General features: G+C 36.0%; 1 protein-coding gene across 1 annotated transcript; it reads right to left on the reverse strand.

Moving 5' to 3' along the window:
* Positions 1-7514: 7514 nt before the first annotated feature.
* CAMK4 (calcium/calmodulin dependent protein kinase IV) lies at positions 7515-242049 on the reverse strand (the record flags this gene model as incomplete). Its single annotated transcript, XM_081302083.1, has 11 exons — positions 241808-242049; positions 119319-119397; positions 87450-87512; positions 85074-85156; positions 70856-70928; positions 37081-37171; positions 35008-35082; positions 16209-16284; positions 11664-11790; positions 8947-9099; positions 7515-7955 (listed from the first exon to the last, which is right to left on the reverse strand). The coding sequence occupies exons 1-11, from the start codon at positions 241966-241968 to the stop codon at positions 7515-7517; spliced, it is 1422 nt and encodes a 473-aa protein (XP_081158209.1). The 5' UTR covers positions 241969-242049.
* Between the last annotated feature and the right edge of the window lie 46309 nt (positions 242050-288358).

Below are 288358 nucleotides of genomic sequence, written 5' to 3' on the forward strand. Positions count from 1 at the left end.
AAGAGTGTATTTAGAATCATAAAAGAGTGTATTTAGAATCATAATATATATAATTTTAGGTATTCTTAATAATAGGCTGATAATGAGTTTTTTACTTCAATATCTAACTTAAATATCCTTTAGACTACAGATGTTGAAAGTCAAACTGAAACACAAGAGTCATGAATGCCTAAGTGTCTCTCAATATCTAGGTTACCTGCTTTCCTTAAGGCAGATATTTTGGAATGAATAATTTCTCTGTGACAGAAATAGATGAAGAAAAGGGCCCTTCTTGAATTTCTAAATATGTAAGAAAAGTAAAGGAAGCATTTACTCAAGACCTTCTCTTTAAAGAAATGAAATATAGAACACTCAGAAAAGCATGGGGATTTAAATGTTGCTTTCTTACATAAAAGATTTGGTCATTTGCCTATTCCCTGGTCTGTTGATGAACAAGTCTTTATCAGAGAAAATCACATAATAGAGCATATTTTCTAAAATTATTAATGGAGGTTCAATTGATATAAATTGTTTTAGAATAATCTAAGAGATTCAGAATCAAAGGACTCTCATGTCTTAGCTCATTAAGTAACAGCTTCAGATTGGCTTAAATGTGCAAATGCTAGTATAAGGTACAGATGATTATGTATTAAGGTATTTATATGATTTTTTAAATATAAGGATCAAGTTTCTAAAGCACGCTCAAAGTACCAGAAATCTTAACTTCCACTCTCAGCAAACTCCATTCATATAAATTTCTTTTTTGGGGAATGATGAAATTTTGAATTTTCAATTTGGTAGAGAAATTTCACTGTCTTGTGTCCAGCAGTTGTTGTGAGACTATCTACAACATCAAACAAAACTCACCTAAGTTCTGATGAAGCAAATGAGAATCAGAACCTTAATCTCAGGGGAATGGGGAACTACAGTACAGAAAACTGCATTCCTAGAGGCCATCAAAAAACATGGGGTGCTGCTGTGAAAAACCAGGGCCATCAAATTTTTTTTTGATTTTTTTTTTTTACCTGTAAAGGACCAAATAGCCAAACAAACATTTTAGGCTTTGTGGGTTGTACGGTCATTTTTAAAAATACTCAACTTTCCCCTGATTGTATGAAAATAGCCACAAACAATAGTTTGGATATGTTCCAATGAAAACAGCCTTTGAAAGATTTGCTCTGTAAACCACAGTGACTCCTGAAAACTCTTCTTTGGAGATTTCAATTTAATTCCTGGAAAAATTATGTGGAAATTGATTCTGTAAAATGTATGTAAGTTTTTATATGTATATCTCAAATATGTAAGTCGTATTTCCATTAATAAAAGAGCTAAAAGAATGATTGGCATTCAGACAACAGAATATAAACACCAGCCCCTGACTCTTATTAACAATCCCTTTTGCTTATATTCTTAGTTCCTGATCATAAGGAATTACTTAAACCAGAAGTCAGCTGTCCCCACTAACTGAATTCATAAGGCATTTTAAAAAATTGAGGGAAAAAGCAACATCTGTTGGACATAGAATGAAAAACTATTAAGTCATTTTGACCTAACTATTAATGAATGGACATAATAGAACATTTTTTGGCTTACGGATAATTATGAAAATAATACTGAGACTAATGGTGCCATGAAAAGAAAAAAATAATAAATATGCTATTTATAGTTGATGCCATGGTATATGAACTGTATTGTGGGTGTGTAAAATAGATTAGGATAAATGGAGGCCATTATGAGATGATAGTTTTCAAGTATGACTATACTTATATTTTGCAAAACAGATGAACTATTATCCATGTATCAAGAAAAAAAGAAAGGGCAAACCTAGTAAATTTTTATCATTTGAAACTGTTAGAATTAGGGGAGAGCTTAAGAAAAACAATAGCTTTCAAAAAAATCTAAGGTAAAGTCCAGGGTATTTGAGGAGCTTGTAATAATCTTTAGAATGGAAAGTAAGGATTATTCACTCTGACCAAAGGTTAAATATCTGTCATTATTAACACAATGAATCATAGCAAAGATCAGATGGGACACAAATATTCCATATCTATGGATTTTCCATGTCAATCTTAAAATGCACTGAAAACAACTATTTAGAAGGACAAGGTGATTTTTAAGTCTTAATCTTGTTGAGAGTTTCAAACTAAATTCTGGGTTAATAAGGATCTTTGTTTTTCCAGCTAGTCTGGATGTTCCCGCCAGGGCTTTAGAGGATCTCACAACCCTATACAATGGGTGGCCACAGGGATGAAATAAAACATTGATTTGGGATTAATGGTAGCAAACCAAGACAAGGAAAGAGTCAACAACTGGTGGAATCTTGTGCCGTTATTGATCAATGGAAATATACTAATATTGAAACAAACCACTTTCAAGGTTTCAGTCAGAATGTGGGAATTGGCTTTCTCTCACTTGGCTAATTTCAGCTCAACCAGGTGGCTGCTTTGAATCCTCTCTGGAGTAGCATCTGATTCTTGCAAGCTTCTTAGGTAGTCTGATTTTCTGGCAAGGCTTCTATCTTGCTCTAAGGGTACCTCTGGGCCAGATGATAGGGAACAGAATCAGGAAGAAAGCTAAAATTGTGCAATCAGATCAACTAGAATACCACAGAGCATTTATGAAAATCTTTTTTAACCAGATATGAATTAATCATATTTGTTTTTGCTCCCAAAGTTAAGTATGAAAATGATTGGAGTGACATATTATATGAGCTCATATGATACTCACAAAAATATAATAACAAAATCTCGCCCTTAAAAATTTTAAAGTGCAGGAAGAGGATATGTTGAACTTGGTTATTATTGGGTTGTCTCTCCTCTCTTTTCTGTTTGTCAAGGTACTGGAAACTCACCCTGAATGTTTCAAGGGAATAAAAGGACTTAGAAATTTGTATAGAAAATTATTGGGTACATTTCTATTTATCAAATTGTTATGAATATTATAATACCAATGTTGAAATTACATGTCTATGTTTTTTTTTCAAAAATATTGCATATACACACAGAGTCTAAACATTAAGCAGTGTTCAACCAATAAATGCTCAAATTTAGCAATGACCCTGAACAGGAGCATTTCACTGCTGATCATTAAGGAAATTGGAATATGACTTAATTGGCAGTAATTACAAGGATATTACAAATCCTATTACATAAGTAAATGCCTACAGACTTTGCATCCTCCCTAGTAGACCTAGATAACCAGACAGTATACTCTGCAATGACAAATAAATTACATAATGGCATTGTAATTATGCAATTGGTCTCCATTCTGTATATTTTGTCAATTATATATCAGGTCCACCTTCATCAAGAAAATCCTACTGTTAACTCACTTTGTTGACCTCTTTTTAAATTTTTTTAAATTGACTTTGCAAGAACAACCCTAAAACAGAATAAATGGTTTACTAATTTTATCCTTTGCCTTTTCTGGCATTTACTTTTCTTTTTCCAATTTGAAATGCAACCAGCTGCTTCTGTGCAATAAAAACTAGATTATGAAACAAAACAGCCCTCTTTAAATTTTCAGCCTGTAGGCAACCCACGATCAGTCACCTTGTATGTGAAACTGGAAATAGGCATTGCTAAACATTCTAAATTACAAAATATGTTTAAAATACTATGTAATTGAGGTCACAGTAAAAGGCAAACTCCATGTCTTTTAAAGTCTGCCACTAAAAATAACTATAGAAACTTGATGATTATTCTAGAATCAGTATTTAAAAAATTTCTAAGTCTATTTTTAAAATCCATGTGTAATGGCAGTGTTGATTAAACCCTTCTAACGACGTGTAAAAAATGAGAGCCAATAGTCATTTCAGGGTAACTGATGTGATATCACCATTCTCATACAGTCTTCATCATGCTAATTTATAAGTTTCATTAGATTTCTAGAAAGATACATTGCCTGTGACACAGAATGGTATACTGGTTCAGAATTGCAAATTGGATTCTGTGTGTAGTCCTTTCTCAATGGGGACACATAGTGGACCCACAGCAGACACTGGTAAGCAGGAATACTGTTGGCTTTATGGCAGTACTCAAGAGGCTCTAGTCTGTAGTTAGGATTACAGGTCCCAGAGAAAAATCAAGAGGAACTGTGGCAAAGAGATTACTTGGCAATGCTCAGGAAAGTGCTGTTCTTTGAAGTTGTGCTAGGAAACATTTCATCAAGCCATATGAATGGGCGGGAATAGCCAATAGCTTTTTGCTTGTTGCAGTCTACAATATTTCTGAAATATTTTCTCCTTGGCCTCTCTTCAATTCATGAATGTGGGAAACTGAGGCAGCTCAGACATAAGCATAAAAGTTCAAGTGTCACTTTGCTTAAAATAAAAAAAGTACTCTAGACCAGTGCCATATGCAATAGCCATGAGCTACATGTGGGTTTTGACTGCTTGATATACTAAAGATATGATATACACTCCTGATTTCAAAACCTTAGTATAAAAATAAGCAATCCAAAATGTTTCATTATTTTTTGATTATATATTGATGTAGCAAATTTGATATATTAGGTTAAAAGATACTATAATTTCATCTTTTAATTTTTTAAATGTAACTAATAGGAAATTTAAAATTACATATGTGGCTTGTATTACAAGACAGCTCTTGTTCTATATAGTAAATGCTACAACCATCTTATTCTAATTTCTAGTCCATGTGTCCCTGGGACAAATGTTTCCTTAATATTTTGAAAGAAACTACTGGGTTTTTTAAATGGGTTTTTTAGATTTTTTTAAATGGGGGATGTAGTTCAGTATTGACTCTTATGGTAAAATAATGTAGTTTACACTATGCATCTGAACTTCTCAAAATAGAAACCAATAATGCAATGTGATAATTGTCGGTTCTAAAATGCAAAATATTGTTATTTGCTGAAATTTTTAAAACTATCTTGCTTTGAGACTACATTGTCAGAAGTAACCTTATGAATTTTTTCCAAATTAAGTCTCTATTTGCCTACTGTTATTTATCTAAATCATCCTTGCGATAGACAATGTATTCAATTTTAACAAGCAATGTTCTTTCAAAAGTGATAACATGATGATGCTAGCTTAGATTTTATTTCTATGAAATCTGAATTACTTTACTGAAATGAACATTTCTGTGAAAGATTGACTTGTTTCCCACTGAAACGACTTCATTAGTCACTATATGGGCATTATCAGGACTTAACATATGGAGTAAAAATCTAAAATCTCCATCAAAATTTTAGAAGATGCAGTTTACAGATTTAAAAAGAGGGAATTATCTTCATGTTCTTGAGTACTCACCAAGGAAGGCCATGTACAATCATTTAAATGGTTAAAAATGGTTAAATTCACTCAGAAACTGTGTGGCTGTGGCAATGGTAATGCTGTTTCTATAATCCACAGGGACAACTGATCCAGTCAGCCCCAGTGTTGGAATGATATAACCTGCCCTTGGAACGCCAGATGGGAGGGATGATATGGTCTGATCTTCCAACTAATTGCTGTTCTCTAATAGAACCCCATTTCCCTCTCCTATTTCCTCTTTTGACAAATGGAACACTTCACACACACACACACACACACACACACACACACACACGGGGGGGGGGGGGGGAGTTTACCAGGAAATTACTCTTCTTAAATGGAAATCTTAATGCTTAATGAAGAAGGCATTCTTGCAAGTTAAAAAGTGAGCCCTTTATAATAGCCAAAATTTTAATTCTAAGAGGGAATAAAAGAGGGAAGAAGAGGACAAGTACTATTAATAAAAATAAAACAAAAAAATGATCATCTGAACTCAGATTATGTGCTTCTTCAGAGTCTTTTCCTCTATGGCTGTGACCTATCAGATCCCTAAACTATGGAATACCAGAATCCCTACCTTATTTCCTTTCTCTGAGAATAAGAGATTTGTGCTTGGAATGCAGAATGTACACTGAGATCCAATAACCTCCAGTAGCCACAGAGACTTTGTTTTCCAATGTAATGGTTTTGAGGAGGAGCCAAAAGAAATTAAGATCTCTATTTTATGAGAATTTTTATATGCTGGTCATTTTTATTGTTTTCATTTTGGACTTTGAAAATTATTCTTTTTAAAATTATTAAAACCCACCACAAATGTATTACATTATGCAAGATTTTGGTAAAATATTAATTTCAACTCAAACTAGAAACAAATTCGAGGTACTTGGACTCAGTGTAATTTCTTTAAGGGAAAAATGGTTCTGCTATTAAAATCAGAGAAAAATACACTGGAGATACAAATTATAATAAAATATTAGATTCTAGCTTCTCAAGAGTATGATTTGAAATCATTGTTTTCTTCATTTTTATTCACTTTTTAAGGCAAATAAAAATTTGTGCACTAAATTTCTTGACATGAAAAACTTTTTCGCTACATTCCAAAATGTGAGCACTTTCATTCCAAGTGTGAGAAAAAGATATACTATATTTCATAAGTATCCTTAAGCTTATAAAGAATTTATCTAGACATTGTCAATTGGAGGGGAAAGTTTTTATACACAATAATTGTCTTTTTCTAGTAAAGTCAATAATGAATGATCTACTCTATTCAGACATTTTGGCACCAATTTGTGGAATAGTTTTTTTCTAACTATTTGAAACTTTGTAATTATAGATTTATCCATAAAAATGTTCCTATCTATAGGTTTTATAAATTCATGAATTAATTTTATTTGCAAAATGAAAAGGAATTAATTCTGTTACCCCTTTCCTTCCCTGATTTTCTTTATTCTTTATTCTTCCTTAATTTTCTTAATTCTTCCTTAATTTTGTCTACCTGAAGAGCATCTTATTGGACAGTAGATGAAGGGAAGAATGAAACTCATCATGTGTGTGTAAAATACTTTCTCCAGGATTGTTAAAATGTCAGAATTAATGGCAGAATTATTAATAACATTTTGATTTTTTTGATATGGTGTATATAAGTAAGAGGACATTCTTCACATAAACTTTAGGGGCATATGAATTCATGGCCCTTGTAAGTATGCTTCAATTTCTTACCATTGTAAATGGAATTTTTTGCACATTCTGTATGACTATCACTTATATATCCATTTCCTTGTAAACAGTTTTGAACACATTAATGCTGAAAAATATTGGGTAGGCCATGGAAATATATTTTATAGCATCTCCTAGTATTATCTGAGAAGCAGTTCAAAGGAATTACTGCCTTGTGAAGAAACCCAAAGGATGTAGGATGGCTAGGTTTTCAAAGGAAAATTAATTTGTACTATTTTACTTAAAATGTCTGCCACTGGTTGCTGAAAATGGGTGTTTTTAAGGGTCGTGTTTACTTGCAATTTCAAATTTAACTCATCGGTACTAGGTATCCATTACATGCCATAGAAAACACTATTATTTTCATAAAGCAGTCACATGCATTGAAGTTAGGATTACCAACTTGTATATATGTTTTTTTTTTTTTTTGCACCTCAAAAACAGAATCACTATTAGTGCATATCATGCTTCCACACCCTTCCTTGCTGAAGGACAAAGCACATAAAATGCCAAAGTTTGACTTCCGGATCTAAAGGGAGTCAACTTAGTACTCTGGCAAGATCACATCTTGTTGTGGAACTCCAAGTCCCACGGCAGGGTTTTCCTGCCCTTCCCTGGGGTCTGCTGCTTCCTCCACAGTCTTCAGTTTCTCTTCCACTGGGCTCTCCTCCATTTCTGGGTCAGCAATCTTTATCTCGTCCTCCAGAGCATCGGGCTCCATCATGGGGACTTCCTCAGCATTTATATCTTCATCTTTCACCTCCTCTAAGGACTGCACCTTCATCAGCTCAGCCTCTTCCCCCTCAACGGCCACTTGGGGCCCATCTCCTTGGGTGTTTTCTACTTCTGGCATCGCTTTGATGTTCTCGCTGCTGCTTTGGATTGGAGAAGGTTCTTGGCTAGTCTTCTGGCTCTCCTGGATGTTGCCATGGCTGCTGCTGGCACTTCCCAAGCGTGAAGAAGCCACCACAGCCTTCACAGCTGCCTGGTTGGAGACAGAAAGGCATCAGATGTGTCACCTCCACTTAAAATCCCAAATCAGAGCTAAACCCCTACTTTGTTTTTAGGGAATATATATTATAAGTTGGTGTTCAGTCTTTCAAAGTATGTTCTTCTAACACCGTTGGATGAAAACTTGTTTGGAGAATGAACCAAAAAAATCTCTCTAATCTCAAATTAGAGTATTTCATCATCTGGATAACTGATGGCTCATATAAAATTTTAGATTGTTTCCCAAAGTATTTGTTTCCTGGAACACTAGGATCCATGTTACATCAACACTCATCCAGGGTATTTCAAATTAATTTGGCCATGGAGCCCTTCAGTTTATTTAATCTATATGAGCCAGTAAAAAAAGGTTGAAGAGAACCCTAATTTTGTAGATCCCCTTCAATAACTAGTTCTAAATACCATTATGTCATAGAAAAGTATACAGTCTTTGTTTTATAAGTGTTCTATAGGAAATGGACACATTTTGATGAATAATTTCTAATTTCAATCATGTTAATGTTTATCAAGTATAGTTATTTATATTATGAACTCTAGTTTCAAAAATTGTTTTCCAGTTTTCACATATTCAGGAAGGAAACAACTTCCTGAATAAACATCAGTTTCTTGAAAAATGCTGTTCCAATTGTTTAGTCTTAATTAGATGAGAAGCAGCAATAGTGTATTTGGTGACCAAATTTCAGTAAAAAAAAATTTATGAGAAGATAAAGAAACTGGAAGTAGCTTAATGTCAGCACTGTTGGGATTTCTAAGCAGGATTTTTTTCCCCTGGTGCCACTGAAAATGGTTACTAGTCCTAGAAAGAGAACATAATCTTTTTAAATAATGTTATTGTATTTTTATACATTTATTTATTATTTATCTATTTATCATATGTTGCTGAGGATCAAACCCAGTGCCTCACATGTGCTTAGGCAACCACAGCCCCAATATTTGTTTTTTAAACAAAAGAAAAAATGTCATTTTACCTTAAGTTTGCGTCGAGCATTGAACTCCTGGAGCTTCTTTTGAGCAGTATCCATGTGTACAAAATTGGCTGCTTTACCTGTTACCCACGGGTGCTGGAGAGCTTGAAAGGTAGTCAGCCGTTTTTTAGGATCCAAAACAATTAATTTTCTGACCTGAAATGATAAAGAAACAGATTTAAGGAAACTTTTATGGTGGCTTGAACATGCCCCTAGCTTGTGAACTTCTAGGTAGGTCTTGTTCTATTTTCTGAGCAGTAGCACTAATTATACATTTTTTAAAAAGGGTATAAGCCCTCAGGGGACACAGTGGGCAGGAACTACTGCAGGTAGCAGTAGATGATATTGGGACCCTACTGAAACCTGTCCCCCAAGAGGCAGACTGCTTTTGAGCAAAGGTCAAAGAAACAGGTCCTGCTTGCCTCTGATTCTTTGAAGGTAAAACCAGCATCTGAATCATTCTAAGCTGTACTTCAGAATCACCTAGAATTCAGAACTTAAAATACATCTCCATGGCAACAGAATCATTCATGCATCATCATTCTTTCCATGGAGATTAAATGGCAAATAAAAGGGGCAATAGTCCAACTATTTTATGATACTCCTGGGATGTGTAGTTCTTTTTCTTTAATCTCCGGAGGGTGCTCCAGCCCAGAGCTAGAGTAAAAGTCATTTTAGAATCAAAAAAGTCACTAGCCTTGGGGTATGATTTGCTTAAAGGGTTAAACTCAACCAAAGGCAACCTGTTCTGAAAGGTCCATTTCTGCTTCTCAGAATGGCAGGCAATAAATTGCCAAGAAGATCAACAAATAAAATAGTTCCAAGCCTTGGACTCAGAAGGAGTGATCTGGTATGAGAGATAATCTATTTGAAGTCAAAAGATGTGTGAAAGTTCTGATTATGTCTCTACTTTTGAGACCTAGACATAGACACGAAGTAGGTTTCTACAGACACTTCCCTAGGTCCTTTTCTTACATGATTGGATCTGATTAACACCTTAATTCCCTTGTTTATGCATTATTATATGCATATAATTAAAAAAACTAATAATCTTTAGAATTAAGGTTACTTAGAATTACTGGCTCCAGTTCTCAAGAGAGGGATTAACAAACTCAGATTTAGTACTTGCCTAAGGTTAGACATTTCTAGTTAGTAGAGCTTGTATTTAAACTGAGATCTGTATTATGTCAGCATTCATCTCAAGTCCATCATAATGTCTCCAAGGGAGTCAATCTCTCTGGACTTTGGCCTGGTAAGAAATGAGGGGCTTTGGATGAAGAAGTGAACCAAGGCCAACAAAATCAAGCAGCAAGTAAAATAAGGAATAAATATCTGGTTTGCCTTTCAGTCTTTTCTGTAACATTTATAAAGGACTGCATATTTGGGTTGGAGACACTGGATTTGTCCAGAGCAGAGACTTCCACATCCTGTGTGGAGTGTATTTAAGAAGGGCACAGGAAGAGGCAGGGAGACCAGAGAGGAGGTTGTGGTCCGGGTCCTTCAGGATGGTGTCTTGGATTGGGATAGTGGTAGCAGAGGTGGAGAAAAGTGATGGATGTAAGAGATGTCTGGAATGTGGTGCAAAATCCTCACTTGCCACACACAGCGCTCCTCTTCTCCATCTGCAGGAAAAGCCATGGGCCCTAAGTGATCTGTTCCATGAAATAACATGAAGTAAAAGGAAGAAATGTTGATGGAGGAAAAGTCCTGGAACAGGGGTCTGGAAACTGTAGTCAGTTTTAATAATGTTCTCCTACTAGCAAGATGTATGATCTTTGGCTGTGCCTTCAATTTTTCTTTTGTGTGCTGGGAATTGAACCCAGGGCCTTGTGAATGTGAGGCAAGCCCTCTACCAACTGAGTATATCCCCAGCCCCTGTCCCTTCAATTTTCTGGTCTTTAGCACACTTATCTTTAAAATGAGGGAAAGATCAGATGACTCCCAAGATCCCTCTCAACCCTCTATGATTCAAAAGTCAGCTTTTGGTTATTTCTGTGTGGGTTTTCCCCTAGATCACTGATGATAAATGTTTTAACCACACATTAGTATCATCTTTTTAGAAGAGGAGGACCCCTCCGAAGAGGGTGTTTCCTGAATGCAAATGAGCTTCTATATTAGCTTATGTGAGAAGCAGTGTAAAAGAAACAAAATACACTATTACTACTTCATGACTCTATGTCAAGGATCCATAAAGGAAGAACTTGTATTACTTCCAGGATATTTTAATAAGTTTGGATGAAATTTCAGGAAGTGACAGTATTTTATATGAAGTCTATCTAATTCTAGGTAATAATAAGCCATGTTAAAACAGAATTTTGTGTAAACTGGGTTTGCATTTACCTAGCACAGCTTTTGTCATAAGCAAGTCTCTTCATTTGTCAGGTGGTAGAAACTCATTAATACAATAACAATTGTAGTTTGTGATAATTTAGCTAATGATGAGTCAAAACATATCTACCTTTCATTATCTATAAGAAAAATGCATTAATGCTTCTGCTCTCAAGAGTCAGGTAGAGGTTTTGAAGTCAGAGGGGACAAAAAAGGGACTACAAAAGGAATCCGCATCAGGGTGTATGATATATATATATGTTGCCTTTGAAAAGACTAGGGGAATTAATTAACCACTAATTATTAATCAGAGCATAATCTTTAAAATGTCCATTAATTCGTTAAATATGAATTTATTCCATTGTGTTTCATTTTGTTTTGATCACACTTACCAAGTCCTTGGCATTTAGAGATACTTCATCCCACCAGGGGGAGATAAAGTAATATTCGCAATTCAGAATTCTCCTGAACATGAACTGATCACCTCTTTCATCATAGAATGGTTCAAATCCACAAAGTCTAGAGGGGGGAAAAATACTGGAAATAAAGTATCTTTAAAAGACTGTATTTCATCAAATTTCTACAGAAATTCAAGCCCTCCTTTTTTCAATTGAAATAATACATAAAAGTAAGTCTACTCAGCACAAGTATATAATTGCCTTGTTACAATTCATGATCAATAATGTAAAAACACAGTCACATCTCAAGGAAGTAAGAATAGTGAGTATGATTTCTGAAAAAATATAATTATTATCATGACACAAAAAGAACAATAACAATAGCATACATTATTATAAGCACTATGGTAAAGATTTTCCATCAATTTTTTCTTCATGAGAATTAAGACAGGTTGATTAGAGTTCCAATTTAGTATAAAATGGAAGAGTTAGAATTTTGAGAGTAAAGAGGTTAAAAAATGGAAATAAGAGTTTTATTTATTTTTATTCATCTCTATTCACTGAATTTCTCCATAGAAATATAGGATCAGGCATGGTGGCTTGTGCTGGTAATTACATTGACTTAGGAGCCTGAGGCAGAAGGATCACAAGTTCAAGGTCAGCTTTAGCAACTTAGACAGATCTTGTTTCAAAATTGAGAGAGAGAGAGAGAGAGAGAGAGAGAGAGAGAGAGAGAGAGAGAGAGAGAGAGAGAGAGAGAGAAGGGGCTGGGGATGTAGCTCAATGGTAGAGGACCCTTCCTGGGTTCAATCCCCAGTGCTGGAAAAAAAGACTTAAAATTCAGTGACCAGATGCCGACAACAAACAGACTAAATTTGCCTCATCCTTGTAAGTGACCCTCTTTCTTTCATACATTTTAAAGATATTCCACCTATATTCATCTTCGCTTTCCCACGGGATCAGCATGAAAATGAATACGAAAAGTGGGACAAAAAGGAACAGAAGAACATTTCTGGCATCCTAAAGAGAGGGTGAGAGGAAAAGCAAGTTGCCAATTCTCCACTGCCTAGAGACAGGTGGGGGTTCTGAAATCACTGGGACAAGAGGGGAACTGTCAAAATGAGCCCATGTGTTGCATATGTTGCTTTTGAAAAGATTGGGGATAAAATAATGAATAAAAGACGTCTTCTCAAATTATTCCTTTCGTGCTGGCTAGGTTGGTGCAGAGGATGAAAAATTTAAGTGTATCCTAAAATGATGGGTTTCTATGAAGAAGTATTTTCTTGTGTTCTTTTACTCATGGAATATTTCATTGGGAGAGTCTTTGTTTCCTCCAAATATCCTAGAGTCAGCCACATTCTCCTCCCCCTTGCGGCTTCAGGCTGCTCCTGACCTACCTATGGAAGGAAAGCATAAAGACAGAGGGATGCTTGTCCATCCCTGGAGAAGAGGAAAGTCGTCCTTGTCTGGCCCTCCCATCCCTCCACAACACTAGGAAAGTGTTGCTAATCGTGAAGAAATTAGCCACAAAAGCAATAAGCTAGAGTGCTTGAATACTTTTTTCCATCTCAATTATGTCAACATTAGCAAACACACACACAGTGCACAAACCTTTCAGAACTGGTAATACTTTAATTCCAACAGTGACAGTTGAAGGAGATGCTGGGAGGTTATAAGCTTGTAGTGTTTATACAGGGAAGCCCCAGGCCTTTGGGAAGAACCATAGTGTTAAAACTGAAGGAGAGGGTTTGAACTTCAGATGCTATGTGATTCTGGTATGATTGCTGCAGTAGTCAAAGGCCCAGTCCTGCACTCTAAAGAAAGACCAGAATTCTTGGGAGAAACAACAGAATGGCCTTTGTTTCTAACTTAACCTCATCTTTAGAAATGGGCCATGGCACAAAAATGGCCTGGTGGGGATAAGCTAGAGCTTTTAAGGAGAGAGTAAAGTGTTAAAAGTAGAAGTCATAGATGAGGGGCAAGGGGAACAGAGGTATTTATATCTATAGTAAGAATCAAACTTCTATTCAAAGATAAGCACCAGAATTTATGTAGACACAGACAAGTAGATGTAGAACAGATACCTCAACATTTGGGAGATGAAGAAAGGATTTAACTGATGCTCATAATGTAGCTCTGTCATAACATTTACTTTCCCAGGAAGCATCGGCAAAAAGTCATCAGCTCAAATTCTTCCTTTGGTAATTTCTGTACTTTGCTCCCCTTTGATTCTAGGTCACTTGGTGCAATGAGACAGGTGTCTAGAGGGCACAGTCTCAGGCCATCAATAGGCCACTGAGTTTAGGAGAAAATGTGCCCATGAACCTTGCCAGGTGGATTTCATCAATTATTAATGAACTACAGATTAAGCAAGAGGTCCCCAGGTTTACAGGATGACAGAAATTAGTGTGAAACTTTAGCTCCATATTAGTTCAAAGCAGCATCTCTGTGTTCATTTTTGGAGCCACTACTTTCACTTTCAATAAAAATTCTTGTTAATTAATGACCTACAGAGAATAAATATAAAGACTAGTTTGTATAATTTGGCAATGGACTAAGGAAAAGGAGTTGGGGACAGGAAAATATTATCTTCCAGGTCATCATAAAATGTTTCTCCAATGATTGCATTTTCTCTTTTATGTTCCTATGTCAGTGACCCATTCCACGGAATTTTCTTCAATCCATGCTTCCATCTTTCAGGGTGCATGTAACTTAATTTCCTCCTTCCATCTCTCAAAGTGCTCTTATACTATAAATGCTTCAAATCTTCCTAGTACATTTTGACACGGATTGTCATAAGGTACATTTACACTTCATTCACACTCTGTGTGAAACCAAACCTGAATCCTTATTTGTATGGTTTGGTTTTACACTTAATGTGAAATACAAATGTGTATATGAAGTATGATATATTTCCTGCATAATTCAGGAATGATATTCTTTCTCTAGTATGAAAGAAATCTCAAAGTAGAGTCAGGTATTTATTTTAATGAGTTAAGCATTTCTTGTGGCAAAAGAAAAAAAATATGGCTCACTACCTCTTAAATCAAGCTTTAACACATTTCTAGAAACACAGGAAATTAAATACTGAAAATATCTTTTGCGATTATGTATTAGCAGATTGCTATTTTATGGGTTGATTTTTAAACCTTTTTATCTGGGCTATCAACCAATGTACCCACCTGAGTGAATGTAGAGTTTGCTAACTTGCCTGGAAGTTCTGTTTCAATTATGACATTCTGTTCCAATTATTCCTAGCTCACCTGACCTACACATTGCACTTTCTAAGATCATTATTAAAAACAAAACAACAACAAATTTCTGCTATGGACTGACATGTTCTCCCCCACTCCAAATTTACAAGTTGATGCTGTAACTTCTAATATGGTGGTATTTGGGGATGGGGCCTTTGGTAATTGGGTTTAGGGAAGTCATGAAGGTCATGATGAGGTTAGTGCCCTTATGAGAAAAGACCACAGAGTTTGTGCACTTCCCTCCCACCCCTGCTGTGTGAGGACATGCTGACAAGGGAGTTTTCTGCAAACCAGGAAGAGATCCTCCTCACCAGAACTCAGCCAGGCTGCACCCTGATTTTAGACTTCAAGCTCCCAGATGTGAGAAAATAAATGTCTGTTATTGAAGTCACCCACTCTGTGTGTTTTATTATGGCTAATAAATTTTGGGCTGGGGTCATAATTCAGTGGTAGAATTCTTGAGGTCCACGGTTGGATCCCCAGCATGAAAGGAGAGGGAAGACAAATATACTTTCAAACCCTCAAAAATCTCTTTCCAGATTTGAACAATATGGGTTCCAAAAATTAATTATGCATCACCATCTAAATGGTACTTATTGACATCTTGCTTTTCAGTTTTTCTAAGGAAATCTTGTTTTCCAGCCAAACCTCTGTTTGGTTTATGACTTCCCTTGTCATTGCCTGCAATTCCATCATCATTTTGAGAAATTTTCCCAAATTCCTTATTTTTTATTAGACAGTTGACCTATAATGGAGTTGGAGATACCAGAGGGTGAAATATTTAGCTCATTTGTTTCCTCCCAATGAAAACTGTGTAGGGTTAGTTTGAAAAAGGAAACAAAATTGATAATGAAGATGCATTTAAAATATTCTGATAAAAAAATGTACCAATTTGGGATTGCTTAAAAAGTAGCCCTTTGCTCTCTTAAAAGGACTAAAGGCCTAATTGTTTTCAACAAGATGCAAATAGAATAAAACAAGAGAAAGTGTAGTAGGTGGACTTTGATTTCACATTCTGTATGGTCATCAAATAATGAATTGTTTCCCAAATCTGCTATACATTGCATAGCAAAAATGAGATATAGAAAAGCCCTGGGCAGAGGTTCTAGTCCCGAGAAAATTACAAAAGAAAAAAAATCATTTTGAGAAAAATTCTATCACCAACTATATTTAGTGTGAACAGAAAATCACAATAATCATCTCGGTTCTTATGAGAAGTATAGATACCTAGAAAATGTTACACAAAGGCAAACGGCTTGCATAAAGATTGCTTGTCTTCACTTACAAGATGTAGGTAATTATTCCTACAGACCACATGTCCACCTCTGGTCCATAGGCACAGCCTCTAAGAATTTCAGGTGCTGCAGAAAGAATGAAAACTGTGTTAGGTTGGAGCTTACATGCAACATTCACATGATAATAACAAGCAATGGGGAAGAAACAAGTTCATCAACAAAACTTCAGAGCCCTTTCATAATCAGACTTCTCTCCCCACAGTATGAGGCTACAGTGTTTCTTAAGTCTACTTTAGTAGGAGATCTTCAGTCTTTCCAGGTGTGGGATACATAAAAAATATTGATTATAAGATTCTTCATTGGAACCTCATGATATTGCTCAAATCAGAGATATATCTCTGCTCCCAAAGACCTCTTACTTTAAAGAGAGCTTTGTACATAGAAAAGGAAGAAATCAAAGTCAAGCACAGTAAAAGGAAATGAAGGCACAAGGATGCCACCTTGAGATCTGCAGGGGCCACCCAGCAAGTGCCTGTCTAAATGTATAAGGGACAGGACCAGGGAAGAGGGCAGAAGGATCAGCAAATTTCTGACTTTGGTACGCTGGAAAAGAAGCTGGGAGGGGTCTGGGTACTTGTCCTTGCATTAAGAATTGCAGGTGGGTCCTCAAGGAAAAGCTATCCCCAGTCAGTTTGGGGTCATGGACTGAGAAAGGGGGACTTCTCTGTGCACAATCAGCCTGCTTATATTACCCCTGCCTACTGTTGTGAAAAGGAAGGACTTCCCAGCCACGAAATGGCCCTGGAGTGGAGAATAACAAAGTATTTTATATTTTTATTCCTCCAGAGATGTGAAAATGCAAAGTTAACTGGCTGTGGCAGTTTGCACTGAGGATTGGTGTAGTTAGGGTTTGCATAACTAACAAAGGAAGAGAAAGAGAAGTGAGAAACCTACCATCTATGGAGAGAGAGGGTTCAGGTGTACAATCCAGAATAAGATGTTCTTCTATTTTGAACTAAAGCACTATCTGTGCTTTGTGGGTTCCCTGAAGAAGGAGCAGCTTGAGAAATGCTGAGAGTTCCTTGAGGGAGGTCTTTGGGACCAGGACATCACACTCTCCTCCAGGGTGGAGGCTGGAGAGCGAGTGAACTGGATCCCTTTGCCATGCAGGCTGTAAATGTCATATTCAGTGGGAATATTAATGTGAGCTCTGGAACGAGGCTGTCGTGATGGGTCTCTGGATTTACTGGAAAGATTACTGTGGATTTCCCACTGACATCTTTCAATACTATCCTCTACTGCACCCCTTTCCAATCAGGATTTTCTCTTTTCTGTAGAAATTGTGTTACATAAAATATAGAGATGAAGAGCCTGCACTGTGACACGAGAGTGTGCATACTAGCACACCAAACAGCAATTCAGCAAGATGGGCCCTTAAAGGAATTGTATCTGGATCCAAGTCATTTTTCTTATCTACAATGAACTATATTCCTAGAAAATATTCTTTTCAAGATTTAATTTTAAAAAAATTTAAAAATGCATGCTCAATGCCTACTTTGTTCACTGTCAAGTAGCTCTCATTTCCTGGGACAACCTGCACCTCCCAGAAGGTGCTTTTAAGTCTCAGCAGCCCCAACAGTGAACTCCCACTTGCAAATGTTTGTTTATCCCAGTGCAAAGGGAACTCAGATTAGGCTGCCACTTCCAGGAGGGCTGCTGCTGCCTGTGTGTGTGTCCCTGGGAACTCTTCCAGGCTGGGAGCTGAAAGCATGCATAATTAACATGCATATTTAACAAGCATTAGTCCTTCCAGACTCAGGTCATCCCATTAGATTTTTCTCTGGTCTGAAGTGTTATTAAGCCCCACAATCACATTTAATCATAAATATAGAAATACTGGGAAGGATATTTTATTCACATTTTATGAGCCTTGGGTTTTGTACCTTTCAAATCTAAGTGAATTAGACTCACTGATTTTGAAGTTTACTTTAAGTTTTGACTTGCTACCCACTGTGGTATAAGTTAAGGATTAGTTACTGATCATCCAAGCAAAAAGAGAGGCCAGGCACCAGCATCTGACCCTGCAGAACCTGCTGTACTTCCCACCTGTCCTGCTACTGTGGCTGCTGTGTATGCTGTCCTGTGGGAACTCATCCTGTCAGCTCTGGAGAAATCAGGCCTCCCATCCCATGCTGACCAGTGACACATTGCCCCTAGGGTCAGGTGTTTTTTCACCATTTCTCATAGTTCCCAGCCCAAGAGGTCCAAACAGCCTGAACGTTGGAGGACAAAGTGCCTTTGGGATCCACTCTATGGAGCATCTGAATTTCTCACCTTCCTAATATGGGTGCCAACACACTCTCCACAGGCAGTTTATTTCCTTGTAAGGTATTATGCTGTAATGTGAGTAAACCTGTGGTGTGAAAGGCTAAATTTCCCACAACAAGATTAACTAGGACAAAAGAAATATAAAATGGTCTTGCTCTTCATAATAAATTTCTCTTAAAAAAGGATGTTAAAAAAACCCTAGAACTTAAAATATTTTAATCAAAATATAAAGTTAGGATGAAGCAAAGTCTAAGCACTAGACATAATTAGATATCATTCTCAATAGCCTTTAAATGTTTTCAAGTACTAGTTAGTTTGACCTTGACTTTCTACAGAATCAGCAGAGTACTCCCATGTAATCTACCTGAATCCTTTCCAAGAGTCAAAAGCTTTTCAAAATAAATTGTGGGCTCTGGCACTCCACTACTTTAAGTCTCCTGGGTATCCAGTGTCCTCACAAGTGATTCGATAATGTGATCTCAGAGTGAGAGATAGTTGGCTACTCTCAATTTAGTTCAAGAAAAGATATTCATTAGTCTACATTTTAATTTTATAAGCACTTGGTTGTTCTTTGTATCGTTTTTTACACCTCATTAGCAAAACAAACTACACAAAATTGGGGGAGAAGAAATCATTTCAAGGTATAAAACAGTTTGTTAAAATGTAGTTTAGAGGTTAGAGGTATAGTTCAGTGGTAGAGTGTGCCTAGCACCAAAAACATAAAAATAAAATATTTAAAAAATGTTAAAATACAACCATGTTTTCTGAATAGTCAATAACCATTTAATGATTTTCTGGCTGCTTTCTAAGTGAGTCAAACTGTCTGCCACTTTTTAAAATCACCTTATCATTCATGTTACTGTTCATCAAACAGTGAATTCCACAAAGTTCTCAGGATATCTCCTACCCCCATCTCCAGCAGAGTCTAATTTTGGTAAATGATCTCAGAATTCCCATGATTCCAGATAAATCCTTTAAAAAAGTAATTTCAATTGCATATAAAATCAAACAAAAATTCAAACTTGGTATTTATTTACTAATGAGCATGTAGGCCAGGGAGCGTTGATTTTTTTTTTATAAGATGATGACACCCTTAAAACATTTAGAGACTGAAAGTCCATCTAGAGATTATAATGAATTCTACTTTATCAAATAAAATCACTGTGATCTGTTTGGGAAATTATCCTAAAATTAAAGTATCAGGTATGGCCAATCAATTACAGGGACCATTGATCCTCAATTTCCCCCTTTTTCCTAAAGTCCTGGGAGAAAAATAAAGGGACACTTGGTTATTGACTTCCTTCCTTTCTTCAGTGTCCTAGACGAGCTGTATGATCCTTTGTACTTATTGAGTTAAAACTACAGAGTGGCCTTCTTTATCAGATGACTTTAAGCTACCTAATAACTTTTGGAGAAAAATATGAAAGACACTAAGTTGAAACTAAGAAATAAATAAATTCATTAAAAAAAGAAATAATTTATTCACTCACTCATTGAATAAGTCATCTAATAGTTATTAAGCATCCTCTGTATGATGAGCCCCAACAGGGTGTGCTGAAGGAATAATGGGGACCTAAAGGGAACAAGAATCTGCCATCATTGAGCTTACGGTTTAGTTGCGGAGACAAATGCTAATTTAAAAAAAAAAAAAGCAAAGTAACAGCTGGAAGTGCTTGAAGGGTTAATGCTTTCAGTAGGGAGTTGGCCTAGACACAGAGGTTAGGGAAGATGACTGGATGAAGCCACGTTTGAACTGAGATGAAAAGGACCTAGAGAAGTTAACTAGGCAGAGGAGAAGAGGGCAGTGGTTGAGGAAAGATAGAGAAGAGATTTCAAGTATTGAGCACCTATGCAAAGATCCATTGGCAGGAGGGGGCAAGGCACACTCAAGGATCTGATAGAAGCCAGTGAGGCTAGGGCATGGCCAGGTGTGTAGTGAGGCCCAGGTGTAGTGAGCTCCTGTAAGGCCAGACTGCAGATTGGGTTGTCAGAGTTTTGGTTTGTTTTTAAATTCTCTCCTCTGTTTTCAGTTGAGCAATTCAAAACATATGGGAAAAAATACCTATGTGCATCTTAAAGCCTAAACTTGACTTTTCAGAACTACTCTCCCTACTACAGCCGAGGGGAAAACACAGGTTTTTCACTGTACAGCATTACAGTGGGGAGCCACAAAAATCTACTGTATTTTTAACTCAGCATCTGAAGTCTCATAAACTGTACCCTGGAGAAGCAGGGCAGAAAGAAGAAAAAGAGAGAGGGGATGTAGCTGGAGGAAGTACACCAGTGTTTGGAATTCTCTGTCTCTTCCTGTTCCTGACTTGATCTAGGAGCCCAAAGGGGAAGAGCACACTCAGGGGTGCTGTCTAGGGCTGGCAGCAGTGTGGACAGCAGAGAAGACTTCAAACTGGGTGCTTTTCTTAGCGTCTGTACCTTGTGAAGTCCTTTGTTTAGCTGTCACCTACATTGTAGGCTAAGAAAAGTTCATAGCCTGATTCAGATTTGGTGCACTTTTTGCTTTGACTGCTGATGAGAATGGTAACACTCCAGGCAAGTATGCCCCAGTGCCATCTAAAGGAGCCGCTGAGACTGGAACACACAGGAGACTTCCAGAGGAGGTTGCCTCCGACTCTAGTAGCAGCCTTGTCATGTTACCACAGTGAATTTCAGAACAGTATCAATTCTATGGGTGCCACGCTGAAGGTGTGAAGGGCTGAGGAGGAATTTGAAGCCTCTGTCACTTTAGATATCTATGGCTGAAGAGCAAACAAGTTAGAAGGATGTTTTCAAACACAACTGCTATGCTGTATGTTCTAAATCTTTCCATTCTCCAGTACTCTCGATTATTTTTATATTGCAAATACCAGTCAATCCAACTCCCACTTCATGTTTTTCACTTTAACTGTTAAAACAGTCTTCCTTGCCACATGAATCCTGTAATTTTCTCTTTGTATAAATCTTAGAAATGGGTGATGAAAGTCTATTCTTCACCACCTTTCTTTTAATTTTTTAAAATAATACCCTAAAGAGAAAATCAAATACCTCAGAACACCTAGTGCTTTCAGAGGAAAGAAAGGGGGAAAAAAAGGCACAAGTTGTTTTTATTAAGCTGAAATTGGCTTTTCTATGATACCATTGAGATAATCACAATTTTCTCCATGTGGTCATCTCACTATTGTGATGGATGCTAAGGATTATTTGGTGTTGAAAAGTTGCAAAGGACTATTTGGTGTTGAAAAGTTGCCTTTGAAATCAAAACCACCCTAAGATACCATCTCACTCCAGTAAGATTGGCAGCCACTATGAAGTCAAACAACAACAAGTGCTGGCGAGGATGTGGAGAAAAGGGTACACTTGTACATTGCTGGTGGGACTGCAAATTGGTGCGGCCAATTTGGAAAGCAGTTTGGAGATTCCTGGGAAAGCTGGGAATGGAACCACCATTTGACCCTGCTATTGCCCTTCTCGGACTATTCCCTGAAGACCTTAAAAGAGCATGCTACAGGGATACTGCCACATCGATGTTCATAGCAGCACAATTCACAATAGCTAGACTGTGGAACCAACCCAGATGCCCTTCAATAGATGAATGGATAAAAAAAATGTGGCATCTATACACAATGGAGTACTATGCAGCAATAAAAAATGACAAAATCATAGAATTTTCAGGGAAATGGATGGCACTAGAGCAGATTATGCTTAGTGAAGCTAGCCAATCCCTAAAAAACAAATACCAAATGTCTTCTTTGATATAATGAGAGCAACTATGAACAGAGCAGGGAGGAAGAGTAGGAAGAAAAGATTAACATTAAACAGAGACATGAGATGGGAGGGAAAGGGAGAGAAAAGGGAAATTGCATGGAAATGAAGGGAGACCCTCATTGCTAAACAAAATTACATATAAGAGGTTATGAGGGGAATGGGAAAATAAACAAAGAGAGAAATGAATTACAGTAGATGGGGTAGAGAGAGAAGTTGGGAGGGGAGGGGAGGGGGGATAGTAGGGGTTAGGAAAGGTAGCAGAATAGAACAATTACTAATAGCGCATTATGTAAAATTGTGGATGTGTAACCGACGTGATTCTGCAATCTGCATTTGGGGTAAAATTGGGGGTTCATAACCCACTTCAATCTAATGTATGAAATATGATATGTCAAGAGCTTTGTAATGTTGTGAACAACCAATTAAAAAATTAAAAAAAAAAAAGAAAAGTTGCCTTTGGATTGTTGCGGGGTGAGGTGCAGTATAATGAATGCAGTTCATCCCAATACCAACATCACATAGGACTACCTTCCGTATATGGAGATGCAAGCATGAAGTAGTAGACTTATAATTTAAACTCTTAATCCTATATTAGGTATGGCAAATACTGTGCTTTTCTCTAAGGGATCTATAAACTTTCTGACTGATGATTATCAATAATTCTTTTGAAACTTTTTATTTTTATTTTATGCATACACTTTATGTAATAATATTCTAATATGGAACATTTTGTGGGTGTTCAGGGCCAAAATAATACATTTTAAGCAAGTCTTCTACCCACTTGCCATCAATCACCCCTTCCTTTTGACCTCTTTTCCTCCCAGCATTCCACCCTCACATATGTAATAATAGAGCTGAATCCTCACAGAACTGTGAATTCTTTGGCACAGTTGGTTCTCTTCTTCAAGTAGTGTCTTATATAGAAATGGGAATGGAAAATGACTTATGGTGGGGAGACCCAGAAATTAAGGCTTGCCATTACATTAAAAGACTGTCTCTAAACTCAAAGAGAGCAAGAAAAGTGAGGGGAGGATGCTGTTGACAATCTCTTTGGATTCAATTTTATCAGCCATCTCAAACCAAAATATACTTGATTGACATTCATTTATGTAAGTGGTTGACATAATCCTCAACTTAGTTTACATATACAGAACATATTGGTGGTTTTGTGATGATATTATTTAATACCATCTACTGTATGTCTATTGGGTGATAGAAAAATTCACAGGAATTTTCCTTCCCTTCCCTGGCTGAAAGCCCCAGAACCTGAGTTTTTGTGAATATTTTCCAAGCCAGAGAGGCAGCCCTTTTGATTGCTGTCAGGCTTAGTTTTGGGAATATTGTTTTGTATATGAACTCAAAAATCCGCGCTCTGGGTGACGCACACCTGTAATACCAGCGGCTCAGGAGGTGGAGGCAGGAGGATCGTGAGTTCAAACCAGCCTCAACAAATTAGCAAGGCCCTAAGCAACTCAGTGAGACAAAGTCTCTAAATAAAATATAAAAAAGATTTGGGGATGTGGTTCAGTAGTTAAGCACCTCTGGTTCTATAACCAGTACTAAAACACACAAAAAAATATAAAAATAAAAAAAATCTCTGTGCTTTGTGACATCCATTCATAATTCCTAATTTTGTTCTCTGGGTCTTCCTTTGCTACCTGAAGTTCTATAAATGATAAAAATGTTCCTTTTCTCTCCAGCCCCCTAATGGTAGTCCTGTCCAGGAATCAGCTGGGGTTGTCTCCTTTCTGCCTTGAGCAAGCATGGTAATCTTATGATAAATCCCATCCGTATGTTGATAACACTACATCTGTATCAACAGCTGAGTTCTTGCCCTTGAACTTCGGATACACACCCTTCTGCCCACAGGTTCTCTCCACTTAGATACCTAACAGACATCTCAAAATTAACAATCCCAGACCTGTTTCTCCAAGGGTCAGTCCCATTTCAGTAAATGTTAACTCTGTTCTCCTGGTCATTAGCTCTCCCCTCTCCTCCAACCAACCTGTCTCCTTGACGGATCTCACAGACACCCAGGTATATTCCTGCTGTCCCCTCTATAGGAATATTCCTTTCCGAGTTATCCATGTGGCTTTCTCTCTCCCTCATATTGTTCAAGTTTTTGTTCATATTTTCCATTTTTCCCATGAAGAGTTCTATGGTCACCCATTTTAAACTACAATACAGGCTCCTTTCCCAGCTTTATATAAAATTACTCCACAGAGATGATCACCTCTGTGTAACTTATCTATTTATTTTATTTGTCTTCTCCCAATAAAATGTATGATCCCTAAAGAAGAGTTTTTGCTTTATTTTCTTCTGTTTAGTTGTTTGCTATATTTCTAGCACCAAATCTCACAGAAGCTCCATAAATATTTTAGTAAATGAGAAAAGGACTAAATGTCTGCATAAAGAAAATTCTTCAGAATACATCATGTAGGGAAGCACCAAGCCAATAAAAAGACACAAAAAGATTCATTTTCTTCAAATATCAAACTTCCCAGAAACCACTTAATACAAGCTTGCACCCAACCTTCAGAGGCCCTGTCCTCTCCAAGGTCAAGAACAAGGTGAGCTATTGATGACCTTTTCTCACCACCCTTTGGGTGTTCACAGCTCCACCCTTCCTCCACCTGGTCTAACTCAGATGTAGCAAACATGCCTACGACAGATGATGGCTTAGGGAGATGATGGCTTTCTCCTTACATCAGGGAGAAAGAAGGAGAGGGAGAAGGAGTATTTAATTCTTGAGTGAGATTATTCCTTACTTGGTTAGATTACCAGCAACATTTGATTCATTTATATTTTTATGTTAGCTATTTATTCTTTTAGAAATGAACATAAATGTTCTTTTATAAAACTATACTGAAAGCTTCTATTTTAGATTATTCAATTTACTTCTTTTATTCCATTTAAATTTTCCTATATTTTTTTGTTACAGAAAATGTAGCTTATGGGTCAAGTTAACCTTTTTGTTGAGCATTGAACCAAACTTTCCTCTGTTCAACTGTAAACTATTTAAAATTTGTCTTAAATTTTGGCAGAAGTAACCTAATGAGTTATTTTCTTTAAAAAATAACAACAAGGGGAGGGAAAGGGAAAGTACAAAGAAATTATATTGGCCAAATTATGATGCTATAGTGTACCAGTATGTAACAAATTTTATCATTACAACAATAGCACACCAATAAAAATGTGGAAAAAAATACACATGTAATTAAAGATGTTTAAAAAGTAACAATGTGGCAACTTTGTGGCATAATTTCTGTAACCATAATTTCTGTAACTGGCACTAATGAAAGATAAGACTTGGAGAGATGTTTTGTTAGTAGTATTTAAAGAAATATTTTAAGTAATAATATTCACATGAAATGTTGAGTTTTGGGTCCACCTAACATACTGCAGTAAGCTTCTTAAGAAATTTTTCTTATTGAGAAGTTTTCAGTTTCTGGATGCTTTAAAATGACTCTGTACTCTGTGTGCATGTGTATGTGTGTGTACATATGTGTATGTGTGTATCTATGGTAGGGAGAGACTGAATTATTCTTCTTTATTAGCTACTAAAACATTAACTAAATTTTAATGTTTTTTTCCTTCTGACTATAAAAATATTAGAAACCCATACTCCCAACAAATAAATAATTCAAATGAACTTTAATTCCCTTGATAGTCTGTGTACTCTGAAAAGCTCATTGCCCGCATAAATAAATACACAGCAATGAATCCCAAATATATAAGGGGTACTGGCAGATTAGATGCTAAAACTGACTTACTGAACTTCAGCACCTTTCCAATTTCATTCATATTCTTTTTAAAAATCCTAATATTTCTAATTTTGTAAGAAATATTTTTTTTTTTTTGTGCAACTGAAAAAAAATATCAACAAAACTGTTACTTGAAAAATCAACCTGGTCTTTAAAAGGTTTGGATCTAATTTATTTACTATTTCTTATGGTTAACTTTTTAAAAAATCTACTCTCCAGTTTTAGGAACCATTATTGATTTTCAGAGAGTTTAAAAACCTAGAAAAATATTTTAAAAGTTGTCATAAAACCATAAAAAAGTTCAGAAACTATCAGTGTGGGTTAAATCTGTGGGGAAATTTTTAAAAGTAAGTCTTTTATTAAAACAAAAAACTGGGCAGAGATGATGTCATTTCAAAGACTTCAAACCCAATTCCCCAAACATTAGGACTTGTAAAATGAAAGGGACCAACCAAATAAACTAATATATTTTAATAGTAATAATAAAAATGATTATGATAACCCTAATCATTACTATAATTACTTTTATCATGCCTACATTTATTATGTGTTCTAGTTAAAAAACTTTGCATATACTATCTTATTTGCTTGTTATCATAGTCCTATGAAAGAAGCATTATTATTTTCATTGTATAGCTGAGTATTTAGATAAGATTTAGATATTTTTGCTAATGCATTAGGCATAAAACTCCTAAGCCTAGTAAAGTGAAAACACAGAGAACATCCACCTGATCAGCAGAAAAACAAAACGTGGACAGCCCACACCACTAGCCACCCTCATGCTCTGTGGTGAAGGTGAATTGAGAAAGACACCTATTGTGCCTTAGTGCGGATGGGGAGTAGATATGATTTTAATATTGAACATCAGGTCCAAGAAAGTCACTTTTCTGAGTCTATCACTATTTGCTCATTCTTTAGGAGGTATCATTCTGGAATATTTTCAGAGCAAGATGGTGAGGTTGTCTCTCTTCTATCCCATGCTTTTTTTTATCTTGCCTTCACATGCTGTTATGGCGTGGATGTGAGATGTCCCCCAAAAGCTCATGTATGAGACAATGCAAGAAGGTTTAGAGGAGATATGATTGGGTTATGAGAGCCTTACCTCAATCAATGAATAATCCCCTTATTCAGGGATTAACTGAGTGGTAACTGAAGGTGGGTATGGTGTGGCTGGAGGAGGTAGGTATTGAAGATTTAGCTTTGGGCTATATATTTTGTATCTGGTGAGTCTCTCTGCAGTCTGATCCTGACGTGAGCTGCTTCCCTCTGTCACACTCTTCTGCCATAATGTTCTGCCTCACCTTGAGCCCTGAGGACTGAAGCCAAGAGCCTATCAACTGAGAACTCTGAAACCCTGAGCCCCCAAATATACTTTTCCTCTTCTACAATTGTTCTGGTTGGGTCTTTTAGTTATAGCATCAAAAAAAGCTGATTAAAATACCATGCCAAAAGTTAATGTTCTACCTTTAGCCATCATTTTTTTTTACTATACACCTCTATTATGGCAGAATTCATTGGTTAATTAGGCAGCATTGGTTTTTAAAACAAGCCAGCAGTAGTCTGAACATACAGAGTATATGTATTCCTCTCTATATGGAAACTCCCAGAATATTACTTGTAGGAATAGGTACCTGTGGCCTCTAAGTGCAGAGATCTTTGCATATAGTGGCAGCTCATTCTTCAACTGTTGAATAATTAGCTTTCATTCTGGTTTATGTAGAAGCACAACATATACTTGCCATTGCTAAAACCCACCAATAGCAAACACTGTCATGCTTAGGGGCCTAGAACATGGGATATTTTTTTTATTAATATTTCATCTGAGTTATGTCAATAGAACTGTCTCAGGAAATAATGAGACCTTGGCAAATGTCAAAAGAAAATAAATTATTAACAGCTCTGGACTCTGAAGATAGAATTTGAATAAAAGTACAAATATGAAATATGAGCATACATAGTTTAATTAACTAAACTTATGAATATTAGGTAATTGGCATTAGACAGAAATATTCTTTTACTTAACTCATTACCATGTTGGTTTCTTTTCTACTTTAACAATATTTAATTCTGTTCTGTGATTCCCATTGCAATTAATACTCATAGTTACATTGTAGCACGTCACTAAGAGTCAGTGGATGGATCCTTCCTTCCTTCCTTCTTCCCTTCCTTCCTTCCTTCCTTCCTTCCTTCCTTCTTTCCTTCCTTCCTTCCTCTCTCTTTCCTGAGGACAAGGTGTTAAGAATCTCTTCAATGCTGAATATTTTGTGGTCTGCTTTAGAAAACTAATCATTGATTTCATTTATCTGGGCCATAGATTTTAATTTTCTAGTCTGGAATTTGGTTTTGACTATGTATATTTCCTAGGAAATAATGTGTGTTTGCTGAAACATGAAGCATCTGTGATTTTTATTTTGTGATTCATTTATAAGTGAACCCTCTCTTATTAATAGCCTGGGGCAATGGTTCTATGAAAGAGACCTAATGGGTAGCTTTTCCTTTTTTTTATTTCCTGACAATGACAAATGATATACATAAACACTCTCTCAGAAGATGTAATTTGGAAAGCCTTCCATTAAGAGTAGAAACTAGACACAGTGTATGTAAGAATAATTGACCTTGGATGTAACCAACCTTACAAGCAATAGATAAAGTTCACACCTTTCCTCTGTCAATTATATGGGTCTCAGACCTTTTTCCAAGTTAAGTGTAAAGTTTCTGTATTATAAACATTTAAAAACTTTTCTGTATATTTTGATGGTTTTGACATAAAACTAACAAACAAAAAACCCTTTCTGGTTGCAAAAAAACTGCCCCTTTGGAGGCTAGTTAATTCTTAAAGACAACAAAGGGCCCTTTTTGAGGCACCTCTGCTTTTTATACACAAGCTAACCAGCCAATCCACAGCCTTTCCTAGCTGGCTGTTATGTTCCAGGAGGCAATATTCTCTGCTTTGATCACCTCCCCTCCGGAAGGAAGTAACTGGGACAATCCTGTAGCTTATAGCCCATCAAAATTATTCAAACAAGCCAATCCTAAAATGCTCAAGCTACCACTTTCTTTCACTCAGAAATCCCAATAAAGACCTTAACCCAAACCTTCCCTGGTTCCTATCTTCTGCCTCCAGACTACCCTGGTGCCTTTCCCACGTGGCCCTGAATGGTATGCTGTGCCTCCTGTTTTTAAGACCTGAGAGTGTAATAAATTTCTTTCTTTTCCTGAGCCTCTTCTCTGTCTCTGGTGGCCATGCCCACCAGATTATATCTTAAAAGGATACCAGGCCCTCTCAGGGTAAAGTCAGGCTTTCCACAGCAGAATAGTGATTCCTGCCAGTGTTGCATGTGATTCCTCCCAGCTCTCCTTATAGATGGACAGTTTCCTCTCCAGCTACTTATTCTTGGAAGACATACTAGACTGATGATTGTACTTATATGTGGTGAGGAGAGAAGGGGCCAGAATTGAGGGTGGTTGTCAAAGGTTTTTTTTTTTTTAATTAAAAAAAATTTAGTTTAGATGGACACAATACCTTTATTTTGTTTATTTTATGTGGTGCTGAAGATAGAACCCAGTGTCTCACGTGCAAGGCAAGTGCTCTACCGCTGAGCCACAACCCCAGCCCCTCAAAGCTTAATCTTACCTGAAAATGATCTAATTATTTTATAAGATGGAAAAATATAAATATTCATTTTCACATTAAAATTCTTGTTCTGTTTAAAGCCTGGATCTTGTTTATGGTCCAGGGACATGTGATTTTGTGCCTGGTGTTCCTATGGCTTCGGGTTTTCCATTGTTTCCTTTACAGAAGTGAACCCTTAAAATCCTGCTTCCTCTTAAACCCCAATATTATGTCTATCTATAATAAACTAATTATATATGTGTGTGTGTATATATATATATATATATATATTTATTTATTTATTTATTTATATTATATATGCTTATATAACACAAAAATCCAGCTTTGTCTCTACTCCCATTTTGAAATATATCCATGTCTTTCCTTTGAGCCAAGAATTTGTATGAATAAATATGTATTTATTTATATACAATTTGAACCTTGCTTTTGTATATAAACATATCAACCTTAATCATTATTTACTTCCAAGTCTGCTCCATCCTATATAAATGATAGTAATCCCATAGGTATGTTTAGAGTGCACAGAGCATTTTTATTTTCCCTCTCAATTCCCAGAACATTTCCCTGAGGACAGCAGAGCTATCTACACTGCAGGCCTCTCCCCTCCTTACATTATGGAAAATAACTCCTTCCGGGCAAACCACTACCTAGAGCAGAACAGAAGGATTAGCGTAAGCCCTTTCAGCCACTCAGCTTCCTCTTTTCCTGTTCTATAGCCTCAAGGGTGACAAAAATAATCAACAGAAAACAAACCTCCAAGATAAGATGACATTATCTATAAAATGAGTATATTTATGTCAAGGACAAGATAATAAAATAGTGGGTTTTTTTGTTTGTTTGTGTTTACAATCATATTGTATTTAAAATCTGACTGGATTTAGGAGTAGAGCAAATGTGTTATCCCTGGAGATGGTATTTTAGGAGTGAGAGCACGTGTATACATTTCTCCCATTAGAAAAAGCATGAAAGAGCATTTAAAACAGCTTTGTAATTTGTCAGTTTTCTTTCTCTTTCCCTTTCAAATCCATCTGTTGTGTCACAATCCAGATATTTATAAAATGACAAATGGTATACATAAACACTCTCTTGATTTCAAAATACTGTCCTGGCCAGGCATGGTAGTGCATGCCAGTAACCCCAGCGACTTGGGAGGCTGAGGCAGAAGGATCAAAAGTTCAAGAACAGCCTCAGCAATTTAGCAAGGCCCTAAGCAATTTAGTAGACCCTGTCTCAAAATAAAAAATGAAAAGGTCTGGGGATGGGGTTCAGTGGTTAAGTGACCCTGGGTTCATCTCTTCAAAAAGGAAAAACAACAACAAAAAAAATCAAAACACTGTCTTGATTCAAAAACTTTTTGAGTCATCATTACCTAACAAATCATCAAATTCCTTAGCCTGAAGTGCAGATTTTTAAAAAATATAGCTCATCCTACCTTTCCAAATCTATCTATACCTTTGATCAAGAACTCTGTGTTCTAGTCTTACAAAGTGACAAAGTGACAAACAGCCTCTGAACTTGCCAGGTGTTGCCGCTTCCCCATAACTTCACTTTCCCTGTGACCACTGACAAAGGAATGTCCTGCAGCCCCACTTGTTGTACTTCTATTTATCCTTCAATGTTCAGTTCAAATGCCCCTCCTTTAGAAGACCTCTTCAACCAGGATCAATAGTTCACTTCCTTCTGTTTTCCTGAGACTTTGGCTCTGATAAATCTTGACTTATCTGATTTACTATGTAAGGGCCTTTCTTCTTTTATAGACTGTGAAATCTTTAAAGAGCAAGACCACATTGTGTTTATCCTTGTAACCTCAGAAGTTAACATGGAGTCTATTAGACATTCAGTGTTTGTTTTATCCCTGAGTGAATCAGCCTCTCTTGCAGAATGGACACTCTGTAATGCTATAAGAAAGAACTGCACTCATCACTAGTCCCTGAAAGGGTACTGCTTGTTCACAGTCACAAAAGGGATTCTGAGACAACACTAGTTGATCCTCTTTCTGATCCTCCCATTTCAGATCTGCTCAGTTCTCGGAAATTTGTTGCAACCTACCCACCTTCGGGGAATATTGAATGTTTAGAATTGGATGATTATTAAATTGTCCATCAGCTTTCTTCTTATGGGGAATCCTTAATTTGTTTTATTGTTCTTTTCTCAATTCTCTTTCAATCCTCCTATCAATTGGTCAACATTAGCAATGATAAATGCAAGGATTTGTTTGTTTTTGTTTTTTGATACTGGGAATTTACTGGGGATTTAAACTAAGGGTTTCCATCACTGATCTATATATATCCCCAGCCCTTTTTATTTTAGTTTTGCTGAGGTTAGTCTTACACTTGCAATCATCTTTCCTCAGCCTCCCAAATTACTGGGATTATAGGTGTATGCCACCATACCGGGCTAAGTGGACAGTTTTGTTTGGCACATGGTACTAATTTAACTCCATCTCCACAGCTTTAGATACCTGGACACATGAAAGAAATACAGAAGGACAAATAAGGATACATGACTCAGAGACAGGGAAAGTATGTATGGCATTACTAGGAGGGAAGGGCCATAGAGGGATTGACAGAGGTCAGTTCTAAGGAAAATGAAAAGCATTAAAATAAAATAAAAGAATGCCTATAGCAAACATGGTAGAATAAAATGGTTTTCACTCCCCCCCCCAGGCATGGAATCTTATCTTGTAAGTCTATGATGAATTATGTAATCCAAACTCATTTAAAAAAATGTTTTTAGGTGCTATGGATAAAGCCCAAGGTCTTATTCATTCTAGCCTCTACCACTAAGCCACCCCCCAAATCCCTCAACCTCATTCTTAATGCTGTGGTCTAAATGTTTGTGCCATCTCAACATTCAGATGATGAAGTCCTAACATCTCCCAAGGTGGTGGATAATAGGAGATAAGTCCTCTGAAAGGTGATCAGATCATGAGGGTGGAGCCCTCGTGAATGCAATTAGTGCCCTTACAGAAAAAACTCAAGAGAAACCATCAACTCAATACATTTTTGTTGTTTATAAGTTATCCCATCTAAAGTATTTTGTTATAGCAGCCTGAATGAACTAAGACACTTAGTAACAGAACACTGAATTAACTTAGGATAGCAGCATGTCCAACCAAAAGAAACATTGCTAGCTTCCCAGACAGAGTAGAGACTGTGACTAAGTATGGCTATTAAGATATAAGTGGAAGTGACATGGGGCTTCAGCAAGTCTGTTTAATTACAAGAAAGTACATCTTTTTTCCATCTTTTAAAATTTCTGCTGATGTAATGACTGATTTCAAACAGCCATTTTGGATTGTGAGAGAGACTGGGTCCTTGATGCTGAGATCCATAGTACCTGCAGAGCCATTGCAATGGAAGCCACAAAGACTGTATATCTCTAGACTTCTAACATAAGAGAAACTTCTACCTTGTCTAAGCCACACAATTGGGGTTTTCTGAACTTACTACTAACTGACATGTTACTCTTGGCCTCAAAGAGGTTAGGATCCAGACAAGAACACTTGGCACAATGTAAAGATTTAACAGAAAGACAGATACACCTAAATCTACACAGTTATTGGATTTATGAAAAATTAAGTTGGAAGAAAATAGTGTGCAAAATTCACCAGGGAAACTAACTCATTAAAAGCAAAAATATAAAATGCTTACATGAACCTGGAGTCATAAGGAGAGGTATAGAAGAAGGTACATAGTACCATTAATATTGACTACATGTTTTGATTTTTACTCTTTTTGCAATTACTTTTGCAAGTAATACTTCTGAGGTTTAAATAACTAAATAGAAGATATTTTAAAATAAAAGGAATAATATACTGACTTATCTATGTTGATTTTTAAAGGGGAAATTCTGTGCATTTCTAGGTCCTTCAATACCTGGAGTTTCAAACCCTGGCCACTAATAACTAGATGTGGAATTTTGGGGAAGTCACTTAAACTCTCTAGACCTTTGTAAAATGAGAATGTTAATAAACTCAGGGTTCCTTCCAACATCTAATTCTGTAGATTTAATCATATTTTTATTATTTATTTTTTAGTTGTAGATGCACACAATACCTTTATTTTATTTATTTTTTATTCTTATGTGGTGCTGAGGGTCTGAACCCAGTGCCTCACATGTGTTAGGCAAGTGCTCTACCACTGAGCTACAACCCCAGCCCAATTTAATCATATATTTGTTTCAAAGAATATTTTATTGCCCTTCTCAAATCTGATTTCTACATATCCAAAAGTTGTTAAAATGAGTTAGTTAGATAGTTCTTCTCTGTTTCTAAGGTATGATTTAGAAGAACAAGTCCAGTAACTCCAAATGCCCCTCTTTCCCTGTGTTTTCATAATGACCCTTCCAAACACATAACCTGGTATTTCTCAAGGTGCTGTAAGTTGGGGGTTTGCATGTCTGTTCTGTAGGTTCTCACCCCCTGAAGTGGGGTTAGTGTAGGATGTATCACCCTGGTGCCATGCAGTGGACTCACTATATAGTGCCGATTAATTTAGGTTTGCTGAAGAAATGAGTGAGATAAAGATTTATGTAAAAAGTTAGATCTTGGGAGGAAAAGTCGATGACTGATAACCTTGTGACTGATGACATACAATTTTATCTCTTTTCCTTTTCATCTACATTAGGATTTTAATTGATTTGTGGCATATTCATTAATCACCAAAATTATATGAATTCTAGCTAATTTTGGCAAGCTTTATTGGGTTTTTAGGTTATTGTTGGATTAACACAGCCATCAGGAAGAAAACAAACCACTACTTTCATGCTAGGATGGACAAAAAGATTTTGTTCTGTTTCTGGGTTGATCATAGACTATACATAGGGTACCTCCAGCCCGTTCTGGGAGATCAGGCAAGAGGATATGAGGATCTTAGCATGGTTCACCTGCAGGATTGGAGGAACTTTCTTGCACCTGAAGTCTTTGTCTTGGGGGGCAGGGGTAGCTAGGCCATCGACATGAATGAAACCTAAAGATTACACCATTTTCATGTTATCCAGTATACCATCTGAATAAATTCACCCTGTTTCCTAAAATACCCTCCTAAGGAAGAGCAAATAAGAAAATGACAGAAGGCTCTTGGCCAACCATAAACTCTGCTACTTCCCTGTCCTATTCCTGGGGATTGCTTTTCTATTCTTGAGTGAGTCCAAGAGTAGCTCCTGCCCAAAAGACATTTTAACAGAGATGTCCTAAAACAAACATCATTTTGAACCCCTCAGGAGGAACAGGGGGTGGTCATGGAGACTCACACCAGTTTTAGCCATTTATAAATAGAGATATTAGGTGTTAAAAATAAAAATTGGGTCATTAAATAAAAATATATTTCAATAAAGGTAAAATATCAGTATCAAAGATCATACCGCAGTACCCTGGGGTTCCACATACTGTCTTCATGAGCACTTGATGTTCCACAATTTTAGAGAGTCCAAAATCAGCTATTAACACAAGAAAAAAAATTAATGAAGCAAATCTTTTTTCAGTTTTTATAAATACTTTTTCTTTTTACAAAAATAACTACTTATTTGTTTGCTTTTGTATTTGATGATGGGGTACACATGTGTGGGGGACAAGCCACCTGAGAGGAAGCTAAGGAAAAAGTCTTTATTTAAGTAGGAGAAAAATATGACTCCCCAAATACATTTGCAAATAAGTTCATATTTAACCCTCATTCTTCTAAAAAATTCCAAGCTTTTACCAAATAAGCTATTTTCTTAAGCAACTATTAATTAATAGTTGTGATATTTTGTCTCTTGGTATTAATTCTGAGATTTATGTGACAGTAACTATAAGAGATGATATAGACTTAGTGGTATCATTCAGAATCTTCCGTTGTTGAAGATTTAAAAAATTAGATTTTCATAAATGTCGTGGAAATAAACAGAAATATCAAGACATTTTCTGACTGAAGAGAAATAATGTCTGACCTATTATATTTGACAGATAATAATTTACTTTCATATGACAAATGTCTTTTTAATGCAAAAATCCTTTTTACTTAATCCACAAAGTATTACCTAAGTAACAGGTGCCACCATTGTGATCTCTTGCTGGGCTACATCTCTCTCCCAGGAAACATCAGGAAGCTGCTCAAGGCCACTCTTCAAGAGAGGCAGGTGCAGAACTGAGGCCATTTTAGACTTCAAAGATAAACCCACATTTCCAGGGAGGTGCCTGATCCTTATCAGTGAAAGCAGCAGGAAGCCCTTCAGAAAGAAAGGCTCTCCTGCCTAAATTAGTATCTATCCATCCATTTAAAGAAATTTCTTGAAGGATCAAATCTTTGAAAGGGATGTCAAAGGAAATGGAAACCCCCTGCTGTCTGCTGCCTTTCAGGAGTGATTATGAGAACAAGCTTACTGCCAGCAGGACTTTCAGGATTTTTTTCTTTAGGTTCTTGCATTCATAAGGCACATTCTGTTGTCTAGGCTCTTCCCTCATAGAACAGCTTGATTTTCAAAGTTGGTAACGCTGGTGAATGCAGTGAACACGTCAGCTCAACGCTGTGACAGACGGCACCAGAAATACAATGCCTTTCAGAGGTTTTAGTACAAATTCTGCTAAGGAGAATTCATGTAAAGTTTTTAAAAATTTTTGGAAATGATGATTAGGAAGTTCTGTGGAAAATAGCATTTAATACATCATTTCCTAATACACTGATTTAAATTTTTCTTTGGGTAGATCAGAATTTCTCAAAGTTCATCTTTGTATTCCTCCAAAATGTTTATTTGGGAAAAAAAAAAGAGTCAACAAACTTTGGGGAAATCCTTGTAGTGCACTATATAATATGTCAGTCTATTCATTAATATTTTTTAAGGTTCTTGGAAGTGCTGCAGAAATACAAAGCCTGCTTAAGTTTAAGTTGTCATTTTCTAACTTATTTGACCAACCATAGCACTTCTGCAAACCACTCAAACCCACACACTCCAACAAAAAGGTCTTATTCACTTTTATTTACCTTGCCTAGGCACCAGAGTTCTATGAAGTACATTTTGGGAAATACAGACCTTAATTTATATCTGGTTATATAAACAAGTGTCTCAGAGGCCAGATTCATCAATATGTACCAAGTATTTTGAATCAAAGTTTTTGATTATCTAAAATTAGACTCCAAATAACTTGTAAAATAGGAGTCAATAATCAAAGGAAGCATTAAATCTATCACCCCCCCCCATAAACTTATCTACAAAACACAAGGTCATCTCCTCAGGTATGTTATTGGTAAGGACCAAAATTTCTTTGTGTCTCTAACAAAGAAGCACCAACTTCTAGCACTGATTTCTGGATTAACATTCCAGGATAAAGCATGAACTTCTAAAACAATGCATATTCCTCCAAAATTCAAATTAGGGATAGAACAATGTTTTAAAATTTCACAGAACAAATTTCTTCTGCTCTGGGTAAAGGGGTCATGAAACATCAGGAAATATTCTCACCGATTTTGAGTGGTGCATCTGGGGCTGGTGTTGCATAGAGAAGATTTTCTGGTTTGAGATCACGATGTACAATCCCATTTTCATGTAGGTACTGCATAGGGAAAATACAAAGTACATTCACATAATTCTATTTATGTTTTCAACATAATACTTAATCTTTTAAGAACTATCATAATTTTATGTTTGTAATTCAACAACACATTATGATTTCAAAATAAATATCACAAAGTGATATTGTTTTAAACTATATACATTAACAAATAACTTAAGAGAGCTTAGGGTTATAGCTCAGTGGTAGATGCTTGCTTGAGGCCCTGGGTTCAATTTCCAGCGCTGTCAAAATAAATAAATAAATAAATAAATAAATATTTGCTCCTCAGAGAATATCATCACTCTCTTTAGGCATAGTACTATATCAATGGGAATTGTTTTATTATTATTGTAATAAAATCAAGGTGCTGTGAATTGAAATTTGTCTAGTTTATATCTGAAAAGCATAGTTGCATGTGTGACCTTAGAAACTCACACCCATAGCAAAGATATCATAATTATTGTTTGCCAGACTTTTAGAAGTGAGTAGCTATTATTTAGGACTCTCTTTAGTAGGATAAATATTACTCCATGATGATGAATATTCTCATAAACTCTTCTGAGAATTAGGAGATCTATTAATATGGAAATTGAAAGTTACATTTGAGATGAATCGTAAAGATTACTTCTAGCAGCTATACTCATTTTATTGCAATTAAAATGTTCGTAAAATTCTGTATAATCACACATGTAGCATATTCTCATTGTAAATGCTAAAGTCCTACCTGACCTCTGCTCTCCATTTCTAGTCCTTTCTTCAAACAGAACCACTCATCAATTTAAACTATTTTTCATAACATTGGTTTGAACTTTTTTCTATGCATTTATAAATGTAAATAGATGCATACATACAAGGAAATATACCTGGTTTTCTCAATTTTCTTACTCAAATGTATCATTTATATTATTTTTATACTACCTTTTCCCCTACTTAATACATCTTTGAAACATCCACTTAGCACTTCAGCTTTTTTTATTTAACTTTTATACCCACTATGATGGATGCATCATGATTAATTTTGTTATTCCTTTTTGATGGACACTCAAGTTTATTTTGATTTTTAAAAAAATTCCAAGAAATGCAATGATAAACATTTGAGCATTTGCATATTTGGGTAGTTCTGCTGGCATTTTTTTTAGGACAGGTTTGGTAATTGGGCCAAAGTTACACGGAGTTTTTATTTTAATATACACTGAAAAATCACTCTCCTAAAAGACACCATCAGTTTTCACTCACAAAACAGTTATGTATGTGTGTGTGTGTGTATATATATATACACACACATATATATATATGTGAATTCATATATATATGTATATATCAGGTCTGGTTCCTTTCTGCAGAGTCTCTCTCTCTCTCTATATATATATATATTATATATATATATTTAAATTATTTTAAACTTTTAATTTCTCAGTTTAAACCATTACTGCAGTGAACAAAGTGAACATATATATAAGCAAAGGCTTATATATATGTGTATATATATATATATATAATTATATATATAAACATATATATATATATAATTACTGGCTCATGCATGAAAAACTGATAATATTATAATATCATTACATAATATAATATTATAATATAATTATATATATTATAAAATATATATAATTATTATAATATAATATTGTAATATTATAATGTTATAATATTATAATATCATCAGTTTTTCATGCATGAGCCAGTAATTATATATATATATATATATATATATATATTTATTTAATTATTTTTTTTTAAAGAGAGAGAGAGAGAGAGAGAGGAGAGAGAGAGAGAGAATTTTTAATATTTATTTTTTTTAGTTCTCGGCAGACACAACATCTTTGTTGGTATGTGGTGCTGAGGATTGAACCCGGGCCGCACGCATGCCAGGCGAGTGCGCTACCGCTTGAGCCACATCCCCAGCCCAATATATATATATTTATATATAATTACTTCTAGCAGCTATACTCATTTTATTGCTATACTCATTTTATTTATATTATATATATATGATTATATAATCATATATATATATATTTACTGGCTCATGCATGAAAAACTGATAATATTATAATATCATTATATTATTATATAATATTATATTATAATATTATAATTATATAAATATATAAAATTATTATAATATAATATTATAATATTATCAGTTTTTCATGCATGAGCCAGTAATTATATATATATGTGTGTATATATATATATATATATATATATATATATATATGCCTTTGCTTATATAAGTTACATACAGCATTGTTCACTGAAGTAATGGTTTAAACTGAGAAATTAAAAGTTTAAAATAATTTAAATATATATACTCTGAAGAAAGGAACCAGACTTGAGCCTCCTTGAAGAAGCCCTGCATGGGATGTGTTCCCTGTAGGAAATACCACCTGAGCCTCACAGGAAACAGAATGGGAGAGTAGTGACAAAAGTGACAGTAGGCAGATGAGGAGCCATTCATTGACTACTCAGAGAAACTGGGCTGAGAGAAATGCCCTACAACAGAAGCCATCAATGTGTTTCAAAGTGGAAAAAGTAACAGGCACTAGTAACCTACCAAACCCAAGGATCACTGATGCCGGACCACAATTGTACCAGTCGGGTAAAATCTATCTTTACCTTTGGACTCCTCTTCCCCTTCAACACCCTCACATCTCAACCCTGAAAGGACCACAAACAGCAGCTAGCTGTTCAAAGAAGAGCAAGAAAATGCAAAGAGAATTATCAAGTATACTTATCCTCCATATTTACAAATTATAGATCTCTAAGTTCTACTGTAGAAGTTTAAAATTGGATGTAAATCTAAAATTTTGGCCTTTTCCTCACTCAGAAGTGATTGGGAAAGCTACGGGAATGGCCTGAAGTTTTATTTATCACCAGAGCCAGGAGATGAATTTGCAGAGTGGATTTTCCAGAACAACAGTAAGAAACATAAAGTCTCACTAGGTTTAGCTCACACATTATATTAAGTAATTATCACATATAGATAATATCTTACATGTCGTAAGCTCTTATTGTTATCCAAGCACTATTATTAATAGCTTATTAACTTACTTTATCCTCACAACAGCTCTATGAATTAAGTCACCTAACGTTTGTTCTGCAAATGAAGAAACTGAAGCACAAAGAGGCCAAGAGATTTGTACAATGTCACAACTAGACATTGTGGTTGGGATTCATTCAGGCATTTGGCAGCAGAGCTCACACCCTTGCCTATTATGTGATTCCTAAGGTACTGGGCAGAAAATTGATTGCTTCAGGGGAAGGGATGAGAGAAGAAGAGGGCAGAATAATGGAGAGGAAAGGTAATGAGAGAGGGAGGAGAAATGTGAAATGAGGAAATGATAGAAGACCATGGTTGGCCTTGTATGATAACCAGAGAAAGTTGGCCACATTCTTTTTTTTTTTTTTTTTGAAAAAGAATGCTTTTAGTTGTAGTTGAACACAATACCTTTATTCTATTATTTATTTTTATATGGTACTGAGGATCAAACCCAGTGCCTCACACATGCTAGGCAAGTGCTCTGCCACTTAACTACAACCCCAGCCCCATATGCCACATTCTTAACAAGGAAAATATCATATCTTGATACCAGCTGGGTTGGGAGGGGATTAGATGAAGATTCTCATGAAATATTGTTCTGGTTTTCTTGAAGAGAAACCATGGTTGTATTCCAGGTGCAAATGAAACAGACAAACAAATAACAACAAACAAAAGGAAAGAGAATATGGGACTCTATAAGGGGAGCTAGAGTGGATAACAAGAAGGAATGTTTTAGAGGAAAATATAGAGTTAGGAGCTAAGTACTACCAGAGGAACAAACTCAGAAAAAGAAAGCAATGGAAAGTTAAAGATCTTAATTTTGGCTTTTAAACAGACCTAGGATAATTTGCTATAAATTACTTGTGTAGAAAGGTTACCAAAAGGTATGCTGCAATGATTTTCGCATGTGGGGAGAGGCATTTATATGTTTTTGACCGAAAAAAAATGGCATTCACTATTTTATTTAGTTTACAAGTAGGCCCATAGAATTTCTAAACTTTACATTATATGAAATGAGGAAGCTAAGAATGAGGAAAATGTGGAGTATGATCTTTTATCTTCCCTCAGGATAAAAGTATCAGGAACAGCATCACTCTTGGAGTATAAGTTCTCAAGAAATGTCTATATTCCTTAGGGTTAAAAAGAGCCTTTGCTTCTATAAGTTACATACAGCATTGTTCATTGCAATAATGGTTTAAACTGAGAAATTAAAAGTTTAAAATAATTTTAAAATTTTCTTTCTTTCTTTCTTTCTTTCTTTCTTTCTTTCTTTCTTTCTTTCTTTCTTTCTTTCTTTTTTGGTACTGGAGATTGAATTCAGAGGCATTCAACCACTGAGCCACATCCTAAGCCCTATTTTGTATTTTATTTAGAGACAGGTTCTCAGTGAGTTGCTTCGTGCCTCATTGTTGCAGAAGCTGGCTTTGAACTGGCGATCCTCCTTGCCTCAGTCTCCCAAGCTGCTAGGATTACTGGCGTGCACCACCATGCCTGACTAAAATTTAGTCTTTTTCTAGGACAAAAATTAGTGAGTGGAATGATATTCTTTCACAGCTTTGCAAATTTCATTAATCTCTGGCTTAATATAAGACAGCTGGATTGTCATGTCTACTTCTATGCCAGGTCTATTGTAAAATCACACATATAGCCTCTGGGAAATTCCACCACACCCTTAACAAGAAAGAAGAAATGTCTTTGCACTATGATAAGACAGTTTTAGATTTTTTTTAAAAAAGTCCTCTAGATTATATTTTGAAAACTTCTTAGAGCACTTAAAGACATAAAAAGAAGTTTAAGAGTTGAATAATAAGCATGCTTCCTTTTATTTTCAAACTAGGTTTTATGAAGTATAGACCTCAAATTTCATGTAGCACTAATTTTAAATGCTCCTCAAAATTGTATGGTTATGGGAAATTATGCACAGGTAATTTATAATATTGTATTAATGACATAGTACAACTAGGTAATATCTGATTATGGACATATAATATCTTTTCAACATGTTGATTTTAGATATTTTGAATCATGAGGATTCAACATTATTAGATAAAAGCACTAGAGAAAAACAAACATAATAACTGGATACTATAAAATAAGCCAAGCATCTAAAGTAGTAATAATTAAAGTAAACCAAAGACAAGAAATCAGAATAAAAACCTATAACAATTTGAGAGGTTTATAACATTTATATTAGTCTGTCAATTTAGTTAGAGAGAAAAAATAAATCCAACAATTGTATCGTCTAACTACTAATGCTTGACAAATTATAACCTTTAAAAAATAAATCAGAAGAAAAAATAACCAAGTGTGCACAAATCAATTAAAATCTTAAAAAATAAAAAAATAAGTGTGTGGGGGGAGATAGCAGTGGGGGTGCAGTCAGAAGCAGGAAAGCACAATTTCCTGGCTCAAATATTTAAAGTGAAGTATTAGGGGGAAAAAAACATTATATGAAGACAAATAAAAGTTTATCTGAAGTGAAGTCAAGATAGGAAACAGACATATGCTTAAGGATTTTATATTAGTAAATTTAATGTTATGTGTGCTAAAGGCATACATTTGATTAATTTCATTTCAATGTCATGCCTTCAGTCTTGATGAAGTTTTGATATAAGAAGTATGCATATTAAGATTTCTTTAGCATTTTTGAAGCAAGTTTTAAAGAACAATTCATGAGTGGTACTCAGGGCAATGCACCCAGGCGTATAATTTATTAGCCATATGACCCTAAATAATTCATCTACCCTCTACCTCTTGGCGCTATCATCTGCATTGCACCCTTGGCAGGTGGCAGTGAGAATCAGAGACGAGTTGTGAAGGAATAGTGCATTGTGAGCTTGTTGTGTATATCCCACTTCATAAATGGTCTATTTGTGAAGCTATTAGGATTCTGTTGTTGTTGTTTCATGTACCTTGTTAAAAACAAAAACAAAAACAAAACAAAACAAACAAACAAAAAAACACATTTGGAAAGTTTTGGAAAACTTGCTCTTTCCTGGAGAGTCATAGGTTACTTTGATCAGAAAATACCTTCTTTGTAGTTCATCATACTTATCCCTTCTGTTTATTACTTAAAAACTCGGTGAAAAAAAGCTTCAATTACAATAACTAACCTAGTTTGTGTGCAATTACATCTCCCTTCCTTTACTTGCTTATTATTCCTTTTTCTGCTTGAATATGCCTTTTTCATTTGATTTACCACAGACCTCCACCCCAAAGACTCAATTTAATTTATAAGTATATAAAATATATCATAGATTAGGTTTCCATTCTTCCCTTTTGAAATAGCCCTAAGTGAAATATGTACTGAATTTGTTATATATACTTATAATTTATGGTAAGAATGTTTGGAAGTCAGAAAAGGAACAGTTTGTGGCAATCAGGATTTGAAACATTCTTGTTATGATTTTATTAATTACAAAACAAAGTTCTAAGACACAGTATTTGTCATTGATAAACAGTCATATTTCAAACCCTGTTAATTTGTTTTTGCTGGATTCTCCCAGGATTCTTGGCAGTTCTTCAAGAGCCAGCCGCAGGGCTACTTGGATCTCATCCCACACCCTCCTACTTCCTGAGAGGCACTGGCCACACATTCTAAACTTCTCTTCACTTCTCTCCCTCTCTGAAATCTCTTTCTTAGCTTTCATCATATAAATACATTCTATATGCTTTGGTCATCAAAAAGAAACAAGAGCCAAGCATAGTGGCTCATGGCTGTAATTCCAGCAACTCAGGAGGCTAAGGCAGGAGGATCGCAAAGGTAGTCTTAGCAACTTAGCAAGGACCTAAACAACTTAATGAGACCCTATTTCAAAATAAAAAGGTCTGATAATATGGCTCTGTGGTTAAGCTCCCCTGGGTTCTATCCCCAGTACCAAAAAAAAAAAAAAAAAAAAGAAAGAAAGAAACAAAAAGGAAACTATCATCACTGGCTGCTCTGTCTGCCTTGAATGCTTCCTCATCCTTTGTCACCTGGCCAGTGCTCTGCATTCTCAGAAATCAATTGGAATGAATGTCACCTCCTCAGGGAGACTGTACCTGTCCTTCTAAACTAATGCAAGTGCTCACTGTTATGTCTACTTGGGATGCTTTCTGATTCTCTTCACAGCATGTAGATTTCTTGGCAGCCTTTCCATTCAGGATGTCTCTTTCAATAGACTAGAAAACTCCATGAAGATGGGAAAAGTTCCCCAGACACTTGGTTTCCTTCACAGTGCCTGGCTCTAAGTTTGTGCTCAGTAAGTGGTTTTGAATGATTCACAAGTAACTAACTTTTCCTATGGAAGTGAATGTTGTTTTAATTTTTAGTGACTAACATAGATAGTCAAAGAATGATGGTAATCTGAACCTTGTATTCATTTTCCATTTTTTTTTTGTTTGTAATGGAAGTTGAAGTTGTTAAGTAAAAATTTTTTTGCTTACATTGTGGCAATATATTTCCATAGCAACATTACTTTGATATATTTAGCTAAAGTAAGGCTTTTAGCATCTGTATGTTTATAAAACATGGTATTCTTGTTAGGTAATGGTACTTAGTCACCTCAAAGGTGTTTGCTGAATATTAGATGAGATTGACATTGTCCCTTTGAGAAGAGCACAAAACCAGGAAGAACACTTTAACTGTAAGATCCAGCAGAAGAGTTTCATCTTGTAAGTGACATTTTGAATAATTATATAATTAGTTTTTATCCTATAGTGGCGCCAAGTTGGTAGTTATGGCTGGGTTAATTTCTTTACATCCTTTGAAGTTGATCAGAATATCCAGTACACTGTATGCCTCAGAAGTTTGGAGAAATTTGAAAATTCATCTTGTTTCCTCTTCCCTCTATTTTATGTCTGAAACACTCATGTAATTGTGCTTGCCAATGCAATAAAATGGAAGTGATATGGAAGGGACTTAAGTGTCAAGTGGCTAGAGGCGTATTGATGTGACCAGCTGTAATATCCTAGAAAGCAGTGGGCAAGCTAAAAGGCCTCCATTTGTAGATGAAGGAGCCTGATGGAGTCCAGTTACTGACCTTGCAGGTAGGGTTTGTATGGGTCCCTTGCAGCTCTAGGACTAGTGTAGCCTAAGAGTGTCTGAAGAAAGTAAAATGTTGCTGGAAATGCTTACTGGGGTAGCAGTGTCATGGGGAAAGGGAAGATGATGTTGGCAGAGAGGAAATTAGGAATGCTACTGAATAGGGAAATTTGGAGTGTCAGGTTAGAGCAGTCAACGGAAGAGGTCAGGAACACTCAGACTCCAATACTTGTTTCTGCTTGTGGTGAGAGTCTCCTGGTTTACTAAATCAGCTTGGAGGAAAATGGATACCTTCAACATGTTGGAAATTCATTTTCCTATTTCAATATGTGCATGGGATAAAAATTTTATCAAATGCATATTTATAAGAAAGAGCTATATGAACCTGGTGGAAAATACCATTTGATCTATACTCTTTTCCTAAAATTCAACTAAAGAAACTAAGACATTCATTCATTTTAGGTTTTAATGAAGCACTTATGTTTGATTTCAGTAAAAATCATTATTAAGTGAATGGTTATTTTAAATTAGGCTTCAGGCCCACATACACACACACACACACACACACACACACACACACACAAAGCAATAAAAAAAGCTGTATGTCCTAATTTAAACAAGCAGGGCTCATGCTGACTGAACACATGTATATAAAGAAAACAGAAGCAATGTACATATAGTCAACAAATAAATTGGTGTACAAAAGTTATTTGAATATAAGATTAGAGCAAATGCATATTGGGAGGCAACAATCCAAGGGGACTTTGAGAATGGTTAAAGAGGAAACACATTTGAAATGTATTTGATAAATGTCCCAGAAAAAATGAGAATTTAGTACTGGAGGCTACAGAAAGTTTTGTATAATTAAATGGAGGTGGTATTCAGGAAATAATGTATAGCTTTGGAAAAGGCACAAAAATGACTTGTAATGCAGAGAAAGAAACAGCAAGCAAATATTTGTAATGGAAAAGAAGAGACCATGTTTGAGTACAAAAGAAATGAGGAGAGCTCCTGAGTCTGCAGAGTTTGGCCATGCAGGGCCCAGAGATCTTGAGTTTGGCCCCATAGAGAGCATGAGCTCTTCACATTGCCCAGAGAAGCTAACTGGGCAGCACTCAGGGTTAATGAAGAAATCACTTCATTGTTAGAGAGTTAGTTTCTTCACAAAGGTGAGGAAGCTGGAAGTAATGTTATTAAAGATGACTGTGCTTTAGACTATGGAATATGCTTTACATATTAAAAAATTAGAGTGGGTATTTGGGATGTATTAGAAAAAGAAAACACTTTTGGATGCAAGTGAAAGGTATATCAAACATGAGAAAGGGTGAAAATTTGTACATTTGCATTGAAAAACAAACACATTTACAGATGTATTTCCTAAGTCAAGTGTATGTTAAGGCATAATATAGGATAAGAAAGGAAAAAAAGGGAAAAACCCCAAATCTAACTTGCCATTTAGTCTTTTTAAAAAGGCAATAATCAAAAGCTCAAATTCCTTTTTAAAGAGACAAAGATAATACGGCTGCTCTGAATTCAGGGGGTGTCTAGACATGTAATTAAACTCTCTCTATGGTCCTAACAAAAACTGTGTCATTGTGTAATGAAAGCTACTACATAGTAATTTAGTTTAATTACCACTATGCTGTGTTCGATGGGCTGTGTGTAGTTAATTGATAATGTCTCAGGAGTTGGTAGGAGGAAGTTTGAATTTCTTTAAAAATCTAACAGGACAAGGAAGAACCAGTCATTAAAAAAAGAAAACAGTATTCTGGCTACAGTTTTTCTATGAGGAAGAAAATTTAAACTGCATGAATTTTTTTTCTATAACTCAGAAAATTTAGAATCAATATACAAGAATTTAAGTAAGAATTTCAGAGTGAATACTCTCCAGTGTTGTGTCATATCTGCTTTGGAGATCTGCCACTCTTATTTTCTTCATCCTTGACGCCTACTCTATGATGTCCACAGAGTAGATGAGAGCCCGTGACTAGATTCACAGGTCTGGTTAGGTTTGTCTGGCGGTGGGATCTGTGGTAAGCCTTGATCTTTAATGCATCCTAGGTCCAGAGGAATCCACTTCAGGCAAGGTGGCCAAGCTCTGGGTCTTGTAGGCATTCTTACCTCTTTGAGGGTCATCCTCCATTGCCTCCTTCTCCCTCACTAATCTTCACCAATCAAGATTAGTGATATAATTCCATTCATATCTGTTCATTTCATTTGTTCTTTCAATTTACATTGTCAACTGCTTGGTAGAGCCCACCATGTTGCCTATGGATATTATTATATTTGTCTTTAAGCCACCCCTATGTATCCAATACATTTAGGTATTTTTGTAAATCACATATTTTACTCATTTAAATGTTTGATTTGAAAACAAGAACAAGTCACTTTAGTAAACCCTCATTGCCTATAAACTAAAGTCTAATCACCTCAGGATAAAAATTAAAAGCCCTCTAAAATTCACACCTAATTTTTGGTTATGCACCATCCTGGGGCAATTCTCACACAACCTTTCATTCCTGTAATGCTAAATGTATTCTCACTAGGTTTCCAGATAATAATTTTTCATGTGCTATTTTCTAAAGATTCTTCTGGAAATAGTACTACTCATCTCCCATGTTCTTCCAGAATTTGCTACTCCTCCATCTAGAGATGGAATCTAATTCTCCTTCCCTTGGATCTGGGCAGGATTGTAACTTCCTGGTGTCTAATAGAATGCAGGGGAGGTAATAGTGACTTCTGAGTTTAGATAGTAAAAGTCAGTGCAGCTTCTACCTTTTCACTTTATACTCACTATTGGATCCCTAAGCTGTCACATGAAAGGTATGAAGTCTCAGGTAACAGACATAATCAACTCTCAGAGATATTAGAGGAGACAACTCTAGGTGATTTCCATCCATGAAGCTCCCAAACATTTGAGTCTTCTCCACTAAGACCTCAAACATTATGCAGCAGAGATAAATATCATTCCCACTGTGTCCTGTTTAAAGTCCTAACCCAGAGAATTCATGAGCATGTTAAGTGGCTGTGAGGATATTTTTATATATAGCAATAGTATTTGGAACATTTAATAACCCAGATCAATACCATATCCTTTGTGAAATCTTCCTCCAACCCTACAGAAAAATGAATCATTTTGTCTGCCTCCTGCAGCATTTTCTTTACATCCACAATATAATACTTTGATGTTATCATAGTTAAATATGTGCTTGTCTATCAAAATGAAAGATATTTCTTGAGAGCAGGATTTATCTTATTCACCTTTGTACCCATGGACTGTAGGCACAAGGGCTGGTATATAGTAGGTTTTTGATAAATTTTTAGAAAAATAAGGCATGAAAAAAAAAAAGAGTGAAGGATCAGAATTATGGACTAAATGAGCTTCTATGACAGACAGAACAAAGATACATGAAATACTCAGGAATAACAACAATTTTCTTAGAAGTCTAGCACATGTTTTCACTAGCAAATATTTACTGAATAACTGAAATGGCAGGACTACCTGAGATGGGACAGGACAACTCCTAATATGTATTGATCAGGATAGATGTTCTCTCTCCATCCCCCTTACAAAATTGTATAGCTCTGTGCTCACAAGACTTCAGAAACTCAACTCATCTTGCTCTTTGTTTGGGCATTATCAATACCTGCTTTGGGTCACCAGTCTGAGAAGTAAAATGCAATATGAATTGATCAGTTCTATTTTGCAATGTACAACCAAATTCCCTCTAGTATTGCAGGTAGTGATGAATTGCATCAGATTGTGTATGTCAGATGAAGTCATTTTCCCTTTAGTTTTGAAAGCTATTTTCATTGAGGTTAGAATATCAGATACCCATTTTTCTTTTCTTATAGTACATTGATGATCTCATTCCACTATCTCTTCCTGCACCATTTCTGATTGGAAATTTGTCTTCAAGTCCACTATTCTTTTGTTTCTTAAGTATCTAACTTGCTGTTACTTCTGTCCAGTATATTTTTCATCTTGGAAATTATAGTTGTATTATAATTTTCATCTTTAGATGTTTGATTTCAGTCTTTTTAAAACACATCTTCTATAAATCTGCTCAACATGCTCAGCTTTTCCTCCACCTTCTTTAATATGTAGAATAGAGTTCTGTCTGCTATTTTTTTGTATGTGTCACTTTTATGTTTGTTTCTATTTGATTGGTTGACTTCTTTCCTGCCCCTTTGCATGCCTTCTAATTTTTGACTGGAGAATAAACAGTGTGAATTTTATCTTGTTGGGAGCTGGATATGGCATTTTAAAATTTTGGTTTTGATGTAATTAAGTTACATTTCTTGGAAATAGTTGGATTCTTTTGAGGCTTGTTTTTAAGCTTTGTTTGTCTACTCATCTCTTGGGAACACAAGGGTCAAAAATACAAAGAGTTTAGTCATTCTGCTGAGTGAACACTGCACTATTCTTTACATTGTGTAGTGTTGCCAATTCCAGTTAAATGACATTGTAAAACAATCTAATCTGTTAGAACTCATATGAAGAGGTTCAGAGTTAAAATTTCTGAGTCATTAAATAATAAGGTAGAAATGTCATTTTGAAGCCAAATTTGAGGCATCTCAATATTTTCATTTCATAGAAATTCTGTGTGAACATAATTGTTTTATGTTTTTTAATATGAAATAAGATTTATTTATATGCAAAGTTCATGATTTTTTGAATACACTCTTCAGTACCAAATGAATATATATCTACTAAGTTGACTATATCTATCATAAAAAAATCATACTAATTCCTTTTAGCCTATCTCATCATTCTCAGTAGTTGAGTGAACAAATGAAGAAAGTCCTGAATTCTGTGTGTTCCTAGTTTATTTGTAGTTAGTCTTAAAAAAGATTTATTTTATAAAATGTTGGAGGAGGAGCTGGTAGGTACTTGCATTTGAAAGCACATAGAGCTACAGTCAACATCAGGCTCTAGAGCCACCTGTGCCAGGTAACAACAACCTAAAAAGTCACAGGGGCTGTACTGTATTTTATGATCCTACAAAATAGGCATTGATGGGCAACTACTTGTGAGGAAATACAATAATTGGAAGTTGAATTTGGTTACAAATATATGAATACCTCTTCTACACCATCTTTTATTACTAACTCACATCAGAGATTTCAGCTTTTGATTTTTCCACCATTTTAGATATTGAGCAAACTAAAACAGAGCTAAGTGCATCTGAAAGAGTTATACCTGTGGAGCTATTAGTATTCCTACCTACTCCTGCCCTAAAAAATAGAATTTGCATTTGCACATATTCTTAATTTATTTGAGACAGATTTAATTTTTTAATTATAGCAAGAAAAGTGATTCTCTCTTGTTGTGTCAAATATGTAGTTTCCTAGAACCGAATCCAAGAATAAAAAAAGCAAAGGAAAATATAAATAGGCACACCTGCTGTGGCGATGCACCTGTCTTTAGAAAAACGTGTGACTTTTCTACATTGCATGATATTTTAGATGGATCCTACATGTCTGGTTTCAGTCTTGGCCCCTGGATTCCTGCCATGCTTAGTCCTCTGTCTGCTCATCTGTTTCTATGGCTTTTGGCCCAACAGTCTATAGCAGGGTATGGTAGTGGGAAGAAGATAGCAGAAGGATTAATGGCATAAACTATGAAGGCATCTTTTATTCTGTGTTCAAAGCCTGATTCTCACAAAAAGAATGAAAAAAAAATTCTAAATTTTTTCTGTCTTGGAAAATGTACTAAATCTCTGTCTCAATTTCCTCATATGTGAAATCAACTTCTAAAATGGATCTGGTGGCCTTGAAGGTGTGACAATTCTGTGAAATGATGCCCATAAAGCTTTTAGCTAAGGTTTGTGCCATACGAGTAGCTAATAACTCATAGTAGCAACAGCTAAGATTAGTTGTTACTGAGATTGTTATTGTTAGGTCTTTGTCACATGGGTTCCCACTGAATATTCCTCCAGGACTCTATCTACTCTATCTACCTTCAGTTATTTTCAGTAGAGCAGACCATTTAGCCCCTATGCCAAACGGCCCATTCTGTGAGTAAACAGAAGGTCTGAACGTTGTAAATAGGTAAAAAGGCTCCTCCTCAGGGATATTCAAATTACAATAAGGTAGTATTTCTAGAATTCTACAAAATCCAGAGCCATTAAAACTTGTGTATGGCTAAGTTTCTGTAAAACAATTTCACTGACAAAGTTAGGAGGATGATTTAAAAGTTAGATAGCATGGCTCTGGATCAGTTCCTATATTCAAGGAAACATTTCAAAGGGTAAATTGCACAGATGGTCAGAACTGATAGCTTGTTCAACATATTAATCATAGACATTTAAGTGTTTTGAGGTTAAATTTTGAGAAGTAGAAACCAAGATTAGAATGCAAAGTGAAAAATCATGTTTTTCAATGTGGACTTCTCCTTGTATTTACCATGTCAAGTTCTATGAAATTAGATGCCTTTTCCAAAATGTGGGGGAATATGCCATGTCTCTGCTTAGACTTTTAGAAGCAATTGTATTCCATGAAAAGTTCCCTTGGATTGGTATTATATTTTTTAGAAATAACATGATTAAACATTTTCTTGAATTATTGAACATATTTGGGGTCCAATTTTGTTTTAAAAACTAATTGTAATTCTAGCAGCTCAGGAGGCTGAGGCAGGATGATCACAAGCTTGAGGCTACTCTCAGCAACTTAGCAAGATCCTGCCTCAAAATAAAAAGGCTTGAGGGCTGGGGTTGTAGTTTAGTGGTAGAGCGCTCATCTGGTATATGTGAGTCACTGGGCTCAATACTCAGCACCACATAAAAATAAATAAATAAAATAAAGATATTATGTCCATTTACAGCTAAAAATTTCATAATAAATAAATAAATAAATAAAGTCCTGGGGATATAGTTTACTGGCAGAGTGCCCCTAGGTTCAATTCCCAGTCTTCCCCGAAACAAGAAGATAAACAAAACAAAACGTATGCATTTAAGTCTAGCACAAAAATATTTTCAGCACACAAACTGCTAGGACCCTAAAAATGTATTTATAAATAACAAGGGGTTTCAGTCAATGAATGATATATTGTTCCTGTTCCAAGTACAAATACAAAGAGGCATATGGAGGGTGTGGATGATAGGGGAAATGATGACAGATACAGATGAATAAGTCATCATTCCTGTCTAGCAACAACCCCAACTATCCTAAGAGAGAACTATGGACAATTAATCATAATATAATAGGATGAGTGCTAGAAGCTGAATGGTACAAAGTGCCATGGAATCTCAGAGGAGAAAATTTCTTGAAATCTGGAACTTAAATCTCTTAGGAAATGAAAAAGATAAAATCAAAAAACAAGTGCATGCATTTACCTTCAGAATTTATCACAGTGAGAAAGATGTGGGTTGGACTTCAGATGGAGAGTAACTCCTTTCAGAATTTGTTTAAGAAATGGGCCATGCAATCACTCAATTATGCATGACTTCAATTCTTGTACTTTAATGTTTTTAATTCAAATTTTAATATTTTATTTGATTCTTGTAACCTTATGTTATTGTCAAGCATCCTCATCATTTATGCAAATACCTATACAAAGCTTCACTTTTATTTCAACTTTGTTATTTGTTGATAACTTTTTCAACATCAAACTGGCTTCAGTGTCAAAGTACATGCAACTTTTGAATAAACAAAGTATATGCTTTTAAAAGACCTCTCTTCATACCATTTTAATGTTTTCCTAAAAGTATGCAGTAACTTGTATGTCTTGAAGACATTTCTCTCTGCTTTTGCATTTTGCAATATTTTAGTGTGTTCATTATTGCTTTTCTTCTTTGCTTAAAGTTATTTAAAAAGGGGATGATCCAACTCCAGTGTCTATCAACAGATGAGACAAATAGATTTCCTTTTGTGACTAATTATAACCATCTACCTCTTAATTCTATGCTGAAGGTCCTATAAAGCTACTCTAGTCACATTTCTATTCTCTAGCAATTTTCTCAGTCATGGTTTGACTACTTGAGTATGAGGAATTTATTCCTGAATAGTTACTTGGAGTGATCTGCTATCTTCTCTTGAGGAGAACATCACATGAGGGTCAACAGTTCTTCAAGGTAATACTTCCAAAGATCCAACTGCTTTTCACATTTCAAGCTTTTTCTTAGTCTACTTTTTCACATTTGTGAGACTTGAAGTTCGAGCTTATTTACTGGGAAAATAAAGAAGTCGGAATTGACTCTCTGAAAAAATAATTCCCATAAAGTCAGATGATATGCTAGCTACATGTCATAACAGGTCTCAGTCTGGTGAGAGCGCCCTAGTCAACTCCCGCTTTTTCCTCTATCTTGTCTTAGTATCTATCTTCACTTTACTCCATGGTGATCCCTTTTACAGTTTGGAAGCTTGTCAACAAATACTTCTTGTGCCCACTGTTGAAACTGTGAAATTATTTTTGTGTGTTTTCATTATACACAATAAAAATTGTGAGAAAAGAAAGTAAAGCATCAATAAGTAAACTCATCCTTAACTTAGAAATGCTAACACCTCCATTTTGCATATTACTACCATACCTAAAAAGTGTGAGGCTATTATTTAATCATAATAAAACTCAACTTTCATTAACAACAGAATATTATATTTCTTGAGAGTTCTCATTCTGACCCAGAAATACAATATATTCTACCTGATTATTTCAGAGAACTATTGATTGTTTTCAACACCATTCCTGAATTAGCCATTCCCAAAATAAAAATTCATTCCTTTATGGTCAAAGACATTGAAAATACCAGATTTACATCATTCCATGTAATACACAATAGGGCTTATGTCCTCAAGACAGGAAACTTTTCATATTTTTTGTCAAGTAACTATTGCCAGAGAGTTAGGAAATAAGTATCATGGCCCCATCCTCATCCTCCAATATATAATCAATAAAAAACAATATAAAAATAATTAACCAGAGGTTAATCTTTTTCCCATTTACCATCCTAGGAGAGAAATACACATAAAGAGAAAGAATCACTGATTCCCTTCAAACAACAGTAACTCTTTCTTAAAAGAGGATCATTGTCAAAGGAATCTTGCCAGCTAGGAGCCGTTTCCTTGTGACTGGAAGTAGGTAGGTAGAAGCTATCCCACACAAACTGTATATGTGCAAAGAAGAAACTGTCCTCTTGGAGAGCCCATTGTGGATGGCAAAATTCTTTGCATAGGAGTTCAGTTTTTCAGACAATTCAATATCAAAATTACAGGCTATGTTTTTGTGCAGTACAATGTCAAAGGAAAGAAAATAGACACAATTATCAATTAGGGTGAGATTTATTTTTTTAAAAAGGTATTATAGGGTATAGCTCAGTGGTAGAGCACTTGCTTAGTATCTAGGAGGCCCTGGGTTCAACACTCAGACTAGGGGGAAAAATGGTATTGTGATAAAATCCTCTTTCCTGGACTATGTACTTGTGCTTAGCAGCTTTAAGATGTAATTAAATGTGTACCCTTAAAATATTATTTTCTTATAGCTTGATTTTCTACCTTTCCCCCTTATTTTATTGCTAAAAATCATATAGATCAATGGACATAGAAACAATGCATGCCTTTCCTGACCTCAATGACACTGTGAGTGTTTATGTTATTTCCTCTTCTTTCATGCTGCCATTAACTATACAGTATGTCTTATCCTCACTTGGGTTACCCAACTGTCTTTCTCCAAAGTTGATAATTCTATGACTTTCATTCCCTAATCAACTAAAACCTGGCAGATAAGAAAAGATAAGAAAGAACTTCTGAAGACCATAATCCAAGGACATCAATCAAGAATGAGGTCATATCCATTCAGTAACTGCACGTTGATGACATGTTAATGGGTTTTTGTAAAAGTAAAGATACTCATCTCAATCTCACAGCTTCTGTTCCAATAAAGGTAAGTGAGATTCTTTTTAAAAAATTTTTAATTTGTTATATAAGACAGCAGAATGCTTTACAATTCATATTACACACAAAGCACACATTTTCTCATATTCTGGTAATACACAAAGTAGAGTCACACCATTAGTGTCTTCATACTTGCACTTAGGGTGATGATGTCCATTTCATTCCACTGTCTTTCCTACTCCCATGCCCCCTCCATTCCCCTTCCTCCCCTTTTCCCTTTGGCCTTATCTAGAGTTCATCTAATCTTCTCATGCTCCACCACCACCACATTATGAATCAGCATCCTTAAATCAGAGAAAACATTCAGTACTTGGTTTCTTTGGGATTGGCTAACTTTATTTAACATTATATTCTCCAACTCCATCCATTTACCTGCAAATGCCATGATTTTATTCTCTTTTATTGCTGAGTAAAATTTCATTGTGTTTATGCCACATTTTTTCTTTATCCATTCATCTACTCAAGGGCATCTAAGTTGGTTTCACAGTTTAGCTATTGTGAAGTGTTTTGCTATAAACACTGATGTGGCTATATCCCTGTAGTATGCTGTTTTTAAGTCCTTTGGGTATAGACCAAGGAGTGGGATAACTGGGTCAAATGGAGATTCCATTTACAGTCTTCCAAGGATTCTCCACTGCTTTCCATATCACCTGTACCAATTTGCAGTCCCATCAGCAATGTATGAGTGTGCCTTTTTACTCACATCCTCACCAAAACTTATTGTTATTTGTATTCTTGATAGCTGCCATTCTGACTGGAGTGAGATGAAATCTTAGAGTAGTTTTGATTTGCAGTTCTCTAGCTGCTAGAGATATTGAATATTCTCTCATATGTTTGTTGATTGATTGTCTATCTTTTTCTGAGAAGTGTCTGTTCAGTTCCTTGACCCATTTATTGATTGGGTTATTTGTTTTTTTGGTGTTAATATTTTTTAGTTCTTTATATATCCTAGAGAGTAGTGCTCTATCTGACGTGATTGTGGTAATTTTTTCCCCCAAATTGTAGGCTCTCTTTTCACCTCACTGATCATTTCTTTTGCTGAAAAGAAGCTTTTTAGTCTGAATCCATCCAATTTATTGACTCTTGATATTAATACTTGCACTATAGGAGTCTTATTAAGGAAGCTGAGGTCTAATCTGACATGATGGGGATTTGGGCCTACTTTTTCTTCTAATAGACGCTGTGTTTCTGGTTTAATTCCTAGGTCTTGATCCACTTTAAGTTTTGTGCATGATGAGAGATAGGGGTTTAATTTCATTTTGTTGCATATGGATTTCCAGTTTTCCTAGCACCATTTGTTGAAGAGGCTATCTTTTCTCCTACGTGCATTTTGGTGCCTTTGTCTAAATATAAAATAACTGTAGTTTTGTGGGTTAGTCTCTGTGTCCTCTATTCTGTACCATTGGTCTACAAGTCTATTTTGGTGCCAATATCATGCTGTTTTGTTACTATTGCTTTAAAGTCTAGTATAGTGATGCCAACCATTTCACTCTTCTTGAAAAGGATTGCTTCAGCTATTCTGGGTCTCTTTATTTTTCCAGATGAATTTCATGGCTGCTTTTTCTATTTCTATGAGGAATGTCATTAGGATTTTGATTGGAATTATATTAAATCTGTATAGTGCTTTTGGTAGTATGGTCATTTTGACAATATTAATTCTGCCTATCTAAGAACAAACTAGATCTTTCCATCTTCTAAGGTCTACTTTAATTTCTTTCTTTAGTGTTCTGTAGTTTTTGTTGTAGTTTTGTCTTTCACCTCTTTTGTTAAGTTGATTCTCAAGTATTTTATTTTTTTGAGGCTATAGTTAATGGGGTAGTTTCCTCATTTCCTTTTCAAAGGATTTGTTACTGATATACAGAAATGCCTTTGATTTATGGGTGTTGATTTTGTATCCTTTGCTGAATTCATTTACTAGTTCTAGAAGTTTTCTTGTGGAATTTTTTTGGGTCTTCTAGGTATAAAATCATATTTTTGGCAAATAGTGCTAATTTGAGTTCTTCTTTTCCTATCTGTATCCCTTTGATTTCTAATTGCTCTGGCCAGTGTTTCAAGAACTATGTTAAATAGAAGTGGTGAAAAATGGCATCCCTGTCTTGTTCCAGTTTTTAGAGGGAATGTTTTCAATTTTTCTCCATTTAGAATGATATTGGCCTGGGACTTAGAATAGATAGCTTTTACAATGTTGATATATGTTCCTGTTATCCCTAGTTTTTCTAGTGTTTTGAACATGAAGGGTGATATATTTTGTCAAATGCTTTTTCTGCATCTATTGAGATGATCATATAGTTCTTATCTTTAAGTCTATTGATGTGATGAATTACCTTAATTGATTTCCATATGTTGAACCAACCTTGCATCCTTGGGATGAATCCCACTTGATCATGGTGCACAATCTTTTTGATACGTCTTTGTATTCGATTTGCCAGAATTTTACTGAGAATTTTTGCATCTATGTTTGTTAGAGATATTGATATGAAGTTTTCTTTCTTTGATGTGTCTTTTCCTGGTTTTGGAATCAGGGTGATACTGGCCTCATAGAATGACTTTGGAAGTGCTCCCTCTTTTTCTATTTCCTGAAATAAATTGAAGAGTATTGGTATTAGTTCTTCTTTAAAGGGCTTGTAGAACTGAGCTGTGTATCCATTCAGTCCTGGGATTTTCTTGGTTGGTAGGCTTCTGATGGCATCTTCCATCTCATCACTTGTAATTGATCTTTTTAAATTGTATATATCATCCTGATTCAATTTGGGCAAATCATATGCCTCTAGAAATTTGTTGATGCCTTTGATATTTTCTATTTATTGTAATATAAGTTTTCAAGATAATTTCTAAGTATCTTTTGTATTTTTGTAGTGTCTGTTGTGATATTTCCTTTTTCATTTCATATGTTAGTAATTTGAGTTTTCTCTCTCTTTCTCTTCATTAGCATGGCTAAGAGTCTGTCAATTTTATTTTTTTTTCAAAGGACCAACTTTTTTGTCAGTTTTTTCAATTGTTTCTTTTGTTTCAACTTCATTGATTTCAGCTCTATCATATATGATTTTGGTCTTGATTTCTTCTTGTTTTACTAGGGCTTTGAGATGAATATTAAGTCATTCATTTGTTAGCTTTTCATTCTTTTTAGGAATAAACTCCATGCAATGAATTTTTCTCTTACTACTGCCTTCATAGTGTCTCAGAGATTTGGATATGTTGTATCTGTATTCTCATTCACCTCTAAGAATTTTTTAATCTCCACCTTGATGTCTTTTGCAACCCATTGTTCATTCAGTAACATATTTTTTAGTATCCAGGTGTTGGAGTAGCTTTTATTTTTATTTTATCATTGATTTTTAATTTCATTCCATTATGTTCTGATAGAATGTAGGGTAGTATCTCTCCTTTTTTTTATATTTGCTGGGAGTTGTTTTGTGGCATAATATATGATCTTTTTTTAGAGAAGGATCCATGTGCTGATGAGAAGAATGTGTATTTGCTTGTCAAAGGATGAAATATTCTATATATGTCAGTTATAGAGGAAAGCACAGAGTTTCAAACCAAAAGAAGGCACACACAGAGTTTCAAACCAAAAGAAGGCACAATCTCTTCGATGAGATGATATCAGAAAAATTTCCAAACATGAAGAATGAATTGGAAAATCAAATACAAGAGGCTTCCAGGACACCAAATGTACAAAATTACAATAGATCTACACCAAGGCACATTATAATGAAAATGCCTAGCATACAGAATAATTCAGAATAATGATAGAATCTTAAAGACCATGAGAGAGAAAGAGGAATCAGATCACATATAGGGGGAGACCAATTCATATCTCAGCAGATTTTTCAACCCAGACTCTCAAAGCCAGGAGATCCAACCTCTGAAAGAAAATGGATGCCAACCAAGAATCTTCTATCCAGCAAAATTAAGCTTTAGATTTGATGGTGAAATAAAAACCCTCCATGATAAACAAAAGTTAAAAGAATTTACAACTAGAAAGCCTGCACTAGAGAACATCCCCAGCAAAATATTCCATGAAGAGGAAGTTAAAAACAGCAATGAAATTCAGCAAAGGGAGGTATTACACTAAATGAAAAACTAATCAGAGGAGAAACGAAGTCAAGTTAATAACCAAAAATAAACAAAAATGGCCAGGAATACAAATTATGTCTCAATAATAACCCTGAATGTTAATGGTCTAAACTCTCCAGTCAAAAGACATAGACTTGCAGATTGGATTTAAAAAAAGACCCATCAATATGCTGCCACCAAGAGATTCATCTCACAGGAAAAGACATCCATAGACTACAGGTGAAAGGTTGAGAAATATCATATCACTCCCATGGACTGTGGAAGCAAGCAGGGGTTTCCATCCTCATATCAAATAAAGTAGACTTCAAGCCAGAGTTAATCAAAAGGGATAAAGAAGGATATTTCATACTGGTTATGGGAAACATTCATCAACAAGATATAACAATAAGAAATATATATGCCCCAAACAATGAAGTGTCTACGTTCATCAAACAAACTCTTCTCAAGTTCAAGAGTCAAATAGACCACAACTCAATACTTCTGGGTGACTTTAACACAACTCTTTAACCACTGGATAGATCTCCCAAACAAAAACTAAACAAAGAAACTATGGTACTCAATAATCAGTCAATAACTTAGACTTAACTGACATATATAGAATATTTCATCCTTCAACGTGGGAACACACTTTCTCCTCAGTAGCACATGGAAATTCTTGACTAGATATTTTAATACCCTCTTACTTTGCCTCACTAATTTTTGATCCTATGCAGCCCACAGGGTGATGGTCTGCCAACAAAAGTTTCCTCCAGATCTCCTCCTTGACAGAATCACATGATCTCTTTAGCAAGTCACCTAAGCCCCTCAGGACAAGGCTCCTTCTTCCTCTTCCTCAAGCCCCAGGCCTCCCCATATGTGCTTTGTTTTCTAGTAATACCATTTTTACTCCATTAGATACCATAAATACTTGTGATAGAAAAGGACTATTCCAGAATTTTCATACTGGCTGTCTGACAATTTTTCTTTAAAACCCCAATTCAGTTACAACTTCCTCTGGCAAGATTTTTCTGAATTAGTTTCTCTCTAGACATACAGAATAGCTTTCTCCTTTCTGGTACTTTTGGGTCACTTGGTGCACTGATACCCTCTTAGAGCCTTGTGTCTGTGTGTCTGCCTGCCCATTATATTGGTGAGCTTCTTGATTTCTGTGTCCTAGGGCCCAGAACAGAGTCTGGCACAACCCAGAGAATGAGGAATGGTTGAACAGACCTGTTGACATCATCCGACATTTACAAAGCCCTGAAACAACAAAAGGTATTTAGAATGTAATCAGCAACATAATATTTTGTGCACAATAATTGGAAAATTCCCAGATATGTGGGCTAGAATTCATTGTGACTCTCTTGGGAAACAAAAGAGGCCACATAGATAGCAATTATAATAATGATCTCAAAAGTTCATCCAATTCTAACAATTATGTTCAGAAACATTTAAGGAGAAAGATACTCTTCTTTCCAACCCCTGAATTTTTCTTAGCTCTCTAATTTCCAAATATTGACCTATAATTCAGAACATAGATCATATTTCTGATCTAAACTTTCTGTCTGATAAAATATCTATGCTTTATTAAGCACTAGTCTACTATGTTTATAAACTAAAATACTAGACTATGAATAGAAATTTTGTTATTTATTTTCTGCTAACTATGATCTCTCAAATTCTTAGTAAAATGTATAACAATGTTTATGTTTTACTGGTAAAATTTTCATTATAGTGATTCAATGCTTTGAGCCTTGCATTAATTAAAATCTATTCTCTAGAAGCTAGTGTTCAAATTTGAGTAACAAGATATCAAATTTCCCCAGAAAAAAAAGATGCAAATAACATAGGAACTGACAGATTTAAAACAAATAATGGAAAAATCTTACATTTTTTTTGTTTTAGCCTCTCATTGCTTGACTGAACTTTCAGAACCTTTTTATTGACAGCAGACAAAGCAAGAATGATAGTCACAGAAACAAAGAACAAGTGTCAGAAGCAAACTTAGTTTTAATATCCTTAAACCTTATTGTCCCTTCACATCATACTTAATCCTGATTTAGCAATGTGCTGGTGCTAGAGATTCAGTGAAATTGAATTTTTGGAAATTTGTGGGACGAGAATCTTTTTATCTAGGAGTATGCCCTTTTCAATATGCTCCGATGAATGGAAAATTATACCACAGAATCGTTATTAGGATATACTCAAAAGTTTATCCAGAAGGAGTTCAGTATCTTATTGTTTCAAGTAATAGGGTATACAACTTAAGGTCACCAAAATATTGAGGAAATATTATTATCTTCTACAAGATATCAAATGGGAGGAAAATTTCAGGGGTGTCATTTTCCTTTTTTCTCTGCCTTCTTCAACACGAGTTATATTGCTCCTTGTAATTATGAGATAGCGAAATAAATTTCCAGCATCATGAGCTGAATAGTCTCTCTCTCTGGGTTCTCATGGTAAGTTTTCTCCCAAATTCATAAACAGCCTACCCCTCAGAATTCACCAGGCAGCATCAGTCGTTGCCCATGCCCTAGAGGCAAGACAGTCTGGGAAATGGAGTTCTGGCATTTTCCATCTTTCTATAAGAGCTCCCCTGACAAGGAATAAGAAGTCAGAATGGGAGATGGCTTTAACCTGTTAAATCACATAAAGCTCAATAATACAATGCTTCTTAAATGTGTAAATGTTACCAAGCACAATACTGAGTACTAAATACAGATGGTAATTTATATTAGTGTTGCTTCTCTTACTTTGATTTTCATTGACTTATAGAACCATCTCATGTACTTTAGTAGATAAGGAACATTTTAGAAAACTCTTTTAATAAAAATAAGAACTTTGACAATTTATTTTTGTATTTTAATAACTTCCTGTAGAATTTGTTAAGCTATTGTCTCTCACTTTTAAACTCACGTTTTTTGTTTTTGTCTTTTTCCCATACTGAGGATTGAACCCAGGTACACTCTACACTGAGCCATATCCTCAAGCTTTTTTTTTTTTTTTTTCTTTTGAGATAGGGTCTCGCTAAGTTCCTCAGGTTGACCTTGAACTTGAGGTCCTCCGGCTTCAGTCTCTGGAGTTGCTGGAGTTGTTGGATGATAGATGCTCACCATTGTGCCTGACTAAAGTCACCCCTTTATCATCCACTTTATGATGCTGAGATTTGAAACCCAAGTCACATTTTCCTTACCTGCTGATTCCCTGTTTGATCTGTCACAAGAGGGCGTGAGGGAGAAAGGGTGGGAGGCTGGAGAGGGATGAAAGGAATTTCTCCTTTCTGTTTGCTTTTTGGAGTCTGTTTTTCTGCTGGTTATTCCCATGTGACTCTAAAACACTCCTTCACCTTGCAGTGGCAGGTCCTTCTGTGGCTGCTGTTGATTCTAGTTTGTGTTTTTCTCCAAGGCTCATCGGGACAATATCAGTGCCCTTCCTCAGTAACACGGCTCCATTGGCTGGGGGTGGGGGGCATCGTCCTCAGAGATCTGCGTTCCAGGCTCAGGAATTCTTGTGAGCTCACTGACACCAGCACCCCAGAGTGAGTCCTCATCATAGCTCCACAGAACATCTCCTTCAGTCTTGTCAGTTTTAATATTTTCAACCTCTTTGTTTGGTTTCCCCAGAACGAGGGGGGCTGTTTCCTGCCACTGCCACTTCTACAATAGTTTAGAGATCCCCTTTTGCCCTTTCAGTTCTTCAATATCCAGCTCAATATCCATCCATTCTCTAAGAAGTGAAATCTGTTTGTTTCTTAGGGGAAGAGTTATAGACTAAAAACATTTTTTACCCAAAGATCTTTTGCTATTTCATCTTTTCCTGATTCCTTATATCATATTCATTTCCTGCTTTTCTTTGATGTTCAAATATCATATCATTTTTTTATAATTTTAAAGGGTTCAGTGCTTCTGTTCAGTGCTTCTGTTTGCAACTCTTCACCGCCATATCACAAGGCTAACACTATTCTAACCAAAAATCTATGTGATGTGATAGAAGAAATATTTAATAGTTCTCCTCAATTACTCCCTTATACTGTTTGTACATATGTATATGTTTATTTATTTATTGGTCCTGGGGATTGAACCCAGGGGTGCTTAACCACTGAGCCACATTCCCAGACCTTTTTATTTTTTATGTTGAGACAGAGTCTTGCCAAGTTGCTTAGGGCCTTGCTAAGTTGCTGAGGCTGGCCTTGAACTTGTGATCCTCTTGCCTCAGCCTCCCGAGGTGCTGGGATTACAGGTGTAGACCATTGCGCCCAGCTACTTACTTCTATTTCTTAAAAAAACATTTATTACTATAGTCCATATGTACAAGTTTCTCCGGGCTTCAAACTCTTGCCTTTAAAATCAAGACATCCCGAAGAGAATTGTAACTAAAACAGAGAGAAGAAAAGTTGTACCATTGGTGGGAAAGTGAGAGGGATGAGGACATCTGGGGTACAGAGGCAGAGCAAGATATTAGTGGTGGCAAGGCAAGGACTGGAGGTAGAAGCAGCAGCAAGAGATGTCAGAGGAGATTTCCAGTTATTGCTACAAGTCTTTGGAAAACTATGACATTGTGTTAGGGCAAGATGACCCTTCCAGAATGTCCAGAGTGACCTGGACTGACTTGGGACTACAGGAATTCATTTCAAGAAATAATACGCAAGAAGGCTTAAGAATCTGCCTTGAAAGGCTAATAGAATGAATTCAGATCCAAAGGGGAAATCGCCTTTTAAATTCACTTTATAAACTTCTGCAAATACTATTGAAAGCCCGCAAATCAGAAGTAGCAAGGTTATGTTGGATAAATACCGTAAAATACACAGGGCAAGAACTGGGATGGAGTGGGGAGTGAGGGGTAGATTGTGAGATATGTTGCAGAAGGGGCATAATTATACCTGCAACATACTTCTACCAAACCTTTTCAATCTTTAAGCTTTCTGCTTCTGTGCTTTCAACAACCAGCCTAGATACAGCCTTATAACTGTGTGATTTGGAAAAATGTGAGATGTATCACTGATTACTTTGAGTTCCCAACTGTCCCATTTTTTAGAGCTATCTATAGCTTTGTAGTTGACAATAAACTGTTTTATAAATGTCAGCCATTTCTCACAAGTTTAAAATTGCCTTGCTTTCTACCTGTGAAATTCTTGGAGATATTATTTTAATTTAAAAAAATTAACCATTAGTTGCAGTAACTAGAGAAAATTTGATTTTTCTAAAGCTTTTTTCAAAGACTGCTTGCCTTAAATGTGATAGCCTAGTTTCTAAATAGGAGCTTTGTGAATAGGTAAAATAACATTTAAAAATATAGGAATTGGCAGAAGATTAATCCATTTATCTTTGCAGACCTGGAATAGGTTCCTCTGTTCTATGTGGAACACTCCTATCTGGAGCATTTTTGCTTATGCATTTTTTTTCTTAATTGGTGTAACTCTGAGAGGTGGAAAATCTGATGCTGAAAACATGCATGTCTTGTTTACTGAATGGGAATAGAGTTTTCTCTGTTAGCTGCCTGAGGGATCCCAAATTAAAGAATGCTCACCGTGATAATCAAAAGAGTCAAGAGCTGATCTAAGTGAATGGAGGCAACCAGCACAAACATACTGAAGAAGGTGAGTTTTGACTTACAGGAAAAGAATGAAATGATAATACGGGAGCAGAAAAATAATTTCACGAGTTGGGAACAAGTTATAACACTTTGCTTTATATAAAGTGAATAGGAATGCGATAGTAGAGATTCAATCTATGTGTCATCATCTAGGAAGATAAGCTAGATGGTAGCTATCTTGGAGTGCTTTGATTATTTTCATTTACTTGCTCAGTAAATATTTATTGAGCATTTACTGTCCTCAGGTACTCTTTTAGTGACTGGATATATGAGAGAACTACACAAAATTCCTACTTTATGGAGTTAGATACGGAGCACCAAACATGGACAAAATAACGTATACCTTCAAATAATTGTGTCAGTGACAATAAATCATGGTAAAAGAATTGAGGGTGGCTTGGAGGTAGTGGTAGGCACTATGTTAGAGTGGTCAGGGAACACCATTCTAGAGATGTGACACTTCAGTAAAGAGCAGAAAGAAATAAGCAAGCAAGTTAAAAAATATGTAATCAAAGGTGATTGCAGGCCCAGAAACAAGTACCTTGAGACAAGGATGAATTTTGATTTCTCTGAGGGTCAGAAAAAAAGCAAAGCAAAACAAAACATAAAACTCAAGAAACAAACAAACAAACAAAAACAAAAGCCAGTGTGACTCAAGCACAGAAAAGGAAAGTGAAAATTGTTTGCAGTGAGATTGAAATGGCAGAAAGAAACCTGAATGTGGATAATCCAAGATATGTTAAGAAATTCTGATTTTATTCTATTTTTATTTTCAGGGGTGGGGAGGCTGGGGATTGAACTCAGCGGCACTAGACTACTGAGCCACATCCCCATCCCTATTTTGTACTTTATTTAGAGACAGGGTCTCACTGAATTGCTTAGTGTATCGCTTTTGCTGAGGCTGGATTTGAACTCACGATGGTCCTGCCTCCACCTCCCAAGCTGCTGGGATTACAGGTGTGCACCACCATGCCTGCTCTCTTTTTGATGGTATGCTATTGGTGGTAAAAGCATGGAAATGGTCCAGTTGATTTATGATTTTGGGCAGGGAGTTATTGGGACTAACTTCAAACTTGCAATCTTTCTGTCTTGTCCTCCTGACCCACTGGGATTATAGGTGTGTGCCACCATGTTTGGCAGATTTGTGATTTAAATAATAACTCTGAATGATACAAGGGGAATGGGCTTTAGTTAATGGATGTAAGTTGACCAATTAGAAGGTTTTGTAGCATTATGAACAGGAGATGATGGGGACTAAAACCAAGGGTTAGTAAAGATGAGGAAAAAATGGTCAAATTTATGTTGTGAATTGTAGATTATTGGGATGTGAGGTAAACAAATGGAGAGTGAATTCTAGAATTTTAGCCAACAATTGTTGCATGATAGCAACATTCACCAAGATGAAAGAGATTGAAAGAACATTGTAAAAGTTCTATGCTTGTATCAGTGAATGAGAAAATAATTACATACGTCTACTGTAAAACAGTTTGACTTATAAAGAATATGGAAGTATGAGAATGTGGGGAATGACTTAGTTGTTCACAGAAAGGTTAGTTCTTACATGATAAATAATTAGGGCTTCTGCCAAAATGAAATCATACCTCAAATGTTTTTATGGCTAACAACATACTATTATTCAAAAATGCACCTAGAATGAATTTGGTAGTGTCCCCTTTTCTATTTCATGCAATAATTTGAGGGGAATTGGCATTAGTTCTTCTTTAAAGGTCTGGTAGAATTCATTGGGGAATCATTGCAGTCCCAGAATTTTCACTGTTATAAGCCTTTTTATTATTGCTTCTATCTCATTGCTTATTATTGATCTGTTTAGTTTTTCTGTATCCTCCTGATTCAATTTTGTAGGCCATATGTGTTCAGAAATCTATCCATTGTTTTTTCTATGTCTTTCATTTTATTGGTATAGAAGTTATCAAAGTAGTCCCTAATGATCTTAGGATTTCAGGCATATCTGTGGTGATATCTCCTTTTTCATCTCTTTTCTAGATTTGAGTTTTCTCTCTCTAATGGTTATTTTGGCTAAGAGTTTATCAATCTTATTATCTTTTCAAAGAATTAAAATTTTGCTTCATTGATTCTCTGTATTATTTTTTAAAATTTTCTATTTCATTAATTTAGCATTTATCTTAATTATTTCCTTCCTTCTACTGATTTTAGAAATAATTTTTCCTTGTTTTTCTATAACTTTGAGATGTATTGTTAGGTTGTTTATTTGTTGATTTTTTTAACACAGGTACTAATAGCTATGACCTTTCCTCTTAGAATTACATTCATTGTTTCCCACAGATTCTGGCATATCTCTACTCTCATTTGATTCTAAGAATTTTTATATTTCTCCCTTAATTACCTTCATTGTCCCTTCTTTGTTCAAATTTGCTTTATTCAATCTCTATGTATGTATGTAATTTCTATGTTTTTATTGCTGTTAATTTCTAATTTCATTCCATTATGCTTTGATAAGATGTAAGGAATCATATTGATTTTTTTACATTTATTGAGAGTTGATTTGTGTCCTAAAATATGGTATGTTTTGGAGAAGGTTCCATAGGCAGCAGAGAAGAAGGAAAATTCAGCTGTCTTTGGGTGAAATATCCTATAGATATCTGTTAGGATCATGTGATTTATATTTATTTAGTTCTGAAGAGTCTTCAATGATTTTGTATTTGGGTGATGTAACTATTGGTGAGAGAAGTATGTTGAAATGACTCAATATTATTATACTGGAGTTTCTGAGTCTTTATATTGAGTAGTATTTGTTTTATGTAATTACATGCACCAACATTTAGGGCATAAATATTTATTATCATTATATCATCTTGTTAGATTGTTCCCTTTACCACCATGAAGTGACCCTCTTTGTTTCAAGAGACCTTCAAAGTTTGCTTTGTTAGATATGAAAGCAGCTATACCTGCTTACTGTTGGTCTTCATTTATATAGAATATTCTTTCCATCCTTTCACTCTTGGCTAGTGGATTTCTTTGCTTGTAATATGAGTCTTTTGCAAACAACATATGGTTGGACGTTGTTTTTTAATCCACCAATGCCAGCCTGACTTCTAATTAAAGAGTTGAGACCATTTACATGCAGTATTATTACAGAGAGATATGTATTATTACCAACCGTTTTAGAATGCAGTGAAAAATCAGGAATGGAGAGGAACATGAATAATTAGTAGCAGCAAAAAAAATACTAGAAGAGATAGTAGCAAAAGGTATGTTTAATGTGTCAGACTCACTCACAAGAAATAACTGCCCTTTTCCCTCTGAGAGCGCCAAATCCTAACCACTAGACAACCAGCCTTTCCCTTTGAACAGCCCCTTCTTCCCCATCCCAGGCTGGTTCCATTGGCCACTTTTATTACAAAATTCCCATCCTGTTTACAATTGGTTGGATGAGGGAAGGATGCTTGGATAGAGTTGAGTAAATCCAAATGTAGCTTTTGTCTTGAAATTTGGAGTTAGGATCAAATAATATTTACATCCATTTTGAGTTTTATTGTAATATGCTAACACAGGAATGTTAAGTTGACCATATGTCACTTTGTGAGTCTGAGAAGGGAAAGTTGGTTGGAAGAGAGAAGAGGAAAGCAGATAATGAGAAAAACAAACAAACAAACAGCAATGGGAGAAGAGAGTCCTTACTACAGTCCATGCTGCCTGGCCAGGATTCTTCACATAACTCTGTGTCTTTACAATAACCCCCACCTGATTGTCTGCATGCTGTTGTTAAGTACACTGACAGGCACACTAGAAGCGCTCAGAACAATTATTCTGAAGATTACCCCATCCTGAAATATCTTGTCAGTAGAATGTCATATGGGGAGGAGGGTGGCAGCCTGAGGGGCAACTGTCCCTCTCCTATCACATTCCTTGATCACTGTCTCATGTAGTATCAGAGCATAACACACTTTTGTCCCAGGAAGAAAAATAATCTGTCTGAAAAATAGTATGTGATAAAATTTAAAACATATTCAAGTACATGACTCGTCAGGTAAATTGCAAATACACATACATGGCATATTGACTCGAGCATTGATGACCTGTTATAACTTTATATTCATACAAAGTTTTCAGCACACTTTTTTTTTAAAAAAGCTTTGTATTGGTATAATATATATAGAGGTCAGTAAACAAAGCCTACTGACTTTTCACAACTGCACTTATCTGTGCAATCAGCACCCAGATCATGGAACACACTATCACACAATTGTTTTTATTTATTTTAGTACTTAGGAAATAGGAATATTTGAATAGATTTACAATATCAGTTAAATCTTTAAATGAATATTCTGAATCTGAAAATTCTTCACCTATTTTGCCCTCTTTATTGAAACATTTCTGTGACTTCCTTACATTGTCTCAATTAATCTTTTCCACAACACTGTTAGGTTGAATGTTTGTGCATATTTTATAAGAGGAATTTGAGGCTCAAGGGTATTTAGTGATGTGTCCATGCACATATGTCTATAGATTGAACTCAGTTCTGTTTGACTCTCAAAGTACCCTTAATGGCTGCCTGCCAGATTTGGACAAAGTGATGTGGGTCATAGCCATTTGTTTATTTGAATAGATAAGCTATGGTGAATAATGGTAGGGAAAAGTGTAGTTTTAAAATAGGTATTTAAGAGGTACATGAACTACCACTGTTGAAATAAGAAGTGACAAAATAAAAATAGGGATTGCAAGAGATGATTCTAGACTTACATATTTAAGAATAGAAATTGGAAGCAAATAGAAGTGTTTTTTTTTTAATTATATGCCAGAAACATTCATAGCATGATGAGGAGTAGGATTAGGTTTATGGACGTTTGAAGGAAGATTCAAATGAAGTTGGAAAGGTAAATGGGAGAAAAGAAGGGAATGGAAGAGTTGAAATTATTCACAAGTTTGCAAGTCTAGGAAACCAGGGTGATAAAAAAAAAAAAACCTGGAATGAAGTGGCATAGTGAGAATATGAACTTGATATTAGATACTCATATAATTAGGAGCTGTGTTGTTCCTTCAAATGTAAAAATTTGTGGCATCCTTTCCCGTGTTGTTTACTCTTATTTCAAACTTTTTTATTCCTCACTATTGCAAAAAGACCTAATACTTTTACAGGAAGGTGTTATTTGGAAAGACTGAGCTATAAAGTAAGTTAAACCTGGTGTTGATAGTTCAATAATGGATTTGGTTAGAACATATACACTGGTAATTTCTATGGCTCTATGCAAATATTGTGAAACTTGATTCTTCTTTTCATGATTGGTGTGTAAGCTAGTTAGATATCAGGGTCCCTCCTTGGTCCCCTCCTCCCTCCTACTCTCTGTTTCTCTTTGCCTTACTTCCTTTCTCCTTTCTTTGCTCCCTTGGTTTTTGCTGTGGGTATAATAGGACATGTGCTTGTATCACTGGCTGATTTGAATTTTAGTTAGATAATTAACTCTGAATAATATCCTATATTTTGATTCTGGCCATATTTTATATATTTGGCTTTTTAAATGACTATGATATCCATCCTCCCTTGGGCTCTGTTCTCTTTGTTCAGAAAAAAAAAAAAAGTTGTTTTGGGTTCATACTCAGTAAATGAATCACCAAGGTGTCCTAGCATGTGTTAGACACCATTAAACATATGGGAAGGTTTTAACCAGCGTAGTCTGTTTTATCTAGGCAAATATTTCCCGATATCCAAACAAGCTTCTCAAAATTACATATATGTAAATGTGTATTTATTTGTTTCTATCATAACTTTGTAAAATTCATATCCAGTGTAAATTTTTAATTTGTATGTCTTCCTTGGAAAAAAATAAAATTGCCACAATTTTTTTCTTCCCAATTCAGTCATTTCTCATCTTGATGAAAAATCAATCATCTCTATGCTCCAGGGTCTATATTTATCTCATCCAACCTTTCTCCACTTCCACACCAAATTAAAAAATGATGAAACAAGAAGGAAACAAACTCAAGAAATGGGGAAGCTTATTACAGTCTGTGTTTCTTAACTGACGATTCTGTAAAACAAAGAGGTGATGAAGAGCCAAGCACGGGGTTGCTGTTATTTCTTACTTACAGCGACTGCCTCCAGGATCTGTTTGACGGCATTTGCAGCGTCTCGCTCACTATAATATCCCTTTTCCACAATCCTAAAAAACACACGAAATGCTTCTCAGACACATACATTTAGTTGAATAGATGTTAAGAGAAGTTAATTAAATCAGTGTCAAAGAAGATACATCTAAACAATTGCTACAAGCTACTGTAACACCAGGGAGAGAGAGACCCATAAACTGGCACTCTAAACATTTTACTTTGCTTAGGAAAATGAAAAACATTTATTTTGCCTCAGCTTAAACTGTTATCCTATTTGAGGAGGAAAAAAAAAGTCCATCTTGTTTAAACATTATATGGTGAATTTTAAACATTCCAAGTTGATACTATAAGATGAAACATTCCAAGGTAATTGTCACACAGCTTTAACAATGATTAATTCAAGGCAGTCTTGTTTTATCTGTTGGCTTAAATAAATATCTATTTTATTTTGCATCCTCCTTTATTATTTCAAAGAAAAGGTCAGACTCATCATATAACTTTATTCCTAAATATTTGAGGTATCTTTAAAAGATGAGATATTTTAAAGTCACGATCATAATGAAAATATCATACCCATAAGTTATAATTCCTTAATATTATCAAATATGCAGTATTTTAAGTTTCAAATGAAGCTTTAGTGAGTAGACTAACTAGTCTAATCATGAATTGGAAAATTTATAGTCTTGTAACAAAAATATCATATAGACAGGATTTTCAAGAACCACTTAATAATCATCTCCTGAATATTATTATTATAATCTAGTTTCTAACTTTATTTAACCTAATGTACCAACATCATCCAAAAAAGTACAAAGATGGGAAGGGATATTCCCTCTTATTCTTTGAAAAGATGATGCAAAAAATTCAATTATTTAATTTTCCAATCCAGTTATTTAGAACATTGGCAAGAAACACTGACATCATCTTTTTTAAAGGTTGAGAGACAAAATATCCCTCCTCATCTTTTTATTTATTTACTTTTGGACACTGTTATGCATAAGGTCAAATAAAGTGAGAATGTGGACTATAATATTCAGGGGATGGTTATTAAGTGGTTGCCTGAAAATCCTGTCTGTATGATATTTTTCTTACAAATCTGCAAATTTGCTAATTCATGATTAGGTTAGTCTATTCACTAAAACTTTAATTGAAATAACATCTTGAACTATACTTTCTGAACATTTAAAAATTAAGTATGAAAGAAAAGAAAAAGAAAGACTATTGTGACAGAGTAAGTGGAGTACTCTGCCATTACATCATGTTCTGCATTTTGCTCTAAATGTAGACTTTGTGATACATCCATCAACTAGCACAAGTGCAATTAGCATCTCCTCTGTGCACTAGACCTGCAGCCTTGGGAGCTTGGCTTTCTGTAGTCTTGTTAAAGGAGAGGAATTTTTATAAAAATGATGGAAAAGGCTGACTGATGGTTAACTTCCTTTTCAAACATTCCTTCTCTCCAGAAGATAAAATTGTTTATTTCCAAGCCTGCAGAAGAAGAGTGTGGATTTTTCCCATAGTCACTTACCCAGGCTAGAGCTTTACAACAACTGCTACATCCTGGGGTAATGCTCATGTCTTAGTCTATGCAAATGGCACATCTTGGAGTTAACAGAGCCAATTTGCAGAACCATGAGTCATTTCCCCACATTTTCTATTAAACGAACAGTTCTTTGTGGGCATAAATGTCATTTGTAGAGGCGATGCTTCATTCAGTAGAAATTTCTCTCTATATTTTGGTTTATTATAAAGTCTTAAGCTTTGGCTTAGATGTGGTATTTGTGTATGTTTATTTGGCTATAATTTAGGGCTAAATATCTATTATAGACTAAATGTTTCTGTGACCCCGAACATCATATATTGAAACCTGATCACGAATGCACTAAGCACTAGTAACAGAGGTGAGTAGGTCATGAAGGTGGGGCCCTCACGAGTGGAAATAGTGCACTTCTAAAAGAGGCCCCAGATGCCCTTCAATAGATGAATGGATAAAAGAAATGTGGCATTTATACACCATGGAGTATTACTCAGCACTAAAAAATGACAAAATCACAGAATTTGCAGGGAAATGGATGGCACTAGAGCAGATTATGCTTAGTGAAGCTAGCCAATCCCTAAAAAACAAATACCAAATGTCTTCTTTGATATAATGAGAGCAACTAAGAACAGAACAGGGAGGAAGAGCAGGAAGAAAAGATTAACATTAAACAGAGACATGAGGTGGGAGCGAAAGGGAGAAAAAAAGGGAAATCACATGGAAATGGAGGGAGACCCTCATTGTTATACAAAATTACATATAAGAGGTTATGAGGGGAATGGGATAACAAACATGGAGGGAAATGAATTACAGTAGATGGGGTAGAGAGAGAAGATGGGAGGGGAGGGGAGGGGGGATAGTAGGGGATAGGAAAGGTAGCAGAATACAACAGTCACTAATATGGCAGTATGTAAAAATGTGATGTGTAACTGATGTGATTCTGCAATCTGTATTTGGGGTAAAAATGGGAGTTCATAACCCACTTGATTCTAATGTATGAAATATGATATGTCAAGAGCTTTGTAATGTTGTGAACAACCAATAAAAAAAAATAAAATAAAAGAGGCCTCAGAGTGCTACCTTCCTCTATACATCATGTGGGAACACATGAGGAAAGCATCATTTATTAACCAGAAAGCATCCTTTCACCAGATATTGAATTTGATGGCACCTTGATCTTAGACTTCCTGGCCTCAGAATTGTGAGAAATAAACTTCTGTTGTTTATAAGTCACCCAGTTTGAGGAATTGTGTTACAACAACATTAACGAATGAAGACCTTTATTCTAGAACATGCTCTTGAGTGAATGCCTAGGGATGGGCTGGATGTAGGAATGAATTTTCTTGGGAGTTGTTTTCAGGTAGAATGGAGGGAAGAATAAGTATATAAAAATAGTTACTGGAAATTTCACTAATTTCCCTCAAAATGTGCTAAATTCATAAAATAATTTGTCTAATTATAAAGAAGATGCACTCCAACAGTCATGCCCATTCATTATTGTATTCAATAAATATTATGGAGTGACTATTATGCACTGGGTACTCAGTTGTGAATAAGATATGGTCTCTTCACTCCTGGGGTTTCTCCTGGTATAAGTGGGTAGACAACAATCAACACGGTGTGCTAAATGCTGTGACAGAAGCATTAGGGAACAGCTTAAGAGCTGAGAAGAGGCAGTAATCTTCTGGAGGCCTCCTAGGGTGGATGAAGAATTCTAGAGATTGCTCAGTTCTGGCCTGAAGTGTATAGAAGTTTCCCAGATATGGGAAGAATGGAAAGTGAGGCTGGGAACAGGTGAGGAAGAGAAGCATGAGATCAGGCAGGAGGAAAATTGTTTTGAAAAAAAAAAATAAAAGAGAAGAAAATTACAGTGAGAGTTCAAGCATGAAGGTAGGGTGTCAACATTCATCAATATTTTGGACTGTCTAATGTGAGCCAGGTACTTGCTGGATATAAAAAGATTTGGCTCTTCGCCCAGGTGAGACCACAAAATGTAAAGAAAGTAAAGTTATAAACAACAACAACAAAACATTATCACCGATATGATACAGGTTATAATTGTGTTTGTGCAGTGGGTTTGGAGCAGGCATTGGTTGATTCTGTAGTGAGAAACAACATCCCTAAAGCAGGTATGTGGAGCAAGGACACCAAATTGAACACCTTCCTGACTTTATCTCAGTGCACACTCCATACACATAGGTCATTGGAGGGTGACTAGAAAGATCAATAGAAGTGAACTTCTCAATTCACCAACATAAGTTTATAACTTAGAACTATGACTATAAGTGAAGATACTAGTGACCGAGCAAAGGAAAATAAATTCTTACAATCCTTTTGTGTCCATTTAGGTCACATGATACATAGCAGGTATGTTTGTTCAATACCTTCGGCAGGATGCTAAGTAACATTCTCGGTCTTTGCAAAAGACCATTGCTTGGGGGCTGGGGTTGTGGCTCAGTGGTAGGGCGCTCACCTAGCATATGCAAGGCCCTGGGTTTGACCCTCAGCACCACATAAAAACAAATAAATAAAAATAAAAAGGTATTGTGTCCAACTACAACCAAAAAATATAATAATAATAAAAGAAAGACCTTTGCTTGGATCACTCAGCAGATCCTCGCTGTAAGCCTTGCTCATGGTAAACAGTCAATAAATACTTGTGCATCAATACTAACCACCAAATGAATGGATGTCAGAAACATTTCAGACCATAAACATCTGGACAATTCTTTTTTTTTTTTTAAGAGAGAGAGAGAGAGAGAGAGAGAGAGAATTTTTTAATATTTATTTATTCTTTTAATTTTTGGTGGACACAACATCTTTGTTTGTATGTGGTGCTGAGGATTGAACCCGGGCCGCACGCATGCCAGGCGAGCGCACTACCGCTTGAGCCACATCCCCAGCCCCTCTGGACAATTCTTTACCTAATTCCTTAACATGGCAGAACAAAAGCACTAGACTTGGAAGTAATCACCATCACAAGTGCCTTGGCTGTGGCTCCCAAGGGAGAACAGCAACATCCATGCTTCCAGAAGTTGAGTGCAGAAAGCAGAAGGGTTATTTCAGGACTTCAATATAAACTCAGCTCTAGAGTTTTAGATATTACTATAATAACATGCATCTTTTTCAAAACTCAAAGTAAATTAGATCAAAGGGATTAAATTCAGCAAAATAGAGTATTTATGTTGTAAAAGTAACACAATAATTCCTTCACACAATTTGGCTGGCATTTTAAAAAATTGTCAATTAAATTGAACCATGGATAGATGGTCAAGGATTTATAACCTTATATGAAAGATACTAGTAACTGATTTTTAGAAACAATGAAGGTATGCAATCATTGTAGGGATTTTTAAAGCTATAAAAATAGGGAGATAATTTTGGTTGGTATTTTTATTTTTTTCTATTTAAACATAGTAATTTCTATATTTATCTTCATTTCCTCTTCATGATTTGTAAAATAGTACAAAAGCAGTTAAGATGATACCAGCATCTTAAGATCAATTTCAAATGCCCAGGGTCATGTAATTTACCTCTATGCCACAGAGTTCCACAGCTTTCCACTGTGGGCTGATCTAGAAGGCTCAGTGTTAAAGCAAATGTCTTCCAGGATTTTAATAAAGACACTGACCCATACCCAAATGTCTTAAAGTCAGCATACTATGGTGATACAGCTACATCAATGTTTATAGCAGCCCAGTTCACAATTGCTAAGTTATGGAACCAGCCTAGTTGCCCTTCAAGAGATGAATGCATTTAAAAAATGTGATTTTATATATATATATATATATACACACACACACACACACACACATATATACATACATACACAAACACATAATTAAATATTACTAAGCCATAAAGAAAAATGAAATTATGGCATTTGCAGATGAAACTGGAGACTATCTGCTAAGTGAAATAAGCCAATCCCCAAAACCCAAAGGCCTAATGTTCTCTCTGATATGTTAACACACAATAAGCGGGAGGGAGGGAAGAATAAAAGTTCACTGGATTAGACAAAGGGGAATGAAGAGAAGGGATGGGATGGGAATAAGAAAGACAGTGGGATGAATCAGACTTACCTTTCCTATGTTCATACATAAATACACAACCAGTGAAACTCCACATCATGTACAACCACAAGAACGGGATCCTAATTAGAATAAGTTATATTCCATGTAGGTACAATATGTCAAATTACACCCTACTGTCATTCATGTATATTTAAAAAGAAAAGAAAAAAAAACTGACCCTAAAAGCTGTCTGGGGAGCCCCATTCTGCAGTCTTCCACAGGTTCTGTGGGGACAGCACATTTTCCTAGCCTCTCACTGCAATCCTCTGGCCTCCACAGGCCTTTTTTCTCTGGTACTGTGCCTTTTACTTTTACTGCTTGCCACACAAGTCTCTTCTCCTCAGTTGGTCTGTTTTCCTTCTCATCATTTTAAACTTGTAAGATAAGAAAACATGTATGGGTAATGCCTGTTTCTCTCCAAGGGTCTGCTTTAATACGTGACTCTTGTGCATTTGCTTCGACACACTAATTGCCGCAAATTGAATTGAGCACATCTCCATCCAGGCAGTCAGCACAGGCCCTGCAGCTGAGAAGCTCTAATCTGATCATATCCTGAGGCCCCCAGACTTCCTGGCATGCAGATTAGGAAGTGTACTGCTCTGTCCCCTAATCGCAAGTGTTTGCCCAAATGGCTGCGTTATTACATGATTGTAGGCTTAAGTGAGAAAGACTTGGTCTGATGAGAATGTGTACTCAGGACCAAATGTCAGAGGAGAGAAGCCCCGAAGTATAAGTTTCAGAAAACAAGTCTTAAGGCTGCCACTACACTATAATGTTGCCACATACAAAATTATACTTAATTAATTCAGCAGTACCTGTATAAGTCTACCCACTCCTCTATAAGTTTCAGTTAATGCTTTTTCTCATTTCATTGATAGTATTTTTGTTTTGCTTTTTTTATCTAAGAAACTTTCTCATGGAGTGCTAAACTCATATATGTTTTTTAAAAAATTATGTTTCAAAGGTGCTGCTTGTACCTGTTATATTGAAAGCTAGGGAGGGAGTCAGGGATGGTGGATCAATGTGTGTGCTGGCTAGAGAGTTGCTGTACAGGAGAAATAGGAAACCAAATCGAATTGTAGACCTTGGAATGGGCCTAAGGGATTCCTAGTCCAATTCTCTCATACTATAAATGAAAAGGCTGACCCAAAGACTTTATATAAATTGCTGAAGAGCCGTCTGTTTATTCAATCATTCACTTGACAAATATCTCACAACTGCTTGCTTTCTGCCTAGCCCAACATTTGAAATGGGGATTGAAAAACCATCCTTACCCTGGCCAGCGTGTTATGCTTTTGGATATCACTTTGCTCCGGAAGATTTGTCATTCTACCTTCTAGCTGCTAATTTTCAGTTTCTCATGTAAGATTTAGTTCAAAAGATTCTACTCCTCTCTGAAGCCATTTCAGACTCCATGCACAGTTTCTATATCTCAATTAGAGCAATGATCAGCCCCACATGAATATTTGGAGCCAAACCTGGGGCCAAGCACCAGCAAATGCAAAGTACATTATGATATATCCTTTGGGTATTGATTTTTATCTTTATTTTCTCTTTTGGGTCCCCAGCCCTCATTTATTTTATTTTTATCTTTTGATATTATAGCTGTCTGCATAAGGCCCAATACACATTTTTGAAAGTTTATGGCAATATTAAAAACATTAGAATCCATAACACAGAGTTCTTTTCTCTTTTCTAGACCTTGAGTTCCTTGAGGGTGATGATAATGTACTCTGGTTAACATGGTAGTAAGACAAGAATAAAGTGGGTAGTGAAGTTAAAGTCTTTGGGTCAGGCTTTTCATTTATAGTATGAGAGAATTGGACTATGAATCCCTTAGGTCCATTCCAAAGTTAGAAGTTAGAACACTGGGCTGAGTACAGTTTGTAAGTGGTTTTGTTTACATTTTTTTTTTTTAAATTATGGACTTGAATGGCAAGGAAGGAGTGGTCTTCTGGACTGACCTGATGGAATCCATGTTTTAAATGTGGAAGGGAGTGAAATTACCTTTAGTTAGAATTCTACTGCTATGAGAGGGAATGTGAAGGCTCCAAGGGCAGAAGCAATGGAAATGCAGGAAAGGGACAACTTTGAAAGGCTCTCACAGGAAGAATTATGGGCAGAAGGAAGTAAAAGGAAGAGGGAGAAATCCATGCTGATTAGTTTAGCTGGTGAATCAGTTCACAAGGGTAGGGAAGGGAAACAAGATTAAGAGTTGAAGAAGGATGTTGGGTTCATTTGAGGACATATTAATTTACAAATGCCAAAGGAGCATTTTGGTAAAAATGCCTGGTGGATTGTTGATAGCACAGCTTCATCTCTGCTGAGAAGGCTGTCACCAGTGTGGCCCAGGCCACAGGCACATGTCAGATTGACCTGCAGAGAATGCAGGAAGACGGTTCAGGGAAATGTGGACCACTAGGAGATGGAAAGGCGGAGAGGAAATAGGACGGAGACCAGGAAGGAGACAACTGGAAAGTCAGATAAAAATCAAGGGAAACAGAAGCTGTCAAAAACTGCATGGGAGATAGGGAGAGGTGTAGTCCCATGACACAAGATGACATAGACCAGATGTGTGTCAGTTGCTGAAGACTACACATCTTTGGAGATATGTGTCTCTAAAATCTATGGTCCTCAGCTTCAGCAGACATTTGGTGCTCCTCAGAAGTTTTTATTTTTGCCATTGTGTGCTCTAACATTTCCACTTTGATACTTTAACACTTTCATCTCCCAATGCCCCATATTTCTTATATATGTATATGAAATCTTCCATGTTTTGGCTTTTTTTTTTCTTAGCCTTGCATTTTTAAGGTTCATCCATGCTACAGTATGCATCAATAGCATTCCTGTTAATATGGAATGGTATTGCATTATACATTTTGTTTGTTCATTCACCAGTTGATGACATTTGAATTATTTCCTCTCTACATGCCCCACTCTACATGCAGGAATACACACTGAAACTCAAAGAACATAAACTTGCTGATGCCCACAATGTTTGCTGGGCTATGAGAAATAAAGTCCTTTTCTCTCACCCAGGAGCCTCAGATGTCATGTCAGCATCCATAAAAGACTAAAAGGCTAATTTAGTAGCTGATAAGTAAGATAAAATTATATTTCAGCTCAAACAATTATTCTTCCAGCTCTGTACTTCAAAGTTGTTTTGACTAATCTAGGTCTTTGATTCTTTGGCATATTATCTCTTTCTTTCTGCTTCTGAGGAAGAAGGACACTTTTTCTATGCTGAACAAATTCCTTTATATGACTCTAGATCTCTTTCCCTCTGAAATGTTCCAAATATAAGTCCCTTTCTTATTTATTTATTTTTAAAATACATGATAACAGTGGAATACATTACAATCCTTATTACACATATAGAGCACAGTCTTTCGTATCTCTATACATAAAGTATGTTCACGCCAACTTATGCCATTATACATGTACTCCTTTTTTGTATTACAATTTTTAATATACATATATACCATAATTTTTCATATCTCTGTTTGTATATAAGATATATTGGCCCCAAATTCAAATCTTCATACATGGATTTTGTATAAGGATGACCATCACATTCCACCATCCTTGCTAATCCCCTTCCCCCTCTTTCCCTCCCACCAGCATTCCCTCTGCCCTCTCTAGAGTTCATCTAATCCTCCCATGTTCTCCCTCCCTACCCCACTATGAGTCACCCCTCTTATATCAGAGAAAACATTCAGCATTTGTTTTGGGGGGATTGGCTAACTCCAAATATAAGTCCCTTTCACACAGACCTTTCATGCTTCTCCTTGTGGGCTTCTTCCCCAAGAAAATCCATGTGTCCTTAGTGCTCCATCTTAAAATAACCAGTTTCCATTTATCCTGGGTCCCCTTCAACTACCTCACCTCTATCTATTCCTTTATAGCCAAGCTTTCAAAAACAACAATAACAACAACAAAAAACAAAACAACACCCCATCCCCCAAAACAACAACAACAACAACAAAAAAAAAAAAAAAAACCCAGGACCATACATCTTTTTCAAAGTATGTTTTCTTCACATATGGCCATATAAAGCCACACAAAGAGATATCCATGATCGAAAAACAACTCTGCATATTAATGCATAAATTTGACCCAACACTCACATTGGACAAAATGTTAGACTACTAATCTGAAGTTTTATTTATTTATTTATTTAGGGGTGCCTGGGTTAAAACCCAGTGCCTTGCACATGCTAGGCAAGTACCCTACCATGGAACTATATCCCCAGTATAGAAGTTTTATTTTTAGATATACACATATCAACATTTGCATGATGTGATGGAAAATTCACACACTTTGAAATGTGATATACTTGAGTCCAATCTTACTTCATTACTGTTGTTATTAGAATCTATAAGCTAAGTGACTTATTGATAAAAAGTTATTGGAAGTCTATGATCCTCAGTTATCTTGCACGGATAGCAGGCCTTGCCTAGGTAGCAGGGCCGACTTTGCATACATATTGCTGTGAGAAGGAAATGAGATGATGGTAGTAAAATGTCTTGCACACCACAAGGTTTCCAGTAGGAATTCAAATACAGCCCACACATAGTGACCAATTACCATTTCTGGATAATCAAATATTGTAGAACTTCACTTCAGACATATTAATGGTTAATATTTAACACAACACAAATCTAGACTTTCCTTGAATTTGGTTAATCGGAATATCAACCACCACACAACCCTAAGACTGGGGCAAGAAATAGCCTAAGTCCTATTTTTGGAACATCTTCCTAATGGCAATGTTCTGAAAAGTCAACTGGTTTTCATCATGAGTTAGAAGCCCAGAAATGCTGAAATAGAAAACTATAAGACTGATATTTAAAAAAAAAAAATCTATTTGAAGACATTAGAGAGTTACCAAGGAAGTGAAGGCTTCATCAACCTAGATCTAGGAAGGAAAACCCAGCTGAGCAAAGCTGCCATTGCTTGCCTCTGCTTTCCCTCTGAAGGCATGAACCCATTCTAAAGAAGCAGCTGAGAGCTGAGAAGATGGAAAAGCTTCTGGCCATCTCACAGAACTGAGGGGACGGAAGGCAGGATCTGAGTTTTGCCATGGAAGAAGAACCCCAGTAAAATCCCCTGGCTTAAAGTTGAGACCCTTAAAGAGCAGAGCCCTATGAATAAGAATTGACATGAAATAGAGGAGCCCTTAGGAAGCCCAGCTTTGAATCAGCCCAATACCTGATTGCATCAGAGTGATCTCTTTTGTACCTTAAGTGCTTGTCAGAATAAAAGAAAACCTGTTCTTGTGGAAGGAAACAGCATTCAAAGCTTCAAATTCTAAAACCTTTCATATATAATATTTGGCATTGGCAAGCAAAAGTATAAGAAGAAAGCAGAAAAGGCAAGAAAAGAAATTTACAAGGTGTTTGGATAATGGAGTTACCAGACAAGAATCAGGAAAAATGCTTTTGGTTTAATCAGAACACAAAGGATATTGCTAAATTAATTGTGGTAACTATGATAATTTTCTGGAAAAAAAACTTGAAAATTTACATCTTAAAGCAAATACCTTCTCCACTTAAAAGGTGCAATGAAAATGATGTTGGGGTTTTAAGAATTACCATCAGATTGGGAAGGATTGAACAATAACTTTGGGTACTTTCTTTTTCAACTGATGGCATAATACACTTATATAGATAAATAGATTTTAATCTTTTTCTTGAACATCAAAAGCATTGCTTGTATCCCAAAATCCATCATAATTTATCCTATGTAACTCATTATTTAACTTCTATATGAAATAGCAGATTCCACCTGGAGTATGACTATGTTTAATTTTTTACATACAAGCATCATAGAATAGATTTTCTGCTAATAAAATACAACTAGTTTGACTATAATGAACTAACATAATTGTCTCTTCCTCAATTGCTCCATTAGTTCATTCATTAGGTGCTATTAGAGTCATCATTAGACAAGGAATGAATTCTCATTATCACAACTAAATAAATTTGAGTTTGACTTAAGTACAGGAAGAGATCATATTATGATTTCTTTACTTTCAAAGGAAAAAAACCCTCAATAGATTATATTAATAAAGCAGGATATATTTTCAGTGTGATGTAATTTAAAGATAATTGTAGAAATAAGTAACTTAATGGAGATGCCAAATTCATCTCAGCTATGTCAATGATGTGGACAATGTTTAGCGGAAAAAGTCTATCTTTCAAAACCACTAACAGCTTGGGAGTGGTTGAGTGCTTTACTGGCTATCTGCCATCTTTTGGGATGTCTTCTGTTAAATATGAATATTTTATCCATTTACTTCTGCAAATGAAATTTATCAATAGCACTTAGTTTTTTATTTTTTCCTAGAACTGAATTAAATTCTACTCCAAATTCTTTCATGGAAGAAAGCTTGGGACACGGTGATACATAGAGACTTTTGACTCCAAATTAATTCAAATAAACAGAGGCAGGAAGGTAAATAGTGCTATTAGTAGATGAGAGCTTCAGTATGTCATTCCTAACTGCAATTATTTACTATTAAAGAGTGTAAAATTTCTCTCCAATAAACCATAATTAGCAGAGAAATATGCAAGGTCTGCTCAGAGAAAACTCATGGCTCCAAAGCCAGTGGGATCTGCCTATAAACTAACTCTACTAATGTACCTAAATAATATGTGCACAGAAAAGAGTCAGCAAAAGGGGGTGTGAAAAATGAAGCCTTAATAGGCAACTTTTGGCAATAGCCAAATAGTTCAGAGGAACACATGGGAACTTGATAGTTTTAGAATAAGATTATATATTCTTAAAGTGTATTCAAGTTGTTAAGTTCTCTTCACAATATAGAACAGCTTTAAATTTGTCCCGAGGTTCAGAGAAGTTAAGTAAATTACTCTAAGTTAGTTATTCACCCTTGAGTGGTACAGTCTGGATTCAGAACTGTGAATCTAACAAACAAATAACCAACACCAGAAGGCTACCCATGCCCACTTTCTGTAGTGGACTCATTATTGAAAATATGAAAAGAGTAAAAATATGAAAATATGAAAAGAGTAAAAAATTTTTAAAAATCCACCTGTTCTAAGGAAACTTCAACATACATACAAACAAAATTAGATTTCTGTTAAAGATACATATGTAGTTACAATCCAGGTGGCCCATTTTGTTCCTTCCCACCTAAAGATTCAAATCCTTACTGGGTAAGGTTCAAAATAAAAGACAGAACAGTTGAAAAGACAATCCAAACACTTTGGGACACTTTTGAAGAGGCAGCAAATTCAACTGGGTGGAGTAAGGATGGGAAGGAGGTATCTCAGTTTATTTCAGCTGCTATAACCAAATGTCATTAACTGGGTGATGATAAACCACCATGGTTTCTTTCTCACAGTTTTGGAGGTTGGGAAGTCCATGCTGAAGGAATCAGCAGATTCAGGGTCTGGGCAAGTGCTGGCTTCCTCACTGAGCCTTTTCACTAAGTCCCACACACGGAGGAAGGGGGAGGTATCACTCTTGAGCCTCTTGTATAGGGCACTAATCCAATTCATCAAGGCACTGGCCTAGTCACCTCACAAACCCTCACCTTGGTGGTGAGGGTTTCAATATGTGACTTTGGGGCAACACAAACATTAAGGCCATAGTAGGAGGGAGAAGGGTTTCTCTCTCTACACAATCAAAACTAATCCCCTTTAGATATTGTTCTCCTCAGAGTCCACTCATTGTAGCAGTTACTTAGTCATTCACTCAGCAAATATTTATGGAGCATTTACCATGACCCAGGCACCCAGTCTCTCCTTTGTCTTCCCCTCAAACCATAGCCCAATTCTCCCTCACTGCAGGCACACTCCACCAGTGAAAGCTTCTTACCATTTCTAGTGTGTAACCTACTTAGTCTCTTTACCTTCTTCCAATTCCATCTTGAACATAGCAGAAGACTCCCAAGAGCCCAACAGTGCAAACAGGGAATTTTCCTGAGTGATGGGGAAGGTGGAAAAACTATAGAAACATAAAGCTTGTTTGCCTGTCTGTTCTGCCAGATTGAAAGGCATCCTTCCCTCCTGCATTCTCAAACCATTCCTTTGAGAGATGAACTATGAGCAGACAACTGAAATTGGCAATAACTGCCAAAAACAGAAAATGTTTTACCCTGAAACATGGAACTCTTTACAGAAAAGTAGATTTAAAAATAATCATTGGAAAAGTATTGGTTTCTATAAGTTTGGGGATTATTATAAAGAACACTATTAGAGTATAGGTTTAAATTCTTATGGTTTTCTGCAAATATTTTTTCAAATTATTTTCATAAATATTACTATTTAAATTAATATGATTTTCCAAATTCTATTTTTTATTGTGTTATGTTTGCAAAGTTAAAAAGATATTATAGTGGTTCTCTATTTATTTATTCCAAGTTTTCATCTACCCCTATCTGATTAACTACTATCCACCTTTTTTCAACATCCTTCTTAATATTTATTTCAGGGAAATTTATCAAGTAGAATGCTCTTTTATTATGCTCTTTTATTTATTCAATTTCAGGAGAATTTCCCTTAGATTGTATTTTGGGGCCAAAAGCAAGCATTCCTGTGGTTAGATATCTAGGTCTACCTTACCTGTCAAATAGTTCTCCTCCTGTGACGAGTTCTAGGACCAGACTGATTTCTGCAGGAGTTTCAAATATTTCTTTAAGTTTTATCTGGGGAAAGATATACACATATGTCAATGATTTCACAAGTTCTTTATTTTAATCTTCCTTGAAACAATCTAAGATTATGGCTAAAATAACATTCTCTCCAATAAGTAGTATTGGATCATTGTTAGTAAAAGTCCCTCTTTCCAGTATCAGGTAGATATTTGTCACTCTCCTTTTGGGTTGTTGATTTTGTCAGTTACATCATCTTTTTCAAAGGTTCTATTAAGTTTTGACACTTTTCATTTTGGCAATTGAAGAATATCTGCCTGAATTTTGCTAAAATATTCCAACTTCTGAATATCATTAGAATAAAAAATAAAACCCAATTTCCTATATCAGTTGGATAACATCATGGTTGCTGGAGATGTAAAATGCTTCTTTCTCTTGGAAAGAAAGGACTCTGAATTAGGGGCCGGAGTCAGCATAGAACCCATTAAAGCCTGTATGTGAATAATATCCTCAACAGCTTAACAGTTGCTAGTGGGCAAAGGAGGTCCTTAAGAATGAGTGGTGGGCCAGGCGCAGTGGCGCACACCTATAATCCTAGCAGCTCGGGAGGTTGAGATAAGAGAATTGCAAGTTCAAAGCCAGCCTCAGCCATGGCCAGGCGAGGTGCTCAGCAACTCAGTGAGACCCTGTCTCTAAATAAAATACAAAATAGTGTTGGGGATGTGGCCCAGTGGTCAAGTGTCCCTGACTTCAATACCCAGTACAAAAAAAAAAAAAAAAAAAAGAATGAGTGGTGGTAAAGATTTCATGGACCACACCAGTATTTTCGTTACATTCAGATAATCCAAACTGCTTTTTATGTTTTTCTACATACATCTGAGAATCTAGTGTCCAGTACTGATCCACATTTGAAGAAAATTCCACATTGGCCTCTCTTTGAAGAGAAAAGAGAAACTATAAAAGTAGTGATTGGGTATGGCAGATTTTTATATTGCTTTCCCAAAGCCCTTTTCCCCCTACTTTATTGCAAACAGAACCCTGATTTTGTTCAGGAAAGCAGGATGCCTAAGCTTCCTTGAATAAGATCATGATTTTGTTCTGTTTTGTGGATCACAACTGGTCTAAATGATTTATGACAATCCCATTGTCCAGTCTAATAGCATCCATGATTTTGTGACAGCTTTAGCCAAGGAAATTTGAAAAGAATTCTGCTATAGCAGTTCCTGAGAAAACTTTTCTCATCTGACTCAGCTGGTGAGACCTTCTCCCTTGAATACAAACCTGAGGACTTGTGAAAACTGTGCAGCAATCAATTTGGGACCATGAAGGGAAAGCATGAAGGTGAAAGTCAATGCACAGAGGAGGGTAAGACCAAGCATGGGTGGCATCTGGGTCCTGGATGGTGTCAGTGAGGTGAATCAATGCTGAAAACTTTCTTACTTCTGATTATTTGTTTTAATTGTTTTTGATTTTTAGTTGTAGATGGACACAATACCTTTATTTAATTAATTTCTTTTTATGTGGTGCTGAGGATTGAACCCAGTGCCTCATATGTTAGGCAAGTGCTCTACCACTGAGCTACAACACCAGCCCCTGACTTCTGATTCTTATGAGAAAAGCATTTGCTGATTTGTGGCTAAATGCATTCCTAATTCAGACATTAAGTTGTAAGCACTTTGCTTTGAGCCTCAGCATTGCAGTTCATCCCCTCAGAGAGCACAAATTTCTCAGAGAAGTGGGTGAAATACATTTTTTAAAAGTAGATGGCTTAATTCATAAAAACAAGTTATGGCTTAGAAAGTGATTTTGTTCTTTTTCACTTCATTGGTTCAAGAAAGCTTTTCACTAGGCATTTCTCTCAGAGGCTTTGTCTGGACATAGATGGAAGCAGAGATTCTGAGGACATTTTATTTTCCCCATTCAAGTACATCATCTATTTGCATCTTCACATTGTTTCTGAAGCAGATACTCTCTCAAAGGAGACAGAAAGGACTCTTGAAAGCAATGCACTTCATCACTGGCCCTGTGGGCAATGGCATATCAATAAGATAGGCACACAAGACTGAGAAAGCCAGGGTTTTATGAGAGTGAAATAAAACTTCCCAAATTCTATGCTTGTATGCATGGAAATAAAGGTTGTATATATTACTTTGGAAATGAATGAATGCATTTGCAGGGTTGATTCAGACCAAAAATGGAAAATGTGATGAGACAAGGATAAGAGCTAGACCCAGTGTCCCCCAGAGGTGGAAGAAGCCCTTTCTCATTATTAACATGGACAGTGAAAAACAACAATCCCTTTCTGTAGCTTGAAAGTATTGGAAATAATAGGTTAAAAGCCACTTACAATGTTTGGATGTGAAAGGCGAAGAAGAACTCCTATCTCAGTTCTTACGATTTTTTTGTCCACCTAAAAGGCAAAATAAAAAGAGAGAAACTGAAGAAAGTCCCACCTTAGAAAAATCTTCATTGTAACAGAGATCAGAAACAGCATTAACCCCCTGGGTGAATCAGATAAGGGGAGAAGTTAATCCCTAGGGATTTTGCTTATGTCTCTTTCCTCCCTTTCTTTTTCAGCTGCATGTCCCACCTTTCTGCTTCAGACGTAAATTAGAGCTGGTGACTAACAGGGACCACAACTTGTCAGACCTCTTTCTTGTCATCTTCCTGCCTTTCTTGTTAAAAGTTGTCATCATCACTATTACCGTATGGCATAAGTTCCTCTCAACCTATCCCTCCTCCTTCTCTTCCTTTTTCATTCATAGATGTTTCTGGCTCAGACCTAAAGGAACTGTCAATCACTTCTGCGTTCCTCATACAAAGGTGGCACATATTCACACCTAGCCAACCAGAAACTCTGTTCCCTGGCCATGTGGTGATGGCATCAAAGACATTCAGCTGGCCCAAGTCATTCCAGAAGGTCCTATCCAGAAATTGTGCTTAAATAATCAAGAATGAGGTATTCTCTTTCTCTCTGAAATGATGGGACCAAAGAGGATGGACTGTGCATCTATCATGACCATTTTTTACATCATATGGAGTTCACTGCATTGAACATGAAGCCGACAAGGAAAAAAGAAAGTTTGATGAGATGTGAAGAAAGAGTACTCTTCATATAATGTAATTCCTAGTGTTCATTTATAGTTTGTCCTTTGAACTTTCTAATTATATGAGCCACTAAATTTCCTTTTTTATGATTTTCAGTTTCTATTGCTGAAAATAGATGGTTTACCATTTGATCTCAGTGTTGGGGATAATGACCATTTAATTTACGATATTCAAAATTAGGAATGTTTTCCCCTCTCTAGGTCCGTGATTAACTTTTCTTCATCACAATGAGTATTTCGGTTCTCTAAAAGTCATATGCAGACAGAAGGGTTGAGCATACTCTTCTCCCAGCAAAAATCCTAAATATACAAATACACACACATACACACACATTTACACATATCCTATACCCTTTCTGTGGTTTCTGCAATATGAGCTGTCCATATTGGATTGGCAGAGATCACATGGTTTAGAAATGAGTGTGAAGAAATTTATGTGCAATGTTAGCCAAACTGTGAGTATATCCAACAGCCTACTGAAGAATGGGTTCTACCCATTAAGTTACTTCTTCTGAGGAAGAAATGGTGGGCTTGAATAGAAACCCAATCCCATTTCAGTGGTGACAATTAATCACAACTTTCAAGAGGACGAATAACACCTATTAATTCAATTTTGTTCTCTAATGAAAATATTAACACAAATGGACACATTATTTGAAAATAAATAAAAATATTCAAAGGGGTGTTATAAGTTTCATGTGTTTTTTTCCTCAGTTGATAGTCTTGGTAAAGCCTCTTAAACTATTAAAAAAAAAGTCTTGATCATTAATGTGATCATTTAGGAAACTCAGGGTATTCTTTTTGGGGGGATACCAGGGATTGCATTCAGGAGTACTTGGCCACTAAGCCACATCCCCAGCTCTACATTTTGTATTTTATTTAGAGACAGGGTCTCATTGAGTTCCTTAATGCCTCACTTTTGCTGAGTTTGGCATTGAACTTTTGATTCTCCTGCCTCAGCCTCTGGAGCCGCTGGAATTATAAGTGTGCACCACCATACCAGGCAAGCTCGGGGTATTCTAACATGTTCATGCCTGAGAAAATTAGACTAAAATTAAATTTATAATTTATTTGTAAACAAAACAAAATGTATTCTACTTATGTAAAATGGATGCCAGTCTGTGCAATCTAACATACTTCTTAAAATGTGCATGAACAACCCATATAAAAATGCAGCATCAGATATAAATTCTGACTGAAAAGAGGGAAGGAAGATATGATCTGTCCATTTTAATACTTGACAACTAATCTAGACAGTTACATGTGAGGACAGATTCACTATGAGTAGAGAAAAACAAGTTGGTAAGAAATAACCTAACTCAAATGACTGTACCTCACATTGACATGTTCTGGGCTTTCATAATGAAGAAATATAGGAAGACACATATTTTGATACATCCAGTACTCTGAGACTCAAAAACTTTGGAAGCTGTTTCACCAGTCTTCCCCAGATACTAAAGTGTAGCTACTTTTCTGGACAGCTCATACTATAGGATTCAGACAGACTATACATTGATTAAAAATTTTTCAGTGGCAAGTAACTAATACTTAAGTTTGAATTTGCTTAAGCTAAAAGGTGACTTATTGGGACACTCATATACAATTATCTAAAGATATAAAAAGGTACGGTTAGATCCAGAGGTTCTGGTTTGGTGTATCTCTTCTTGCCACCCACCCTATATTGGTGTCTTGTGTGTCTTCCTCTTTTTTTCTAAATAGTAGGAAATGTGACCACAGAAGTTCCAAGTCTATATTCTTCAGTCTCATATTAAAGGGAAGAGAAGCCTCTCTTTCTACATCTATATGCTAATGTCAAGTAGTATTCTCATTGGCCTTGCTTGTTTTCTATGCCTACTCCTAGGAAATGTGTAACTATGAGAAGACTGAGCATAGGTCATGGGCTCTCCCCTTTGAGCAGAATGGAGAGGGATGGGGAGGGTTGATACTCAGGAAAAATGGATGTTGGCAAGCAATGAATGCTCCCTTATTGATTGCTTTCAATATTTGATCCCTCTCTTTTACATTTGCAGAAAATCCTGAAGTATTACCTATTCTTCCATTTCCCAGGTTAATAAATAAATTATTAATACTTAAGTTATAATAAGCACTAAAATCAGTAGATTTAATATTCCATTGTTTGACCATTTAGCAGTAATCCACATGGGGTTACAAAAGTGATCTAGGATTTTGTTCCCAGAAACATTTTTTAATCCATACTGAAAAAACTGATTTAAGGCAATTGCATAGCTGCTGAATGAACCTAGCAGATTATGGAGCATCTGTACCTGGAGTCCAATGGGTTATTCTCTACTTCTGGGCAGTAACTTTGTCAACTATTTTGATGTTACTGGTGATATAAATTGGAGGAAACTAAAGCAATCTAGAAAAATGATGACTCTAGCCAATGTGAAAGGTTGGAGCTGAAATTTGGATGAAGCAGTTCCTGAAGCTGTATGCTTTGGGGAACAGAAGACAATCCACAGTTTTTGTCATATTCTCAAAACTTGAAACAGAAAAAAAAGTGACCTATTTAAAAACAGGAAAATAGGGCTGGGGATATAGCTCAGTTGATAGGTGCTCACCTCACATGCACAAGACCCTGGGTTTGGTCTCCAGCACCACAAAAACAAACAAACAAGAAAAAACAAAAAGAAAAAGACTAGAAAATGTGGTCCATGTAACTGGAGGAGTCAAGGATCTCTGAATTCACTTTTTTTTTTATTGGTTGTTCACAACATTACAAAGCTCTTGACATCATATTTCATACATTAGATTGAAGTGGGTTATGAACTCCCAATTTTACCCCAAATGAACTTTTTAAAATGTGTCTGTAAGGAACACATGGTGCATAGTAAGAGTTTCATATAGGTTTTATCTGCACCTCCATTTTATACTCTGTGGGATATATGAAAACAAACAAACCAAATAAGGTCTCTCCCACAGAAATGTTACAATCTCATTTGTGAGATAAGACTTATCTACATAATGCCATCTGAAGGTAGTGAAAGATAGTAAAGAAAGACTGTTTTGCTTTAAAAATTGCATTGTTCAGTGGAAGATCATTTTCTATGAATTGCTAATATTTAAAGGAGGTTTATTCTAAAAGACTTTGACATCACTATCCATTTAAAATCCACACTGTTGTCAATATGAAATGAAGACTGAACTGTTGAGAGCCTGCACGGGGATTGTGTGATATGTGGGCTGCTGATAGCCAATGAGTGACATCAGATAGCCCAATCCACAGGACAGCATGGTCCAGGAGGGAGCCAAATGATAGAACAAGACTGTGAAAGCTCACTGACTTTGTGAGCAAAAAAAAAAAAAATGGTGAAAAATTTCCACTGATAAATAGATGTTCCACTTGTATAAAGGAGAGATCTTTGAATAACAGAAGCATTGACAAAAAACCCGGATCACATTAATAAATCTCTTCCAAAGAACTCTTGCCTCACTTTTTGTTTCAATTTTGGCAGATGCTGTTGAAGAAAATTCTGATACAGATTATTATTTTTGAAAAATCTTAGTGTATATTTAAAGTATACAGCATGACATTATAAGATATAGTACAAAAGTTATTAAAGCGAAGCAAATTAATACATGAATCATTTACATAATTATCCATTTTTTTGTTGTTTTTGTGGCCTTAGCAGCTAAAATTTACTTCTGTAGCATGAATCCCATATACAGTACATTTTTGCTACCTGTAATGATCATGTTGTACTTTAAATCTCCAAAATGTTTAACTCTGTGATGCAAATTATTTTTATCTAATTGTCTCTTCAGGTTGATGGTGATTTTTGGTACTAGGATCTATTTTTCTGCCTGTACATTTAGGGATTATGAAATTTAAGGTTGTCCCTCTTATTGTCATATATTTCTGAAGAATGTAAATGATAACAGAGGGAACCTTGAAATTTTTCACAAGATTTTTTTTATGTTCAATAAATATTTTTCCAATACAAATATAAATTTCATTTTTATTTTAATGTTATGTAGAATATATTACATATTAGCATGACTTTCTCTTTTAATTCTCTGAGAGTTAAATTATATGAATTCCAGAAATATTCAGAATAGGTTGGATTGCAAAATGTCTAGAATAGCAATCTTCTAGTATAATCACTTGTTTTGAATTCAGAGTTAACTTTTCTTTAAAAACTAAAATTTTGAAAAGGGTATTTACTTTCCCAGTATACTTTATACTATTGTTTCTCAACTCAAAATGTGGTCTCAGGGGCCTGGAAGGACCTTCTAGGAACTGTGAAATTCTCCCCTTTCCAATTTCGTATCTAAGTAAGTTCAGATTGTGTCATATGGGACAAACAAAACAATGAATCACAAGAAATTGAAATGCAGAAACAGCTGAAGTCAATTTGTCTTGGATTAAGCCAGATAATAAAGAAATTAGTAAAACAATGCTACTTTTTTCACTAAGCATTTTTAATTTTGGATAGTATTGTTACAAATATAACTATACTATATTATATATTAGTATGGCTATATTATTTCAAAATAATGAAATTATTATTTTCATTACAATGAAAATATTTTATTACAAATATTATTTATGTTAAATTATTATAGTTTATTTTTAAAAATTAATTATCATTTAAAACTTCCTCAGTTTTAATATCTTATACAGTAAATATCTGTATCTATTTGGGGTGCTTAATACTTTTATGAGTATAAAACATTCCTAACCTCACCAAAGTTTGAGGACTATGACTCCTATAACTGCAATATTTGGAAATAGAATAAAAATAAAGAAAAGAAAAATTCTGGTAACAGCAATTTAAATGAAAGAAAAATGTGAATACAGGCTCATTTGTTTTCCTTGAAGGCTGGAGTTGCGGTTGAATAATGTGCAGGTCATGACTTAAGGAGAGGCTGAGAAGGTTGAAGCAAATAAGGATTTTAGAAGAAGGAACTTAGAAAAAACACCATCAACCTAAAGAAGAAAGAGTGGTGATGGCCAAGAAAACAATCAAGGACAAAGTTGAGAGGGAGAAGGATAAAAGGCAAACAGATCAGACTGTGAAGCCAAGACCAAGACCCGACTGAGGCTGGGAAATACTTCCCAGAAAGCTAAGCAGAGAACCACTTATGGTCCTTTTGAAAGGACATCTCAAAGCTTGCTATATAGCCCTCCATTGGGGGCCAGTTCTCTCCAAAGATGTTCTATCTAGGAGGTCACTTAGGAGTGGATCTTGTCAGCCATCACTTCTCAACTTTATCCACATTCCTCTTCTCTTCCTCCTACTGCTGAATTCCTCTTCTGAACTCCTGGGGATCCCAGTAGAGTGTGAGCTCTCACACTGCTCTCACATTCAAAATGAATAGTAGTTTGTAGAAAACAATTGTCAAGCAAACCACAAAAGTCCATGGACTACTATCTGAAGAGTCATTAATGCCACTTGAAATTAGCATCCAAGTGCCACCATAATTAGCATCTTGAGAAACATCAACAGATAGCTTAAACAAACCAACATGACAAAAATATTGAAACCCAAAAGACATACCATCAGTATCTTCACAATACCTTGAAGAATGTTAGATTTATTTTGTTACTAATAAATTTCAATTCTAAAAATGAATTTTACAAAAATTTTACTAAAACTTAGGGGATATATAGAACAGGTTCCCAAGAAAACAGACATGGGGCAACATTCCAATGTTATATTTGAGAGGTACAAACCCATTTTCAGTGAGAGGAAAAATGGAAGTGCCCAAAGGTAGGAGGTACCAAAATGTAGTCAGCATAGTGGTTACTGTGTCACAATGAGTTGTAAAGATATCCTACAGGTTATCAGGCAATAATATCCAATTAGCACACAGCTCTTCACCACAGAGCTGTCCCATGCCACCATCCTTTAAAGCAGCCCATGAGAAGGAGGAAGGGAAAGGAGCTTAACTGCCCAAGAACCTCCTCCTATTTCCAACTGGTGAAATTTGGACTCACAGGTTAACTTTTCCATACTCCTGGGGTGCATACGCATTTTTCTTTGGCAGTCTCAGTCAAATCCAAAAGAGGCTGGAAGATCCAGAAATTTCAGGTGTGTCTTGGTGCCTGAAGTGCTCAAAGGCGGTTCTTGCCCTCCTTCACCCCAGCCCCATCTACCAGCTTGGGTAGCAGGTGGGCAGACTCTGAGGAGGCCCATAATAATTTTGTCCAATCACAGAGCATTCTGGAGCTTTTGATACCAGATAAAGTAGATTGACAGCAGTGGCACTGCCCTAATGCTTTTCTAATTTATAATGTTTTACTGCTTATCAGAAGGAGTTTTGTCTCCCGCTGACATTCTTTGTCGTTGCTCTAATTGCCAACATGAAATTAATAATCATCAAGTAACTTGGGCACATGGGATTTTTCTACAGTGATTTATTTTAGCTCCTCTACTTAAACTACCTTAAGAATTCAAAGAAATATCTTCTTTCATTGTTGTAAAGTCACTGTTGAAACAGCCAATATTAAGGGTTTCTGATATACTTTTTTTAAATATTTATTTCATAGCTGTAGTTGGACACAATACTTTTATTTCTTTTTTTCTTTTTTAAATTGATTTTTCTAAAAAAATAAATGGCAGAATACATTACAATTCTTATTACACATATATACCACAATTTTTCATATCTGTTTATATATAAAGTATGTTGACACTCAATTCATGTCTTCATACATGTACTTTGGATAATGATGTCCATCACATTCCACCATCCTTGCTAATCCCCTGCCCCCTGCCTTTCCCTCCCACCCTTCTTCCCTATCTAGAATTCATCTATTCCTCCCATGGTCCCCCTCCCTACTCCATTATGAATCCGCCTCCTTATATCAGAGAAAACATTCGGCATTTTTTTTTTAGGATTGGCTAACTTCACTTAGCATTTCTGATATACTTTTAATATTAAACATACTTTTTGAAGATTGTACAAGGAAAAATTAATAAAGGAAATTATACAGATTTATACAGTTTCAAAACTTTATGGAACTCAAGATTTGTTAATACTGAAAGAAATCCCAATTTTGTATCTATTCTGATAGTAGAGGTGAAATAGAAAGAAGTGGATAAAAAATATAATCTTAGAATAAAACTACAAAAAAGTTTCCATCATTGAATGGGGCTTATCAGATATGAACCCTTCATTAAGATTCACTGTTAATGAAGCCATGTGTGGTGTTGCACACCTGTAATCCTAGGCTGAGGCAAGAGGATCACGAATTCAAAGCTAGCCTCAGCAAAAGCAAGGCACTAAGCAATTCAGTGAGACACTGTCTCTGAATAAAATACGAATAGGGCTGGGGATGTAGCTTGGCAGTCAAGTGCCCCTGAGTTCAACCCCTGGTATCTCCCCCCCAAAAAGATTCACAGTTAATGCATTGTTGTGCTGGTGCTGAGATTATTGAAAAGAAGAGGAAGGATTGAAAAATATGTAAAGAAGAAACAACTTAGAACTTAAATAAGAAAAAAGGAAAACCTTTATTTGTATGGTGGGAATGCTGGCTGTAGAGAGTGATGAATGAACTGGAGAAAAGGAGGAATATAAATATAACACCAGATTTAGGCAGCACTTGAGCCATTTGGCATATATTATTTATTTATTTGAGATTTAACCCAGAGGTACTTAACCACTGAGACACGTCACCAGCCCTTTTTATTATTATTTTTTAGTTTTAGATAGGGTCTTGCTAAGTTGCTTAGGACCTCACTAACTTGCTGAGTCTGGCTTTAAACTTGACATCTTTCTGCCTCAGCCTCCTGAGCTCTTGGGATTATAGGCATGTGCCACCAAGCCAATGACATTGGCTTTCTTAAATGCAGCCTTGATGTAAGCTCCTTAACTTAAAATCCTTTTGACAAGTTGGGATGACCTATGTCACTAGGGCTGCTGTTGTTCTTCTTCTCCCTGCCCCGGCCCCCCGCCCCCGCCCAAATTCTGGAGATCAAATCCTGGGCCTCCTGCACGCCTGGCAAGCGCACTGAGCTTCTACATTCTCAGCCTTTGTTCTTGCTTGAAATGTTTCAGTCAAATACAGCAGCACTTCTGCATAAAATCCTAGCCTCATTTAATTTTCCCTGAAGGATCTGGGACCATATCTGTCCATCCTCCTCCTTTGGCTTGTTTTTGGTTTGAATGATGCACAGGGAACGTGATGGGAAGTACAGAATTGTGCTTCTCACATCCTTTATGAGACCAGGCAGAACATAAATTACTAATGGTTAAATAAACAATCTAGTCTTTCAGCTTTCACAATGATTTTCTTCTGCATAGATTCTGCTTAATTTAGCTCCCTGATTTTGACACTCAACAAGCATATGTTGACGCTAATATGCTTGGTGAAAAGACTTGACAACTGAAGTTGTGTTCGATTCAAGACTGACAGTTCTAGTCTACAAGGATTTGAAAACTTAGAATTGCTGTTTGAAAATGTAAAAACCAAATGTGGAACACATACAAATAAGTTTTCTTATATGAAATAAGTACCTTCAGTAACTACAGAATTCTAACCAAGCCTGATTATTCCCTTCATCTTCTTGGTCTAATAGCAATCTGGGCAGGTCATGACTGTGTTACTTCTTACACCATCTCAAGAACTGATCTCTTTTTGTCCCAGTAGGAAATATACCACAGTATCTGGAAGTATCCAATAAATGTCCTTCTTGCTCATTGTCGCTATGTCCCAATCATTTCTACTCCCTTCTCCCTGTAAAAATAACATTTTTAAAATATGTCTACAATCAGCCAATAAGACCTTCATCATCTTCTCCCTGTTGTAGTCATATTGCTATGTTCATGTCACCCATACCTACATTGAGGATTTTATCCCATATATCTCTATCCCAACAATTACTATCATCATTCTCAATAACCTCAACCACCATGTGATGATTCACTGGACATTCTTGCCTCAGTTTCTTTACCACTTACTTGATTCCTCTTAGGTCTATCTACCTCTGATTTCCCTTAGCAACCTATTTCCTTGGTCACATCTCAAATTTCATGATTACCATCAACTGAACCATCTCAAAATTCTTGACTGCAAACATTACACATTCTGATTTCTACTTCCTATCTTAGCAGCTCTTACTTAGCTTAGATTCCATGGTTCATTAGTATAAGCACTGCTCTTCACATACCCCAACTTCTCTGCCTTTTCTCTCTGTTATACTTCCCATACAAATCCCCTGATTTGGTTAAACTCCACTTTTACTCTATGTCTGGGCCTGAGCTGCAGTGGCTGAAAGAAAATGTGGTAATCATGTTGGATGGTACCATTTTAAATTTATGACCTCAAGTCTTAAGGGGCCCTTAGCTCCAGCACTCTGCAATAGAACATTTTTTACCTTCTCTTCTCCAACTTTTGGAACGCCCTTATCCTTTCATCCCCCTCTCATGCTCTTGCTTCCAAATCACTGAGAGGGTATAAACAATCCAGGGAAAACATTATTTTCTCATCAATCATTTGTCAATCTATATGCACTGTATTCTATTGGTTTTATCAATTTATTTAACAAATAATTTTGAGCACCCATCATGTACAGATGCTATTTTGGGCATGAGAATAAAATAGACTTCTGGCCCTGAACAAATAAATAAATGAAAAATCCAAAGTTGGTAAGTACTATATAGAAAGGAAACAAAACAAGGCAAGGTAAAGGAAACAGAGTAGTGAAAGGTACCACCTGAGTTGGAGAGTCAGTGAATCTCTTTCTGATAAAGTAACATGTGACAGCTATATGGGTAGAGATAGAGAAACAAAAACTGTAAGAAAGGCTCTTAGCTATGACTAGGGCCTGGAGCCACTGACAGCTAGGTCAGTTTAGCCAGGGCAAAGTGCTGGAGGAGGGAAGTAGCAGATGATAGCAGAGGCTCTTCATGGGCATAAAACACCATGTTGACCATGGTTAGAAATCTGTATTTTAGTATGAGAGGAGTCAGGCACAGTCAGAAGTTTGGAGAGAAGAATTATATGATCTTAAGTTTTAAAAGGATACTCCAACCCTTATAGAGGTGAGGTCATCTGATGACGAGAGTAAATTCAAGGAGACAACAGTAGGCTGTGGAAGTTATTCAGGGGAGAGATGAAGGGAGTCTGGGCAAGCCCAGGTAGAGGCAATGAGGGACATTTTTTTTTCATGTTCCTAATTTTTTTCAAATTAATTAATTTATTTTAATTAGGTATATATGACAGCATAATGCATTTTGATTCATGGTACACAACTGCAGCACAACTTTTCATTTCTCTGGTTGTCCATGATGTAGCGTTACATCATTTGGGCAATCATACATGTACCTAGGGTAATAATGTTCATCTCATTCCACCATCTTTTCTGCTCCCATATCCCCTCACCCTCCCCTTTGCCCAATCAAATTTCTTCCATTTTTACCATGCCCTGCCCCCATTATGGATCAGCATCCATTTATTTTAGAGAATAATTGGCCTTTGTTTTTTTGGGATTGGCTTACTTCATTTAGCATGGTATTCTCCAACTCCATCCATTTACCTGCAAATGCCCTGATTTTATTCTCTTTTAATGATGAGTAATATTCCATTGTGTATATATACACCACAGTTTCTTTATCCATTCATATATTGGAGGGCATCTAGGTTGATGAATGGACATTTTTTTAAGGAAGAGTCATAGAATTAAAAGATGGGTCATCTATGGGATGTAAGAGAAAGAGAAGTATAAAGGTTTTGGTCTGATAAATGGGAGGAAGATTGGGGAGGAGTGCATTGTACCAAACTCTGCTGCTGTTCTTCCTCTTCTTTTGTTCCAGCTCACTGACCATCTTTGAAGAAACCAGGAGAATTTCCTCTTGTGGTCTTCCACTTTGCATTTAGTCGTCTTTCGGTCTTTCGTCTCCCATACCTTTCCGTGTGAGTTTGGGAAGAAGATGCAGCTACACAGAAGAGGTGATGGCTTAGAGGTAGGTAGATTGACAGGGGCAGGAGGTAGGCGTAGGTTGTAAGGGAAACCAGTACCCTATTTTACATTTATCACTGTCTAGCATGAAGAAAACTTTGTTGTGATCAGTATGAGAAGACAGACTCTAAAAAAGCATTTCAATCAAGTAATCTTGGCTTTGAAAATTGTGAAATTTAATGTTTTTTGATACTTCTGTTACTAACCACCTCCTACTCTCTGCAGACTCTAAGACATTAGGAAAACCCAAAGAAGAAAAGCAGAGGAACAAGCCAAGGATTGAACTAGAATTGCAACCAGAAAGAAAAGCATCCGTATTTGAGAACTTGAAGCCTCTGTAATACAGGCAGCTGCAGAGCAGGGCAACTCCTCCAAAGGAAGTCACCTCTGCTCCTTCTTACTTAGATCCTCAGTATAAACCCTCATGCTTACAGATGCTGGACAGCCTCTTCACAGGGAAGAGTCTTTTATTTGACAGTGAATGAAACAGCCTTAAGCTTCCTGGGAGAGAACAGGCAGAACCAAGATTATACAAAAGATCTGGATGACGCTAGACTTACTAGAATCAGGTTTGCTTAGCAAAGGGAGGAAGAAAAGAAAGGAAACCTGATATAGAAAGAGAAAAGGCCTTCAGGTATTTACACAGCACCCCTTTCTCTAGCTTCTTTTGTCTCTGCATCTCTCCCGTGAATTGAGAATACATGGAGGTAACCCTGATCTATGTTTCTCATTTTAAAAAGACCTCCTTTCTCAATCCCTCATCATTCCCTTCTGCGTCCAAAGCATGTGTCAGTTCCCCTCCAATAAAAATGAAGCATTCTTTCTCCACTTTCTCACTTGGGAGTGAAAGAAATAAAATTGCTTATTCTCATATCACTATTCTGGTCTGGCTTTCTTATATTTTAAAGGCTGCAGCAGCTCTATAATATTTCTTGTTTCTCTACTTTGATTGTTACCCTTTAGAATCAGTCCCTCTGCCACAGCAGCCCGAATGATGTCTTTAAAATGTAAATCAGATCATGTCACAGTGGGTGTCCCACTGTGCTTAGAATAAATTTAAACACTACCATGTGCTATTAAATGCAGGCTGGCTTGGTCTCACTCTATGGGTCTGATGTCATTTTCCTCCCTACACAGGCAATTCAACTCCTAGACCAGGTTTCAATGCCATTGCACTGGCTATTTCCTGTTTCTCCAGTTTTTCTTCTGCACTCAGTTCACTGAGTTGCCTTTCCTGGCCATCCATCAAAAGTAGCTGCACTCATAAGCCATGACCCATACCATTTGTTTTATTTAAACATTTAGAAAACTCTATGTTGTCATTTAATTACTATTTCATTATATTTTGCTCCCACCAGAGTATAAGCTTTATGACAGAGTCTTATCTATTTTTACACATTGGAATCTCCAGCATTATTTACCCAATCTCAGTGTATAGTAATTTGTTGAATGGAGGAATAATGTAAGGGAAATCGTGGTTAGATGCAAAAGGTTAGTGGTTCAAAAAAAAAAAAAAGATATCCTGGTACAACATAGAACTTTAGTTAGATGAAATCAAAATTTGTTATTCAGTTCTCATCCTGTCATTTGGGGACTATCTGACATTTTTTTCATGCCATTGACACTGATGAAGTGGAGAATGCCTATCTTGCAGCCAGAACTGAATATCTATCTGGAACCTGAGTTGCTTATGGTTTCCAAATTATGAAGCTCAAAGAGTTACTCCACTACTTATCTACATTTGAGTTCTCCCAAGGTAAGTGAGGGGCATCCTAAGAATGCAATTCATAGACTCTCACGTGAAGTTTCTGATTTTGTAAATCAATTGGAGTAGATACTGAAATTCCTGCCTGTTGTCCTCACTCATTGCAGAATGTAGAACTTTTATTGTTGCCAGAAAGGAGTCCTACTCTTTTTCTTGGAACAACTTATATGGTCTTCACTTAGAGTGATCATGTTTGCATCAAAAACAACCCACAAGTGATTAAATTAAAATGAAATTATAGAGAAAAGAAAGTTGTAACAGAATTAGAATGTATTATCCCTCCCTAAAGAAGCTCTGTGTCCTCAGTAAGTAGAGAGTTCTAGGGATGCAGCTATGGATTCTTTGTTTTGTCTCTGTGTCTTGCAGGGGCACAGAGCTTTGCTGGGTACCAACTCTTCATATCTCCCAAGAAGATGCCAGCACCAGCATGGTCAGATCATCTCAAAAAGGACATATATATCCTGTGAGCAAAGGAGAAGTGATATTAAGCCTTCAAATTATTTCTTAAGTCTTATGTTGTCAGAGCTGGAAGAAAACAAACCTATCATCCATGTATACATAACCTACATATGAGTCATATATGTATGTATATATGATAGCATGTTTTTAAAATAAAATGATGGGCTAGGGTGTGGCTCAGTGGTAGAGCACTTGCCTAGAACATGTAAGGCACTAGGTTAGATCCTTAACATCACATAAAAATAAATAAGATAAAGGTATCATGTCCATAAAATAAAAATAAGTAAATAAATACATAAAAATGAGAAGCATATCCACCATTGTAACACAGCTGATCATCAGTGTTTTATTTCCTTCCAGCTTTTAAAACTTTAAAAGGAAAATGTGATTTCCTACTTTTTCACAAAACACATCATAAAACTTTATGGATACTTAATATTTATAAGCAGATTACCTGAGAGTTTCTGGGGGATTCAGTGGCATCAATGCCTAACCCAAATGTCGGACATTTATGATTCTTTTCAATTTGTTATTAATATGAATAATTCTGTAACAAACATCCTTGGGTGTATATTTTTAAATATTCAATTCTATGGCTGGCTATTAAGAGTTCTTTATAAGTTCCCTTAATCTATGTAAAGATTACTTCAACTTCATCATATGTAAAATAAGGATTCTAATTACAACCATCTACTGTTATCGTTATAAGGATTAAATGAGCACATGTGTGAAATTTCCTGGTCCATGTAGATGATAAGAATATGTCAGTGCCTTACCTCAGATGGCATTTAAAAGGTAAGCATGTTCTGTTTCCAGTTTCCTATTCCATGCCAAAGAAGCCACCACAAAGTAGAAGATAACTGAATCAAAATCCTAAACTATAGACCAACAGAATCTTCTAGACTGATGGTAATCAAACAGAGAAACAGATGCCATTTGCATTAAGTAACTACCTTCCCTCACCTTTTCTGAAGAGTGGGATAAATGTTGCATTGTTTTGTTTAATTTTCAGGAACGCTTTAAGACCATTTTTTTATGTTTTCTGGTTATCACTGACCACCAAAATCACTCTTCTGTTGATTATGAATCAGGATATCAGCTTTGCTGTGGTTAAATTCTGGTTCTAACAGAACCATCCTTTCTTCTTAGTACCTTCCAGTAATTTTCATATGGTCAAGACAATACTTTTCAAAATGCTTCTCAAATTATCAGGAAGTCATGCATACCACACAATTTAGTTTCCATTTTATATTCTTCAGTCAAATGATGATTCAGTTGCATGATTCCCAATGTATCTGAAGTAAGAGAGAGAACTTTACACTCCTGACAGCCCTGAGATATCCTTTTGATCTTTTTATTGATTCTTCAAACCAAGTAATTAGCTATTAGTTATAAAACAAAGTAATTAATTATATTCAAAAAGCTTATGACTTTATAACCTATTAAATAATAAAAATAAAGAATATGCCTGGAATTATTAGCATTTTAAGATTCTTCAATTTCATTTTAGGATTAAATTATTTACCAAGAGTATTTATATGTAAAAAATAAAATACTTGTGTGCTTGTGGAAAACAAGTTTTAGCTTATTTCCTACTTTTTCTGGGCAATTAAAACCTTCTTCCAATATCCTGGTAATTATTGCACAAGGATATGAAAAACTTCCTTTTAAAAATGGGCTATTGAAGAAAAAGGGATTTTAAGTGATTCTTCTAGAGCTATTCATTACCAGAAAATACACAAGCAAACAATGCTGAATGAAAAGTATATAATCATTCTTCAGGGCTGGAGTCAGAAAGAGATCTCTAGAGAGATTTTTAAGGATTTAAGGTTTGAGGGCAAAAATTCATTGACAACATTATTCCATAGTCATATGTTCTTCCTAGCTGTGAAAGTCTGGATTTGCCTTCCTTGCTGAGTAGGCATCAAAACCTTGAGTAAATACCAAAGTTTGAGTATTCTTGAAAAGGCCAGTTACTTCCAGAAATCAGAAATGAAAGTGCGCCAGCTCAGTACTTCTCAGCATCTTTTTCCATGCAATGATATGCATACCCTCAAATGCTCTCATTAGCACATCCTTAATCTCCTCTGCATTACAGGACTCAAGGTTTAAAAGTTTCATGTAAGTGTTTGGGTAGGTATGCACACATTTCATGTTAATACCCCATCACTTCTCCCTTTCTCATACTTTTGTAGACCATCAGGATTCGAGGAGGCAGAGGCCAAGGGGCCTGTAATACATATAACTGGTCTGATCTCTGATTTTGTGCTGCTAGGATGGTTTGGTGCTGGAGTGTGTATCAGGGTTTTTTTTTTTTTTTTTTTTTTTTTTTTTTTTTTGCCTTTCTCACACAGCTGGTGAAGCCTCTGATCTGTGCTGAGCAATCTGTAGCTACAGGTGTCCTCTGGTGACAGTCCTGGTGTGGGGCCTCTTTAAGGAGAATACACTCCAGGCCCTAAGACTTTTTCTGAATCCACAGGCCATTGAAGAACAGGGCAATGGAGACACAGCTTTTAGAGAGAACTTAGACTCAATATTTACCCTAAAGAATTACATTTGAACCAGAAGAAACTAAGAAATCTTTGACTAGAAATTTGAAGTATTTCCCCCCAAGATTCTCAGGGGTACCAGGTTCAGGAAGATATATATATTTCAAATTCTTTGCCATTTCCTTTTTATAATTTGTTCAGTTAATTATACAAGATAGTAGAATGTACTCTGATACATTATACATACAGGAGTATAATTTCTCATTCTTCTGGTTGTACATGATGTAGAATCACACTAGTCTTGTAGTCATATATTGCATAGGGTAATAATGCCTGATTCCTTCTACTAGCCTTTCTTTGCCCATATTCCCTGCCCTCCCTTCACTCTCTTCTACCTATTCTTCCCTAGACCCCCCAATTTTAATTGTCATAATAAATACAGTATACTTTTGCCTTTTTTATGTGTTTAGATGGAAGTTTAGTTTTGACTTGTTACTCACCCACGTTCCCCCTTAAAAATATGAGAAAAATTTAAAAGTAGTAATCTTGCATATACTTTTACTTATCAATAAAAGGTGCCACTTACAACATAGTACTTTATTACGTATACTGCACCTTGAAATTGATGAGAACACTCAATATGCTCTGATACCATGATGGAAGAAACAGTTCTAGACTATTCTGATCCCCAAATCTCGGAAAAAATATTACAAGTGTCAGCTTGGTATGGTGTGAGAAAAAATAAATGGATATAAATATCCATTTGATACATTTTTCAGACTTCTGAAGTAGAGATAAATATAAGCAACATTAGCTGAATTTACCCTATGTTAGACATTTTCTACAGAGGGGAAATTGAACCCTGATGTACACAGCCTGTGGACATAACTGCATACTATCTACTATTAAGACAAAGAGTTAAGGGACTCATATCAATACCTGTGTGAAATTTGTATATCTCATGGTACCCTGTTGTTGTTATTTCATTTGTTAATTTATAAAATTTGTTAATTTGTTCATTTTGTGTTGCTATAACAGAACACCTGAAACCGAGTACTTCATAAAGTAAAGAAATTTATTTGGCTCATGATTCTGGGAATTGGAAGGTCCAAAAGGCATGGTGCCAGAATCCTGGTTAGGGCTTCTGGGTGATGTCAACATGGTAGAAAAGTGGAAATGGAACCCCATTTTAAATACCCCATTTTTAAAAGAAAGTTTTTCATATCCTTGTGCAATAATTACCAGGGTATTGGAAGAAGGTCCTAATTGTCCAGAAAAAGTAGGAAATAAGATAAAGCTTTTTTTCCACAAGCACACAGGTATTTTATTTTTTACATATAAATACCAAGTGTGTGGGGTAGCCTCATTTTATAACAGCCTACTCTGGAGACAACTAACTTGGTTCTGTGGGAGCTACATTAATCCCAGTCAATGATGGTGTCTCCATGACCTAATCATCTCCTATAGCTCCCACCCCTCACAACTACCCTGTAGCATTAGGAACCAAGATTTTATCATGTGAGCCATTGAGGACAAATGATATCCAAACTATCACAGTTAATACTGTATGAGAAGACTCATTAAACTAAAGTTCTTACAGAATTTGGAGAAAAAAATATGTTGCTTGTATTCTTGGCCCATAGAAAATATTATTTGCCCTTGTTTCACAGTGGGGCATAGAAGCTGAGTTTGGCTTCCCTAAGTCTGTGTCAATAAAGGCTTATCATGATTTATCAGCTTGGCAAGGAGCAACAACTAGTTGCAGCTCCAAATCTTGGGTCAAGATTATTCCTGACATCTTTTTCCCACTAAGGGCCTTCATGGCATAAATAAGAAAGGACCAGTTCGGAGACTCACAAGACTTGAGTTCCATTCTAAATGCCATGTGCACTTTGGAGAGTCAGTTTCCTAAAATTCCCATAAATAAAATACTACCCCAGAGAATTCTGCACTAATGTGAAAGAGGATAGTATACTGGGCTTACTAATTAATGTGGGCTTTATTCTTATTTAGCATTATACTTCTTTACTGTTGAAACTACTGAAGTGACATATGGCTATTTGAGAATGCTTAATTAAAAAAGAATTGAAAATTAATTCAATCTTGAAAACTATTTGGATATCTTCTAATTAATATCCCTTGGTACATACTCATTATTTTTTCCTCCTTTAGCAAATTAATGGCTTTGAAGTTTCATGACTTGACCTCTTCTTAACCTTCCTTCTCTTTTCTTTTATTGTGTGGATGGGTATAGCTCTTACTACCATTTATCTCTGTATTATAAAGAAATATATAACTCAAAATTTCTTAAAATATTTTTCTCTGCTAACACTAGGATTATAGCTTTCCCGCTGCTCACTAAGCTGTGAATATTGAGACTGACAGGTCCCTTCCTACTTTATCTCCCAGCATTGCGGGTTGTGGCTCACTGTGCAGCACTCCAAGTTCTCATGTCATGACCCTGAGTTCCTATCTACCTTCCCACTGCCCTGGGCTCTCCCTTTGGGCACAAGCCATTTTCCTACTCAGCTCCCTGAGAAGTTTCTCCCTCTGATTACACATGTCCTTTTTCTGCTTCTTTGACTTCATTAGATGGTGGAGATCATTTTAGAGCCAACCACACATGGCTTGTCAAAGTACCAGGAGTTAAATGTGGTAATTCAAACAGATGGTTTCAGCCAAATGTGTTCACTTTTCACATGTGTTTATCTTTTGTTCAATAGCACAAAGAACTGTTTGATCCCTCCCCCCACCCCATCAGCTTGCCTCTGGATTACAGTGTTTATTTATTTTTTTTAAAGGCAGCAGCAATGAAATATGAGGGTTCAATATATGAGAAAATGGATAAGCAAGCAAGATTATAATACATTCCAGCAATGTTTACATCAAAAACAAAAAAGCAAACAAACTCATAACAATGAGCTATCTACAAGAATGTCCAGACTTCTAAGTGGACCATCAGAAGGTAAAGCATACAAATCAGGCCAATATTTAAATATGCTACTCTGCCACCTTCTCCCTTTAATAGACGTATACTTGTTACAAACTGAACAAAAATATCCCTGTTCCTCTTCCAGGAAACCTGGCTCAATAGTCCCTATGAAAACCAATAGGTTCCAACTGATAAACGCTTGAAGAAGTTACACTTCACTTGTTATCGGCAAGCTACTTTCCTTAATGTGTTCTGAGATCTCAAATGGGCCCCCAAAAATCTATTTGAGCTGGTGATTTATTATTCTCCTGTCTATCATTGACCAAAGTGACTTTGTCTGTACTTCCAGAGCACGCAAACAAGTGGTTGAAAGTAGCTAACTGCAGTATATAATAGAAGCATATCTTTAAACAGATTGAAGCATCCATCTCTCATATGTACAAAATGAATGATTCATGTCCAGTTTTCTGTCTTACCAAAGGTTAGGCAGAAAGAGAGAAAACCTCCATCTCCATCTCTTAAATCTGTGCAGTTGAGGGTTAGTGATGAAGTATAGAGGCTCTCCCTAAGGAGGTTGGAGGTTCCTACGCACAAAGCTAGAGAGTAGATACACTTCCTCTTCTCACTCAGAAGGAGTCCAATTTATTTTGTAACTTATGTATTTATTTTAAAATTTTACAGCATTTATTGAGGTATAGTTGACAAATAAAAATTATGTATATTGCCCCACTGAGCAGCAGACCCACGCTGGAGTACAGGCCCAGGCCTAGTATCATCCCTGCTGACCTGTGGTGGGGCCCAGGCCCAGGTCAGGCCCTGCACTGCCCCACAAACCCACCCAGGAGCCCAGGCCTAACCCACCTCTATTTTGGGATACTGCAGCCATCGCCATAACTCTCCCCACACAGTAGCCTCCATCTTGGCATAACAGACAGGGCCTGGAGGCAGTTGCATCTCTAATCAGATATTCCAAAGACATTGTAAAGTCCACTCTTTCAGTCTCATCTTTGAAAGTGGCTGCATCTATCTTGGGACACCCCTACTATTTTGAGTTACCTCCACTCTTGCCGCTACCACATTTAGTTGTAGTAGCATCCATTATGAGACACCACCTTGGCATGGGAAGCCCAACACCAAGGTGAGGTACAGGTAATATACAGGGACACTACAAGATTATAGGGTAGAAACTGTAAACCTCAGATCTGTACGGCAAGAAAGGAAGACACATAGACAACATGAAAAAAAAAAAAAAAACAAGGGAAAAAGTGCCCCAAACAAACCAAGATAATACAGTAATAGAATCCATGGAAAGTGCAGTCAATTAAATGTCACAGAAAGAGTTAAGAATGTAAATAGTTAAAATGATCTGTGAGTTAAAGAATGACCTAAGTGGGCAACTATAGGCAATACTTGATCACTCCAACAAAGAGATAGGAGAGCAAATATAGGCCCCTATTGATCACACCAACAAAGAGATAAAGGAGCAAATACAGGTATCAAAAGATTACTTCAAGAAAGAGATAGAGATTCTGAAAAAAAATCAGAAATTCTTGAAATGAAGAAAACAATAACCAAACTAAAAAAAAAAAACACAAAAACCTCAAAAGAAAGCATCACCAACAGACTAGATGACTTGGAAGACAGAACATCAGATAATGAGGACAAAATATACATTTTTGAAAATGAAGTTAACCACACAGTGAAGATGGTAAGAAACCATGAACAGAATATCCAAGAATTATGGGATAGCATCAAAAGACCAAATATAAGATTGATTGGGATAGAAGAAGGCACGGGGATTCAAACCAAAGGAATGCACAATCTCTTCAATAAAATAATATCAGAAAATTTCCCAAACATGAGAATGAACTGGAAAATCAAATACAAGAAGCTTACAGTACATCAAATGTACAAAATTACAACAGATATATACCAAGGCACATTATAATGAAAATGCTTAGCATACAGAATCTTAAAGGCTGCAAGAGAGAAGAATCAGATCACATATAGGGGGATCTCCAATCAGGCATCCCAAAGCCATTGTAAGGTCTCAGCAAATTTCAGCAGATTTTTCAACATAGACCCTCAAAGCCAGGAGATCCTGGAACAACATATACCAAGCTCTGAAAGAAAATAGATGCCAACCAAAAATTTTATATCCAGCAAATTAAAATTCATATTTTATGACAAAATAAAACCCTTTCATAATAAACAAAAGTTAAAAGAATTTACAGTGAGAAATCCTGCACTACAGAGCATTCTTAGCAAAATATTCCAGAAGGAGGAAATGAAAAAACAACAATAAAAATCAGCAAAGGGAGGAACTACACTAAAGGAAAGGCCAATCAAAGGAGAAACCAAGTCAAGTTAAAACCAAAAATAAACCAAAATGTCTGGGAATACATATCATATTTCAATAATAACTCTGAAAGTGAATGGCCTAAACTCACCACTTAAATGATATAGACTGACAGATTGAATTAAAAAAAAAAAAAGACCCAACAATACCCTGCCTTCAAGAGTCTCATCTCACAGGAAAAGACATCCACAGACTGAAGGTGAAAGGATGAAAAAAAATACCACTCATATGGACCACGTAAACAAGCAGGGGTTTCCATCCTCATATCTGATAAAGTGGACTTCAGACCAAAGCTAGCATTTCATATTGCTTAAGGGATTCATACATCAATAAGACATAACAATCATAAATATCTATGCCCCAAACAATGGGGCACCTATGTATATCAAACAAACCATTCTCAACTACAAGAACCAAATAGACCACAACACAATAATACAACACAAGAAAAACTAAAAAAAACTGTAGAACTCAATAACACAATCAATAATTTAGACTTAACAAATGTATATAGAATATTCCATTCATCAACAAGTGAATACACTTGCTTCTCAGCAGCATATGAATCCTTCTCCAAAATAAACCATATGCTATGCCACAAAGCAACACTTAGCAATACAAAACAAGAGATACTACCCTGCAATGGAATGAAATTAGAAATCAACAATAAAATAAAAAATAGAGGCTACTCCAACACCTAGAGATTAAACAATATGCTATTGAATGACACATGGATAACAGAAGACATTAGAGAAGAGATAAAATTCTTAGAGGTAAATTAGAACTCCAATACAACCTACCACAATCTCTGGGACACTATGAAGACAGTGCTAAGAGGAAAGTTCATTGCATTAAGCTCATTCATTAAAAGAAGAAAAAGTCAATGAATAAACCACCTGATATTACATCTCAAAGCCCTAGAAAAAGAAGAGCAAACCAACACCAAAAGTAATGGAAGACAGGAAATAATTAAAATCAGGGCAGAAATAAATGAAATTGAAACAAAAGAGGCAATTCAAAAAATTGACAAAATGAAAAGCTTGTTCTTTGAAAAAATAAATAAAATCGACAAACCCTTAGCCACCCTAATGAAAAGAAGGAGAGAGAAAACTCAAATTACTAAAATCCATGATGAAAAAAAAATATCATGACAGAACACTATTGAAATATGGAAGACAATTAGAAACTATTTTGAAAGTTTATACTCCAGTAAAATAGAAAAACTCAAAGATACCAACAAATTTCTAGAGGCATATGATCAACCCAAACTGAGTCAAGAGGACATACACAGGGGCTGGGGATGTGGCTCAAGTGGTAGTGCGCTCGCCTGGCATGCGTGCGGCCCGGGTTCAATCCTCAGCACCACATACAAACAAAGATGTTGTCTGCCGAAAACTAAAAAAATAAATATTAAAATTCTCTCTCTCTCTCTCTCTCTCTCTCTCTCTCAAAAAAAAAAAAAGAGGACATACACAATTTAAACAGATCATTTTTTAAGCAAGGAAATAGAAGATGTCATCAAAAGTCTACCAACCAAGAAAAGCCTGGGACCAAATGGATTCACAGCTGAGTTCTACAAGACCTACAAAGAAGAATTAATACCAATACTCCTCAAATTATGCCATGAAATAGAAAAGGAGAGAACCCTTCCAAACTCATTCTGTGAAGCTAGTAGCATCCTGATACCAAAACCAGGCACAGACACATCAAGAAAAGAAAATTTCAGACCAATATCTCTGATGAACATTGATGTAAAAATTCTTAATAAAATTCTGGCAAATTGCATACAAAAACATATTTAAAAAATAGTGCACCATGATCAAGTGGGGTTCATTCCAGGAATACAAGGATGGTTCAACACGAAAATCAATAAATGTAATACATCACATCAATAGACTTAAAAATAAGAATCATATGATTATATCAATGGATGCAGAGAAAGCAGTTGACAAAATATAGCACCCTTTCATGTTCAAAATCCTGGAAAAACTAGGGAGAGTAGGAACATACCTCAACATTGTAAAAGCTATCTATGCTAAACCCAAGCCCAACATCATTCTAAATGGAGAATAATTGGAAGCATTCCCTCTAAAAACTGGAACAAGACAGGGATGCCTTTTTTTTACCACTTCTATTCAACAGAGTCCTTGAAATTCTAGCCAGAACAATTAGACAGATGAAAGAAAATAAAGGGATATGAAAAGGAAAAGAAGAACTCAAACTATCATTATTTGCTGATGATATGATTCTGTACTTAGAAGACCCAAAAAACTCCACCAGAAAACTTCTAGAATTAATGAATGAATTCAAAATCAACACCCATAAATCAAATACATTTCTATACATCAGTGATGAATTCTCTGAAAGAGAATTTAGGAAAACTACCCATTCACATAGCCTCAAAAGAATTAAATACTTGGGAATCAATCTGACAGGTGAAAGACTTCTACAATAAAAATTACACAACACTAAAGAAAGAAATTGAAGAAGACCTTAGAAGATGGAAAGATCTCCCATGCTTTTGGATATGCAGAATTAATATTGTCAAAATGGCCATACTACTCAAAGTGCTATACAGATTCAATGTGATTCCAATTAAAATCCCAACATCATTCCTTTTAGAAATAGAAAGAAGCAATCATGAAATTCAGTTGGAAAAATAAGACACTCAGAATGGCCAAAGCAATTCTTAGCAAAAAGAGTGAAGCAGGAGGCATCACAATACCAGACTTTACTCTAGTATACTACAAAGCTATAGTAACAAAAATGGCATGGTATTGAAACCAAAATAGACATGTAGACCAATGGTACAGAATAGAAGACACAGAGACAAACACACATAAATACAGTTATCTTATACTAGACAAAGGCACCAAAAACATATATTGGAGAAAAGATAGCCTCTTCAACAAATGGTGCTGGGAAAACTGGAAAACCACATACAGCAAAATGAAACTAAACCCCTATCTCTCACCATACATAAAACTCAACTCAAAGTGGACCAAGAACCGAGGAATTAGACCAGAGACTCTGTGCCTAATAGAGGAAAAAGTAGGCCCAAATCCTCATTACATCAGATTGGGCCCCGACTTCCTTAACAAGACTCCGAAGTCACAAGCAATAAAATCAATAATCAATAAATGAGATAGATTCAAACTAAAAACTTCTCAGCAAAAGTAACAATCAATGAGGTGAAGAAAGAGCCTATATTTTGGGAGCAAATTTTTGCCACACATATATCAGATAGAGTACTTATCTCCAGTATAATATATAAAGAACTCCAAAAAACTTAACACCAAAAAAAAAAAAAAAACCACAGTCAGTAAATGGGCTAAGGAGCTGAACAGACTCTTCTCAGAAGAAGACATACAATCAATCAACAAATATATGAAAAATGTCCAACATTTATAGTGATTAGAGAAGTGAAATTCAAAACTACTGTAAGATTTCATCTCACACCAGTCAGAATTACAGTTATCAAGAATACAGACAACAATAAATGTTAGTAAGGATGGGGCAGTGGGGAGGCACACTCATACATTGCTAGTGGGAATGCAAATTGGTACAACCACTCTGGAAAGCAGTGTGGAGATTCCTTAGAAAACTTGGAATGGAACCACCATTTGACCCAGCTATCCCACTCCTTGGTCTATACCCAAAGGACTTAAAGTTAGCATACTATAGTAACATAGCCACATCAATATTTATAGCAGCACAATTCACAATAGCTAAATTGTGGAACCAATCTAGATACCCTTCAATAGATAAATGGATAAAGAAAATGTGGTATATATACACAATGGAATATTATTCTGAATTAAAAGAGAATAAAATCATGGCATTTGAAGGTAAATGAATGGACTGGAGAATATAATGCTAAGTGAAGTAAGCCAATCCCAAAAAACCAAAGGCCGAATGTTTTCTCTGATAATTGGATGCTGATCCATAATATTGGGGGAGGGCATGGGAAAAATGGAGGAACTTTGATTGGGCAAAGGGGAGGGAGGGTTGGGAGGATGCATGGGGTCAGGAAAGATGGTGGGATGAGATGAACATAATTATCCTGTGTACATGTATGACTGCACATATGGTGTGACACTACATTGTGTATGACCAGAGAAATGAAAAGTTGTGCTGCAATTGTGTACAATGAATCAAGATGCATTTTGATGGCATATGTACCTAATTCAAATAAATGAATAAATTAATTTTTTAAATTATGTATATTTACGGTATACAATGTGATATTTGCATATACATTGTGAAATGGTTATCACAATCAAGCTAATTAACATATCTATCACCTCACATAAGTACTTTTTTATGGTGGAAAGAATATTTAATATCCATTCTTAGAGCAAATATCAAATATATATTACTATTTACTCTGGACACTATGTTATCGATGAGGTCTTGAATTCATCTTACAAATGAAAGTCTGGACATTTTGGGTAATGTCTCTCTCTCCCTTCCGTAGTCTTCTACTCTCCTTTTCTATGAGTTCAAGCTTTTTAGATTGCATATGTAAGTGAGATCATGCAGTATTTGCCTCTCTGTGCCTAGCATATTTCACTTAGCATAATGCTTTCTGGGGCTGTTGAAAAAGGCAGGATATCCTTCCTTTTTAAGACTGTAGATTCCATTATATATGCCACATTTTCTCTATTCATTCATCAGTCCACAGACTACGTTGTCTCTAGATCTTAGTTTTTGTGAACCATTCTATAGTGGACATAGGAGGGCAAGTACCTCTTCATGTATTGATTTTGTTTCCTTTAGATTTGGTATTGATGGATCATATGGAAACTGTTTTTAATTTTTTGAGGAATCTCCATGTTGTTTTCTGTAATGACTGTGACAATTTACATTCCTGACTAATGCTTTCCTTTTCTCCACATCCCCTACAGCCCTTGGTGTCTTTTGACTTTTGGATAATAGCTGCCCTAACAAGGTGACATCTCATAATGGTTTTGATTTCCATTCTCCTGATGATTGGTGAATTTAAATTTTTGCATAAATATCTGTTGGCCATTTATTGTCAATTTGTAAGACAGGGGCTGATGGTTTCCCTCACTGATGGTACTTGTTCCTATATCATTAAGGCTGTCTGTGCTTGGCAGGTTGGCAATTGCTGTAGACTGAATGCTAGTGTCTTCTAAACATCATATTAAATGAAGACAAAACTTATGCACGAAGGAGAAAAGATAGCTCTGTTTCCTTCACACTTGATTCACAGTTTACAAAGTGCATAGTAAAAATTCCACTGATAATTAATTGCAAGCCCATTGGTCATATGTCTGAGACAATGAAGTTATATATGAGCAACAAAAATGGCACTTCCTGTGAATCTGTAATATTTCAATGTAAAAAGTGGAAAAACAGGCCATCTTTGTGCAGGAGATATTCAGTGCCACACACTTGTGAGTTGGCAACTTCCTCACTATAAGTCTTTAAGTGGGAAAATAACCAACCAACCAAAAGAGCACTTCAATCTATTTTCCTCTCTTGTTTAACTTAACAACTTTCAAAATTATTCACACCGATGATGCAATGAGACAAATGGGTATTGTTACAGGAAATGTCCAGGCTTTCCAGTATAATAAAATAATGGTTACCTTTCATTTTCTATTTTCTGGCACTTTAATAAATCTATAATAGTCACTGATATTTATCATAACATTAAGAGGCTGCAAGATCTTGAAATTATTCCTGAATGGCAAAAAAAAAAGAATGTTCAAAAATGTTCAGTTATTTGAAGATGATCTCACTGTTAAGTCTGTTGTTTTTCTCCATACTTTTCATTATGAGAATGTTCATACATACTGAAATGTTAAAATTACACTGTCCTATATTAAATAATTTGCCACATTTGTTTTCCCTTTTCATCTTCCCATATGTTCCCACACTCATACATAACATACTTTTTGTTGTTGAATAATTTGAAAGCAAATCATATGATGCACATGTATTTTAATGTATTCTAATTCTTTCAAATGTATCTATATATAAAGTACATCATGTAATATCCATATATAAAATAAATATTAACATAAACATGTTTTTCTTATTGCTTTTACATGTTAATTTCTCACAAGGATTGTTTGGTTTTTTTTTTTTTTTTTTAGTGAAAATGCCCAGTCGTCTAACATGAGAATTGATTCATGTTTATTATCAGTATTAACTCCATCCTGTACCTGACCACCAATGCATGTGTCCTATCTTAAATAATTACCTTGCAACTTTCTTTTGGATAATAGCTGCCCTAACAAGAGTAAAGTGACATCTCATAGTGGTTTTGATTTTCATTCCCCTGATGATGAAGTTAAATCTTTGCATATAAATGAGGATAAAACTCAACCTCAACTGGATCAAAATCTTAGACATTAGAACATAGACCCTATGACTAAAAGAAGAAAAATTTGGCCCAAATCTTCACCTCCGTAGACTTAGGAACTGACTTCCTTAGCAAGACTCCTAAAACGCAAGTAAAATCAAGAAACAATAAATGGGATGGATTCAAACTAAAAAGCTTCTTCTCAGGAAAGAATCAATAACATGATTTTCCATGTGAAACCAGTGCATTGATTTATATTCTTATAGATAAGTCATGGCATTTTCTGTCACCTAGACATTTGAGAGACTAACTGATTCTCAAAGATGAGTTCTCTTTTTTTCAAATGGAAAATAAGTCCATTATTGCTAGTGTAACCCAAAACTTCCTAAAATATTAAGCTGTGAGAAAGAAATTTAATATTGGTAAATTTATCAAAATTTAGGTTAACTCTCATTAAAAAAGTACTTAAATAGATCCCGAGAAAGGCAATTAACATTATCAAAGAATTAACTTTTAAAAAGATAGGAGGGGTGGGGGTGTAACTTAGTGGAAGAGCACTTGCCTAGCATGCAAGAGGTCCTAGGTTTGATCCCCAATATAGGGAGAAGGGAAGAGGGAGGAAAACTTTTACATTAACTTTATTACCACAAATGGGATGAGATTTCTCAGGTTAATTAACTTTTGAATATGATGTGTTTTACTCATCTCCATATAACATATTGAATGTAACATTTTGAAATTCACCTTAGAGGTCCTGCTTGAAGGATAGTACTATGGGTAGAATTGTTTCTGCCTCAAAAATATATATCACCTTAACTGCCAGTACCTCTGAGTGTGAACTTACTTGGAAATTGTGTTATTGTAGATGTAATTTGTTGAGATAGGGTCATGCTGGAATAGAATAGGTCTCTAACTCAATTGTACAGGTACCTTATAAGAAAAGCAAGATTTGGACACAGACATTCAGAGGAAGACACATAGAAAGAAGATGGCCACATGATAGGGGAGGGAGGCAGAGATCAGACTGATGGAATACCAAGGATTGCTATCTCTCTTCAGAAGCTAGGTGAGGGACATGGAACAAGAAATGAACCCTACCAACACTTTGGCTTTGGATTTCTAGCATCCAGAACTGAGAGGATACATTCATATTGTTTGTAGTTTTTTTGTTATGCTACCCTTGGGAAACTAAGATATATATATATATATATATATATATATATATATATATATATAGAGAGAGAGAGAGAGAGAGAGAGAGAGAGAGAGAGAGAGAGATAGCAGATGGAGGAAGGCAGACTAAGATTAAGATTCCGGCCTATTAGGTTTAGGTGTAGGCATAAACTGAGTTCTTCAGAACCTAGACTTAAATAATATAGTAGACCTATTAGTTTTAAGTGAATCACATAAAATTGCTATTTTCGGGGCTGGGATTGTGGCTCAGTAGTAGAGTGCTCGCCTAGCTAGCACTGGGTTCAATCCTCAGCACCACATAAAAAATAAACAAACAAATAAATAAATAAATAAATAAATAAATAAATAAAGATAACTATGTCCAACTACAACTAAATATACATATATGTATAATATTATATGGATATATAAATATGTTTAAATATTTATATAATATATAAAATTAATGAGAAAATAATATATATTTATATATTACATATAAAATAGATATTATATATAAATATATAATATGCAAATATATAAGCCATTTTCATAGGGCAAAAATGAACTAATAGACAAAACTGTATTATATTCAACTCAATAGATGGATACATAAATAATTCAAGTTTCCCCAAACCCCTTTTCATCTTCAGCAGCAAACCCATTGTGGAATTGTCTAGGAAAATATTTCCCCTGCATGACTTTCCCTCTATAAATAGCTTTTCAGAGTCCATTCATTTCATTTAGCTAAGGAAGTTTCCGTCTCCATGTCCCATATAGAATTAAACACTAGAGGCAATCGCTGGGCAAGGTTTTGCCTGCTCTCTCATTTGCACATCGCTGTGCACAGTTTATCCTAGAAGACAATACTGGGGATTCCATCTCATTTACATTCAGAGCTAAGGTTCCTCCAGGAGATTTTTTTTTTCTCATTCCATTTGGCACAGCAGTAACTGTGTTTGACAACATCTGCCTTACAGCTCCATCTGACACTTGGTTCCCGTCCACATTCTCTTCCTGCTTGTCTTTTGAGGAAGATATTTTCACAACAGATGTGGAAAGAAGGAAAGTAAGGGTGAACCACGGCTGTATTTTTTCAATTAATATGAGTCAGGAGCTTACCAAACATCTTTACCTATCTCTTACTCCAAAGGTTGTTGACATAAATCACTATTCTCTAAACCAGCCTTTTTGTTCTTTGGGATTCTTGAGCATTCACAAGTAATTTCTGGTGTTTATTTCCTTGACTTTCAAATATCTATCCCTTCATAAAATGTTTTCAGCTAAAAAAGTAAAACACAAAACAACACACACACACAAATTTTACCAACAATGTTTTTGATCAACAAAAGATAGAACTCAGTTTAATGATATTTTGTATAAACTACTGATAAAGCACAATTTGTTTTCATAACAAGTAGATATTTAATAGGACATTCTTTTCCATAAATTTTTAAATAATCTTTCACTCAGATAAATTATATAACTAAAGGAAAATTCCAAACCTTGTAAATATTAACTTGTATAATTATCTACTCCAAACAGAATTTTCATAACATAGAGTTTACTAGTAGCAATTGCCTGTGAATTATTACCTACTTTGATTAAACTAGGGGTTTTTTTTGTTGTTATTTTGATATGGCTTTAAATTCTAACAGATTGTTTCAAAATGTTATTCTATTTCCACTTGACTGGAAATCCTATGCCATTATGCTATTCATTATACGAAGTTCTAAAATTTCCCTGTGCTGGACAATATATAAACAGCTGGTGATACTAAGCTGCCTTTAAAGGAAAAAATTTCTTGGCCTAAAAAAAAGGTAATATTTGACTTCAAAATATATGACATTTCTCTCCTCAGTAAACTTTGTGAATAAGTTTTCAGAAATATATATAATGTGTATGTATACATAGTTCACATATTTGTCCACATAAAATTTGAATAAGGAAGAATGTGGTTGTAAAGAGTACCTTGTCCTTTATGGATTTTTGAGTAGAAACTACTTAAGGATAGAGAGTGTAAATGAAGGATTAAATCTACACACTTCTCTCTTGGGGACAGACTATTACACAGGTGCCTGCACTTATTTTGGAATCTCACCTGCTACATTTCTTACTTATTAGCGATGAACAACCTGAGACACTTTGCCTCTTCCAGCTTGCCTATCATTTGAGAATAAACTCAAACAAATCCTTCTTTCTTTTCCAAATACAAACCCAGCCATTGAAAGTTAAGACAAATTAGAAGCTGATGACTCCTTTCACAAACACAGATATCTGTGTTTCATTTCAGCTTCTTATAAATGCCAAGCTTCTCTAGGATATCAAAGTGTGACTCTAATATGGAAATGTTAAAATGTGCCATCTATGTATATACATCTCCCAGACCACGGCTGGTATAGAAAGCCAGGCTTCCCTACCAGCTCTCATGCATCTCCTTGGCACAGTTCTCCCCACAGACCACATTCGCTGCAACATCCCATGGCTTTCAGAGAGCCATGAGGATTCCATCAGACCAGGATCAACTTGGCTTGCTCTCTCCCCTTCAGGAGTCACACCCGTCAGCTGCACATAGCAGCTCCCTGGCCCCTTAGTCCTTTGAGTCAGGTTCCTGACTGCTCCAGGTCACAGGTCCCCCAGAGATGCTATTATATAATGAAATAAACTTACTGTTTTCTTTAACACTTTGAGAGCATAAGGCTTCTGGGTCCCCTTCTGTTTGCATCTGTACACAATGGATGTAGCACCCCTTGAGGGGGAAAAAGACAAAAAGAAAATGTTATGCTTTGGACATGAATTAAAGGGATAAGTTTGAAAATAAGTGTCTCTTACAGTTACCCTCTCAAACGACAAGTGTTTATAAGTTCCACTATACACGGGCCCTATATGTCAAGAGTACTTTTTTTCCCCACAATTGAATACATTTTGTTTAGAAAATTCTAGGTTTTTAGACTGCTCTTTTTAGACCCTCTTTTCCTCTCACCCCTTTTCTACACCAGTAACAAACAACAGGGCTGCTTCATTCAGTAGGCACGAAAGTAAATCACGTCCTCCGGTAAACATAATTTTTGAAGAACACCCATCCAAATCAGAATCCTAGAGTGCCTAAAGGTACCTGTTGAGTAAAATAAGCTGTATGACTTCAGGGAGGGGTTTCAGTTCAGGACTTTTGTAAGTGTCCTAACAGTGCATTTCTGCTACTTGGCAAGGGAGCTGGAGAACCCCCAACCCCTTGCTCTTTTTTTTTGTTTTAACCTATTAAGGAGAATGATAGGGAAGAATGTAACAGCTATCTTCCTATGTTTGTAAGGTTGCTAAAAAAAGAGCATTAAAAAGCAGGACAGTGTGGTACAAACGTTCCCACTCCACACACAAAGCAAGAGAGTAAGAGAAACAGACAAAAAGAGAAGTACAGACCAAACAGGCTAAAGTTTCAACTTCAGAAGGAGAATATCTGGAAGTATCTTAAAATAAGATCAGCTTGAAGTAAACCTCTCAGACTTTGAAGAGCAAGCCAAAGGCCCTCTTGTGATATATTCAGTCCTATGGTTCTGAAATTCTAGGTGGGCACAAAGGTTTATAAAAATCAAACACATATCTAGCTATCTAAGCACAATAAACTTTTAATATAGCCAAGAGAAGTCGGTTCTAGTGGGTTCTATTTACCAATGGCCAAGAAAAGTGTTACTATTTTTAAAGATCTTTGGTAAGAAAGGACATATACACAAAATAAAGTGTTCTAGAAATAAAATAAGTGACAATAAATATGAAATTTACTTTTTTTTAACATTTTCCTACTTTAAAAGATAACTAAAGAAAATATATTTTTAATATCTTTATTTTATTTATTTTTATGTGGTGCTGAGGATTGAACCCAGTAGAGCGATCACCCAGCCTTGCACATGCTAGGTGAGCGCTCTACTGCTGAGCCACAATCCCAGCCCAATTAAAGAAAAATATTAACAACACATTGCATTCAAAGCATATGTAAAAGTAAAATGAATGACAATAAATGAAGAATAGAAAAATAGAAGTTGGTAAAATACTGCAGTGAAGTCTCTCTGTGTGAGGTGCATGATATTATTTAAAGATAGATTCTGATTAACTATAGGTTGGTATTATATGACCTCGCACAATGGCTAAAATAATTATTTAAAAGAAAAGTCAATAATAAACCTAAAATGCAAATAATCAAAAATGCAAATCAAAACCACAATGAGGTTTCATTTTTCTACCTTTTAATTTGGCTGTTATCAAAAAAGGTGAACAATCCCAAGTGTTGTTGAGGGTGTAGACAAAAGGAAACCCTTGCACAGTGTTGGTAAGAGTGTAAATTAGTGTAGTCATTGTAGAAAACAGTATGGAAGTTACTCAAAAGATTTAAAAAATAAAACTGTGGTAGAACTTATGATCCAGAAATCCCATTACTGGCTATATATTCAGAGAATGAAATCAGCATGCCAAAGAGCTCATTCTCTCTCGATCATTGTAGCATTACTCATAATAGCCAAGACATGGAGTCAACCTAAGTGTCCATTAATAGATGAATGACTAAAGAAAATGTGTTATATATACACACTGGAATACTACTAAGTCTTTAAAACAAGAAATTCTTGCTATTTTCAACCACTTGGATGAAGGTGGAGGACAGTAATGAAACAAGTCAGACACAGACAAATATTGCATGATTTCACTTATATGTAGAATCTAGAAAATGTGAACTCATAGAAACTGAAAGAAGAATGGTCAGGGATTTGGGGGTTGTTGCTCAAAGGAGACAAGAACGATGTATTATATCTTGAAAATCACTAAGGGAGCAGTGCATATGTTAATTAGATTGAGTTAGTCATATCACAGTGTATACACATCTCAAAACATCATATTTTATGCCATAAGAATGTATAATTTTTAATTATAAACAAAAGATTTTATCAAAATTATATTGAGATTTCAATTGACTCCAGTAAGAATGGCAATTATCAAGAATATAAATAATGATAAATGCTGGTGAGAGTGTGGGAGAAAAGATACACTTACACATTGTTGGTGGGACTTCAAATTAATGCTATCACTCTGGAAAGTGTGTGAAGAATCCTCAAAAAAAAAAAAAATGGACCCAGCTATCCTACTCCTCAGAACTAAAATCAGCCACATCCAAGTTTATAGCAGTGCAATTTACAATAGCCAAGTTATGGAACTAGCCCTGGTGCCCATCAGTAGCTGAATGGATTAAGAAAATGTGGTATATATACACAATGGAGTTTTACTCGGCCATAAAGAAGAATAAAATTGTGGAATTTTCCAGTCAGTGGATGGAAATAGAGAACATCATGTTAAGTAAAATAAGCAAGACTCAGAAACTCAAGGATTAAATGTTTTCTCTCATATGCAGAAGCTAGAGCAAAGTAAGGGGGTAAAGAAGAGTTGGGGGCAGATATCATAAAGATATAGGGAAGTTCAGTGGAGCTGAAGAAGGAGATTGATGGGAAGAAAGGAAGAACAGGAAACAGGAGGAAATGCAGAAGGAATTTGACAAAATTATGCTATGTGAACATATAAATATGCCACAGTGAATTCCACCTTTATGCATATCTATAAAACACCAATTTAAAATGAATAAATAAATGAGTAAAGTAGAGAAAGGAGAAAAAGGGAGAGAAGTTGAGAGGGAAAGAGGGGGCCACGAGGGACCGAAATGGAGTAAATAAATCCCATGCATTATGGTTATGTCTCTATGAACTCAATTATTATTTATAACTATAATGCACTAATAAAAACATTAAAAATAAATAAATGAGAGTCTTGAACATATATCTCACCAAAGAAAATATATGGATAGCAAATAAGAACATGGAAAGACGCTCAACTACATTATTCATTAGGGAAATACAAATTAAAACCATAAGAAAATGGCAACTACACACCTATTTGAATGTCTTAAAATAAAAAGACTAGCAAGGATGCAGAGCAACTAACACTCTCATGCTTTGCTGGTGGGAATGAAGAATGGTGCAGCCACTTTGGAGAGGAGCTTGGCAGCTTCTGCTGAAGTTAAACATATCCCGGGACCCATCTGTCTCACTGGCAGATATTTATCCAAATGATATAAAAACTGTGTTCATTTACAAACTTGAACACGTATCTTTGGAGCAACTTTATTAGTATTCATCAAAATCTAGAAATGCTCCAACATCCAACTGTGAAACAGATCAACAATCTACAGTATATTCATACAATGAAATTCTACCTAGAAAGGAAAGGGAATAAACTAGGGTGCTCTTAACAACCTGGATGAGTCTCTACACAATATCCCAAGTGAAAGAACATCATTTCAAAAGGCAATATACTATATAACCCAATTTGTATAATATTTTAAAGACAAAATTATAGGGATGGAAAATATATCAGTGATTTTTAGGGGCTCAGAAGTTGGGGAGATATTGACTTCAAGTAAACATGGAGACTTTTTCTTTTCTCATGAGAGAATTGCTCTATATCTTTTTTGTGTTGGTGTTTGCACAAATATATTCACTTGTCAAAAAGGCATAATTGTGTAATAAGGTGAAATTTACCATAATTTAAATTATATCTTAATAAAAGTAAGTAAAACATTGTTCTAGAAAAACCATATTGTTCAAAGGCAAGGGCAAAAACCAAATTACCAAAATATAGCCTACAGTATTCATTCCATTCTATTTTCACTTAACAATAGGTAACTGATGAAATCTTAGAGAGAAAAAATTTAAGAAAATGTGACTTGCAAACATTTGAAGTAAAACCAAAATCTAATTTTCATTTTTATGAATAATTGAAAAAGTTAGCAATTGAAAAGTTAATATTACTCAATAATTCATGTAAAAGAAAATATATTATAAGGCATATATTGCTTAATTTCCTAATCTCATTAAATTACCTCATCAATAAAATTTTCAGTATATCAATTCTTATTTTAGCAAAACCTTTTTTAAAAAATTAACAAACTCTCAAGACACAAGTATACTAGAAATAACATTTTAAAGACTGAAAGTAATAAGTTAAAAGAATAACCTAAATAGATTTATATGAAAATAACATTTTAGTAATTTCTCAAAAACATAGCCTATATTCTTTGTTGAAATTAAATGGTTGCTCAAGTTTGTAAATATAGAAATGGAATCATGTTTTCAGTATATTTATATAAAATAGTGTTTTTACATAAAACATATTAACAGTTAACTTTTAATATAGATGGGACATATTGTACATTTTGCATCCTCATTTAAAAATATATTATGTAGAGAGAATTATCAAAAAATTATCTGAGATCCAAAAGAAGCAAGAGATTATAGAATAGAAGATATTATTTTATGGGGTTATTCAGCTAAAAAATAATGCTTCACTTTTCATGTCTATTCATTTATAGCATGTTCTTTAACAAAAAGACCAGGAGTATAAAAATTATTCCAGTTAGATCTTTTTCTGCTATGATTTTTATGACAAAGAAAGGAAATCAATACTCTTGAAGTTTGACTTTTATTTTCAAATTGGTTTTCTTTAACAGAAATGTTAGGGAAGTTATTTCCAAGCTCTATCCTCATCAAATGGCTGGATATTTTTAAAAACATCTTAAGGCAAAAGGTTAAAAACACAGACCACCACGTTTTTCATCAAACAGAAAGAAGAGAATGTAGTTCAACCTGTAATGTTTCTAAAACTGTGTATAGTGTAATGATTATAATACTGTGTACAAATCATAACATATTTACAGAGTATAGTGTACCTCTCTCTCTCTCTCTCTCTCTCTCTCTCTCTCTCTCTCTCACACACACACACACACACACACACACACACACGCACAACTATTATTTCATTAAAGCTATTAAGAAACACCTGATGTTGGCATCTGGCACTGTGTGGAACTTATGGGTGTGGGGAAAAGCTCTAGATGTAATTATTTATTGGCCTCAAGATGTTTAAAGTATACAGTCCTTTACTGCCACATTTACAACTATGTAGCATAAAAAGGGGCTCTTTATCCTGTACTTCATCTACATATTCCTCATATTCAATACTTAAGGACAATTATCAAAACCTTTTGCAACTATGTCTGGATACATGCTTTTCCTCTTTATTTTTTTATTATTATTATCTCATCCCTTTGCTCTTCTTGTTGCTTTAAAGAAAGAAAAACTGATTTAATTTTATATTTTACTCCAAATGAAATCCAGGTGTTTTGACATAACCACCCATCCACTAGTTCAGAGACAGAGACCCAAATGCATTCAAAGGTCAAATACAGAGTAAATATGATTCAAAATGGAAGCAGAAATTCCTAAGTCTGGATTCACATTAATACTTTGGGGAATTTTGATGAGATTGTACAATATTAAGTAAGGCATTTTAGCAGTAAAGTCCTTCTCCCATCAAGGGAGGTTTTAAATCAGAGATTGGCTTTCTCTGGGAGGATCTAATGGGACATTTGTGATCCTTTGAGTCACAGTAACAAAGCTTGGCTTCTTTCCTTGCTCTTTGGAAATGGAAGAAAACTTCAGACACAGAATATTCTAAAATGTACTAGCCTGGAGGAACTGTTGGCACCTTTGTTTTTTGGTTTCAGCTGTGTCTCTGCAATGATACACTTCATGGCCATGTAAAATTGTCTTTGCTAAGGTTATTAGGTCTCATAAATTACTAGAGTTTTGTTTTTTTCCCCTTGAAATGGAAGCAAAAATCATTTTCATCTTTTTTCTAATGTTGAAGGTGCTTGGTTAAAGTATATTTATGTCAAAATATTAATCACTCTTTTAAATTTTTTTTAGTTGTAGATGGACACAATCCTTGTATTTTATTTATTTATCTTTTATGTGGTGCTTAAGATCAATCCCAGTGCCTCGTAGGTGCAAGGCAAGCGCTCTGCCACTGAGCCACAACCCCAGCCCCCTATTAACCATTCTTAAACATTTCAAAGCATTTAATATTGTTTGTTTCTGTATTTGATTTTTAGATTTTTAAATATTCCTTGTGTGTGTGTGTGTGTGTGTGTGTGTGTGTGTACTGGCAGAAAAGATCTTCTAAATGCACTTTCTGAAAAGGTCTAAAAGCAAATCTGTGACTTCTAAAAACTGTCAATCAAACTTGAAAATATAACGTGTGCAACGCTACATCCATCGCATTTCTCCTGAGTGACTGACTTGCTATTCACAAGCCTATTCTTTTCGTTGATTTTTAGATTGGATGAATTACTAAAATTTAACTCTTCTTAGGTGTGAAAGTAGAGTCACATGAAGGAACACAAATCCAAAAAAAAAAAAAAAGACAAATTCTCTCAGTGTTTAATGTCAGCATACATCTTGCTCCATTTCCAGTGACAGTTTTTCATTGTTTTATTCTCCATCTCCGTCAGCCAGGAACTCCTCCATGCTCTTTAACACTAGGATGCTTCACGGTGTTCTAAAGTCATCAAAGAACACCCCCCCCACACTCCAAATTTGAACCTTAAATCAACAAAGATCAGGAAGAAAACTTCTCAATTGATTTAATTACTGATTTGGCATTTTCAATGTGAGACTTGAAAAATGGCTAACCTTTAGAATTTAGAAGTTGCTATTAGACATTGAAGCAGTTAAAATTACAGTCCTAAAGTAAATCTCAAAAATATCATGTCAAAGAATGATACTGAGCCCCAGACCTTAAAAACTGTCCAAGCCAAGTATTTTAATAAACTAAGGGTCAGAGTCCATCCATAAATATACTCTCCCTTTTCCATTTCATTAATATGCTGAATCGTGTTGGAAGGGTGAGCACCTCATTCCATGTCATCCCATGGTCTACTTGGCGTTTTGACTGTTTTGACTGTCTCTGTGACAGATTCCTTATTTGTTGTTTCATCCTGATGTCAGCTTACTCCACATACACTGTGTTATAGGTCTAACTCCTGACCCACACTCCTTTCTAAAAGACCTTACTCTGGCAACCACTTAACTCTTCCACTCTGATGGCCAACTTGAGCCATGAACCATTATCTTTGTGTGGCTCCACTTTCTCAAAGCCTTCCTTGCCTGCCTAACAGATTCCTTCAGTTGTTGCCTCTCAGCATCTAATTGTGACTTTGGTCCTAAGGCTGGAATCTCTGCAAAGATTGACTTTAAAATGACTCTGTCCTTTGATAAGGTAAAAGCTTCAAAGCTTTGGAATTAAAATGCTGAATTTTAGCTACTACAAAATAAAAGCAAAAGCAGCCTCAAATCATCAGGTTAGTTTAAGTTATTTGTTCCCAATCACAAAGTAATATAATAGCAAAAACTGTGGAGTAAAGGGTCATAATACTCATGAGTCCTTCTCTTTGTTTTCTTCAAAATGTTTAATGTCTCACATTGTTAATCATTGGTATCAATTAACCAAACTTTTGGTGAATACTTTTCTTTTATCAGTGAGAGTGTATGTGCACATGTGCACAGCACACACAAATTAAATTTTTGATCGACCATTTAATGTCTTAATACATTATGAGAATAACTACAGCTCTTTTTTCACCTTAACCCTCCATTCTCAATTCTGTTTCCTGCTATTCCATACTATATATTGTAATATATTTAATGTATATCTGTCCAATCCAACTTTCACACCTTCACATAAGCTTATTTATATAAATAAGCAATATGTACCATTGTTTTATATACTTATTTATCATAACTTATAGAAGTATTAGTTTTACCATTTATCTAAGCCCTCAAGTTGCATGTTTTCCACTGAAAATAATGTTCAGAGATCTGCAATGCTGATTAATATAGATCTAAATAAGTCCTTTTTTACCACTCATATTTTATATATTCAATGTGGCTTTGATGGACATTTAGCATTTTAGCAACTTCAATAAAAAATGTAATGGATATTTTATAGCAGTTTCTCCACAATTTATTTCTAACTTCCTAGTAGGCCTATATTCTTTCCTTTGTACAAGACAAATCTTTTGATTTATTAAGTAAGAGCCCCAATGTTGTAATCCCTGAAGTAAAGCACACCATAAAAATGTACTAGGTCAGCCCAACAAGAATATGTAATCATTTAGAAATCTTGCCCTGTAACATTATGGTTGCATTACAAATAGGACCAAGGATAAAATATGATTAATTTTGAAGGAAAATGACTTCATTGTAGTTAACTGCATTATAAGGATGAGGCTGTTAAGAACTATAAAAAAAAGAATACATAAAACTAGGGACATAGCTCAGTTGGAGAGCACTTGCCTAGCACCCTGAGTTATATCCCCAGCACTGCAAAATAAATAAATAAATAAATAATAGAATTTTTAAAAGCTTAAGTTGTGTGGGTGCTAGCAAGATTTGTTCACATCTTCAAAAGAATCTGAAATCACTGGGTTTTTTTTTTCCTCAAAGTGGAACTGAATTAATTCAGTAAAGATATATGAAGCCCTGTACAGGGCAATTTGGGAGATGATAAGGATGGTTTGGGTCCTTAATGGACTTCTGAAATAATATGGAAACAAGAAAAGAACATGTAAAAATGTAATTTTTAAAAGCAGGCAAATACTAAGAAAGATTAGATTATGGGACTTTGGGTAGCATGACTTTATAATTATTGTCCAAGCCAGAATGATTTTGAGAGTGGGATGGAGAGACATTAATGCATTATGTCGAAAACCTACACATAAATCAGAACTATCTTCAGCACATTGGAACCTTTAGTCTCATTGTTGTTGAGGACTAAGAAGGAGAGAGCTGGGAGACTTCCTGTAGAGAGGCAAATTTAAATTTATCTTTGAAGTTAATAGAGACTAATAAGAGCAAGAGAATAGACCTGCAGGTGTTCTAAGTACATGACCTACTGCAGCCTCAAGGGACATGGGAGAGTTCAAGGAGTATTATACCTCTAACAGGCCTCTTTGTCTGGGAAATGTGGAAGAATATATAGTGGAATATTTTGTTGGAATAGCAAAACTGTTTTGAAAGACTACACACATGAGACTACGGAATTCAAAGCTTTAATCTATATATAAAGAGGTATATTAAAAACTTCTGAGCTGGAGAATGGGGTGAGGAACTAGAAAAGTATTTTAGATAACTATCTGGCATGTAGAATGGAGTCAAATAAATTAGTTTTTGACTCTACAGCAATTAAAAACCCAGCTCTCCAACTCCTTAGTATTTATCCAAAAGAACTAAAATCAGCATACTAGAGTGATACAGCCACATTAATGTTTATATCAGCACAATTCACAATAGTGGGGGATCCCATGTAAAAAGTAGGGAGATCAGTGGAGTAGAGGTAGGGGATAGAGGGGGACATGAGGAATGGGAAAAGGGAGGAACTATGGAATGAAATTGATGAATTTATGCTATGTATACATATGAGAATTCCACATTTATGTACATCTAATCAGCACCAAATAAAAAATGAATAGAAGGAAAACCAGTAGAATAGAAGAAGAAGAAAGGGAAGGATATAGGTAGTATGGGGGACTGAAATTGAGCGAATTGTATTCTATTCATATATGATTATATCAAAATGTTCCTTGATATTAAGTACAACTATAGTGCACTAATAAAAAATCTTTTTAAAAAGATTTAGTCATCTCCAATGTTTGCAAATCCTTTTTTCTTAAATGAAGAAAAATAATTTACCTGATGCTATCTCATTCCTCACAGATGATACTATTCTGACATAAGCATAGTATAGTTTGAACAATGTTGAATATTCCTTTCTGGGAGACATGGATACCTTCAGAGCAAAATGTAAAACACAATTATTTCTGTCTTAGTCAAGCTTCTCCAAAGAAGCATGCAGAAAATAAATCAGAATGAGACCATTAGTTTCATTCATAATATCATTATTGTAAATGACATGTTTATATCCCATGACTTCTGTTATTGCATAATCTGCTTCTCCTTTAAAAGTCAACAATAAAGCACAAATATCAGGTGGTTAATATTTTCATCTCTGATATAACAACAATGTGTTTCTAACAACTATACTACAGGTTTTACACAATCCTTAGGACTTTCATGGTCATCACCTCCTTCATCAAGGAAATCTTTATGGTATAAATTTATCTGAAGATGTCCCCCTCTTTTTTGAAATTTGTTTTTGTTTTTTGATAAACTTCCTTGGAGAGCCTCAGATTTGATTTATTACTTATTTCTTCTCTTATTATCTCATGGTTTTCAAAATCAAGGTAGAATTTATATGGTATAAAACGTACAGTTCTTCAGAATTCAATATAATGAGTTTGGCACATGCACACCCCTGTGAACAACCAACTCATTCAAGTTGAGAATATTTCTGTTTCCATAGAATGTTCCTAATGTCTCTTCCAGTCAATCATCAATTCTGTAGAAACAACTATTCTGATCTGTAATTAAGGTTTAGATTGGACTGTACTTGAACTTCGTATAAACGGAATCACACAGTATATACTCTTTGTTCAGTTTTCATTGCTCAACATAATGCTTAAAATTCATCTTGTTGCATGAGGAGTTCATTTTTTATTGCTCAGTGGTATTCTATCTGTATATTAGTTCTCCAGAGAGGCAGAAACAATAGGATGTGTGTATATACACATACATAACTTATTTATTTATTCTAAAGAAGTATTTTATGTAGGTTATGGTGGTTGAGAAGTCAAGACTGAGAAGGACTGATAATATAAAAGTTCCAGTCTGAGTCCAAGGAACTGAGAAGCAGAAGCAGTGATGGTATGAGTTCCAGTCCAATTCTGAGTCCAAAGCCACGAGAAGACCAGTGTTCTAGTATGAAGATAGATGGAGAGAGAAGAAATTCTTTCCTAGTCATTTTTCTAATAGGCTTTCAATTGATTAGGTGAAACTCACTCAGGACAAGCTATTTTAATCAGTCTACTGATCCAAATGTTAATCCTAGCCAGAAAAACTCTCACAGATGCACCCAGAAATAATAATATTTAGCTAAATATCTGGGGACACCATGGATCACTCAACTTTGACACAACTTTGTTTGTTATATATATTGTAAAATTTCTCCCAGTCAACATTTGTCATGTCATAGATTTTAATGATGTCTTTTAATAATGATAAGGTTTTAATTTTGAAGTTCAATGTATCATTTTTTCTTTTATAATAAATTATTTTTTTGTCTTAAGAAATCATTGTTCATTCTGAATGGGTGAAAATACCCTAGTTTTCTTCTATCATTTTTCTGATTTTAGTTTTTCTGATATTGTATATAATACACTCTCATTAGCTCTATATTTGTGCTTCAATGTATGTATTAAAGAACATTTTCCCATGTGTTTAGCTAGTTGTTCTATCACCTTAGGTTGAAAAGACTTCCCTACCCCATTGCATTGCCTCATTATCTTTGCCAAATAATCAGTTGGCTATGTATCTAAGGATCTGTGTCTGGGACCCAGTCTTGGTGTGTCTCCATCTCTCTATTGTTTTGTGTATACCCTGCTATGCTGACTACTACAGTTCTATGTAATTTTTGAAAACAGGGTAAATTTTTAACTGTGATGTAATTTTTAAAAGATTTTTGGCCTACTCTAGGCACTTTACTGCTTCTTACAAGTTCTAGAATCTATTTATTAATGTTTATCAAAAGTTAACTAGGATTGTATGAATCTTCAGATCAATTTGGAGAGAACTGACATGTGAATGCTATTAATTCATTCAATCCGTTTACAGGTTATATCACTCCACTTAGGCTTTCTTAGACTTCTCTCAGCAGTATTTTATATTTTTCATAATAAAAAATGTTTCATGTCAATGATGGTGGGGGGAGACAGCAGAAGTGAGCTGAGTAGAAGTTCTGTCTCCTCACAACACAGAATTGAGAGCAGAATTGAGAGGTGGGTGATAAAATAAATGCTCTGAAACACAATATACCAAAGTCTGAGACCTGGAGAGACTAGAAGATAGGTTACCAAAGTAGAAAATAAACTCAGAGTTTCCTAACCCTGCACCCAAACCAAGGTATGGGAAGGCAGGGGGAGCAACAGAGAGAGAAAGAAAGAGGGGAGCAGAAAATCTCTAAGCTCACCCACTTAAAAACATTTGGAAAGACAGGCAAAATTTAAAATGCGACAGTAACAGCAGGTCCTTAAAACTGTGTCAACAACTTATATCCAAATCATGAAAAGAAAACTGAGCCAGAGGTCTGCAGCCATCTTGTGGAGCCCTCAGTCAACCAGTCACCCCCTTCCATCAACAGGGCTTCTTCCCACACCCAGACAGCTGTGAATCAAACCTGAGAGAAGTTCCCTGCAGTGGGACCTCTTAAGAATGAGGCCAGAAAGAACTTCTAGAAGGACCACTACTAGCTGAAAATTGCTGAAACCCCCTCTCCCTTCCCCTTTCTGTGCTAGGAAGTACGCCTAACTCACCTAGCCTCTACAGTGCAGAAAGCTTTTTGCAGCAATCACAGAGACAGCAATGAAGCAGCTTTGGCCCTGAACAGAGGAAAGCAGATTCACCACTGACATTAGGGGGAGGCACAGTGGGAACCTAGGGACAGTTCCCAGGATCACAAGGCTTACCGGAGGGAAGCTGCCTGAATACCGAATGACATAGAAAGCTGGTTTGTGGATGGTGGCAGCCACAGACAGAAGGCTGCTAGGATAAGTTCTGTGAATACCCCAGGTAATTTAAGCTAAAGGCACCCACAAAGATAGCCTGAGGGAGATCAGTTAAGGCAGAAAATTAACAGAGCCTAGGCAACAGGAAAAGGCTGTTCCCAGCCTTAAGTGATGCACAGCCTGACATGTGATCACAACTGTTGAGTGAAAGGGCACTGTTTGGATACTTGTGGGAACTTGCATCAGACTCAATAAACAGGGAACCAGTGCCACCATTCACAACCTGTGGTAGTAAAAACTAGAGTCTAGATGAACCACCTGAGTCCCTTCAGACAGTGTCCCAGAGAGCAGCATCAGCTGGGGGAATGCTTCTGCATCACACAACACCCACAGAAACCCATAACCAGAGTTTCTGAACTCATAGCCACCAGGATCTTCACTACCACAAAAGGGATCCTATAGAGGGAAGCAGGCACAGGGGGACTCACAGAAAACACAGGGACATTCCAGAGCCTGAATACTGAACTCCTACCCAGAACTGAAAGAGCCAAGCCTCAATACTGCACCCGCTAAGCAGTTACCTGAAGGCCCCTGAGCTGACAAACCAGAAGCCCCTGGTAGGAATTGGCTCCTGAGCCCATGCAACTCTGAAGAGATCTGTAGCCAAAGACTGATGGACATCTGACAAATATCCAAACCCCAATGAAATACAAACCAAGATTCAACAAGAATTTTCTTCACCTATTCATGATTTACTATAACTATAATATCAAAATTGATCAGACAAATAACTCTTTAACTTGAATGATAATTGTTACCCCAATAGCCAGTGTTGTAGATTCAACCCATTTGAATACATTTCATCTAACGATTTAAAGCACTGATTGGAATCAATCTTCCTATCTTTGTTTTCCTAGCTCTAGTTTATACTTGCTCCTCTTAACACCCTGTTCATCCTCTTGCATTATTTACTACCTCAAATAACCATAATTCATCTGTTTCTTCTTTCTACTTTGGTGTAAATTATTATTTTACATATTCTCTCTTTCCCTCCTCTCTCCTTTTTGCCCAATCTTTCTTCCTCTCCCCCTTTAGCCTTCATTTAAGGTTACAGAAAGTTTATTTAAATTAAAAATGAATTCTTTTGACCTATTCCAGGACTGTATTACAAATTTATACCTGGATTTAAGGAACTATGGAGAACAATAATAAACCAGTTTTTGTTTCTTATAAGGTTGGCTAGAGTGAAGCTTGAATCTGAAATGATTATGGTAAATAAGATTCAGTGGTATCTCTTAAAGTGGTGCTGATATTGGGATTGGCAGAGCTCACACATTGACTTAAAATATTATTATCTGGATATTCACCCAACCTAGGGCTCTTAAGAGAAAGAAGATCTCATAATAGTCCTTCACTTAAAAGAAGTGAGAACTACACCAATAGGTGGGCAGACATTCAAACAATATGAAAAAGCAGGAAACTAATCATCCCCAAACACCCATAATGCTTCAACAACTGACTTTATCAACACCACTGAAGGAAATGTCAGAAAAGATATTTAGAAAGTTCTTAGTTAAAATGGCTTATGAGCTACAGGAAGATGAGGAAATGAAATCAGACAGAAAATATAGAAAGTAAAAGATCACTTCAAAAAAAAGAGACAGAGAGTCTGAAAAAAAAATCCTGGAAATGAAAGAATAAATAAACCAAGTTTAAAATGCAATGGAGGGGCTCAGGTTGTGGCTTAGGGATAGAGTGCTTACCTAGCACACGTGAGGCACTGGCACTGACCTTCGGCACCACATGAAAATAAATAAATAAAATAAAGGTATTGTGTCCATCTACAACTTTTAAAAATCTTAAAAAAAAACTCAATGAAAAGCATCATCAGTAGATCAGACCACTTTGAAGATAGATTTTTAGGCCTTGAAGACAAGGCACATAATCTGGAAAATAAAGTCAACCATAAAGAAAACATGTTAAGAGACCATGAACAAAATATTCAAGAAATCTGGGATAACATTACAAGGCCAAATTTAAGATTCATTGGGGTAGATGAAGGCTATGAAACACAAGCTAAAGGGATGCACAATCTTTTCAATGAGATAATAGCAGAAAATTTCCAAACCTTAAGAATGAGATGGAAATTCAAATAAAGAGGCATATAGAACTTCAAATTTAAAAAATCAAAAAAGATTCACTATAAGACACACGATAATGAAAATGCCTAATATATAGAATAAGAACAGAATTTTAAAAGCTGCTAGGGGGAAATGACTGGTTACATTTAGAGGTAAAACAATCCAGATTTCAACTGATTTCTCAACCCAGACCCTAAAATCCAGGAGGGCTTGAATAATACTTATCAAGTTCTGAAAGAAAATGGATGCCAACCAAGAATACTATACCCAGCAAAATTAAGCTTCAGAACTAAAGATGAAATAAAGACCTTCATGATAAACAGAGGCTAAAAGAATTAATAAGCAGAAAGCCTGCACTATAAAATATACTAAGTAAGATATTTCATGAAGAAGAAATAAAAATAAAAATGTAAAAACCAGCATGGAGAGAAATTAGACTAGAAGAATAATCAAGTAATGAAGAATCAAGTCTGATTTAAACATTAGAAGTAAATAAACATGGCAAGAAATTAAATAATCTCTCAACAATAATATTGAATGTAAGTAGTCTAACCCTTCAATCAAAAGACATAGGTTGGCAGAATGAATTAAAAAAAAAACCCTAATATCCTGTCTGAAATAGACTCGCCTCACAGGCAAACTCATCCATAGACTGAAGACGAAAGGATGGGGGAAAATGCCATTCGCATAGGACTCATAAACAGACAGATGTAGTTATTTTAACATTAGACCAAGTGAATTTCAAGCCAAGATTTATCAGAAGAGACAAAAAAAAAAGTTCATTTCATTCTGCTTAAGGAATTCATACATCAACAAGATATGATATGATGATTGTAAATATTTATGCCCCAAACAACAATACATCTATATACATGAAATAAACCCTTCTCAATATTAAGAATCAAACAGAATACAAAACAGTAATATGGGGTTACTTTAACATGCCTCTCTCATCACTGTTAGATCATCCAAACATAAAGATTCTACAGAACTAAAAAATACAATTAATAATATGGACCTAACAAATATCTATAAAATATTTCATCCATCAATGATTGAGTTCACTTTCCTCTCAGCAGCAAATGGAACATTTTATAAAATAAACCATACTTTAGGTCACAAAAGAAATCTTAGCAATATTTTAAAAAATAGAGATAATACCTTGCATTCTACTAGATCATAATGGGAAATTAGAAATAAATGATAAGATTAAAAACAGAAACTACTCAAACACCTGGAGATTAATAATGCACTTTTGAAAGATGAATGGATAGCAGAAGAAATTAGGGGAAAAAATAAAAGAAAATTCTTAGAAGTAAATGAAAATAGTGGCACAACATATCAAAATCTCTGGAACAATATGAATGCATTTCTACGAGGAAAGTTCATAGCATTGAGCTCATACACTAAAAGAATAGAAAAGTAACAAATAAATAATCTAACTTTATATTTCAAGGCCCTAGATATAGAAGAACAAACCAACACCAAAATCAGTATAAGACAGAACATAACTGAAATCTGAAATCAGAGCCAAAATCAATGAAACTGACGTTAAAAAAAATACAAAAGAGTAATCAAACAAAAAATTGGCTTTTTGAAAGGATAAACAAAATTGATAAACCCTTAACCAAACTAATCAAAAGAAAGAGAGAAAAAAAATGCATATTAACAAAGCCTAGAATGAAAAAGAAAATATCACCACAGATAATACTGAAACCCAGGGTTCATCAAAAACTATATTGAAAATTTATACTCCAATAAACTACACAATCTTTAAGATATTAACAAATTTCTAGAGACATGTGATCTCCCCAAATTGAAGGATATAGAAAAATTAAACAGATAAATATGGTAATAAAGTTGAAGCAGCATCAAGTCTTCCAACAAACAAAAGAAAAAAAACTTGCATAGGTTCTCAGCTAAATTCTACTAGATCTTTAAAGAAAAACTAATACCAATGCTTCTCAAATTATTCCATGAGATAGAAAAGGGGAGAACACTGACAAATTCAATCTACAAAGTTAGTATCATCCTGATGCAGACAAAGACACATCAAGGAAAGAAAATATCAGACCAATATCCTTGATTCACATAGATGCAAAAAATCTTATTAAAATATTGGCAAACTGCTTATAAAAACACATTAAAAAGATAGTGCACCATTACCAAGTGAGTTTCATCCTAGGGATGCAAGTTTTGTTCAACATATAGAAATCAATATATGCAACTCACCAAATAAACAGACTTAAGGACAAGAATCACATGATTATCTCAATAGATGCAGAAAAAGCATTTGACAAAGTATAATACCCATTCATGTTTAAAACACTTGAAATACTAGGGATTTACTCAACAAAGTAAAGGCTATATATGATAAACCCAAGATCAACATTATTTTGAATGGAGAAAAACTGAAAGCATTTCTTCTAAAAACAGGAACAAAGATGCCCACTTTCACCGTTCCTATTCAACACAGTCCTTGAAACTAGTCAGAGCAATCAGGCAAAAGAAGGAAATTAAAGGAACGTGAATAGGAAAAGGAGCTCAAATTATCTCTGTTTGCCAATGACATGATCCTATACTTTTAAAACCCCAAAACTCCACCAGAAGACTTCAAGAACTCATAAATGAATTTAGCAAAGTAGCAGAATACAAAATCAACAGCCATAAATCAATTATGTTCCTGTACTCCAATGATGAATTTGCTGAAAAAGAAATTAGAAACATGATCCCATTTAAAATAGCCTCACAATAAAATAAAATAAAAAAACTTGGGAAATAATCTAATGATGTCTACAATAAAAACTATAGCACATTAAAGAAAGAAAATGAAGAAGACCTTAGAACATGGAGAGATCTCCCATGTTCTTGGATGCAGAATTAATATTGTCAAAACGGCCATACTACCAAAAGCGCTATACAGATTCAACGCACTTTCCATCAAAATTCCAAAATGATACTTTTCACAAAAGTAAAAAAGTAGCCATGAAATTAATTTGGAAAAATAGGAGACCCAGTATAGCCAAAGCAATCCTTAGCAAGAAAAGTGAAGCAGGAGGCATCATGGTACTGGACCTAAAATTATGTTACAGAACTATAATAACAAAACCAGCATGGCACTGGCACCAAAATAGGCATGAAGATCAATGGAATAGAATAGAGGACACAGAGATAAACTCACATAAATATAGTTATCTCATATTAGACAAAGGCACCATAAACATAAATCAGAGAAAAGATAGTCTCTTTAACAAGTGGTGCTGGGAAAACTGTAAATCCATATGTAGTAGAATGAAAATTTAACCCCTCTCTCACCCTGCACAAAATTCAACTCAATGTGGATGATTGACCTAGGAATTAAACCAGAAGACCTGCATCTGCCAGAAGAAACTGTAGGTCCAACACTCTAACATAAGGTTCAGGAACTCACTTCCTTAACAAGATTCCTAAAGTGCAAGAGGTTTAAAATAAAAAGTCAATAAGTGGAGTGGCAACAAATTAAAAAGTTTCTTAACAGAAAAGGAATCCAGAATGTGAAAAGAGAATCTATGGAATGGGAGAAAATCTTTGTCATCTATTGTTCAGATAGGGTATTATTATCCAAAATATACAAAGAACTCAAAAAACTTAACAGACACACACAAAATCAATAAATGGGCAAAGCAACTAAACAGACACTTACTTCTCAAAAGAAGAGATACAATGGCCAATAAATATATGAAAAAATTTTCAACATCTCTAGCAATTAAGAAAATATAAATGAGGCAAGGATCCAACATGGCCGCCGGTGAGGTAGCAGCGATTCCAATGTCTCCACATTAACGGGATCAGAAAGACCCATTGGAACAGTGGCAGTCTACCTACTGAGGAACTTCTAGCAAAATTCCGTTAAGAGGGGACCTGCTGGGAATTGGTAGGTTTATTAGAAGTGTCAGTTTGTCTCAGACAAGTGGATCTTGGCCGGTCACGCGGGCGTGGAGGTCTAGTCCCGCAGCCACCAGCCACTTCAGAAAGCGGCCGGAGGCCCCAAGCGGCGCGGTCCGCCCGAACCCTCAGACGGCACCCGCCATCTCGCTGTCCCAAGAGGCCCCGTTCTCGCTCAGCAAACGGCCACTCCACCCGCCCGGATCTTAGCCACGCGGCGGAGGCCCGGCGCAGCGAGAAGTGTCCCGCCGGGTCCAGCAGACAGCCCGTGCCCTCCCGGCTCTACTAACAGCCGCGCCCACCCGGCGAACGGCTCCCCCCCTGAGACAGCGTGAAGGGAATCTAACCAACCCTTTACGAAATAGCGAACTGGGAACTAAAACCAGAGATTGTGTCAGACCAGAGACAAGCCAGTTCCACCCCTCCCTTCGGACACTCCGGCAAGGAGCCAGGGGCCCGCCATAGCAGAGAGGGGAAGTCACCAAAGTTCGGCCAAAGAGATTCCTTCCCAGCAGAATCTACTTTAGCAGGTGTGTGACTCCCACCCACACCAGATACAAACAACCGGGAAACTTCAAAATCTCTCCGTGGGCATGACCGTAAGGGCCAAAGGACTCTCGACCCCCAACTCCCCCTACTGCCAGTGACGAGGGCGTGACTGTAGGGGCAGAGGGAAGCAGAGAAGACTCCCCACCCCCAAATCCCCCAACCGCGAACTGAGAGGGTGTGACGGTAGGGGCGGAGGGAAACAGAGGACACTCCAGACCCCCAACTCCTCCTACCGCCAGCAGTGTGGTTGTGACTGTAGGGGCTGAGGGAAGTAGAGGGGATCCTCAACCCCCAACTCCTATTACCACCAGCAGCGACACCAATGGTCTTAGCTGCCAGACTCCGAAGGTGTGCCCACCAAAGGGGTCCGGAAAAATTAAACAATTGACTCCCAGACCACAGCTCCACAGCACTGGGGCTTAGATGAATGACAGCGAGAGTGCTCAGTAGTTAGGGAAATAGAGCACTCGGTGGGGCTGAAAGTGTAACCAAATCCTTGGGGAACTGCCTCCGGTGAGCAGGACCTGGCTGGCTGGCAGGAGGAAGGGGAGGAGGGGCCGTAGAAGTGAAACGGCTCTGGACCAACAGGATTGAGAGACTCCCAGGAACCGCCTTACAGGGATTGCTGTTGACACATTGAGGGCAAAACTCAGCCCGGGGGGCACAGCTTTGCCTACGGGAAGAGAAGAAAATGGATCTCTAAGACCTAATTTTATTTCCTATTTCATTTTAATTTTTTCTCTCCCTTTTCCCTCTCTCTCTCCCCTTCCAAGTTTTACTGCTGTTTCCATTCTCCTCTATGCTATCTATCTCCCTCTCCTTCTTTCTTTTCAAGAGCACCTACCTTCCCCTTCCCCCCCAACTTTCATCCCCAAGCATTACGTCCTCCATTTCGCGTAACCGTCTAAATCAAATAGGTGTGCGCCCTCCCCCCATGCCTGCAAGGTAGCCGGACCTGCAACCCACCAGCAGGTCAGGCCCAGCAACCTGGGAGTGGCAGAGCCGCCCCCACGCGCCTGGAAGGTAGGCGCACCTGCTACCAACCAGCAGAACAGGCCCAGCGGCCTGCCAAGGTGGTAGGCACAGTGCCCCAATTGGAGGAGGAGCAGAGCCCCTGCCCGCGCCTGCGCAGGAGACTTTGCAACTATACAAGAGTAATACAAATATATAGGGGGAAAATTCAACAACACAACAGTCTCAGTAAGCAGAAAGAAACGCGAACAGGATGAAGAGACAAGGAAAGAAAGGACCACAAGCAATGCAGGTCAACTCAACGTTAGAAGAGGTAATATCTGCAGCAGATGGAATGTCAGATAAAGAATTCAGGAGATACATGCTTCAGATGATCTGGAGTCTCAAGGAAGACATTAGACAGCAAAATCAGACAATGAAAGATCTCTTCAACAATGAAATACATAAACAAATCCAGGAAGCAAAAGACCAACTATACAGGGAGATAGAAGTTATAAAAAACAAACAAACAGAAATCCTAGAAAGGCAGGAAGCAATAAACCAACTTAAAAACTCAATTGAGAATACTACCAGCAGAGTAGAACACTTAGAAGATAGAACATCAGACAATGAAGACAAAGTATTTCAACTTGAAAAGAACATAGACAGCTCAGCAAGACAGTTAAGAAACCATGAGCAGAACATCCAAGAGATATGGGATAACATAAAGAGACCAAACTTAAGAGTCATTGGGATACAGGAAGGCATGGAGGTCCATACCAAAGGAATAAACAATCTATTCAATGAAATAATACGAGAAAACTTCCAAGACTTGAAGAATGAGACAGAATCCCAAATCCTAGAAGCCTACAGGTCGCCAAATGTGCATAATCATAAGAGATCCACACCTAGACACATTATAATGAAGATGCCCAACATACAGAATAAGGAGAGAATTTTAAAAGCTACAAGAGAAAGGAAACAGATTACATTTAGGGGTAAACCAATCAGGATAACAGCTGATCTCTCAACACAGACTTTGAAAGCTAGAAGATCCTGGAATAACATATTTCAAACACTGAAAGAAAATGGGTTCCAACCAAGAATTGTGTATCCAGCAAAATTGAGCTTCAAGATGGAAGATGAAATTAAAACCTTCCACGATAAAGAAAATATAAATGAAATCTCATCTCACTCCAGTCAGAATGCAATTATCTAATGTATGAAATATGATATGTCAAGAGCTTTGTAATGTTGTGAACAACCAATAAAAAAAAGAAAAAAAAGAATACAAGAAACAATAAATGTTGGCGAGAATGTGGGGAAAAAGATACACTCATATATTATGTGTGGGATTGCAAGTTTGTGCAACCACTCTGGAAGGCAGTATGGAGTTTCCTCAAAAAAGTAGAAATGTAACCACCGTATGACCCAGCAATTCTGCTCCTTGGTATATATCCAAAAAGTCTGAAATCAGCATAGTACACTGATGCAGCCACATCAATGTTTATAGCAGCACAATTCACAGTAGCTAATCTATGGAGCAAACCTAGGTGTTCTTCAACAGACGAATAGATTAAAAAATATGGTATATATACACAATAGAATATTATTCAGCCACAAGGAAGAATGACTTTATGGCATTTGCAGGTAAATCGATGGGTCTGGAGATTTTTGTGCTACATGAAACAAGGCAGTTCCCCCCAAATCAAAGGTTGAACGTTTTCTTTGACGTGCAGAAGTTAATCCAAAATAAGGTAGTGAGAGGGGGGACAAAAATTAGAAGAAAGATCAATGGAGTAAACAAAAGTGAATGAAGGGAAGAGAGAAGGATGGAAGAGGGAAAGACAGTGGATTGAGTCTGACTAACTTTCCTATGTGCATATATGAATATACCATAGTGAATCTCACCATTATGTATATCCACAAGTCACTAAAGGAAAAATGCTATAAAGAAATAGCAGAAAGATCAGTAGAATAGAGAGAAGGGAACAAGGAGAGGACAGAAGGGCAGGAAAAGGGAAGCACTATAAAACTGAATTAGAACAAATTATATAATTATGTAAAAATGAATCCTGATGTGATGTAAAACTAAAATAAATTAAAGAAAAAAATGTGTCTCATTTTTTGCTAAAGTCAGTTCTTATTGTTTTATATTTGACAATTATAATGATGTTTTAGAATTTCCTTTTACCATAGTTTTAGTATAAGTAAATACAATTAACTTTTATATGATGACCTTTTGTCCTAACCTTGCCAGATTAATTCTCTAGTCTACTAGGTTTTTGGTTTTTGGTAGAATCCTGAAGATTTTTTAAAACAATGTTATGTTTTCTCCGAATGAAGAGGTGTTACGGTTTAGATACTAGGTGTCTAATCATGTGTCAGGCAATGCAAGAAAATTCAGAGGTGAAATGATTGGGTTATAAGAGCCTTAGTCATATCAGTGAGTTAATTCCCTGGTAGGATGTAAATGAGTGGTAACTGTAGGCAGATAGGGCGTGGCTGGAGGAGGTAGGTCCCTGGGGGTGTGCCTTGGAGTATGTATTTTATCCTGTTGAGCATAGTGCTCTCTCTCTTCTGCTCCTGGCCTGATATCTGAGGTACTTTCCTCCACCATACTCTTCCACCATGATGTTCTGCCTCATCTCAGGCCCCAAGAATGGAACCAGCCCTCTATGGACTGAGTCCTCTGAAACTGTGAGCCCCCAAATAAACTTTTCCCATTTCTTTGTGGATATATAAGTTACTCATTACACCTATATTTTTCTTTATGTTCTTTCATGTTTTTGTAATAGTTGATTTACAAAACAGTCTTCATCTGTTAAATTCAAAATATGGGTCATCTCCAAGCCTTTTTTTTTTGGGGGGGGGGGTATAGGGACACTCTATCACTGAGCTACATCCCCAGCCCTTTTTATTTTTCATTTTGACACAGGGTCTTCCTAAGCTGCTGAAGCTGGCTTCAAACTTGCCATCCTCCTGCGTCAGCCTCCTCAGTGCTGGGATTACAGGTGTGCACCACCACACCTGGCTTTCAAATCTACTGACTGCTTCCCCCAGCCCCATCCCACTGATTATAGATCCGTTTCCTGCTTCTTTGAACGTGTAGTATTTTTTTGTTATAATTAATGATAGATATTTTAAATGACACATTAGTGAGTCTGGATAACAACTTATTTTCAATAGAGTTGAATGTTTTTCAGTATCAGGCAGTTAAAATCTAAAAACTTCTTTTGATCTTGTCAAACTTAGCTTTATTTGTTGTTAGGATAGATCAACTTGAGTTCTGACCTTGATCCTATGTTATGGTCCTTGATCCAGGGTGTGATTCTTACTCTTAAGTGTGATCCTTTTGAGGTCTTAATCAAATATATGAGGTTCTGAGTGCTGTTTCTCCACCCTGGCTTGGCCAAGGATCTAATGTCTTCCAATCACCCTTGAGTATTTAACGTCTCTGCTTAGCTCTCAGCCCCTCCACAGTTGTTTCTCTTAGTCTCATAAAGCTTCCTTGTACGTTGTTCCCAGCTAAAGAGCCAAAGTGAATGTGGTTCTCCCCATAGTTCAGAACAAGAAGACAATGTCTCTTGCACTGTGTCCAGGTTGTTTGTACCAGAGTTCCAAGTGTCTGTCCTGCTACTCCATCACTACCAGAAGCAGAACTCCTCCCTCACAGTCTTAACTTTTATTACCTCATTGAGTTTGAATTGAATATTATTGTTACAAAAGAGAAAAATGTTTACTCTTCATGCATTTGTTAAGAGTATATTACCAATGCTGATAAAACCTGTGATTGAAGGAGATTAGCAAATGATACATCTCTGAGAGAAGAATCAACAAATTCCCTGGGGCACTCCAGGCAGCTTTTCCAACATCTACAGCATCTGTTATTGCTTCTGGAGAAGAAAGGAATTTTGAGGCATGAGATATAATTATATTATGTCAAAACACTGTGCCCCCCAATTTTTCCTGTTGAAGAGATGATCAAGAATACATATTTTAGGACAAAATAACTAACCCATTTTATATCACAGGCCTTGAGACAACCCCCACTGCTACTTCTGAAGGATTTATGTGGCTGAGAAAGCTCTGCCAGATGGCCAATCTAGACAAGAAAAAGATTTCCTCTCTCCCAGCTGTGACTTAGGCTTTCACTGAAATTCAGCAACATCCAGCATTTAATATTAAGCAACTGTACGGATTAGAAGTCAGTAAGCTCATGCCTTCAACAAGAAGACTAGCAGAGACAAGGCTATTGGCTTATTTAGCATGCAGATATGTTTTGTTTGGCCAACAGGGTGTGTTGAAAAGTCAAATATCTTGCTAACATTAAAAATTTGTGATATTTCATAAAAGACTCAGATTTTCCGCTTCTCTTGAATTTGGTAATGTTAACCCTGTGTCCAACAGCAGGTGGTGAGACCAGTAAAGGGACTGTCTATTTCCGGGGGGGGGGGGGTGCTTATATTGCTCTTAACCCTTCCACACATGATCTCACCACCCTCCCAGCTCTTGTTGCCCTACACATTTGCCTTCCCTGACCTCATGAAGTGGGAGAGCTGGTAAGCAAAACAGAGAAATGTCTAAAGTCTCCTTTCCAGAGTAGGTGGGATTATCAATTAAGAGAACTCATTCCACATCTCTGCATTACGATATAATTAATCCAGTTTAGTGTTTAGGAGTTCTATGATTATCATTCCAGTTCTCTAAAACAAAGACACCATGGATATTAAGAGGAGTCATTATACCATGACCAATATAAAAGTTGACATTGACATTAACTTTACGTTAACATTACATATTAACATCGACATTCCATGGATTGAGGACAAATCCTGATTGCAGAGGTGTTAAAATATGAAAATTGCAAATTTTAATATCAGCTAATAATGGTAATGTTGTATATGAATAGTACCACACATTACTGCTTCCTAGGTTGGAAATCACTTTCAGTTTGTAATTTCTATTCCTCTGTAGCCTCTTAAACAGGCTGCAGGTCTCTAGTATTGTTTTCCTTTGGTCCTTCTCCATTCTACTCTTGGAAAGATCTTTCTACGATAGAAATCTGACCATGACTATCCCTATGTTCATATTCCTGTGACAATGAGAATGACTGATTCTTTAGCATGTCATATGAGATCATTTACATCTTACCCTTCTCTTTTCTGGCTTGATCTCCTTAGTACCAAATTCATGGGGTCTTAGACCATGCCATCTTTTGGCCTGAATCACCTCCTTCAACTTGCTAGTGAACAAGTTTTTCATTTTTCTTTAATTCAGCTCAATTTTCATCCATTAAGAAATACCTACCTAGGGCCTGGGATGGTGACTCATTGGTAGAGACTCACTTAGCATGCATGAGGCACTGGGTTCAATCCTCAGCACCACATAAAAATGCAATAAAGATATTTTTTTTTTTAAAAAAAAAAAAGGAAAAAAAAGAAATACCTCCCTAAAAAGAACCAATAAAAACGAAAGAAATATGTTCCATGGCATCCTTATCACAGTCTTTCTACTCCATGCTGGACTCCCAGGAAGCAGCTTGACCCACTTTTAGAGTTAATTTTTGCCCATGGTCTATGTGCATGCAGGCCTTTCTAGAGCAGAGCTTGCAAATAGCCATCTCTTAAGTTGATTCTATGCTTCACAGCTTCATTTTGCCTATGAAATATTTAGAGAACTTTTAATTGGATGTCAACATTAAAAGTAGGGTCATTTCAAATTTTAAGGAAACTAAGTGTAGAAATATGGGGCTGATATTCCTGTAGAACCATGATCAGCTGACGCTGGCTGGCCTGCCTCATTGAGATTGACATGCTGTCTACATGTGTCAGGCAAGGCACAAGTCCCCTGGTTTCAGTCATTTACAATACAAGTGTGGCCTCGGCAAGCACTGGAATTCACACCTACTAGTATAGACTGGGAATTCTCTGTATTCAGGAAGCATCTTACTGATCTATCTATGCCTGGCACATAGAACTAGAGTTCAGGAAATATTTTAAAGATCAAAATAAGTACTCTGGTATGCTAATCATAATAGACCAGCATGAGGAAATGTAGGTATTGAAGTGTACAGTGTGACTTCAAGATGAACACCTGTGCCCAGCTACCTGGTGCATTTCATGTAGACCTGCAATACTGAATGGGAGAATTTAAAAAAAAAATTGAATGAATAATTCTCTATTCTTCACTATTTCTGTTATAAGAGTTTAAATCTTACATGAAGGGAAGAAGGAAAAAAAGGAGGAAGGGTGGAAGGGAGGGAGGAAGAATATTATTTTCAAAGAAGAAAAATATAGCACAAATTGCACTTATACCTATTTACTATTTTCCATCTATTTACAGTATTTGTCATGATTAAACTGATAAAATCATGTTATTTCTAACCTATTTGGGATGTAAGGTATTACCTACACCATCATCATTTATCCGTTTAGATATTTGTTTCCATTAGGCCACAGCACAACTCCCTGATGTTAATATAATTGCCTGTTTCTTTCATTGAGGCCAGGAGATTTGTTCCATTATATCAAAATTTAAGAGTCAGTCTTACAATTAGAAATGACAATGCTTCTCTGGACAGTGTTGTCTGAATTGAATAGCCATGAGCTGATAGCAGAGCTTGGTGTTTCCAGTTTATTGATGCCCCCCACCACTGAACAGCCATATTGTCTTCTTTCCCCCTCCCCTGAGGTAACAAATTTGATCTGAGAATGAAAGAACTGTTCTGCACAGTTATGTTAAAGCAGCAGCCCTAAGAGAATCTTATGCTTATAAACACCATTCAAGGAGCCTCATTTTACTCCACCCAGAAAAAAGAAATCATCTTTAGGATTTTATTATCTGACAATTTCTAGGACTGGCACATGGTCCACTAAACAGCCAAGTGGACCACGAAGAACTGATTCAGCTAGTCACATTTTAAGATATTACTTAGTGAGTCATTTTGTGTAATAGATAGTATACTTCCACCTAATGCATTTACTTAAGTAATGTACTTACATAAACTATTTATTAATTTTTATAAATACCTTCTTTCCATAAATAAAAGGCCAAGATATAAAGGTTTAAGTAATTTGTGTAAATGCAGTTCTCTCTGCATGTAACACAAATCTGCCCCCTCTTTCTTAGCAACCTGTCTTCATGCACTGTACTAAAAGACATTTTATCAATATATTTAATACTTTTCAAAAAACATGTAACTCCATTCTTTTTTAGGATACTAGATTCCAAGTTTATTTGAAAAGAAAATGTAAACTTTGCATTCAGACAATAGAGAGTCCATTTTCAAAATTTATTGAGAATTTCAACTTGGCCACAGCAGAGCATTAAACCAAGTTCAGAGCCCTCCCTACACAGAAACCTGAGGGGACTATACAGTTCACATGTCCATGAAGCTGGCCCTGACCAGAGGTAAACCATTTGGCCTCCATGAACCTCAGATTGCTCCCCTGCAAAAGTGGCATAACCACATTGCCAAATTCACCTCATGGAGTCAGTGTAATGAATCCAAAGATAAGTTTGGACTCTCTGTAGGCTTGAAAATGCTTTATAAATATGTGTCTTTGTTACAATTATTGTTTGAGGTGTATGATCTTTTTCATTTATTTAACAAATATAATAAAACATTCCTAAGGGTCAAGATTGTTGTGAATGAGCATTGCTTATTCCCCTGTGAAAACACAAAGTCTTTCTTAGAACTACAAGTTTACCATGATTTTATACCAATTGGGAGATGGACAATAACATATCTATTGGAACAAGGGTCTACTAAAGAGAGCTACCTAGCACAAGTGGGATGCTTTAAAACAAACCTAAACTGTTTCAAATTCCCACGTAATTTAACCCTGAAGTTTTACTTTGTGTGTGTGTGGGGTGTGGGGGTACATTTAGTCCCTGCATTGACCTGCCTCCAGTTTCACAAGCATCCCCTTCCCCGCTCAGTTTCCAGGTAGAAAATTTTCGTATACATTTTCTTTTTTTTTTTTTTTTTCTTTTTTTTTTTTTTTTATTGGTTGTTCACAACATTACAAAGCTCTTGACATAACCCACTTCATACATTGGACTGAAGTGGGTTATGAACCCCCAATTTTACCCCAAATGCAGCTTGCAGAGTCACATCGGTTACACCTCCACATTTTTACATAATGTCCTATTGGTAATTGTTGTATTCTGCTATCTTTCCTATCCCCTACTATCCCCCCTCCCCTCCCCTCCCAGCTTCTCTCTCTACCCCATCTACTGTAATTCATTTCTCTCCTTGTTTATTTTCCCATTCCCTCACAATCTCTTATCAACAGCAGAGGCAGATTTATTCCATCTTGCTGATGTCAGTGTTTATGAAGAGGGAAGCCTGAGGTCTCTTCATTTCTGAGCTCTTGGGTCTTTGGGGCAGGATTTTGTTCCCTGTGGGAAGAAGTTTATGGTTCTTGTTTGTTTGTTTGTTTTAATGCCTCTTCAGTTATTTTCCTGCGTTTGACTTTTGAGTCAAAAGCAAAGAAAAGAGATTTAAACTATTTAGAAATTTCAAAGTGTATTTCCAATCTGCTCTTTATCCTCAAAACAAATCAGAATCCAATTACAAAAATCCTTAAATTTTATGGTGGAGGTACAATATCTTCACTTTTTGTTCTGGTTTTGTTCTCACCAGCTTTTTCCAGAGAATATTTAAAGACCAGTGAAACTGTACAGTGTCACCATTCCTATCACTGAAAATGTGCTATTAATTGAAATTATAGATTCCTTTTCCTTAGTGCTTTATCAATGCAGGCAAAACATTGAGAGATTGTCCCTTTCCTCTTATAACTTGGGGGCTAGGGACATCACTCAGTGGTACAGTCCTGATTCTGGGTTCCTTTGCCAGCACCACAAAACAAACAAACAAAAAACAAAATAAAAACTATAATCTAACATAAGAAAACCTGTTTATTGTTTATTTGTTTGTTAAACAAGAAATCCTATCATGAATGGAGTTCTCAGGTCAAACACTCTCCCCGTGACAGTGAGAAGGAGACTTCTCTGCAGGTCTTCATGCTCTTTACTGGTCCTACTGCAACATCCATTTAAAGCTAAAGGTTTAGTCCTCAGAGGTGGAGGAAGATAAGCCAACATCTCTCAGAGTCTCAGAGTTAAAAGAAAAAGTCATCTTGGGTGCTCTAATCTTCAAAGAAAAAGAGAAGGAAAAGTGTGTTTCCAGATGTCAGAGTAAGCCTCCGGGGCAAAGGGCTTTGGGGTGGGACTAAATGGTTGAAAACTCCTAAGCAGTACAGTGGCCATCACAAGTACCCCAAACTGAAGGCCCAAATGCTGCCCATAAAAAAGGAACTGAGCTGATCCTTTACCTCCCCTAGGGCACTGGTGATATCCCCTGTCCTTTTACTGTTGGGTGGCAGTAGCTAAAGGCAGCTGGTAGAAAAGGATTAGACTCCTGGGCCACAAGCCAGGGCTTTGATGTGATTAGAAAGTATTGGAAATCCTTGGAGAAATGTCAATTTTCTCTTCATTATTAGGAATGCTTGCTGAAGGCCATGAAATAATTTGAGTTGTCTAAAAAGGTGCAAGAGATAAAGGGAGCGGTATATTCTGGTTCCTACATTAATTAGAAATGCATCGAATTATTGCCTAATGAGTCCAATAAATGATATCAAAAAGCTTTTCAATGCCCTCTTTAAATTCAATCCTGGATGACTGACCTGCCTTCTGAAGAAAACAGAGGCATGTGTAATTTACACAGACTAAAAGGATTCTGGTTATGACATTGCAGCTCTTTGCAATCTTTTAGGTGTCAATCAAACCATCTAGCAGAAGAAGCTGCCACTGGCTGTAGACTGGGAAAAACTGAGAAAGAGCCTATTCAACAAAACATGGTAAAAATTGTCTAAACATTACCAAACAGAAAATCACTTTTCCCCAAGCTTTTATTTATCTCCTCCTATGCACCTTGAGGGAAAGAAAAAAAAAAAAGATTAGTGAGTTTAAGTCTAAGAGGAAAGACAAGAATGAGATTGAGAGTTTCTTTATATCCAAAAAAATATAGACCATAGTCTTTAACAACTAAAATTGTCATGAGAATTAAATGAGATGATTTACATGAAAATTTCCAGCACAATGGCAGGCACATAAATGGAACTGAGTGAATTTTAGCTTCCTTTAGTCTTCCTTACTTTATCTGACTTCAAAATTCCAAGCAAAGACTAACCTAATCAGATAGACAATGACTCATTAACAAACTTGTTCCAGTTAGATTCACCACCTACAATATCAATGTCTCAAATTAATCTGAATTAACCAATATCATTGAACTACATGAGCCAAAGGCTACATAAAATTAAAAATAGTTCACTATTCTCTCACTAATCAATTGAAAACAACTAATGCTAGCAAAAGTTTCATCTGTGCAAAGTGAACTCTTCTTTTGCTGATCAATTTTGAGGTCAATTAACAGTTTTCTTCATGAAGAACTCTGGCCAAAATCTCACCCAAATGCATATAAATTCCAAATACAGTACAAAATAATTTCCCAGACCATTCATCAATGAATAAGATAGTCAAACATTTATCAGGAAGTAAAGTGTCTCAAACAGAAATAGCCATGTGAAGCCACAGTATGAAACCTGTTTGTAAGATCATTTTCTCATTTCATTCTTTTTTCCTTGATAAAATATTTTTAAAATCTTCTATTTGTGTTCTGAGATTTCTGATTTCCACTAGAAACTCTGAAATATTTTATAAGGAAATATTTCATTTAAGAAAGCCTCTACTGCTTTGATTAAGACTGCTAGAATCATGAAAAATGTGGGCAAACCAGGTCTCTTGGAACACAGAAACAACTGACATTTAATAAGCAGTTACTCTAGACCAGGCATTGTATTACACTTATCACATACATTATGTCATTTAACTTTCAGAACAACTTTATCAGCTAGGTACTTTAATTTCCATTGTATAGATGAAAAGAATAAGTTATAATTATATAATTATTCAAGGCTGAACAATTAGTAGGAGGTGAATTTGGAACTTGAATCCATTTTTCTCTGGTGTTTGAGCCTATACCTATAACCACTATAACATCTGGCTTATTTAGTGATCCTTTAGCCCAGATCCTCTGGGTATCTATGAGCAGTTCACTCTGGTCTTCAGGTTCTGGCATCCAGGAGCACAAGAAGCCCTTGTGCCGTGTTGCAGGGTCCATCACCATGAAATAAAGATATTTCCTGTAATGAACAAGAAAACCATATCCTATTTGTGCCTCCTTGACTTTTCTAAAAATCGCTGTAACTTTTTTTTGTGTGTGTGGTACCAGGGATTGAACTCAGGGGCATTTAACCACTGAGCCATATCCCCACCCCTTTTTTGTATTTTATTTAGAGACAGGGTCTCACTGAGTTGCTTAGAGCCTTGCTAAATTGCTGAGATTGGCTTTGAACTTATGATCCTCCTGCCTCAGTCTCCTGAGCTGCTGGGATTACAAGTAGTGTGAACCACCATGCCAGGCTAAATTGCTATAACTTTTAAAGTGGCTCTCTACATATACCAAGAGTTGGCAGATTAAAGAAAAAGAATACTAAAGAAACAAAATCAAAACCATACTGCAACAACACAATCTCACCTCAGTGTTAATGAAGCTTGAGAAGACCTACAAATTATCCAAACTCATTCTCTACTGGAATGACACCAACGACAGAAACACGTTTTTATATAATATTTATGATTGTCAGGCTTTGTAAAACTTCTCAATGAAAGCAGAGTCCTTCAATTTTGCTTTGTATGACAACTCTGCACATGAACAGAATGTGTAAGGCTAGCTCCATGCAGCCCGAATACTTCCAGGCAATCTTTGGGAGGTCACAACTGTCCAGAACACACTGTGTCAGAGTGATTATGTAAAATTTGCACCCTCTCCTGAGCCCCTTTTCCTTCCAAAAAGAATATAGGTTCCATTGGCACAGCATGTATTTTAGAATTTTTTTCATATGAAAAGGAAAGACAAGATCAATAATCCTTAAACCAGATATCGCAGAGACGCAAGGCAAGCAGCACAATGTTCTAATCCCAGCGCCCTCGCTCAGGAAGTCTTCCCCAAACCCCGCAGCTATGCAGGTGGTGACTGCCACGCGGCGCGAGCTGCACCCTCCACCAGCCAAGTTTAGAAAATCTGAGGAAGAGGATCTAAGTTCTTTTTTCCTTTTTTCCTTGGACATGATTATAACCTTATGCCAGCTAAACTGAAGCCACATTGCCTTGGAATAAGAAAGGGGTGGAAGGAGGTTATGGGGGGGTCTGAAGTTTTCACATTTACCATCAGTGGTCTGACTACAGAAAGATGAATGATATCAGATTCTTTAATAACTTCTTCTCTGCACATAAATCCCACTATTTAAATCCGACTGTATTATACTGTCATTCTTAGAATGGGTATGTGCAAGATCTGTCCTATGGCTGTGAGAATGGAGCTCAGTGCTGCTGTCAGATGAACAGAGCTGCAGGGGCTCACCATAATCGCAGGCCAGAAAACTGGACAAAGCATTTCAATTGAACACAAATAAATGTCTTATGTGATAGAAAAGAAACATATTTACAATCACTTGTTCAACTAACAATAAAAAAAGAACACCAATACACTTTTATAATTCACTGCAATTTTCCTTAAAGAAATGTGTCAGAATATATTCTTAATCTTAAAACTATACTACATTCCATAGGACAGGGATTCCTGGAGCATGAAAAACAATACTAGCTATAATTGTTGTGGAGTTTCAATGTACTAAGTGCCAGGCTTTGCATTTATATCTACACTGCTCCAAGCCATCTTCCACACTGCTGTCAGAGTAAGTTTGAGCCTTAAAGCTGATTTTGTCATCTTCTTTTTAAAACTTTTCAATAACCCTCTGTTGCCAATGGATAAAAATCAAATTCCTTAGCATGACATCTAAGACCATCTATAGATTGGCTCATGTCTTACTTTGCCCACAGACTCCGTAACAACATCAAGCCTTATTGAACTTCCGGCAACCCCTTGGAATCTCGCTATGCAGCACAATACCATTATGTACATCATGATACACACAGAACAAAACTTTTGTGTGGTGGTGGTGGTGCTGGGATTAAACTCATGGCCTTGTTCATGATAGGTAAGCACTCTATCCTGGAGCTAAACCCCAACCCCTTTTTTAATTTTATTTATTTTTTTTTTTTGAGATGGAGGCTTGCTAAGTTGCTGAGGTTGGTTTCAAACGTAGCGTCTTCCTGCCTCAGCTTTCCAAGTCACAGGGCTTCCAGGTATGCAACACCAGTCCTGGCTTTAATTTCTCTTTTTAAAATGAGCTAAGCTTTAGAGAACAGACATTTTGAAGAGATGCTGGAAATTAAGGTGGTGATAGGTGGACACCTCTGCCAGGATCCAGAAGTGAAAAATTGAACTCAGGAGGAACAAGTTGAAACTGAAGAAACAGCTATGCCTCTGTCCACCCAGAGGAAGGTCAAATATCACAACTAGGTAGGCAATAAATGGCTCAGAACCAGGGAAATGCAAACTCATTCATGAATTTGGCTTTAGATGGTAGAACTTCAGCTTCAATGAGACTTCAGCACAGGCATACATTCTACCCAAGGGTGGACAGGGCCCCCAGAGAGGGAATGAGGTGTTGATTGCTAACCTGCAAGACTGATCACACTGCCTTCTCTGCTGTTTACTCCCAACCACCCAAGACCCAAGACCTGGTACAAAGACTTTCCTCACCTACACCCTCAGCCCCAGCAAAACTGATGTGACCATTCAGGTGGGATGGCTTGGTATGGATGCCTGACAACTTAATGCCCTGAAGTTATAACTCCCTGGAATTCTTGACCTCTATGCCCTCAGGATTCCTGAACCTGTGAAACCATGTTGCACTTTTGTGTGTGCTTCTTTTTCTGAACCCACAAGATCAAAGAACCACACCTGATTCATTCATGTCTCCAGCATGGATCATAGACCCTGGATCCTAGAAGAAATTCATTACATGTTTATGGTATAAAGGAATCAGCAATAAAATAAAGCAAATGTAACCACAGTATAGATAAACCTCATGTGCAAGAGGAAGGCAAATTACATCTCAATTGTTTTATTTCTCACCTATAATTAACATTACTTTAAAAATCACTAGGTATTTAATTTTTCCTCTCAAATAAATAATGGGATTTCATTGTAAGATTACAAAAATATTTCTAATGAGTTCAATATATAGTGCTAAAATCCAGATAATAAGCTATTGCATAAATAATATTAGGAGTATTTTACATAATTGGCTTTTCTAAAACATGAGTCACTAATTGAACATCTCTGAATCATATCCTATTTCCCCATTATATTAAATTTCAATACCAGAGATATTTTGCTGTCAGTCAGATTAATCCTTAAAGAGGATTGTTCCTGAAATTAAGTTTTAAATTTTATCAGCACACTTTGTGGTCTGTAGGCAAATATCTATAAATAAATCATGATAAGTACAGTAAAGGAAGCTAATATTTTAAAAGGGAATATTGATAAGTTCTCTCATAAGCAAAATATTCTTATATAATCCTTATTACCACTGCCCATCTTATATATCTGTATATTTGGATTTTTAAACCTTGGGTTTTCAAAATTAAGGCATACCTATATTTTATTAATAAATAAGATACTTTTAAAAATAATAACCAGTTTTGATGCATTTACAAGGTAACTCTGGGACCCTAAGGATTTTAGGCAGTTTCCCCAAATGTTTTAATTCATAACCAGTTAATAACTTGAATACTGAGAGAATATTTATATCCTGTAAATATAAAATTCTTTAAGTATTGTCACCTAATTCAAGTGCCAGGTGGATAATCATGCCAAAATCTCTTCAGAATAAATGTTCCTTAAACAAAGAGACATTTTTCTTATATGAAAAGCAGCTGAAATTTAATCTTTTTTCAAGTGAATTTTAGAGGAAATAAATGATGGAAGAATCAATACGCAAAAAAACACAATGGTTTATACTTTAGTACAATCCTAAAACATGAATCTGAATCTCTAAATGAAATCAAGTTTATGCATAGATAAGTTTCAGAATCCAGTTGAAACAGGAATCTCAATATGATGGTGGAGGGGACGGTATGAGAAGACTGTCTTACCAATAGGGAACAGTTCTCCTCTGAATTGGAAAATTCAATTCATTGGTTATTTTATCATCTTCAGACCCAGGTAACCTTTTGAGGGTTACATTTACCAAGAAAAATCCATCTTCCTCCCTTGGTCCTCTCCCATTCCCGATTTAAGAGACCGATAATGCTTTAAATGTACTGAGGGATCCCTGCCAGACATGTCAATCCCAGGAAGAGTTTTAAGTAAGATCAAGACCGAGTTCCTTCAGTCATCCCGTCTGAGTGCTACCACCATCCATGTGAGAACAGGTCAGCACTTATCACCAGAATCATTCTTTGTTAATTCCTATCATTTGATGACAAGTAAATGTACATATTTATATTCATTATGACTATTTAGCTTTGATATATGCTAATCATTCTATAAAATGTGCTGAGGTGTTCTTGAAAAAGCTATTTGTTGCCATTTTCTAGTAAATAATCTTTTCAATTATGGATAGGAAAAGATGTTGCCTGAAACATACATATGTTTGAAACATACATATGTTTAAAAATAGCAGTTGCAGTCAGGATGTCTACAAATGGCACCTGAATAAGCCGGATTTTTTTTAAAAAGGAGTAAGACGAAGTCATTAAAACTTCTTCCAGTGTGTAGATTTCAATTATAGGTCAGTTCACATTGCAATTGTAAATTGTAATTTGCAAATTACAAATTTCCCTTTCAAAAAATAAAAGTCTATATCTAAAATTATGGTCACTGAGTTTATGAACACATAGGTTGAAAAGTTTTTAATCTATTATTTTTCTGAACCTATTTGGCTCCTCAAAATTAACTTCTGGGTTGGGGTTGTGGCTCAGTGGTAGAGCACTTGCCTCACACATATGAGGCCCTGGGTTTGATCCTCAGTACCACATAAAAATAAATAAATAAAGGTATTGTGTTCATCTACAATTAAAGATATTTTTTTAAATTAACTGCTAATTGTTATGCATATTCATTCAACTAAATCTAATTTAAAAATGCAGTTCAAATTCTTACCAGGAGCATGTTTAAAAAATGATATTAAAATAGCCACATTTGCTTCTGATTTCAAAATTTATAATTCCATATTTTTCATAGCCTCTTTCTCAAGCTTATTTTTAAAAAGTTACAAAAGTTGAAGTGAATCAACTGTAAAGTGATGTGATGTGTTGAAGTTTGTCAGTTTCTATGAAATGCCAAAGGGGAAAAATCCCCCTTATTTATTCATTAAAAAGTCAGCATATTGGAAAAAGTAAAAAGATCTTCAACAAAGTACTGCTGCATCTGAAAGTTCCCAAATAAACAACTTAGGACCTCATCTCAAGAAGCTGGGGGAAAAAAAAAAACAAATTCCAAATTAGCATAAGTAAAGAAATAACAAAGATCAGAATGGAAATAGAGGTCACACACACACACACACACACCCACACACAAACACACATGAAACAAAGAGCTAGTTCTTTAAAAAGAAACAAAATAGCAAACTCTTATTATCAAACTGAATCATGAATAAATATAAAACCTGGACAGAACAGCAAGATTGAAAAAGTAATAAAAATGTCTCCCATCAAAGAAAAGCCCAGAACTAGATGACTTCACTGTAGAATCCTACCAAACATTTAAAAAAAAAAACTGATATAAATTTTTTTTCTTAAGTTATTCTAAAAAAGAAAAAACAAAAAGATGAAGAAGATATTGTTACAGTCTAAGAGAATAAATAACATTAGCCTTACAGTCTAAGACTAACATTATCCTGAAACCAAAAGTAGATAAGGACACATCAAAAATAGAAAAATTACAGGGCAATAATCTGATGACCCTAGATGCAAAAATCCTCAACAAAACATTAGGAAACTGAATGTAACACACATTATAAAGAATACGATTGGAGATATGAAAAATTGTGCTCTATGTGTGTAATATGAATTGTAATGCATTCTCCTGTCATATATAACAAATTAGAATTTTAAAAAATTAAAATAATAAATAAAGAGTACTCATCATGATCAAGTGGGATTCACCTTAGAGTACAGGTAATTCATCATATATTAATCAATAACTGATATACTGTATCAACAGGGGAAAGGAAAACAACCATCTGACCACTTCAATAGATGCAGAAAAAGCATGTGATAATGTTCAATATCTCATCATTATAAAAAAACAAATTATATATGGAAAGAACATACCTAAACATAATAAATGCCACTTATAATAAACCAACAGCTAACTTTATACTGAATGGAGAAAAGGTGAAAGCTTTCTAAAATCTGCAACAAGATATGTATGCCTTCTTTGAACACTTTCATTCAACATTGTACTGGAAGACCTAAACTGAACAATCAACAAGACAAAAAATAAAGGGCATAGAATTTGGAAATTGGGAAGTCAAACCACCACTGTTTACAGATTACATAATCCTATATATAGAAAAGTCCAAAGACTCCACCAAAAAAAGCTATTAGAACTAATAATTTCAGAAAAATTGCAGGCTACAAAATCAACATACAAAAACTAGCAACATTGTCATGTGCTAGTTGTGATTTTCTGCAACAGAAATCAAGAAAGCAATATGAGTTACAGATACTACAAAAAAAAAAAAACACCTAAAAATACATTTAACCACAGAGGTGAAAGATTTCTCCACAATGACAATTATAATATGCTGATGAAAAAAAATTAAAAACAAACAAAAAACGGGAAGATATTCTGTGTTCATGGATAGGAAGAATTAATATTATTATAACATCCATACAATTCAAGTGACATACGGAATATGCCCAATTCCTATCAAAATATCAATGCATTCTTCACAGAACTAGAAAAAGAAATTCTAAGATTTGTATGGAACCAGACACACACATACACACACACACACACACACACACACACACACACACAATATATATATATATATATATATATATATATATATATATATATATAGAGAGAGAGAGAGAGAGAGAGAGAGAGAGAGAGAGAGCCATAGCCATCTTGAGCAAAAGGAAAAGAAAAAAAAGAAAGAAAGGAAAAGAAAAAAAAAAAGGAGGCATTATACCACCTTACTTCAAAATATACTACAAAGCTGTATTTGTCAGAACAGCATGGTCTTGGCATAAACACAGACACAGACAGTGGAACAGAATAGAGAGCCTAGAAATAAACCCACACGTGTACCACCAACTGATTTTTGTCAAAGGTGCTAAGATACACATTGAAGAAAGAACAGATTCTTCAATAAATGGTTCTGAAAAAATATATATATCCACTTGCAAAAGAAGAGAGCCCTTAGTTCTCATGAATTACAAAAATTATCTCAAAACAGATTAAAGATTAAAATGTAAGATATGAAACTATTTGACTACTCGAAGAAAACATGGGGGAAATGAATCAGAATATTGGAATAAGCAAGGATTTTTTTTTTTTGTACAAGATTCCTCAAGTACAGAAAACAAAACCAGAAATAGACAAATTGAATTAAATCAAACTAAAAATCTTCTGCATACCAGAGGAAACAAAAAGAATGCAGAAACAACACACAGGATGGGAAATCATATTTGCAAACAACCCATTTTTGCTATCCAGAATATTTAAGAAATTCCACAAATTCAGTAACATAACATAGTAACAAACTATCTGATTTTTTAAATGGGCAATAGAAATGTCAACAGACATTTCTCAACTCAACAATTACAAAAGGCCAACAGATACCTAGAAAATGCTCAATATCAGTATTATACAAAGCAAAACTATAATGAAATATCACCTTGCCCCAGTGAGAATGGTTATTATCAAAACAACTAAAGAGAACAGGTGCTGACTGGGATGTGGAGAAAAGGGAACCCTTGAAAACTATTGGCGGGAAGGTAGACTAATATAGACATAAAAGTCAGTATGGTACTTCCTCAAAAAATTAAAATAGAACTGCTACATGATTTAGTGATCCTTACTGGGTATGTATCCAAAGAAAAAGAAAGGAATACATCAGACATATGCACTCCCATGTTTACTGAAGCACCATTCACAATAGCCAAGACATAGAAACAACCTGAGTATCCATCAACTGATGAATGGATAAAGAAAATATGGTACATATACAACATGGAATACTATTCTCTGTAAAAAAAAAAAAAAGAATGAATCCTCTATCTCTCAACAACATGAATAGAAGAATAGAACTGGGGATCATTATGTTAAGTGAAATAAGCCAAGCACAGAAAATCAAGTACTGCACGATCTCATTCATATGCAGAATCAGAAAAGTTGAACATATAGAAGTCGAAAGCAGAATGGAGGTTACCAGAGGCTGAGGAGAATGGGGTGGCATTGGAAAAGGTTGATTAATAAGTATCAAGGCTCAATTAGATAGGACTAAGAAGTCTTAGTGTGCTATTTTCACAATAAGATGACTATATATAAGCTATTACATTTCAAAAAGCCAGAATAAAAGATTTTGAAAGCTTTCATCATTAAAAAAAAAAGACAAATGTTTGGGAAAATAGATATGTTTAGCCTGATTTACATAGTATATACAATGTATATGTATATTGAAACATCATGTTATCCATTCATATATACATCTTTTATGTTTTTTGTATGAGGGACCATTTTTTATTTAAATTTAAAAGTTTGTTACAATATTTTATTCAGCTACTTATCTAGTTCATCTATCATTGTACTACCAACAGCCAGGAGTGAGTAAATATTTCCACAAAAAGGGGCAAATATTAATTTTATATTTATTTTATATCTTATATTTATTTTAACCTTTCTCTTTGAGAAGAAAACAGACTGAAACACTGTCAGTGATTTCATTTTTACTAAAACAGTACCTATCACTAGGAACTTTCTTCAAAAGGACAGTTCTAGAATTTTAAAATAATTTTAACTTGAGGAAAAAGCAAGTCATACTCCCAGACAAAGGAAAGTTGCAGACTACTGAGGAGGAAAAATGGAAGTGTCTTAACCTGCAGTCTTTCTGAGTGTGCCCTTCCACTCTCACATTTTTCAGTTTTATTAGCGGTAGCAATTCTATTTTGTTTCACAGTCTCAGGAGCAAAGCAGCCGCATGACTCAGACATTAGCATACAATTGCTCTATGATTTCTATAATTTTGTTTAACTTCATTGCCTCGTGCTTTGCCTCATTTTACACCCTCTCTTATTTTCTTCAGCTGATAGACATAATAGATGAAAATGACAATGAAGGCAAGTGTGCATAGAGAAGGAGCCTGGGTCAGAGTCCAACTTTAGCTGCCTCCTGTGAGGAGGAGAGGCTATATGCAGGCTTGCTCAGTATGTTTTCCCCATGAGAAGCTCTGCATAATAGATGCAATTTGAAGATATTGTGCAACAAGTAAATTAAGCAACCAAAAAGAAAAACCTGTACTATGTCAAATATGGGCATATGATTAGAAGTTATAAAAAGTTTTAAAAACACATGAATGGGAGGAAACCACCTGCTTCCAAAAGTAAAGTGCTGGCTATAAATGCTGACCACATAGACAACTAAGAATTTCTAGTACTACATTTTAAAATGTAAAAAATAAACAGGTGCAATTAATTCAATAATATTTCAATATAATCAACACATCATGAATTTTCCAAAATGTATCTAATGTATGTTGTATATATCCAAAAGATGGTCAGGGTAATATGTAACCAATATAAAATTTCTAGTGAGATACTTTACATTCTTTTCTTGTATTCATGTATTTATATACATTACGTGTATTTCACACTTACAGCATACCTCATTTCTAGCAAGCCACTTTTCAGTTGCTTGTAGCCACACATGGCTGGCCAGCACATTGGACAGCCCAAGTCTTAAACTTCAGGAAGAATTCTGACCGTACTGCTGTCACTATGGAATTTGCATTTCACAACTGATTTTTCAGGGAACCAGATAATGACGTGTTACCACTATACCTAGAAGACTTGCTGATTATTTAATTAATTCTTTCAACTGCTGCCTCAAGCCCCTTCTCCCATCCTCTCACCTTTTGGGTTTCTACACCCATCTTCAAAATCATCCCTAATATTTCATTCCTCCTCAGAGCTTCCCAGAAACACTCCACTTCCAGATTTTTCCCTTCTTTGTTCTCCCAAGCCTTTTGCTTAACACAGTTGCTTGCATTCATAAGATACACTGCACATTGAGTAAACAAAAAGTTATTTACACAGTTAACTTTTTCCTTTTAATTCTGAACTGGCTTATACTTAAACACAAAATAGCATGGCGCATTCCTTAAAAAAAAAAAGTTCTCATAAAGCAAACTCTATACACAAATTTCTCTGTAATTTCCTTGTCTTCCTTCAGGAAATACCTGAGACATTTTATAATATCTTAGAGAAGTTCAAAACTTTTTTACTTTAGATAAGATTACATCTCAATAACCCCGTTGTAAGCCGAAAATATCATATGTCAAAAATGCATTTAATATACCTCACGTACAAAACAAGTATCGTTTGGCAATATGATATGCTGTTGAATGTCAGTTATTTCCCTTCATGTTTGCAGGCTGACTGGGAGCTGTGGATGCTGGTGGCGGCTGCGGCTGCTGCTTCTATCCAGAGTGTATTGTATATTACTATCCCAAGAAAAGAACAAAATTCAAAGTACAGTTTCTATAGAATGTAAATCATGTTGGTGCCATTGCAGAGTCAAAGGTAATTCAAAACATCATTAATTGAACTGTGGAAAGTCAGAGTCTGTCTGTATAGTAACCCCTAAGCATAACAGGTGGTATTTTCTCAACTGGCCTCATATACACCTTTTGTACCTGTCAGACCTCATCTGTTTTGTTCTTCTGACATGTATTCCTTTTCTTCAATGCCCTCTTTTTCTTTCTCCTTGAAATTGCTATTCAAACTGTGGTTTCTGTGTTCAAATGTTGCTGGTAGACAGAAGGACACGTTCTGCACAAGATGAATGCTAGCCACAAACCATAAAACTGACTTGGAAGAGGTGATGAAAGCTGGCTCAAGTCCTGTTCTCCTTAGCCAGTCCTACTAGCGTTCTCTTCAGGAGTCAATCACACACACATTTCATCTTAAATCTCAACACACATAGAGAGGAAAGGGTCAATAATGTCAAGTGCCATGGTCTAAAATCTGCTCATTGCTCTCTCTGGTCACTTACAAAGTCACTGCTGATTCAATGAGGTGGTTTTCCTGGAATACTGGAGATGGAAAAGGGGGCAGTAGAGGAATGAGAAGTAAATGGAAATTGAGAAGTAAAACCAACTTGTCAATACAGTTTATTAGGAAGCTGGGGTTTTAGTACTCCTTTCTCACTGCCCTTCCCAAGCACAAGAGGTTGGGCAGAATGTCAAAGTGGGGCTCCAGCAGTCTTGCTTTCACTTTTTCATGCTGGACTGCACTCTACAGCCCAGTTTTCCCACTGGTTCCATGGTCTGTAGACCCTTTTATCTACCTACTTTGGCCTCCTTTGGGTTTCTCTTTTGGAGAGCATTCCCCTAGCTACAGTCTTGGCATTACCTGGATAATAATTTGGACACTTTTTCAACCCGTGTAAGCTAACATGCATGCCTCAGCTGAACCCTACTTTCCTCTGTGTGGCTTTGGGGCTCCTGTCCTCACCGTACTTCCAAAGATAATATTTCTACCTGCTCAGCTGGGATCTATGAATGATAGCAAGATGGAATGGAAGGAGAAAAGGGCAGTTTAATTGTTTTTCTGGATAGAATAAATCATAGCTGAGTTCCCTAGCTTTTATTATAATTCTGCAAAGGAGATCATTCAAAATAATCTAAGTATTTTACATTAGTTATATTTCAATGAAAGATATACTTGTTTTATTTCAAACAAATACTTTTACTATTGTTAATATGAACTCCAATTTGATAATGCATGTTTATAATTCATATTTATTTAGAGATTTGATATATATGTATATAACTTTTAAGTGGCCAGTAATGAATTCTAAAAATAAAAGCCTACAGAAATGTAAGCTATTACCCAATTGTAAAATGTTTCAGTATGGAGAAGCTTAGAATAAAATTAAGCAATATATTCCTACATTAGTTGCTTTGGTGAGCACTTGATTTCATAAATTTGGAAATACCACCAATTGTAAAACATAACAAAAGGGAAAAAAGAGTTGTGAAGTACAATTATAGGATGCTGCATTTATTGTAACACATATCCTAATTTCAGAGAGGTTAAAACATGCAAAACCTATGTGTCAAATTATTGATGAAATTCAGCATGTTTTACAGGTGCTAACAACTACAGATGAGAGGTCACAGTTTCAATTAGCCATGTGTTCATGGTCCTGGGGATGGTTTTTCAAGCCTAGAAGAGTTAGTGCCAATAGATGATGTATGACAATTGCAATGTTAAAATGCTTGTATTGCCAGGCATGGTGGTGCATGCCTATAATAACAGCGACTTGGGAGGCTGAAGCAGGAGGATCACAACAAGTTCAAGACCAGCCTCAGAAACTTAGTGAGGACCTAAGCAACTTGGTGAGACCCTGTCTTAAATTAAAAAATAAAAAGGATTGGGGCTGTAGTTCAATGGCAGATTTCCCATAGGTTTAATTACCAGTATCAAAAAAGAAATTCTTGTATTGGCACATAAAAAACATTAGATATATTTTACAGCTCTATTTATCAAAATCATTAGGGCCAAAGCCAGGTGGGAGAGGTAAGTCACTCACCTTCTTTAAAAAATTAATTTATTATTTTTTTAAGGTATAGATAGACACAACACAATGCCTTTATTTTTATGTGGTGCTGAGGATCGAACCTGGGTCCCGCCTGTGCTAGGCGAGTGCTCTACCGCTGAGCCACAATCCCAGCCCCAGGTGACTCATCTTTATATAAAATTTAAGGGGGAATAAAACATTAATCATCAAAATTATATAACTCCCAGCCAATGCAGAAAATGCATGCTAAACAAAATGCAATTTTAACTAAAAATAGAATCAGTATAGCTGAATTTCTTTTTGTTGTTGTTTTGTTTTGTTTTGTTTTTGCCATAAGCTCCAATATAACTTGGCAGGGTACCGAGAACCACTAACATCTTAATTGGAGGTGAGTTAAAATCTATTTCAAATGGGTTTGACAGAGCACATTGAGCTATTTTTTCCACATTTTAGCTTGACTTTGGAATGCCACACTGCCTCAGGAGAATTTTTAGAAGTTATGAATAAGTTGATTCACCTACACAATCAAATTAATTGCATGGTGTCCATACAGGTGTTGAATATTTCTGGAAAAAGAGGAGAAAGTTTATTATTTTCACTGTTGGATCTTAAAGTGTATTTTTCTAAATTCAATTTTTAAATGGTGCTAGAAATAACTCATTGTAGCAATGGAAGTCTGAGCAAAGTTTTAAGAAATTGAAATTTTAATTTGTGTTTTAATTATAAATGTCTGAGCTTTCATAATTAAAGACACTTACAAGCAAGTTAGATGAGCCACCAGCCAAAGCAACTCAATGCATTTATTTGTTTGTTTGTTTGTTTCTGGCCAATCTTAAATAATTATAAGAAGGGATCATTACAGTTTTCTCTTTTATAATTCATAAAGGTTTTAGTCAATACCAATTTCACTGAATAGAACCTTTTTTTTGGTTCATTTCGTTATGTGTCTGAAATATATGGATTCAGAACTGAATATCCCATAACTGATTCAGTATTGTGCACAGATCCAGAATTGCTGCTACCGAATCAGAAATGTCTATCTTTGGAGGCATTAGGCTCATCATTGAACAGAAGTTCTCCAAAATTTGCAACAATATCATAATGAACCCCATCTCCTGGGGGTTTCATCTGTTTTTGTTTAAATTCCTGCTCATTTGATTACTACTAATTTCTCATGCCAGCCTAGCTCCTCTCCATCCATGGGTTATTCATATATATATACACTAATTTGCAGACTTGTCTTATGCATATGTATAAATGATAAATTATTTTAGGTTCAAGATATTTATTTAATAAATCAGTCAGAGAATGCAAATGTGAAAACAAATAAACAAAGGAAAAAAGCAATTAATAGCAAAGCTTAGAGTTTGCCATCTGCCCCCTTTAAAAAATGTTGCTGAACTAGGAATTTTTGATGAGGACTTTTATACAAAAGGCCATCCATCCATGGCATCATTCCTGTTTTCCTGAGGGACAAAATGCAGGCATGGTTATAATGGAATTGTGTTCCTTGGTTTTAGTGCTTCCATGTGTCCTGAAGGGAAGGAAGGCTGACTTCTTTCAGAGGAAGCTTAGGTTGAGCTGTCAGACGCTTCTTTCTCCAACATGCACAATGAACATGTTCATATTTGCTGTATTCCGAAGGGGTATAGGTGGGATGTTGAGAGGGTGGCAAAAAACAAAACAAAACAAAAAAATCCTGCTAATTTTCTAAAGAATGGCATATGGACTCTTATATGATTTTGGTTTTAGCAGTTGAATTTCCTAAAAGAATGCATAAGTTGTATCTTTCCAAATAAAAACAGCTGTAAGGACATAACATCATCATTGTAAATACAATAAAAATTCCCTCCTGAGAAAAGTCCCCTTGCCCCATGGTCAACTAAATAATAAATGAAGGCTGATAATAGGTGCAGAACTCAAAGACAACCCATAAACCCTAATTTTAGTCATATACTTAACCCCATTGTTAAAAATGATATGACAAAATACAAATTGTCCTTGCTCCTCTCTCATTCTCTAGTCCTTATGTTCCCCTAACACTTGAGAGAAGGAGTCGTCCAGCATCTGAATATTGTAGAATATTATAGGTTTCCCCCAGAAAGTACTTTCTAAGATAGACTTTGGAGCAACAAACAAACAAACAAACAAAAAACCGCATCCTTTCCCATGTGTTCCATGAGACCGTTTCTCCAAAACATAGCTGCCTTATTACAGAGAGCATTTGCAAACACAGATCTGGGCTGACATCATCTTGCTCGCCAGTGTTAATTATGGTTTTCATGGACATCAAGTTGGAGGCTACAGAATAAACGTACACTTCTTAGGAATCATTTTAGGTCTAGAGTTCTTGAACTGAAATCCCCATACACTTCCCTCTCAGTATGACAGTAATAGAATACTGATATCATTATTTTTAGATTGGGAAGTGAGCATGATGATGCATTTAAATGAGAAATTTTTCAATATGGAAGGATGTAGACAACAGTTGCATTTTAAAAGATATTCTTTGTTTACTGTTACTCGCTCCCTTTCACACAGTGCTACTCATCTGTAGATATTCTGACTTCTTTTTTTTCTATTTTAGACTTTTAAATAGGAGAAAAAGAGGAAAGTCAATTTAAGAGAGAATTATCATGAAGAGTTAAATTTGAAAGCCAGAACAACTGCAAATAAGCCCTACTAAACCATAGTAGCTTGCAATATGTTTTTAATTTGGAATTTAAATCTGTAAGATTTTTTCACATATTTCTAAAACAAAGTTTGCTTCAATGTTGTGTGTAAAAAATTACCTCTCTGTAAGGATATCAGAATTTAAGGTAATCAGCTTTTTAAACTTTCCCTATTTAAAATGAAAAATATAATATTTTCATGTACTACACATAGCATCTGCAGCAATTTCACAATTATTTAAGATAAAAATAGCTTGATGTTCTATAATCTTCTTAAGAATACAACCTGCTTTAAAAAAGAGGGGAGAAAAAGTCCACTCATTTGGGGACATAAACTCAAACACCAAGGGACTTGCCACAGGGTTTATTCATGTCACTCAGATTCATGTTTTCCTGAGTCCCCATTGGATTCTCTCCAAAATACTAGGAATCAGCAAAATTTGCAACAGAATGGTTTTTGTGTTTATGTAACCTTTAGATGGTGCTGGTATTTATTTATAAGAAATCACAATCTTGCTTTTGAACATGAATAATATAAATCTCAGTCGTGACTCTGGAAATCCTAGGATGAAAAAAAAAAAGAGGTAGAATATGCACATTTAATCTTTTGATCCTTTTCTTTTTCCCTTTTTTCTTAGTTTAAAAAAATACACCATTTCTTCATAGCTTGAGGCAGAGAACCCATATAAGATTTTTAATTCTGTGAAATTTTTGAAATGGCATGCACCTATTTATCTATGTACGAACACATGCGGTATTTGCAGGGCAAAGAGTCTGAAGCTGTCTTCACATTTTCTGTGATCCAAAGTAGTTACAGGATTATTCATTAATATATAATTAGATAAAGAAAATTTTACATCAAGTAAGATGAAGAGTCACAGTGGATTTTCTTTAATGGAGCATTGGCACAAATCTTGCCATAGAAAATTGACATATTTTTTCCATTCAAAAATACTTTCATGTTAATTTATCACTGGTTTTATTATGTTAATAAAACTACTGGAATATCACGTTTATTTAGTTTAAAAAAAGCAAAATACAAAAAATACTTGTGCCCCTAATTAAGTTATTTAAAATTATGCACGTATGTATATGTAAAACAACTAGAAGATACTATGGAATTCGGGGCATTCCCCCCAATTTACATGTATAAATAACATGCTTACCATTGTACATATTTGAGGTTTTATAAGCCCATGAATCATCTGTACAGTTCTTAACTTTTCTGCTAGTGGAACAGGCTGCCATTTCATTCATGACATCAAGACAAGCATGAACAAAGCCCTATATATTCTTGTTTGAACAAACACATGAACAAATGGGGAAGTAAATAAATGTAGAAACACAAACCAATGAATTTTCTACCATTTTCTAAGAAAGAAACTCACTCAAAATATCATAATACTGTAAGGACTGCCAATATAATCTAAGCTTTTGAAAGTATAGCATTTCCCCCAGGAACTTAAATTTACATATAAGCTTAATTTGAAAAGTCCAGAAAGCCTCATAACTAATATTTTCACAGGGAAGACTACTCAACAACTAACTAAAGGTGTTCTGTCAATCAGTAAACTTTGCATCTTGGTCTTCTGGGTATCCCAAGATCCAGAACAACACAAGACATGTTTTTCTTCTGCACACAGGTTTGCGGCAGAAAAGGATAAGTGAGCATCAATTATGTGTCCTTTACTGACTTTCCAATTAAAGGAGAACACTGGTCATATTATTTTAAAAATTATTTACATTTGCTTTAACAAAAATCAAAATCTTGCTCTGTCAACTCTTCCAGAAAAGAAAACATAGCATGAAGTTTGTTTTTCTTTCTTCTTCTCCTTCTCCTTCTTCTTCTTTTTTTTTTTTTTTTTTTTTTTTTGTGTGTGTGTGTGTGTTGGGGGTTGAACCCAGGGATGCTCCATCACTGAACTACATCCTCAGCCCTTTTTATGTTTTGTTTTGAGACTGGGTGTCGCTAAGTTGCCCAGGGTTGATTTCAAACTTACAGTTCTCCTACGTTAGCCTCTTCAAGTAGCTGGGAGTGCCCTCATGCTCAGCCTATAGGTAGTTAATGCCCAAAATGCTGCTTTCAAGCATTAAATTCCATAAGAATTAATTCAAAAAGATATTTAAAATATATTTTAATGATTCAAATTTATGATTATTTAATGTCTAAGAAAGGAATTGGCATTTTCACACAATACTATTAAGGAGAGAAAAATACATATTTTTCTCAAATTATAGTCTTTTTGTATCATTAAAATAATAAGGTGCACTTTTGCTACATTTATTATCTTTTTTACATACATACACATACATACCTTACATAGCAATATTTCACTTCATTAAGTAATTTTCTTGCTGATAGTATGTAGTTTGAAAATATATTTTAAAGGAATATAGGTGAATTCAAACATGATTGTGATTCAGAAGATTACTGAAAGCCAACCTGTTTCAGACACATAATAACTTTTGAGGGTGACATGGAGATAACTGTGAGGAAACAGTGTCCTTGTTGCTACTGTCAGACCAATGAATGTGCCCACCCTGTGTTAGCATGACCGACGTTACATTTATGGTTTCATGGAAACAAAATCACTGTAAGCATGCATGTTTATACCCAGCAGACCACAGATTTTTGTGCAGAATGTTAGAAATAAAAATATATATCCACTGTAGCTTTTATATTTTCTTTTATTAAGAGGCTGTACATTATTTTAACACATTTTGTTTGATATTGAAATGTTATTCTTACAAAATAGCACATTTTTAAGAGAAACTAAATATCTAAAACAATATATGAATATGTTTGAATACGCATATATAAATGAATATATATATATATATATAAATATAACTTCAAATGTAGATGAGGGGAAGATGTAAGAAAGTAAAAGCTCTACATAGAAGTTTAAAAATACAGGTTAGTTAAAGTCTTAAGAGAAATATCAGATAATATAAGTCACCAAGGAGCTAGGTACTACAAAGACATAAGAATGAATAAGAATTTCTACTACCTGCTTTGGTTAACTTGAAAAGTGATGCAGTATGTCTATAGATACCAAGGAAGAAACTTTGGTTTTACATGGGAAAAAGAAACAGTCATTTCTCATCATTTTGCAATTATTTAATTTTTAATATGCATTTATTATATTTTTTCTAATAAAAAACGTAATGCATGTTTCTTATGAAATATTTAAGGAATACATGAAAGTATATAGGAGAAAAAACTTTAAGCACTAGAAATAGCCATTGTTAACACTAAGACTCTTCCCTGGAAATAGTCATTGTTAACACTAGGATTCCTCAAACTGTCATCATTTTTGAACAAATAGTGAATATATCTTCTGTTAAATAAGTTAAATTCATATCTATACTAGGTACTGTGGCATAAAGATAAGCAATTCTTAAAAAGTTGGCACTTACTTCATTTCCAATCTTCAATCTTATAAATACACAAATCACAGGAACATTGTTTCTGCTATTCTTTCCTTAGAATTTCTTGTGGTAACATAAGGAGCCAGGTGGCATTTTCTTAATTTAAGTGACATTTGGACAATATAAGCCTAAGTTTCATGATGGAATCCAAGTCTGCATGTGCAGTTCCTTGCATTTTACATATTCACTTGTATATAAATCTTAGAGAGGCATGATTTTAGAATTGAAGGGCACCTACCTCATACCTCCTCAGCAGGTCTCCTACTTCCTACCATGGCATTTCCTTTCTGGTACCACCACTGACCACCAACATGTACCCACACATGTGTAACCTACACATGTGGGAAAGTTAATACTCCTTAATACATTTCAGTGACCAACTAAAGAGCCACCAGACAAAAATTCCTCTTTGTTCTGCCCTGATCTCTGCCTCTGATGAGTACTCCCAAGCAGCATTTTATAAGGCCTACCAAGCCACAGTCGCATGAAAGCCAACAATCAGTAATGCTTGGTGCTCAATGGCTCAATAACACAATTTCATATTGGCCCTCCTTCATTTTCTATTTCATTTTTCTTCCCTCACTCCCAGTTCCTGGGATTTAATTCCCTAGTTATGTGATAGCTCATAAGAATTTTTTTCTCAGGTTTTTGAAATGCTGGGGAGCATTTGGTGGCAAGAAGGTATAAAAATGTTTTCACAATCATGGGAACCACTGGCCTTCCAGTCTTCTACCATTAGAAACAGTTGAACTAATCACACAGTGAAACAGGCAGTTCTAAGATCATCTTGGGTAGCAGCTCAGGGAAATTCTTTGGGGTTGGGAGGTGTGTGTCTATTCTCCAAAATCAGATTCATGTATTGCACCAATAGCATATATATAATGAATACTGTACAGGTCTAAACTGCTTGGGTCTGGGGACTTAGTGACAGAAGTAAAACTGACCCTTCTCACTAATACTCAAAATGATCCACTTGTGGAACTTGTACTTACTGCCCCCATAATGTTAGATTCTGCCAGAGTAGAAAATTGTGTTCTCAGGAAGACGCTGTTTTCACCAGGGGATATAGGACTGCTCTAACTAAATTTTAGAGATCTCATGCTTAGGGACCAAGAAGCAAAGAAATGAATTGCTATCCTCTGATTCCTGGGAGGGGCAGTCAATCCTGACCATTGACTGAAGCAGGAGTCTCTGATGTACAGTGAGGATGTGGAGGAGTGTGAAAGGAGGGTGAGTCACTGGATTTCTCTTGATTTACCTGTTATAATGGTGAACCAGCAACTGCCGCAGCCACTGGTCAACAAAAACAAGGCATCTGAAGGTTCATTCTTCTCAGGGATAAAGAAATGGAACTATCCAGAAAGCAAGCCACCAAGCTTGGTGCAATTGCTGACCAAAACTAAGAAAATCTTGAATGAATGGTGAGAGAAATTTACAGTGACCATCAACTACAGCCATGAGAGTGCCTACAATAATAAAGATGATTATTTGTCTCACTACCCCTCTTAATTCTATTGAGAGATTATGACAGACCACTGCTCTGATGGAGGCTACTGTGATAATTAGACATGATGAGGACAGCTTGTATCCTCAAAAACTGGTCCCATTATGAAAGCAAGATACTTTACCTCGTGCCTCCCTCAGGATGCCAAACGAACAGACTCCACTCGGCACCTACACAAATGAAACCCAGAGGTGTGGGGTAGGGAACATCCTGTGGATGTGCCTATGACCAATAGCAGGCAGGAGTTGGCAGATAAATATTTCTCTTTTCTTTCCTACAGTATCTTCAGAGGCAGGTTATTGCTTATACAGAACAATTCTCTGAGTTTGAACAATCAGTTGCAATGAGCAGTGCCCTGCTCAGTAGTGCATCTTTTTACCAGCCCTCCCTGCTTTCTGCTTCACTCCCCTCACAATTTACTCCTGTCTCTAGGGATTTAAACCCTCTTCCTCATACTCTGCTTTAAGGGGAAAGAAGCATAACAAAGATTGTTACCGGAATATGTAAATAGTCTTCATAAACCAACAAAAAGATAGATAAAAAAATTGAAAAATTAGCAGAAGGTCTAAATAGAGGCTTCATAAAAGATAAATCTTGACAGGCAATTGAAAAAAAAACATGAAAGATTGCTCAACTGTTAGCAATCAGAACAATTTAAATTAAAATGAGTCAGACAAAGTCTTAAAATAATGTGATTTAGTAAATGCCAAATAATGAAGACTCTTATATGGTATTGGTGGGACTGTAAATAGATGTATCCTCTTTGAGAAAAAACACATTATCTAATAAAGTTGATGTATGTAGCCCCTAAGAGCACCAACTTCATTTCCAAATATCTACCCTAGAGAAACTCTTGCACATATGCATCAAGATGCAAATCAAGATATTCAGTGTATCAAACTTATATCAGCCCAAATCCAGAAACAATCCAACTGTTCATGAACAAATGAAAAAAATAAATAATAGTCTATCTTTTTTACAATAGAATACCATATAGCAATGAAAATAAAGAACTACAAACTATGCTCAAAACATGAATAAATATTAAAAACTTAATTTGGGCAAAAGAAAGAGACCAACATTCATATAAAATTTAAAACAGACAAAACTAAACTGTATTATTTAGGACTGTATCCTTACTGGTAAAAATACAAAGCAAAGCAAGGAAATTGATTATCATAAAAAGTGAAGTGTGTGATTAGAAAAAGGCCTGCCAGAAGCATCTGGAGTGCTGATTCCCATTACTTCTCCTGGGTGGTTGGTTTTACTTTATAATTTCATTAGAGACGAAATCTATATCTTATATAATTTTCTATACCTGTAGGGTTTTTTCAATAATAAAGGTTAAATGTAATTTTTAATTTGCTTTTTGTATGAGATGCCCACTTGTTTAAATATTACATTATCTCTAACAGTCACATGAGGAAATGCTATAGAAGTTCTATTGAATAAGCATGTAACCCTTACTTCCATAATTTTAAAAGTATTAAAATACAAAATAGAATGCAAAAATATTTTGACATTTTGGAAAAAACGTCAAAAAATATGACTTGATAATAGAAAATATTATGTTTGTAAACTTTTCTTAATATCTAATGATACTTTCCATTACCATTGACAGTATTGAAAATCTAAACAGAATAAATGAAATATAAATCATTCAGGATTTCTTATCACCAGGCATAATGGAGCACATCTGTAATCCCAGCAACTCAGGAAGCTGAGGCAGGAGAATTGCAAATTCAAAGCCAGCCCCAGCAATTTAGAGAGGCCCCAAGCAACTTAGAAGACCCTGTCTCAAAATAAAATAGAAAAAGGGCTGGGAATGTGACTCATTGGTTGAGCTTCCCTGGGTTTAATCCCTGGTACCAAAAAAATAAATAAATTTAAAGATTTCTTATCAACTGTAATATGAAAATTGAATTTTATGTTGAAATATTAATGAAAGCTTTTTTGTCGATCTCTTCCAAACTTTAAGAATATCCACTAGTACAATCTCCCAGTTCCATGTTACTGTATCTGGAATTTTGTTCCTATAATGTCATCTGCCACGCTCCATCTCTCTACCCTCTGTAGTGTGGACTGAGTACTCTGAGCAGTACTCAGGAGCTTTTCTAATGGCCTATTTACACTTTTGGAAAGAGAGAAAGGAAGTTAGCTTTCAGTCTGCAGGGACTCCTAGGTACCTGACATAAAGAAAAAATTATAGTTAAAAATGGTTCAGGAAGAACATTCTTATGAAAATGTACTAGTATCTCCACCAATCAGCAATAATTTAACAAAGATTGAATTAACACAGATTGTAATTTAAAAACTCTCAGAAATGCACTTTAAGGATAAATAATTTTACTGAATGTGGAATGAGGGGAAAGAAAGAAAGGGTCAGAGAGAGAGAGAAAGGCTAACAAACCTACAAAATGATAAATGTTGGGAAGGAATGAACTGTCTAAAAACACCAGAAACTTTACTTCAAAGAAGTTCACCCCTTAAGGAATCAAATATTTATTTTAGTAGCATTAGTTGCGGATTTTTGTCGTCTTCTTATTTTTCGTAATGTACATCAACTCACAATCTACTAACAGGATTAGATTGAATTTTAGGATTTTAGTGTTGTATATTCAAATACATGAGTATTAGAAATACTAATTTTAAAAAAACTTCATAATCGTAATGGTTTAACAGTCCTTTTTTTTTCAGTGCTAGAAATAGAATGAGGGCCTTGCACATGCCAGGTAAGTGCTCTATCACTGAACTACACCCCCAGTCCACAAAGTCTTTATAACACAAAATTCACATAAAAGTCATTAGATACATATCAAATGGCATGCAATTTGGAACCAGAGGAACTAGGTATGAGTTGTAGCTTTGAAAACAGCCACATGATATTGGATACGCTGAACATTGTGAGCCTCATTTGTGATGAGGGCTGCAAAGGGCTGTTAGAAGAAGGTATGTAAAAACTGCAGTGCGATTCACACTTGGACTCTGTCAATGTTCACCTTTGTTGTTCTAACTTAACTTCATACTTTCTATTCATAGAATATGGATATATGTATGGCAAAAATATGCCAACTATAGGTTATCAAGCAAAATTTATATGATATTGGGAGATCCCAAATGGCTCAGCTAGGTGATTCTAGACCAAGGCTTTACTCACTTGAGCCCAGAATCTCCATCTTAAAGAAGAGAATTTGCTAAAAATTACCCCAAAAGAGTGGTTATGATGATTAAATGAGATGATATACATAAGCTAATCTCTATAAAACTTAGAACCCTCTAATGTTTTAGACGTTACTATCCCCACAGGAATGTGGGATTCATTGAATTTTACTTTCCTCCATTGTTTTCTAATGGGAGTGTGTCCCCAGCTTGATAATATACACTTTGTATTTTGGCTGTATACCAACACAGGCCAGGACAGATCCTGGTTAATATTTTATCCATCCCAGGCTTGGGAGATGGCAGTATAATAGTAAATACAGATAACGAGACTGTGGGTGATAAAGGATGCCCCTCAAAGACTGCTGAAACTCCTATTATGGTTTTAAAGTAACAGAAAATGGATGATCGCATGCAAATACCAAAGGCAGTTCTCCTAAGACTGCCTTGCTATCATAGGGGGACCTATATGACTAAGGAGCAGAAATTCACCTGACAGCAAATAACAATAGTTTTTTTTTTATTTGACCATAATAATATTGACAAGGAACACAGGCAGCCCACCAGTAAGGGGATGACCACAAAAGCAGGTAAACATGCTGCTCTCTCTAACAGCACAGTAGAGTCACAACAGCAATCAAGATAGAGGGAAAGGGAGAGGGAGACAGAGACAAAGAGAAGACAGGGGAAATTATCTACATGCACAAGCATGGATTTTGAATAAATTAAGAAATTACACCCCTTAGAGCCATGCTCACAGCACAGTGGGTGACATCAGTATGCACAGAAACCTCAGTTTTGGCAGTGCTCTTAAGTGTTTATAGAAAAAGATTTAGAAAAGCTAATAGGTGTCATCTTGCTAATGGCATATGACACATTATGTTATTGCACAGTTAAATTGCTAAAGTACCACAGCATTCTGATTTTCATTGAAATAACATTGGCAACCTGTGAATTATTTAAGTATATCAAAAGCTGTTAAAAAGTGTAAATTTAGTAGGATTCATAATGCACAGAGAGATAACCTGGATATCTCAGGTGTGTGTTTTGTGTGTGTATAATTTTTTATATATTTTTATACACATATTCTGTATAGTTTTTCTCTCTCTGATGTTCCATGATCATTTTAAGATGATTTTCATTTATTTCAATTCCTTGGAGTGTGGCTCTATTTTTATTTTCCAGCCAAAAGAACACTATGTGATACCATTATTTTAGTGACAAACATGTTAAGAAATTTGAAATCATTTATAATTTCCAGGCTATGTAACATATGACATAATAATGGCTTCTACTGATATATAATTATGTTCCAGATGTAATTTTGTAAGAAATTGAATTTTTCATAATTTTTTTGGAGGAGATCTCTTTTTTATGGTTTAAAAAAAGAAATCAGAAACAAAAGAAAACGTAAGTTAGTTGGGCAACAAAAATATGACTAAACTTTTGCTTATTTCCAATCCAGACCAGAGATACTGAAAAGGCACTAATACGTTTAACTTTTCTAATTAGCAAAAATAACATCAGGAAAAAAGATGTGACCCTTTTGCCTATTCACCAGTCTTGAAACTTCCCTGGTTTCCCTCTTAGATGGAGTATGGGGACATTGAGCAAGAGGGGATATCTGAGATGGGTGTTTTACTTGCATCCAGACAGCCCTCCAGATGTTCTGGTACAACATATACAAGTCAACCCTCAAAGTCAGAAGAATCCAACCTGAAGTGACAGTGAGAAGAGGGGAGGATATTCTGCACAAGGGCCATGATATAGAATGGAACACTTTCTGGTTTCTTGCTGGTTCATCTTTATATTTTACATAATTCCCAACATAGGGCCTTGCATTATCATCTTTTGATCAAATATATCAAATTTGACAAATCCACAGTTACATATAAGTTAAAAAATATGCCAAAGCCAAATATGAAATGTGTGGTGCTTTCATAATAACTTTCTATAATTGTAGGTATTAAAAATTTTTGAACTTCAGAAAGTCAAAGTTCAGATGCTTTATCTGATATGTGGAGGTTGGTACAAAATAAGGAGAAAAAAAGGAAAAGAAAAGGGAGTAGAGGGAATTCCATCAACATGGAGGAAAGATCAACAGAATAGGGGAAGGAGCCTAAAGGGGGAGGGAAGAGGAACAGGATAAATGAAGAACAGTGGAATGAATCTGACCTAACTTTCCTATGACTGTATCACAGTGAATGTCACCATTATGCACTTTCACTAATTTTAAAAATAACTATAAAAAATCTTCAGGCTAACAGTGTTATAATTGAGATGCAAAGTACATTGTTTAAATAATTTATTGTGGAAATAACATGTTTAAAGGGAAGAGACTACAATTTTTACTTAACAGCTACCTTGTTATTAATTTAGTGATTTGTTTTGATTACATAGTAAAGTTCAGCCATATTTAAAATGTTCCATCTACTCACAATTTACTTATTGTAAACTTTATGACACAATTCACATACAAAAAGATTTTCAAACGAAATTACCAGCAAAACAAAGAAACAACCTAAATGCCCACGAGAATAGGAATTGATGACTAAAATGTTGTATTTTTAACGAGAATACAATATGTTGATTAAAATGAATAAACTGCTAGATTTCACCAATTCCAAGGTACTTTTTTCCATTTTATTACAAGAAATGGGATTTCTCTTTGCAATTAGTGCATGCTTCTGTCCCAATTAAGAGTGCAAAAATTGATTATTATTCCTGATGGTTCGCTTGGGTGACTACAGCCCTGTAACACTGCATTCAACAAATCATATAGAACTCTATGAAGAATAGGTATGAATTCTGATTGTTATCTGAAAACCATCTATTCATACCTCTAGACAAATCAAGAAAGTGAGAGCCCCAGACTGATACAATGTGTATCAGAAGCCTGGAAGAAATTACTGGAGCATTCATTAAAGAAGTGCTCATTCATCAATACTTTTTATGGCAGAGAAGACAATACTCTTTGGAAAAGGACAAGCATCAATGATTGAATCAAGCAGTGATTCAAGAATACTTTACTTCTGAAAGTGAAGAGGTTTTAGGAATATCTTAATTAATTTTTCTCATGTTTTCCTTTCTATATACATAGAGTAATAAGTGGTAAAAATCTGCATCTGAAAAAGTTGAAAAGAATACTTTAATAAGAATATCAGCTTAATTGGCAATGTTTTTTCCTATCTTAGTGAATACAAAATACTGATGAGTCAAATATTTTAGATCTATAGGTACATACAAGAATAAATCTCAAAAGCATATTGTTAAAGGAAAATAGGAGGGCTGGAATTGTGGCTCAGTGGTAGAGCACTTACCCAGCATGTGTGAAACATTGGGTTCAATTCTCAACAATGCATATAAATAAATGAATAAAATAAAGGTCCATCAAAACTGATTAAAAAAAAGAAAATAGGAGGTTACAGAAATATACATACAGCATGATTCCAATCATATAGATAGAACTCACCTAAAATAATGTATATTTTTGTGGCTACATATACACAGACATCAAAATATTAAAAATAAAGTGAAGAGAAACATCTGAAATTAATTATAGAAGTGAAGTTTGACCAGGAGGAGGTAAGAGGGTAGAATTAAGAGTCATAGAACAATGTGATTTAACTGAATCATTCATAACATTCTTTGAAACTGGGAAATATAGTCTTACATTTCTGATATTTTTTAAGGAACAATATCCCTGGAAAATTAACCCAAACAATACTATACATATAAACATTACTCAGTAGTTAATTACTAGTGATTAATGGGACTGCCAATCTTTTTAATTTTCTAATTGAAACTTGCTCATTTTCCACCTCAGCCTTCGAAATTTTTAAAGTAGAATAGCATTAAAGAATTGCACATGTTTGTATTTTAAATGTCAGATATAATAATAAAACATCAATTTGACTGTGCATCTATCAGAGTGATCCAGCAGTATTAGCCAAATAGCCCTGATTTTGCCTTGTCCTTTGATTTTGTCTTTGAAGAAAGAATGCAGTGAAGAAGGATGCAATAAATTAGGACTTCATTGCCCTAATTCCAGGAAATCTCTTCTTAATTTTAGACAGCAGCTTTTTTTTAAGAAGAAGCCATTTTTTTTCAACTTCTATTTTGATATATGTAAGTTACAGACATGGCTTTAAACCCTTATAAACTTTGCTTCTTGGATTGAATGCTTTATTCGTATCTCTCTTGATAATCTTCTCATTTTCCAAACTGGTCTCTGTGTGTTATGTAATGAACAGGCTTAACTCCTTTTTCCTGAAATATTATTCTACTCTTTCTCCTACTGATAGATGCATGAGATTTGTGCTTTATAATTCAGCATGGAAAGGATTATGTAAGATTCACCACAGATTACGGGAGAAGAGATGTGCAGGAAACAGCCATCTTTTATTCTATGACAAGTATCAGTGAAGACTGGGTTATAGGAGAGAACAAAATTAATATTCTAGGTATTTTAAGTTAAAAAATCAACACAGGAAAGTAGGAGTTTACAGAATCACGGAAGCTTGGGAGCAGCAGGCTTCACCTAAGGTCCCAGAAGTGGGTTCCACAACGAGACCACAGAACTGTCCATCATCAGGAATATTTGTGGATCTGGAAACCACCTGTGTCTCTGCTGTAATTGTCTTTTGACACCTACCAAACTGGTGCCTTGGCTATAGAACACTGTTACAGAAAACAAAGAAACAAAACTTCTCCACAATTGACTTGCCAACATCAATAACACAGCAGAAACACTGCCCCCCTCCTCACTTTTTTCTTACAGATTTTATTTGAGAACATATAAATGGCAGGGCCAAATCACATCCAGAAACTTAGCAAAACATAAAGATGATTCTAAAAACTACCCAGCTCTCCCCACTGTTGGTATCATAGCAACAATCCAACCAATACTCATATTCAATTAATATTCTGAGGAAGTATATCCAAGCACTCTCAATTTTCTTCTGTGTTTTAATTAAAATTCTCAGAGGTCCACAGTGAGATTATGTTTCCTCTCTAGCCTGTTTCCTTTTGAGTTCTGATCTCTGCCAATTTGCATGTAGAGCTCACTGTGTCACAGTTACCATCTGTTTAAATAACCCACATCTCAGAGATTTACACGGCTGCACGTGTCTCAGCAAACCTTTCAGTTTAGAGATCTAGGTCAGTCCGCCTAGAATTTTAACAGAACAGTTGGCTTTCCTATGGAAATAACTGTTTCGAATTTTGGAGTGTTCGTTTTCTTTACCAAGTTTTTGATCATCTGCACATATTTATATTTTAATCATAATAAGACAACATGAGAGGGTGGAAGAAGCATGGGTATTAATGGCAACACTTTTGGTAGGTCACCTAGAACCTAACTAAAAACTAGGTTATTAAGGCAGACTTACTTGAGTCTCAAGAAAAAAATAAAAATAAAAGAATTTGAAGTATTACATTTATTTTCTGCCTTTTAAGATATAATAATCCTTGTCCAGTGTCTTTAGAATGCTTTTTCATGTCAAGCCTGTAATTTGTTAGAGCTGATTTATAAAATTAAGATATTATCATTATTATCTGACAAATTATTATCTGATACTTCTAATAGAAGAATAATTTAAAATCTTGTTCCAAATTAAAATGGCTAGGGGATATTCTTATTCCATTAACAAACCACCACCAGTTATATGAACTCAGACATTTTGGGAGGCATTCAGGTACCCTTTATGAAAACAGTTTCCTAAAGCCTTTGCTTACAAACTATGTCAAATCCACAGCTCTGTTTCAATACCTTCTGACCTTGATGCTGCTCTGAATTATTACTCTGTTACACTCCCTTCTTCCAAATAAATGACTGTTCCCCAATCTACCCATCCAATGATCGCTAGTCGAGAGTGGTTCCATCATTCATTAAACTTAATCATTCCTAAATGCATTGAACAATGCAAACAGCATTTATGGTTTGCCTAACTAAATACCAGATCCTAGAGGTAAGCACAAAGGATGAATACCACACAGTTCACAGTTCCTGCCCTTTTATCATTCAAATCTATTGGAGAATACACACTACACACACAAACAAATATATGCACACCATGCACATGCTCACATATGTGAACACACTCACATGTAGGTGCACCAAGGCAATTAATTAGCCATGGGAGTCAGGATTTGTTGAATTAACTGTCCTTTGACACAAAATAGAATAGTTGTGTCTATAATTGTTGATTCTATCTGCCACATTAAGGAAAAAGATCACTTTCGGAGAAAATTTTATTTTCCCTCTCCCTCTGGCATATCTGTGATGGTTTGTGCATCTTTGAGTATGTAGCATCTGGCATTTTTTGTAAATGGATTTGATGGCTCAGGGCCGGAGCTGATTGGCAGAGATAGCGAAGATCTGGAAAAGTGGTCCCAGTGTTGCTATGGTGACAGGGCTCATTCTTCCAAGTGGCTCAGTCAGGGTTTCTCATAATGAGCAAGAGTTACTGGGCTGAGAACCCAAGTCCCTCTGAACCCTAACCTGGCCTCACTTCTTTCCTCAGTATTATCTGTTATTCTACCCGAGTTCTTAAGTGAATACACATTATTCAAGTCTACAGCTTAATCCGCTTTAGAAAAGGGGAATTTAAGGTACAGGGTGGACTTATTTCAGATGAATGATACAGTCCTTTTCTCTGAGCAGGGCCTTTTTTTGCAAAATTCCAAGGGGTGCCATTTACCAAGGCTGTGTGCTAGGAAGCATCATTCACTAGAACACTTTAGGATTGTTCACAGAGTTAGAAAGTTCATACTGAGGTACCCTACTGCCACTGACTTAGTGTCAACCAATCTTAAGGCTTTACAGTCCTTTCTATGACTCTCCAGGGTTACTATGTAGATTATAGATAAAGATATATAGATTTTTTTCCCTGTAATCACTGAAACCAATCATTCCCCCAGCCTCCTTAGTTCTTTGGAAAGGAAAGAACTGAATAAATTTTTTTTTTTGTATGAGACAAAGACCTAGTTTTAAGATGTCTGGTAAGCTTTTCTAAAAAAAAAAAAAAAAGGTAATTATAACATCCCTTCAGATTCACTGTGACAAACTGAATTGCTAAATGAAAATATTACCATATTAGACTGGGAGCTTCTTAAGACCAGGATTTCCTGTAAACTGTTTACACCACCTGATGCATTGCATAAATGTTTGTATACTTAGGTCTCTCAACTATTCAGTTATTTACATATTATAACCAGGGTCTATGATTATAATATTATACTATAATGCAATATACAGTTATAATTCAGTGTTACAAAAATGCATTTGTTTTAAGCTTCTCATTAGGTTAAATACTTTCATAATTGTCAATGGTCTTTCCCAAATTATACTAAATTACTTAAGCTGTAAAAAATGGACAAACCTGGGGCTGGGGTTGTGGCTCAGTGGTAGAGTATTCTCCTAGCACATGGGAGGCACTGGGTTCGATCCTCAGCACCACATAAAAATAAATAAGTAAAATAAAGGTATTGTGTCTAACTACAACTAAAAAAAAATTTTTAAGTGGACAAGCCTGTTCCTCTTGATTTCATATTGAAACTCATAATTGCATAGATCTAAAAATTACCACCATTACATGCGTTTCAGTCAGTGTCCATCTCTAACACAAGGCAGGCATGCCAAAGTGTTCAGAGGTATGCAATGACTTGAATGGTACAAAATATTCTCTTCACTTAGCACTCTGCAAATCACTGGAATTATTTATACAGAATGGAGTTAAAAGAAAAACTTTTGCCCTTAGGAACTTTATAATCTCAGTAGAAATAAAACATACAGAAGAATGTCCTAATGATATAGTTAATGAAACATAAAGTAATGTGATGCATCTCAGTTTCTCTTTTCCAAGTTACATGCATTCAAAAATTATTAAATGATTATTATCTCCTCCTGAGAAAAAATTTAATATTACCTTTGGCATTACTAAATCTAAAATTACTGGGTTTGCAGCTTTCATGTACCAACTTATCCTTTTACCACAATCTAAATTCTCACTATGAATAAGCAGTTTATAATAATTTGCACAAAACATGACTGAGTTTCATGACCAGTATTTTAAAATTCACACTTCATTATTGTTTTAACATCTAAAAACTGTATTAATTGCAAGGTAATATTAACTATTTTTACTCTTTTAGAGATGCAAAAATTAACATCCCTTACCCAAATTAAAATCACTGCCATCTTATTATGGGAAACTTTGAGAGGGAGGTAAAAATATAAAATGGCTTAAGCATGTTGAAATTGTAACAAGCAATTGATGGTGTTTAACATTACTTTTAATCCCAGAAATTCAGTGGCAGAGTCTCTGTGATATATTGTGCTCCTAATGCCTTATGACATGGTAAACCCACATGCCACTGCTTAATTCAATGGATACTTTTCTGCCAACTGCTACAAGATCAAGTTAAGGACAAACTCCAGCTTCTACTAGACTCTAGCTTAAGTGGTTGAAAGTCAATAGCCTCCCAAAACACAGCCAACATCTTCAGGATTCAAATACTTCTGCTACTCATGAGCTTCATGTCTTTCATTGATAACATCTAGTTTTTCAAGATTTATTATCTGTGTATTAAAATCTTAATGAAAATGCAAACTAAGAGTAACTTTCCCAGTAATAAATTTTGGCTATGTGAACACATCCCCTGAGAAATGGAAATTCAGTCAAGTGGAGGTTTTCGTTTAAAATTACCAATTTAAGTCTAGCTAAATACTGTCTCTAGCAAAGGAATAGCAAAACACATGCTTAATAAGATCAAATTGCTTATAGCCTTTGAAGGTGAAAAGGAGCTAAACTTTTATGATTGGGAAAGATCACAAGTGATGCTAATGGGAAGATGGCCAAGAATCATACTTGTAGAATATTTTGAAAAGGATTCTTCATTCCTTCAGACTTCTGATGTTTAACTGTTTATGATAGAAAAGTTACCGCTGTTACAACTCACTAAGGAAGGGATGGGAACAAGATGACAGAATAGGAACTCAAGGAAGCATCCATCCGTCCTCAAACTCATGTCAAAGAAATATTTAGATGACGATACACAAAATACTGAGTAAGTAAATAAATAAGAGGCAGTCCCAAGAGAGCCACAAGCTTTAGGGGTTACACTGCTGATCAGAGGTGTGGAGGCAGCCCAGTTTTTAACCAGAATGAGCCAGAAACAAAAGAAAAGGAAGCAAAAGAGCTTGAAAGAAAAACAGAGACCTAGAGGATAAACATAAATTTTTAAACATTTATTTAATAGTAATTCTTGAAACAGAATAGATACAGCAGATTGAAGGAAAGACTTTAACAAATTATCACAGAATGTATCTTAAATCTCAATGGATGTATTGGCTCTCACAATCAAAGGATGGGAACCTTTAGAGGAAGATAAGCAATACAGATCATTCATATCAGAATTGAACCGAATACTTAGCCCGTAATACAAGAGAACAGTGCAACTATGTCTTTAAAGTTAAGAGATATACGACTTTGAACTTGAAACTCTATGCTCCCAACCTATAATTTCACATTTAAAAGCAGAAGAAGGCCTGGTGGTGCACACCTGTAATCCCAGTGGCTCGGGAAGCTGAGACAGGAGGATCGCAAGTTCAAAGCCAGCCTTGGCAATGGCAAGGTGCTAAACAACTCAGTGAGACCCTGTCTCTAACTAAAATATAAGAAAGGGTTAGGGATGTGGCTCAGTGACAGAGTATCCCTGGGTTCAATCCCTGGTACCTCCCCCCCCCCGAAAATAAATGAATAAATAAATAAATAAACAAAAAAATAAATGAATGAAGCAAAACGAGGACATTTTCAGGTATACGAGATTCTAAATTCACTCTCAGACACTGAAAGAATCATTGCAGGAGTAACTAAAGTAACATGAAAAAATGAATGTAAGAGGAAAAGCAAACACACATAGTGCTAAAGAAAATAGAAGGATGTGTGGTTAGTGCATGGTATGAGTTGTTACATTTAAAAATTGCAATAACAATTTAGAATTTAAGTCACAAGTGCTATCAACATGAGAAACATCAAAGAAAGTAAGGGAAAAGGAAATTAAAATGTTCTAGGGTTCTGGTCTTGTTCTGGGGAGAATGTAACTACTGAACATCTCTCATTACTGAAAATGAAATATTAGTTTAAATATTCATTAAAATTGAAAGTTTTGCATCAGAAGAATAGAAAGGGAGAACATTCAAATTTGACCAGTGCCAATGTTCTTCCAGGTCAATTTACTGACTTTTCTTCTTTAATCAAATTAAGTTGCCAACACTTAAAAATAGGACTATTGACATAAAATCCAGATGGTTTGACATACCTAATTTTTAAGAGGAAATAGGTATAAAAAAGGGGATATTATTAAAGTAGTGAAGGTATTTTTAAAAAGATTAGAGAAGAACATTGTGAGAAGCTTTATACAATAAATTTGAAAATCTAGGTTAAAAAGCTCTTTAGGAAACATCAAAATTGACACAAAATACATCAGAAACATTAAAAATTCCATAGCAAAAGAAGAGATGAAAATATCTTCCCTCTCAACATGAAAACTAGCTTGTAAAATAGTTTAGAGTGAATTTCTACAGCTCTTCAAGGAGGAGATAATTTACAAATTGTATAAATTATACCATGTTATCTGAAAAAAAATGAGAAGTTTATTGAAGTCACTCTATAATTCTAAAATAACTCATATATTATAGATAGAGCAACAAGAAGACAAAAAGTCTTACATATACATTGTAAAATTTTTAAACAAAAATGGTGGTGGCTAATTGATTTTATAACGACAAGTAGGTCATTTATTTCAGGAATGCAATGATGTCTCAATACAACTCACTACAATAATTGAGAAAAGGAGGGGGAAATGGGCAGCAGAATCTCTAGCCAAAAATCCAACACCCATTTATGATTAGAATTCAACTCATAACATACTAAAAATACACAGCAAATTAGAAAGCATTCTTGACCAATAAATGATAGCTAAAAGAAATACAGTACGGTGACAACAGTGAGTAATAATGTATATGTATCTCAAAACTGCCTACAGTCAGTTTTAAATGTCCTTACTGCACAGATATAAGTCTGTGAGATTATAGGTGTGTTAATGAGCCTGACTCATCACTCCACAGTGTACACATGTGTCATAACATCACAATGTAACCCATAAATGCATATAATTATTACTTGTCAATTAAAAATAAAATAAAGGGAAAAAGTAATCAAGAGTAACACATATTGATTGGTGAAAACTAAAGCTAGCTATAAGAAAAGAATACCCCATCTCTTCTATTATACAATATTGTACTTTTTCATCAAGTTGACTTATAAATCCAGAAAAAAAAGTAACATAACTTGTAAAGGAAAATGAACAAATTTACAGGTAGAAACTGAGAGTTGACAACCCAATCGTAATTTTTGCTTTTTTTTTTGGGGGGGGGTGTTCATAACAGACTTCAGATTTTGCCAACAGATAGACAAAAATTAACAATTTACTTCACACATAATATTGGTAAGAATGTAAGGAAACAATGGTTTGGGAAGTGGCTCAGTAGTAGGACCCTTGCTTAGCACGTGCAGGGCCCTGGGTTCAATCCCCAGCACTGCAAAATCAAGCACATACAAACACCCAAATGTAAGGAGACAGGCACTCCCGTATTGGAGGGTATTAATTGGTGTATCCTTTTTGGAGGACTATTTTTCTTGTCCATTATAATTTTAAAAGGGCATACACACTAATCCAAGGGTTTCTCTTATCAGAGTCCACGCTAAACACATCTCTATCTATGCATGTAAAATGAATGTAGACATGTAAGAGGATATTCCTCATCACATTGTAATAGTATAAATTTAGAAACAACTATCCATCAGAAAAATAATCCTTCAATGAACTACATAAAATTTCATATTAGTCATCCCTTTATTCACAAAGATTTATTGTGTGCCTGCCATTCTTCTAGACCCTAAAAATGTATCAGTGGACAAATTCTAAAAGACAAACTCTACATTCTAGGGAAGGAAGACAGACAAGGATGCAATACATTTTTTACATGCTGGTTAGCAACATGTTGTGGAAAAAAATAAAGCAATTTAAGGTAAGTAGAAAGAAAGAGGGGGACGGGATGGGAAGATGCAGAAGATGGATAGGAACATCTGGGGCTTCTGATGAGGCTATATTTGAGTAGAGACAATAAAACCAGGGAATCAGCCAAGAAAATATGGAGGAATAGAGCTTTCAGACAAGGAGATGGAGTTGGCACTGTTTGGTGCATTCTAGCAATATTAAGGGATAGCCAGTGGGATGAGGAAGGAATAAATAGAGAATGAGATAGGTGGCCATAATCTATGTATCTGATCAGGGAAGGACCTTGGACTTTTTTCTAAATCTCTAAGATACAATGCCACTATTAAAATTAATAATATCAGCATATATTCCCAAGTATGGAGAGTATGCAGGGCATGCAGATTAACAAAAAAGTTGCAGAACAATGCCCACGTATTAAAACATTTCATATTTAAAACAGATATGGGGGCTGGGGGTGCGTCTCAGTGGTAGAACACTTTCCTAATGTGCATACAGCTCAGGATTCAATCCCCAGTACCATGAGAAAAAAAAATTTACAAAGCTGAAATGTTGTATAAACACATTTTTCAAAAAGTGAATAATATATTACAAAGAAAAAATATTAATTTGTCTGGAATGGAGAAAAGTGGTCATGAGAGATTTTGGTAAATCTATCTATATACTTCAAAATTTATTTATGATAAGAATGAATATGTGTTGTTAAATTAAAAATTTGAGAAAAATAAAGATCATCTTTAAACATCCAGAAAACTTTTGTATACTTAAAGACTGGTATATAAAATTATATTCTTCTCTAGGTGAATTCTATGAAATCTTATGTTTCTATATAAACGGTATTTAAGCATGATAACTACCCATGCAGACTGCCTTTTTCTGGACAATTATATCTACCTTAGTATTGTTGTTTGAGTACAATATTACTTATGTATTTTGATAAAAGTATATAAACATAAATTTATATATTTACATATAAATATCATATCAATGCATTTGGGGTTGGGCCCTCAGCAGGAGATGGAAACAAATATGATAGTGATGAATGAGCAATTGCAACTAAAATCACAAGTGACTACTGGTGAAGGGATAAAAGGTAATGTGTCCACTCTGACAAAATTTCTAGACTTGCAGAAAAGTGACTCAGAGTCAGGCAGCCCTTTCCAAGGATTCCTGACTCAGGGAAGCACAGATATAAACATGGTACTCATGTGCCTTCTTGGAAAGGCAATGCTTTAGATAGGTACTGATGGTTAAGTTGGCACTGTGGTCCTTGAAGTCATACCCAAATGTGTCAGAGCAGGAAAAAGTGACGTACATGATCCAGTGATTGGGCATGGATAGCCATAGCAAATTAAATTTCTTACTGCCAAATAGTTTTATAAAAACTATTAGATATAGACAGAGGATTTTTCAGAGAAGTGATGTAAAACATTTTAGAAATCATTGATTCTTTAAGTGTTCTATATACTCTAGAAATACTGGTGACTCCCTCTTCCTAACAGAGATACCCTCCCAACACAAGATCACATCTGAGATTTCACCTGGGTTTACACATATTTTAGTTCCTTCCAACTGGCACTGAGATGCTTTGCAACTTTGTTGAAATACTTGAATAATTTTATTTACAATATTTCCAAGTAATTATCTTAATTATAAAAAGTCAAATATGTAACATTAGCTAGTTTCTAATTTGCAATCAACAGCATCCTACGTGAACACAAACATGTTAAATCAAGTTTATATTTTATGGGAGTTTATGTAAGCTGTAGTCTCTTAAGATCATGGTTCTAAAATATATGTTCCAATATAGGTTCTTGCCACTTAATAGCTTGGGCCATTTGTTTAACCCCGTTGCACTTCAGTTTTTTCACCTGAAAATTGGGTAGATAAAAATCCACCTTGGTTTATTACTGTGGTAATCAAATTACTTAATACATAAAAATATTTAACACATTATTGGCATTTTCACATTGGTTCTCTCTCCTATAGTATGCTATAGAAGGAAATGAGGAAGAATGGAAGGAAGAAAGCAACAGTGGCCTATAAAGTATTTTTGAAAAACTTAATGAAAGATTTGACTAGTGAACACTTTGGCAAGATTAAAGCAGAGAAAAGATTTCAAAAATTGGAACAAAAATGTTCATCACACCTAGATGGATATTGAGCCTTCATGGAAAATTATCTATTTTTAAGTTCATAATCATGCTTACACATGTGCACAAGCATGTGCATGCACGCACATGCATGCGTGCGTGCGCGCGCGCGCACACACACACACACACACAGAGGGCTGTCTAGTCTAGAGGCCACACACCATGATTGGCACCAGTACCAGAGAGGAAAAGATATCCCACCTCTTTAAGGGTGTGGGTTGTAAGTTACTCAGGGAAGACTTCCCAGATATCTAAAAGCACTATTGAAGAATAGGGGGACAGAGATGACATTCTATTAAATGAGCTGTAAAGAGATGTCAATGACCTGTGTGATAGTATCCATTTTGTTCTCTATCTTTCCTGAAATCCTGAATGCAAAGCATAAAGGAAACTCATGACATACTTAGAGGACCTGTGTCCTGGAAGGAAAGCCTGAGGACTGAACAAGAGAGGGAAGAATGGTGACTAAGAGAAGGGGAAATCCAAGGACAAAGTGTAAACCCAGGTGAAATCTCAGATGTAATCTTGTCAAAAATTAGAATAATTCTACACTTTGCAATGAATTCACTTCCCTTATAATAGTAATGGTAAGAATTTATACAGAAAACCAGGCACTGAGCAAGAAACACTGTCGCTGAATGACTGAGATCATTTTATTACCTGAGAGCTGATGCCTCCTAGTCCTTGCTCCTGTCTCCTCCCACTAGCCAATCCAGTCCTGGTTATTTGAACTAGTAAAGCAGTGTGGTAGAGGAACTCAAGCCATAGTAAAAATATCAGTGTTTGTGTCATTCTGCTCCCAGTACTACACATTGGCTAACATGCCTTGAAATGCCACGATCTAGCCGCTTGCCAAATGGTTTACTTTCACATGCTTTGAATCCTACATATGGACTATTGTTATTTTTTATCTTTATGGTAAAGAAACCAGAACTCAAGTTTCATTAACATACCCAAAATCCCACAGTTCAAAATGTATATATGCTTATCCTAATTTGATTATCTTAAATTTGCCCAGTATGCATTTCATTGATTTTTATTCATTCAGTAAATGTTAGAGATTTACTACATGCTACACTCTATGCCTGGCCCTTGGGAGTCTAGGTTTCAGGGTGAAGAAATTGAAATTGACTGATCCAAATTGAGATTTTTGTCAGGCTGGTGAAATGAATAATGATGAGTATAGTTTCAAAAAAAATATGGAAGATGTGTTTCATGTAATTTAAGCAGAAGGAAAAAGGAAAAGGACAGGAGGAAACAGATAGGCAACCCAGGGACAGAGGATCCAAAGACTAAAGTAGAAATCTTGTTTTGACAGTGATCACATCAGAAAGCTGAACAGAGAGTAGGAGAGTTAGTGGTTCAAGACTGGAATATAAGGGTTCAATAGTTTCAGATGTGGAACTACTCTGTAGTTAGGTGAAAGTAATTTGGCACTCCTCCCTGTCTGTGGTTGGAGGAAGTGCTCATGACCATGCAAGGCCTACAGCAGAAGTACAGGAAGGAGAAGGGGGCTCAGTGGTAGCTGAGTTAAACCTCCAGGCTCCCCATACTCTCTAGTAGAGTATGCAGGGAATACAGGGGTTCCCATAAGCCTCTGAGGAAGGTGAAGGGATGCTAACAGGGCTGGAAGTGAGACAAAATAAGCAAGGTTTGAGGCAAATAACTCAAACCAGGGTCACTGGTACTCAAAGTGCAGGTCATGGCTATGTGGACATCAACAGCCACCAATCCTGAAAAGCAAACTAAACCAGTTACCACACAGCAAGGACCTGGGAACTCCAGAAGATATAGACTGGTTATGTGACCTCCAGGAATCCATCCCAAGAATTCATGGAAGCACTATTCTTCTAAACAATCAAATGCCACTTGGGAGAAGAAAAGGGGAAGAGGAAGAAATACAAAAGAAAGAACCAAGCTATCCACAATAGGTTACTGAAATCAGAAGACAGTATGATAACATAATATGTCAAGTTTAAGATTGACCCTTAACAAACCCCACTACCCATTGCAGAAGATCAGTTTTCATATAGAACATTGGGTACCTCCATTTTTCTTGGTAAATATACATGCACTGTGCAAATTTACAGTTTTAATGCAAAATGCTATAAAAGTATTCCTTCCAAGTTACCATAATTAGTAAAAACTTATTTTAACACTAAACTTCCCGTACCTGGATTTCATTTTATCCCTTCTAGTCATATACCTATACATCACCAAACAAATCTTTCCTGTTTTAGAGTCACTTATTTTTTGCCACTTTTCATTATTTGTAAGTTTTATCCTTTCTTAAACTCATATAATTCATGTTGTACGTATTTATCTTCCATCATCTTTTCAATAAATTTTCATGTTCTTGGAGCCAAATTTTTCCTAACCTATTTAATGTTTTCAAAATGTTTAATACTTTTCAGGCATAGAAGTACCTAGAAAAAAATGTTGGGTTGCTGATGTCTCTTTAAAATAAAGCAGAAAGGGACCCAACATGGCGGCCGGCGAAGAAGCAGTATTTTCAGTATCTCCACAGTAACGCGTTCAGAAAGACCCATTAATACACCTAGAATCTACCTACGGAGGGACTTCTAGCAAAATTCCGTGGAAAGGAGACCTGCCGGGAATCAGTAAGTTTATCAGAGGTGACAGTTTGTCCTAGACGAGTGAATCTTGGCCACGCGGTGCAGGGGTTCAGTCTCACTGCCAGCCGCCGCCAAACGGCGCCTCCGGCGCCGCCTGCCCGGTTCTGCAAACAGCCCCAGGCGGCCGGGCCCAGCACGGCGATAAGGGTCCCCGCCCGCACGCCAAACAGCCCCCCACCCACCCAGCGCAGGAGGCGACGTGAAGGGAATCTAACCAAGCCTTTATGAAATAGCGAACTGGGCTGCATACGGGGGTTGCTGAAGTGCTGAAACTGGTGCTCAGAGTAGCGGCTTTAATAGAGACTTTGCGCAGCTTGTTAGAGCTCCTTTCACCATTAGTCTGTAGTGGACCACCCGAACAAGCAGCAGAAAAAACAAAGAGATTGAAAAAGAGACGCTTGGCTCCCGGACGCTTTCCTGTTCAGAGCCACGGGCGCTTTGCGCCCATATGCTTCCTCTTTCACTTCGCCCCCTGCGGAGAAGCTGAATGGGTAATCAGCAGTGGATCTTAAGTACCTGAGGCAAAGAAAGCTCAGTACACCCCGCCCTTTTTTTTTTTTTTTTTTTTTTTTTTTGAATAATGTCTATACAGGGAGAGTTAGTGGTCTGAAATTGTTGGCTGGGCTGGGGTTTCGGGGCCGAAAACCCACTCCGCGGGAGCCGCCATTTGCTTTCGGCATGCTGCCTTGATGGCCTTGTCTACACGGTCCAGCAGCCACATCTAGAGACTGGAATTGGGCTGCATGCCGAGCCCTGTCCTCTGAAGGCTGGACCACGGCCTCAAGCGCCTCGGTCGCCTGTTCCCTGCTGCACCTTGGGGCAGAGCCTGCTCTGGGGTCGTTGGGCATCCCCCTGCGAGGGGACCCGTGCTCCGGAGGAGGGGGTTGGAGAGCCGCAGCGGCAGCCGCTTGGGCCCCAGGAGCTAGGCACCGGGCCGAGGAGCAGCGGAGACCGCGGCGGCGCTGCTAAGGTCGTGGACCAGCGCGGTGCCCAAAAACGCGGTTATCGCTCCCACCAGGACTGACAACAGAGGTCCCTTGCACCAGCTACCAGGGGAGTTGCTACCTGAGGGCAAACAAACTCGCTGGGGGTCCTCAGCCCCAAGCCCTGGGGGTCCGAGGGAGGAAAACAGAAAGGGTGTGCCCAGGCATCCTGGAAAACAGGGCTCCCAGGAGCAGCAGACCTGGCGTGTGGCCAGTAATGTGGTAAGCATCACAGGCGAGTGGGGCCTGGATTGAGGAACCACAAGAGAAGGACCTAAGCACTCAGGACTGGAGACTCGCACAGTATGGGAAGAAGAGCTGAGGCACAGTGATCGGTTTCCACCTATCAAGAGGAGAAGCCTGGCCCAGCGGGCATAGCTCCACCTACTGGAAGAGAAGTTAATCAAGCTCTATGACTGCATTTATTATTATTATTATTATTCTTTTTTTTTTAATGATTATTATTAGTATTTTTTTTATTTTCACTTTTTGTAGTTGACGTTGTTGTTGTTCTTTAACTTTCTTATCAATGGTTTCAATTTTTTTTAATTCTTTTTATTCTATTATTATTACTATTCTTTTTTTAAACTTCAATTTCCATTTTTTAATACCATTATAATTTTTTGTTTGTTTGTTTTAAATTTTTATTTTTTCGTTTTTTCTCTCTTTCATCTCACTTTTCTCTTTTGTCTATTCATTTCTTTTCAACTTTCTTATTCCCCCTCTCTTGAACCCCACCTGCCTACACTCACTCTCTTTAGTGACTTCTTCCCTTCCCCTCTAATACCTCTCCTCCCAAGCATCAAATAAATTTATAAGAGTAAACAGTAACTCAGCAGTCAAACAGAACAAGAAGTATCATGAGCATAAAAAAGCAAGGAAGAAAAGGAGTACAAACAATGCAGGACAGCCTAAATATTCAGGAGGACCTGGAGTCATCAGAAAAATGGCCATATAAAGAACTCAAGGAACACCTTAGACAGATGGAAAGGAACCTTAAAGATCACATTGAAAAGGAATTACAAAAACAGATAAAAGAAGAAGTTAAGAATCTTTATCAGGAGATAGAGATTATTAAAAAAAATCAAACAATAATTCTAGAAATGAAGGAAACGATAAACCAAATTAAAAACTCAATCGAGACTATCACTAACAGAGTGGAGCAAGTAGAAGCCAGAACGTCAGATAATGAAGACAAAATATATCAACTTGAAAAGAGTCTAGCCAACTCAGATAGGCTGGTAAAAAATCACGAGAAAAACATCCAAGAGATTTTGGATAACTTAAAAAAACCAAACTTACGAGTCATCGGGGTAGAGGAAGGCACAGAGATTCATGCCAAGGGAATGAATAACCTGCTGAATGAGATAATTACAGAAAACTTTCCAGAAATAAAAAAGGAAACAGATATACAAATTGTAGATGCATACAGGACACCGAGCACACAAAATCACAGTAGACCAACGCCAAGACACATTGTTATGAAGCTATCCAATATACAGAACAAGGAGAAAATATTAAAAGCTACAAGAGAAAAGAGACAGATTACATTTAGGGGTAAACCAATAAGGTTGACAACGGATTTTTCATCACAGACGCTGAAAGCGAGAAGATCCTGGAACAACGTATTTCAAACACTGAAAGACAATGGATGCCAACCAAGAATTCTGTATCCAGCAAAATTAAGCTTCAGATACGACAACGAAATAAAAATCTTTCATGATAAACAAAAGCTAAAAGAATTTGTAGCCAGAAAACCAGCATTGCAAAGCGTCTTGAGCAAAACTCTACACGAGGAAGAAATGGAAAACAATAACCAAAACCATCAGCGGGAAGTGCCTCGGTAAAGACAGAGGAAGGGGGGAAAGCTAATCATGGAGAAACAAACTAAATTAGGGTGAAAAAAAAAAAAAGATAAATAATCAAACATGGCAGGAAGTACAAACCATATATCAATAGTAACTCTAAACGTTAATGGCTTAAACTCTCCAATAAAGCGACATAGGCTGGTAACATGGATTAAAAAAACAAACCCAACAATATGTTGCATCCAGGAGACACATCTGATTGGAAAAGACATACACAGACTCAAGGTAAAAGGTTGGGAAAAAATATACCAAGCACACGGTCCTCGTAAGCAAGCAGGCGTGGCCATTCTCATATCGAATAAAATCGACTTCAAGACTAAGTTAATCAAAAGGGATAAGGAAGGACATTATATACTGTTAAAAGGAACCATTCACCAACAAGACATAACAATTATCAATATTTATGCACCAAATAATGGCGCTGCGACGTTCATAAAACAAACTCTCCTCAAGTTCAAGAATCAAATAGACCACAACACAATAATCATGGGTGACTTCAACACACCTCTCTCACCATTGGACAGATCCTCCAAACAAAAGTTGAATAAAGAAACTATTGACCTCAATATCACTATCAATAACCTAGACTTAACTGACATATATAGAATATATCAACCATCATCAAGTGGATATACTTTTTTCTCAGCAGCACATGGAACCTTCTCAAAAATAGACCATATATTATGCCATAGGGCAACCCTCAGTAAATACAAAGGGGTTGAGATAATACCATGCACTCTATCAGATCATAATGGAATGAAACTGGAAATCAATGATAAAAGAAGGAAGGAAAAATCCTACTTCACATGGACAATGAACAATATGTTACTGAATGATCAATGGGTTACAGAAGACATAAAGGAGGAAATCAAAAAATTCTTAGAGATAAATGAAAATACAGAAACAACATATCGGAATCTATGGGACACAATGAAAGCAGTTTTAAGAGGGAAATTCATTGCCTGGAGGTCATTCCTCAAAAAAAGGAAAAACCAACAAATAAATGAGCTCACACTTCATCTCAAAGCCCTAGAAAAGGAAGAGCAAAACAATAGCAAATGTAGCAGAAGGCAAGAGCTAATTAAAATCAGAGCAGAAATCAATGAAATTGAAACAAAAGAAACTATTGAAAAAATTAACAAAACAAAAAGTTGGTTCTTTGAAAAAATAAATAAGATCGACAGACCCCTAGCCATACTAACGAAGAGAAGAAGAGAGAGAACTCAAATCACTAACATACGGGATGAAAAAGGCAATATTACAACAGACGCTTCAGAAATACAGAAAACAATTAGAAATTATTTTGAAAACCTATATTCCAATAAGATAGAAGAAAGTGAAGACATCGATAAATTCCTTAAGTCATATGATTTGCCCAGACTGAGTCAGGAGGAAACTCACAACTTAAACAGACCAATATCAATAGATGAAATAGAAGAAGCAATCAAAAAACTTCCAACCAAGAAAAGTCCAGGACCGGATGGGTATACAGCGGAGTTCTACAAAACCTTTAAAGAAGAATTAATACCAATACTTTTCAAGTTATTTCAGGAAATAGAAAAAGAGGGAGCTCTTCCAAATTCATTCTATGAGGCCAACATCACCCTGATTCCGAAACCAGACAAAGACACCTCAAAGAAAGAAAACTACAGACCAATATCTCTAATGAACCTAGATGCAAAAATCCTCAATAAAATTCTGGCGAATCGGATACAAAGACATATCAAAAAAATTGTGCACCATGATCAAGTAGGATTCATCCCTGGGATGCAAGGATGGTTCAATATACGGAAATCAATAAATGTTATCCACCACATCAATAGGCTTAAAGATAAGAACCATATGATCATCTCGATAGACGCAGAGAAAGCATTTGACAAAGTACAGCATCCCTTTATGTTCAAAACATTAGAAAAAATAGGGATAACAGGAACTTACCTCGACATTGTAAAAGCTATCTATGCTAAGCCTCAGGCTAGCATCATTCTGAATGGAGAAAAATTGAAGGCATTCCCTCTAAAATCTGGAACAAGACAGGGATGCCCCCTATCACCACTTCTATTCAATATAGTTCTCGAAACACTGGCCAGAGCAATTAGACAGACGAAAGAAATTAAAGGCATAAAAATAGGAAAAGAAGAACTTAAATTATCACTATTTGCGGATGACATGATTCTATACCTAGAAGACCCAAAACGGTCTACAAAAAAACTACTAGAACTAATTAATGAATTCAGCAAAGTGGCAGGATATAAAATTAACACACATAAATCAAAGGCATTTCTGTATATCAGTGACAAAACTTCTGAAACGGAAATGAGGAAAAACACTCCATTCACAATAACCTCAAGAAAAATAAAATACTTGGGAATCAACCTAACAAAAGAGGTGAAAGACCTATACAATGAAAACTACAGAACCCTAAAGAAAGAAATAGAAGAGGATCTTAGAAGATGGAAAAATATACCCTGTTCATGGATAGGCAGAACTAACATCATCAAAATGGCGATTTTACCGAAAGTTCTCTATAGGTTCAATGCAATGCCAATCAAAATCCCAATGGCATTTCTTGTAGAAATAGATAAAGCAATCATGAAATTCATATGGAAAAATAAAAGACCCAGAATAGCAAAAACAATTCTAAGCAGGAAGTGTGAATCAGGTGGTATAGCGATACCAGATTTCAAACTTTATTACAGAGCAATAGTAATAAAAACAGCATGGTACTGGTACCAGAACAGGCGGGTGGACCAATGGTACAGAATAGAGGACACAGAGACTAACCCACAAAGCTACAACTATCTTATACTTGATAAAGGAGCTAAAAACATGCAATGGAGAAAGGATAGCATCTTCAACAAATGGTGTTGGGAAAACTGGAAATCCATATGCAACAAAATGAAACTGAATCCCCTCCTCTCGCCATGCACAAAAGTCAACTCAAAGTGGATAAAGGAGCTAGATATCAAATCAGAGACTCTCCGTCTGATAGAAGAAAAAGTTGGCTCCAATCTACAGATTGTGGGGACGGGCTCAAAATTCCTTAATAGGACACCCATAGCACAAGAGTTAATAACAAGAATCAACAAATGGGACTTTCTTAAACTGAAAAGTTTTTTCTCAGCAAGAGAAACAATAAGAGAGGTAAATAGGGAGCCTACATCCTGGGAACAAATTTTTACTCCTCACACTTCAGATAGAGCCCTAATATCCAGAGTATACAGAGAACTCAAAAAATTAGACAATAGGAAAACAAATAACCCAATCAACAAATGGGCCAAGGATATGAACAAACACTTCACAGAGGAGGACATACAATCAATCAACAAGTACATGAAAAAATGCTCACCATCTCTAGCAGTCAAGGAAATGCAAATCAAAACCACCCTAAGATACCACCTCACCCCAGTAAGATTGGCAGCCATGATGAAGTCAAACAACAACAAGTGCTGGCGAGGATGTGGGGAAAAGGGTACTCTTGTTCACTGCTGGTGGGACTGCAAACGGGTGCGGCCAATTTGGAAAGCAGTATGGAGATTCCTGGGAAAGCTGGGAATGGAACCACCATTTGACCCAGCTATTGCCCTACTCGGACTATTTCCTGAAGACCTTAAAAGAGCACACTACAGGGATACTGCCACATCGATGTTCATAGCAGCACAATTCACAATTGCTAGACTGTGGAACCAACCCAGATGCCCTTCAATAGATGAATGGATAAAAAAAATGTGGCATTTATACACCATGGAATATTACGCAGCACTAAAAAATGACAAAATCACGGAATTTGCAGGGAAATGGATGGCACTAGAGCAGATTATGCTTAGTGAAGCTAGCCAATCCCTAAAAAACAAATACCAAATGTCTTCCTTGATATAATGAGAGCAACTAAGAACGGAACAGGGAGGATGAGCAGGAAGAAAAGACTAGCATTAAACAGAGACATGAGGCGGGAGGGAAAGGGAGAAAAAAAGGGAAATCACATGTAAATGGAGGGAGACCCCCATTGTTATACAAAATTACATTTAAGAGTTTACTAGGGGAATGGGATAACAAACATGGAGGGAAATGAATTACAGTAGATGGGGTAGAGAGAGAAGATGGGAGGGGAGGGGAGGGGGGATAGTAGAGGATAGGAAAGGTAGCAGAATACAACAGTCACTAATATGGCAGTATGTAAAAATGTGATGTGTAACCAATGTGATTCTGCAATCTGTATTTGGGGAAAAAATGGGAGTTCATAACCCAATTGATTCTATTTTATGAAATATGATTGGTCATGAGCTTTGTAAAGTTGTGAACATCCAATTAAAAAATAAAAAAAATAAAATAAAATAAAGCAGAAAGAAATTATCTTTGCTATATCACACACCATGCATCATATTTTCCAGCGATTAATCCTCTCATAAATATATGTAATATGATTTCCACTATCATTTTTCTCTCATTTCGCCTTATTATTTTCAGAATTAGATTTGAGTTTGCACATAGGTTAAAAAGGCTTTCCATTTATTTTTTCCCACTAACTTCCTGAGGATATTAAGATTACTTTAAATGAAATAACATTTAAACACTGAAAGTAAGTGGAAAACATTCTTCGTCTCAAGGTGCTCACCAACGTAAAAACTCCAGTGTTTCCTTATTCCCATTGAAATCTACTTCAGCTTAGCTTTTCCTCCAAAAGCATGAACATACATGTTGTCCAAAATTAATTCATTAAATGCCTTTTCTATACTGGTTCTGTCATTAAAAAAAAAGACAAACCTCTATTCTTATTTGAATAATTAAACATCTTCTTAAAGTTACTTTCAAAAAGATTGGCCATTAACAGTAGCAGGAAACAGAAAATCATTAATTGGAAGAAAGCATATAAAGGGAGAATTGTTGATTTCCAATACTTCTAAAGTTTCATGAGTGTGGAAGTTTCTTTTACTGGAAAAGGAATAAAAAATAATGAGTGATAGAGGGTCTACCTCAGGGCTCCACCAGGCACCTCCTCGCTGTGAATTGCCCTGGGCCTAATTATAACAATCTGCCTGTCCAATGGAATTCTCAGTAGACTCCTCTTGGAAACCACGGAGAAACTCATGTACAGAGAAGAGCATACTGAGGATGAATCTTTCCAAGTAGCAGCATTATTTTCTACACAAGAAAATATATAATATAGAGGTCTATAACTTTAAATCAATTAGAATATGTATATAACATGTTTATAAGCAATCTCACTAATTTTCTAAATCAAAAGCAGTACATAAATCATACTGGTGGTAACAGCATTAGAATCATTATTCTGCGACTGTTGTGCTTGTCTTTATAATGTGAGCTATTCCTGATTCTAACATCCCTTGTGTTTTTAAAACCAAGTTCTTAATGCTAACTTGTGTATATGTAATGGAAATGTCTGGAACCAATGAGAAATCTTGTCACAATAAACACCTCTGAGGCCCAAATTGTGGTACTGAAACTACTTTTCACTAAGAAGACAAAGACTTCTTAAGAAATGGTTAGTTGCAGGTATAGGGTAGGACATATACAAATAAGCTTAGCATATGTTAGCCACCTAGATAGCAAGAAAGCTATCAGAGACTACCAGGGTCATAACACAAGATCAGGAAGACTAGTGATATGACTCAGTGGTAGAGGGCTTGCCTAGCATGCCCTGAGTTAGGTCCCCAGCATTGAAAGAAAAAAAAAATTCTAGAGCCAACTTGAAGAGGTTTCTGCTGAGGAAAGATGTGAATGCAACAGCTGGAGTACATGCAAAATTAGAACAGAGGAGGACCCACCCTTGGAAAATGTTGATATTTAATAACCAGTTAGAGAAAGTAGAGAAGAAATAGACTGAGAGGCAAAGGGAAAAGAAATCAAAGTGGCTATTATGGAAACCCAGGGAAAATAGTGTTTCGAGGAGGGAATGTTCATTACTATCAAATATTGCTAAGAATTCAAATAAGGTGAGGTTTGAAACACACCTAATGGAGTTAGTACTTTGGCACCCTTAGCTGGAGCTTAAAAATATAACTCAACAAAAATATCTGTTAGAAACTAAATACCACAGGGGCTAGGCACCTCTGTAATAAGTACAATTCAATTTGGGGCATGTGTGTGTTGGGGCAGCGGGGTGGGGGAGAGGTAAGAAAATTCAGTCTACTGTCTTAATCTGTTAAGAAAGACTAATAAATGTCAAAAGGAGACTCCACAAAATAAAGAGAGAATTGGTGTCTAAATTTAAATCTTGATGTTTCAACTGCACTGGAAATTTGGAATTTTGAGGATTCATATAGGTCTTAAAAATGTTTTTGGATATAAGAGAAGACTAAAGTATACATAAAAACCTGTTAATAAAATTGCAGCCTACATAAAGAACTAATTTGTGAGTACGAAGGTAAGAAGTCCTGGGTTTAAAGAATGAAGAAGTTCAGGATAAATGTAGTAAGTGAAAAAGTCCATTATGGGTAGACAGTTGTCTCTCTCTCTCTCTCTCTCTCTCTATATATATATATATATATATATATATGTATATATGTATTCACCTTGAATTTCTTTAGGAAGACTTCCATCCTACATTTCAAACCCTTATTCTGTTCTATCAGGACTGCTATATCACAAAGGTTGGTAATTGGTTGGTCTCTCTGCTTCCTGGTTGCCTTCACTCCAATTCATTCAGCCAAAAGATGCCTCAACTTCTCTCTGTAAAGAATTACTGTGCTAATGTCAGTCCTATGACAAAACCTCAATGGCTCCCAGCAACTACAAAAGAAATTCAAAGCCCTCCTTAATAGAATTCCTTTCTAAACCTTTGTGTTGATACTATTGCTCAACTGGAAAACTCATTTTCTTCCTTGCCATTTCTTCTATATCTGACATTTCCTGCACCTGTCAAAATGATTTTTACAGTCCAAGATAAAGCTAATCTCATAAGGAACCATTTCCTGTTCATCCAACACTGTGGGATTACTCCCTTCTCTGGATCCTTCTAAATCCACTGTGCTTCCTTTATGGAATTTATAAGATACAGGTGTATTTCATATTTACCAGAACACAGAGTTTGTCTCCATTAAATTTCACATTCCCTTAAGACAGGATAGATATCTTGGCCTCAAGTGTATATCTCATAGTGAGCAGTACAAAGCCTTGAATCTGGTACATGCTGGATAAGAATATATATATATATTAGTTGATGGACCTTTATTTTATTCACTTATTTATATGCAATGCTAAGAATCAAACCCAGTTCCTCACACATGTGAGGCAAGTGTACTACCAGTGAGCCACAACCCCAGCCCTGGATAAGACCTTATTAAAGTGAAAAAATAATAGGTATAAAATGAGATACGCTAATTTTTAGAATTTACTGGAAAGTATAGTTAGTGAACCAAAGTATCTGACTATCTATGAATGTGCTGAAATATCAATTCACTTTGATTCCCCAAACAGAATTTAAATTTAAATCCTAAAAGATGGTTTGCTAATGAGATGTCCAGATAAAGGTAGTAGCCAGATAGTAAGGTACAAGAAGCATAAAACCAGGCCACATTCACCTTTGATTCTCAAGGTAATGTTGAATTAGACCTGGCAGATAATAGCACATTAAGTGATATTTATTTATTAAATTTATTAATGACTTCACTTAAATATTTACTAGGCATATCCATCTATCAGGGAGTATTTTTGGTGCTTGGGTTATAACAAAGTATATGATAGGCAAGATCATTTCCCTCATGGGACTTATATTCTAATGATGGTGGGCAAGCAAAACAAATAAAGATAATTGAATATAATTATACCTATAAGTATTATAAACAAAACAAAACCGGAAGCAGTTATAACAGGTGACTGGGGAGAAGAAAATGATATGCATTGGGTGGTCAGGGAATCCTCACTGATGAGGGAACACTGGTGCTAAGAGATGAATGCAGGACAGTCAGCCACAGGAAAGAAACTAGTTGAAAGCTCTCTGGGGAGAGGGGTAAATGCAAAGACCTTCAAAGCAGAAATAAGCTTGGCAATTTTAAGGGACATAAAAGATGGTGTGCCTGGGAGTCCATGAACCAGGGAAGAATGGTAAGAGATGAGGTGGTTGAAGGGTAGTCAGACTCTGGAGACTATTGGGTTTTGAGAGCCACTTTTAGGGGTTTGTGGGGTAGGACATAAGAAATAAGTAATAAATAAAAAGGAGACATAAAGGAAGGATAAGAAAATAGAATTATCATTCAGAAGTTTCACATACTTTTCCAGGCCTGTTACTCCCAAATTCCTGGGAAATCTGTAAATCTACCTGTGCCCTATTAATTAAAACCCCAATAAATCAATTAAGTAAAGAGAGAGACAGTATTTCAAGAAATCCATAATTTAGAGGACGTTTCACTGTTATCTACTAATTAGATAATGATGATCACATCAACCTGAGGATCCTGAGATTAACCAGACCACCAGAACTCAATGTGAGATCCTACATACCTTTCTATACCTTTCTACCATCCTACATACCTTTCTATACCCACTCCTCACCAATTTTCCTTTGAAAGAACATCTGGGAACCCTAAAGCTGCCTCTCTAACTCTCAAGATGACCTGCATTCTTATTTGAATGTGTAGTCCTTGCGTTACTCACAAAGATGTCTTTCCCTTGAAATTGTCCTCATTCTCCCTTGAATATGTGTCTACTTTCTAAAATAAGCCTCTGTCTATGCCTCTGACTGACAGATTATTTTCCATAACATGGGCCAAGAACCTCACTGGTCCTGAATTGGGTTCCCCTTCTCTCCAGGAATTTCTAGGCCCCTGCTTTGGAGACATCTCTTCTTCCATGATACTTTAATCTTATTCTGAGTACACTGGAAAGCTATGGCCATGTCTTATACCTAAACAGAACAAGGTAGACTGATGCTTACTCTATGTAATGAATGGATTGTAGTAGGATGTCCAATAAAGAGATCACTTCAGTAATCTATCTGATAGGAATGGACATAGCAATGATGGTGGAGTTTCAAAGTGGACCACGGAGGGAGCCGTACAACTGACAAGAAATGGAGTATCAAATAAATATGTCAATATATGCTACAACAAAATTACACTTTATGTCTCCTTTATATTACTTATTTCTTCTGTCCTACCTCACAAACCCCTAACAGTGGCTCTCAAAAGCCAGTAATCTCCAGAGTCTGAATTAAATAACACTACTTCCCAAAGAACTCAAGGTATTGTCATGTGCTAATAGCCTTCACTGACCCTCTTTCAGTGCCCTAACCAACTACCGTCTTTACTTGATTTTCCCTATTTCAACAACTCCATCTAAAAGGCCAGGTCACAGTAACAATTATGATGTATGTGATACAATGAAAATTTCAGTACTGCCTTGATATCACTAGCTGTGTTTATGAAATGTATTTCACATAATAGGTATTGCAAATGAATCTTTTCCACAAAGCGAAAAAAGAAAAATTACCTGCTAGAGTAAGATCTATGCTGAAGTCGCTCCATTTAGAAGAATGGTGACATGAACTATGATCTCTCTATGCCGTGTTACTGACTACTTCTTTTCTCTTTAACGTATCTGCCCTCTGGCTTCATATGATTCACTTATATTAGAAACAGCTCAGCTAGGGTGTTAAATCATCGTTTTCTGTTCCTGAAAGACTCACCCTAATGGATGTTTCTAGGTAAAAAGAAAGCAACACTATAGATCAAACCAAAGTATTTGCCTGTTTGAGGAATGCTTTCACCGCTAATAAATAGTCAAAGAAAGAAAGCAGTAATAATTACAAAGTATTTATTTTGAAGGGTTTCTTCATTTTTCTTCAAAAAGGACATAATCTAAGAGGGAAATTGTTCACAGTTGTAGCAGATTATTAAATTCTAAACATGTATAAATTTCATTAATAGCAACAACTGTATTTTTGTATGACCCATTTCATTGTTATGGTGGAATACAAAAAGTCACCTGAGAGCAAGTTAAAGTGGATAATTATTTACATTTTAGGCTATTCCTATGCATCTGGCCAGGATGGCCAGAAAATTCATTCAGCTTGACTGCTCAGACAGACTTCTTCCTGAAGCCTCTGAATACTCCCTCTCCTTTTTTTTCTTACAGCATTTACTTTAGAAAACTTACCATTATGAATTCATTCTCTGCCTCTTTGAAATGCAAATCTTCTACAACCCAAGAAGGACTTTCTCAAGGACCTAGGAGTCACCTCTTTTGAAATTTAATCACGAAGAAAATAGGATCTCTTCCCCTGGGGCTCTGTAGGAGGGTAGGAGCCTAACATCAATACACACCAATTAGCCAAAATGAATGGCCTAATCACATTGATCAACAAACACTCTACTAACTCCTCCAAGACTTTCCCACCAGTTCCCTAGTGCTTAAAAACTCTCCTATCTCTTTTACAGTGGAGTAGAGTTTGATCTCTCTCCCCTAATGCAATATTCTTAAATAAAATCTTGCCTGTTTAACTTATCTGTACAGATTTTCTGACAAACATCGAAATTTCAGTAGGAGGACCTAAACTGAGTCTCCCCTGCCAGTGAAGATATGTTGGTGGAGGAAGAGGCCCAGGTGCTAATGAATGAATATAAGTATAACTGCAGCTTTACCATCCTCAAACTGTTCAACTCAGGGATATGGACTTCTCCTTAATGCCCCATGTTGTATACCTTGGGGGAGGAAAAAAAGAGGAGGCTCATTGGAAATATTTTGCCTATGAACAATGGTTAAATGTGTGGAGGAGAGAGAAAGAAAAAAGACTTTTTTTGTTGTTGTTGTTCTGTTGGTGGTGCTGGGAATCAAACTCAAGGCCCTATGCATGCTAGGCAAGCACTCTACAATGAACTACCCACATAGCCCAGGAAAAAAAAATAGTTTTAAGGTGAGCAGTTCCAGTCACTCATATATTCCAGACTTAAAGAGCCTAAGCTGGTTCATAAGAGCAGAGGGATATGGGAACGGAGAGTCATGTGTAGGGTCTTATTCCTGGAGAGACGAAAGGCAAATTCTGCCTGTGAGCAATGCACACACTGGAAGAGAAAGCAACAGTGGGGGAGTGGAGTGTGCTCTCACCAACTCCTGTAGGATACAGGTGATTAAAGAGTGACTCTCCTTTAATGTCAGAAGCACAAAAGAGGCCCAGCTGTGGTGATCTAAAAGGGAACTGTTTAGAGGCAGAAGAGAAAATCATAAGAATAATGAGATGAGTTGGATCAAATCAACTACTGTTATGGCTGTGATTACAAGAGGCTACCCTAAAATCTCCAAAGTTACAATGACGTGGTACCTACTGCCATGGCTTGAATATTGTTTATTTCCTTTGAAACTCAGGTTGAAATCACTCCATCATAAGATCTTACATGTGGGACCAGGTGGGCCTTTAGAGGTGATTGGGCTCTGCCCTTAGAAATTTATTAATCTCTTTGTGTGGTTAATGTATTGGTGGGTGAATGGATTATCTCCAGAGTGGGTCTCCTACAAAAACCTATTTGGCTAGGGCATTCCTCCTACCATTATCTCCATGTGATGTTCTCCACAGCTTTGAGACTCTGCCAACAAGAAGGCTATCATCACTAGAAAAACTAGGGATAGTGGGAACATACCTCAACATTGTAAAGCTATATATGGTAAACCTAAGGCCAGCATCATTCTAAATGGAGAAAAATTGAAAGCATCTCCTCTAAAAACTGGAACTAGGCAAGAATGTCCTCTTTCACCATTTCTATTCAACATCATCCTTGAAACTTCAGCCAGAGCAAGTAGAGAGAAGAAAGAAACTAAAGGAATATAAATAGGTAAAGGTTGCATCTATCACTATTTGCTGATGACATGATTCTATATCTAGAAGATCCAAAAAATTTCATCAGAAAATTTCTAGAGCTAATAAATGAAATCAGCAAAGTAGCAGGATATAAAATCAACACCCATAAATCAAATGCATTCCTATACATCACTGATGAATCTACTGAAAGAGAAATTAAGAAAACTACCCATTCACAAAAGTCTCAAATAAAATAAAATACCTGGAAATCAATCTAACAAAAGAGGTGAAAGACTTCTACAATGAAAACTACAGAACACTAAAGAAAGAAATTGAAGAAAACCTCTGAAGATAGAACGATCTGCCATGTTCCTGGATAGGCAGAATTAATATTGTCAAAATGGCCATACTACCAAAAGAGTTATACAGATTTAATGCAATTCCTATTAAAATCCCAATGACATTCTTCATAGAAATAGAAAATGCAATCATAAATTTTATTTGGAAAAATAAGAGGCCCAGAGTAGCCAAAGCAATCCTTAGCAAGAAAAGTGAAATAGGAGGCATCATAATACCAGAACTTAAGCTATACTACAGGGCTATAGTAACAAAAATGGCATGGTATTAGCACCAAAATAGACTTGTAGACCAATGGTACAGAATAGAGGACACAGAGACAAACCCACATAAGTATGGTAATCTCATACTAGAGAAAGGTGCAAAAAACATTCACTGGACAAAAGATAGCCTATTGAACAAACGGTGCTGGCAAAACTGGAAATTCATACATAGCAAAATGAAATTAAATCTCTATCCCTCACCCTGCACAAAAATCAACTTGAAGTAGATCAAAGTTTTAGGCACTAGAACAGAGCCACTGTGCCTAACAGAAGAAAAAGTAGGCCCAAATCTTCACCATGTTGGTCTAGGATCTGACTTCCTTAACAAGACCCCTAAATTGCAATAAGTAAAATCAAGGATTAATAAATGGGATGGATTCAAATGAAAAAGCTTCTTCTCAGCAAAGAAAATAATCAATAATGTGAAGAGAGAACCTACAGATTGGAAGAAAATCTTTACCACATGCACCTCCAATAAACATTAATATATAGGATATATAAAGTACTCAAAAAAACACACCCAAATAACCCAATTAATAAATGGGCTAAGGAACTGAACAGACAGTACACAAAAGAAGAAATACAATTGATCAACAAATATATGAAAAAAGTGTTCAACATCTCTAGTATTTAGAGAAATGCAAATCAAAAATACACTAAGATTTCATCTCACTCCAGTCAGAATGGCAATCATTAACAATACAGGCAACAATAAATGTTGGCGAGGACGTGGGGGGAAAGGTACACTCATACATTGCTGGTGGGACTGCAAACTGGTACAACCAATATGGAAAGCACTATGGAGATTCCTCAGAAAACTTGGAATGGAACCACCATTTGACCTAGATATCCCACTCCTTGGTTTATATCCAAAGGACTTAAAATTAGTATACTATAGTGACACAGCCACATCAACGTTTGTAGCAGTTCAATTCACAATAGCTAAACTATGGAACCAACCAAGGTGTCTTTCAATAGATGAATGGATAAAGAAAATGTGGTATATATATTCAATGGAATATTTCTCAGATTTAAAGAAGAAAGAAATTATGGCATTTGCCAGTAAGTGGATGGAGTTAGAAAATATCATGCTAAGCAAAATAAGCCAATTCCAAAAAAAAACAAAACCAAAGGCTGAATGTTTTCTCTAATACGTAGATACTAATTCACAATAAGGGGATGGGGCACTAGAGAAGAATAGAGTTACCTTAAATTAGGTAGAGGGAAGTGAAGGGAGGGGAAGGGAAGTATGTCAGGATAGGAAGGATAGTAGAATATATATACATTATTACTTTATGTATATATATGACTACATGACCAATGTAATTCTACAGTGATTCTACAACTCAGAAAAACGAGCAGTTATATCCCATCTATGTATGATATATCAAAATGCATAAATGCGTTCTACTGTCATGTATAACTAATTAAAACAAAAAAAAATTTTTAAAAAAGAAGGCTATCAACAGATTCAGCCCCTTGACCTTGGACCAGAACCATAAGCCAGAATTAATCTTTCTATAACTTACCCAGTTTGTTATATTGTTATTAATGACAGAAAATAAAATAAAGCAGCTACACTCCCAGATTGGTTTGACTGGGTAATGATATTGTGTTGTTAGAGCTACTAAGAGGGCTAAAACAGGGTCTGTAAATCCTAGGGGGTCCACCATTTTGCAAATAAATAGTGTTAAAATGACAGCAGGAGTGTAAAAATAACTCTGAGTAAAAGCAATAGTTGGGCTTAGGAATAATCAGGGAACACTTCACTGTGAACTATATCCAAACCACATCGTAAAGGATGATGTAGAGCTCACCAGATGGACAAGATCTGAGAAAGGGCATTCTAAGAAGAGTGACAATCCATTTTAAGATGAAAGTCTCAAAAATTAAACTGAGTGTTGGAATCACAGCCTATTTATATATTCAGAAAGGTAAGGTTGGATCAGAATGCAAAATGTCTTAAGAGCCATGAGTGAAAGGATTAGATTTTAGTTAAATAATTCTGACATCGTTGAGGAAGAGAGATAGTAAGGGGGAGAAATTAGAGACCAGGACACATATTTTTTAAATTTAATTTCATTGGTTGTTTTAGTTATACATCACAGTAGAATCCATTTGGATGAAATTGTTACCACTGCATAAGTGAGAAAGGCTAGGGTTTCAGCAAACATAGTAGCTGAAGGGACATAAAGAAGGTTGTGAATTTAAGGATTATTTAGGATTGGGAACTGAGAAAGTAGAAAAGAAGGGGTTGTTGTTGTTGTTGTTTTAGAGAACAAGAAAATATTTGGGTTAGAAAACAAGGCCTATAAGTTTAGAAGAGAGTAGTTATGGGCCGTAGATATATATTTGAGATAAGAATACTGGGCTATATCAAAACTTAAAGAATGACAAGGAGGCTGAGGGTGAACCCTGGGCAAAGCCCACATCTATGGGTACCTCAGGAAAGAGAAGCCAGTGAAGAAGGCCAAAGGGGTCAGAGAAGTTTTACCAGCAGATAGTGTAGGTGGAGCCAAAGGAAAGAACTTAGAAACTTTTGGATGATTAAGATGATTAAGACTATAAATGCTAGCAAACAGTCAACTAATACAGGAACTGAAAAAATATTCTTTTTGAATTTGGCCATTAAAAGGAGATCTTACTGTTAGTAGCTTCAGTGACGTCGTGAGACAGAATTAATATTGGCCTTCAAAGAGAAGACAAAGAGAGATCAAGACTGGGAGCGAGCATGTGGGCCGACTAGTCCTTCAGGACTGCTAGTCATAAAGGGAAGAAAAGGAACAATCAGTTCTTTTCAGCTATTATTTATGATGACATGAAAAGAATTTACAGATATTACACAAGTGTGTATAATTGATATGTTCTTGCAAAAGGGCTTATAAATTGAGTTATTTTCTGGCTAATTCATGAAGCTTTCGAGAATACTCTATGTCACTTTTGATTGATCTTCAATTGGCATTGCTTCCTAACACATTGGTTTTATATTTTTCTACTCTCAGAACCTGTCAGGTTGTTAATGATCTATAAAATTCCACTTTCACACCCCAAAGGAGTTCACTGTTAAATGAATGTCACAGGAAATTCTTTGTTAATATGAAAAGTTCTTTTGTTATACTTTTAATTAGTTTTGCAAAGTGAATTTTTTTCTGTGAAACTCATTTTCTTAATTCACACCAGAACAATTAGATGACCCATTTGAATATGGCATTTGAAAAAAAAAAATGACACCATTTTCTAATCACTGGGAACAATGCATGTGGGCTGCCATCTCAGGTGGGGAGGAGCATCAGTATAGTATAGCACACATTTGCCCACGTTCCACTCTCCAGAGACAATAGGCCCCTATTGTTTCAAAGGAACTGTTGGAAACTTGCCTGAGTTCTATTCTTTCCAGGGATATCATGAGTTCAATATGAAAAACTTGGGTTAAAATCATTTTTTCTTTCTTTCCTATATTTCCAATCAAATTATACTAAGATAATTCATTCATTTTTTAATAATTGCTGCAACTTTTCCCTGGACTATGCACAGCTTTTTTTTTAAAATTCAGTTCCCAGTTATTTAGGACCCTTTAGTTTCTAGTAGGTAAATATTAAACTTTGTGACAAAAATTGAGGTATGGGAGTGAGAGGTAAAGATTAATATAAAGTGTGTTACCTCTAAGAAGCATATACTCCATTTTTAAGAAGGATGAAGAAACCATACTCTTTCTGTCACATTTGGTAGGTTCTTATTCTATGACTACGTGTCTTTTCACTGCATTAGAAGAATGGGAGAACAGTTTAGAAAGGTACACATAGCATGTTCCCTAAATGAGTTGTCACTTGAAAAATTGGGACAAGCAATAAAGTATAAACTTCCTCCCTTTTTTGTCCCTGGATTTGGGGCTGACAGTTTTACATAAATCTCATACCATATGTTGAGATTTATTTTCTTAAGGGTTTTTCTTACGTTCTCTTTGACATACGTAGCTTGAGATTTATGCATTGTTAGCCAGCTTCAAGGCTTGCATACATTTTTAATTTTTCCTAAAGTGTTAAGCAGAAAATACATAAGTTTCATGATGACATCAACATTTCACAACAAAAAGGCAAAAACTGCACACATTCAAGCACAATAACTATGAAGAGGTAAACAGATACCCTAACTTAGCATCACTGTGGCGCTTATTTCATAATGCAGATATGTGTCAAAATATCAAAATGTACATATAAAATTTACACAATTTTTATGTCAATGATATCTCAATAAAACTGTTATAGGAAAATTCAGAGTAGGCACTATTGTAACGTCCAGCTAAGACATATCTTTTTAAAAATAAAATGGATTTGACTTATGGACTGTGGGAATGTTGCTGGCACAACTTTTGTATCCCAATAGGTGATAGACTTAAAATATGGAAGAGCAAGCATATTGTTTCCAGCTAATGAACATCACTTTACTAGTGTGTCTGTGGTAGTTAATAAATTATAAAAAATAATAAGACTGCTGCCAAGAAGAGAAGCTATAAAGAGCTAAGAAAATTAAAAGGCTAGGATGGCAACATTATTCTGGCGTTTATGTGTGAATATTATTAAGTCTTTATAGCTCTGAGAATCAATTACTGAATTTATTACCAAAACTGATAAGGAAAGGTTTGTTTTCCTTGGGCTGATTTATAAGTACTAGCTCATTCAGAAAAAAAAATTTTGAAATAATTATAGACTTATAGGAAGCTATAAAAATGGTATAAAGGTGCGGGAAGCCACCTGTGAATTACCTGAGGTTCTTCTCTTGGTATGGTAGCCAGGGAGATTTTAGATTTAACCTTGAGAACTAACTGTGGCTCTCCCACTCAATAGATTGCCCAAGGCACAAGATCTTTCTCTCTGCTCTACTGGGGTTAGGGCGTAACACATTGGGAACTGGACAGCCAACCTATAACTTTTTTGGTGATGAACATTCAATATGGAAGGCCTTTGATGTACTCCAATATAAATAAAGCAAGCACGGGCTCTATTTTGCTTTTTATTGTAGAAGCTCACTCCATATGATCGGCTAGCTCGTCCTGCCTCCACTTTCAGAAACTATTTTCTGTGTCCTGTGGTTTTTTCGTCATTCTATCTTTCTTAGCTTTTATTTTGCAGCCAGCCCGTTCTACCAAGGGGAACTCCATTCCTATTGCCTGTGCAGGATGCAGACAAGATAAAGGGATACTGTATATTCTTCACTAATGGCCATATTAAATACTTTTAGTACAACATAACAACCAGGAAATTGACATTGGGACAATGTGTGTCTAGTTCTGTGCATCTTATATGTCTTGACTCATCCACCTGCCACCATAATCAAGACACAAAATTATTACAGTATGACAAATGCTTTTCCCTTTCCCCTTTTTGGTCACACCCAATCCAACACCCTACCACCACCATTCCTAACTCCATCAATAACTAATCTGTTCTCTACCTCTGTAAGTCTGTCATTTTGAGACACTTCTAATGAAATCACACCTTTTGAAATTGAATTTTCCCTGACTTTTTTCACTGGAATATGGCCCTCATAGTGGTCCATCCAAACTACTTTGTGTATCAATAATTTTCTGATTTTTATGGCTGAGTAACAGCTCTGGTGTAGATGTAAAACTCACTTCTTTTTAATAAGACATCTAGCTAGATGCTGTGAGCAACTAATTGATACTAAAATGTAAACAGTAATGTTTTGTGTGTGTTCTAAATATGAGGAAACTTACCTACTTACCTTGAGGAAATGTCTTAATTTTTATACCATTAGCCTTTAATTCACATTTTCTACAACATTGCTGATTCCAACCCATTATCCATTATATCCAAAAATTACACTGGGAAAGTTTGTCATGTTAAGCATTGTAAAACAACGTTATAGTAGTTAGGAAATGTACATTGAATTAGAATACCATCAGAGGCTCCAAATGATCATAAGTTGATGATATGATGGAGCCATAAATGACAGGATTCTTGTCTACAAAGACAAGTAACAGAGCCTTTACCACCACAGTTTGGGGCTTTGGAAATACAAACACAATCCTCCTGTTGTTTCCCTTCCCAAGACAGATTCAACTAAGATGGTACAGAAATTGTTACTCTAAAAGCCACCAGGAAAGATCTTCGGGAACTTTAGGTAATGGTTTTCTTAAGGCTGCACTGAATTTACACAAACCCTGACCTAGTCAAAGTTATTAGTGAAGATAAACAGTTTGGTAAACTCTACCAAGAAATGTACAGAAAATTAGAAAATCAGCCTACTCTCCACAAAAATAAACTTTCTGGGCATGAATCCAAGAAAACCCACTCAGATGATAATAAAGACTGCTGCAAACATTTTCTATTTGTAAGGGGAAATGTAGCTGCTTGGAACGTGGGAAGAACTTTTCCATTCATAGCTCACCAAAGTGAGCAGATCCAACGGGGTGATGGTGGCATAGAGTGGGCCGACCTGCTATTTGTAACACACAGGAGTCAAGACTGCCTGACTGTGAATAGCAGTACAGATAAAACTCAGCCATGATTTCAGATCTTCAAATAATGTCCATCAGAAATATAACTCAGTCACACCGAAGAATTCCAATAGTTAGCTCCAGTTTAAAAGACTCTAAAGCCACATGAAACAACTCTTTTATTTTACAAAAGTTCTAAATAGAAGCTAGACAAACTTTAGCTTAAAAGACATTGGGACTTAACTGAACCCTTGTAGCCACCGAGCTCACTGCAAATACTATTACCATAGAGTGCACTTCTGATGGCACATCAGCCTCATCAAGGTCAGCACAAGCAATTTCACAGGGTATGAAAATAGCTTCCAAGAACCATGGCAAACCCCCAGGGAAAACCTGGGGCTCAAAGCAGTACCATTATTATCACCATCATCCAAAAGAATGTAGGTTCCTAGTGACTTAGGGGTCTGTGCAAGATACAGTGATGAAGGATTAGCACAGAAGTGCTAGCGAAGTAAGGTGAGAAATCTATGCAATCATTTGGAGATGGGAAGAGAAGATACGTTTATGTAAAGAGGTTTCTGTGTGAATGCTGAGAGTAACAGATCTCTTGGTTTATCAGGGGTTTTTTCCAATGCATTAATTTTTTCACATCTTACATGAACATTATCTCTGTCATACTTTAAAATTTGCATTTTGATATGAATGCAGTTCATGTCATTACACAGTGGAAGAAGTTGAAGGAGGTTAACTGGTCTATTCCCTTTGTTTCTTCAAGGGTGTCAATTCTGCTCATATCTAGGAAAAGAATTCTGTACAGAGACCTGGGATCATCTCACAGTCCACTGCAATGACCATATGGCAGCAATCTCTGCCAGTTTCCAGGAAGATTTGTGTATAATGACCTCCCTTTGGACCTCAGTGCCTCCACCGGAACCCATTTCCTCCCAGCTTCTCTCTGTATCAAACTCAGAAATATTCATGAAGCAGCAGCACAACCATTTCTACAGCTGACCATATGGAAGACAGATCTAAAGCCCTTGGCCTCACTTCCAAACAGATTTTGGTTATATCAAGAACAAAAATTTGAGTCACTGTTACCTCCATGTACAGCAATAATCCAAAGGAAGATAATTTATTCTGGACCTCTATTTTCCATTGGCTAGATTCAATGTTCAAATCTTAAAATGCAGTATTTTTATCAGCATTTTATATCTAAACACAGAATTTCTGAACTGTTTTCTGGGTGAAAAGAAAATGCTCAAATTTAACATAAAAAGCAATTCATACCTTAAATGACTGAAATTTATTGGAAAGAATTTTAAAAATGGGTTGATTATTGTGTAACCAAATGAAGCTTATAATGACAGTCTTGTATAATATGAAGAAATATCAGTGTGTGTGTGTATAAATATGCATATCAAGCTGAAAAAGTAAAATGGAAATTTCTGTCAAACTTACTGTTGAAAAGTGAAAATACATATATGCAATCTAATCAACAATCTATCAACAGATAATCTTTTCAATCTTCCATAAAATGGAATGAAGTTGAGATTCTAGAACTGTAGTTATGCATCTTAACACATGTGCCGTCTTCATTTCTCTCCCTTAAAAAAAAATATTGTCTTTCACCCTTGTCAACACTGAAGTTGCTGGCTCTTTTAATATTGCATTGTGTTCCTCTTTTGGCTTCTCTCTGAATGAAAAGTAAATAACAGAACATAAGACAACACTAGAGTTCCCCAGGAGACAGGACTGAGGAAACTAAAAGCTGACCATCTACTACAGCAGCACAGCCCAACTCTGTCCAGAACTGAACTGCCTCATCTTCCATGCTCTAAGGGGCAAGAAGGGTGGACAGCACCTGCTGTTGGTTTGAGAGGTCTGCCCGGAAAAGAAGCTCAGCACGTGGCTCCAAGGCTTCTCATGGTGCAGCCGCCAGAAACCAAAGGTGTTTTGGAGAAAGATGAAAGGCAGGAATAGAAGGACTGGAAAGGTGCATTGAATTATCACCCACGCAGAAGTTATTATCCCCCTTAAAATCTAAGAATGGAACTCTACCAATGCGTGTGTGTGTGTGTGTGTGTGTGTACTCATGCATGTGCATGTGTGTTCATGCACATGCACATACATGTGTCCCAATGACCTAAGAAAAAAATCTCTATACACAGAAAATGAGGCTTGACTAAAATAAGAAAACCAAGACAAACACAAATATACAATCAACAATCTGATCCCTGTATCTCTTTATGCATCATCTATATAGACCTGTCACCAGTAGAAGTAGCCTCATTTCTTAACCTAAGTAATTGTCAGATCGAATAAAACTTTTATACTACTGAAATTATTATTCTAGTACATCTAATGCCATAGTAATAATTACCATTATGCCAGGGGCACATTTCTTATTTTGCCTTTATTTTGAAAATCAGTAGACCAAAGAATGTCTCAAGGAAAAAAAATGTAGTGAGTGAAAAATAATTAGTCAAGGTTTTTCCTAAATTTTTTTTGTTAAATTACATTATAATTAACTTATAATCACATTATTGTTATTAGCATATTATTTATTAGTATATGAATAATTAATTGTTAGTTATTAGCCTATAATGCCATTGTAGATTCTTAAAATTCGAAATTATGTTTGGGTTCTTTTGGAACCTATAAGTAAGGCTATTGGACTTTGGTTGTATTAACTCCATTAGTAACCACCAGTTCCACAAAAATGTTTTCCAATTTAAAGTTGGTTAAATGGTGAAACAGAGAAAATATATATTTTAAAAATCCACTAGTCTTAAATATATAATGAAGATTCAAATAAGGGGCAGACTTATTTGTGTTGTTCCATATTTCTCCATACTAAACAAGTTCCATATTTCTCCATACTAAAGAAGTCACTCACCCTTCATGGTTTATGGTATGTCATATTATTTACTGCATATTACACTGCAGCAGCCAACAATCAGAGCCCCCACATACATCAGTGGAAGAAGCCAAGACAAATGACTCTGGCAAGGTTTAAAATACCTCTCCAAATAGATCCATTCTTGGAAAGTGTGACTACAGACTTGGGGGTAATTCCCAAAGTTGCAATGAATATGACTGTGCCTTGGCATCCTGTAACTATGCCTATGTCTTGGCACCCTACAACCCCGCCCCATCCCAGATGCTTTCTGTTACACTAACACAACTCAGAAGTATCACAAACAAAGAAAAAGATAAGGAAGAGGGCTGCATGAGTTTTCTGCCATCTTCATCAAATCTGTCTTGAGTTCACTAGTAGCAACCAGTCATGAATGCTAAAGACCTAGTAAGGAGCAAGTCAATGAACTCCACACTCAATGCCATACAGTCCCTTACCAAACAAGACAACTGAAAGAGCCTGGGCTTCTTCAGTGAGCTTATGTAACAGGAAACTTGCATTAGTGAATACATAGTGAAATTTTCTTCCATCACAGCTCTGTATGACATTCTTACATATTTAGATTTGATATTTAGAAGCATTTAAAGGGAAGGGGAAACTAAGCAGGAAGAGAAAAAATAAAGAGCAAAGGGAGAGGGTTAAGGAAAAGCAGACTCACAGAAAGAAATGAAAGCTCTCTCAAACTGAATATTTCGGGTATTTGTTTTTTATTTGAAAAAGAAATTTAATGGAGAAGAGTACAAAAGAACCAGCCCTGCCTTCCTTTCTTCCTTGTAATGCAGCAGGCAAGTAAACATGCTGAACATGTCTTGTTAGTTAGTTCCTTTCTGTGAAGGCCTTGGAGATTTTCCAAGCTATTACTGTCAGTGCATTTGTGTATTTCTAAGATCAACCTGGACTCCGGTGTAAACAAGGCCACTGCTAAATGTAAATACCCCTAGAGAGAGAATTAAGTGGCTTGGTCAGTGCAGAAGGGACCAGATGTCATTATGTGGGTCAAAAGCCTTTGTGCAGAGCACAACTGATTGTGGAAGAGTAAAATGTAATCAGATTATTCACAACCCAAGAGTCTTTCCACTAGTCACAGAATAATGACTTCATCAAAGTGCAGTAGTTAAAAGGAGTAGATAATATGAAATGCAGTTAGTCAATAGGGCCTTTCTTAAAGAGAGAAAAGTGCCCTCCTGCATTAAACTAAAGTTTTATCTAAGTGCAGTAAGTTATCACAAAGAATGTGAAAGCATTTACAAAGTGAAGGCAGCTGTGATACTGGACAAAAGTCACACACATTGAATTGCTGATATGTGCTGGGAAAAAATAAGAAAAACATGAAAAAACTTACAGATAGGGCTCAGAATTGGAAGTCTGGATAGAATATATCTGTGACAGGAAATGGAAAATCAAAGGAGAAAAGGAAGAAGAGATAGGTGGTGAAATGGAATCCAGGGAATAATAAAAAGGATGAAAAATGAGCATTGCAAGGTTGGAGACACTCCATGAAGGACAGGCAGTATACTGGCTAGTGGAGTTGCACCTTCAATCTGGAGCAGCTTAGAAATAAAGTCTGCACATAATGAGCAATAGATATATTGATAATGGGTCAGCAAAATATGTGTTATCAGGTAACCTCAAAGCACCCGATTCAGATTTTCCAATACTATTTTGAGTCCATTCTCAGGAATAAATCCTATTTTAAATAAAAGTCTATGGAGAAAATCTTCCTTCTTTGAAGAACTGCATCATGCCTTTTATCAGATAGGACTAGGCAATAGGACCATCTCCCCTGGATACTTGCAGCTGCCTAATGGTGCTTTCTTTCCTCCCTCTGAAATACAAAAGCACTCAGAGTCAACTCTGTTGAGTTCTGAGCATCAAATTTGTGTGCATAGCCAATTTGCCCATAATTTAATTTCACCATATTTCAGATATCTTCTGTGGGAGATATTAAATTTACATGGAATTCACTGCAAAAGAGGCAATATGACAGTTTTAAGAGTGTACATCTTGGACTCAGAACAATAATCAGGCAATCTGAGCTAAGGCACTTCCTACACCTGTATCATGGTCAGGTGATTGTTCTCCCAGACCTTTACAACTTCTGGTTAATAATACCTACCTTGCAGGTTACAGTGAGAATTGGTGTGTGTGTGTGGGGGGGGGGGGACATGCCCAGTGCACACCTGTTATATGTTAGCTGCTATCATTGTATTGTGTTATTGATTTTAGATACTCAATGAAAAAATACATGAAATATGTTTTATGTTTTAGTCAAATTATATAAACCACATTTTAAAGACGGTCAACTATAAATATTTTCTCAAATTTGTAGAAATGTTAACCTTAAAGCCACAATTAAGTGGAAAAAAATCACCCATGTATATATAAATGCAAGCAAAATCAAGAATAATGTAAATAGTGACCACTTCTAGTTAAAAGAATTAAAACTAATTTTTGCTGTCTGCCTTTTGTTTACCATTTCCAAAATGTCTACCCTCAGAAAAAAATATGATTTTATAAAAATCTAGGTTACTTAGACATTTAATGTATTTGAATATATTAACATTATTTAAATAGAGATATATGTTATACATAAAACAGGATAATATTTGAAATATTTAGTTTGTTAATTTTATAATCTTCTGAAAATAAAAAAGGTTTTAGAACTAGCCCTTTACAGTTTTCAGATAATTGTCTCAAGTAGAGAGGATGATTTCATGCTCATTCTGTTCTTGGGATGAGAAAACTTTTAGGTTTTACAAAATTGGGGTTTATCCTAACTCATTGAACAAAGGCTTGTTATTCATTCTTCTTGAAAGAAACAAGAAACCAATATACAGTTTTTATGACTATACATACAAACTGGCTTTTAGGTAATCTGTTCAATTCAGTCAAACTAGGTAATTTTAAAATAATAATCTCTTCAGATTCTACCAGTACCTGCCCAATTGCAACTAATTTTAAAGTTTGACTTGTTTTTCAAACCCATGGTCACAACACCCACACAGACACGTTACAGTGGTCCCCCAAAAGGCAAAACTAGCTGGGAGAATTTGGTAGTAATCCAAATACAGCTGGCCAGGTTGGAGGTTGGGGGGTTACTGGTGACAACCACACTGGTTTCCCTTCCAGGAGCATGGATCTATGCACAACTAGATTACTGCTCATAGTCTTTGGCCAGGACTCTAGTACTACCAGGTATAGGAGAGCTCTTTTTGATCCTATAATATGTAATTACAAGAGGGGATTGAACAGAGTTCAGAGGAAATATTTATCTCTTCTAAGTGTCAAGCACAACACACTGCTAAACTCCATGGAGAGTAAAGCAATGTGCTGGATATTGTGAGAATAATACAAAACAAAACAAGCCAGACCAGACTCACTTTCACGAACTCAACCTGTTCTGTCTCATTTTCTCTGGATTTAAATAATTTCTTAAGTGGAACAAAGTTATAGTCTATCACATTAAAACAGAAAAAGTAGTAAGACGAGAATTGTGAGGCTCAGATCAGAGGTCCTGCTTATCTCCCTGACTAATTACCCACCTTGAGAAAACTTCCAAAGAAGCAGCTGATATTTTTAAGCTGTGACAATTTAATTTCTGGCAAGGAAAAGTGATGACTCTGAGCAAACAGGAAGATCATTAACCCAAGACTTAATAATCATTTATTTATCTAAACATATCTACTTAGGCCAAGGAACTAATATATCATATAACTCTCTTTAAGAAACACCATAAATTCCTATCTTACATCCTGTTTTCCACAGCACAATTATACTCAGATAGCAGGAGCTATGTGTCCAGACTCACTTAATTCAAGGTATTAATAAATATTGTTACTTACTGCTCAGCATTTTGCCTGTCGATAGTCAAACACCCACACGAAAGTTGGGACTGCCAAAGTCCTAAAAGTAGACACTGTCTCACATAAACCAACAATATCATCACATCCCTTTTGCCTCTGTTGAGGTATGGTGTCCGCTAGTTCACGGCCATCTCCCTGTCCAGCAGCCTAGATTTCTGGTTTATTAAATAGGGAAGTAAAAACTCCTACTGTCCTGAGTGTGATGGTCCATTGCCAGTATTAGCACTCAAACTGCTATATTTTGCTACCATAAGAGAAAAGTGGTACAAGGACAGAGCCCATGCACTTAGGACAAAGAAGTGCAGAAAACTAAACCTGTACTCCGTGACAAACCCCACACAAAACCTAAACAACCTCTGGACTTCACTTAAATGAGCCAGTAAATCTATTCCATTATTTAAGGTGATCTGAGCTGAGTTTCTTCCTATTTTTCTTTAGTTGTAGATGGACACAGTACCTTTATTTTATTTATTTTTTATGTGGTGCTGAGGGTCAAACCTAGTGCCTCACACATGCTAGGCAAGTGCTTTTCCATTGAGCCACAACCCCAGACTTGAGCTGGGTTTCTTTTGATGCCTCTGTACATATTTTCTAACTGACATTTGCACATAAAACATCCTGACCGACAAAGGGAATAGAGAAGAGGTCAAAAATAGGAGTATATGAATATAGAAAGCACTTCTTGGGATAGATGGACTGGGAAGAGACCCAGAAGAGGGAAATAAAAAGTTCGCTAAATGAGTTCGTCAACACAGGCCTCGAGCTCCCCAGCTATTCTTGTAAGAAAATGTGTATATTGATGAATCTCAAATATCAGCACTTTTTAACATCTTAGAGAATTTGATGAGCACTGTGGTCACTCTCGTCAGAAAAATGCTTAAAATACTTCCACAAATATAAAACTTAATCTAGGCACAGAGGCTTATGGATCATAGTTAGAAAACCCTGCTATACTATACATAACTCACAATAGCTAAGTTATGGAACCAGGCCAGGTGCTTATCAGTAGATGAATGAATTAAGAAATGTGATATATGGACACAATGGAGTTTTACTCAGTCACAAAGAATAATGAAATTATGGCATTTGCTGGCAAATGAATGGAACCGGAGATCATCATTCTAAGTGTAATAATCCAGACTCAGAAAATCAAGGGATTGAATGTTTACTCTCATATTCAGAAGCCAGAGCAGAATAAGGGAAAAAGAAGAGGGACCAAATAGCATGAAAATATAGAGAATATTAGTGGAATAGGAGAAGGAGATTGGGGGGGGGCTACGGACAGGAATGTAGGATGAAATAAGGACGGAATGCAGGATTAATTTACAAAATCACATTATGTGCATATATAAATATACCACAGTTAATTCCACCTTTATGTATATGTATGAAGCACTAATCAAAAATAAATAAATAAATCATTAGAGGAAGAATAGGGAAAGGGAGGAGGGAGAGAGAAAGGGAGGAAGACGGAGACTGAAATGGAGTAAATGAAATTCCAAGCATGTATAATTTTGTTAAAATGAACCCAACAATTAAGTGTAACTATAATGTTCTAACTTAAAAAAAAACACATGATATACATGGTCACAGGGTTATTAATGATGCTTGTTATAGATACAGAAGAATAAAAATACAAACATACTTTGACTGAAGACCAGTTTTCTACAAATTATAGTCATTGGGGAGAACCATTCACTCCTGAGACTGATAACTGTTCACCTGATTATGATGCGCACACTCAACAAGGTCTGTGTAGGTTTCATTTATGACAGTAAACATTGTCCCTGAGTGCTCAGCATTCCATGGCACACAGGGCACAACCATCCTATCACTTTTAAAAAGGGAATATTGATTATTGATAGATTCACAGGCAGTGGAGAGGTTTAAAAAATTATGTTGGAGAATTAAATTTGAAAGGTGGAAACCAAGTGGAACTCAACTGCCACTTTATAATGAAATTATGAGCATAACAACCAGACAGAAGAAAACAAAGTAGAAGTTTTTTGAAAGAAATACAATATGGTAGTATTGACTTGTGTCAGATGAGGTAAGCCAGGGGAGGAGAAAAAGAGAGGGCTATTTATATCATATGCTATATAACGCATAAATTAGAATATGCATTTGTTAGGCACAAGTTTAGATACAGACATGCAAACAAAATAAAAATGACATTGTGATTTTTCCTGTTATTGATAATGAAAACTTCTGCCATTTCTATCAACAATAAATAAAAACAATTTCTCTTATCAGTTAAAGTAACTTAAAACTTTACTGTTGCTACAATCAGGAAGAAAAATAGTATATACTTAATGCAAGTCAGGTGCTAACAGACTTAATTAAGCTTAAGAATAAATATAAACAATATATTTCTCTTATAAATAATATAGTTGGAGAATCAACATGTCCCCAGCTATAAGAAAATAATCTTGGTCTCATTACATGTGCAAGGCCCGTCCATGAAAGTACTACCTTGTGTGATTTTTCTAGTTATGTTGTGCTAAATATTGTAGTAATATATTAATCAATCTACTTGCTCAAACATTCAATTTTCCTAGAGTCAGGAAGAATAATGAAAAGGAGACTTATTTGATGTTATATTTTAATTTAGGTAGGCTTTTAAAAATGGGTAAGACATTTGCATATTTGATATTTCTTTAATAAGTTGTGTAAGAATGAGTACCTCAACTCCCAAGTCACTCACAGATAGAAACAGAATGAGAAGTAACAAGCAGGCCAGGATTCTTAGATGTAATTTCAACACACATGAGACAAAGGTTTTTTATAAGGTGAGCACTATCCAAAATGAGAAAGAAGTCAAGTGTAAAATGTTTAATATTTTTTGTTACATATTAATTTTTAAGGATATATCCTCTGCTCCCCCAAATGTAAACACAATACCCAAGATATAAAACAGTGTAAGATTAAATGTAGAATCTGTAACAGCTTCTTGGAGATAAGAAATCTTGCATTCTGAAATAATTCAGGAAAGCTGTAGGAGGAAGAACCGGGACTGGCTCAAACCCAGGTCTCTGAAAATGGCACTCGTGAGAAGAGGAGGTATGTCACAGAGTCCAAGTGCAAAAGACCATGGTTCTGGTCCTCTTTTTACTCCCAACTGTTTGAGTGCTAAGAAAGATGCACAACCTCTCTCTGCTTTAGTTTCTTCACCAGTCTAATAAAACACTGCACAGGGTGATGTCTCAGGTTCTGCTCAGCTCTCAGCTGAGGACATACGGCTTGTCCAACATGTGAATACAGGAACAAGGTACAGTCATGACACCTTCAGAGACTTTAAATTTGAGGCTTAACCTACTTCAAGAAGTACACGTTTTTGAGCACAGGAGAAAACCATTGTCTATGCTTCTTTCCCAGATATTTGTCTGAATCTTGCTTTATCCTCTTTGACAGGAGAATAGGGGACAGCAAAATTTCCAGTTAGGTTAATAACTGTCATGATATTACCTATTACCTAGCAGGTACTTGTCATTTTAAATATATACCCTTTGTGGGCTAGGATTGTGGCTCAGTGGTAGAGCACTTGCCTAGCACACATGAGGAACTGGATTTGATATTCAGCACCACATACAAAAATAAATAAAGTTGTTATATCCATCTACAACTAAAAAATATATATATATAGATATATATATATAGAGAGAGAGAGAACGCACTACACCAAGAACTTCATAATGTATGATTTCACCCTTTGTGACAAAGATTCTTCAATTGGCCAAACTTTAGTCAGGTTATCAAACCTTCTCCCAGGTCCACTTGTGTACCTCCTTGTAAATATGGATTTTTGCTTAGTTTACCAAAAAACCCCACCCTCAATTTCCAATCATCCTTAATATCTGCTTGGTTCACCCTCCTCCACTGTTCTCCATGTTATGTCTGATCACCCTTGCTGTCTTCAGCAACAGTCCTGCCAGACTGGTTGAGCCAAAATCCCCCTCATTCCTGATGGTCCCTCTTAATAACTTTCTGTCTACTGTCCCTGCTTCTTGGGTACAAATTCTCACTTGCTTATACTGTATATGAAGTTCAGCCCAATTTCTCTTCTTCACAGCGAGACCTTATTGCTATGGTCCCTGAACTTATCTCAGTGGTCTTGAATAAAGTCAGTCCAAACATGTTTTAATAACTGTCATTAAATAAAATTTCTCTTTAACATCTGCTAGGAACTATCAAGGCACACAGGAACCAAAAGATCGTAGAAGAGTTCCCCATCCAGACACACTGGCAGACAGGTCCTGCAGCAGTGCTCCAGACAGCAGAGACAGAGGTAAGTTTAGCTGCCTCTGAGTCCAGCAGGGCTGTCCTGAGATGTCACATGCTCTATAACAAGGAAGGAAAAGGTGTTTACAAATAGACAAGGAGGGGTGCAGTATGAAGAAGGGGACAGGGGAGGAGCCATGCTCTGACCTGGAACTGCATGACACATTCTTGGTGAGGAAAAATAACAGGTAAGGCTGGAGCCCAAGGTGAGATTGTAGATGTGAGAGTGGAAGAGCAAGAGGAGCTGTTCTGAAAAGACCTGCTACCTGTTCAAAGGACTTCCAACTCTAAATAGGACTGAAGACAGCAGAAATATGACATAATCAGACTTGGCCTCAGGAAGGTCATCTTGCAAGCAGAGTGGGAAGTGGATGGGAGTAGAGACAAGATTTAAGATACCGATGCCATAATCTAGAAAAGAGCTCCAAATAAGTTCAACTCAAAGGACCAAAGGCCATGTAGAGCATGGGACACATTTCAAATGTATTTAAGAGATAGAAATCATTCCTATTAATCTTTACGGGATTGTGCAATGTATTGAGCACTACACCAAGAACTTCATAATGTATGATTTCACTGAATCTTCATAAGATCCCTATGTGATTATTATACCTCTTTCAAGGGTAGTCAGGATAACGTATGTAAAACAAGATGATTGACTATTCCATGTTGACTAATAAATGATGCCCTGTATCATGCACTTATTAAGTTTGAAGTATGTCTTATTAGTGTGAGTAAAGGGGAACTCTAGAGTGCCTCCAATCATTCTAGGTAGCCAAGATAAGTGGTGGTAGGAACTTTTACTGAGATGGGCTACACATGTAGAAGAGTGGATTTTGTTGTGGCCTTGTTTAGGGGGAAGTGGAAGCTGGAGTCAGTTCTAAATAACTAACCTGCATCAAAGTTCCCTGGCTTTCCAATAAAGAGTTGCAACAGCCCAAGGACTGCGCTTTTCCTGCCATAAATTGCACCACTCATACAGAGACTGGTGATTGCCTAGAGTTGATCTATTTCCATCAAGACAAAACAGACTTTCTGACTTTGCCCTCCCCTTAAAACATCATCTCCAATGCTCTCCATTGTCTAAGTGGAATATTCCAGGCACAGGTTTTCCCACCAGACTCAAAGCTTCTGGTCCTTTAGTTTATGACCAATTACATGATTTATTGGTAGTAATATATTTTGTATAAGACTTTTTAAGGAAAACAACTTAAAACATTTAATTATTTTGTACATGTATAAAACTTTATTACTGATACTAAATGCATAGTTGGGAAGAGATGCTACACTACACACTCTTGTGTAGTATATATTGCATCCTAACTATATACATTACACACACACACAGAGGAAATAATCTAAAGAGTAAAATAAAATTAAATACTTAAGAAATGAATTCTGAATAATTAACTACTTTCATTTTTAATATAATTTGTTATTTATAGTTTAATTTTTAATCATGACTGTTTAACCATGACTTCTGGAATTCCTAAAAATTTAAGTCAGTTATTATAAATTAGTACAAAGTGCTTCCAGCTTACTACTGGATGAACTGTAATTAGTGTAAGATGCTGACATCTTGAATTTGTACTTTGAATAATTATTTTAGGCATTATTAGTTTCCTTACCTATACAATGGAGGCATTGACTTTGTCAGTGTGTTGCTGTGAAGGAAATGTATGTAAAACAAGATGATTGACTATTCCATGTTGACTAATAAGTGGAATATATTAGTATTAAAAAGAATTTATTAATAATAGAATAATATTTCACAAATCTTCCTTACAGAGGAATCATAATATATGTAGATATCTCCATCTTTGGGAGATAGAGTTAAATCTCTCCACTTCCAAAAGTGGGCCAAACTAAATTCCCATTTCCAAAGATTAAGTAGAATAAAGAAAGGGATAAATAGTAACTGTACATGGAGAAACTAGCCAGTGAGGAAGGTAAATTAAGTGGAGATTCATTTGGTATCAAATCTCCTCTGATATGGTGCCACAAGGAGGACACTCCACTTCTTGTCTTTGCAAAAACTTACTACTCCAGGTAGGTACAAAAACAACAGTCAATCCAAAGTGGGAAATATTGTGCAGGAAACTTGGCTAGCATTGCTCAAGACTTTCAAGGTCACAAAAAACAAGAAAGGACTGAGACACTGCCATAGACCAAGGGAGACATGGCAACTAAATGCAATGTGATTGCTTAAATTGAACCCTGGAAGAGAAGTGGGCATTAATGGAAAAATGGGAAATCCAAATGAAGTCTGGTGTTAACAGTAAAAAAAAAAAAAACATTCAAGTGAAAAATTCATTATACACACAGACTTTTTGCTTAATAAATACAGCCACAATTGATATTTTCAATCTTTGTAGTAATCCTGTGAAAAAAAGCATGAGAACTAACTATTCTTCATTTCTGAATCACAGGTAGGCTACAATGAGTAATCCTAGGTCTAGTTATTTAACTTGCCAATGGAGAATGCATTATTCTGTATAAAAAGATTAATGTAGCTATGAAAAAACTTTAGTACAAATAAGATCTTAGAGCAAAACAAAAAATAATATTTTCTAATTTTAACATTCTTCTTAGAAGTAAAGAAGCTGTAAAATTCATATAGAAAGAAAAATGTATGGCAATTGTTTTAAACCACAAACTGTACCTTTTTTATTAAGAGATATGGAAAATCTTAAGGATATACTATACATTCTTTTCAATATGTGAAAGACAAGGAACAGTGGTCAAATATTTACAAAAATTGCACAGTGTGCTTCCTTGGGGGAAGGGGAAACTTGGAGCTCAGAGAGCTTGTTTGGAAATTGCAAGCAACAGCAGAAAATTAGTAAACCCTGCTGCCAACACAGTTATAGAACCTGGGAATCTAAAGACATCTCTGAGAGATTTGGCCATCTCATTACATACAAACCCTCCACCTTTACAGCAGCCATTCCAGAATTAAACCAGTGATATCTAATGCACACTACTATGTATAATGTGTGCACTAACCTCATCCAATTTTACCTCCTCTTACATATGAAGAAACTGAGACTCATTGAAAAATTGCCTGAAATGAAACAGTTCATAAGTGGCTGAATTGGCACTCGGCTGCAGATTTTTTTAACTTAAAAGTATTCATTTAATTTGTTTTAATGTTTAACTATCCCCACAATCAACATCTCTTCCCTTGGATTTCCTCTTGATCATATAAAGTCATGCAACAAACACCCTCTTGCAGTGTTATGTGCTAGATGTTCATCAATTTGAGAAATATGAACCTTATTCTTGGAAGTTTACAATTCAAGATACAAAACTGACACTAACAGTAAGAGATGACGACCTAGTGTCGAAGAAACACTGATGGGTTGAAAAGTTCAACTGCATCAAGAAAAACATTGGTAAACTAACCATCAAGGTATCATAAGCATCCCATGTCTTTCAACGTTGGAAATCACATTTGGAATAAGTGGATGAAAATGTGGTCAGGGACCCAAAAGAACATTGGGTTCTGTCCTGACAGAGGTGCCCAAAGTGATCATGTGAGCTATGCCAGAATGCAGATCCAAGTCCTGATGGAAACATATGATACTCACGATGTGCCAAGTTTTATTTTTTAATAGCTGAGCTTCTAGTTGGCAACAGAAAAATCCTGTGCCAGCTGCTGAGGAAATAATGTACCAGGAGCTGGCAGGCACTGGCACTTGGAAAGCAGACAGGTACGGATACGCAGTAGGACACCAAGGTGTGAGTGCCTGGAAGGCTGAGGAGAGGAAGAGGGGATGTGGCCACAGAATTGGCCCAGTCTAGGGTCCAGCAGAATGCAGTGTAGGAGACAGTCCTACTCTCATTAAAAAAAAAAAAAAAAAAAAAAAAAAAAAAAGAGCAACAAAATGCAGAGCCAGCCCCAGTCATCCTTTAATAAAGAAAACACAGAGGCTGCATTCCTTGTGAAGAGGGTCTCTGATCTCCATTCCCCAACACCTGGAAGAAAGACAATGGCATGCATCTAGGAAGGAGAACAGATCACTTTTCTAGAACTCTGAGACAAATAGGTACCAAAAGGAAAAAGGAGCAGAAGTCTCACGGTCTGCGCAGGCTGCCATAACAAACGCCACAGACTGGGTGGCTTACACAACAGACATTACCTCGCACAGTTCTGGAAGCTGGAGGTCTGAGCTGGAGCGCCACATGGCTCTGGTGAGGGCTCTCTTCTCAGTTTGCAGATGGCTGCCTTCTCAACATGTCCTCACAAGGCAGGGACAGCTTGCTGGTGCCTCTTCTTACAAGGTACTATTCCCATCCTGAGGGCCCACTCTTATCACCTCATCTAACCCTAACTACCTCCTGAAGACTCATTTCCAAACGTCATTGCATTCAGGGTTTGGGCTTCCACATGTCAATTCTGGAGGGATATAAACATTCAGTCCATAATAAGGGGAGACACACAGAAAATAAAAGGGACTTAGGCTCTGGTGGGATAAAGAAAAAAATCAGAAGATGAGAGAGAGGTGCTTTTGAGCTGAGGACTCAGTATTGGCTTTTGAACACTATCCCCAAATAAAGATAGGCACAGAGCAAACTATGCTCTGACCTCCTTCATGACCCTCTCCTTAACCGCTATTTCTCTTCCTGTGGTAAAAGCAGGGCATGTGCTACAGGGCCATGTGACAGGACATTGTTAATTGATTACATAGCAACAAACAGATCGAAAGTCAAGATTTTTAAGAATAATTCACTTTAAAACAAAATTGAAAGGGGTAGGGAAAACAGGCAATGATACCTTCTTGCTACATTCTACCCTAGGTATCCACAATTATTACCAGCATTTGAGGGTCCTCGAAAGGAAGTGGAGATAAACAAATTTAGCAATAAATACATTTTTTTTAAAAAAAGGTGAAACACTATAAAGAAAATCAAAATCATGTTATTTGCAGGAAAATGGATAGAACTGGAGATCCTCATGTTAAGTGAAATAAGCCAGACTCAGAAAGACAAGTCTGATATGTTTCTTCTCATGTGTATAAACTACAGGGGGAGAAACATGACATGAAAGTAGAAGGAAGACTCTTAGAGAAGGGGTAGGAGATCGGGGGGCAGAAGAAGGGAAGACAAGGGAGAGAGGGGTTGGAAATGATCAAAATAGATTATATGCATATATAAATATTTTAAATGAAATCCATTATTTCATATCATTAATATGCACTAATAAATAAGGAGAATCTACACACTTAAAAAAAAGGCGAGGCATTTAAAAAGCACAGAATAAGAACAAAAAGTATTCAACACAACTACGGTTACCCTCTAACACAATTACAAAGCCTTTGGAGCTTAGAAAAGTACTTACTCCAGAAGCTGCCCTGTCTCCTGAATACAAGTAAAGAGAGGGTAATCACTCTGAGAATTCAACTGGAAGAAAGCAGATCTTGTGCCTAGAAGGGAACTTAGAGGTAGACCTAATCACAGAAGGCACACTATTCCAATAATTCCAGCCACAGATGTAAGTAAGAGGTAGAACACTTGCCTACCATGTATGAGGCCCTGGGCTCAGTTCCTAGTATTGCAAAAACAAAAAACAACCACCAGTATTTCAAAGACAGGGCCCTTTAAGACAGTGATACAGACACAGATAAAAATCAGAGACCCTTGCATTCTAAGAAAACTTAATTGTAAAAATCCTATTTGTGTAACTGACTCAGGACTCAACAAATATTTAATGCTAGGCATTGTGTTAGGTGCAGCGGACATAGCAGTGAATAAGGAGGCAGAGACTTGATGCTCAGTGGCTTACACTCTTGAAAGGGAGACAGGTATCGAAAAAGTAATTTCTGGATGTGATTCGCTGGGGGTTGCTGTAGGGAAAACATCCTGGAGAAAGAGATTTAATCTCCTGCCTGTTCCTGCAGCTGTTTGCCTAATTCTTGTATTTGGGGGGTTTTCACAAGATATTCCACAAACACTTCCTTTTTAAAAAAATTGATTTTGAGACAAGTTCTTGCTAAGTTGCTGAGGGTCTCCCTAAATTGATGAGGCTGGCCTCAAATGTGTGATTCTCCTGCCTCCATCTTCTGAGTTGCTGAGATTACAGGCATGCATCACAGCACCCAGCATTCCACAAACACCTGTGTGCTGAAGAATGGGCTGGGTATGGAGATAAAAGATAGGTAAGATATGGAGCTCCTTTGTCCAAGGAGCAGATGTTTTGGTGGTGAAGGCCACAAGTCATTTACCATAAGACCACAAACATTAGAAGTGGGCATTTGTGAAATGAGATGAGTGAACAGAAGTGGTAGAAGCTTTCTACCAGGGTGGGTAGGATGACTCTTGTGAGGATTAGCAAAAGTGCGTTTCAGACTAAGAGAGTTTTGTGCACAATGCCATAGAGGTAAGAGGATCATACAGGATCCATTTCTTCACGGCATGGACAACCTGCTTCACCATTCATTCTAAATCTGAGATTACTCTTCTGTAAAATGGTGGTGATAAAGATCGTGTAGTATTATTGAAATAATTAGAAGTACACTTTAAGGCAGTAGAACCATTCCAAGTTCCTGGTTACTATTGCATGATGGTGATCTGGAAGAGAAATGATAGTAGGTATGGTTGGCTGGCGAGAACAGCTTAGTTTGCTAAAAGGGTTCTATAAACCAGACCAAGTAAGATATTAATTCTGTCCATACCCGATTTAGAACCATTATTCCCTACTTTCCACTTTGTGACCTGTGAATGATATTAAGTGCATATGCCAGGTACGGAGCTAAGTGTTGTTTTACATATGTGATCTCATTTAATTGTCCTAGCAATGCCGAAAGTGACATACTCCCAGTCTTCATTTTAAGAATGAGGCTGAGTGAGGTTCAGTTCTATGCCCAAAGAGGCACAGCCACCAGGTAGCAATGTTCCTTTCTTAGCCTCTGTCTTGCTCAGCAGTGCTTCTCTTACTCCCACTGACTAAACTGTCCAGAATGACCTTCTTGGTGCTCCAGCCTCAGAGCCACCCAGGTGACAGCCTTGCCCAAGAGTCCTCCTTGAGGACTACTCCCCTCCACCCTTGAGGACTACCTGCCCCCACCACCTGCCGGCTGAAGCCAGGACCAGTGTTCTGGCTCAGAACAGACCCTGCCAAATGCTCCTCTACTGCCTTTGACTCAGTCCTGGCATTTCACTTCCATTTCTTGCATCTCCATAGCTTAAAGCTGTGTGTTGGTTTGTTGGACATTACCCTGATCATGTCCTAGGGTTTCCCCTTCACTACTGTGGTATACATGACAAGCTTTGTTTATTAGGTTTTAGTTCACCTTTAGCTATAGGTTGCTCTCAGGAGAGCTCACACGTTTACCTCAATGAACATTTTTATTAGCTTACACACACACTGACATTAAAGGAAAAAGGAGAGGGACCTAGAGTTCTAAAAGAGCCACTGCCACTAAAAACAATTCCTCTCACTAAAGAAATACCCAGAGGCCTGTTATGACTGAACACTTCAGGCAAGGCTTACTTATTGAATTGTATATTTTGAATTTCATTTAATAGCAGTCTTATTTTCTCAGTGGTTGTCTTGGCCGGGAGCTTTGAAAAAATATATAGGATCCACTAGAATGGATGGGTAACAGAATACTTACATCTTGCTAAAGAATGAATTTGGACCAGTTGTCACAATTAAATGACAACTTTGCATGTCTATTAGAATCCCAAATGGAAAGTAGTTCGTTACTAAGTTAAAGTGGTCACTAACTGTCCCCATAAGATGGTATGACAAAAAAAAAAAAAAGACTGTATGACAAGTGAGGCAGACCAAGCCACAATTGAAAGAATCTGAGCAATAAAGGATAAAATGTGAGCAAATATATCTATTGAACAATACATAGGATTTGAAGTAAGAAGAAATCATTCATATACTGCATTGTAGGTAAAAATAAATGTGGGAATATAACTACAGATCTGCTACCCCCTTCTCTTTTATGTCTGACGTGTAATATTAGCCAATTCTGTCTATCGTCATAAGTCAAAGAAAATTTATCCTAAACAAAGAGTGAACATGTCATATCTGTTTTCTTTTCCATAGAACATGCCATTCAGAGGGTAGTCTCAAGTCCAACCCACTCTCTTTTGTTTTGTCTTGTTTTTAGGGAATACCTTTGTCCCTGGTGGGTTTTTCAATAATGTCACCCTGAAGTGTGACTCAACAGTAGGTGGTGATGATGCACTTGTTAACAAGGTGAAACTTCACGTCCTGCACACTAGTGCAGGGCACTAGCCCACAATTCTCCAAGCACAGCTCACAAACACACATCAGGCTGATGCCTTCAGCCTCCTAAGTAGGCGGTGAGCAAAATTTTCCATGAAGTAAGTTAATTAATTTAAACTGAAGTTGAGGCAAACAAAGAACCCCTCTTCTCTCCTCACTTCCATACCATATTTCTGACCACCCATCTTTGTTACTGAACCCAAAATTCATTTAAACCTCCACTTGATGTAGAATCTGTATTTCTTTACTCTTTTTCTGTTTTCCTCTATGTGACTTTTTTGGTTGCAATGGCAAAAGTTCTTATCAAAACTTTTCATCAGGTAACTTTAAAATGCATAACAACTACATATATGTACCCACTTCCCCTTTCTGCACAAAGACACACCTTGTAATGGGATTTCTTTTCTATTCGCACTTTTATCCATTTATCTGATTTAAAGTCATTTTCATAAAGTAAAATAGCATTTATATGTAAATAAAGAAGTTTATTTGGTTCCCACTTATCATTATTTAATCCAGTAATCATCCAGTAAAATGCTTTTGAACACAAGTATTATCCACAATATTAAATGTTTACTCTTTTCCTGGTCTAAGTAACAGATCTCAATCCAACAACACTTCTTCCTTCTTATCTAGTCAGTCATGGGATTTGTAAGAGTTCTCCACCCCACCCCCCCGCTTTATTTTTTTTTTAAACCAACATAAGTTTTCTCTTACCCACTCCCATGTTTTATTTTAATTATAGGTTAGTAACAAGTTCTGACAAACTCAGCTGAAGATCCAGATGCTGCTTCTGTAGCCACCTTTTGCTTCTGGGTGTAAATATAATTTCATATATAATTACATAAGTTACAATTAAATATATATATTTAATTATATAATATATTTAATAAATATATATATTTAATTATATATATATATATATATATATATATATATATATATATATATATTTTTTTTTTTTAGACAAGTGTTCATTATGTTGCTCAGGCTGACCTTGAACTTGCAACCTTCCTGCCTCGGCCTCCTGAGTAGCTGGATCAGTCATACACCATGGTACCTGGCTTCTCATAATGTTTCATTCCTCTTTCTCTGGGTGTTCAGTTTTCAGTTGACAAAGTTACTGGGTCACTTTTTCTTCATTACGGGCCCTCTTTGGTCTGATTGCAGCTTACCCTTCCAACTTATCTGCCATTGCAGGGCTCATGCCTTGTAAATTTTGCAAAATAAAATGTATGTCTTATATTTTTCTGTTATTTTAGTACTTTTACCAGAGCTATAGCTATTAAAATCCTGGCATATTTCAAAGTCCAGCACTCTCCCATGAAGATACCTCAATCCTCTCAGATGGAACTATCACTCTGCTGAAAAGACTGCCGTGGTTCTTATTTCTCTGTCTCATATTAGTTTTTGTTTTCTTTCAACTTCTTTATTAAGTTGGTTGCATAAAAGATACACATTCTCATATTGACAATTCTTGTTATAAATAAAATTTACAAAAATAAGATATATGTACTTCAAAATATACACAATCCTGTCATTAAAAATGACATATACACATATATATACACATATATATACATAAAATATTTATATGTTATATATATTTACATATATGTGTGTATATAAAATCTGGATCCCTGTTACACAAAAAGATTTGGAAGCAAAATGTAAATGAGATCTGCTTTCAGAATACACCCTAATGTGTGTGTAGAGACAGTATACCCATAATATGGTTCACTTTGGTTCCTTTGTTTATGGTGTATAATTACTTAATCATCCACTTGTAAAATAAGAATGAACATTAAGAAACATGAAATCAAAGTTGCATTTGTTTTCACATTGATGCTAAACTCAAAACAGCAACCTCCTTGGCTCTAAATGGTAAATGTTTTCAAAGTAAAACAATTTAACTTTTTCTTAACCTTCTGAAAAGGGTCTGCAAAATAAAAAAAAAGTAGATTCTTTCATTCTACATGTAAGAAAACTAGGTTCATCCTGAAACACAGCATGAGCAGCAAAGACAGCAAACAAGCATCACTGTCTGTACACATGAACAAGCCTAGTTGAACCACACTCTTTTACTCAGACAGCAAGTCTATGGAATCTTCAGCATGGAGCCTCATGCAACAGAAATACAAAATTAACTACACATCTATTAGAAATTTCCAAATCCCTGCTTCTCAGCACAATTTTAGTGTACCTATTAAATATGGCAAGTCATCTAGAAAAGTGATTTTTATTTATTTGCCTATTTATTTATCTTGTATTATTAGATGTATTGCTGATGACTTATTATCAGTAAACTATGCATGTGGAGGCCAAATAGTGTTTTATTCATCATATTCATTCATACTTTGGCCTTCACTGAACAACACACATACTGCCAACAGACACAGTTGAGGTCATAATTATTCAAAAGGTCATATCTGTAAAGATGTGGACTTTAGGTGGCTCAAAGGCATGGAATTAAATAGCAAGTGATCAAAAAATGAGAACATTTTTCTCCTTTCAATTATTTTTCAGTCATTCTGATTACATCAGGAAGAAAACCTCAATTTGTACTACTATGGTTTTAACCCTGCTAATCTTTGATAATCTCTGTTCTTAACAAAGAGAACAATCCTCAGGCTTGCAGCCTTCAGTAGACAAACATTTCTAGCTACAATTTAATATTAATGTTATGCTTTCATTGTGATTTATTTTTATAATTTGCTTCTATTTATGAATATTCAATTTGGTTTTATTTATGGTTTTCAATTTAGTGAAATAAGCATTTGTTCTAAGTAAATTTAGGTTAATAAAGATAAAGTTATTTAAACAAAACATTAAGCAAGTTACAGCACAGATTGTATGCACCTATGACAGAAATCTTGGTGTTATATACAGAAATGGGAGAAATATTTGGTTGCAGCAGATATCCAGCAAATGCACTTAATCTGTTGTTCACTGTCTATACAGCTGAAAGAAAGTCATGAAAAAGACTAGCTTCAAGCTTCTAAGATAGTGGATGTCAGTAGGGCAAGGAGACTACATTTGATACATTTGACCATATCCAGAGACTCTGTAGTGTTCATACTTGAGAGGAAGGTTGCTGTTGGTATCTAGGGACTAACAGCCAGAGACATGGCTAAACGTTCTATAATGCACAGGAGAGCTCCCACACAAGGCATTATCTGGGCCTGAATTTCCATGATGCCTAGGCTGAGAGACCACACTGTAAGAGAAAAGAGAAAGGTCTACACGTATTACCCTTGACCGGTCATGGTGAATCACCCTCTCTAGGCCTTGCTCCTTTCCTCATTTGATCTTTGCCATTGATAAGATAAAGCCAAGGAAAATCCTTACCTTTCTCTACTTTACCTTACCTACTCTTGCCCTTCACTTGCAATTAGAATGAAGAAAATGGACTGTATTGAAGGATCTGTGTCCTTTATGTGCTAACACTATGTCCTCAATATCTGGACATAATCTCCTAATTAAGCCATTGGAGTTATGAAGTCTTCAGATGATCCTGTACTACAAAGAGATAAAAAGATAGTCAAGGTAAAGATTAATATGATCTGAGTAAAAACTTGACTCTAGCTGTCACTGATCTTCATGGAAAGTTATTCTTTGGCCTGAATGTTATGGTTCCTTGACTCAATTAAATATTAATATTTCACAGATAAACCTAACCTTGAAATTTTAAAAGATCAACATTGGTTTTATTAGATATGTTAGCTTTCCCAAGAGGGAGTTTTAGAAAAATAAAAAACTACCTCTCAGCCATATTTAAGAAAGAAGAAAAATAATCAACAAGCAAATAACAGCTAGTAGTTGAAGGAGTTTACTTGGTCAACTCTCAATAAGTTGTCTCAAACATATTTCTGCAAACACACAACCCACAAATTTATGTCTGAGGGTTAAGTGCTCACAATAAAGTTCTTTGAAGCTATTTTGTGGTTAGCATTCTCCCTCCCCCACCCTCTCAATATCTCCAGAACAGTTTAGAAGTCTTTTTTTTTTTTCAAAACCAGAAGTTATTTTGAACCTTGTAACAGTATTTAAGCATGGAAAAATAGGGTGTTCTTAAAGCAGTGATCCTATCATACAGTCCTTAATAGACTTTAAGCCTCTTTACAAAGAGTGCATTTCCAAGTACTTTAGAGGTTGGGATAGCTTGGAGGCATTGCATGACTTTAAGTTCAACTTGATTTAATGCCTAATTCTGACACACCTGTGGTTAAAGTGATAGTGAAGGTGAAACTGAATTCCTTTCATTTCAGAACCACAGAATACTGCCAACAGAAAAATGGCATTATTTCCAGCCCCTATGAGCTACAGAGGTGGTGGTTATCAATACTCACATTGAGAAGAGTGCTGAATGAGATGAGGGACATGGTCACATAAGTTTTACAAAGAAGATAAATAGGTTACAATATTTCACTTTTCCAAAGTCACAAGAATGGAGATCATAACATCAAGACCAACAGGCACCAGCATTTCAAAAAAAGAGAGGAAAGAGGAACACCTTCTGTGCCCAGTCCACTTTATTACCTTTGAGGATTTCTCCCTAAAATCATTTATTGAACACCTGCCAAGTACTATGCTCAATGCTAGACAATGCACACACAATAGTGAATAAGCCAAACCCACAGACTCTGCCCTCCGGAAGCTAACAGTCAGTATTCTTGCAAAGAGCCCACACAGTGTCAGTTTCTATTCTACCACTTGCAATCCCACCTTGCCCTTATGTCCACTGCCTAAGAAAAGAATCATGCACAAAGAACAAGACAGGGACTGAACAGGTATATTTTTAATTCCAAGTCAGATAAAAACCATACCATCCCCAAAGGGTGTAAGCTTCAAAGGCAGTATGTGTGGCGGAAGATTCAGTAGCCAGAAGTATACCCTAGATAGGCTGTGGGGGCCTAAAGGACAGTCTAAGGGTAAAAGCTGGGGCATGAGAATTATTAGCCAGGAGAATGACCCAGGTAGAGGGCTGAAGAGGAAGGGGGAAGGGAAAAGAAAGAATCTGATCCTTCACCAGCCATGGTGAGGACTGACTTCGTCCCCTCAAAATTCATATGCTGAAGCCCTAATCCCTAATACGATGGTATGGAGGTTGGGATTTAGGGGAAGTAATTATGTTTAGGATGAAGTCATGAGATTGGAGCCCTCATGATGCTATGGATTAGAAGGAGACACCTGAAAGCTTGGTTCCTCTCTCCGGCCCACCTTCCTCTCTCTACCTTCTGAAAACACAGCAAGAAAGTGGCCACCTGCAAGACAGGAAAAGGGCTTGCCCTCACTGGGGAAATGAATCAGCTAGCACCTTGAACTCGTACTTCTCAGCTCCAGCTCTGTGAGAAACAAATGATTTGTTGTTTAAGACACCCAGATATTCAATCCAAGAGCACAGGTTGAAGACCTTCTCTTTGAAAATACACACTTTTCATGTTCCCTTACAGGAGGCCTTTGCTGACTGTTACTTGGGCCACAGTTATGTATTTCTACTGGAGCATCCTGCTTCTCAGGCCTCTGAGTTCCTCTGCTCCACAGTGAAGCTGCTTCAGGTGCAGCCCCTTGCCCTCAGCCAGCCCAGATTCTTACTTGCCTAGTAGAATAGATCTTCAGGAGACACCAGTGTTTTTCCAAAAATCTTGGAAAGGGAAACCCAAAAATGACTCGGAGGCAAAAGTAGGAGAATTTTTCTCTTACAGAGTTGTGCCAAATGGACACTATTCAATGCTGTCAACTGGTCTGCAAGACAATTTTTAAAAGGACTCTGCCTCATAGTTCAATCTGGCATGCACAGATTTATGGCCTAAAACAGAATTCTCCAACTGAATCACAACCCATTAGTGGGATGTGAAATCACATGAGTTCAGCCAATATTTTTCTAATAAAACAGAATACAATCAAACAGCATAGAACAGAAAATATTAGAGTCCACTGTTGATAATAAGAATATGTATTATATCATCAAATCATTCTGTTTTATACACACACACAAACATACACACATATACACACCTCACTATCTAAATTTACTTGGTTCTTATCTTGAGTCCTATATAATTATATTTTAGTTAAGCTGCAATATAGATGTGTCTTTTAATTGTGAATTGGGTTGGGGAGGCAGGTACTAAAGTTCACCAGCCTAAAGAAACTATAGTAAGTGGAATGGAAATTTTCTTTAACTTTTTTTTTTTTCGGTTATAGATAGACATAATATCTTTATTTTATTTATTTATTTTTATGTGGTGCTGAGGATGGAACCCAGTACCTCACACATACTAGGCAAGTGCTCTATCACTGAGCTACAACCTCAGCCCCTGGAATGGAAATTTTTAAAAAATATATAAAATAATTGAAAATCTTTTTATTTTGTCCTAATTATACTTCATTTCTTTTTTGGATTTGTGCATCTGTAAGTACATCTGGCTTTGTTATAAATGTTCTCTCAAACTGCTGCAACAGAAGGTAGGAAACAAAAGGTAGGACATACCTGAAAACAGGATATGGGTTTAGATGCCCAAGGCCAAATCCCCACCACAGAGTTGGCCAAATCAATTCTTGTCATTCCCTATGCCAAACCACTGGGCAGAATCTGAACCAGAGGCAAGCTCCTTTGTGCATTAGAAAAGCATTTAAAATGCCAATTTCTCAAATCACTGGGCAAAACACCAACTGCTGTCTAGGATATGGAGCCCTAACTGGGATCATGACCAATTCCATATTTTTGAGTAGAATTGAATTTGTTAGTGTATGATGATTTTTAGAAACTTTTTGACAAACTTTGCAAGTAATACAGAATTTCAAATGTGATTTTAGAGAAATTAGTTCACCTGACACTTCTAAATAATCCCTATACATCCATACCCCCATAGTGAAAGTTAACGCATCTGCCCTGCTCTAAATGGCTACATGTGAATCAGTGCTACCAGCAGCTGCCTTCACAAGCACCATCCAGGGCTTTAGATGGGTCTAACCTTGGAAATTTGCTCTCCTGGTGTTTCTAAATATCCTCAGCATGTGTTGGCCCCCAATGGTCATAAATCCAATCCTCTTGAATTCAGTAGTCACTAATTTATAATAGATAATTGTAACAGAGGAACCAATAAATCATGAATTAACTTAATCTTGTAGAGTTTGTCTACACTCTGGAGCTTGCCACTCTTGAGTGGTACCACACAACTCCAGAGCACTGCTTTCTTAGCATGTTATTGACAACTGTGTACTAATGAATTGAATGTTTTGGCCTTAGAGTCACAACTGGTGAGCAGATTTGACCCAAGATGTGAGAGTAAAGACTTGAAACCAATTAACTAAATTCAACTTGATCACTAGTGTGGGAAGGAAGAGGACTTTTTATCATTTATCATATATCTACAGTGATAACTTTGGTTATAAATTATTAATAATTACATTCAGAATACTAGTTGCTGTAGGTTTCAGGTATATTTTGTTGAAAAAAAATAAGTGGTATCATGAAGTTATATTTTTCAAAGTCTTAACCAAGTAGTATAAGCATGTAACTCACCAATGCTGCCATCTACAAAAAACTTACCTAAACAATTACACATTACTACTGAAAAAAACAGAAGTTCACAAGTTTTAGCTTTTTTTGCCCCTAAATATCTTAATTTTGTGATTTTTTTTAAAAGAGAGAGTGAGAGAGGGAGAGAGAGAAAGAGAGAGAAAGAATTTTAATATTTATTTTTTAGTTATTGGCGGACACAACATCTTTGTTTGTATGTGGTGCTGAGAATCGAACCCGGGCTGCACGCATGCCAGGCGAGCGTGCTACCACTTGAGCCACATCCCCAGCCCCATAATTTTGTGATTTTTAAGAGCAAAATATACTATCAGTTTTTAAGAGCAAACTTGTTTGGTCTTATCACCCAAAAATTATGCAACATAACACCAAACTTAATTTTTTTTTAAATTCCTTAGGCATTCCCTGTGATGTCTACCATCCCATACGCATGTACAATTGACAGTTGTTTTTTTCTCACTTTTCCATCCCTCAAATTAAGGGAAATTTCTCAAGTTTCCTGATGGCAAAACTTATTCTTAAAGACAAGCTGTACTGATGGTAAGTCAGAATGGATTAGAAGCATCTGGCCAAGTTGTTACTCTGAAGGCAGTTAGGTTTGCTGCTGGGACAGTCCCTGTAGCATCATCAAGCACTTCCTCAACTATGTGTCAGTTTCTAAAACACCAAGTAAACAATTTTAAGTAAACCATCCCCTTAATTAGAAGTGTACACTGCAGTACTACAGCACATCACACAATTGTATACACACAATTATGCAGCACATCACATCATTAGGTTTTGAACCTTGTAAACCTATTTCTGTTATTTCATATCAATCTACATGTAACAGATCTTCAGATGGACACTGAAAAACTTGACCAGAAATGGATGTTTTGTATACATTATCCAATGCTAAAGTATTTTGAGACATTTTTAAGCATAACAAACTCCTAAGTTTTCATTCAGAAGTTTTTCATTTTCACATATCACCCATTCTCAATGAGTCTTAATAGTAATAGGAAATTGGAGACAGGTACAGCAGCGACAATTACACCTTCTGGCCAACTACCAACATTCAGAATTCTATTCTGGTCTCTAATTACATTTTAAAAACAGTTGTTAGCTAAAATATTTCCAGCAAAAAGAGAAAGGAAAATAAAATTGCAAAGAAGTTGCAATTTGTCAAGAGTTTAAATTACATCTTCAGATTCTGTATAGTAAAGGGCCCTGCATCTAAACTGAGTATTGAAACAAGTCTCCTCACCTATGGACAACAGAAAAGAAAGAAGGGGGAAAAAAGGAGATGGAAAGAAAAAATTCAATGGATAAAAATATTACAACACATGGAATCATTCACAAAGAAAATCTGCTACCTGTTTGGATCCCCAGGGAAGGGATGAGGGACTTTTATGCTTCCCTAGGGAGATGGGGTTTTACATACATAATTTAAATAAATCAGCAGAACTCTTCACTAATTACAGTGCCTGCACCCCATGTGCTGCTTCCTCTTTAAAGCCACACTACTTCATTATTCTGCCTTTAACTCTCTTAAATGATTCATTCCCCCTTTCACTCCTGAGCACACTCTGTAGGGAAGCTAGTATTTAAGTTTAATTCCTAGTGCTACTTGCTTTGGAGAGCTTGATAAGGCGAAAGAGGAGGAATCTAATTTAATAATTTTGTCATGATATAAGGGGCACCCTCCAATCCCCACTCCCCCAAATAACTAGAGAAACAGGACCCTCTAGCAAGCTATAGCCATGAGCAAAGACATTAATTGGGAAAGCAGGGCCCACGTGTGGTGAGAGCTGTCACCCTGGAGAAGTGGCAGCCGGCGGCGAGCAGGGAGCTTGGGAGAGTACCGCTGATGCCAGCCACTCCACCGGCCTAGGCACTCCGGGGAAGATCTGAGCCGCACCTGAGAAAAGCTTAGCTCCCTCCCAGTCACTAACTAGGCAACGAAAAATAGAAGGGCAGAGAGGCCAGTCCCCCATCCTCGGAAGCAGTCACTGTAAAGGGGACAAACCGGGTGCACGCTGCAGGCGTCCCCAGCCCTAGCCCGCGCCTCAGAGCTCCGCCTGGTCCAGGGAACCTGCCTCGCCCCGCCTTACCGTCCCAGCTCCGACTCCACCTCGAAGAAATTGCTCAGAGCATCCCTGTTGGAACCGTCGATCCAGTAATCCAAGACGACGCTCCCAGCCCCGGGGGCCACACTGGAGGTGACCGAAGAGCAGGACGAGGAGGAGCAGGAGGGCACCGTGACTTTGAGCATCTTCGCGGCGGGACTCCGGAAGCCGCCGCTGCTGCAGCCGCTGCTGCCACCGCCGCTGCCGGAGCTTGCAGCCCCGCCGCCCGCCGCCTGAGGAAGCAGGATCGAGAGAGAGGTGGCGTCCTTCACACACACGCACACACCCACCGCCTTCGCCACCCGGCTCCGCCGCCGCCGCCGCCGCCGCCGCGCGCGGGCTGCGGCTCCCCTCCGGCGCGCTCCGGAGGAAGGGTGGGCGGAGAAGGGGGTGAGCCACTGCGAGCGGGTGTGGAGAGGGAACCCGGAGTCACCGCCAGCCGGAGAGACGAGGGGGAGGCACCGCAGAGCAGAGAGATTCCCTCCCCTTCGCTCCTTCCCTCCCCCCCTCCCCTCCTCCCGCTCGCCGAGCCTTTCCAGCCCCCCTCCCTTTTCCCTTTCTCCCGCCCAGGCTGTGGCTGCCGCGGTGCCAGCTGAGGGCGGCTCCGGATGCTGGAGCTTGGAGAAGGCACCAGGACCAGGGAGCATCATCCCACACGCCTTCCCGCGGGAGCCGGCCGCCTGGAAGGAGACCGCGTGCAGTGGGCTGAGAGCTCCGGGAGTGGCGGGCACCCAGCGGATGGTGCGAAAGGAACCTGGTCATTGTTGGTGCAACTCATCCCTCCTCGAGCGTGTCTCCTAGGGAGTCCCTCCCACCCAGCACCAGCCAACCAGCCATCCCTCGTTCGTCCCTGTGTCAAAGCTTATTTTGGTGGCAGAGGGTGTCCTGTGGCTTTCAGTCCTCCAGGGCTCCGGTGCTCGCATCCAGTGGAAGCTGGAGGAAAGGGAAAGGCCTAGGTCTAAGCTAACTTGACTCACCTTTGGGTGAAGTCTTCAGATGGAATAGATTTTGTTGTTGCTGCTGGTGGCACTGCTGCCTCTGACACTGCTGGAGCTCCTAAAGAGGCACATGCTTGGCTGTGTCTAGTTGGATCTCAGCGTCTGAAGGCCAGCAACAGAAGTGGCTTAGAGAATTACAGGTCTGGAAGGGCCCCGGAGAACCCAAACTAGTCGAACCTTCTGCCTTAAGGCAGGACCTGTCACCATTCACAGCAGTAAAGAATGCTACATTTAAAGTTTTCTTCTTCACAAGAGATGTATCCCATCAGAAACATTCTTATGTCTGTCCATCACCTGTCATGGCTGTTCTAAGAATTGGTTGAATATCTATCACTATATTGATGAAAAAAAACAACGATAAATTCAATCAAGTAATGATAAGTGTGTGAACACTGGTTGATTGAAACTGGCAAATTAACACAGTAACTTTTCCTGACAGGTAATATCATGATGATGGACACATGCTCAATTTACAAATGTTCTTTAAAAGGTCAAATATATGTAAGTTCATACAAATTCTGTTACATAGTGGATTATTTGGTGAGAGATTGAAAATACATGATGTTATTATCTGAAGAATAAATTTACTAACCTTCATGTTAGAAAATCAACCTCATAAGCAAACCAAGATAATAAAGCTCTCTAAAGTAAATTCACTAAATAAATTTCCCTTGGCTTGGTGAAAGGATGGGCATAAAGTAGTTAGCTAAGCCATTTTTATTCACAACTCTTCCAGAAAGGTCCAGAAGTGGCAGCACTGCATGTAAATGCTTGTGCATCATAAGCAATTCTGTTCTCACATAGATCCAAAGCAAGCATGTTACATTGAGAGACATGATTAAGTCTCTTATCTCCTGCTGTTCTGGGGAATAATGGATGGAAAAACAGCCATTTCATGGCACATAGATGATTATAGAATTGATATTTACATTCAGCATACACTGTGTCATTTGACATCTATTCTTTTCATAAATGACTTGTAAAAGTGCTACTCACTCAGGTTTAAAAAGAAGGTCCCACCTTATCTGCAGTTTCATTCTATGGTATCAATTACTCTTGGTCAACTGAGACCTCAAAATCTTCAATGGAAAGTTCCAGAGATAAACAATTCATAAATTTTAACTTCACACTTTTCCATATAATGTGATAATCTCTTAATGCCATTCCATTCTGTCCTGATCAGGATGTAAATCATCCCTTTGTCCAGTGTAGCCTCCCTGTATATACTACTGCCCATTAGTCACTTATAATGTCTGTATGGGAAAAAAATAGTATATATAGAATTGAGGACTATCTGTGGTTTTAGGCATCTATTGGATGCCTTGGACTCTGTGCCCTGCTTATAAGCAGGAAACTACTATATTTTATTTAATCCCTACAACAAAACTTTTATTTTGGATGGATGTAAATTAATAAATATTATCTTAATACAGGATAGGGATTAAATAACATACAATTTACTCTTAACCAAACCACAATGAAAATGACCAGAAAATGAATAGAAGTATAAACTCAAAAAAAGAGAAGTAATGTTAAAATCTTGAACATATGGACAAATGGTGATTGACTTAGAAGACTGGAAAGACACGATGTAATGGGAAAATCCAGTTAGAAATATCTAATTCTTTACACAGAATCAAGAAATACTCTGAAGTTAGAATACAAGGTAGTTCTAAAGGTGGGGGGGGGGAACAGAGAACAAAACATTGGTTGAAACTTTTAACATGAAACTCCAGCCTAGATTCTCTCTCCTGATCATTCATAGTCCAAAAACACTCCTACCAAACTCTTGGAAAATACAATAGATTTAACTGAAGGTAGGATAAATTTTTTTAGGTTATTAGATATAAATAAAAACAGATTAAGTGAAACTCTGTAAAATAAGCAGTGAGACCCATGGGCTCTAGAGTGCTGGCAAATTGGCTTCTATCTATCCTGCCTCCATTCATACAGAAACTGGAGGATTCTTCACTAGGAAAATCGAATCACCCAAGATTAGAGAGGCCTATGGATACCAATAATTGGGTATCCAATTAGGATACCACCAGCACAATATCCTAATTTCTATAATCATCTTGGAGTAACACCCACCGTTAAACAGGCTCAGCAACCCAATGTTTCTATAAGCTATTTAATGTCTTACACATGAATGGACAAAGTTCCTATCATATAATGGCAGAATAGCTGGTATGAATAAGTCTCCTGTATATAAAAATTATGCTTCCTGGATTAAATAGTAAATCAGTAATCTAAATGTACAGAATAACAACCAAAACCAGATAACTGAGAATAATGTAACCCAGGGAAGAAAACAACTCATCTGAAGAATATTTATTCAGCTTTTTCTCCCCGAGGGCACTCTGCAGGTGGCACAGGACAGCTATAACTCAAGCAGAAAATTTCGGTATTATTAGCTTGAGGTGTCAGAAAGTAGAATTTGGGGCTGATGGAGATATTAAAAATTGAGAAGGGAATTCCAGAAAGAACAAACCACAGTGGGGAATCCAAAAATCCATAATGTAATCTATGCTTCAATCATAGGCTAATCTCAAAGTGTGTGGGAGACTCTAATGAAAGCAGAATAAAGAAATAAACAGTAACTGAAAGGTTAAAATAGCTGAGAAAAAATTTTAAGTGTTACCACTTTGAAGTATAAGTCCCATCAAGTTCAATGTAGTTTGAGGGGATAGAATTTTAAACCCTCTTTAAGAAAAAGGTAGCAGAATTCAGAATGTCTACAAGAAATCATTGACAATATCCAGTAAATAATAAAAATTGTTGGATATGTGATGTGACAGGAAAATGTAAATTTAAAAAAATCAATAAAAAACAAATTCCAAGATGATTCATAGACTGATATTCACATAAAATTATTTTAAACAACTATTATACATATGTTCATTTGGAAAAATAATGACTGACATTTCCCCCAAAATTTTGGTAAATTACATCAGTTTTTAGATCCCCAAATTTTAACAGGCCAAACAATACAGGAAATAAAATCACACCTAGACTGAGACCCATGTAAGTCAAACACTTGAAAGTCAAGATTTAGAAAAATATTGTGAAAGCATCCTTATGGGGAGGGCAGGCCGGGGAGTAGGTATATTACTCATTTAGGAAAGTAATGATACAAATAACACATGGCTCCCTATAAAAAATAATGGAGGCCAAAAATCAAAGCAATGTCTCCAAAGTAATTTAACCTTGAAATTAATGAATTATTGAAAAAAATGTATAATTCTATATCCAGTAAAAATTCTTGAAAATTGAAATCAAACAGAAATATTTTTATATAAATGAAATATGAAAGAATTCATAGCCAGGAGCTCTCACTATAAGATGTGCTAAGAAATTTTTTGAGGCTGAAGTGAAATTAACCAGATGGAAATTCAGTTTACAGAAATGGTGAAGAGTGGCAGGAGTAAAAAAATATGTGTAAATATAAATGAATGTTTTTCTTGTTCTTTTAATGTATTTAGAGACAATACAATTTAAAATAAAAATTATAAAATTGAATTTTGTGATTTAGAGTATATATGGTAGAAAATGACATGAAATACTATATATCACTTCCTCTACATAATATTAGGAAAAGGCTAAGCTAAAATGATAGAATAAAGATCAGTGGCTCTCAAGAGCTAAGGTGAGGTGGGAATCAACTGCATAGGGACTTAAGGGGATTTGCAAAATGATAGAGAGGTTTATGTCATAATTGTGGTGGTGGTGATTACATACTTTTATGCATCTGTCAAAACTCTCTAAATTATATGCTTAAAAATGAATTCTTATATGCAAACTGACCTCAATAAAGCCAATTTAAATAACAATAGAGGCATAGCCAATGCTCTAACTTTGGTAAAATTAAAAGCCTAAATACTTGAAAAAAGAAATTAAATTGTTTTCATTTATCAAATTGATTGAGAGTCCTAAAATTGACCAGGGAATTTGGCAAGGTCACAGTATACAAAGTCAATATAAAACAATCAATTGTATTTCTACAAATAAACAGGAATAATAGAGAAACTCAATAAAAACATTCCATTAATTATATGATAAGAAGCTAATGTTCAATTTAATAGAAGCTATCCAAATCCTTTGCATCAAATATTGTGAGAATTTAAATTAGATCCAAATAAAATGAAAGGTATGCCATATTGATTGATTAAAGAATTCAATGTTGGTAACATGTCAGGTCTGCCCCTAATTAATATATAGACTGATCTTAATAGGCTCTGTTTGCAGAAAATGAAATATTTATTCTAAAATATGTAAAAACAAACAAACAAAAAACTGAAGTACCCAAACAATACAGAAATAGAATGAAGTTGGAGATCTCTATTTTATTTCAAAATGTACTATTAAGGTACAGAAATGAAGACAGTATGCTACTCATGTAACAACAGAAAAAAATAAGTCTGTAGGGCAAAATAGAGAGTCCAGAAATAGAATCACATATGTGGCCAATTAGTTTGAAAGAAATATTAAGAATTAAATGGGAAAAATTAGCCTCAATATTTTCCTTGTATCTAAAACAAAAATAAATTTAAAATGGAACATAAACTTATGTGTAGAAGTTAATACTGCAGTAGTACTCGAAAAAGAAAGCACTAAAGAATAAGTTCAGGAATTTACAGTGGATAAAAATATCTTAGACAAGATACAACATACTCTAAACATAAAATTAAAATATTTTAAAATTGAAAGTTACCAAATTAAAAAACTTCCATACAGCAGGAGAAACAATTAAGAAAGTGAAAAGACAAGCCACAAGGTAGAAGTAAATATTCTTAAAACAAATATTTGACAAAGATTACATATCCAGAATATATTCAGCATTCTTAGAAATCAATAAAAAGAAAACAAGAATCCTGATGAAAAATCTTTTGTTTCTTCGTACTGTATAGAGAGCTAGAAAGAACACTACATCCACCTTTACAATAACAACAAAAATGCAGGGTCAAGGTTTTCTCTAACCCATGAGAGAAGTGAGGTCATAGAATCACAAAGCAGTTTAAAGTCTAAGGAGATGCCTTCCCAAGAGGAAAGACGGCATTTGCTTACCTGGGGCAAACACAGCCCAACATCAATTAGAATTTGTTTGGAAAAGTTTACAAGATGGGGGTTGTTGAATGTGGGCTTACAAGAGAATGCAGAGGCTCCGGAAGTCATATACATTGAAGGAGTTGACCATTTCTCCACAAACTCTATTGGGCATACAAGAAAGATCTGATGGGAGTCCTTAGAAAGCCTGCCTGGTGGTGCAGACCTGGGAGAGAACAGCAGCTGTGGTGGGGGACTAGGAAACCAGACCTTTCTCTCCCTATAAATCAGAGACCTTGGTCTGCATCAAGCAATGTCACCTTTAGGCACTGGCATAAACCCATTGAAAGTGGAGGAAGAGAACAAGGAGAGAGGAGCAAGAGTGTGCTGAAGATAGAACTACTGATGTTAGAAAGTAAGAGCTCTGAGGTCATGTTCCCAAGATCCAAACACACAAGGTCTACCTAAGACTGAAGTTTAAACAGAACAAAGACAATTCCCTGCTCATTAACACCAGCCAACAAGCCTCAAATACAAGTCAACAGCAGGATGCTGAGAGGAGACAGGGAGACTGACCCTTTCATCACATGCAAAGAAAAGTCCCAAAACTGACGGTAAAGCAAAGAAAGTGTCTCAGGAAAACTAAAAGTTTTCCTAAACTGAACTAAACCCTAAACTAAAAGCATTGGTGCAGAATTCAAAGAATGTGTTGCTCTGAAAATTCAACCAAACCAGGTTAACTCAAACCCCTATACTAGAAGCCTAGCAGAGGAGAAGCCCTGCGTGCTTACAGGCATACAGTCTATTATCTGTTTCCACTGTCCAACACAAGATGCATGGTGCTCAGCATAAATTTATGAGGCAAACAAACTGGCCAAAAAAAAAAAAAAATAAACATTATATTGCTAAGAAAAAAACTATAAACTGAACCAATTCAGATGTGACAGAGATGTTAGAATCATCTGACAAGTGATTTTAAAATAACTATAATTAGGATGTTCAAAATTCTAACGGAAAAGGTGAAAAGATATGAGATTAGTGGGGAATTTCAGCAGAGATGAGAATTCAAAAAATCAGATGGAATTTCAAGAAACAAAAACCCCAAAGTAACATAAAAGAATAATGTCTTTGATTCACTCCTCAGTAGACATGACAGACCCAAGAAAAGATTCTGTGAACCTTAAGACAGACAGAGAGAAATTACCCAAAGTGAAAGGCAGAACAGAGCATCTGAGAGTTGTGGAAAAATCTTAAATACAATAAATATGTCATTTGGATACCATCTTAGTGTATCTTATTCTAACATAATGCTTAAATGGACTCCCAAAAGAAGAGAGAATTAGGACAAGAAAAATATTTGAAGAAATAAGTGTATGAATTTTCCAAAATTAATAACACACACTAAACCACAGCTCCAAGAAACTTAGAGAAGAACAAGGACAAACATAAAATATTATATATGTGTTATGTGTATATACACATACAAACATACCATCTAGGCATGCCCTGTTCAGTCTTGTGCAAACAAGAGAGAAGGAGAAAAACTTAAGGTAGTTAGAGAAAAAGACACATTGCATGGAAAGGAAAATGATAATAATCTCAGCAAACTTTTTGTCTGACAAGGAAGAAACCAAGGCAGTGAGGTCGTTTTCCCTGTTATTTCTATACTGGTATGTTTCCTAAACAGTTTTATGGAAGCTTAATTGACAAAATAGAAATTTCAAATATTGGAAGTATAAAATTTGATAACTTTAGATGTACACATTTACCTGTAAAGTCACCACCATAGTCCAGAGGATAAACAGGCCCATAACCTCTAGTCTTGTGTGCCTCTGCAGTCTCTCCCTGCCCACTCCTCACCCCCACCAGCCCAGGCAGGCACTGGTCTGCTAGCTGACACTACAGATTTCTAGGATTTAATCTAAAAGTCATTACAGTAGTACTTTAAAAAACTAGCCTAAAATTTTAAACAAACTAATATAGACGTGTCTTAAACATTGTATAGCATTTCCAGACTTATTAGACTGCCTTATTCTATTTTCAATTTCCACTTCTCAAAGGACAGAGTGAGTCCAAGTTTTTTAAATTTACCAGGTTTCCAAATAATTGCAGAGCTTTTTTCTTTAGCAGACCGATCTAACTTCTCCTGTCTCATTCATTTTTTCCTAACATTTTCTGGCTTTGAGGTGCAATGATGCATCACACACACACACACACACACACACAAAAAAAAAAAAAAAAACTAGAAACATAAAGAAAATAAAATTATAACTGAAAAACTGTGAAATAAAAAGGGGGGAAATCAATGAAATAGAAACTTAATATACCATAGAAATACTCAGAAAGCCAAAAGTTTGTTCTTTAAAAGGATCCATAAATGGGTGAACTCCCAAAGGAACAGATCAATAGAAAAGCAACAGACATGAGTAAGGAATATTAGGTTTAAAACAGGGGCAATTACCACAAATTTGATAAATTTTAAGAGTCATAAAAGGATATTATAAAAACTTGATTAAAATGAATAAATTCCTAGAATAATACCACTTAATAAAACTGATACAAAAAATAAAAAATAAATCCTAAAGATCTGGATAGTTCTAGTCCTACTAAAAAAATTGAATCTCTAATTGTAAAACACACACAAACCTGAAGATTTCACCTGTAAATTCTACATTTTAGGAAAGAAAGAGCAAATCAGTCCTACACAAACTTTCCCAGAGAATTACAAAGAGAACAATTCTTCACTTCTCTTTGGAGCAAGGAGAAGCTATTTTATAGCAAGTAAGAAAATTTTCAGACCAGCATTACTCAAAAACTGAATTTAAAAATAAGCAATATATAAAAGTTATACCATATCATGACCCAGTTAGGTTTATCCTATTCATTCTAGGTTGATTTAACACTTCAAAGTCAATTACATATTTTACCGACATTAGCAGAAAGCCAAAGAAAAATCATATGGTCACCTCAATAGAGGCAGAAAAACTTACAAAAATCAAGCCCATTTATAAGTGGAAGACATTTAACAAACTAGGAACAGAGTCTGCAACAAAAATCACACTGGTGAAATAAATAAAAATTTCTCTCTGAGACCAGAAATGATAGAAACATGCTCTTTATTGCCACTTCCAATTATAGTCAATATCATATAGGAGATCTTATCCTTGCAATAAGAGCAATAAAAAAAATATCTAAAGGGAATAGTGTTGAAAAGAAGAGTCTATCAGTATTCACAGAGGATATGCTTGCTTGTGTTGAAAATATAAAAAACTCTATGAATTAATTTATAATTTAATTATAAATTAATGAATATATAGTCACTAAATACAATGTCAATATGCAAAATCCAATATAAAATTGTATTTCTACATATTTGTAACAAAACAACTGAAAAAGAAAAAAAATCAAACGTTAATACTCAGAATGGAAACATCTGAGTCTCAAAAACATTAAGCTGAATGAAAAGAAGCCAGACCCAAAAGAATACAAGTTGTCTGTTTTCATTTAAGTGACATCCTGCAGGAACAAACTGAAAGGAAAAAATTTCTACATGGAGATATACATATATGCTATTTAAGAACACTGAAGTTTCTTAGGAGAAAAACTAGATTGCCTACAAAGAAATCAGAGTCAAAATTCCATAACATTTCTTATCAGTAACTTGGGATGTGCAAATACCTAAGCAATTGCTTCCAAAGTTCAAAGGAGAAAAACTGCATTTTGAATCATGGTCAAGCTAACTAACATTTACAATGAATTCATTCTTTCAGAAATAGTCACTTTGTGATGAACTACAGTAAAATCTGCAATTTGTATAAGAAAGTGAGTTGTGAGTTACAAGAAAAAAGAAGCATGCAAGCAAGGAAAACATAAAGTTTAAGAATTGTTAATGCATAATATAATAAAGTGGGTATTTATAATATAGCCTAGGTGTGTGAGAGGGAGCAGAGGAGAGAGGTCAAGAACAAAACCCACATGAAATAGGTTACAAATCCCATCCCATCTGGAAGATGAAGAGATACCCTGACTAACCATGGACATTGACAGAAAGCCATAAGGCTAAATATACATTTTTTAAAAGTAAGGATTAAGCAGTGCACAGTGGTGCACACCTATAATCCCAGCTACTCAAGAGGTTGAGGCAGGAGGATATCAGGTTCAAGGCTATCCTGGACAACCTAATTGGACCTGTCTCAATAGGATAAAAACAATAAAAATAGAAAGTACTTTTATTTTGTAAACAAGAAGGTAAAAGAGGAGGAAATAGGACAAAGAAAGTTTGATAGACAGATGCAGAAGGTTAAAAAAGAAAAAAAACTAATAAAACATTTAAAATGGTAGTGTATGAGAAGCTGATATGCCATCAAAAATGACTTTATTCAAAGTTAGCCCCTCTACCTGGGGGCAGCTTACATTCAATAACTGATCCCAGACACCTTGCCTCAACTCAAGACAACTCTGAAGATTCATCCCATCTCCAGAACTCCCTGAGGAACTGATAGAGACCGCAGGGACAAATGTACAGCAGTTTGATCTCCTCCTTCTGCCCAACCCTGTCCCTCCATCCTCACAGGTGTTGTTCCTGCTTGTGCTTCAATAAACATTTTGCATGTACTCTGTCTTCTCTGTCTCAACAAATATTTCTTAGAGGACCTTACTTTGAACAGTTGGTGCAAAGTGGCCCAGGGAAGCAGATTTTGAGGATAGAATTTTAGAACCAGATTGCCCACTAGCTGGCTAACAAAAAAGATTCCACTTTTTTGGTTAGTGGATGGAGTATGGTAACTCCTGGAATACTGTGGCAACATATCATGATTACATTTTGTTGCATAAAGAATAACTCTAAAGCTTACTGGCTTAAAATAACTATTTTATTATCTCTCATAAGTCTGTGAGTTTATTGGGCTCAATGGGGTAGCTCTCCAGCTCCAACAATGTGTGCTGAGGTGGCAGTCATCTGGGTGCTTAATTGGGCTCATTCACATCGTTAGAAGCTAATGCTGGCTTCAGCTCCAAGATCACTTGGGACTGGTAAAGAGGGTTCCTGAAGATGAGCTTTCAACAGCCTCATAGGAGAGTTCCAAAAGGGAACATCCCAAGACCTGTTCTCAGAGAGAGGAAGTGAAAACTGCAGGATCACTTAAGGGCTAAGCCAACACCTTGCATAGTAAGTACAGCGTCACTTACACTATATGTGATTGAATGAAGAAATCACAAACATAGGCCATATTCAAGGGAGAGGAAACAAGAAGTATGATGTGTATATAAAGGGTGGGGTAAAACCAGGGCCAGCTTCGGAGACTAGCTACAGCATAGTATGTTCAAAATTTCACTAGTGGTGAACTCAGATTGAAAAATCGTAGAAGGCAAATCACTGATAGGTGCAATAACTCAAATGTTTGAAAAATTTGGGGAAAGTAACATTTATTAAAAAATGGAGATGGATGAGGAAGTGCTTGCCTGTAATTTCAGCAACTCTGGAGGCTGAGGCAGGAGGGTCATAAATTCAAGGCCAGCCTGGGCAACTTAGCAAGATCCTGTTTCAAAATCAATTTTTTAAAAGACTAGGAATGAAGCTCAGTGATAGAGTGTCCCTGAGTTCAATCCCTAGTCCCTGACACATAAGGGAATCAGATGGATATCACTTCACAGAAAAGCATATAACAGCTAATTTAAGAAGTGTATAAAATGAAGCAATGAGTTTGCAATTAAAATCTACTCTTTCAAAAGACCTTAGGTCCAGATAATTTTACAGAATTCTATTAAACTTCAAGCAGGAGATATTTTTATGTATGTATATAGCATATTTATATATATATACAGTAAATATATGTGTGTGTGTGTGTGTGTGTGTATATATATATATATATATATATATATATATATATATATATACATATGTCTGTGTGTTCCAGAGCAGAAAAAATATAAAAAGCTTTGTGAGCCATTCTCACAAAGAAAAGAGAAAACTCAGCTATTAATGAAGGATGTAAAATGTACAAAAAAGAGATCAATAATTGAAATTGAATCCCATCCCAGGCACATGAATATTAAAATTCTAAAGTAAATATTAACATACTAAAGCCAGTAGAAAATGAAAGAATACAACATAATCAAGTAGAAGTTATTTCTGTCTTAGACATTTGCAAAAATCAGAGATGACTTGCTTCTCTGGGCATATACATGATAAAGAAGCAAGACTTTCAGGACTCTAAGAAACTTAGAACATCATTACACTAACTACTTACTATCTTTCACAAAATTCATACACTTGTGTCAGCTTTTTCTTCTATGATTCCGTTTCTTTTTTTTCTTCCCTTATGTATGAACTAATATTGGCCCACTTCTTCCTCACTTCATGGAAGGTGGACAATCTCTCTCTGATCTCTCCTGGTATATTGTGTTGGCAGTGACCCTAACCAACTATTGCTCTGCCACCTTATTTATACCAGTAAATAGTCAAGTTTATCTGTCTGTTCTCTGGTAGGAATGGGAAAGGGGGGGGGATCTTGAAATGTACAGTTACAAGAAAGAGTGTAACCAAAGATTTCCCAGAACACTTGGTTAGACATCAGAAAATTAACACATATATCATTATTAGGGCACCAAAGGAGAAAAATCCATTCAATTATATTCAATGTTCTTCAGTGATTCAAAAATGATTAGCAAGCAGAGACCAAAGAAAAACATTCTCAATTTAATAAGGGTGCTTACGTGAAATCTACAGGAAATACGAAATGAAAATAGGCAAGGATTTTGATTAAAGACAAGAACACAAAAAAGATACCAGCCATGACTATGGCAATATTTAGCATAAATAAGGTTTAGGAGAAAGAAAGACATAATCTAGAAAACAAAGAAACAAAGTCAATACTTTCCAATTAATAATATCCAGTGAGAAAAATAGATCTCATTAAAAATGTAAAACACTTATAAAATAAAAAATCAAAAGACTATGTATTTATTTACCTTCTTATATATAAATCTATTTAACATCTTCTTAAACATGAAAGAGAAGATACCACAACAGAACAAAACCTTTCTGAAAGACTATCAATGAGAAAGGACTTTCAATTAGATATGAGTACATGCTAGCAGGCCTTTATAATTAAACCTAGATATTTTAAAATAAGGAAATAAATCAATGAAATTGAGTAGCTTATGTAAGAGACCCATGTATATGTAAGACTTTAATTTGTGATTAATTTGGTCTGTTAATCAGTTGGCAAATTGTATGATCATTATATTTTAGGAAAAGTCACTATCAATATGAACAAATTGAAGCAAGATAATATTTATGATTCATACTTACTAAAACAAACTTCAGATGGTTAAAGCACTAAACATTAAGTAAAAATATAAATGTGCTAGAGGAAAGTACAGAATACTTTCTGAAGCAAAAGTCTCCATCAGTGAGACCTCAATATAGAAACTATAAAGTAAAAATAGTAGGTTTTACTTAAGGAACTTAGACCAAGAAGTAGCATATTCCCTGTGTAATTGGAAAAATAAAGAAAAGATAAACTGCAGGAAAAAGAGATCAATTACCACAACACATTTAGCAAAGAAGATATTAATAACCAGAATTATAAAGACTGCTATAAATAATTTACAAAAAGGCAAACAACTTGACATTAAAATAAGTAAAGGATGCCAGATGGTAAATCTCAAAAAAAAAAAAAAAAGAAACAAATGGCCAATAAACATATAGAGGATATTCATTCTTACCCGCAATCATGTGTGTGTGGTTTTCACTTATTAGATGGCATAAACTGTCAATCTGTGAAATATGGGGAAACTGGCACATTCATAACACAGCAAAAAGATGGTCTTTTTGATGAAGTATTTGGAGAAGGCAATTAGGGAGTATATATCGAAATCTTAAATTTTCTTGGCCTGGCAAGTTAGTCTCTAGCAATCTATTTTCAAGAAATACATTCACATGTATTCAACGATGTGTATTCAAGGCCATTTATTAACTTTATCATTTGTATTAGTATAAAATTGGAAATGCTGAGATACCCATCAGGAGGGAAGCTGGGGTGGAATATGATATATGGCATGTGGAAAAGAATAGTTCTGCCTACAAATATTCCATGAGAGATTTTTCAGTCATACATTTTTATAAGACCAAGGAGTAGCATATTCCCTTTGTGCTAAAAATTGAGATGTAAATATTTATGTAAACATATGCAAATGCTTGAGAAGGGCTGGAAGGATGACTCTAGACTCTTGACCAATGGTACGCCAGGTAAGGCAAGGTAGGAAAGGCGAGCTTCAGGGAGCATTTCCGGGAATACCTCTGTATTTTAAAAATCTTTTGGAGAGGGGGATAGTAGGGGATAGGAAAGGTAGCAGAATACAACAATTACTAATAGGGCATTATGTAAAATTGTGGATGTGTAACCAACGTGATTCTGCAATCTGCATTTGGGGTAAAATTGGGGTTTCATAACCCACTTCAATCTAATGTATGAAATATGATATGTCAAGAGCTTTGTAATGTTGTGAACAACCAATAAAAAAATAGATAAAGCAATCCTGAAGGAAAAAAGTAAAGCTAAAAAAAAATCTTTTGGAGAGAAAATATATTCATGTATTAGGGGAATTCAAAAGAAAATTTTAAAAACACAATTATAGAAGTGAGGTAGCAAACAATTCCTTTTGGGTCCTTGACACATCTTATGATGGACAAACTGGTCCCCAGTTTGGCCCCTCCATTCATTTTGACCATTTACTCGTCATGCTTTGAGACAGGGCCAAATTTTCAATGAATATAGAGCAAAAGAAGGAGCATATTTTCCAAGCAAATTATTCACCATGACAATCACTTCAAAAGCTTTCACTTTAGATACATGTTTACCTACCTCCTGCATTTTCCCCCCACTGGAATTGAGAATTTTCCTTCCTAAAACTTCTAGTTGCTAAGCAACATTTCCTTCTTCTCTGTGGAGCATGGATGCCATATTATTCTCACTTTTCATCAGCTTTATCTTTCTCTTCTTTTCTCCTCATCTACCCTAACACACACACACAAAGAATTTTCGAGAGCTTTTCTATATACATGATATTTATTCATTTATTTGCTTTGTAGGAAATGAAGGTCTTTTTGTTGTTGTTGTTGTTGTTGTTGTAAGCTTTTAACCAAAAGAACCAACAGAAGATTCCTTCTCCATCTTCTAAGAGGATGACGACCTAGAGATGTCTTTCCAAAAACTCAGAAGAGGATTTGTCTAAGGGTCACAGTTTGGGGACAGAGTTCTAGGTCTTAGGACTTTAGGCTGATGGCTCTCAGATGGCAAAGACCTATTCAGTGAATGTTTATTGAGCTACTACTATGTTCCCTAAAGCAGTCACCAACCTCATGAAGGTCACATTCACAGGACTATACATTACAACTGCACATCCTGCCCCATCTTATTTAAAACACTTTTCCTTGACCAGGAGGCAGTTGGATATGTGCAAAGACTCTGCGCTGCCTGAATGCTTAAGGAAAGATGGGTTGAAGGATATTTTTCCCTTCAGGACAACAGGGCACGATACTGGCGGTGGACAGGCCTCAAACAAGTGCCTGAGCCCTGAGGTTTTGGATAAAAGTCTTCGTCTCTCCAGAGAAGCTGTGGATCTCCTTTGCCCTGTGTGAGTACTGGGGACCCTTACATGTGACTGAAGTGCATATTGTTTGAGAACTGTGGCTAAGGCCAAAGAGTGCCTGGCTAATAAGTTCTAGCACAGTTACAGTCTAGTGGTGGATGCTTGGGCAGGTTTCTTACTCTTGTTTTGCAAAAATGGAGATAACAGTATATAGATTAAATGGTAGTTAAAACAAAAAAAATTTAATTTTATAAATGACTTAGAACAGGACCTGGAATATAATTTGCTCAAAGGGTCTACTTTCTATCTAACAGACTGACACTTTGCAGTTGAGAAGGGAGAGGAGAGAGTCTTCCTTTGGAGGTAGCCATGCTTGTATTTGATCAACTTCCAAAAAAAAAAAAAAAAAGTCATTAAACACTATGGGGAAAACTCTGTAGTTTCAAGAAGGATTTGATTCTGTAAAGTAAAAGAGCTGGCTGCAGGTGAGCAGGCCAGACTTATAAAAGAAAACACCTGTATGTATCATGGTAAAATGTTTGAATCTCAAAGAAAACAAACAACAGAAGCGTCACAAAAGGAAGGATTAGTTAAAAAAGAAAAACGAAACCAACTGACATCAGATTTCTTATCTGTGATCCTGGAAACCAGGTGGCATTTGAATAGCATTTACAGGCTTGTGACAGAAAAGAACTGTGACCCCATCAGCAAGAATTCAGACAGTATCAGCATACATCTTATCTGAGAAGAATAGTCCAAAAGAAAAAGAAAAAAAAAAAAACTTTAGCCAAAGAAATTAATCCAAATGAAAATCTTAACATTCAGAAAGGTGAATAAGAAAGAAAAAAGTAGTTAAGAAATGCACTGAACAATATAAATCTGTGTGTGTGTGTGCGTGTGTGTGTGTGTGTGTGTAGAACAATTTGAAATAACGCAGGACTTTGAAATAAACTTACATAACTTACATTCTTCAAAATAATACAAAATAATAGTATAGGACTAAAGCATAAAATAATTTCACCAAAAATGTGTTTTTGTTTTTGTTTTTTGTTTTGTTTTTGAGAATGAAAAGGAGGGAGTTAAGGGAAAAAAATTCCAATCATAGCATGGAGCGAGTAGAGAATTAGGACATTCATCTAATTCCTGTAATGGTGGGGAACATCTGGGGATTAGATGTGCCTTGTTCGGGGCAGTGTGATCATTAGGATTATGTTTGCCCATACAAGTGAGATCTGTTGACTACACGGGGACTTGCTCTCCTCACACACCACGATTCTGAGGCAGGCAGTTCAGCACAGTTCCTGAGTATCAACAGGACCTGCACTGCCACATTCTGCTGTGTCCCCTTTCTTGTGGCTTTTGTCATCCTGACCACAAGATGACTGCTCCACCTCCAGGCATGATACATACATTTTCGATAAGTAGCAGCTGAAGGGCAACAGAAATACCAACTGAGTATACAGTCATTTCCCCAAAACCCCACTTAGTGTCTGCTTGTGCATCATTAGTCAGGCTGAGGTCCCGAGTCAAAAGAAATACTTTTACAGAAACTCCACCTCCCCAAAATTCTGCATTCAGGTTAAAGCAGGAGGAGAGAATCAGATAAGTAACTAGTAGGGTCCTGAATGGAAATAGTAAACAATTCATATTTTGCAATTTGTGAGAAATTGTGTTTGAACTGTTTAAAAACAAAACCCAACACAGTTATTTATAATATATATTTATATCCATATATATATATATATATATATATATATATATATATATATATATATATATCCATATCCCTAGCTGGATGTGGCAGTGGACGTCTATAATCCCAGCAAATCTGGAGGCTGAGTCAGGAGGATCCCAAGTTCAAAGCCAGCCTCAGGAATTTAGCTAGGCCCCAAGCAGCTTAGCAAGAACGTGTCTCAAAAAATAAATTAAAAAGGCCGGAGATGTGCTTTAGTGGCATAGAGCCCCTGGGTTGAATCCCCAGTACCAAAAGAAGGGGGTGGGGAGAAGGGAAAAGAAGAAAAAGAAATATACCTAAAGCAATAACTACAAATGACATTAAAAAGAGACATAATTACCAGGCATATGTAAAAATAAAGAATCAGAGGAAAACACATATGGAGCAAGGTACACTTTATTATACTAATACCATCACTCCTCAGACAAAAATTCATTATGTAATGATAGAATGCACAATTTTTGAAGATGTAATAAGCAGATACTCAAATGTACCAAACTACACAGTGATGCAATGTGACAACTGTTTCAACTCTAAAAATAACAAAAAAAAAATTATAGAGGGAGATTTTAACAGGTCAGTTTAAGAATTAGTCCCATTGAATAGACAAGAAGCTTCTTTCTGAGAAGAGCTGTCGGGAATGAGGGAATGGAGAATGAGAGACCAACAAGGAGACAGGCCACTGTAAATAACACAGGCAAAGAATCGCTGTGAGGGGTATTCCTGACCCAATTTCTTTTCCAGTAGATGCTACAGTCACAAAGTAGGTCAACAACAATAGTTTCTGCCTGTAGGAGGAATTCATAACGAGGGCAGATAGTTCCATACTGGGACACTCTTCAAGGTCAAATCTTTGTTTCTGAAGTTTTTCCTCATGGAAGGAAATACCTTCACCAATACCAAATACTAAAATGATCTCTTAAAAGCACATATGATTTCACTAAATAGAAAAATGTTTCAAAACAGAGAATGCAATTCCTTTTTTAGATCATTGATGCCATTCATCAGATATTTTTAATGAAGTAGATATCTGGGGAAAACACTTGCTAATTAGTCATTTTCTCTCATTATGTGAGTGTATGAAACAGGTGTTCTTAGGTCCTTCAGAACAGTTGCTGCTGCAGGTTGAAGGAGTTGGTTCACTTGCTACTGTAATGCTACGCGTGGCTCGTGGCCCCAAGACTGACTTTGCAACTCAGGTCTCTCCCTACTTCTTCCATATCTTAGGAAAGTCAACAATTTCCCTACTGTGTTCCTTTCCTCCTCCAGATTTATCTACCTTCAGTTTTTTCCCCTGAACTTATTCTGATATATTTGTTGTTGTCGCTCTCAGTTGTGATTTGAATATGTAGTAGTTACTAGAGTAGTTCACATTAAGAAACCTTGAATTTTACAGAAAATAGAACTGTGAATTATACAATCCTGTTTTTCTTTGAAATAGTGCCTTAGTAAAATGCTAACATAGAAAGTTGCTTATGAAATCTGTACACAAAATTATTCACAAAAACCTATGACTACAGCTTTATATATAAATTCTTTTTAAGATATGTCATGTTTGGATTACATGAGAATATCATTGCATCTCTGAATTTCAGATTTTTTATTTATTCTCTAGTGATTGCTTCACTTCTTACAGCTTGGTGAATGCTGGTCATTAAAAATCATTATGCTATCTTTAAGATCATTACTAAATGTTCTCATTCTTTGAGTCTGCCGCTAACAAGCCAATAGTTAAAATCTACAAAAGCAATTTTTAGAAGAGATTTACTACAGCCTAGTGAGAATTCTGTAGATTTTCAGGGCCATTTTTGGTTGTCACAGTGATTGGAGAGTGATAACTATATTTGTTTATTTACTTACAGCAGGTTTGTTGATATGCAAAGAACTGCACATATATAATGTGTACAACTTGATGAGTTTGGACATATGCAAACACCCATGATACCATCAACATGATCAAGGTCATAGATGTATCCAACACTTCTCAAAGTTTCCTCGTGTGCTTTGTTTTAATTTTTTTGTGGTAAGAACATTTAACATGAGGTTTACCCTCTTAACAAATTTTAAATTGCACAATACAACACTGTGGACTCAAGGTACTATTATTGTACAATAGTAATCTCTAAAAGTTGTTCATCTAATATAACTGAAACTTTATATCCTTTAAATAATTCCTGATTTCTCCCAACCATCAGGCACAGGCAACCACTATTGTAGTCTCTGCCTCCATAACTTTGGTTATTTAGATACTTCCTACAAGTAGAATAATGTAGTATTATTAGTAGTTTAATTAGTAGTGAAATGCACAGAAGCAAAGAATACAATACTGGTTGCTACTTGCGGCTGGTGAGCAGATAAAGAAAACAGGATACATTCACACAATGGAATACTATTTGGCCATAAAAAGGATGAAATACTGTCCTTTGTGACAACATGGGTGGAACCAGAGACCATTATTCTAAATTAAATAAGTTAGGCATGATCTCACTCACAAGTGGATTCTGACAAAGATGATGTCATGCAAGTTGAGGGTAGAATGGTGGCCAGAAGCCAGAGAGAGTGGCTGGGAAAGGGACAGGAGAGATTTATTAATGAGTACTTACAGTTAGATGAGAGGAAGAAGTTCTGACGTGCTCTTGCACAGTAGGGTGAATATAGATCAACAATTACAAACTATGTTTCAAAAAGCTAAAATAAAGGATTTGAATGTTTTTCCCATAAAAGAAATGATAAATATTTCAGGAAATAGATATTTTTAACTTGATTTAAACAATACACAATGTGTGCATATATTCAAACATTGCATATTACCCTACTAATATGTACAATTCATATTTTTACATATTACTTAATACCTTAATTAATTCAAATAAAAAAGGAACTATGCTTCAATGTATTATCCCCAACACATGCTTTGCTTGATTCAATGGGTGATAATCTATAGCCCACCATATTCCTGGGACTCTTGGATTAAATAATGGTTTTAAATGTTGCTATTAGCTACCTAGTATTGAAATGAATTAGGCTTAACAAACTATGAATCCAGCTTAGGTGCCCATTGATGGATAAATGGATAAAGAAAATGTAGTATATGTACACAATGGAGTTTTATTCAGCCATAAAGAAAAATGAAATTATATCATTTGCAAGAAAATAGAACTAGAGACCATCTTGTTAAGGCAAATAAGCGAAACTCAGAAAATCAAGAGTCCTATGTTTTCTCTCATGTGTGGAGCCTAGAGAAGAAAAGGATAAAAAAGGTGTAATCCAAGGGAGATTAATAGAGGAAAGGGACAAAAAGGTTGGAGGCCAGGAGAGAGAGGGTGAGGGCTGGAGAGTGATACTGGCCAAATGATATTGTTCTATTGAGTGCATGTACCAACATGCAACAACAAATCCCATCATTATGTACAACTATAATGCACCAATAAAAATGTGGAACTAAAATGATCCTAAAAATTGGGCTTGAATTGGACATATGTAGTATATATAAATATTTTATAAAACCTCCAGAAATATTTGAATGAAATAGAGAAAGAAGAACATTAATGTTTGATGCATAAACATTTAGGTCTCCTGATAAAAATCTCTGCCAAAATTTATCTATAGTTCACATTTCTGAAGAATGTTTCCAATAACAAAAAAAAAAAGAGGAATGGTCCTATTAATATCACTGAGGAAAGATCACATGGTTTAGCAGAGAAAATGGATATTTCACAAAGGAAGATGCTATTTGGATTAATGGGTAGGTGGAAACATCCAGTTTAGTTCTTTCTTTAGAAGTGTGCTGTAACAAATTGTACTTGAACTCAGAGGCATCTATTACAGCAAACTCTTTTTGGAGAATGTCAGTGATTTTGTGTACTTCTAATTCCTTTCTGTCTTGAACATCTGAACCTCATAAAATAAAAATGACTTATTAGGGGAAAATGCAATTAAAGCCAGACCCTGAGGTTATAACTCACAGTTTATTGTGGAGTCTTTGGAGAATCTAACCAGAGACACAGCAAGTGGGGAGCCCTCTTGGGCCTCTACCACCCTGAGGTCTCAGCCAGGGTCCTTGCAGAGACCACCTTGAGGTGAAGAAATGCAAGTAAAGCATCATTGGTACTAAAAGCTATGAGCATCTCTCAAAAAATTTTAATGGAGAACATGCAGTTTATCAAAAATGATGAAAAACAAACTGAAAGTTTCAGTAATTAGGCCTTTATGCTTCAATAGAAACTCACTAAAACAAAATGTAGTCATTTCATGTTTTAATTTTTTTCCGTCAGTGTTATTTCAAATGTAAATTTCTCTTCCAATCTTCCAAAATTAGGATTGCAATTCAATTTCTTTTTTCTATTTTGCATATTTTATTGCTATCTCATGGGTAAACTTACAAAATGTGTAAACTTTTTTCTTGTCTTAAAAATGTAATGAATCTATTGGTCATGGTCCAGTAGTGAACACAGAAACCACATAGTTATTTTAGTAGAGCCAATTTAATTTAAGGAATTTGTTTAAGAATTACTGGACAACTGAGAAGGCTAAGGGAAGCACTTAAATAATAGGCACAGGAATTACAGGAAGCAGCTCCTAGCTGGAGAGCTGGAGGGAAAGGCTGAGGTTGTTAAAACTGACCAGCTGGTGTTGGTATATGAGAGCTTGGAAGCCATTCTGCGTAGCTGAGCCCCCAAAGTCTATGGAAGACTGTCGTGGGCACCTGCAAGCTGGTGCTCATATCCTCTAAGGGGGCAAATAAGGCTGGCTCTGGGGGTGTGGGGAGCCAACTGTTGCTCCCAGGATGAAGAACTCTGGCTGTGATGAAACCTCAGGAGCGGGGAAAAAATAGGAAGAAGCAAGTCCATTTCCCTGCCTCAGGTTTTGCATTCTGCCTCTTAAGACCCATTCTGGCAGGAAAATAAGTGGCAGGGAAGAAATGCAGTATGGAAAGTTCTAGTCCCAGGATCATAGAGAGGAATGAAGAAGGGTAGGTGTGAAGCCAAGAGGTAAAAATCTAAGAAACCGAAAATATCGATACTATGCTTCTACAACTTAATGGTAACATGTACCCCCATGAACTATTTGCTATTTTAATTTTTATCATTTCTGCAACATATAGAATGCAATCCTCCTAAAAGACTCAAATTATAATTAAACTTTTTGTAACATCATGTTTATGAATATATAAAATGTGGTGTTTTCCTTTGCCTTATTACAAATAGTAGATTGTTTCATAAATATATTCAAGTTGCCCTAAACTATTTCATAGCTTAAACTTTTATTCAAGTTGCCTTAAACTATTTCATACCTTAAACTATTTCAGAGCTTTGTTTATAATGTTCTATTAGAATTTTTTATTAAATTATGGTCTTGCAATCTTTGTTAGCATTTAATCTCCAAGATTTTTTTAATCAGTTTTTTGTTTTTTTAGATATCTTTATTTATTTATTTAATTTTATGTGGTGCTGAGGATCGAACCCAGGGCCTTACACGGTGAGCTAGGTGAGCACTCTACCTCTGAGCCACAATCCCAGCCCCTAATCTCCAAGATTTTTAAAAATATTTTTCAACCATTAGTACTAATTACAAAAATAAGGTGATAAAAATTATAGTATGAAATAACATAATTTTAGACTAATTAGGGAAAAGACTTTATAAATGGAAATATATGTATGTGATGTATATATACACACACATAATTTTTCTATCTTCAAACATTAGAATAAATAATTATAGTATTTTTAGAATACCTACTTTTGCCAAGTACTACCATTTTTATTAAATAGATGATCCTCTTTTCAATTTTTGAGTTAGGTATTATAGTTTTGTTTTATGATTAAAGGAGCTGGGATCTAAGACCATAAGTAATTTCATTAAGATTACATGGTGGATTAATGTTAATAATCTTTGTTATAGTGCTGTTAACATCAATACATTGCAATGTATATAAATTGTCTGCATAGCCCACTGGCAAGATTTCAATGTTATTTCTTCCTGTAAACATTACAACACTTCTTTTAAAGAAGTGTAATCTAAATAATTTAGTTGTATTTTTATATACTGGTAACATGTAGGAAGAAAAAAAAAACAGCACCCACCCACTAAACACCTAGGAAAAGTTTCAGCAGATAATGGGCAAGATTCTTATACTCAAAATTACCAAATATTATTGAAACAAATTAATAAAAGGTATATTGCTTAAAACAAGATGGTACTGGTAAACAAAGATAAGAGAATAGATCAGTGGAATACAGTAGAAAGTGAAAAACCATGTTAATTTCTGACAAAGATGACACTCCAGCCTATTCAATAAATAACATATGGTCAACTGAATACGTGAAAAAATGTTTTTTTTTTTTTTTTTTTTTTTTTTGTGTGTGTGTGTGTGTAGCTGGGGACTGAACTCAGGGCCTTGTGCATGCTGGGCAATCACTCTACCAATTGAACTATATCCCTAGCATGAAAAAATGATGTATTTTGACTTCCTCCTCACATCATATGAAAGAATAAATTTCAGATGCTTTATACACTTAAAAGTAAAAGTAATAATGCAAACCTAGTAGTGAAATACATAGGAGAATATTTTTAAGCCTATGAGGTTAGGCAAATATTTCTTAAATTGGGACAAAAAGCAAAAGGAAAAAAGTGGATACATAGAACTCTATTCAAAATAGATGACTTTTTGTATTACTGTTAAGAGAATTAAAAAGGTCAGATCATAGTCAGGACAACTCATGTTCAGTAATTTAAATGAATACTACAAATCAATAAAAAAGGTTCAGTCAACAAAATAGAAATATGGATAAAAGATAGATACTTCCATTCAAGTGGTGAGTAAACATAAAAATGAGATCAACTTCATTAAGAATCAGGGGCATGTAAATTTAAATTTAGACCACAATGCAATACCACCATATATCTATCAGACTGACTAAATTAGAAAAAAAAAAAAAAAACAGAAAATACCAAATGTCAGTGAGGATGTGGGAAATGAGATCACTCAAATGCTGCTAGAGAGAGAAAAAAATGACTTGTCACTTTGAAAACTATTTAGCAGTATCTTAAAGCTGAACATAGGCATGTTCTATATGCCTACAGAACAATTTCACTCTTAGGTACATAAAAAGTGAACATACATACATAACGTCACCAAAGCTATGTAGAAGAATGCTTATGGAAACTCTGTTTAAAAGAAATCAAAACTACCCAAATGCTAAATTTTAAAAAAATATATAATATTTTCAAACAATCGAATACAATATGCAATGATAATAAATTAGGTAAAACTATGTTCAACAATATAAATAAATCTCACAATATCCAGTAATGAAGTCAGACAAATGAATGCATACCACATGATTCCATTCATACAAAGAAGAAAAGGAACAGTAAAGTTTTGATGCAGTTAGAAATGAAATAAGTGGTTTTTCCAGTTGATATTGCAACTAGAAGAGGTCATTTCCTAGTAACTCAAAGAGGTCATTTTTTAGATCCCATCTTTGTTCAAAGTATGAACATGTCCAGTGAATAATAATCTTGCAGCTGCCTTTGCAGACAGTATAAGCGTTAACCCTCTCTGTCACTTATTTATAAAAGCAAAAGTTCTTTTGCTGAGTCAGGGCAAACCCATTCTCCAACTTTATTTTCTGACTGTAGACAGAAGTCAACTGTGTTTTAGGCTCATCCCGCTAACATTCATTTACCCTTTGTGCAGGTATTAGTCAATCCATACTGAAACTGAGCAGTACCACAAACAAGCCTGTTATAGGCCAGGCAAGTAGCATAAATGTGGAAGGGAAGCCCAGCCTAATTACAATAGCATAGAGAAGCTATGATGAAAGGAAGAAAACACAACGTAAGGCATTCGTGCTCAATTTTTAAAGTACTTTTTTGACTCATAAAATCAAGTTTATGAGCTTTAATTATTTATAGCCACCAGTTTGTCACCTCCCAGACTCCTCCATACTAAGCATTGTTTGAGATGCTGTGGGGGATACTGAACAGCCTAATACCACTGCCCTCTAGGCACTTATAATTTCCTTTGGATGGTGGAATAGATAAGCATGAATCATGAACAATAACACAAACAGTATGTAATTAATATTAAGTCATCTTTTATTCTCCATTAATGTAGGCATTTTGAAAGATGTATATGAATAAAGTCTGGTAGAAATGGGAATTTTTATGAGCAGGCTGGCACTGATCTTAAGAGTATGAAGAGTTTGAATAGACATAGATCTATGTGAAAAATATTGAGAAGCCATAAAGGGAATTCAGAATGAAGACACTAAACTGGAATAAGCCCAGAGAGTTGGAATGCAACAATAGAGATTGTCTTCATAGAGACTTATAAGCATTTTAAAGAAAGGTAGAAACTATAGGTAAATTGGACCAGGCTACAGAGGATTTGGAAATGGTTTGTGAAGATTCCAGACAGCAGGAAAAACACAAAAACCATGAAAAGAAAAAAATTGAGGGCAAAAAGTGTGCCACAAAAGAAGCTTATTGAGAAAAGTAATCAGGAAGATTAAGAAGAAAACAGCCAAATACTTCACTCGGATAAATAAGCCATTCGTATTCGTTCATCCATTCGCTGATTTCTGTATGCAATAAAAATTGAGGAGGACCTATTATATGCCAGGGACTAAACTAGGTTTTGGAGTTACAATGCTAAAACAAACAAACAAAACCCATGCAATTGGATTATACAAATTGCAGTGGAAGCCTTTTCAAATATTTAAGAGTCTCCTTGTTTAAGTGCTCTGAACCTAAAATCATGCAGTGAGAACATCTGTACAAAGAATGGTAAGTATGGTTCTGAAAGTGCTAGCTGAAATAATTAGATACCAGAAAGATGAACTATAAGAAATGGGAAGGACAAAGAAAACATATTATTAGTAGATCATAAAGTTGTCTTTCTAGAAAGGATAATAATTGAATATAGTACTCTGGGTGTATACAAAACTAACACTGAAAACCAAAAGCCTTTTGATGTACATGCGACTATTCTTTATCATGTGATGAATGGAAACAATACCCCTTCCAACTAAGAAATGAACTCTAAAAGGATATAAAACCTATGAGAAGAATATTAAATAACCTCCTGAAACTATAAGATAAACCTTTAGCAAGTAGAAAACCATGCCTTTCCTTGGTTAAGAAAATTTAAATAATAAAGATGACTTCTTAAATTAGCTTATAAATTAAGTATGTTCTCAACTAAATTATTCTACCTCTCAGTGACTCGATATCTTTATCTATACCATGGAGATAATATTAGAACTTACCTTTTAGAGTGGTTATGAGAAGGAATTAACTTTTTATAGTGTTTGATAAACACTGTTTAAGAGATGGATGGATGGAAGGAAGGAAGAAATGACCAATAGATTTCTATGGTGGGAGTAAATAGAGACAAGATTCTTAGTTTATATAAAAGAATGAACTTGTAAGAAATAATCCAGAAACTTCTAAAAAATAAGACTACAATAATTAAAAGTTTGATACTGTCATAGATTAAATAAACCAAATGAAGAATTCAGAAATAGGCCCAAATATTTACAAAAATTTAGTATGTGAGAAATGTCATTTCAAATCAGTGGGGAAATACGGATTACTTAACAGATGAGATTAGAATATGAGAACTATAAATCAGTACTGAACCAAGTTTGTTACAAACTGACCTAAGCCCACAAGGGTTATGAACAGTTTCATTTGGGTTTATAATAACAGCCACCAAAAACCTCTGATCAGATGGACAATGTCAGATATCCCCTTGTTTAAAAAAGAAAGCAAGCTTCCAAGTCTCCTCTCCTCTCTCACACATATGCCTCCCCTCTTTCTCTCTCTCTCTCACACACACACCAAACAATCAATGCCAAATGGCACAGAATAACCCAGACATAACCTGTTTTGTAAACTTGATGAAGTCCCAGTTGAACAAAGTTTGAGGTGCCATTCTCACCACTAATTTGCATAAGAGATTCACATGAAGCAAGACCTAGCAAAGTTTCTGAGAAACAGTTCCGTTACCCATATCATCAGCATCATTATATAATCAGCTTCAGCCAACATTTTAAACCAATGTCTTGATGCAGAACTATTTCAGGGATTCAAGACTTGAGCTCAATCCCTAAGGATGCACTATGGCTTCAATGGATTCTTAAGCCTTATTCACGCCATATGTATAGGGCATCTCTAAAATATTTGTGAACCATCCAAATATCTTAAATATCTTTAACTTCATCAATGGGGTTCCATTTCTAATTTCTTTCAAGCTAACATTTAACTATTTTTAAAAGAACTTATTTTAAAAGCAAAAACAATTTTTGACATCTGTTATATTAATTAGAAAAGCATGTATTGATGGAGATCAGAATACCAGAAGAGCTCATGCTTGTTCCTGGGGAGTATCAGTCTTCTAATACAATACTAAGTGTCCTGCATTATAAATTACACTTAGTAACACACATATACCATGCTACAAATACTACAGAATTTTCAAAGTATATGATCAACATCACAAAAGTTGGACTCATTTGTCAAGTTTTAGACCAGAATGTATCTGAGGTAGAGCATTTTAAAAATGTAAAATAAGGCAGATGAGAGTACTAAAAGAAACTATGAGAAACTTATTGTGCTCTCCTATTTTTTCCCTCTCTCTCTGTCTCCCACTCCAGAAACAATTAAGATATAAATTGACCCCTAACAATGAAATGCTTCACATAAACTAGTACAAACAATAAATAAAAATCAGGTAAAAGTTATTTGCAACAGAAAAGATAACAAGAATTAATCCCAGTAAAGTAATAAACACGGGGGCTGGGGATGTGGCTCAAGCAGTAGCGCGCTCGCCTGGCATGCGTGCGGCCCGGTTCGATCCTCAGCACCACATACCAACAAAGATGTTGTGTCCGCCGAGAACTAAAAAACAAATATTAAAAATTCTCTCTCTCTCTCTCTCTCTCTCTCTCTCTCTCTCTCTCTCTCCTCTCTCACTCTCTCTTTAAAAAAAAAAAAGTAATAAACACGTACAAATGATCTTCTTACCCAAGGGAAAAACAGGTATATGAAATAAGAAGACAAATCACAGGAAGTCAAATGCAAGTGGACCTTAAATACATGAAAAAATGCCGAAATTTATTTGAAATAAATGTAAAATAAAATGAGATTCCATTTTTCAATAAGGGTAGGGAAAACCAAAGAATCCACGTTGCCAGAGTGACTATAAACTGGCACATTGGAAATGTCTGTTAAAATATTAAGTACACATATATTATGTTACAACAGTAGACATTTGAAAACTTGTTCTACAGATTTTGGTACTTATATGTGAAGAATTGTGTAGTACGATATATATCACCCTATTTGTTTTAATTTTTTGTTTTAATTAGTTATACATGACAGTAGAATGCACTTATATACTTTGATGTAACATACATAGATGGAATATAGTATCTCATTTTTATGATTATACATATTGTAGAATCACATTGGTCATACAGTCCCATACATACATAAAGTAATAATGCCTGTTTCATTCTACTATCTTTCTTATCCCCACATCCCTGCCTTTCCCTCCTTTCACTTCCCTCTACCTAATCTAAGGTAACACTATTCTTTTTTTTTTTTTTTTGCATTACAATTCTTAATACACATATATACCACAATTGTTGTATCTCTGTTTGTATATAAAGTATGTTGACACCCAATTCAACATACTTTAATTCAAGTCTTCATGCATGTACTTTGTATAATGATGTCCATCACATTCCGCCATCCTTGCTAATCTCCTGCCCCCTCCTTTTCCCTCCCACCCCTCTTCCATATCTAGAATTCACCTAATTCTCCTATGCTCTCCCTCCCAATCCCTCACCCTATTTTTTGTAGTAACAAAGAAGTGAAAATAACCTACACTTTCATCAGTAGGATATGTCAAAGGTTGCTATAGCCATGACATGGCAGGCACACTGCTGTCAAACAGCATGGATATTCATGTGGAATCTAAGGTGCCTTATTAAGCAAAAAAGAAGGTTCAAAAAATATATGTGATATGCAAATATGTGAGAAAAATAGAAAATTAATGTCTGCCTGTATACCAGTATATAGGAGAGAATACATCTGGAATGAGTAGCAATCAATTGACTGCCCCAGCAGTTGCCAGTGGGAGGAACAAGAGGCCAGTGATGGCCAGAGAGACTTTTACTGCACACCTCTGTACTTCAAGTTACTTACTATTGATTAAGCTTATCTCTTCAAAGTATGGGAGGAGAAAAAGTACAGAAGGGAGGAAAAACAGAACCAATGGAGTGATGAGTGTAATGCTTTATTAAAAGTCAACATAAAATTTTCACCTTTGTGACAGCTGTAATATTCACTTCTAATATTACTAACAGTAACACTTTAAAAAAAAAATTAACTGTAGCTGAACACAATACCTTTATTTATTTATTTATTTATTTATTTTTATATGGTGCTGAGGACCAAACCCAGCACCTCCAACATACAAGGCAAGCACTCTACTACTAAGCCACAACCCCACTCCCTAACAGTATCACTTTTGCATTGAGTGGTAAATGAAAATATGGTGAGTTTTTTTTATTCTTAAAGTCATATGGGTCTCGCTCATATAACTCAATAAATGTCAGTATAACTGTATATAAGTATGCATCCATAGTTTTTCTTATTTTCTACATTGAATGGAGACCAATGCACAGTCCATTGTAATGAATGGACATTGGACTTTGATATGGGGAGTGCATCAGTGCACTGATTTTAGGAAAAGAAAAAGCTAATCATTTCATCAACTATTTCTGAATAGAAAGCAGTTCTTGAAATTTAACATTTACATTTTTTTCTGGGAAAACAAACAATGACAGTGCTGGGAATTTATTATAGTGTGCCACATATCATAAAATGAGATTTATTTTTCTTGACATATAATGACAGCAATTTGCTCTGTTGCCATATTCTGTTTTTCTTTCTGAGTGAGATTTAATCTTATTTAAAATCTAAGCAAGATGCTTATATTGACAATAAGCTGATTAAAATACATAATGAGAACGGAATAGAAAAACTAGCCCCTCATGTCAGATACAAATAATTCAATTAAAGCCAAACACACTCTGATGGAAAAGTCCCTATAAATGAAGCCTCAAAAAAAGTCCCTTTTCTCAGTTGTGTCTGTTTTTTGCAGTGTACAAGTTAATTAAAATAATTATCTAGTGAGAACCTATGGTGGTTTATCTTGGGCTAGTGCTCTGATTCTACAAAATTGAATGTCATAGGTATTCTCTCAGGGGATATTCAAATTAGTCAAAGAGACAGATGAGTAAAATAATAACTTTAATGCTATGGGCAGCTTTCTAGTTGATGAAAGCATATGAATATGTGCGTTTATCTTCATTTCCAACTGAAACCTCAGTAAGATGGTGGTAAAGGATGAAATAAGCTGAAGGTATAGACCTACGTGGAAAAATAGAATGAAAACAGAAATTTATATCCATAACATTTATTAAGATGAAACCCAGGTGGATTATCTGTGAATAACTTAGTAAATCTGAAATATTCTGAACCTATGATGACTTTGAACATTCCCACATTGCTCAACAGTATTAGAACTCTCTGTTCATCTGTCATTACTGTAGTGTTGGAAAAGCTGACAAGATAACTCATCCTTTCTATTAGACATGCTTCTTTTGAAATTTAGCTTGATTTTTTTTCCAGTAAGAAGTATTGATTCTAAAATATTTTAATGATTGTATGTACTTTTCAAACTGCTTATTTATGTGCAAACATTGGCATAATGGTTAACAGCAAGAGACAGTGCAGGACTTCATTCCCAGGTTTGTAATATTCTTGCCCATTAACAGGATTAAGGCACACATTGTACAAAATGTGGATTTTGTAAAGCCCAAAAGATTCGACAATACTTTATTCTTCCCACAACACTCAGAAACAAGGTAGTAGTGGTGGGGGACAGATGATGAAAATAAAACAGTGAAGAATTCACCCAGGGTTGTGCAGAAACTAGGCATGCTATTCGTGGCTCAAATGGTTATGAAATTACCTCACTCATGAAATGTTAATAGAGACCTATGACAGTTCTGGTTATTAAAAAATGATATTCCTGGTTAGAATTGGCACACGACATGAAACATTAAACAGAAAACAGAACCAAGAAGGAAAATTCCTTATATTACAAATTTAATGGTTCTTTGTCTCTAGTCTAAAATTACAATTAAGTAACCACAACACTGATTTGAACCAGCTCCAATCATTCAATCACAAGTTTGGTTCAGTACCCTTGCTCTGAAAATCAGCTCTTCCCTAAAATCCATGTTAAATATTAGCCAGTGCTTCAAATCTCTTAATTCTAGAAATCAGCCTATTCTAAACCTGCATGCTTCCTCAAGCTCTGTGAAGTTAGCTTTTTGTTTTATTTAGAAAGACGTTTTAAAAAATATTTCTATCTTCCATAACAAGTAGCAAATCTTGCTTGGTTTCAGATTGATTAGTGGTAATCTTTTCCTGCTTCCCACTTTCTATTCTGTCAATTGAATAGAATAGAAAGTTCAAAAATGAATTAAATTCACAGATTTATCAGCTTATAAAGTTGCAAATCAAAATGCAAAAGAATATGGCCTGTTAAACACATGATGTTTGGGTAACTGAGATTTATATGGAAAAATAAAATAATATCCATAACTCAAGCTAAACATCAGAATAAATTCCAAATGAATCAAGCATATAAGTGAAAAATATATGAACAAAATATATGGAAGAATTTTCTTATTACTTTGGTTTTGGAAAATACTTTCTAAGACTCAACATTCAAAATCCATGAAAGAACTACTGATTTAAAAAGAAACAATCTCCAGGCAAATATATACCACAAGTAAAGCCCAAAACAAATGACACTCTAGGAATAAACATTTGTAACACACAAGAGCCAATCTCTTTAATTATAAATATTTCTTCAGTACACTATAAATAAGAAAAAATCAATAAAGTCATAGAAAAATAGGTTAAAGATAACCATAGATTATTCACAGGAAAATAAATGCCAATTATTATTTTATGTATTAAATTGTTTAACCTGACTCATAAATGGGGAAATGTAAATTGAAGCTATAGTAAAATATCATTTCTCACTTATTATATTGTGAAAAATGCAAATTTGATAATATTTTATGATGGAAAAGTATTGATAATATCGCTATATTCGGAGTAAAAAATTACACAGCCAATTTTTTTAAAAATTTGAAAGTTTTAAACAACCAATAAAAAATAAATAAATAAATAATTTGAAAGTATTTGTCCAAATTACAAATGCATTTATTCTTTAACCTAGTAGTCAAAACTCTGAGAATATATCTTGAAGCTGAATTAGTATGCATGCCAAATGAAATATGGATAAGTTTCTCATTGCAGGCTTTTTAAATGATAAAAGATAAAAAATTACTTAAGTATACATCAAAGTAAACTGGTTTACTAAATTATAATATATTCATATATAAAAATACAACTGGATGCTAAATATTTAGGTGAAAAGATATCAAGAAAAATATGAAGTATTAGGTTGGAAATATTAGGTTAAAAACAATATAAAGTTCAGAACACCACATATGCACTAACATTTGTGTTCCAAGGAGAAGAAAACAAATATTCATTTACAACTGCTTATGTTTGCATTTAAAAGATACCACAAAAAAGTAAGATGCAGGAGAGAGGGAAGGGCAAAAGTGAATGGAGATGAAGAAGGGAGCAGCACTATTCAATACACATCTTTTTATATTGCTATGATTTTTAATCATGTGACTCTATTACATATTAAAAATTATTCAATATTTTAAAAGTGTAGAAAAGTATGGACGTGTTTCTACTGCTTTACTAGCCTCATTTTGATCGATGCTCCAAACTCTCATAAGAAGATAACAGTGCCCTCTTTGGGCTATCAAAAAAGTATGAAAAATGGTAACCTTTCCAGATTTGGATCTAATAATGTACGCTCAGAAAACTGGTGACAAAGGCCCTATGACACCCAGCTCCTCTCAGCTGAATTGAATGGTTCTTATAGACTTTGCATAATATAACTCTTTTTCACATCAGTGAAATGACATGGGTGTATCCATTTTTTCTTTTTACTGACTTACATACTTGGATTAATGCTCTGTGTCAACAGTGACATTGTGGGGCTAGGGTTGTGGCTCAGTAGTAGAGTGCTTGTCTAGCATGTGCAAGGCTCTGGGTTCAATCCTCAGCACCACATAAAAATAAATAAATAAATAAAGGCATTGTGTCCAACTACAACTAAAAAAAATTTTAAAAATTAAAAAAAACAATGGCATTGTGTTCTTGGAAGAAGTACTTGCAGCTATACTTAAGCTATGCTAAAATTGTGACTTTCCTGAATTCTAATGCCATTTTGATTTGGGGAAAACCTGCAGTGTAAGAAAATATGACACTCTAAAATGCACGTATTTTATTTGTAAAGGCACGTATTTTATTTACTCATGATCTCTTGGGCTATGCTATACAAATTAATTTGCTCCTGCCAAATTCTATCTTCCCTAGATGAAATACTGGTTGTATTTATGATTGAAGCACATTGATATGGAGAATGCAATGATTTTTTCACAAGGGGTTGACAGTTCTTTGAGGAATAAAGAACATTAACCTTTTAGAACAGACCTGCTCTCCCAAGCTACTCACACTGAGATGATGAGATATGATCATTAGACTTAGGTCTTAAGGGATTACACAGGATTTTCAGGAACACTTGACACTCTTAGAGGCAAAGAGTGCTATGCCTAATAACTGAAAAATCAGAATGTATTCCTGATTTATCAGTCCTCATTTAAAAAATTAAATATTGTTAAACTATACCAGTCTAAGAGTCATAGTCTCCTTATATGGGCCAATAGCCTTTCAAGGAATTAAAGGATAGAATTATATTCTTTAATAATTTGGGAATACTGATTTATTCAGGGTAATAATACATATAAAATGTTTCATAAATTATACCCTTAAGGAAAGACACCAGGAGCCTTTTCATCTGAATTACAAGCAAGCAGTGCAGAACTTATAGGGTATTTAGGATAAGTCTGAGGAATAAAATCTGAGTAACAAGAAGTAATTCTTTCATGTTAAAAAGCATTTCCTATGTGCCTTTCAGAGAAGAGGGATTTGAAAGGCCCCCCAGTCATCTCGCTGAGTTGGAAAGACAGGGTTTTAATTCCAAGGATAAGGTAGATAGAATTTGGAGATTCCAACATGGCGGCAGGCGCAGAGAGATCAAGTCTCTGACCTCTTCAGCTGTGCAGGCATAGGGAGTCGTAAACAACCTAAATCTGTTTGCTCAGGATCACTAGGCAATGCTGAGCTGACATGGATCTGGGGCAAACAGTCTGGGCCTCTCAGAACACACACTGAGCCCGGATCGGCTGAATTCAAGCTCCCGTTCGCCTGCTTCCCACAGGCAAACAGCTGTGTCTCAGCACTAATCCATCCGGCTGAAACAACTGGTCAGCCCTTCTCATCCTACGGAGGTAAATGCCTACCGAGCCTTCATAGGTAGTGGCCACAGGTTTGAAACGGGGCTTGGGAGAGACAGTAAGGACCCACCCGTTGCATTGGTCTCCCGGCATAGGAAAATGAACTGTCGCCATTTGCAAGAGATACCACCATGGCAGAGAACTGACGTCATCAAACTGCGGCGGAGGAGATAACTTCATTGAAACCTGCGCCTACAGGTGTGTAATTCCCTAGCCTTCCCTCTCCACACATTGGGGAAACCTTAAGGGCCCCTCCCAGCTCTCCCGTGAGCATGATAGCCAGACCGAGGGAATCAGTGGTGGCGCGGGACCCGCGGCGGGGAACTACCGCTCCCACCAGTGCTGACAGCTGAGGTCTCTTGCACCAGCTACCAGGAGCGTGGCTACCAGAGGGAAAGTAAAATTCACTGAGGATTCTCAGCCCCAAGCTCTACAAACTTAGGGTCTGAGGGAATGGCAAACTGGAAGAGTGTGCCCAGTCGTTCATGAAAACAGGGCTCCTGGGAGCAGCAGACCTGGCGTGTAGCCAGTATTGTGGTGAGCGGCACCCGTGAGAGGGGCCTGGCTAGAGGAAAAGTGGGAAGTGACTAGACACAAGAGGAGGCCCTAGGCACTCAGGATTGGAGACTCGCCCAGTCTGGGAGGAGCTGCTGCACAGTGATTGGTTCCCGCGTATTGACAGGCGAAACTTGGCATGGTGGGCACAGCACCACCTACTGGAAGAGAAGTTAATCAAACTCTAAGACTGCATTTATTAGTTTTTTTTTTCTTTTTTTCTTTTCTCTTTTTTTTTTGATTTGGGTTTTTCTTTCATTTTCATTTTTTTTCTTGTTGTTTTTTTAAAATTTTTTTTACAATTTTTTTTAAAATTTTTTTCTTCTAATTTTAATTTTAATTTTTTTTATTATTTAAAAATTTTTTTTTTCTTTTTTTTCTTTCCTATTTTTTCTTCTTTTGTCTTTTCATTTCTTTTCAATTATCTTATCCCCCCTTCCTTGAATTCTACCTGCTTACTCTCATTCTCTTTAGTGACTTCTTCCCTTCCTGTCTAATACCTTTCCTCCCAAGCATCTAATAAATTTATAGGAGTAAACAGTAACTCAGCAGTCAAACAGAACAAGAAATAACATGAGCAGCTTCAAAAAGCAAGGAAGAAAAGGAGTACAAACAATGCAGGACAGCCTAAATATTCAGGAGGACTTAGAGTCATCAGAAAAATGGTCAGATAAAGAACTCAAGGAACACCTTAGACAGATGGAATGGAACCTTAAAGAGGATACAAGACAGCAAATTCAAGCAGCAAAAGAACACATTGAGAATGAATTACATAAACAGCTAAAAGAAGAAGTTAAGCATCTTTATCAGGAGATAGAGATTATAAAAAATAATCAAACAATAATTCTAAAAATGAAGGAAATGATAAACCAAATTAAAAACTCAATTGAGAGTATCACTAACAGAGTGGAGCAAGTAGAAACCAGAACGTCAGATAATGAAGACAAAATATATCATCTTGAAAAGAGTCTAGCCAACTCAGAAAGGCTGGTAAAAAATCATGAGAAAAACATCCAAGAGTTATGGGATAACATAAAAAAACCAAACTTACGAGTCATCGGGATAGAAGAAGGTACAGAGATTCAAACCAAGGGAATGAGTAACCTGCTGAATGAAATAATTACAGAAAACTTTCCAGAAATAAAAAAGGAAACAGATATACAAATTGAAGATGCATACAGGACACCGAGCACACAAAATCACAGTAGACCAACGCCAAGACACATTGTTATGAAGATATCCAATATACAGAACAAAGAGAAAATATTAAAAGCTACAAGAGAAAGGAGACAGATTACATTCAGGGGTAAACCAATAAGGTTAACAACGGATTTTTCATCACAGACACTGAAAGCAAGAAGGTCATGGAACAATGTATTTCAAACACTGAAAGACAATGGATGCCAACCAAGAATTCTGTATCCAGCAAAATTAAGCTTCAGGTATGACAATGAAATAAAAATCTTTCATGATAAACAAAAGTTAAAAGAATTTGCAGCCAGAAAACCAGCATTGCAAAGCATTTTGAGCAAAACACTACACGAGGAAGAAATGAAAAACAATAACCAAAACCATCAGTAGGAAGTGCCTCGGTAAAGACAGAGGGTGAGGGGAAAAATAATCATGGAGAAACAAACTAAATTTTTTAAAAAAAGGATAAATAATCAAACATGGGATGTCATAAAAAAACCAAATCTGAGAGTCATAGGGATAGAAGAAGGCACAGAGTTTCAAACCAAAGGAATGGACAGCATATTAAATGAAATAATTCTAGAAAATTTCCCAGAGATGAAAGATGGAATGGATTGCCAAATCCTGGAAGCCTACAGGACCCCAAACATTCAAAACCATAATAGACCAACTCCAAGACATATAATTATGAAGATAGCCAACGTACAGAACAAGGAGAGAATATTAAAAGCTACGAGAGAAAAGAGGCAGATTACGTTCAGGGGTAAACCAATTAGGTTAACGACCGATTTCTCATCACAAACTTTGAAAGCGAGAAGATCCTGGAATAATGTATTTCAAACGCTGAAAAATAATGGATTCCAACCAAGAATACTATATCCAGCAAAATTGAGCTTCAAATTTGACAATGAAATTAAAATCTTTCACGATAAACAAAAGCTAAAAGAATTTGCAGCAAGAAAACCAGCTCTGCAAAGCATTTTGAACAAAACACTACAAGAAGAGGAATGGAAAAATAGTGCCCAAAACTAACAGCAGGAGGTATCTCAGTAAAGGGGGAGAAGAATAACCAAAAAGCAAAACTAGCCAAACTAAAATAAATAAATAAAGAAGCATGACTGGAAGTACAAATCATATCTCAATTGTAACCTTAAATGTTAATGGCCTAAACTCACCAATTAAGAGACATAGGCTAGTAACCTGGATCAAGAAAACAAATCCAACAATATGCTGCCTTCAGGAGACTCATATGATAGGAAAAGACATACATAGGCTGAAAGTAAAAGGTTGGGAAAAATCATACCACTCACATGGCCCTCGGAAGCAAGCAGGAGTGGCCATACTCATATCGAATAAAATCAACTTCAAACCTAAGTTAATCAAGAAGGATAAAGAAGGTCACTATATACTGTTAAAAGGAACCATCCACCAACAAGACATAACAATCATCAATTTGTATGCACCAAACAATGGAGCTGCAACGTTCATAAAACAAACTCTCCTCAAGTTCAAGAGTCAAATAGACCACAACACAATAATTATGGGTGACTTCAACACACCGCTCTTGCCATTAGACAGATCCTCTAGACAAAAGCTGAATAAAGAAACTATAGAACTCAACATCACAATCAATAACCTAGACTTAACTGACATATATAGAATATATCAACCATCATCAAGTGAGTATACGTTCTTCTCAGCAGCACATGGATCCTACTCAAAGATAGACCATGTATTATGCCATAAGGCAACTCTTAGTAAATATAAAGGTGTGGAGATAATACCATGCACCATATCTGATCATAATGGAATGAAATTGGAAATCAATGATAAAAGAAGGAAGGAAAAATCCTACATAACATGGAAAATGAACAATAAGATATTGAATGATCAATGGGTTATAGAAGACATAAAGGAGGAGATGAAAAAATTCTTAGAATCAAATGATAACACGGACACAACATACCGGAATCTATGGGACACAATGAAAGCAGTTTTAAGAGGGAAATTCATTTCTTGGAGTTCTTACCTCAAAAAAAGAAAAAACCAACAAATAAATGAACTCACGCAACACCTCAAAAACCTAGAAAAGGAAGAGCAAAACAACAGCAAATGTAGTAGAAGACAAGAAATAATTAAAATTAGAGCAGAAATCAACAAAATTGAAACAAAAGAAACCATTGAAAAAATTGATAAAACTAAAAGTTGGTTCTTTGAAAAAATAAATAAGATAGACAAGCCTTTAGCCATGCTAACAAAAAGAAGAAGAGAGAGAACTCAAATTACTAACATACGGGATGAAAAAGGCAATATCACAACAGACACTACAGAAATATAGAAGATAATTAGAAAGTATTTTGAAACCCTATATTCCAATAAAATAGAAGATAATGAAGATATTGATAAATTTCTTAAGGCATATGATTTGCCCAGATTGAGACAGGAAGACACACACAATTTAAACAGACCAATAACAAAAGAAGAAATAGAAGAAGCCATCAAAAGACTACCAACCAAGAAAAGCCCTGGACCAGATGGGTATACAGCGGAGTTCTACAAAACCTTCAAAGAAGAATTAATACCAATACTTTTCAAGCTATTTGAAGAAATAGAAAAAGAAGGAGCTCTTCCAAATTCATTCTATGAGGCCAACATCACTTTGATCCCAAAACCAGACAAAGATACTTCAAAGAAAGAAAACTACAGACCAATATCTCTAATGAACTTGGATGCAAAAATTCTCAATAAAATTCTGGCGAATCGAATACAAAAACATATTAGAAAACTTGTGCACCATGATCAAGTAGGATTCATTCCTGGGATGCAAGGATGGTTCAATATATGGAAATCAATACATGCTATTCACCACATCAATAGACTTAAAGACAAGAACCACATGATCATCTCGATGGATGAAGAAAAAGCATTTGACAAAGTACAGCATCCCTTTATGTTCAAAACATTAGAAAAACTAGGGATAACAGGAACTTACCTCAACATTGTAAAAGCTATTTATGCTAAACCTCAGGCTAGCATCATCGTGAACGGAGAAAAACTGAAGGCATTTCCTCTAAAATCTGGAACAAGACAGGGATGCCCTCTATCACCACTTCTATTCAATTTAGTTCTCAAAGTACTAGCCAGAGCAATTAGACAGACGAAAGAAATTAAAGGCATAAAAATAGGAAAAGAAGAAATTAAACTATCACTATTTGCGGATGACATGATAATATACTTAACAGACCCAAAAGAGTCTACAAAGAAGCTGCTAGAGTTAATAAATGAATTCAGCAAAGTGGCAGGTTATAAAATCAACACGCATAAATCAAAGGCATTCCTGTATATCAGCAACAAAACCTCTGAAATGGAAATAAGGAAATCCACTCCATTCACCATATCCTCAAAGAAAATAAGATACTTGGGAATCAACCTAACAAAAGAGGTGAAAGATTTATACAATGAAAACTACAGAACCCTAAAGAGAGAGATAGAAGAAGATCTCAGAAGATGGAAAAATGTACCCTGTTCATGGATAGGCAGAACTAACATCATCAAAATGGCGATATTACCCAAAGTTCTCTATAGGTTTAATGCGATGCCAATCAAAATTCCAATGGCATTTCTTGAAGAAATAGACAAAGCAATCATGAAATTCATATGGAAAAACAAAAGACCCAGAATAGCAAAAGCAATTCTAAGCAGGAAGTGTGAATCTGGAGGTATAGCGATACCGGAGGTCAAACTGTACTACAAAGCAATAGTAACAAAAACAGCATGGTACTGGTACCAAAACAGGCAGGTGGACCAATGGTACAGAATAGAAGACACAGAGACTAATCCACAAAGTTACAACTATCTTATATTTGATAAAGGGGCTAAAAACATGCAATGGCGGAAGGATAGCATCTTTAACAAATGGTGCTGGGAAAATTGGAAATCCATATGCAACAAAATGAAATTGAATCCCTTTCTCTCGCCATCCACAAAAATTAACTCAAAATGGATCAGGGAGCTAGATATCAAATCAGAGACACTGCGTCTGATAGAAGAAAAAGTTGGATACGATTTACATATTGTGGGGTCGGGCTCCAAATTCCTTAATAGGACACCCATAGCCCAAGAGTTAACAACAAGAATAAACAAATGGGACTTACTTAAACTAAAAAGTTTTTTCTCAGCAAGAGAAACAATAAAAGAGGTAAATAGAGAGCCTACATCCTGGGAACAAATTTTTACCCCCCACACCTCCGATAAAGCCCTAATATCCAGAATGTACAAAGAACTCAAAAAATTAAACAATAAGATAACAAATAACCCAATCAACAAATGGGCCAAGGACCTGAACAGACACTTCTCAGAGGAGGACATACAATCAATCAACAAGTACATGAAAAAATGCTCACCATCTCTAGCAATCAGAGAAATGCAAATCAAAACCACCCTAAGATACCATCTCACTCCAGTAAGATTGGCAGCCATTATGAAGTCAAACAACAATAAGTGTTGGCGGGGATGTGGGGAAAAGGGCACACTTGTACACTGCTGGTGGGGCTGCAAAATGGTGAGGCCAATTTGGAAAGCAGTATGGAGATTCCTGGGAAAGCTGGGAATGGATCCACCATTTGACCCAGCTATCGCCCTTCTCGGACTATTCCCTGAGGACCTTAAAAGAGCGCTCTATAGGGATACTGCTGCATCAATGATTATAGCGGCACAATTCACAATAGCTAGACTGTGGAACCAACCTAGATGCCCCTCAATAGATGAATGGATAAAAAAAATGTGGCATATATACACAATGGAGTATTATGCAGCACTAAGAAGTGACAAAATCATAGAATTTGCAGGGAAATGGATGGCATTAGAACAGATTATGCTAAGTGAAGCTAGCCAAGCCCTAAAAAACGAATGCCAAATGTCTGCTTTGATATAATGAGAACAACTAAGAACAGGAAGGAAGAGCATGAGGAAAAGACTACAGTAAACAAAGACGAATGGGGGGAGAGAAACGGGGAGAGAAGGGAAAGCACATGGAAATGGTAGGAGACCTTCAATGATACATAAAATTATAAGAGGTTATGAGGGGCAAGGGGGAAGGAAAAAGAGGGAGAGAATTGAACAACAGCAGGGGAGGTAGAGAGGGAAGATGGGAGGGGAGGGGAGGGGAGGGGGGATAGTAGGGGATAGGAAGGTAGCAGAATACAACAGTCACTAATATGGCATTATGTAAAAATGTGAATATGTAACAGATGTGATTCTGCAATCTGTATTTGGGGTGAAAATGGGAGTTCAAAACACAATTTGAGTCAAATGTATGAAAGATGATATATCATGAACTATGTAATGCTTTAAATAATCAATAAAAAAAGGATAAATAATCAAACATGGGTGGAAGTACAAACCATATATCAATAGTAACTCTGAATGTTAATGGCTTAAACTCTCCAATAAAGCGACATAGGCTGGTATCATGGATTAAAAAAACAAATCCAACAATATGCTGCCTCCAGGAGACACATCTGATTGGAAAAGACATACACAGGCTGAAGGTGAAAGGATGGGAAAAAATATACCACGCACACGGTCCTCGTAAGCAAGCAGGGGTGGCCATCCTCATATCGAATAAAATCGACTTCAAGACTAAGTTAATCAAAAGGGATAAAGAAGGACATTATATACTGTTAAAAGGAACCATTCACCAACAAGACGTAACAATTATCAATATTTATGCACCAAATAATGGTGCTGCGACATTCATAAAACAAATTCTCCTCAAGTTCAAGAATCAAATAGACCACAACACAATAATTATGGGTGACTTCAACACACCTCTCTCACCATTGGACAGATCCTCCAAACAAAAGTTGAATAAAGAAACTATAGAACTCAATATCACAATCAATAACCTAGACTTAACTGACATATATAGAATATATCAACCATCATCAAATGGATATACTTTTTTCTCAGCAGCACATGGATCCTTCTCAAAAATAGACCATATATTATGCCATAGGGCAACTCTCAGTAAATATAAAGGGGTGGAGATAATACCATGCATTTTATCTGATCATAATGGAATGAAACTGGAAATCAATGATAAAAGAAGGAAGGAAAAATCCTACATCACATGGAAAATGAACAATATGTTACTGAATGATCAATGGGTTACAGAAGACATAAAGGAGGAAATCAAAAAATTCTTAGAGATAAATGAAAATACAGACACAACATATCGGAATCTAAGGGACACAATGAAAGCAGTTTTAAGAGGAAAATTCATCGCCTGGAGGTCATTCCTCAAAAAAAGAAAAAACCAACAAATAAATGAGCTCACACTTCATCTCAAAGCCCTAGAAAAGGAAGAGCAAAACAACAGCAAATGTAGCAGAAGGCAAGAAATAATTAAAATCAGAGTGGAAATCAATGAAATTGAAATAAAAGAAATTATTGAAAAAATTAACAAAAGTAAAAGTTGGTTCTTTGAAAAAATAAATAAGATCGACAGACCTTTAGCCATGCTAATGAAGAGAAGAAGAGAGAGAACTCAAATTACTAACATACAGGATGAAAAAGGCAATATCACAACAGATGCTACAGAAATACAGAAGACAATTAGAAATTATTTTGAAAACCTATATTCCAATAAAATAGAAGATAGTGAAGACATCGATAAATTTCTTAAGTCATATGATTTGCCCAGACTGAGTCAGGAGGATACACACAATTTGAACAGACCAATATCAATGGATGAAATTGAAGAAGCCATCAAAAGACTACCAACCAAGAAAAGCCCAGGACCAGATGGGTATACAGCGGAGTTTTACAAAATCTTTAAAGAAGAATTAATACCAATACTTTTCAAGTTATTTCAGGAAATAGAAAAAGAGGGAGCTCTTCCAAATTCATTCTATGAGGCCAACATCACCCTGATTCCAAAACCAGACAAAGACACCTCAAAGAAAGAAAACTACAGACCAATATCTCTAATGAACCTAGATGCAAAAACCCTCAATAAAATTCTGGCAAATCGAATACAAAAACACATCAAAAAAATTGTGCACCATGATCAAGTAGGATTCATCCCTGGGATGCAAGGCTGGTTCAGTATACGGAAATCAATAAATGTTATTCACCACATCAATAGACTTAAAGATAAGAACCATATGATCATCTCAATAGACGGAGAGAAAACATTCGACAAAGTACAGCATCCCTTTATGTTCAAAACATTAGAAAAACTAGGGATAACAGGAACTTACCTTGACATTGTAAAAGCTATCTATGCTAAGCCTCAGGCTAGCATCATTCTGAATGGACAAAAGTTAAAGGCATTCCCTCTAAAATCTGGAACAAGACAGGGATGCCCTCTATCACCACTTCTATTCAATATAGTTCTCGAAACACTGGCCAGAGCAATTAGACAGACGAAAGAAATTAAAGGCATAAAAATAGGAAAAGAAGAACTTAAATTATCACTATTTGCAGATGACATGATTCTATACCTAGAAGACGCAAAAGGGTCTACAAAGAAACTACTAGAACTAATAAATGAATTCAGCAAAGTGGCAGGATATAAAATCAACACACATAAATCAAAGGCATTTCTGTATATCAGTGACAAAACTTCTGAAACGAAAATGAGGAAAAACACTCCATTCACAATATCCTCAAAAAAAATAAAATACTTGGGAATCAACCTAACAAAAGAGGTGAAAGATTTATACAATGAAAACTACAGAACCCTAAAGAGAGAAGTAGAAGAAGATCTTAGAAGATGGAAAAATATACCCTGTTCATGGATAGGCAGAACTAACATCATCAAAATGGCGATATTACCAAAAGTTCTCTATAGGTTTAATGCAATGCCAATCAAAATCCCAATGGCATTTCTTGTAGAAATAGATAAAGCAATCATGAAATTCATATGGAAAAATAAAAGACCCAGAATAGCAAAAGCAATTCTAAGCAGGAAGTGTGAATCAGGCGGTATAGCGATACCAGATTTCAAACTATATTACAGAGCAATAGTGACAAAAACAGCATGGTACTGGTACCAAAACAGGCGGGTGGACCAATGGTATAGAATAGAGGACACAGAGACTAATCCACAAAGTTACAACTATCTTACATTTGATAAAGGGGCTAAAAACATGCAATGGAGGAAGGATAGCATCTTCAACAAAGGGTGTTGGGAAAACTGGAAATCCATATGCAACAAAATGAAACTGAATCCCTTTCTCTCGCCATGCACAAAAGTTAACTCAAAATGGATCAAGGAGCTTGATATCAAATCAGAGACACGGCGTCTGATAGAAGAAAAAGTTGGCTACGATCTACATACTGTGGGGTCGGGCTCCAAATTCCTCAATAGGACACCCATAGCACAAGAGTTAATAACTAGAATCAGCAAATGGGACTTACTTAAACTAAAAAGTTTTTTCTCAGCAAGAGAAACAATAAGAGAGGTAAATAGGGAGCCTACATCCTGGGAACAAATTTTTACTCCTCACACTTCAGATAGAGCCCTAATATCCAGAGTATACAAAGAACTCAAAAAATTAGACAATAAGATAACAAATCACCCAATCAACAAATGGGCCAAGGACCTGAACAGACACTTCTCAGAGGAGGATATACAATCAATCAACAAGTACATGAAAAAATGCTCACCATCTCTAGCAGTCAGAGAAATGCAAATCAAAACCACCCTAAGATACCATCTCACTCCAGTAAGATTGGCAGCCACTATGAAGTCAAACAACAACAAGTGCTGGCGAGGATGTGGAGAAAAGGGTACACTTGTACATTGCTGGTGGGACTGCAAATTGGTGCGGCCAATTTGGAAAGCAGTTTGGAGATTCCTGGGAAAGATGGGAATGGAACCACCATTTGACCCTGCTATTGCCCTTCTTGGACTATTCCCTGAAGACCTTAAAAGAGCATGCTACAGGGATACTGCCACATCGATGTTCATAGGAGCACAATTCACAATAGCTAGACTGTGGAACCAACCCAGATGCCCTTCAATAGATGAATGGATAAAAAAAATGTGGCATCTATACACAATGGAGTACTATGCAGCACTAAGAAATGACAAAATCATAGAATTTGCAGGGAAATGGATGGCACTAGAGCAGGTTATGCTTAGTGAAGCTAGCCAATCCCTAAAAAACAAATACCAAATGTCTTCTTTGATATAATGAGAGCAACTATGAACAGAGCAGGGAGGAAGAGCAGGAAGAAAAGATTAACATTAAACACAGACATGAGATGGGAGGGAAAGGGAGAGAAAAGGGAAATTGCATGGAAATGAAGGGAGACCCTCATTGCTATACAAAATTACATATAAGAGGTTGTGAGGGGAATGGGAAAATAAACAAGGAGAGAAATGAATTACAGTAGAGGGGGTAGAGAGAGAAGATGGGAGGGGAGGGGAGGGGGGATAGTAGGGGATAGGAAAGGTAGCAGAATACATCAATTACTAATAGGGCATTATGTAAAATTGTGGATGTGTAACCGAGGTGATTCTGCAATCTGCATTTGGGGTAAAATTGGGGGTTCATAACCCACTTCAATCTAATGTATGAAATATGATATGTCAAGAGCTTTGTAATGTTGTGAACAACCAATAAAAAAAATAAAATAAAATAAAAAAAAGAGACAAAAAAAGGTAGATAGAATTTGTAGAAAAAAAGAACAGAAAGAAAGGAGCTTCACATGAGCAATCTCTAAGGTGAAAATCCTATTAAACATCATTTTAGAGATACTAACAAAGCATCCTAACTTAGATAAGACCATTCAACCTTAGGTAAAGCAGTATCAAACAAAACTGCAACATTCTGTATTTATGAACGAGCAGAATCTCATATCACTTATCTCC

This window comes from Spermophilus citellus (assembly GCF_964194105.1).
Source record: "Spermophilus citellus genome assembly, chromosome: 1".
Classification (NCBI taxonomy): Eukaryota; Metazoa; Chordata; class Mammalia; order Rodentia; family Sciuridae; genus Spermophilus; species Spermophilus citellus.